Genomic DNA, 288,358 nt, shown 5'->3' on the forward strand with positions numbered 1-288,358 from the left:
AACCCTAGTTGGATCAAGTGCTTCAGCAGAAGGCCTCATGACCTGAAACTTCTAGAGAAAAAGGACTGTTCCTGGCTGTATACGCCCTTTCTGAATAAGACTCTAGTAGTGCAGGAAATAAGGCTAAGTACTGATAAGTAGGGTTTCATTAAACTAAAATGCTTCTGCACAGCAGAGGAAATCATCAATCACGTGAAGAAGCAGCATAAAGAATGGGAGAAAATCTTTGCCAGTTATCCACTGAACAGAAGAATTTGGTGCTTAAAATATTCAATAACTAAAACCACGGAACTTTAAGAAAACAAACAACCCAATTTTAAAATGAACTGTGGATATAGTTTGGTTTGGTTTGCCTTGATAAACTTTATCATGGCAAGCAGAAGCAACGTGCAGAGGAAAGGGTTTATTTCAACTCAGAGGTTAGAATTTATCATCAAGGAAAGGAACTCAAGGAAGGCATTTGGAAGCAGGAACTGTAGCAGAGACCACAGAGAATCAGAGGCTCTCTGTTTACTGCTTTGTTTGTCATGGCGTTGTTGTTGTTGTTGTTGTTGTTGTTGTTGTTGTTTTGGTTTTTTGTTTTTACCCAAGACCACCTGTCCAGGAATAGCTCCATCCACAATGGACTGGGCATTCCCATATCAATCATATATGCCTATCACCTTACCCACAGGCAGTCTGAAGGAGGCAATGCCTCACTTGGGATTCTTTCTTCCAAAATGACTCTAGCTTGTTTCAATTTGACAGCAACAATATTTAACCAACACAGGAATTGAACAGAAAATTCTCAGGAAAAGAAACACAAATAGGTAGGACACACACACAAGTGTTCAGCATTCTAGCCTTTAAGGGAAATGCAGATTAAAACTGCTTTAAGATTTCATCTTGCCGGGCAGTGGTGGTGCACGCCTTTAATTACACTTGGGAAGCACTTCGGAGGCAGAGGCAGGCGGATCGCTGTGAGTTCGAGGCCAGCCTGATCTACAAAGTGAGTCTAGGACAGCCAAGGCTACACAGAGAGACCCTGTCTCGAAAAACAAAAACAAACAAACAAACAAACAAAAAACAAAGATTTCATCACCAAAGATACAAATGACCACAAATTTTGACATGGATGTGAAGAAAGGGGACCTTTATACATTTTTGGTGGAAGTGTAAACCAGTGAAGTCACCTCAAAAATCAGAGTAGAGATTTCGGTTCAAATTTAAAAGCCTAGAAAACTATCATATGACCCAGCCATAGCAGTCCTGGGCACATACCCTAATGTAGTGTCCTAAACAGACATACTTATACATCTGTTATTACTGGTGTTTTATTCGTGAAAGCCAAGAAATGAAATCAACTTAGGCATCGGTTAACTGATAAATAGATGAGAAAGTACGTTACATACACACAATGGTATTTAGTCAGCTGGGAAGAAAAATGAAATTTGCAGGTAAATGGATGAAACTGGAGACTGAATGATGTAACTCAGGCTCTCAAACAAATGCCACATGCTCTCTCTGATGTGTGCATCTTATCTTTGGATCTTTTTTTTTAGTGGGTCATATGTGGAAACGGGTCACTGGAGGGTGTGTGTTAAGGGGGGGATAGTAGAATACAGGTAAAAAGAAAGTAGAGGAGGAAAACCAGGGGCAGAAAAGTTTAAAGTAGGGAGAGTAGGAAAATGAAGATATAGATATATAGATACACGCATACACAGAAACACACACACACACACACACACACACACACGGAACAGTAGAACACTTGTCATATGAAAGAGGAGGACCAGAAAACTTGGTATAAAATGTTTAAGCAAGAATGAAGGAAAGGCGTGGTAGTAATGGCAAGATAGAAAACATAAAGTCATTTAAATAAGGTACTGCATGCTTGGACAACGGACAGTGACGAACATGGGGTATTAAATGAAAATCTCAATGCCAGGCCCTGTGAACTGCTGCCAGGGATGTTACAGCGGTCTCCAAAATAGTATAAGGTATTGCCATTGCTTCAGGTTGCATACCATAACTAAAATTAGATGGGTGGAGAGTAAACATGCTGCTTGAATATAGGGAAATCAGCTTGCTCTATGCATTGAGGTAGACTCACCCCAGGCACTGATTCAGACACCCTCCTGCACTGATACAGGCATGTTTCATGCATTTTACAGACATCACAGTCACTCAGACAAATTCTATGCATTATAGTACATTTCCAATGGTCTTTGTTTTGTTTTGTTTTTGTTTTTTCAAGACAGGGTTTCTCTGTGTAACCTTGGCTGTCCTGGACTCACTTTGTAGACCAGGCTGGCCTCGAACTCATAGCGATCCACCTAACTCTGCCTCCCAAGTGCTGGGATTAAAGGCGTGTGCCACCACCACCCAGCTAGAACGGTCTCAGTATCTTTAAGTTACATACTCATTTCCTTTGACAGACTGAGAAAACAATTCTGGGAATTTCTCCTGTGTATTTCCATAATCCTGTACACAAAATCATATGTCCATTATGTTTGTGGCCACACTATGATAGAAAGACACTTTAAGTTATTTGTTGCTCAATATGTAATGTGTCAAATTGACAATCTAAGTAGCTAAGCTTACTGACGTACATGACTAATCTCACTGCTCAGGAGGCTGAGGCAGAAGGACCGGTATTTCTTTTTTTTTTCTTTTTCTTTTTTTTTTTTTTTTTTGGTTTTTCAAGACAGGGTCCCTCTGTGTTAGCCTTAGCTGTCCTGGACTTGCTTTGTAGACCAGGCTGGCCTCCAACTCACAGCGATCCGCCTGCGTCTGCCTCCCGAGTGCTGGGATTAAAGGCGTGTGCCACCACGCCTGGCCAGGACTGGTATTTCACAGGCAGCCTGCACACATTAAATACACGACCTCAAAATAAAATATGACATTCTAAGAATGTAGCTCAGTGGAAAGTACTAACCTCCCTAGAAAGCACAAAGCCCTGTTTTCAATCTTCAACATGATAAGAAAAAGTAAAAGTGATACACTGAGGAATGAAGGAGGAAAGGAAAGAAGGGGGAGAGAAAGGAGAGAAGAAAAGATGGTTTTAAAAAATCTATGATGTGAACTAAAGTTTAAAATTGTCAGGCAGTAGCGATACCAAACTACCACAGTGATCAAATGGGAAATAGAATTGTCTATATTAGGAAGCTTCGAGTATAATCTGTCTAGTAGCATTTTTAAAATGTCCAACTATGGCACCAACCAAGGACAGTACATGCAGTAAACATTGAACCCTTACCCAGATCTAGCCAATGGACAGGACATTCTCCACAGTTGAGTGGAGAGCAGGGACTGACTTTCACACGAACTCTGGTGCCCCATAGTTGATCACATCCCCTTGATGGGGAGGCCCGGTGGCACTCAGAGGAAGGATAACAGGCTATCGAGAAGAGACTTGATACCCTATGAGCATATAGAGGGGGAGGAGGTCCCCCTCAGTCACAGTCACAGGGGAGGGGACTAGGGCAAAAGCAGGAGGGAAGGAGGAACTGGAGGATACAAGGGATGGCATAACAAGTGAGATGTAATAAGAGTAAATTAATTTTTAAAAATAAAATAAAATGTCCCTAACTTGTTGAGGTAGCATGAGTCTACCATCTCAATTCCTCCTGAGGATCCCTTGAGTCCAGAAGTTAGAGACCTGCCTGGGCAACATACTGAGACTTTGCCTCAAAATGAAAAGCAAAAAGTGTCTAAAAGTTTATCACAGAGCAACGAGAAGGGCGTTTCCTAGGAGCCCATAATAGAAGAGCCAATGTATGAAAACAGCAGCCAACCTGTCATTCAGGATGGCCTGGGTTCCATCCCCAGCCTCCCTCTGAGAGGAGGAGGGGGAGAACTCGTCTAGGAAAATGTACATAGTAATAAAAATCGCATGCTCAGCTAACAAGGAACAGTATTATATCTATGAAAATAGCAGATATATTGTGATAACATCCTTGGTTTAGGAGGCTTCCTGGAATATCCCAGTGCCCTTTTCTGTGCACCACAGAAACCTCTACAAACCAGACCTGAGACACAATCTTGATACTGAGTAAGACTGCGTAGGAAGGAAGAGACCAAGCCCAGAGGAGGAAGTATGGGGAACTAGGCTGGTAACACTGAACTTTCCCCTTAAGGGGTGGGTTTTATATATATATAAACACACATCCTTTAGCTCTCCCTTAATATTTCCCTCTGCTCATCTCTCTGTGCCCTTCTGTGTCCTTTCCATGCCCTCTCAGCCCACCATGGCCTCTATATTTATTCTATTCCCTGTATCCTTCCATGTCTCCTATGCCCATCCATATTCTCTGTCTCTTCTACACCCTCAGATTTTTTTGTCCTAATAGGTACTAATGTAGTAAAATATTTTGTTGATGTCAATGGAGCCATGCATTATATACAGCCTCCTCTGGCCCTTCTCCCATTTCTACACCCACCTGGTAAGTCCTGAGTTACCACCAGCTTAAGAACGTTGAAACAGAGCTTGGGTCTTTTCATCTTGAAAGAGCTTTCATTTTCTCCAGATCACTGTGATTGCAACCCATGGGCTTTACTGGCAAGCTATGCCCTTAGGCCTCAAAACCAACTTTTGAAACTTCGTGGCAGAGAAAGCCAGATGAGCGAGACTTCTGTGAAATTCATTATGAAAAGCCATTCTTCACGCTCCACCCAAGGCTGCACAAGATGGCAAATGGGAGGAATATAGAAGCAAGGAAGTGCTAGGCACAGAGAGGCCCTGAGAAGCTGGCCAATGAGGGAAGGACAGAGCAATTCCCTTATGCTCTCCTTACACAATGTCTGCTTGTCTGCTCTCCTTCCTCCTATATAAACTCCATTCCCTTTCTTTCTTTCTTTCTTTCTTTCTTTATTTCTTTATTTATTTCTTTATTTTTAGAGAGAAAGGGATGTCCAAAGCCGGCCATGATGGTATACATCTGAAATCCCAGAACTTGAAAGGTAGAGATAGATGGATCACGAATTCAAGGCCGTTGCCCTAGGTTTCTAACTCATCCCAGGGGTGCCCTCCAATTCCAGGTGTCTCTCCCAGTCCTCTCTTGCTCCTGTTCTCCCTCAATCTGATCCCCCCATTCCCATTCCCACCTTTCCACCATCCAGCACTCCCGCTCCACCCACAACATCTAGTCTATTTCCCCTTCTCAGTGAGATTCGAGCATCCCTCGTTGAGCCCTTCTTCTTACTTAGCTTCTCTGGGTCTGTGGATTATAGCATGGTTATCCTTAACGTTTGTCTTTCTAGGCCCAGGGCAATGGAAATTCCGAGTAATCTGTGAGGGTAGCCCTAGCTAAGATTCCCTAGCAATGGGTGATATGGATCCTGAACTGACCATCTCCTGTAACCTGGCAAGACTTCCAACAGAGGGACAGGGACACCAACCCAGCCACAAATTTGACCCACAATTTGTCCTGACTAGATGATGTGCAGGGATGAAGATGAGTCAGAAACTGAGGAAACGCTCAACCAGTGACTGGTCCAGCTTGAGACCCACACCATGAGATGGAGCCCACCCCTGACATTATTAATTATATTCTGATGTACTTTCAGACAGGAGCCCAGCATAACCATCATCAGAGAGGCTTCACCCAGCAATTGATGAAAACAGTTGAAGAGAACCACTGCCAAACATTAGGCAGAGCTGTAGGTATCCCGTGGAAGAGGCAGAGAAAGAATTCTAGGAGCCAGTAGGGTCAACGACACCAGAAGAAAATCTACAGAATCAACTGACCTGGGGCCATAGGGGCTCAAAGAGACTGAACCATCAACCAGATAGTATGCATGGGACTGAGCTAAGCCCTCTGCACATATGTAACAGTTATGTAGCTGGGTCTTCATGTGGGACTCTTAAGAGAGAAAGCAGGGCCTGTTATCTGCCTTTGGGACCCTTTCACCTAAATGGGCTCTGCCTTGTCTAGCTTCAGTAGAATGTGCCCTAGTCATACTGCAATTTGATATGGCAAGGCAGTTTGATGTCCATAGGAGGCTTTTCCTTTTCTGAAGAGACAGTGAGAAGGAATGGATTGGGGGTGAGGTGGTTTTGGGGAAGGATTGGAAGGAAAAGAAAGAGGGGAAGTGAGTGCAATTGGGATGTAAAGTAAATCAATCAATTAATTAAAAAAGAAATAAAAGCCAACCTCTGGGTCTGGAGTGATGGCTCAAGGGTTAAGAAAAGTGGCTACTCTTCCAGAGCACCCAGGTTCAATTCCCAGCAGCCACATGGCAGATCACAACTGTCTGTAACTCCTGTTCCAGGGGATCCAACACCCTTAACACAGACATACATGCAGTCAAATGACCAACATACAATACAATAAAAATTAGAAGAAAAAAAAAGCCAGCCTCAGCTACATAGAAAACTTGGATTACCCAAAACCCTACCAAAGAAAGTCAGAGAGTAATATATATATACACATAGATGTGTATACATTATATATATATATATATATATATATATATATATATATATATATATATATATATACATATATATACACACACACACACACACATATACACATATAAGTGTATGTATGTATAGTGTTTGTGTGTGTGTGTGTGTGTGTGTGTGTGTAGGTGGACAGGAGACAGAGGTTAGGAGTATCTTTATCTTGCCCAGGCTGGCTCTATATTTTGGGATTTAGGCAATCCTCCTGCTTCTGCCTCTTCCTCCTGGGAAGTGGAACATGCTGGACACTCACTGGATCCTCCTCTTCAGTTCAGTTTCTGTTGCATCTGCCTTATCTAGTACTTCCACCATTATGTGCGCTCTTCCCAAGTCCTCAGTATTTTTTTTTTCCTAAGTCTACAAGCCCAGGCCTTCAGCTTCCCATTCTCCTCTCCAGTGTCACTCATAGCCTGGGTGTTCATGGGCAGACACTCTGGAAAACAGAAAGCACAGCATCTGCCGGCTCAAAAAGACTTTAGAATCAAACAGGCAGCAGGAGGCACAAAGACAACAGTACCAGGTGATGATCAGGTTCTTGAAGATGAATAGCTCCTGAATAGTGCCCAAAGAGAACAGACAGAGGAAGACTGCTTCCTCTAGGGGCTGAAGGAAAGCAGAAAGATGTTGAGGCAATGGGTTTGGTTTGCTGTGCAAGAAGGAGCAAGAGGAAAGGCAAACATGTGGGGCCAGGGAGACACCAGCTTGGGAAGCATGCTTAGGCTTATAGACCCCAGAAAAGGTTGGGGAGAGTTCACAGAGGACCCTGAACAGAGCAGGAACCCTGCTTAATACACATATTCAGAACTGTCACCCTTGGGGCTGAAGACATAGCGCAGTGGTAGAGCATTCACCTAGCAGGTTTGAATTTTGCCACTCCAACAAATTGAAATAAAAATGTCGTAAGGAATAAATGTCACTCTTGCTACTGTGAAGGAAACAGGAGGTATATAAGGGGGCACTGAAGGCAGAAAAAGGACTGTTTAAAAAATCTCGGGACAAGCCAGGCATGGTGGCACATGTCTACAATCCTAGCATTTAGGAGGATGAAACAGGAGGATGGTTAGCAGTTCAAGGCAAGTATGAATCAGATAGTGAGTGACAGGTCAGCCTAGGGGGGCTATTTGACCTTGCTAAACACAAACACACACTATAGGGGGACAGCAGTGTCCGTGAGGCCAGGGGTAAAGGCAGTGTTTAGGAGCCTGCATCCGGGTATAGGCTGAGGAAGGAGGCCAGCAGTCAGTCTTCCTGTGTCTGAGAACTTGGCCGGCTCCATCTCCTCTAGTTTTTCCTCTTCTCTGCCTTTTCCTTTTTTGTTGCTTTTAGCTTGGCAGATTTCAGTGGGGATTTGAACTAATTTTTATGTATTTATTCAACTTATCAAAAAGGATTTACGCCTTCTTAGTGTTAAAGGGCCTCTTTTAAACATAACTTATTCAGAATTTGCAAGAAGATGAGCTGGCTGAGCCTTGTAGGATTCTTTCCCGAATGGCCAGGAGCCACACTGCTCCTCAGTGTCTCCTTTCACTTGGAAACAGCTTCTTTTTTTAGCACGTAGACATTAAAGAAGGTCTTAGAGCTGCTCCTTTAAGAAGTGTACAGAAGCTGACTTTTTTTTTTTTAATAGGTGTGGCATGTATCTTTGTGATGTTCAAGGCCAGCCTAGGTTACAGAGAACCTGAATCAAAATGAACACCAGCCGGGCGTGGTGGCACATGCCTTTAATCTCAGCATTTAGCAGGCACAGGCAGCTAGTTCACTGTGAGTTCGAGGCCAGGCTGGTCTATAAAGCGAGTCCAGGACAACCAAGGCCAACACACAGAGACCCTGTCTCAAAAAAAAACAAAAACAAAAACAACAACAAAAACAACAACAACAAAAAAAAACACTAAAGCAAAAAAAAAATGAATACCAAAAGACAATTTAAAGAGGCACCTACTGGTAATAACCAGACGGCCAGAGCGACGTGTGCCAGCTAATGACAGGCTGGGTGTCAGGGATAGACTGTGTTGGGGAGAACCCTCCAGGCAAAGCTAGAATTTAAAAACTAGCCACTACTGGACAGTGAGGATGCAGCCTAGTGTTCTGCAGACCAGTGAGAGAAGAGAAAGAAGACAGCATTAATATAAGAGGATTTTTTTTTTAAGCCCACAAAAGGTTGATTTAGTTCAGAGTGCTGACGGTGACATTAGTTGTTGAGGAGACTCCAGGGTGAAAATGCTTATAGATTCTCAGATAAGAGAATTAAGTAGTGTACCACCCATAGCAACAGCAGTGAAGAAGTTAGTCCGCAGCAGCCAGTGTCTCCCAGCAGGGTGTCCACAGAGAGGCTGCTGCCCTGTCTCCCTCTGCCATGGCTGTCAGATGCACTCTCATACAGAGCTGGAACAGGTAGATAGGCGTGTGTGAGGCAGGTAGGGCAGACCTGCTGAGCCAACTTAGACAGGTGAGGTACAGAGGCTGGCAGAAAAAAGGGCAGGTGTGTGTGTGGGGGGAGGGGCAGTGGAGAAAGCAGGAGGGAGTGTGCTTTCTTCTCTGTTTCATTTAGTTTTCCAGGGTGTTCATTTACTGAACCTAGAGCAAGTCTGCCATTTCCACGGAAGTCCGTAATTAAAAGAAACAATAACATGTTATTTTAAAGAGAACTGTGAGAGAGTCTTATTTCATTATGCCAATTAGACCAGCTCCTCCCTGGGAAAAGACTCATGTGGATGTGGAAGGTGTGAAGTCTAGTAAGGAATTATTAAGTAGACTGATGTGAAGAAAATCTTTAAAAGAGACTTTCACATTGACCCTCTCCTCAGCTGGACTTAAGCTCCCCCATCATTACAAAAGCATCCTCGGTAGAAAGTAAAGCAAGAGACGAGAGACGGGGCCAAAAGACCCCAGCCAACACTAGAGATTCAATTTCAGGATACAAAACGTGTTCACGACAGTGAGCATACATAAATAGTACAACAATGACCAGAATCCAAGCAGTTGAATGACAGCCAGTGGTTTGGTCCTCCTGTTAGGTCTCTGCTCCCTGCCATCCTATCTCAGAATCACATCATCCAACTCATTTCTAAAGTGCAGAATATTTAGGAACATTCAGGGAGTAATCCCATTTTAAAAATGCAGAGTTAAGGATGATCCCTAAATAAATGCTTGCATGTCAAGAAACAGAACATTACCATGCCCATAAACACTTTACATCCGCACATGCTCTCCTTTCAGAGGTTAGCATGGCACAGGGAGAAAAACTATGGGACGCACTCTGTCCAGTGAGTATATTTCCAGTCCCACAAATCAGCACCACCTTCATCCACAGGCAGACACTATTTTTTTCCTGACCTTGAATAAAACTACGGAATCAAACATCCTGAATACATCCTGAATATTTTTTCCTTGGTTTCACTCAATTTATCCATGTTTGTAAGTGTATCTTTTTAAGTTTCTAAATAGTATATACATGTAGACATGCACACACACACACACACACACACACACACACACACACACACACACACACACACACACACATTCTGTGTTGATGGCAGTGTGAGACCAGAGGAAAAACAGACACTGGCTTTCCCTGACACATTTGTCCACTCATCCACTAGTCGAGAAAGTACTTTGGTTTCTGGCTTTCAGGCACGTTGTTAAAAGCTGCAATAAACAAGCCTCTTTTTCTTGTTTTACTTCTTGAGATAGAGTATTACTCTGTAGCGCAAGCTTGCCTGGAATTCACTAGCTTTGAGCTCATGGCCACCACCTTGTCTCAATGTCCTCAGTGCTGGGATTACAGGCCTGAGCCACAGTGCTTGGCAAGAAGCCTTTTTGTGTATCTGTGTTTTCACTTCTCCATAACTAATGTCTAAGGCTAGAATTACTGATCATGGGAAGGATCTGTAAAATTCAATTTAAAAGCTGAAAACTACTATTTTCAGTCTTATGCTCTCCACATTATTCCTTCTCCACATTCATCACCACGTGCCATTTCTTCCTGTAGTCATTCTTGTATTTGTGGATGTGTACCTAAACTTTGATACTATTTTGAATTTGTCATCTTAACTTGAGAGGTTGGAGTATGACTTGAGTTCAGGAGTTTAAAAACTGAGTTTCAGCCTGGTCTACAAAGCGAGTCTAGGAAAGCCAAGGCTACACAGAGAAACCTTGTCTCGAAAAACCAAAATAAATAAAATAAAATAAATAAAAACTGCCTGAGCATTTTAGAAACACCCTATCTCTGGGTTTTTGTTTTGTTTTGTTTTTTGGGTTTTTTGTTTGTTTGTTTGTTTGTTTTTGAGACAGGGTTTCTCTGTCCTGACAGAGACAGGGCTGTCTCTGACAGCCCTGGCTGTCCTGGAATTCTCTTTGTAGATCAGGCTGGACTTGAACTACAGGGATCTGCCTGCTTCTGCCTCCAAGTGCTGGGATGAAAGACGTGCGCCACCAGGCCTGGCTTCTTCACTGACTTTCAATCTGGGTTTCCATCTACACTAATTTCCTGGAGCATTTCAGTTTCTTTTCTAATTAAGGCAGCTGGTGGTTATTTGCTTTACCTTTATACCTCCTTGAGACACTGGGCTTTCACAAGAAGCCCAGATTAAAAAACACTTTGGAACCCACTGCCTCAGTTTCCCAAGTTCTGAGATTTTAGATTTGTGCCATTAAGCCTGAATAACTTTTATGAATCATTAAAAAAAATTTTGTAAAAAAATAAAAAATAAAATATAAATTTTTTTGTTTTTGTCATTAAAATTGGTTTATAGAGCTGAGTGTGGTGGTGCACTCCTTTAATCCCACTCAAGAGGCAGAGGCAGGCGGATCTCTGTGAGTTCGAGGCCAGCCTGGTCTACCAAGTGAATCCAGGACACGGAGGGCTATACCAAGAAACCCTATCTTGAAAACCCAAATAATTTTTTTCCAGGCGTGGTGGTGCCTATAATCCCAGCCCTTGGGAAGGAAAGGCAGGTGGACGGAGGCCATCCTGGTCTACTAAGTGAGTCCAGGACAGCCAAGGCTTCACAGAAAAACAATCTCAAGCAAAAACAAAAACAACATACAGAAATGGTTTTTATTTATGTATATCATTCTTACAATGAAGATGAAGAGGATGATGACAAGGATGACGACAACAATGACAGGGTCTCATGTAGCTCAGGCTACCCTTGAACAACAAAGCTGAGGATAACCTTGAACTCTTGATATTTCTACCTCCACCTCCCAAGAGCTGAGATTAAAAGTATGTGCCACCCCTAGCTTGTCCTCATTTTTGCCAGCTATTTTTTTTTTTTACTGGCTACAGAATTATTGATTGGTTACTTTTGGGGGTTGGTATTTATTTCTACCATCACTTTAAATATATCACTCCTTTGTCTTTTAGAGCCCATTTTCCCTAACAAAGAGTAGCTGGATTCCGAACATGCCCCTCTACTCACTGGGGCTGTTCTCCCTCTGTCTGCTTTCATGTTGTTGTTGCTTTCCTTGCTTTTGACTTTCAGCAGTCGGATTCAAATGTGTTGTCTGTTATCCATGCTGCCCAGAGTTTTCTGAGCTTCCTGAGAGCTCAGGGAAGCTTATGTACTTACCGTGGACTGCCCCTTCCCTCCTAAGACAGAGCTTGTTCTCTCCTGATCTCACACACACACACACACACACACACACACACACACACACACACACACACGGGGAGAGAGAGAGAGAGAGAGAGAGAGAGAGAGAGAGAGAGAGAGAGAGAGAGAGAGAAGTGTGAAGTATTGTCTTACAGTTGTTTTTCTCTCTGCTATTCAGACTGAGTAATTCACACACACACACACACAGAGATATACATGCATATATGTATACATTTGGCTTGGTTTTGTTTGTTTGTTTGTTTGTTTGTTTGTTTTTTGCTGCTGAGAGAAGAACCTGGGCCTTCACTAAACACAGGCAAGCGCTCCTCGACTCTGTTACACACTCACTTCAGATAATCTATATATGTCTCCTTGTGTACTGAAAATTTGAATCTACTATAAAACTTACCCACTAACATAGTACTTTTCAGCTTTAAAACTTTGATTTGGATTTTTTTTTTTTTTAAGTTTTTGAGACAGGGTTTCTGTATGTAGCCTTGGCTGTCCTGGACTCACTTTGTAGACCAGGCTGGCCTTGAACTAATAACCATCCACCTGCCTCTGCCTCCCAGGTGCTGGGATTAAAGGCGTGCTTCACCATGCCCAGCTGGATATTTTTATAGTTTCTATTTTCTTGCAGATATAACCTGTTTTAAGTTCATTGTGACCATAGTTTTCTTTATATTTGAATATTCTTTTTTTATATATTTGAATACACTTATAGCCCTTAAAATATCCTGTTCTCTTATTTCAGACTTTAGTCATATAAGTTGATGTTTCCTCCTCCTCTTCCCCCACTGCTCCTTATCTTCTTCCTCCTCCTCCTCCTTCCTCTGTCTTTCCCTCCTCCTCTTTCTGCTACCACAACTAACTAGAGAGGTGGGGTTTTACCGTTTTCATTATGTAAGGTTCTGTCTTAAGAGCTACCTACCAGGCTTGGTAGTGTCATTCTATCCCATACTTGGCATTTGTATGTTTAATCATCTTCTCTTCTCTGTTTTTTTTTTTTTCTGTTTTTTGTTTGTTTGTTTGTTTTGGTTTTGGTTTTGGTTTTTCTGAGACAGGGTTTCTCTGTGTAGCCTTGGCTGTCCCGGACTCACTTTGTAGACCAGGCTGGCCTCGAACTCACAGAGATTCACCTGCCTCTGCCTCCTGAGTGCTGGGATTATGGGCGTGCACCACCACACCCGGCTCTGTGTGTTTAATTCTGCAGATGATAAAGGACTGTGGTTAGAACTGTTTCAGATTGACTGGATTACAATATTGTGCCTCTTCTGATTGAGTTAGCTCTGCCTTTAGGCCATGATGACCTTCCTGGGATCCCATTAGATTATTCAGGACACTCAACTTGATATTTTAAAAGACAAAAACAGGTGGGTCGGAGGCCCAGCACTTAAGACACTCAAGAGCATTTCAAGGTCCCTGGAGTTTGTACCTTACAACTGCAGCTACACAGCACCAGGTTTTGCCAAGTATCTGCCTACATGGGCTTGCATACTTTGTAGTCAAGGACTTAGGCTGAAGCTATTAGAATTCTGAAATTTCTTTTCTGTAAGTTCCCTACGTTTTCAGATTTTTTTTTCCCTACTATATCTGCTTTAAAAACCCCAAGCTTCAAGCAAAGCCTCCCTTAGAAGCAATCATGCTTTGGATGACCTGCTTCCAGTACCTCTAGCTACACTTTGAAACAGATAATAAACTGAGGCAATCTGTGCTTGCTCCCTTCGTTTATCCTTTGACTAGTGTCTGAAAACAATTCCTATGTATCCTTTGCCCTTATTCATAGTTATCTACAATAAGACAGGCTAGACTGAAGAGAAGGCTTTCTCTGTCCTCACTGTAAACACATTTCTCCCTTATTTTTTTGTTACTTAATAGCATATTTTCTATCTGTTCTGGATATCAAGCAGTTCATTATTTATCCAAAAACGAGTTCAGTTATTTTATAAGATAAAATTGGATTGATGGGAGAGGCTGCTAAGGACCAAGTCCAGGATATGCACAGAGTAAACACATACTGAGCTAGACCCTCAGCCCGAGTGTTCCTTCTCCTTCTCAACTCTTTTTCCTTCTGCAGCCTGATCACAGCAAGCATTTACTCAACTGTAGAGACATTTTAATCCAAAAACATGGCTGCTGTGGCAAGAGATTACATCTGAAGATCTAGGCTTATGTGATCCAGCTGGAATGCAGACACACCCCTTACCTTTAATCCCTCTGAGTGGAGTGCAGGCACACCCTTACTACACACGGATGTTAGAGGGTGATGTCTAATTCAGGGGCAGACAAAGTGACAAATCAGAGAAAGATTTGACAGAACGAGACAGAACAAAATATGCTCAATTCTCACAAGAACAGAGTGGAACCAGAGGTGTGGTGGTGCATGCCTTTAATCCCAGCACTGGGGAGACAGAGGCAGGAGGGTCACTGTGAGTTCGAGGCCAGCCTGGTCTACAAAGTGAGGCTAGGACAGTCAAGGACAGAGAAACCCTGTCTTGAAAAACAAACAAACAAAGAATAGAGAGGAAAAAGGGGACATAGTAAAGAAGCACAGAAGGAGAGAGGGAGGAGGCAGTTTAAGTCGGACAGTTGTACAGTGACGGATTGCGAAGAGAGAACATGCAAGACATAGGTGAAGACAGAACGAGCCAGAAGGTTAGAACATCTTGCCAAGGTTAGTATGAGGTCAAGCAGAGCAATTTAGTCAGAGGCTGAGAGAGAAGCCAGTTTGGCTAAGTCAGGTTGGTGAGTTAGTTTGCGCCAGAACAGCTGAGTTGAACCAGCCAACAAGAGTTCAGAAAGAACTAGAAAGGATGAGCTTCTTCAGCAGTAAGCCTCAGAGGCTGAAAACATTCTAGGATGAAATAAGATTGTATGGAGGCTAGAGGCCTCCAGGACTATTCCTAGCAGACAGAGGCCGTAAGCCTCTGAGACAACAACTACTTCAGGTAAATAAAAGTTACTCTTTTATACTCAACAAACCATTTCACTAACATGTATTCCTTTTTACTGTCTAAGTTTGTGTCCCTGAAGCTATGAAGTCTTCACTCCATAGCACCTCAGAATGTGACTTATTGGAAGTAGGTGTCTTGAAGATCAGTTTGGGTTACTGTTGCTGTGATGAAACACAATTATCGGTAACAGCTTGGGGAGGAAAGGGCTTACTACAGCGTATAAATGCATCACTGAGGGATGTCAGGACAGGAACTCCAGGCAAGATCAGAAGGCAGGAATTGAAGCAGAGGCCGTGGAGGAGTGATGCTTACCTGCTTGTGCTTCATGGCTTTCTCGGTCTGCTTCATCATACAATTCCGACTCACCTGCCCAGAGGTGGCGAGGCCCACCGTGGGATGGCCCCACCCACATAAATCATTAATCAAGAAGATGCCCCACAGGTTTTGCCGCAGGCCACTCTAATGGAAGCATTTTCTAAACTGAGGTTCTGTCTTCAGAAATGACTCTAGCTAGTGTCAAGCTGACAGAAAACAGGAACAAACAAAACTCAAAAACAACAATAACAACAAAACCTAGCATACACATTGGTGGAATCCTGAGTAGAAATAAGAATGCTAGAAGGGATATTATATCTGATTTCAAGTTATTCTGTAGAGAAATACTAAGAATACTAACACTAAACTGACACACAAAAGCAAAAAGAGTATGTCAAGAGACAGACTAGAGGACTTGCATATAAATTTATAAAGCGACAGCCACCTAACCTGAAATAGCAGTACAGTGAAAATTTGATATTCAAATGTAGAAGAATAAAACTAGATCAGTATCTTTAACGTTAAAATAAAATCAACTCAGGCCAGGTGTGGTGGCGCACACCTTTAATTCCAGCACTTGGGAGGCAGAGGCAGGTGGATCGCTATGAGTTCAAGGCCAGCCTGGTCTACAAAGCAAGTCCAGAACAGCCAAGGTTACACAGAGAAACCCTGTCTCGAAAAACCAAAAAATAAAATAAAATCAACTCTAGTATGCCAAGCGAGATGAACCCGTTGGTGCAATAATGTTTGGAGGAGGGGGTAACTAACTATTTTCTGATTGAAGTTGATATTTGTTACACAGGAGAAAATTCAAGTCTGGTACAAAATGCCAAAATGAAACCCATCATTAGGTGTAATTAAGAGACGCTAAAGAGGTCTGGAGAGGTGGCTCAGTGGTTAAGAGTACCTCCTGCTCTTCCAGAGGTCCTGAGTTCAGTTCCCAGCAACCACATGGTGGCTCACAACCATCTATAATGTGACCTGATGCCCTCTTCTGCAGATAAAGCACTCATATACAAAAAAATAATTAAGTAAGTAAATAAGTAAATGTAAAGAAAACATAAAAAAATCAACTGAGTGGGTCAGAGATTTTAATGTAAACTAAAATTAATATAGGAAAAAGCAGGAAATACTTTAAAGGATAAATATAGGCAAATACTTTCTAAGTAGGTCTCCCAGAATTTAAGAAATAAGTCCAGTGGCAGACAAACTGTACCTCATGAAATCAAAAAGCCTCTGTATAGCAACAGGGACAATTTAGTGAAAATATAGTGGTCAAACTGGGATTTTTATTTTTTATTTTTTTGCTAGCTATACATTTGAAAGAGGATTGATATCTAGATTATACAAGTCATTTGTTATTTGGGGAACTGGCAAGCATCACTCAAGCAGGGAAATGATCTGTCCAAGGTGGAGAATGAAACTCAAGTCAGCACCAGTTTTTCAGGTGCTGTGTCAAAATTTCCAGAGTCTGACCTTAGCATTTTTTTTTAATTCTTACACATTTAAGCAGAGTAAAATTGTGGGAAAAGTTCTCCACATGACAATTATCACAACAAAGCTTTAGGCAGAGCCATACAGACACTTCCTAGCAACGTAGCAAAGTGTCCATGATGTTTACAATAAGAATGAGTTCCATTAACTAATAAACAGTCCTCAGCGTAAGGCCTAAGAAGGGTGAATTTGTAATAAGCATTCAGGTAGATTACACTGATGGAGGATGTAAAGCACCTGGGACTTTATTCATAAGGGTGGGTTCTATTCACTGAGAGAGTAAGCTCAGATTTAGGTTTATTTATTTATTTATTTATTTATTTATTTTGTAGATAAACCCAATTTATTGAAAGCAAAATGGTCATATGACTGTGCAAGAAAAGCATTTGAACTACACAAGCTGGTTTCTCGGTCTACCAGATGCCACTCGCCCGAAACAGAAGCCTCTTCTTCATATGCATGTGGCATTGCCTGTGTTATCCCTTTGATATGGTGAGGGCCATTGCTCTCCTGTGGCATCATAAGGCATCTTGAAGCATACACAATCACATGGTCACCTTTCTTGCTTTGTTATATTTTGGAACTTTTGAAGGGCACATACTTCTCAGACCCAGGAGGTCAAGCAAGGCCCACAGAAATCCAGGAAGAACAATCTCTGAAACTTGTTTTGTTTTGTTTTGTTTGTTTGTTTTGATGAGCTTCTATTCTCTCCAGCTGGTATCCAACTTGCTATGTAGCTGAGGGTGGCCTTGAACTTCTGATCTTCTTGTCTCTGCTTTCCAAGTGCTAAATCCCAGGTAGGTATCAGCATGTCTGGTTTCTTTGGTACTGGGGAATCTATCTGGTTAGACAATTGAGATGTAATATGAATAAACTAATAAAATATTAAAAAAAGAAAGATAACTGAGATCCGCCCCCTACTCCCCAGAAGCCAGCAGCTGTGACTTCAGCCTCACTCTCAAGGTCTTAAAGGACTCTCTTCAATAGCTTCCTGTGGTTGCTGTTCCTTTTTTGGAGGGGTAGAGACACATAAAAACATCGCAGATTTAGGGTTTAAATCTGCCCAGGCTATTGCGGAATTCAGGAAGGCTGGCTCCATAGAATCGCAAAAATATCACCAGGTTCTCAGAGGATACCCACTTCACCTACCATGTGACCAGGAGTTGGCCAGTCATTTCCTTCCTTTGGAAAAGAAAAGGCATCCATGTTTGTGTTTAACAAGCCGGGCTCCTCCACTGCTTTCTATGAGCTTTGATTTGTTAAATTAAAGCTAAACAGGAAATCAAACAACCCAATAAATAAATGAGCTAAGGAAATGAGCAAAATTTTCTTAAATTCCAAAATATAAATTGCCTGTAAACATATGCACAGTTTTCAACCCAACTTGCCATCAGAGAAATAATATATCAAAATTCCTTCTCACTCAAGTTAGAATGACAGCTATTAAGAAAAAAAAAGTAATTGATATTGGCAAGGATGTGGACAAAAGGGAACACTTATTCATTTGTGAGAATGTAAAGTAGTCTAGTCACCATGGAAACAAGTATGGAGGCTTTTTAACAAATTAATGATAGATGCACCCAGACAGGAGTGGTGGTGCACCCCTTTATTCCTAGTACTCGGGAGGCAGAGGCAGGTGGATTGCTGTGAGTTTGAGGCCAGCCTGGTCTACAAAGCGAGTCCAGGACAGTCAAGGCTACACAAAGAAAACTTGTCTCGAAAAACAAACAAACAAAAAAGCAAACAAAAAATAAAAATAAAAGAGACACGTTAAGCCATACAGAAGGAAGTTATGTCATGAGCAGGAAAATGGGTACAATTGGAGATCATTATGTTAAGTGGATCATGCCAGTCTTAGAAAGACAAATATTCAATATTTTCTCTTCTTATATTTTATGTAGATACATAAAATGAAGTCTATATGTTTGACAAGAAAGTAAAAGTAAAGCTTCTAGATGAGGAAAAGGGGCTAATATGAAGTACAAGGCAAAGGGAGGGTAGGGGGAATGGGGTATCAGTAGCAAACAATATATGCTTTATAAAAATATAATACCATGTACAGTGAAACGTACAAATAATGACGACATACATGTTTTTGATGCTTTTTATGAAAAAAACTACTGTGATAGAGGATTCTTGTAATCCACCAACATAGGAAGCACACACAACATCTGCCATGAGTTGTTCCAGGTCAGCCCTTTCTTAAAAGGGGAAGGGGTGGAGAAGCAATGGCTCTGCAGTTAAGAGTGTTTGCAGTTCATGAAGAGGACCAGAAAATACAGTTCCCAGAAACTGTACCAGCCAGCTCACAGCTGCCAGGAACTCCAGCTCCAGGAGACCTGATTCTCTCTTCTTGTTTCCATGGGTACAAACTTACACACACACACACACACACACACATACAGACACACATAGACAGATATAACACACACAAGCACACACACATACAGGCACAAATATACACACATATAAAAATAGCTCCATATTTAAATAACAAATAATTGGAAATAGAGTAACCTTGTTTTTTTTTTCCTCTTTTACTTGAAACCACACTCATCACAAATTAAAATTTCAATATATGGAGATTTGTGTTTCTGGGCTCTTTTGTTCCAGTTGTATAAATCTGCTTAAAGAACACCAGAAATAGGGCTGGAGAGATAGCTCAGTGACTAAAAGCACTATCTGCTCTATCAAAAGACCCGGGTTCAATTCCCAGCACCCACACGGCAGTTCACAACTGTCTTTAATTCCAGTTCCAAGGGATCTGACACCAATGTACATAAAATAAGGTTTAATAATATATATATATATATATATATATATATATATATATATATATATATATACATATATGCTCTGCATGGTGTTGCATGCCTTTAATCCTAGCATTTGGGAGGAAAAGGCAGGCTGATCTCTGTCGCTGTGAGTTTGAGGCCAGTCTGCTCTACAGAAGGAGTCTAGGACAGCCAAGGCTACACAGTGAAACCCTGTCTCGAAAAACAAACAAACAAAGAGCACCAGAAACAGTACCTCTATTAACAAAACACATACTAAGATATACCCTTTGTATCTTTTTTTTTTTTTTTTGAGACAGGTTTTCTCTGTGTAGCCTTGACTCACTTTGTAAAACAGGCTGGTCTCGAACTCACAGCGATCTGCCTCCTTCTGCCTCTCAAGTACTAGGACTAAAAACATGTGCCACCACCACCTGGCTGTATCATTATATTTTGATAGTGGAATTTGTGTTTCTATTTTTTGTGGCTTATCTTCTGAATATACCATTTAGCATGTGAACACGATATGGAGAGGGCTAAAATGGACTTTTGCACAGGGAAAGCTAGAAAAGTTAAACACATAGCTCACCTCTTCAGGCAAACGAAATGTTCAACTGCTCTTTCTGGAATGTCAGGAATGACTCAGTTTTACAAACTGGTGATCCTTGGCTGTCCGATGAGACAGGCTCTGCCCACATCTTCCAGAATTTTTGTATTTACCCAGCCCAGGCCCTTTCCCCTAAATCTTTATTCTTTTAATTTTTAATATATTTACTGCTCACTTGTATCTTCCCATTTCCTCCCTCTCTTTTTTGCCCTATTTCTCTCCTGTAAACCTCTGATAGGAGAACTCCTAAATCTTGAGCACTGCTTTTAGACCAAACACAAACTCCTATGAACAATGTCACTTGTGCTTACAACAGCCTAAGTGATTTTTATGCTATTTCAGGGACAGACCAATCCTGACACCCCCAGGCACTATGTTTACCTCAGTCCAGCTCCCCAGACCCTAAATCCTGGGCACTGTCTCTAAGTGAACGGTACCCATTCTTGTGAAAGGAGCCAGATGTACTTTGTAAAGAATCTCATCTTTAACATGTCTTAAGTTGTTATGCACTTGGGACTGAGTTAAAGTTATCTGATTTTTTCCCCCTCAAAATTGTGCTGTGCTTAAATATGGCTAAAGTAAAATTATCTGAGCCAGGCTACAGAAGTCTTGGTTCAGCACCAGTTACAGTAAAATCTTTCTGAGCTGAGTTCTGTTTTTACCTCACTTTGATCATATTTTCCCTGCCTGCTGTAAAGCTTGCAGTGGAATCACCACAACTCTACATAGGTATCCTTAGTTCTCCTTAGTTCTAGCAATGATATCTAGATGTATGACAATCAGAAGATTAATATTCTAAAATTAGATTTAACAGATTTAATGATTAATATAATGTCAGGTATATTACTACACTTAAATATATCACTTATATTTATATAACTTTAATATATTAGTTAAATGTAACTTTATACAACATATATAAAGCATAAGTATATATTTACATGATAATTAACAAAAGCCATCAGCTTTATTTAGATATCACCCTACAAGCATATATTGACAGATACACGGAACACATACATATATACTTATATAAATATAAGTGATATATCAGGATGTGGTTTGGAAGTACATCAGCCCATCACTATCAACATATTTTGCAGTCAAGGATTGACCTAACTACAGCTAGAAAATATTTGGGGGAAAGTGCATTTGCATTGAACATGTATAAGTTTTTTTTTTTTTTGCTGTTATTCTCTGAAAATATAGGCTATTTACCTAGCATGTCAACAATATTGAGTACTAGGAAAAAAACCAGCCGGGCGTGGTGGCGCACGCCTTTAATCCCAGCACTCGGGAGTCAGAGGCAGGTGGATCACTGAGTTCGAGGCCAGCCTGGTCTACAAAGCAAGTCTAGGACAGCCAAGGCTACACAGAGAAACCATGTCTCAAAAAGGAGGATTTAGTATATGGGAGTGTGAATAGGTTATAAATAACTATTCAATAATTTTGAATATAAAGGATTTTAGTACACATGGCTTTGGTATCTGCATAGAGGTGGAAGACTGGGGAGTAGATCCTAAAATTAGTACCCCACAAATATGGAAAGATGACTGTATTCTAAAGTTAAGTTAACAAAGACCACTTTATATTTTTTAAAAAGTGACTTTTCCACCCAATGGGTCCCTTGAGAAAGCTCAAAATCAGAGAAAGCAACCCTGTGCTATTCTGAGGCAATTGGGAAAATAATGAGGCGACTGAGTTGCAGCATCCTGAACAGGCATGGCCAGTATCCAAGCTGGACATCTACAGGTAGTTTCTCTCTAAACTTCCCCTTGGTGGAAGGTGTGGGGGGGGTGGGGGGGTGTGGAGGTGGGGGGGTGGGGGGTGGGCAGTGGCACACAGAGGAAGGGGAAGCAGGCTATCTGGATGAGACCTGATAGGCTGTGGTCACATGGTAGGGGAGGAGGTCCCCTTCTGTCAGAGGTCTAGGGGAGAGGAACAGGACAAAAAAGGGAGTGAGGGTGGGAACATGAAGATACAAGTGAGGGGATAACAATCAGGATATAATCTGAAAAAATTATCATAAATTTAAAAATATAGAATGGGATAATGGTGTTCCTGCTATGAGTTATTTAACAGCTTATGCTTTGCTTTTGTAGCCCTGCTTATTGTTGGGGGACTAGGATGAAGTGGTCTTTCTATTACTAGATAACAGGGAAGAGAAACAACTGCAGAAGTGAAACAATGTTCTTGCCCAGCTGTGGATTCCATTGATAACTGTAATGTACACCTTTGATATCCATCTTTATAAACCCTTCCTTCAGCCCACTTCGGCCCATCGTGCTGTTATGCTGTTTGGTTATAAGGCTGCCATCCTTCTGCTAACAGTAAGAGTACATTCACTTAAACTAAATTTGAACTGAGTCCAAGTCTTTGCTCTTGCCCAGTGAATTCAAATGCCTCACCAGCCTCGACCTTGCCACTTCAGTGGATGGAAGCACCACTTTCAGCTGCTTGGCCATATGCCCCATTCTTTCCTTTACATCCCAACTAATATTAAATTCTCTTACTCTGCATAGTAGCTCCTTTTCACCTGCACATAACCGTCTGCCTGAGCTACCATCCAACCCCTTTCTTCACTGCAGTGACTTCTTACTATGCTGCCTCCTTTGCTTCTATTCAGGCCCTTGAGTCGCACGGCAAGCAGGGGAAAATTTGAACTCCTGAGTCCATTCACATGATTCCTCTGCTTACCACCTGCACAAAGCTTCCCTTTGCACTCAATAAAAAATTCAAAATTCTCAGGAGGATTTATACATTTATGCAACCTTTATGTTTCTTCTCCCTCACTTAACTCCAGACACCCAGGTCCCTGTGCTAAACCTAGACCCCCCCGTAATTACCTAAACTTGGTATCTGCTTGGCTCACAGCCTCACGCATGTGTTCAGAGCTGTCAGAAAGGCTCCCGACTTCCGTCTGCAGAGGCAGGAGCTGCCCACTCAACTGTCCCGCGCTCTCTGTTCCAGCAAAAGTCCATGTCTTTTCTGAAGGGCTCACTACACTGGGATATGGTGGTGTTCGTGGAGTATTTTCACTGACTTCAGCATAGGCTTGGGGTGGGGGAAGGACAGCCGGGTTCTGAATGAATGGCAGACAGAGCCCTACCCGTTTAGAGCTCACTTCCGGAGCTGTGCTGCTCTAAGGTCTTTGTACAGAAGAGTCTCCTCAGCTTGGCTCTACCACAGATCTTGCCTCCTCCAGGTTTCACTCCTTGTGGACGCTGCGCTCCCTTGCACCCTTACAGGGTTCCACCTGTGACTCTTGGGTGGTTGTCAGAATTTCCTGTCGGGTGCATTCCCTTCCTACTAGGATGCCAGTGCTACAAGAACGTTTATTGACCTTGACAGTTTTTCCTTTCATTCCTTCTGCCTATAACAATGCCAAGGCACAATGCCAGTGGTAGAAAAAGAGGCTCGCTGAACAAGATGGTTTCGGTGATTTGCCCAGGCCCCAGAAGACTGGTGTCATAAAAAGTTCAGAGGTTTGGGTGGCGAGCATAGCGATGGCCAGGCAACATCCCAGCCTTGCAGACAGCCTAGATTCTAGGAATTAAGCTGGTGAGCAACGTCTAAGCTCAGAAAGTCCTAGAATGACTAGGATAGTGTGTGTGTGTGTGTGTGTGTGTGTGTGTGTGTGTAGATCTTCTGGGAGATGAGATGAGCTAAGCCCGACTGGAAATACTGAATTTGGATTGGTGAAGAGCCTGTGAGCGCAGATTCCAGACTGGTGGGGCAGTGTGACTCACACAATCTTGGAACCTTATCATGGAATGTAGACAGAAGGGACATGGTCTGTTCTGAGAAGGGTAAGGAGACCTCTCACCCTGGGGTGGCCAGGGACAAGAAGGGGCAGAGTTAAAGCAGCTGGTGCCAGTTCCCCTAGGGCCTGAAGGGATCTTTGCCTGAGGAGTCAGCATTTGACTTTGAAAGCAACAGGGGATTCCTAGGAGCTCCAGGGTAAGGACATAGCATGGAGTGCTCAAGTAACTAACTACTTTGACAGTGCTGCCAGAACGAGGGAGGGAAGGAGACTGGGAGGTAGACCAACTGGAAGGTTTGGGAGACAGCCAAGGAATGGAATGAACTGGTGGGCCTGGGAGCTCCACTGGGTAAGTGGTTGGAGTTGAAAACAAAGCTGGAGGTATTAAAGACTTGATGTGCTGCTGCTATTTTTTAGTTTAGGATGCTACTGGTCTACTGTGAGGTAAGAGGCGTTTTTTCAGAAATGCAGACATTTTAGCCCAATGTTTTTCTGATGTGGTTTTTACCCTTCAAATTTGGACCTTTTACTTCAGGTAGGGGGATATTTGATAGGGAACTATCTTCTCTTCCCCCTCTCCCTCTCCCCCCTCTTCCCCTCTTCCCCTCTCCCTTTCCCTGTCTCCCTCTCCCCCTCCCGCCCCCCTCCCCCGTGTGTGTGTGTGTGTGTGTGTGTGTGTGTGTGTGTGTGTGTGTGACTGTTATTTTATTCCTCTTATGCTGGATTCTAGTGAATACTATGGGGATGCATCAAGGATGAGTGTCCTGTACAGCTGCTGCTTAGGGTTTCAGCCAGGCAGAACAAGGTTGGGATCATCCAAAAAGAGGGATAAGTGAAGACAAATGACTTGAGTAAAGCCAGGGTAGGGAATGGTCATCGGACAAAGAGAGGACACTCCCCGGGCCAGCACAAGCTGCTGAGATAGGGAGAGAAAGGAAGGGGGTTGCCTGTCACAGGAACAGGATAAGGTCCTCAAATCTGGACACAAAGTGCCCCGAAGTTATTTCTCATTGAGCCCTAAGCCCATGGCTTCCCAGACTACAAATATCCCCGTTTCTCATCTCTGTATCTGTAAAGAGAGCCACACAGAGTGGAAATGGTCCTTTCTTCACTGGCATGCTGCTTCCAAACTCCTTTCAAAGTCAGCTCCGATCTCTCTGTATTCAATTTATACAATTTCCCCTCTCCCACCAATAGGACAGGAACCCTTCGCTCACATCCCTCAGCTGCCTGTCAGTGGCCTTCACTGCCCAGGTCCTAGATCTCTAAATCAGAGCTGCCCTAAGGAATCTCAGTCCTAGTCCAGCAGGCAGAGAAACGTGTACTACTTTATAGTCTTTTCTCCTATGAAGAAATGAAAAAACAAAACAAAACCTACCCTTATTTGGGGAGTGTAAAAAAAAAATGATGGTGATTCTTAAAAAAAAAAAGAAAGAAAGAAAAAAAAAAAAGAAAAAGAAAAAGAAACTGTCTGGTTCGCCGAAAAATTACACTAGAAATTAAGTGTGGGCTGGACAGTAGGGTAAAGATTTTTGTAAAAGGGCAGCCATAGTGACTTCATAGGGAGTTCTTAGGCGCCAAAGCACTCTTCAAAATAGAATTTTAGAACTGGAAAATTGGTATACCAGGGATTACTCCAAGGGATTCCAGCCTTCATGAGGTGCTTATTCCAACTCTCCAGACACCATTTCCTAGTCCATGATCAAGTCTGTCTGCTCTAGTCAGGGAGCGCAAACTAGGAGGGGACGGGCCATCCTGACTCTCAATCCCGCAGTCTCCCTCTCTTAATAGAGGCAAAGTGCGTTTGCAAACTGAGATTAAACTGGATGCTTCAGAGAAACGAAAGTAAACCTCTCTAAAGTTTCCAGCTCGGGCTCTTTTTGTTTCCCGCTATCCGCCCAATCTGAATCTGGGCGCTTTGTATGGGCGGGGCAGAGGAGCCACCTCGGCGGAAACCGCCCGGGCCGCTGGGGTGGCGGGAGGGGACTGCTAGGGGCAGAGTGCCGGGCCCGCCCGCGCTCTCCCGCCGGGCGGAGACTGCAGACCTCGAAGGTTGGACAGGCCGCGAGGGCTGGGCGGGGCGGACACGCTGACCGCGGTCTCCGTGCGTCCCGCAGGAGGGGAGCCCGCGCCGCCGCGCCCGGGCTGCAGGCGATGATCACCTAGGAGGCTGGCGCGAGCGGCAGAGGAGCCGGGCGCGGCGACACGCGGCCATGGAACGGGAGCCCGCGGCGGCCGACGAGTCCGCACCCACGGGCCGGCGGCGTCCGCGAAGAAGGCGCTGGGAGGGCAGGACGCGCACGGTGCGCTCCAACCTGCTGCCACCCCTGGGCACCGAGGACCCCGCAACTGGAGCCCCCAAGGGCGAGCGGCTGCTGATGCGCGGCTGTACACAGCACCTGGCCGACAACCGCCTCAAGACCACCAAGTACACGCTGCTGTCCTTCTTGCCCAAGAACCTTTTCGAGCAGTTCCACCGCCTGGCCAACGTGTACTTCGTCTTCATCGCGCTGCTCAACTTTGTGCCTGCAGTGAATGCCTTCCAGCCTGGCCTGGCACTGGCGCCTGTGCTCTTCATTCTGGCGGTCACAGCCATCAAGGACCTGTGGGAGGACTACAGCCGCCACCGCTCGGACCACGAAATCAACCACTTGGGCTGCCTTGTCTTCAGCAGGTGAGACTCATTGGTTCCCAAGGGGCCCTAGAGCCTCAGGGAAGTTGGTGTTGGGTGTGACTTACAGGAGGCCAGGGTGGCCCTAGCAACAGCAGACCTGGCCAGGTGAAGTCTTTCAGCGCAAAGGCACCTTAGCGTCCTAGATGCAGGTGGCCACACTGGTCCCCAGGCACAGTCTGGCACTCAACTTCTAATCGAGAACAAACCCATGGTTGACATCTGGAAGCTTAGGGGCAGCATCATTCACAACTGCCCCACTTTATGCCTAGGATGTGATCACTCGAAGTTCTGGCCTCAGTCCTGGGCCAGACACCATGGGATTTAACACACAGGAATATATAGGCCAGTCTTAGATAATAACTGTCTTGGGACATAAAGTTCTGATGCACCTGGCACAGATCAGATTGAAGGTCCGGGCGCAAAAACAGTCCATCCACTTAATGTGATCCGGCGTCCGAGTTGGTACTATCTCTCTCCCTAACTCATCCCTCCTTTTCTTCTCTTTTCTCTTCGTCTTCCCTTTTACCCAGTGTTTTTGAGATAGGGTTTCTTTGTAGCCCAGGGTGTCATTGAAGTGGTGATGATCTTGGTTCCTCAGTCTCCCCAGTGCTGGGATTGCAGCCGTGAGCCACAGGATTGCAGCTATGAGGCACCACACTGGCCAGTTTCCTTCCTTCTTTCCTCCCTTCCATTCTTTTTTCTTGTTTTTTTTTTTTTTTTGGCTTTTCGAGACAGGCTTTCTCTGTTAGCTTTGGCTGTCCTGGACTTGATTTTTAGACCAGGTTAGCCTTGAACTCACAGCCATCAGCCTGCCTCTGCCTCCCGAGTGCTGGGATTAAAGGCGTGCTCCACCATGCCAATTTTCTTTTTTGTTTTTGTTTTAGATAGTTTCTCTGTGTAGCCCTAGCTGTCCCAGAACTCACTCTGTAGAGGAGGCTGGCCTCTAATGCCTATCTCCACCTGCCTCTGCCTCTGTCTCCTGAGTGCTGGGATTGAAGACATGGGCCATCACCACTCAGCTCTGGCCAGTTTTCTTAATAACAGCTTGTTTCCAGTTGAAAAGAGGCCTTGGGGGGCTGAGATGCTTCCGGACAGGGAGTTACTACCTCGCAGTGTAAGTCTCCTACTCTCCGAACCCTAAGGCTGTGGCGTGAGGCAGAGTTTCCTGGTGCACTTTCTCTCTGTATTGCCTACATAGATGTCCACGTGGAGGCAGATCATCTTGGAGCTCTCGGGCCAGCAGCAGCGACGTCCTTTAGCCCCCATCTAAAGCTCAGTTCATTGCTTTTCTCTGGCTTACCTTGTTGGACATGGCCTCCTAATTGGATGACCTTCTTCAAGTGCATCTTCCCTAATGTCTGAAGGTACCCTAAGAAGTCCTTGCCTTTCAGTGGCAAATTGTGCCCTACACATATGGGTGATGTTGCTGAACCTGCCTCTTGGAATAGCTTAGAAAACCGGGAGGCAGGCAGGCAAGCAGCAGTGGCACACGCCTGTAATCCCAGGACTCAGTAGGTAGAGGCTGGCTGATCGATGTTAGTTCAAGGCCAGCCTGGTCTACAAAGTGAGTTCTACGACAGCCAGAGCCACACAGAGAAACCCTGTCTCAAAAAAAAACAAAAAAACAAAAACAACAAAAAACAAAAAACAAAACCCAACAATTCCCCCCCCCCCCCAAAAAAAACCCAAAAAAACAAAAAGCCCAAACAAACAAAAAACAGGAGTCATTTCCTCTTGAGTTTTTGGGTTGTTTGTTTATTTTTTGATACAGGTTTTTGCTTTGTTGCTTAGGCCGACTTGCATGTTTTGACTGCCTGAACAGTGGTTAAGGTTCAGAAAGGTTAAGTAACTTGCAGCTACTGCAGAGCAGTGCTGGGGCTGGAATGGCTTTCTCATATTCCTACGCTTGTGCTTTTCAAACTTAGTAAGAAGCACTGGCAAGTTTTTTTTTTTTAAAGTTTGAGATCTCCAATGGGTTAGACTCAGCCGATCTGGGAATAGGCCCAGGAATAAATAAATATGAAATAGCAAAGAGGTGATTCCTGTGCAATGGCCCACATTTGAGTAAGGCCCATCGCTTGCTCTGGAGAGGTGCTCGTTGGCCAGTCACCAGACATGGTGACACAGATGGAAAGGGCTATGGAATTTCCTGAGTCCTGTTCATCAGAAGCCTCAGCAAGGGAGTGGGAACTCCTTTACACAAAAGTCCTCAGTGTCTCAAACTCCAGGCAGCTGGGTGTCTGTCCTCTTAATAGGCCTCTGTATCTGGTACATGTACCTCTCACCTCCATCCAACCTTCTAGTAGGTTCCTTTTCAGAAATATGTAAGCTTTAGGAAGTAGTTCATTTTCAGTTGACAAAGTGCTGCCCGTTTGTCATTTGTCCCTGGATAACATCCCTGTCTTGTGGAAGAGAAAACTGAGACACCTGGAAAACTTAATCCACCTTAAGTTAAGGTTCCCAGTTGGTTCCTGGGCATCCAGTATATCCTCCAGGGATGCCTATTACGCCCCCACTTCAACCTGACTCTAAGTTAAATTCTTAGTTTCCCTTGGAAGGACTGGTCCATCCACTAGGAAAGGCCCCTGGGTAGTTAGTGGGCTTGAGATAGTGGTTGCATGTGGAACTTCACCTCAGATATCTCACCTCCATCTCTGACTTTGTCATCATCCCAGTGCAGAAGCTGCCAGCATTTTATCACTTTACCAACTGCGGGAAGAGCAGTTAGCCTTAATTCTCCCCTTCTCTTCCTTGTTATAGGAAGACAGGTCAGATTCTTCTGTTCCCAGAAGCCTGGGATTGATATTATCGGGGTCCTTGGGGTGAAAGGAGGAGGAAACTGGGTTCCATCCAGGGCTGGTGTTAGGCATTGAGCAAAGCCCTAGGCTGGGCTCCTGGCCCTGTGATGCAGGGTGATTACCAGAAGACACCTTTTAGAAAAGACATGGAAGAGCCTGGGGTGCCACGTAAGGACCAGAGGGATGTGGCCAAAGAGGCTCAGCGAGGGTAGATGCTGTAGGTAAGGGTTGGTGGAGATGGGTTGACACATGCTAACCATGCCGTAGATCAAGAATGAGTTATAAGGCATATGAGAGTGAGGATGGACATGAACTCTGGCTCATGGGCCACTGTACTGGGAGAGCTCAGGAAAAGACCTGTATTAGGTTAGTCTGGCTAGTGCCTTTGTGAGCACAGCCAACCACAGACCACTGTGAAATGTGGAGGTCTGTCTGGCCTTGTGCCTATTCCGGGTACCACTGCTTCAGATACAGTGCAAACAAGGTATTTATTCAATTAGAGCAACCTTCCTCCTTCTTCTCCTCCTCCTCTTCCTCTTCTTCTGTTTGTTTGGAATGGGTAATCTCAATCTAGTGCCTAGGCTGGCCATGACTCCTGGGCTCAAGTAACCCATCTGGCTCAGTCATCAAGAAGCTGGGACTATAGGTGGGGGCCAGTACTTTGTGCTCCAAGCATGAGAATCCTTACCAAGGACCTTGTCCTTAAAATGGATTAATGGCATGCCCTTCTTTATATAGCCTTTTCTGTGTGTGTGCCCCAGTCATTGGTCTCTTGAGCTTCTTGCATTGAGGATCCTCTACAGTGCTTGTCTGGAGTGTGGCTTCCTAGGTAGTCCATTTTAAGCAGCCAATCTCTGTCTGTCCTACAGTGGATTTCAGACTTTATTTGAGAAGATCCCCTGAGCCACACTTAGTATGGCGGAGAAATATTTGACCCTAGGACAGAGCTTGAGAGTGCTGAGCTGGATAGCCCAGTGTTAGCAAATGTCCTGATAGAGAGTCCAGGGATTATGTGGGCACTAACAACCATGCAGTACCATGCATCCTTCAGCCCCTTGCATGAAGTGTGTAGTTACTTACATTAAACCCTCACACATCCTCCTGCATACTTAAATCATCCCTAGATGTCCAAATACCTAACACTGGAAATACTGCAAAAAGAGGTTTTTTGTTTTTGTTTTTTGGTTTTTTTTGGACTTGTTTAGGTAGCAAGGACAAGAAAGGGGCACGTAGACATATTTTATTTTATTTTTAGTTCAAAGTGGGTTGAGCCCTTGGATGTGTGTCCTACAGGTATGGAGAGGGCTGGCTGTGACACAGTGAGCTGTGATAAAGCAACAGAAGGATCCACCCTTTTACTATTGTCTGGAAGGTGCTCAGTGTCCATCTTATCAAAGAGAGGCAGCCATAGAGAAACCAAAATCAGAAAAGAAAGGAGGCTTTGTCCAGAGAGGGGCCTCTTGTCACCCTTGTTTGAGATGGCCAAAATGCCTCCAAGGGAAAATGGGAGGTGGCCTCTTATGAGTAGCAAGGGAAGCTTGGAAGTGTAGTCCATTCTTAGCCATGAGAGGATATAAAACCATGCCTGGGCCGGGCGTGGTGGCGCATGCCTTTAATCCCAGCACTTGGGAGGCAGAGGCAGGCCGATCGCTGTGAGTTCGAGGCCAGCCTGGTCTACAAAGCGAGTCCAGAGCAGCCAAGGCTACATAGAGAGACCCTGTCTCAAACCCCCCCCCCCCCCCCAAAACAACAACAGCAACAACAAAAACCCACCATGCTTGACAGAGGTGTGATAGCTGTTTTCTGAAGAGGAGGGTCTTTGCTAGAGTGGGTATGTAGTTCAGGGTCCACTGAAGAAGGGGTCCTCTGTCCATGTAGCAGGGGAAGTCTTAACTTGATGGGCTAGGATGGATCAGGTGATCGCTGCCCTACACTCGTGAAGCGAATTAGGAAGTAGTTATTAGAGGGCTGTAAGCAGATGATTTGCTTATAGAGTAAAACAGATTTCCTGGGATGGTTGAGGGATAGTCAGGAGCAGAGGTGGGAGAAAGTGGGCATAAAGTTGATTCTGGGTGACAGTGACTGGTCTCATTGCCAGGATTGTTGGACCAACATGAACTAGCAAGAGTAGCAGGAAGGTACAGCTCATCCAAGGAAGGGAACAGGAGAAAATAGAGGGCAGGGTAAAGAATTGTATCTGGCTCAGGGTAAGAAGGATGAAGGTTCCTTTTAACCAGAATTTCTCCACAGCATCTTAAAGGGTTTTGTGTGTGTGTGTGTGTGTGTGTGTGTGTGTGTGTGTGTGTGTGTGTGTGTGTTTGTGTTTCAAGACAAGGTTTCTCTGTGTAGACTTGGCTGTCCTAGGCTTACTATTTAGACCAGGCTGACCTTGCTCTGCCTCGCTAGTGCTGGGATTAAAGGCGTGTGCCACCATGCCTGGTTCTTAAAGGTTTTTTGTTTTTTGTTTTTGTTGTTGTTGTTGACATATCCTGAATATATTTACTTCCAGAGTAAAACTGAAATTTCCTGGACAGGTTGAGAGATAAGGAGGAACAGAGATGGGATAAAGTGGGCATTGAAGAGTGGTATGTTTTGTATTTGTATTATTGTCGGGTGAAAGCTACTGGGAGAGCTTCCGTGGCACATCTTGTTTGGGTATAGGGTGAAGTTCAATAAGTAAAACATTTAAAAGGCAAGGTAAAAACATAGGAGGATAATGAGAAAAACATTATCAAGGGGAAGAACCAGAGGGGGAGGGAACCAGAGGAATTTTGTGTGGTCCCTGTGTCTTTAGGCTGTGCTGCTTCAAGCCAGTTAGGATTTGCTGGCCTGGAAGCAGCTTTGCTTGAGGAGGACATAGATCACCACCTTAGCAGCAGTCAGATCTAGTCCTTTTTGGAGTACTGCAGTGGGCAAGGAGTCCTGAGCTGGTCCTGAAAGATGCTCTAAGCTGATGTAAGCTAGTGAGACAGAGAGGTCAATCGATGTAGAGAAGGCTCCAGTTCAGCTGTTTTCATTCTGAGTCCCCAAATCAATGTCCAGAATGACAGGAACAGGGATGAATTGGATGGACCATGCCTCATTAGACCGCTTTTAGAGGTCAGGCGAACTACTTTTGGGGGCTTCAGGGCATTGATCTCTTGGTAACTGCCTCAAGGTGGACAGAAGGGGGGTAAGGGGAGCAGCAATTAAGAGTGTCTCCGAAGAGGGTCCATCCGGATGTTACGGTAAAACTTAAGAGCTGACAGTGACGTAGAACATAAGTCAGGAGGTAAGAACTGCACACCTTTGTGGGGGAAATATTAAAAGACAAAGTTATATGAGGAAAATATTTTTCATCAAGATTAGCATGAGTTAAATTCAGTTGTACAATTGACCATGTACCAGAATTCTGTAGAAGGATAAGGTAGCTGTAGTTAGCTGTTGGTTTGCATCAGACTCCAGCATAAGGAACAAGAGTGTAGAAGATTTGTAAAGGAAGTCAAAGTCAGAATCCAAGGGATGAATCTGAATGGAAAGTCGTATTCCTTGCTTGCACATATGATGAACTTTGTATTTGTTTTAAATATTATCAAATAAGAACAATACCAGCTATTATTTAGTGAACAAAAACAATTCGATAAGCTAAACTATTTAAGATGTGGAACTGTCACCTTAAATAACCATATGTAATATTTGAAAACATAATACTTATTTTGTTAACATCAAGTTGTTATACCCAAGGTTATATAGTAAATACATTTTATATGTCAAGCTGTGTAAGAGAGACTATTATTATTATTATTATTATTTTAAAATTCTTATTCTTATTATTAGTTTTTCAAGAAAGGGTTTCTCTGTGTGGTCTTTGTTTTCCTGGGCTCAGTCTATAGACCATGCTGCCTCAAACTCACAAAGGTCCACCTGTCTCTACCTCCTTGAGTGCTGCGATTAAAGAAGAGTGCTACCATGTACATAAAAAGGCAATTTAGCAGAGGCAGGCAGATTGCTGTGAGTTCGAGGCCAGCCTGGTCTACAAAACGACTTCAGGACAGCCAAGGCTACACAGAGAGACCCTGTCTCAAAAAAACAAAAAAACAACAACAAAAAAAAGGTAATTTAATTTTAAGTTGTATTCCCCCCAAGAAATGTTTCAATTTCCATTAAAGAATATACTTCAAGAGATAGTGACTGCCTTACTTTTTCTTCAACGTCACTTTTTTGGAACACTCTAGAACAGTGGTTCTGAACCTTTCTAATGCTGCGACCCTTTAATATACATCATGTTATGGTGACTCCATAAAATTATTTTGTTATTTCATAACTGTAATTTTGTACTGTTATGAATCATAATGTAAACATCTGATGAAAAGGATATCTAACAGATGGCCCTTGTGAAAGGGTCATTTGACCCCCCAAAGGGGTTGCAACCTAAGGTTGAGAATCACCAGAAAATCCTATGTTACTGCCCAAGTCAGTGACTATACCATGTCAAGAGTAAATGATTTATTTTACAAAGTTTTCTAAAATTAACCCTACTAACAGAACCTTTTGAAAGTCTTCATTTCTATCCCATATATTCAGCCAACATATGAAAAATGGAAGCACTCAGTCATATCAAATCTGTAATAAATAATTTACATTACGGATTGAGTTAACAAAGAAGGCTAAAGCCAATCTTTTAGTCCTTTTTCCTAGGGGTAAATCTTTAGGTCATTATGCACTGACAGCAGTAAGCATACTTACTAACATCATTCTATTTAAAAATAGGTTACTTGTTTAGAGGCATAATTTGTAAAGCAAAATAACAAAATTAAATAAGTTTAACAAGTATTGGATTTTGGAATTTCTTAGAAAACATCCATAAGTATTACTGCCAATGTCTTTGTACTCCTTGAGTTGTTTGTTACTCTACAGATAAAACCAACTGTGAACTATACAGCCTAGGTGTTCTGAATGACTTTCCAAAGCTGTGAGTGTGATGAGTGAGTGTCTGGCAAGCTACTTTAATGAGGAAACATGGATGCTTAGGGTACTGTCCCTGAACTTAGCTTTTGCTAAGAGGAAGAACTGAATGTCAAAGTAAATAAAAAGCATGATAAATTGATCTATTATTCAGGTCTCAGGCCAGTTGGGTGGTAGGTTTAGGTACAAGGTTTCTCTGTTCACAGCATCCCCTTATGGCAGATTGGGAAATACTGAGGGCAGAAATCGCTATTTGTCTTGCTGTTGTTTGAGACATTTAAGATGTCGGTGTAGACTCAGATCCCCCACTGAGCAAGAGGATCCGTTCCCTCTGCCAGGTGGGACACAGGGAGCAATTCATCTTTAGATAAGGAGGGTTTGTTTTGTTTTCCTGGTTTGGCCTACCAGGCCGTAGCTGATAAGACCTATACAGCCAGAGATGGCTGTGCATCCAGAGGCAGAGGCAGCAGATTTCTGGCAGGTCTTATTTCCGTGCATCCCCATCCTCTGAGGAAGCTATCACGCAACATACTCTAGTGGGATGCGCCTCCATCCGAGAGAGCCTTGATGCTTGAGCCTGGGGTGTTTTGTACACTTATCCCACTTTACTTCAGCTTTAAATCTTTTATAACCACTTAAAAAAATACCTGATTTTGAATATGTACGTTAAATAAACTAAGTTTACTTTAAACTTGTTTTGAGTTGCTTGTCTTGGGCTTAATTTTGACAATATACATGGAGTACTATGTCTCCAAGCTTGTCTCTGCATAGTTTCCTGCTGAAGGACTACACTTCCCAGCATCCCCTGTGGACTACAGAAATCATTTCTGGCCCATACAAAGGGCCACCTTCCATGTTCCCCTGCATTTTGGCCATCCGAATATGTGGGTGATAAGATGCCCACTCATGGTGAATAAACATCGTCCTACCTAAGGTCAGACCAAGTCTCTCTTTCCTACTTCCGTCTCTCTACAGCTGCCTTTTTAAGTCAGTCTAACACTCTGGAGACAGCGTTCTCATCCCCTCAGCTATAGGGAGCTACCCTGGGCAGCAGTGCCTGAAGTAGATGTATTGTAGATGATTGCCTCTGTGCATGGAACCCTGGTGCTTAAGCCCCTCCCTTGCTCATGTGCTACCTGCGTTATCGTTTCCCTATATCTTAGCTGAGTTATCTCTTTTTTCTACAGGCGATTAAACCAAGTTCACACATTCAAAGGCTTTGTTCTATAACTGAAATAAATCTTTTTCTGTCTGTGTATGTATGTATGTATGTATGTATGTATGTATGTATCTGTCTGTCTTTATCTGTTTACCTATCTATCTATCTATCTATCTATCTATCTATCTATCTACCAGAATTTCCCTGTTCCATTTCCTTTCATCTCTGTTGCTCCAGGGAGCCAGGGTTACTTCTAGCCTGTGCTCCCTGATCTTCATGGTTTGTTGTTTCAGGAGAGCTGAGAATGTGATACTCTGTTAACCAAAGCCTCAACTGTTTTTCTTTCCTCCCACGATGCCATGCCCTGTACCTTGCCTTCCTGTCTACCCCCGCCCTCAGTGCTCTTTTTTTTTTTCTCCTCCTTTCCCTTTTCTAGTGAGCTTGCCTCTTTCTCCCCAGAACGTTGAGTCCATAGGTCTCAGTCCCTCCCCACGCCCCACCCCTCACCCCCAGCATACCTTCCTGGAATTTACTATTTTAAAAAAAGGAGACCAGTGTGTAGTTTTGGGGGTTCGAGTAGAACAGAGATTGTATTCTTTTGACTGGGAGGAAGTAGCTTTGTCTTAAAGGGGCCTTACCTTTCAGATGGTAATTGAACTCCTAAGGAGTGGCCAAGCTGTTTACAACTCTATTGTTACCCAGGGAAACAAGGGCTCTGGGTCCAAAGCTCTATGGCCTCTGCAGCTACTTATTATGGCCAAAGCTGTTCGTCTGTGCTCTAACCTGCCCTTCTCAGTTTTCTAAGACAGGGTCTCCCTGTGTAGTGCAAGGTGTTCTCACAAGCACAATCCTCCTATCTCAGGTGTGTAGCACTATTCACTTATTTTGGAGCAACTCTCAGCCATCATGACATTTCATCTGAAAACGCTTTTTTAAAAAAAAAAAAAAAAAAGCCTGACAGTTGTAATAAATGAAACTACAAATATCATTATCATTCTTAAAATTGTTAAGTTCTTTAAATTATTAAATAGCCCAGTCTGTGAATATTCACAGGTCTTAAGGGGATTCATTTTTCAGTTTGTATGTTTGAATCTGATCCATATGAAGTCTATTGATTGCAATTAGCTGGTAAATTTTAAGTCTCTTTAAGTATGTAGAGTCCCCTTATAGCCCCTCCCCCCCTCAGAATTTATTTTTAGGAATTGGGCTATTTGTGCTGTATGGCCTGTGCCCCTCACACTGCTGAGGACACCTGTAGTTTTCTTAGCATGTTTCTACCTAAACATCTAAGAAACAGTGAGGTTGTTCTTCCTTAGAGCTCCATCAGGCTCAGTTAAATTTTGCTTTGGCCAAAACTATGTTCATAGGTGGTGTTTGTACTTTATTTAGACTCACATGCAGTTCCCTTGTTGCTGTGTGACAGGGCAGTGCTTGGGACCTTCCCTGGACTTCCTGAGTTGCTGGAGGGTGGAAATGGTTCTAACAAGGTGTCCTCACTTTGTACAGCTCTAATAGAAAATGAACAAAAAAACCCCAGAAGTGCTTAGTGCTGTGTCTCTATTGTCTTCCAATGAGAAACAATTAACTTGCTAAAGTTTCTTAACTCTATTTTGAAATGATTTTAAACTCATAGGCAAGTTATTAAAATAGTTCAGAATTTTTTTTTTTGGTTGTTTTGTTTTTCTCTTTTTTTTTTTTTTTCTTTTCAAGACAGGGTTTCTCTGTGTAGCCTTGGCTGTCCTAGACTCACTTTGTAGACCAGGCTGGCCTTGAACTCACAGTGAACCGCCTGCCTCCTCCTCCCAAGTACTGGGATTAAAGGCGTACATCACCACTGCCCGGCTTTAGTTCAGAATTCTTAGTACAGTACATTTACTCCCTTCCCAGTCGTTCTGTGTGATGGGGAGTACTGAATCCAGGGCTTACTCTATCACTGAGCTTTTTCCTCAGGCCTCATTGTATACTTGGAGCTAATGTTAACATTTTCCCCATTTCTCCTACTTTATTACAAAGATTCAAAACAGAAGCTAATATCTGTATAAAGCTATGAATTTGAATTTTTTCCCCCTGGTGTTGGACATTGCATCAGAGTTCCACTTCCAGCTTCAAAAGCAGTTAAGCTACATTGTTTTTGTCATCTCAAAACAGGGTTTCCTTTGATGCATTAATGAGTTTGGGTTATGAAGACCCCAGACTCAAATAGTATGCAAAACAAAGAGTGTTTATTCTGCAGAAACAGCCAGCATGCAGGAGTCAACCAACCATACACAATGGCCTCAGCCTGCAGGCCTTTTTATAGGGAACTATAGGACTGCTAAGAGGATGTGCAATCTTCTATTTCGATTGGGTGGGCTAAGGAGCAATTCCTGGGGCATAAGCTAATAGGCTGGGGCCAAATGACTGGTCCAGAGGCATTAGGGCATATATGGTTACACTAGTGGCTCATTGGCTCAGGTCTTTCCTGAGAGGTCTTTCTGGGATCAGGAGCATCCTGTTACAGTGACCCCCCTGACTGGGATTGGCGGGTGCCAGCTAGTGCCTATGGGAGGCTATGTGACTTCTGCCACAAAGCCATGGGCCCAGGGCTATGTAACAGAAGTCACAGGTCCCCAGTAAAGTCCCGTCCTCATATCCTCTGCTGTGACACTTTGCTAACTTGTGTTATTTGCAATGCTTGTTTTGTTGGGTTCCTTGTGCATCACATCATCTACAAATAGAGATTGGTTTACTTTTTCCTTTCCAAACTTTTGCCTTATATTTCTTTTTCTTGTTTTATCAGCATGGCCAGAACTTTAAGATAGTGTTATATAAGAAATGGTAGGATGGCACATGCCTTTAATCCTAGCACTTGGGGAGGCAGAGACTGGCAGATTGCTGTGAGTTTGAGCCCAGCTTGCTCTACAAAGTGAGTCCAGGACAACCACGGCTACATGGAGAAGCCTTGTCTCAAAAATCAAATTGGTAGGAATCAGCTTCTCCTTGTCTTCCTTCCTTCTTTCTTTGTTTCTTTCTTAGAAAAATATTTATTTATTATTATATATATAATTTTCTGTCTGCATGTACACCTGCAGGCCAGAAGAGGGTACCAGATCTCATTATAGATGGTTATGAGCCACCATGTGGTTGCTGGGAATTGACTCAGGACCTCTGGAAGAGCAGTCAGTACTCTTAACCTCTGAGCCATCTTTGAAGCTTATCTTTGTCTTATTTCTGATCTTCAGGGAAGTACTGTATTTCAACAATAAGTATGGCTTGTGTGTGTGTGTGTGTGTTTGTTTTGCTGGGCACTGGACTTGGCATTGTATGTATTAGGCAGACTCTGGGCCACTGAGTTAGAATTCTAGCTGTGAGTTTTATATATACTGTTCATGTGTAAACATTTATTTGTAGATATATGCATATCAATATACATAAATACATAGTCACATAGGGCTGGTGTGTGTTAGATTTGTAGGTATCTGTTGAGAAGATCCTGCAGTCTTGTCATTTATCAGTATGATTTGTAGGTCAAATTGCAAAAGAATTCTTAGTATACAGCTGGGTGTGGTGGTACACGCCTTTAATCCCAGCACTTGGGATGCAGAGGCAGGCAGATCACCGTGAATTCGGGGCCAGCCTGGTCTACAAAGCGAATTCAGGACAGCCAAGATAGCACAGAGAAACCCTGTCTTGAAAAAGAAAGAATTTCTAGCATACAAATGACCATCTGTATATTAATGTGCTGTCATTCCTTAATGCCCAAAATACATAGACAGTCCAATCTACTGCCTGTCTATATTAAGAATCTTTCATTTCAGTTGGGCATGGTGGCACATATCTTTGATCCCTGCACTCTGGAGGCATAGGCAGGTGAATCTCTGTGAGTTCAAGGCCAGCTTAGTCTACAGAGCAAGTTCCAAGATATCCAAGGCTACACAGAGAAACCCTGTCAGGAAAAACCAAACCAAGAATCATTTCATGAAGTCCATGATAAAAGAATCTTATCTCTTAGCACAACATTCTTTGTTTTTGTTTTTGTTTTTTGTTTTTCGAAACAGGGTCTTTCTGGGTGGCCCTGACTATTCTGAACTTACTTTGTAGACCAGGGTGGCCTGGAACTCAGAGATCCACCTGCTTCTGCCCAAGTGCTGGGATGAAAGACGTGTGCCACCACCGCCCAGTTTAGCACAACATTCTTATACTGATCTATCTCCTCCAATTCTGAAGTTTGGTGGGCTGCTTAGAATTTCTCAGGTGAAGGTTCATCTAAAATTCTAAGTGTTTGTCCAATGTGTGCTGCATAGTGCGAGCCCTGCTGAGCATTTACACTTTTGCAATGGAGAATTCAGACTTTACCAAGCATTTTCTTTATCCACAGGCACAAAGCTCTAATGTCCTAGTCTTTGGCCTGGCATATCATCATCATCAGCAACAACAACAACAACAACAAAACAGCCTGAGCCATCAATTACCAAAACATTTGATGTTCTTACTTACAGGGCTGGGTACAGCAGCTTCCTCTTTCTGGCTGCCCATCAAACCCCAGGCCAGATGGACACACTTGAGTCTTCATCTTAGGTCTTAGCAGCCCCAGGAATTGAGTGTGGGCATACTGGCGCTTCCGCCACAGCTCTGCTTCTCTGCCTTGTGGCCTTTCTAACCTGACAGCCTAGGGAGCTGCCGCTGCCTGCAGCACTTGGGCTTTGCTTCATGGGGAATTTTGAAACTGCTAATTTGATCTCTTCCCAGACCATTCAGATTCTGTACTTCTTGAGTTACTTGAGATGCTTCACGTCTATATAGAGGTTCATGTATTGCACCCAACTCATTTATTTGTGTAGAGTTGTTTGTAGTAGTTCTTTATAATTCTTTCTATTAGTTGGATAATGATGTATCTTTTCCTATTGATTTTAATGGTCTGAGTTTCTTTAAAATATTTTTTTTTTAGTTAGGATGTAAAATAGTGGTTTCTTTGTGACATTTCATATACATATGTGATTATACTTTGTTTTTTGTTTCTGCATTTTGTGAGACAGGGTTTCTCTGTTTAGCCTTGGCTTTCCTGGCCTTATAGATTAGACTGGCCTCGAACTTAGAGATCTGCCTGCTTCTGCCTCCTGGGTGCTGTTATTTTTTTTTATTTTTTTATTTTTTTGGTTTTTCGAGACAGGGTTTCTCTGTGTAGCCTTGGCCATCCTGGACTCACTTTGTAGACCAGGCTGGCCTCGAACTCACAGCGATCCACCTGCCTCTGCCTCCCGAGTGCTGGGATTAAAGGCGTGCGCCACCACCGCCCGGCTCTGGGTGCTGTTATTAAAGGCATGTACCACTACCGCCCATCTATACTTTGTTTTTCTTTGTTTGCTTGTTTTCGTTCCCTGTCTCATGTCCTCTCTCCGTTTCTTTTGTTGGTCTCTTCTCCTTATATAGTCTGTGCTTACATGCCATATATATGTCATAGGCTTCTCATTCTCGTGTCACCTTCCTCTGTAGATCAACCCTTTCCAGTGTTCCAATTTAAATGTCCTTTACAGATGAATATGACGCATTACATATGCTTTATCCATTCATCCACGGGTGAACATCTAGGCTCCTATATTTCAGTTTTGTGAATAGAGCAACAGCAAACATGTACATGTAGGTATCTGTGTTGCTGAATTAGGATTCTTTGGATGTATGTCTAAGAGTGGGTAGCTGGATAGTCTATGTATGAGCTCTGTTTTCAGGCTTTGTGGGACCTGTGTGTTGCTGTCCATAGTAGCTGCACTAGTTACCACCCACCCCCCACCCCCCAGTAGTATATAAAGTTTTGTCTTACATGCTGAGCAGCATTTGATTTCATTCCTTTTGTTGATGATAGCTGACAGCAGTCCTGACCATGGTGAGGTGAACTCCCAAAGCAACTTTAATTTGTTTCACCCTGATTCCTAAAGACATGGAGTGCTTTTCAAATATTTATTGATCATTTGTATTTATTTCTTTGAGATAGGATTGCTTAGTTGTTTATCTCTTTCTAGACTTCTCTGTTGCTGTGATAAAACACTATGACCAAGAGCAACTTAAGAGAGTGTTTATTTTGGCTTATGGTTCCAGAGCGGTAAGAGACTGTCATGGCAGGGTAGAGGTGTGGCAGCAAGCAGTAAGCATGCTGTGAAGAAGAGAGAGCTGGGAAAAACCCATCATTAACTGTAAGAATGAAGCAAAGAGCTGGGTGGTGGTAGGGCACTCCTTTAATCTCAGCACTTGGGAGACAGAGGCGGGCGGATCGCTGTGAGTTCGAGGCCAGCCTGGTCTACAAAGCAAGTCCAGGACAGAACACACAGAGAAACCCTGTCTTGAAAAACCATCATCATCATCATCATCATCAAAGAGAGCAAAGTGGGGCGAGACTATAAACTCAAATCCTACCTCATGTCACGTAGTTCCTCCCAGTGAGGCCACGCCTCCCCAACAAACAAGACAAAACTAGTTTTTACATTGTGTTTTGGCTTCATTTATTGAACGAGAATTTCATAAAGCATATAATGCATTTCAATCAAATCCATCCCCCCTTCCCTCCACCTCCTTCCCTCTTCTCTACCACGACCCCCACTTACTGTACGTGCGTGGGTGTAGGGACATTTACTGGAACATCAGTAACCTCTTCAGGGGACACATTCTTGAAGAAAGCTGACTCTGCCTCTCTCACCAGCCATCACTTGCCAGCAGCTCCCCATGTGAGGGTGCGACTTCTTGCCTCCACCTGTTTCCCAGATTCTTGACCTTGTGTGTGTGCTGTCACATCCATTGTCAATTAGTGTGTGCAACTGCCCTGTTGTGGCTGGAAAACAGTTTCCATGTAGCCATCCATTGCCTTGACAGTCAGGATCCTTCTAGCCCTCTCAGTGAGATGATCATTGAGCCTTGAGAGGAGGAGTGTATGATGCAAATGTCTCTTTCCTGCTGAGCCCTCTGCAATCTCTTACTCTCTGTCTGTTGAGTTCTGGGCTGCTGTGTGAATCGCCATCTACTGCAAAAAGAAGCTTCTTGGATGAGGGTTGAGAGGTGGATTAATCCATTGCTATAACAAACCTTTAGGAGTTTGTTGAACACTATGTCTGTTTAGCGGAGTAATAGCAGTGGGCTCTCCTCAAGGTCTATGACATTCCTGGCTGTCGGGTAGGGGAGGGGTGTGTGATCCGGGCAGCCAGGCTGGAGCAAGAGTGAGGTTGAGGTGTGTTCAGACCTTGAAACTCTCACTTTGAGATGGGCAAGAGAGCAGGACTGGTCCCTTCTTGCCCTGGGCCTGCCTGTCCAGGTGCATGTAGCTTTATGGCCTCCACCTCTGTCACCCTTGAGGTGGTCATGTAGCCTGGTGGCCAAGATACAGGTTTAAATTACACTCTTCTTAAAAGGTCATGTCTGGCAAGAACCAGGAGTTCCTCTTCATGCAAAGAAGGCATTCCCAGCACCTTGTCACCAACCAAGATGTACAGTCACCCTAGAAGCCTCTACACACCCCCAAAGGTTTAAATAGCCTTTGTTTCCGTCCCTTGGTCCCCCCCCCCAATTAAATTAGCTGTCTGACTGAAGCTGTTTATTTCACCCTCACTGCTAACTGAGATCTTGCAGTGCGCCCGCCCATCCTGACTAAGCTTCCCTTTCCCCAGTCTAGCTCTGTGCGCAGGCAACAAGCCTGGATACCCCAAGGTGGGGACCAGACATGGATGGCAGGTGGCCCCAGTTGTGGTGGCAGGCCTAAGTTCCACCTTGTGGAGTGGGCCTGAAATCTAATCATAAAGTTGTTGTTCAGTCCCATAATATTCGTTCCACTATTGCACCAGATGGCATGTCTGGCCAGACTGGTCATTATTACAACTTGCAAATAGGTAAGTGAGCACAACACCTTCCAGCGTTATGACAGCTAGCCAGGAGGCCCGAAGCTTCTTGTTCAGTACCAGATCGATTTCTCCACATTCTCTGGCTTGAATGCGTGGTATTTTCACAGTAGGGTCTTACCATCATGTAATCAAGAGCAATGACAATAGTGTCTTTTGCATCCCACTGACCAACAAGTCCAAAAGAAGTAACCCATTCCTGGCATTTGGCCCATGGTATCTGGATAGTCAGTTACCTCCACCCCAAGGTAACTTTACTTAAACCCTTTTAATACCCATTTTATGTGTGTGTGTGTGTGTGTGTGTGTGTGTGTGTGTGTGTGTGTGTGTGTGTGATGTATATTAGGAAGTATCTATATTAATAGGTTTTCATTTGGGTTTTTCAAAAGTCTTCAGTGTTAGAATCTGGCACCATCCTTCTCTACCCTGTCTTCCCATCCTCCATCCTACTTAACCATTCTTTCTTTTTTTTTTTTCAAGATTTATTTATTTATTATGTATACAGTGTTCTGTCTGCATGTACAGACTGCACTCCAGAAGAGGATACCAGATTTCATTATAGATGGTTGTGAGCTATCATGTGGTTGCTGGGAATTGAACTCATGACCTTTGGAAGAACAGCCAGTGCTCTTACCTCTGAGCCATCTCTCCAGCCCCTTTCTTACTTTCTTAGTCCCCATTTCCCCTTCATACCAGTTGCCTTCTCTCAGCTCTTTATTAACAGCTACCTACCAACTGTGTCCTACTGGTTTCCTGACTTTCATAGGCACTCTTTTTGTTGTTGTTGTTGTTGTTGTTTTTTTTTTCTTTTTTTTCAAGACAGGGTTTTTCTGTCTAGCCTTGGCTGCCCTTTGTAGACCTGGCTGGCCTCGAACTCTCATAGATCTGCCTGCCTTTGCCTCCTGAGTGCTGGGATTAAAGGCAAGTGCCACCATGCCTGGCTTTATGGGCACTCTTAATTAAAACATACATATCTAAAGGTTCAAAGCTAGCATTCATCTGGGAGAGAGAACATACGATGTTAGTCTTACTGAGTCAGGGTTACCTCACGCAGAATCATTATTTCCAGCTCCATCCATTCATCTTTAAATTTCTATAACATCATTTATCTTAACAGGTAAATAGTATTAAATTGTGTATATGTACCACACATTCATTATCCATTTATCAGTTGATGAACATCTAAGTTGTTTTCATTTTCATTCTCTGGCTATTGTGAACAAAGAACCAATGAACATTGATGAGGAGACTAGTAAATATAGGATCTTTTAGGTATATAGGTAGATAGGCAAATCATATGGTAGACTCACTTCTAGCTTTCAGAAACCTGAACACTGATTTCTGTAACTATTGAAACAATTTGTACTCTCAGGGACAATGCCTGCTCCAGTATGCAGTCAGCCACTTTTCTAGGGGCTATTTAACTTAAATATTTATTTTTATGAATTTAAAGATTTAAAATACATAATTTGCTTAAGTAAAAGATCTAGCTATTGATCTATCTATCTATTTATCTATCTGTCTTTCTATCACCTATTCATGTTTCAAGTGAAACCCAGGGCTTTGTATGTGGTAGGAAGGCACCCTGCTACCTAGCTGTATGCCTCCCCTGCTCTGTAGGTATTTTTGTAACTGATATTTTTTAGTCAATAGGAAACATTTGACTTGACTTCAGAGCCTTCCTGATACAACCTTCGATCATTTCCTTTATCCCTTATACCCGGTTCATCTTACGTATTTCCTACTTCATGACTGGATTCGTAGATGGCCTAGTTATTTCCAATGCAGATCTTTTGTAGCTGAAGTTTCCACGGCCTCAATGGATCCCATCATTCATTATGGTGATTCCCAGCTCTGCAGCTTCTGTTCCTCCTGCTGAGAGTGGTCAGGTGCTCTTACCCTAGCGTGGCAGCAGCTGCCATCAGGTGTGTGGCACGTAGTTATCACAGTGACTTCCATAGTACCTGCGACTGGATGCTCATGAGCCACAGCTGTTGAATGTTCTTCTTGTTCCATTTGGGACAGTCCCACCCATGAAGACCGTTTAGGCAGGCATTGGAAAGCATTTTTGGAAGAACGTTCCGGAGGCAAAGACATCTGGATTTCTTGGCTGGGAGATTGAGATGGTGGGACCTGCAGGCTCTTCCCCTTCACAGTTTGCTGGCCAGCTTCTTCCTGCTTGGTTCCTGGAACAGGGAAGCCAAGAAGGCTTATTTGTTCAAGACCTCCTTGCTATATATAGCTGGGTGAAATAACTTACAGGAAAAAAAATGCAGATGCTATTTTGATTTCTACATTTTTAGAACGTCCTTAGCCATCTATGTTTACTTTACTCAGAAACATTTTTTTCCCAGCTCCATCCATTCATCTCTGAATTTCACAACATCATTTTTTCCTAACAGCTAAATAGTATTAAGTTGCGTATATGTGCCACACTTTCTTTACTCATTTGCCAGTTGATTGCTTTTTGCTGACCGGTTTTGCATTTTGCTGAAGCACAGTTCGTATGCGTTGTCCCGTATAAGTTCTCTGGCCATCCTTCCACAGGAGATGTTATATCTTGGAATACTTTGCAGGCCAAATTGGTTTACTCAGTAATAAAGGAATTATATTACTTTTAAGTTAGCCTCATGTAAAAGCTGAGGCGTGATATTGTCTAATCACAGTGCAGACAGAAGCCCCTCCATGTTCTGTGAGGAATAAGGGCTTGAACGTGGAAAGGGAAGAAGAGATCATCTGATGGGCAGGTGTGTGTATGAACAGGTTAGTGCAGCTCATTATAGCCTTAATGCAATTTCCTTTTTACCAAGACCTTTGCATCACAGTGTGACCAGTCAGTCTTCAAAGTGAGCTAGGTGTTCTTATAGCCAAGACAAAGCTATCGTCAGCTCATATAGAGTTATCATGAGGACAGTACAGAGAGTGGAAAGCACACAATGCCAGCATTACCTTGGGGGATTGCACACAATCCCAGGATGACCATGGGGACTGCACATACAATCTCTTTGAAAAAATAAAAGTAAGGCATTATTTAAATTAATTTAACAGTGCTACATATAGGGTAGCTTAGTCTGTAAATATAGCTTGTTTTTTTTTCTTTCTCTTTTTTGTTTTTATTGTTTTTTGAGACTGGATGTATCTCACTTATGTAGCTCTGGATGACCTGGAAGTTACTATGTAGTCCAGGCTGGCCTGGAACTCACAGTAATCTGTCTGCCTCAGCCGAGTTGCTTTTGTGTTAAAAACATAACTGATATTAATTCACTGGCCCACTTAATGGTGCCTTTGATATGGTCTTTTTAAACATTTGTTTGTGTGCGTGTGCGCGCTCTCTCGTGTGTATGTGTGTGTGTGTGTAAGTCAGTATAGGTCAGAGAATAGCTTGCTTGTCTGTTTCATTTTATCTCTTTCTACCATGTGGAATCTAGCATTGAATTCATGTTGTCAAGCTCAGTGGATGCTATCTTCACCAGTTGAGCCATCTTCTAGCTTTGAGAAATAGTCGTGTGTGTGTGTGTGTGTGTGTGTGTGTGTGTGTGTGTGTGTGTGTGTTTGCTTACGAAAAATTATAAAAATAAAAATTCCAAAAAATTTCTACAGTTTCTTAAGGAAATATAAATCAGGACCAGTCTTGGAGGGAGGGAGCCTCCTCAGAAAGATGCTGTGGAAAGCTACAGTGAAGACATGGGTGTGTCCTCTGGGGAACAGCGGCCTTTTCCATAGTAAGGAGATGCCAGCAGCTCAGAGACTACCTTATTTGTACTTCAGCATCAGGCTTGAAGCGTGTGTGGAGTGTAGGGCTTTCCTAGAAAGTCCTTGGGGGTAAGAACAACTTTGGAAGCGTTCTGAGTTGACCAAAACCCCACAGTAGAAACTCCCCAGACAGTATTCCTCAGAGAGAAGTCACAGTCTGTAGTAGAATTCAGCACCAGAGGAGCTAATGAGATGATGGTAAGAGTCCTGAAGTGTTACATTTGACTGCAGTCGTTTGTAAGGGTTTAAGCAGCACTGTTTTGTTTTTATCTTTTTTTTGAGACAAGGTCTCAGTATGTAGACACGAGTATCCTGGAACTCTCAGGGTGTTTGTTCTTACTATGTTGTGTGGCTAGCCTCTTGATTCTTTTTCTCTCCATTCCCGAGGGCTGTGATTACAGCTGTGTGTCCAGGTCCACCTATTACCGCTTGTTTGTTTGTTTGTTTTCCTTTTTGCTATGCAAGGGCCGAACCCCAGGCCCTGGTACATACTGTGCCAGGGTTCTAATAGCTATGCTACATGCCTGCCCTGATTTCACTACCGTGTGGCATTTTGTGTTTGTGCTTTTTCCAATGATGGTCAGGAATAGTCAACATTCCGAAGTTCCACTTTGGTGTCTGCTAAGAGCCTTTGTCATTATGACCTGCGGGACTTCCGTGCCCGGAAGTGTGCGTCCCTGAAGCTGAGAGATGAGCCTGAGAACTGTGCCCTTGCTCTCCTTCCACGTGTCTCTCCCATGACTGTCCACATTAGGCAATCCGGCCAGCTGGCCAAGAGAGCCGCAGTGACTCAGGCGGGAGGAGCACAGGAGCCCTCTGGTCTGCTGCGACCCACACACCAGCACTTGTTCTGCAGAGTCCAGTTCGCCAGACTCCTAAGGACATGGAATAACAGTTTGGAGACGTCTGACTATTGCCAAGCCAGAGGGTGTGGCCGTGTCCTTCTCTGGCCTTTTCTTTCCAAGGCTCAGTCAGAGCTCATACCAGACACTGCCCAGGGTCTTTCCCCATTGGGGGGTGGGGGTGGGGGGAATCAGTGTCACTTCAGTGACAGAATCCCAGACCTGTAGCTCAGTTGTTTCCAACACACAGTGGCTCAGAAATTCTGCTGACTGAGGGAACTCAGAACAATTTGAGGGAGACAGCAGAAAGAGAGTAGGCTACCTAGAGGAGGCAGCTGCTCCCAGGGGCTGCCAAGGCCCTGCCTTGAACAAATGTTTTTAATTAAAAAAAATTATTATGTTTCTTTTTTAACATATACATTTATATCATTACACATAGGCAAAATAAACCACATCCAGCAGGAAGACCCACGAGACAATCAGAAATTATATAAATGTTACTTTCGTAGTGATTTGGCTATTTGTACTTGGCAAACTTGAAGTAAACATCTTTCCTATCTTGTTCGGTCTAAATTTCTGAATGGAGATTAATATCTATCATATCTCATCTCTATAAACTTAAAACATCAAACTTTTTTTTTTTTAACACAGAAGGGAACTTCTCTCTGAATATCTTATATAGATAATACAGAGAGGAAATAGTTCAGGATGTGGTTTGGTCAAGGACAAGGATCTTTTGGTAATAGCTTCCAAAAGGAGGCAACAAAAGTATAAATGGACAAATAAGGCTGTATGAAATGCAAAAGCTTCCACACTGCAAAATAAACAGTTAAGAGAGCGAAAAGACAATACACAAAACGGGATAAAACCACTGTGTAATTGTTCTCCAATGAATTAAGATTATATATGTGGGGATTATTTAATAAACAATGGGGCTTTTATTAAACTGCACGATTATATTGCATATATCTTACCCCTCAGATCTGTTTTGTAGAAAAGTAATAATATTTCATATTATAATGGCGATTGCTGTCATTATTTTACTTCTTTTTTTCTCTGACAGATATGTGAGATTTTTCTTGGCTTCTGTTTCTCTTTATTACCCTCATTGAGCAATTTAAAAAAATAATCTATTTATTTTTATTTTATGTATATTGGTGTTTTGCCTGCATGTGTGTCTGTGTGAGGACGTCAGTTGGAGTTACAGACAGTTGTGCACTGCCATGTGCATGCTGGGAATTGAGCCCAGGCAGGTCCTCTTAACCGCTGAGCCATCTCTCTGTCCCCATCACTGAACAATTTTTATTCATAATTCGTTGTATCAGAGGCATATACAGGCGATAGAATGCAGGGTCTCAAATATGTGTTAGAAAAACACTCTGCCTAGCCCTATAACCTCTTCCTGCCTTCCTTCCTTCTTTCCTTCGTTTGTTTGTTCCTTCCTTCTTCCTTCTGTCCCTCCATCCTTTCCCCCCTCTTTCCCTTTCTCCTCCTTCAGTATCTCCCCCTTTTCTTTCTCTCTTTATGCTTTTTTTCCCTCTCTTCTCAATCATTGCTTTTGCATAGAAAATTCTGATTCCTGGTTAGGATCTGACGACTTCAGTTGGCGTGTGTGCATGCTAAGGGCCAGCAGGTTGCTCCTGCACAGTCTGAGTGTAGTTAGTACTATGCTCTCAGTGGCAGCATCTATGCCCTCTACAGTCTTCATGGAGGTATGTGTCAGGACCAGCAAGTTGTTCTTGTAGAGGCTATAGTTGGTGGTGTGTGCTGGTCTCCTCTGTTCAGCTGGGCAGTTCCTTACGTAGGAAAAGACAACTCAGGCTGTATTTGCACTCACCATTCCCAATGTCAACCTCCCTTTTTCCTATTTTCCCTTTTCTGCTGGCTACTCAGTGAAGTGTCTGGTATTGCACAGTAGCAAATGCTTCCTAATGCACCAAAGGATGTGCAGAGCAGGGCTCAGAGTGGAAGTCCGTGCCTGTAATACCCAGCTCTATTCCCACCTCCTGCCTGCAGTGACATCTTAAGTCAGCTCCCTTGTTCCAATCCTGCATTAGCCATGTCTTTTTATTTCGCCACTGATGCTCTGACATCTAGGACACTGCTGGCCTTGAAAAAGACTGCCCCTCCCAGGGCTCACTAGTTCCTAGAGAGCAAAAAGCTCTTTTTAAGCTGTGCTTTAGGAACACAGACATAGGATCTGAGTTGATCCCTGGCCACCTTCACCAGGCTTTCTTCATTACTCCAGGTCAAGCACTACAAAGTTAGATATGGGCCACGTGCCTAAAGCCTATTGACACAGGGGCCAACCCTAAGCCCACACTGCTCTGCCTCTCCACTGTTTCTAGAGAAGTGACAATAGTGCCTCCTCTCCCTGACCTCCATGGGGTAATGGGCCTGCTCCTCCACTGCATCACTCTGAGCTAAAAAGTGCCAGGTGTGGTGATGCATGCTTTTAATCCCAGCACTCAGGAGGCAGAGGCAGGCAGATTGAGGTTAGTCCAAGGCCAGCCTTGCCTACAAAGTGAGTCCAGGACAGCCAAGGCTACACAGAAAAACCTTGTCTCGAAAAACCAAACCAACTAACCAACCAAACAAACAAAAACCTAAAACAATAACAAAAACAAAAAGCCAAAACTGCTGAAACACACGGTTTATTTGTTTGTTTATTTTGCAACACTGGCAATCAAATTCAGAGGCCCTCTCCTCAGGTTAGGCCGTGCTTCTACCATTGGATTATATTGAGAGCCTCACCAGTGTTCTCAAAAAAAAAAAATTATTCGTTAACATGGTTCTGGGTTGGAGAAATGGATCAACAAAGAAAACACTTGCAAAAAAAAAAAGAAAGAAAGAAAGAAAGAAAGAAAGAAAGAAAGAAAGAAAGAAAGAAAACACTTGCTCAGCAAGCCCGAGGACCAGAGCTCGAATCCTCAGAACTCAGGTAAGAGGCAGATGCCTGTAATCCTAGGGTTCAGGGTGGTAGAGAAGGAGGCTCAGGAGGCAGCTGGCTCGTTGTTCACACAGTGAGCCCTAAATGAAGTGAGAAACTTAGCTTCAGTGTGTAAGGAAGAGACCAATTGAGATCTCAACCTTGATCCTTTATCTGCTCATGTGCCCATACGTGCAAATATACAAAGACAAAATAAAACAACAACCCAAAGATTTTTTTTCCCCTGGAGTTGCTTCCTCTTGGATCATTTTTTTTTCTTTTAAAGTTTTACATGCGTGTTTGTGTTTTCAAACTGTGTTGTGATCCATGTGTGGAGGTCAGCGGAGGAAGAGCCTTCCCTAAAGTAGGCAGTAGGGCTATAAAGAGGTCTGAAGGATAAGTGCTCACCCTGGGGGAGGGTCTTCCTCCTCAGTGAATCCTTGCAGCAGATGCCCTCTCAGACCCTCCTGCCCAGCACCCCATCTAGTAGTTGATCCCAGATCCAGCCAAATTGATAGCCAAGACTAAGCGTCACACCCTCTCATCCTATATCACGTACACACACAGGGCTTGTCATTGTTGCTGCAAGTCTGAGCCCCTTGAGTATGGTCCTTACTGCGTTTCATTCACCTCAGGAAATACATAGCCAGGATTGACCATTCTGTTAATTTTGGTGGAAGGAAGGATATTCACATTGTTGTGTGATCATCACCGCTAACTAACCATCTCCAATGTATTTCCAACTGAAATCCTGTACCATTAACGCTGGCAGGTCATCTCTACCTCCGTTGGCCCCCATTAACTTCCTTCTACTTTATGTCTCTGTGGATATTAAAATACTTCATGTAAGTGAAATCATACAGTATCTGTGTTTGTGTTACTGGTTTATATCAGTTAGCATAATGTCTATGTTGTACATGTGTTAACATTTGCCTCCTGAAGGCCCAATCTTTTATTTTACAGATATATCACAGTCTGTTTACACACACACACACACACACACACACACACACACACACACACACACCACACACACACCCCACCTCCCCCCCCCCCCCCCCAGTTCTGGCTGTTATTAGCGCTTCTGAGTCACAAGCACCTCCTTGAGTATCAGTGTTTTCCACACATGCAGACCTTTTTCTTGGATTTACTTTTGATACCCTTTTCAGGGATTGTATCTAGGTCAGCATGCACAAGATGGTTGCCAGTACCAACAGGACAGAGACACAGCCCCGCATTGTCACCCTTATTGGTCTGAAGTATCTTCTAAACTTTGTAGGGACCTTGATTCAGGCCAAACTGGGGTGCAGGCCTTTCATGCTGAAAAGAACTTCAGGACTAACCAGTTACGATGAAAAAGAATAGGAAATTTGATTTTAGTAGAGGCCTAAGCACAAGGGTTAAGGGACAGAGAGACACTGAGAAGGAAGTGGGGCATACTCAAGTTTGGGATATGTGCTTCCTATGTGAGAATTGGGGTGGTGTCAGGGGGAGATCTAGCCAAGTGTGAGTACAGACTTCTCCAAAAGGAGTAAGCCACAATTGTCTTATATTAGCCATGTTTACCCTTTGGGTGACTCTCAGATTGTATCTCAAAAAGGTGAGTTATTAAGAAGCTCCTTTTCACTTCTACACACAATATGGTACTATACACAACACTGTATCATTAACGCCTTCCTTTTGAAGGCTTGACTGCCTTCCAGAGCTCTGTCAAGTATTTCCCCTCTATCTTTCATTAATGCTTCACAGAATCTGTCACTTTGTTCATGCTTTGGTTCTGGTCTGGCAGTGAGACACTGCATATTCCTCCCATTTCTCCATAGTTTTTGGGGGCTCCCTGGCCAGCGATAGAAGAGTAAATCTTCCTGGATGACTGTTTAACACATCACACACAAGGTCCACTTTGTTCCTGCATTTTGCTGCTTATTTTCTTGACTAGGCCAAGGTACTCTGCTCCAAGATGCTAGTAGGGAGGGAAGAACAGACTCGGAGGGAACAGAAATTCTCAGTGTCACAGCTTATGAACCCACTCTTTTGTATGAGGTCTAACTGCTCAAAGCTTAACTGTGGAGAAAGGCATTTCTGAGGGTGGAAGTGAACCGTAGCTGGAGAAAAGTTGAAGGCTCCAGAGCCCCTGTTCCCACTTGTACAGCACAGATCTCCCCATCCCCACGCTGTGTTACAAGGCAGCCTTGGTTTTCAGTATCTCATTCACTGATTTCTTTTGTATGATAGTTTTCACTCTGACTTAATATCCCACCACAACCTTGAACTCATGATTGACTCGTGCCTCTACCTCCCAGATGCTGGCATTACCGATGTGGCCCTCATATCTCAAGCTCCTTACTGAATAGCCAGTTTTCATCAGATCTCCATGGTGTACTATAACCAGTAGCAAGGAATAAGTATGTAATCAAAGTCACCTTGGTGATTTTTAGTGCTTCTTAGTTGCTTTGTGCCCTTGTGCTAATTGTAGTATCTTGGTTTCTCAATGTTATGGGTGTGTGTGTGTGTGTGTATGTGTGTGTGTGTGTATGTGTATGTGTGTGTGTGACAGTAAATGAAAGACCATACATATCTCATCTTAAAAATGAATAAGTGTTGTTATATTTTCACTACAGAAATATACTTTTGTGGTGCCAAGGATCAAACTCAGAGCCTGGGGCATACCAGACAAGTGCTCTATCTCTGAGTTACATCCAGAAATTAAATGTTGCCATCTTAGGGAAATCCACCAAAATTGTGTATCGAGACCAGGAAATGGAGGAATCAGGTAAGAAGGACAGGCCTGCCCTATACCAGTATTTGCTTGTACCGGAACTTAAGCGTTTCTTGTTTCCACTGGAAAGAGCTGCTTCAGAAACAGCATTTGCACCCGTGAGCTTGGCAGAAAAGCGGAGAGCTCAAATGTTAGGGGCTTCTTCATATTCATGGCTGTGAACTTATCTTTCTGAGGGGAGGGAACTTTCCGGAATATCCCCCAAACTTTATTCTATTCTGCATGCTTTGGATGAAGCGAGGGGATGGAGATCAATGGGAGGAGGGCTTTTGGAGGAATGTTGAGAAGCAGCTGTATAACTAGCAGTGTGGAAGGATCAGAGGCTTTTAGAAATGTGCTTTTCCTATAATGCAAGCTGCACGTGGGTAGATCAGCGCACAGAGAGGCGGACCCACCCGATGTCCTGCGAGCCTCCGTCTGTTTCTGTGGAGCTAATGCTCAGTCAAGCTCTTACTGGTTACTTCCTTCCTCATTTTTTTTTCAAGATTTATTTTAGTGTTAGTATTCATATGTGCCTGTGTGTGGATGGATATGTGAATGTGAGTGCTGGTGCCCACAGAGGCTAGAAGTTTAGCATATCCCTGGAGCTGGAATTACAGATGCCTGTGAGCACCCTTAGGCCCAAGGTGGACTTTGCTGTCTTCTCTCACCTATCTTACTTTTTGACCCAGAGCTGGTCATTAAACCTTGAGTTTACCAATCAGCCCAGGGTGGCTGGCCATCATTCCCTACGGAGCTACCTGCTCAGTGGTTTGAAGGAGAATGGTACCTTATAGGACCAAAGGTTTGCATGCTTTGGACCTCTGTTGACTAACAACTGCTCAGGAATGACTAGAGCTGTGGCTTTCTGCAAGGAGGTGTGTCTTTGGAGGAGGGGTTTGAGGTTTCAAAAGCCCACACCATCCTGTTCCAATTAGCCCTCTCTGCCTTGTATGTGTGTCTCAAGATGTAATCTATCAGCTACTGTCTGCAGCGGTATTCTTCTCTATGATGGTCCTGGACTCTAACCCTCTAAAACTTATATAAGCCCCAAATAACCTCTGTATAGCTATAAGTTCCCTTGGTCTTAGTGGTTGATCACCCTAACTGAAGAGAAACTAAGACAAACAGTATTCTGCCCCTAGCATGTCACCATGCTGAGGTGACAGATACATACACCACTACTATTACATGGGTACTTGGGATCTGAGCTCAGGTTCTCATGTTCTCACAGTAAGCACTGAGCCATCTTCCCTGCCCACTTCTCCACCTGGCTTACGTTGAGTGTCTTAACTTGTGTTTCCTCCGATCTTAACATCTGTGGAGCTGCGGTCTCAGGAAGCTTCAGCCTACCCCGGTGTGGGCCGGGGTGGTGAAACTTGGAATGTAACTGACCCAGCCCAGACTGGGGTAGATGGCTGAGGGCTGGACCTATTATTGTTGTCAGTTCACTGTAGAAAAATGTGAAAACAGAGACTTCTGGTGCTAGAACAAGATGGTATCAATTCACTTTAACATGCTCCTCCCTGTAAATACAGCTTGACCTTGGAAAGAATTCAACACCCAAAAATTCAACTTCTTTTTTTTTTTTTTTTTTTTTTTAACTGTGGCTACCGGGATATCAGGGGGAGCTGTAGAACCACTGCCTGCTGTGCCTGGGCTTCTGCTGTAACTCCAGGTCCATCCAACCTGGCCACAGGCCGTCAGAACCAGAACCACTCGCCTGTGTAGGCAAAAGCTAAGCTTACAGAAGGATCCATGGAGGCCTCATGGAGATCCAGGGTGCTTCATGCATCTTTCCACAGCTAGAGCAGTAGATGGGAGGATGATGTTCTTGGCTTTTCTTGTCCCACCCTTGTCTTCTTCAGCAAACTAGTTCATCTCTCGCCTGTTCTCAAATTGTATTCTGTGATTTGTTAATGCTGAATTTTGAGTAGTTGTTGTCATCATCTTGTACCTTACTGTTTGTAAATTTTTAATGCGTGCGTGCGTGTGTGTGTGTGTGTGTGTGTGTGTGTGCGCGTGCGCGCGTGCGCTCCTACATACTCTACAGAGGCCAACGGACAACTTGTTTGTTCTTGTGGGTTCCAGGGATCAAACTCTGGGTGGTCACGCTTCCAGGCAGCTCCATTACGCTCTGACCCATCTCACAGGCTCCACTGTGCTACCTTCATGAGCAAGTCAAATAACTAAGGTCTGAAGAGATGCGCTAACGCACACATTCAGCACTGCTGTGTTAATCATGTGTTAATCTTGGAACGCCACAGCCCTTTACTTTTGTTGCTGGAGTTAACTGTTAATGAGTGAGGGCAATCTGAACCACTGTTGGCACCAGGTAAACATGTGAACACACCAGGAGACATAGAACTCATAGAGAAATACTACTGTGTTATGAGATGTTCCTGAAATACAAAGCATATGGGTAGAGACACCTGCTCTTTGAGACTTGTGTACACAGAACACAGAGCAGGGTGAGGAAGTTCTCACTAGGGGATGCTTCTGAAACTATGTTGATCATTAATGGTGAGGAAGGCTGGTTTAGTAAAGGCAATAGTGTTTGTAATTAACTTCCATCTTTTATTTCCTCAGGGAAACGGTTTAAGGACATTCCACAGACTACTATTAGCAAGAGTCACAATTTTTACAGGGATGCCTCTCCCCAGGATCCCCAAGGGCCTTTAATATACTGTGACTTCAAGTTGCACGGCATCACATTTATAGCTATATCACTGTGAACTGATAGGTCTTGGAAGCTAAGCAGGGTCAGTCTTGATTAGCCCTTGGATGAGAGGAATTCAAAACTTTATCTGAAGTTGAGGAAAACACCAAGTCATTCAATTAAATTAAAAAGAACTTTATCCTGGACTACAGCTGAAAAGGACAGCTTTGAGACCTGAGCCAGGTGACAGTTCTCCCTGAGGTTGTAATTTGAACACTCTTCACCAGGTGGGGAGAGGCTTCTCGGAGTTTCACACTAATATGTGGCTAGGAATGTCACACAAGGGTAACTTTTATGGTGATACGGCTCTGTCACTATCACTTGGCTGTATATACAATGGGCTCTTTCCCATCTGATAGTCCAACACCTGTACTCTATCGGCCTAAAGGAAACCGGTGGCTAGGCAGATGACTAATGCTCTAGTGTCTTCTTCCTGTGTTTGTAGGGTAATGAGCTGTATATCCCCAAGGCTCTTGGATTCATTTTCAGAGTTAAAAAAAAAAAAGCCCAACTGTGGTTGAATATCCTTAGTCCAGACTTCCCAGAGGATAACCTGAAACTCCTTTTCTCTTTTCTCTTGAGCTGCTGATGACCCAGAAGGCTAGTCTCAGTCCTAGGCTCAACTGCTTTTCCTCTCAGCCACACTCGTGCTGTGATTGCACGCATGAGGTATGGAGGAAACTTTTTAATGCAAGAAGTAGAAAATTTTACAATTGACCTCATGTGACAGACCATGGTCAAGGAGAAGGCACACTAAAATATTGAATAAAATTAGCGAATTTTAAATATGATAGGAGTTTACACTTGGGTGCTATGTGGGTTACTTTTTATTGTCAACTTGACACAACCCAGAGTTACCCAAAAGAGGGAGCCTCAATTGAAGGTGTGCCTCAAGCCTGTTTGTCTGTCATCATGTCTGTGAGAGGCCTGTTGAAGGGCCTGGCCTACTGTCAGTGGCAGCATCCTTTATGCAGGTGGGCCTGGGGTGTGTAAGAAAGCTAGCTGAGCATGAGTCAGTTAGCAAGCCAAGAGGCAATACCTTTCATAGTTTCTCCTTCAGTTCCGGCCTGCTGTCCTCAGTGACATGGAAGTAAAAGCCAAATGAACCCTTTTCTCCCCAAGCTGCTTTTGGTCAGAGTGTTTGTCACAGCAACAGAAAGCAGATCAGCACAGGTGGTATGCCCAAGTGACTACAGTGTAGCGTATGCATATGTAAATATTCCCAAATCAGAGACATTTAAATGTGAACCACTTCCGGTTCCAAGAATTGTGGGTAAGGGGCAGGCTCCCTGTATCACAGTTTCTGTTATGTTTGAATCTGATACAATTAGTGCCCATGTTACCTCAGGAAAACCTGTGTGTGGTTGAGTACATGTGCAGAGTACCTTTCCATGTGGCTAGCTGCTTCTGCCATGTGAAGTCGACTCCTGGTAGCTCCGGAGGAGGAGCAGGTCCATTTTTCCTGTCTCCGTGATCTTTGATAGCTCCTCTTTGGCCTTTTATCTTTAGCTATCAAATACCATGTGATGTTTTCACACATTTTCCATCTTTTAAAATGCTGAATAATAGTTTGCTGTGCATTTTTAGCAACACTTCCTTTATGTAGCTGATGAACACTTAGGTAGATTTAATATTGTGGCTATTGTGAATGGGGCTGAAGTGGAACGTGGGAGAGGCAGATGTATAACCTTTAACATGAGGAATTATAGTCAATAATGTTGTAATATTGTGTTGTATACTTGAAATTTGTTAAAAGAGCCAATTTTGGGAAGAAAGTTAAGCAACAAGAAAATAGAAATGATGAGTATCTTAATCTGCCTGTTGCTAGTGAAATCATCTCACTGTGTACATGAATATCAAAACATTATACTGTATATTTTAGATATATTTTGAGGTGTTGGGCCCCACACATGCCAAGCAAGTGCTCTATCACTGAAATACTGTTCCATCCTCTTTTTTTTTTAAACTTTGAGATATTTTCACTGAGTTGCCCCTGTTAACCTTGAACTTACAGTCTTCCTGCTTGAATCTTTAGTACCTGGGATTTCAGGCACCTGCCACTATACCTGAATTAATAATAATAATATTTAAGAAAATAAGAGAACGTTCCGTGTCACTTGCTACTTGGTCTTCGTCTTTGAGAGCCCAAGAGACCGAGAGGGTGACAATGTATGCATTGATGGCCTTACATTCTAGGATTTTAAGTTTGCAATATCACCTCTGTCTCAGGGTTGCTGAGGGTACTAGCACTTATAAGACAGGACTTGGCAAGTGCTAGGGCGGTCCGGTCGCTGAGATGGCACTATGCTCAGTAGATGGGCATAGATAAGACTGTCTGTGAGACCAGGCCGGTCATTTGTCACTCAGCTGAGGAAGATGTTCTGGAGAAGATCGGGTCCATGCTGGGCCTTGGAGAAATCTCATGCCTGAATAGGTAGGTGGGTCATGGTTGCAGTGCATGCACATGTGATGGGCTGACTTCTGTGTTCCTGCGTTGTGTGCCCTAAATATGCCTCATTTTGATGCTGGTCCTGTTACTTCTGTGGTCAGGAGCTACATCTTTTTCAACTCAGCCCCATTAATTAGAAAATGATCCAGACTACCTATCAAAAGGAAATTGCAAAGGTAAGAGAATAAATAAAGAGGAAAGGGTACATGAAAAGGGCCACAAGGGGATACTTGGGAAAGGAATAGTACAGGAAATGGGAGAGGATGTTACAGTCAAGTACATTAGCCCCCTCCTATTGCAGGCACATGTTCCAAGGCTCATGGCTGATGCTTGGAGCACCGGTAGTGTACAACCCTGTGTGTACTGCTTCTGCTATACACATATGGGTAGAATAAGTTCTCGCCGTTTCACATGCTTCTCTTTGCATGTCCAAATTGCCAGCATTGTCTCATGCTTTAGGACTGTTATCAGAGTGAGAGTTTTCAGGAGGATGTCTGTGATGTCATAAGCATATGATGTGATGAACAGTTGTTAGATACGAACATTTTACTCTGAATGGCATGCAGTTTGAAAAATTTCACTAATATTTTTGGGCTGCAGTTGATGCATAGCAGAAATTTCCAAAGTATAGCTCTCAGTTAGTGACAGCAACAAATGAGGTTTTAATTTCTCTGTGTCCTTGCTAATGCTTACCTGACCTCTTGAATATTGTCAGGTATTGATCCTATGAGCTATGAATTGATTCTTCATTGTGCTTTGATTTTTTTTCTCCCACACTACTTCAGTGCTGATGATGGTGAGCACCCCATATGATGACTGACCAGTGGCTGTGTGTTTTGGAGGAATACCTATTTGTTGGCCCTTCATAATTAGATTTCTTTTTGTAATTTTGTTTTAGTAGGTATAAGTCCCAGTTTAGATACAACTTGAAAAATACTTTCCTGGACTAGGAGTGTAGCTCAGTTGGTAGAATGCTAACCTAAGGTGCAGCTAGCATGCGTTCAATCCCCAGCATCGAACAAATGAGGCTTAGTGGCACAGTCCTTGGGGAGTGGAGTTAGGAAAATCAAAAGTTCGAGGTCCACCTTGGCTACATAGAAAGTCAAAATCAGCTTAGACTGTGTCTCTAAAAAAGAAAGAAAAATAAAAACACTGTCATATTATGCATACGATTTTGTTTTCTTGAAGGGGTCTCATGAACTATGTAGCCTAGGCTGCCCACCTTCAGTCTCCAAGTGCTGGGGGTTACAGACACATGCTATCCTGTCTGGCAGATAATGTACATTTAAAAATATTTTATTTATTAATTTTTCAGTGAATGAAAATGGTGTGTAGGTATTTTAAAGTAGGTATTCATTGCAGGATAGTTAATGGTTACATACTTGAGTTTACATTAAAACTGTGAACAATAGAGTCTAAGATTTTGTTCCACTCCCCAAAATACTTGAATCAGCTAGCCAACAACACAAACATTTTCCCTCAATGTCAAGGGAAGAAGAATATGTGGCAGATAGGGTCTACTGGCAAATGATTGCTTCTGTCCACTTAGTTTTTAGTACTCTGCTTCTCTGGCTGGTTGCTAGGTGACATCACTGCAGCATCTCAGTGAGGTCCTTTGGAGAAGGAGTCCTGTGTATTTTAATCTTTTGTTCATTTGCTTTCCTCCCTTAGGCACATGGGTAATGTCACTTGTGAAGGATCTGCAGTTTCAATCTTAGTGCTGTGTCTCACTCAGAATGGTGTGCTCCAGAGCCTCTGCTGTGGAGAGCCCTGTGGTCTGGTAAGGGCAGAATAGCACACAGACTCCCATCTACTGCAGAATGGGAGTCCTAGGGATGCCTTACAGCAGCAGAAATTGCCTCTCAGATCTGGAGGTCGCAGATCTGCAAGCCATTGTTGTCAGGACCGTAGTCCCAGAAGGCTCTTGGGAAAAGATGTCCCAGTCTATTCCTGGGCTTATGGATGCCTCACTATAGTCTCAGTCTCTCTCATAATGGCTGTTTTCTTTCTGGGTGAATCCCTGTGTCTGTGTTTTTTTCTTGTTAGATTAGGGCTGACCTGAATCTATTTATGACCTCATAATACATAATACAGCTCACATTTGCAGAATCTTTGTTTCCAAATAAGGTTATGTTCTGATGTTCAAGATGGTCTTCAGCTATTGCGGGGGCATACACTGCACCTCACAGTCATCACAGGCTGTTATTGACACTTGCAAATCTCCACAGGGGATTCTCCCCCCTCCCAAATCTTTCTTCATTTCTTTCGGTGCTCCCCTTTGGCATCACATAATGAATTATTAACTGCAGGTGGTTGTATGGTTCTTTGGAAATGCATGGCATTGCTATTTTCTAGACATGTACAAGGACTTGTGAGTGCACGCTAGCTGGACCCAACCCCTGGCACATCATATGAGTTCCAGAATCTTAGAAATGGTACATTCATTCTGTAGAGTCTGTGAAGACCACCCTGGATTCAAGTATTTTTGAGGATATTGCACAGCACGCACGAGTCCTTTAAACTTGATGAAAAACTTTCATATCTTCACACAGCATGTTGTCTTGGATTGCCCCGGAGTGGGCCCACCCCATTAGAAATTCCCTTCCCTGCACATTTTTTATCTACTAGATTAAACTGTGCATGGATAGAGTCAGCATATTTCTGGGCAAGCATAAACACACAGAACCCATTACAGTTATAGTAATTGTCAAACAATGTGCGGCGGCAGTGTGGAGAGCCTTGTAAGGGAGGAGTCCCCCCAAAGCCCTGAATGCCCCACACCACGCACAGCTTTGGAATGGGAGAGGGCGGGGGCTGATGATCCGGAGGGCCAGACCCAGTGGAGGGGCTGCTGGGCCTGTCTGCTGAATGCGGGCTGGGGATGGTTGGGTGGGTGGTAGTTGTTTTGACTTCATTGCAGATTCTTTCCTCACCCCAAATAGAATTTTGATTTTGAATAATGTAGCTCAAGTACAATTTGGTTCAATTCTAGGCTGCGTTCTGGAAAGTACTGAGAGCGTCCTCAGCACACACTTATCACAGACAGCTGCTTCGCTGGTTTCACTGACAGTTCTAGGAAGTGAATTCTTTTGTTTGAAGTATTGATTCCCATGGCGGTTACGTTCTGGAGGTCTCATTAGGTAACGGGCTTATTTAAAGCTACTTGTGTCTTTTGAAAGGGTATGGTAATAACAACGAGAAGGAGTAGACCGTGCTAAGGTGTCATTTCTCCATGGGGCAGTGCAGATGTAGGAAAATGGTTGGAAGTTTATAGCTTGGAAGAAAGACCCCAGGATCAAGTCAGCGAAGAGAGGAGGGATGCTGTGATGATGTGAAAGAAGAAATGGAAAGATTCTGTAGGCTGCTTCTTAGAGATAATGTCACAGTGGGAGAAGCAAGAGATTCTGGACACGAATTCCTGGAAAGAAGCTGTGTTTGCAACAGCTGATTGGTTAGAATTGCAGTGATATTGAAAGGTGGGAATGTTGCAGGCCTAGCAGCAAATTACAGCTCAACACGGGCTATTCTTAGCCTCCCAAAAGGCATTGTTTACTTACCTCTGTGTTGGAACTAACCTTTAGCTAACAGATACAAATCCTCTGCAGTGCATAGATAGACCCCTAGTTTCTACCAATCAAAGGGAAAAGAATGCTGTCAGGAACCATCTATGGATTTTCTTGCTTTGTTATAACCAACCTATCCAATATACCCACCAAAGTATTTAAATGTGTCCTGATTGTGACTGCCTTTGTTATGTTACTATAAAACCTTCACTAAATTTCTTCCATGGTGGAACATGGAATTTGGAGTGATCTAAATCTGTCTTCTCTCACCATGACTCCAGAATGAACTATCTCTTATTTCCTTTAAGGTGAGAGTTGTTTTTGTATAGAGTAGAGGGGTTCCTGCAGGGTACTTTTTGAGGAATCCTGGGGTCCAATTCTAGACTCTGTACAAATTTCAGCTCAGCATGGTTTTCTTTGGGATTATAAATAATTCTTATGCAAGGCGGGCTGTGACCCTGGAAATGGTGTTATATTAGGTATTAAGATTGGCCACTCTCTATCAAACCATCTCATTTTGCATGGCACACTCAATATTTAGGGCACACTGAAGGGTCAGCAGGAACTTTCTATGTGCCCTGAAGGTTGACCAGGTGTACTTGTGTGAGGTGCAGGAGAGGAGGATAGGAAGAGCTTGGGCTTCACACACTCTTGCTGAGGTCCCCTGTCTCTCTCCACTTTGTCACTGTTGACCCCGCTGTGCTTCTGGCTTCCTCCAGTCTAGCCTAAAGACCTTTTCCCGTTCACTTTCCTGGACTCCACTACCATTATCTTGTTCCTAGGTATAATAAGGCCCCTTGTTGACCTCCAACCTGTTCTCAAAGCTCGTCCCTCCACCCAGGGGGCCTCTTCACCCAGAGTGAGACCTGGAAATAGAAACCTTATCTGTGCACTCCTGGGAAGCTGCCAGGGCCCCCTCACCTCCCTGGAAGAAGACCCAAGCTTTGTTTGGTCTCCAGGACTCCGTACTCACGGGCCTGGTGCCGCACTCCTTACTCCACATTCCGCCACAGTATGTCATCTTTCTTGTGCATGCTACTCTAAGGGCAGCTCCACTTTACAGTTCTGCGTGGCTCTTCTTACTGGAACCTTCCTCCAGCTCCTGCTTGACTCCCACTTCACTTTCATACATCCTAGTGTTTTGTCCTTAGAGGGGCCTTCTTTTCTTACACAATCTCTGCCTCACTCTGTTTTATTTATCTTTATAGCACATACCACTACCCTGCCCTTTTTCAGATTTGTGCACTTGGCTCATACCCAAATCTCTTTCAGTGTAAGAATGTAAACTCAACAGGAGCAAGAACTTTGTTTTGTGTGTGATTGCAAGCCTGGTTGCTATAATAGAGAAACACCTGCCTGCCTCATGAAAGATGCTGTGTGTGTGTTTGAAGACTAATAATAGTATACTCAGTATTTATTCATTCGTATATTTAAGATTAAAAAAATACTGTGTGTATACAGGTGTGTATGTGTGTGTGTGTGTGTGTGTGTGTGTGTGTGTGTGTGTGTGTGTGTGTGTGTGTAGAGCAGAGGACAATTTTAGGGAGTTCTCTCATTTAACCATTTGTGTCCTTGGGATCCAACTCAGGTCATTAGTCTTAGCTGCAGGTGTATATAGCCCCTGATCATCTTGTGAGCCCCAAAACTTATTTTTTGCTGGCTTTCCCATTTTGGTTAATTTTTATGCTCTGGCTGGTAATATGTACGTAATGTAAGTTTAAAGACAATGGGTGGAAAGTCCTGCCAGTCATTGATCCGTGTATGGACACTGACAGAGGTGTTATCATTGTCAGTGGCATTATTCTGTTTCCGTGAGGATCTGTGAACCAGCATCTCTTCTTTCCATCAACAGATTTGGACAAGTTTCATAGTTTTTTCTTCTGTTTAAAGGCACATTCCACCATTTTCTTCTGTGCAGCAAACAAAAATGGAAAGGCAAGAACACAATAGGCTCCAATTTCCACTTTCCCATGCTTGCTTCTTCAGACAGATGAGAGTTGCAGTACCCACTGCTCCAGCCCCCTTTTCAAGGATTCCTAGAATTGTGTGTTGATTTTAACTTCGTGGTCAAGGTTGCTTGCTATAACCAGCCGTAGAATCATATGCTTTTGTTGTTGTTTGCTTTTTGAGATAGAGTCTCACTGTGTAGCTGAAGTTGGCCCTGAATTCATAATCATCCTGCCTTAGTCTTTTAAGTATTGGGATCACAGACATGCCACCACATCCCATAGTTCCTATCTTGTAGCTAAAGAATTCCATAAATGATCTATCTTTGGAAAATAATCTTTAATGAAATCGAATACTCAGCCCCCCCTTTTACTGTTTGCTTATCTTACATCTGCATTGCCGCCTCCCCCTTCCTCCCCTCTCCCCTCCCCCACCATCTGTCTACCCTTCTCTCCTCCTCAGAAAAGGGAAGGCTTCCTGTGGATGTCACCCAGCCTTGGCATATCAAGTTGAGGTAAGGCTAGGTACCTCTTCTATTGAGGCTAAGGCAGCTGGATCAGGGGAAAGGCAGGCACTGTAGTCAGAAACAGGCCCTGCTGTCCCCTTTGAGTCCCACATGAAGACCCAGCTGGATACTGTTACATGTGTGTAGAGGGCCTAGTTCCAGCCGACATATGTTCTCTGGTTGCTAGTTCAGTCTCTGTGAGCTCCTATGGGCCCAGTTTAGTTGATTCTGTAGATTTTCTTGTGGTGTTCTTGACCCCTTAGGCTCTTTCAGTCCTTCCCCTCCCTCTTCCACAGGGTTCCCTAAGCTCCACTTAATGTTTGGCTGTGGGTCTCCGCATCAGTTTCTATTCGTTTCTGGGTGAAGCCTCTCTGATGATAGTTATGCTAGGCAAGTAAAGCAGAATACAACAGTGTCAGGAATGGGCTCCCTCTCATCACATAGGTCTCAGGCTGGGCCAATCATTGGTTGGTCCTTCCCTCAAAATCTGATCTTTTACCCCTCCCTGCACATCTCGTAGGCAGGACTGATTGTGGGTCTGCGGGTTTGTGGTTGGGTTGGTGTCCCAATCTCTCCATTGGAAGTCATGCGTGGTTACAGGAGGTGGCTGACTCAGGCTCCATATCTCTTCTTGGTTAGGAGCCTTAGCTAGGATAGTCCTCATAGATTGCTGGGAGTTGCTACTGTCCTGGGTTTCCAGCTCATCCAGAGATGCTTCCTCCTCCTTCGCCTCCACGAAGTTGTCTCTCCAGTATACTCTTCCTCCATCCTCCCCACTACCTCACCCCTTCTTTTCCCATCCCTTCTCCCCTACTCAGTTCCCTCTCTGCACCCTCTCTCCGTGTCTAAACTACTTCTCCTTCTCAGTGAGATTCAAGCATGCCCCTTTGGACCTTCCTTGTTACTTAGCTTCTTTGGCTCTGTGGTTTGTGGCATCATTATCCTGTACTTCACGACTAATATCCACTTATAACTGAGTACATACCATGTTTGTCTTTATGGGTTTGGGTTACCTTACTCAGGATGGTCTTTTCTAGTTCTCTCCATTTGCCTGCATATTTCATGATGTCACTGTTTTTAATGGTTGAATAATATTTCATTGTGCAAGTGTACCATATTCTCTCTCTGTCTCTGTCTGTCTGTCTGTCTCTCTCTCTTTGTTTTTTGAGACAGGGCTTCTCAGTGTATAGCCTTGGCTGTCTTGGATTTGCTTTGTAGGCCAGGCTGGCCCTGAACTCATAATGATCGGCCTGCTTCTGCCTCCCTGAGTGCTGGGATTAAAAGCATGCACAACTATGCCCAGCTACCATATTTTCTTTATCTATTTTTGGTTGAGGGATATTTCGGCTAAAATAGCTATTTTTAAAGCAGCAAAAACAGATGTTATGGTACATTTAGCCATTGGGATGCTGTCTCTTTATTACATTACATTTAAGTACTTTTTAATTACAAGGAAATGCTTAAGACTGGATATGATAATACAAAGAATATGAAGTCCTCTATGCACTGCTGTTGGCTGCATTCTGCCAGTTTTGGTGTGCTACATTTTCCATTGATCTCAAAGTATCCAGTTGTTTTGTGGGTTCCTCTTTAATTTGTTGGTTATTTAATAATGCCCATATACTTATCCTTTCCTGCAAATTGCTATAGCTGTTGCTATGTTTTATAAATTCATTCCAATAAAGAAGGTGCATGGTGTGGCATTTGCCTATTAAACTTACTGAGGCTCCTCTCACCATGCGCTGTGGGCTGCAGAGCATCGCATGTGCATTTGAGAGCTATACCAGGTTTATAATATTGTTCATTTGGTTTCCTTGTTAAGTTTCTGCCAGTTGATTTTTTTTTTTTTATTAAAAGTCAAGGAATGAAAAAGTTCAGTTCTTGTTGAATTACTGCCCTGTTGGTTTTGTCATTTGTTTCCTGTGTTTTGGAGTCTATTTGCTGCATTTGTAATTACTGTGACTTCCTTACAGAGCAGCCCCTTCATTACTACAGAACATCTTTTGTCCCCAAAGGATTAGTATCCACATTCTAACAGTCAGTCTAGATAACTTTGTGGATATTGTGTACTTTTTTTTCTTCCTTCCTTCCTTCCTTCCTTCCTTTCTTTCTTTCTTTTTTTTGTTTGTTTTTTGTTTTTGTTTTTTGAGACTAGGTTTCTTTATGTAGCTTTGGCTGTCCTAGACATGCTTTGTAGACCAGGCTGGCCTCGAACTCACAGTGATCCCCCTGCCACTGCCTCCCGAGTGCTGGGATTAAAGGCGTGCGCCACCACGCCCGGCTTCGTATACCTTTTTCAACCATTTGCCTTCAGCCTATTTGTTTCGGAATGCCATCTGCCTTTTTATACTGAATGTGCAGATGCATGATGTTTCTAAAGAACCTATTTTCTACTTCTCATCAGAGCTTGACCCATTTACACTAACTGTGTATTAAGATTGTGGAGTTTAAGCATGCCATCTTGCTTTTTGCTTTCATTATGCCACATATTATTGTTTGCCACTTTCTCCATTCCTGCCTTATTTTGCTAAACAAGTGTTTCCTTGAATATCATTTTAACCCCTTGTTTTTTTCTCCATTTTTTTGAGTCATTTTCTTAGTGATGACTTTGAGAAGAATTATAGCAAGCATCTTGATTTCTGGCAATCTAGTTCAGAGTAATTGCGGTTTGGATTGCAGTTCTGTGAAAGTTTGGCCCCTGGAAACTCTGCAGGCCAGCCCTCCCGTTTGCCTATGCTGTCATCGCATCACGTCTTTATATCTTTAAGCCTGTCTGCATAGACGTCTAAGTACTGACTGCTTCATGCTGTTGTTAAGAGCTACATTTCTGGTTTTCTGTTTATGTTGCCAATAGCTCCTATTGCTTAATAGCTCTTTAAGCTCAAGTTGCTGTCCTGTCAGCTTTCATTTTATTCAGAGGACCGCCTTTCCTACTGCTTGAAACAAAGGTCTACAAGCAGCGATTCTCAGTGTTTTAAAATCTTTTTTCCTCAATAGTTGTATTTGGGCATAGAAGTAGTGTCTGATAGTTTTTCTTTCAGTACTTTGAAAATGCCACTCAGTTCCCTTTTGTCTACCAGTTTTTCTGATCAGAAATTGGCTGTCGAGGTTATTGGTGCCCCTTGCACAAGAAGACAATTCTCCTGTTTTTTAAAGATTCTGTTACTGAAAGAACAAGGCACTGAGGCTACGGCCCACCAGCCTGTGATTTTCCTAGGCTTAGATATTTACATTTTTACTTTCTCTTGAGTCGTCCACTGAGCGTCTGTGACAATTTCATCATATTTTTCAGTCATTCAGATGTATATTCCTCCTAGAACACTAGCTCTTCGTACATCTCTATGCATGATGGTATCATATATATTTCTAGGGTTCTGTGGATGAATCTCTCTCAGTGTCTTATTGAAGCCTCCTCAGCTGATGTCTGATATATATTTCTTCTTTTTTCCTCTTCACTAACATACTGTTTGAGGAGATGGAATCATCATGCCTCTTGTTAGCTTTTTAGACTATTAGTTCTTTTGCCTAGCAAACTCATCTTTGTGTTCGCCCATGGGCTGCTTTTCCTATGTCAGTTTTATGTTCTTTTTTTTGGTTTGTTTTCGTGTCTTGTTAATGTTTTCTTCCCTTCCTTTTTGCAGAGTAGATAGGGTCCAGCCTAACAGTGAACCCAGGCTTCTCAACTCTGCAATAGTGCCACAATACCTGGCTTCAATGAGTTTTCTTTGTTGAAAATGATATTTAGTGCCATTTGGGGTAGTGTATACTTTTAATGTGGGTATACTAAAAAAAAAAAAAAAGAGGCAGATGGATCTCTGTGAGTTCAAGCTCAACCTCGTTTACATATTAAGTTCCTGACCAGCTAGTGCTACACAGTAAGTCCCTGCCCCCCATTCCCACCCCCCAAAAAACCCCCAAAATAAACAAATTTAAATACAACAATGTAGAGATTCTGGAACTCTCTTTCCTTGTGGTCTGCTGCTGTTTTTTCTGTCTGCATTCTGTTGACATTTCTGAACAAACTGTAAGGCCTCCCTTTTTGTTCCCTTGTTGCGCAGGTGCGGATGGCTCCCTGCTTGGTTAGCACCGTGGTTCATAAAGTAACTGACCTAAAAACAAACAAGCAAACTGTTAATCTGTAAAAAGGCGGGCCACTGAGCCGTTTCCAGTTGCATGGTGTAGTAAGCCTTTTTCCCTTTGAAAGCAGGAAGCGCTGGCTTTGGAGCGTGTTCTCACACACAAATCAGTTTGCTTTGCTGCAAGGCTTTGGTTATAGGTAAGTGTCAACAAACGGCGGCCCTTGTTTTGATACACAGACTTTCTTTGGAATGTGTTTTGCCTCCTCCTTCCTGCAGACACAAGTGAACAGGTGCAAATGGAGTCTCAAGCTCCTCAGAGAACCAACTCTGTAATCCCTCGAACACAATGAAATAAGTTAGCATTTTACAATTACTTTTTTTTTTCCAGGACAGAGTCTTGTTGTGTAGTCCAGGCTGGCTTCAAATCCTCTCTCTATACATGCCTTGAATTTGCCCCTGCCTCAGCCTCTGAGAATGGGGACTACAGATGCAAGCCATCATTCCCACTGTTTGTTCTGTATAGTGATGAATGGGAAATGTGTTAACCTAGTTTGCATATTGTTGCTTTCAAGAATGAATTCATCAGAACAATTTTTTTGATATGGAAATGTTTTGTTTTCCTTATGGAAATTAAGATCAACAGAAGCTGAATTAATTTGAGTAATGTTTTCTATGCTCTGCATATATTATGCTTTTTGAAAGCTTGTGTGTGGAAACAAGTTGGTTTAGCAACATAAATTTTAACGTTTGAATACAATATGGTAGACTTTGAGTCTCAAAGGAAGAGGAATGCCTTGTTAGGGGCCTGGGTCCCACAGAAAGGTGCCAGTTTAGAGGCAGGGGTGGAGGCTCAAGTTTTCTGTTATCAGTTGTGTGAACTTGGGCAGGAGTTCATTTTCTTTTTGTAGGTTGGTTATAACAAAACTCTCATGGAAAAAAAATAGGAATCAGGGCCCAGGGAGCTGGTTCAATCATTAAAAGCACGTGCTACCCTCTCGGAGAGCTAGCATTTGGTTCTTAGAATCCTTGTACCCAGGTTGAGTGGTTGACTACTGCCTTTAATTCCAGCCCCAGGGATCAGATACCCCTCTTGTGGTCTCTCCGAGCATCTGCACACACAAGCAAGTGCCCAGCAGACACATACATACACAGAAATAGGAATGAATCATCATTTTTAAAAAAGTGAGTCAAATGAAGTCATGTGTGTGATTATCCCTCATGAAGTGTGAGAACTTAAAAATTACTCATTACTGTTATTACTAATACTATTGTTTTGTATGTAAAGAAGATGCAAAGGAAGTTCCTTCTGTTTTCAGTGCCTATACTATTTCCCCTCTGTGAAATTGGCTTATCCACATGTATTAATAGTGGTATTGACAGGGTTCATGCGTGCATACATTCTGCCCACCCCTTCCAATCTCTTTATCCTTTTTTTTTTTTTAAGTCTCCATACAGGAAAGAGACCAGGTGCCACTTGGTGCTTATTTCATTGAACTTAATGTCCTCCGGCTCTGCCTGCTGTGCTACAGGTAACAGGCTTTCCAGCCTTCATGGCTGAGTACAATGTCCCTGTACGGCTCTACTCTAGACTTTCCTTACTCATTCATCTGCTCAGAGGCAGCTTGGTTAATTCTGTATCTTGGCACTTGTAATAGGGTTGGGCTGAACACGGGGAGACAAGTGTCCATTTGATATGAAGATCTCATTTCTTTTGGATGGATGCCTAGAAGTGGGTTTGTGGGATCATATGGCAGATCGAGTTTGAGTGTTTTTTTGGTGGAAAATCTATACTGTTCTCCATTGTGACTGCACTTATTTACGTTCTTAGCAACAGTATCTAGGAGATCTTTCTCACCTCCTCCCCAGCATTTATTTACTTTTATTTATTATTTATTTTGATAATAGCCATTTTGACTGGCATGAAACAGCATCCCTTTGTGGCCTTTATTAGGTTGCTAATGGCATCAAATATTTTTTCATATTTGGCTATTTGTACTTTAGTGAAGTTCAGACTGTTTGCTTATAGTTTTGGTTGGATTACTAGTTTTATTAAATTTTTTGAGCTCCTTAAGCATTCTGGATATTAACTCTTTTTCAAGTGGGAGCTGGTCATACGTGCCCATCCTGTGCCTGTCATTTCAGCCACCCCCTCTCTTGGCTGTGCTGGAGCACTTTAGTCTGAAGGGGTCTCACATGTCAGTTTTACACAGTTGTTTACTGTCCTATGGGATCCTGCCCAGAAATCATGAGCCTGAACGGAGATTTTTTAAAAAAGAGTTTTATGTTTTTGAAGCCAGACTTTTATTAAATATTCATTAATGAATACTCTTAACTCAAAATCAGTACAGGATTTCTAAACTCATGTTCAAACTTTGAGGTTTTGGAATTTAAAAAATTATGCTGTAATATGTTGAAAATATTATTTCCATAAATAGTTGGTTAATGTCTTTAAGTTTGCACATTGCAGGAGCATCAGGATTTCTTATGCAGGCTCAATAGTTCGCAACTTTGTGGATGTGAAGTTTGTGTCTATTAGATCTAGGAAAAGGACCTCATAGGAACCTAATTTGTTTTTATTCTAGATGGAAGTTGCAGTTCAGTTTGAGTAGCTTTGATTTACCACAGTCAAGCACTGACTCGGCCTGTAATCCCAGCAGCTGGAAGCTGTGGGCCAGCCTATCGTAGAGTGAAACAACCGCAAAATTAGCAGCAGCAACAAATGAAATGTATTCAGCGGTGAACTGATAATACACCACATAAAGGTTAGAGGCTGTGCGTGGAAAGACTGCAGTTGGGAGAGAGAAGAGGTGGAAGTGGCATCTGAGACCATGAGGGAGCTCTGTGGCTTGCATTTGGTGGGTGGCAGCGCCCTAGGGGTTGTCTCCAGTGCTGCGTAGGTGATAGTTTTCATTGTTGATTGGATGTGGGACTCAAATCCTCTGTTCCTCTACAGGTTGGAATACTGTGTGCCTCTCATTGCCTGACTGTGTGATAGAGAAAGCTGTATCAGGGCCCGTGGTCCTCCTGGTACTCTTATTAGGTCGTCAGGGACAGGACTGAACATAGATCAGGGAAATAGAATTCACCCAGGCTCCCACAGTTATAATCCAGGTTAAAAATTTAGAGTGTTACTGAAATAAATACAGGTTATTATTGATGGTGACTTGTTTTGGCATCAGTTCCGCGCTGAGGACTTGGGACCACACAATATGAAATATATTGCTGATTGTTCTATTGAATAATTCCTTGCCATTGATTACACCCCTGACTTTGTGTGAATGTAGCTTTGTGTCTTTGTCAGCTCACTATGAGTATATTTTTTTCCTGTGCCATAAAATATACTTTAGAAATGTGATTTTTTTTTGAGACAAGGTTTTTTTTTTCCCCCTTTCTTTCCTTTTTTTTTTGTTTTGTTTTGTTTTTTTGTTTTGTATAACCTTGGCTGTCCTGGGAGTTACTCTGTAGATCAGGCTGGCCTTGAACTCAGAGATCTGCCTGCCTCTGTTTGTCCCATGCTAAAATTACAGACATGTATTATAACATCCAGATAAAAATGTGATTTTTAAATACTACGAAGTTTCTATTTACTAGACTGCCACCATTTCTTCACTAGGGAATAGGTGTAGTCATGGTGACCGTATCTCCTTGTAGACCAATTTGTGTGAGTGGGTATGCACACATATGTGCGTGTGTGTGTACTTAGTGTTTGTGCATATGCATGTATGTGCCTCTGCGTGTATATGTGAGTATGTTTGTGTGTGCATGTGAGTGTGTGTGTGAGTGTGTGTGTGTGTTTATGTTATGGTACCTGTGGAGGCATATGGCACATGTCAAAGGATGACTTGAAGACGTCAGTCCTCTTCTGCCTTGCTGAGGTAGGGTTTCTCTTGCATCCTGCAAGCTTCCACATTTGATCATCTGTCTCTGACTCTCACTGTAGGAGTGTTGAGATAGCAGATGCATGACAGAGCACCCAGACTTTTATTTGGGTTCAAGGATCAAATCTGGGTTGTCAGACTTGTATGGCTAGTGCTGATCTATCTCCCTGGCCGTGGAATTTTTGTGCTTGTTTGTTTAGTCCAAACAGAGTTTCCTCACTTTAGTATTCGATGTCTCTGATTGAAATATCTAGAAGGCCTCTCCACCTTAGGACCTTCCACTAGCTTCTAAATCAAGTATTTGCCTCCAAGACAAACATGGTATTGGCTCATGTCTTTTTTTCTTGTCTTTAGCCAGAGAGAGTGAACACCGTCCCTTCAGGATTATTACTCATATTTTGTTTTTTCTTGTGAAGAATAACTGATGCATTAACATTTTAGAAGGTGGTAATGACCAAACTCAGAACCTTCTGCATGTTGGGCCAGCATCCATCCACCAAGCCACACCTCCAGTTCTTGGTTTTTATGTATACAGTGCTGAAGAAGGCATCAGAGCACGTTATAGACGGTTGTGAGCTGCCATATGGTTGCTGGGAATTGAACGCATGACCTCTGGAAGAGCAGTCAGTGCTCTTAACCTCTGAGCCATCTCTCCAGCCCAGTTCTTGGTTTTTAAAAGATGGCTTTGTCTTTCTGTCTCTGTCTCTCTGTCCCTCTGTTTCTCTGTCCCTCTGTCTCTCTGTCTCTGTCTCTCTCTCTGGCTCTCTCCCCTCTCCTCTCACCCCTCCCACCCCCTCTCCTCCTCCTCTCTTTTTTTTAATGTTTAAGTGGTGTAAATGTGTAGGCGTAATGCATACAAATTTCTCACTTCATCATTAACACCACTTAATGTATTTTCAACATGTAAATACAAAAACTTGGTTATGCTCAAGCCTACACTTTTTGTTTTCTGTACCTAGAATAACAAAAACTTAAAATATTCTTTGAAACCCCAAGAGATCCTCTTCTAGTTTGCCTTCTGTTGCTATAATAATTAAAGGATTTATCTGACCTAGATTTCCAGGAACACTGACTCTCACTTTCAGCTTCTCAGCTTTCTCTGTTGCCCAGGACCACCTGCCCAGGGGCAGTACTTCGTGCAGTGTGTGTGTGTGTGTGTGTGTGTGTGTGTGTGTGTGTGTGTGTGTGTGTATGTTGGAGGGGGGCCTCCTACATTAGTTAGTAGTTAGGAAAATACTGCATGGATGTGCCTGTGGGTCAATATTATCCAGAAAATTCCCAAACTGAGACTCTCTGAGATACCTTTGGGCTGTGTCAAGCTGCCAGACACTAACGAGGAAAAAGCCTGTATTTATCCCACTGACTCTTACTGGAGATTTAATACAGGGCCTCACATGCATTTGGGGACGTTCTGCCTATTTTTTTTTTTTTTGGTCTTAGTATTTCATATCTTAGTTTGTCATTTTTCTTTGATGGTGCTGGTGATTGAACCTAGGACCATAAACATGCTAGGCAAAGGTTCTCTACCAATGAGTTACATGCCAACTCTCTCTCCCATTCTGAAATACCATCTGCAGTCTAGACCAACTTTGACCTCATTGAGTAAGTTAGCCTGGATCTCTCTGATCCTCCTGCTTTTGAGCACTAGGATTGCAGACATGAGCCCTGGCCTGGGTTTTATCATACACTCTTTAAAGTTTTCCCCCTTCATATAATGGATTGTCTGAGGAAGCATTTATTGAATCCTTTCTTCTGCTCCAGTTAAAAATTCATACCTTTATTGTGTTTGTCAGTACCAATATTATACATAAATTTGCAAACTTAAGAAAAAAAAACCACTCTAGCCACTGATGTTATTACACACAACCAGAACATACATTTATAAACTTTGTGACACACGGTGGTGAAACTTTCCACCACTGAGGTTGGGTCTCTTATCTATTGATTTAACCCCGACTCTCACCCCCAAATAGCTACTGTCAAGTTTCCCTGCAGTTCTCCTTTGGTTCCCTCACATAACAAGAACTACCATCAACCTGGTAGAGAGACAGGAGTGTTCCCACTCAGGCCATGTTGGGTTTTGCATTCTACAGGCTAATTTTTAGCCATTCAGAAAGCACCTCCATTTTCTGCTCATGTCTTAGGACTGTGCCTTATTTTCTCACTCTTGCTTTTCTGCTCAGGTCATAAGCATGCTAGATGAACACATATCTTTATTTGCAACTGGGGTCTGTCATGCAGCACAGGTCTCTGTCATTTTCTCAGTACCGGTACTTCACATAATGTTATGTATTTATTTATTTTTGTCATTTTGCTCTGTTGTCAATGTGCCTGGGTGCCGTCTGAGCTCTCACTTGAAGTTCTGAGCTAGTTGTTGCTGATGCCTAAGAAGCCAGTCCTATGAATCAGGCTGTTTTATTTAAAACTTTAACTAGGGTCATAGTGCTACTGACTATACTTTTAACATTTTCCTTGTATTATTTGGTCTATTCCTTAACTGTCTTCTATTTTAAAATAGAAGACATTAATTTACTGTGTTTTCTTAAGATTTTCTCATATGTGTAAGACTAATAATATATTTTTTCAAATTTAAATAAGTGGTTTGACCTTGCTGTAGCCCCATCTCTCATAAACCGAAAATGATTTATATTTTGTACATTTTCAAGGCCAACGCTAAATTGGCCATTTGGAAGTATTCTTGGAGGCACTGGGGATGTAGCTTAGTTTGAACAATGCCAGGGGTGAACGCCCAGCTCCCCACAAACCAGGAATGATAGCACATGCCTGTAATATCGGCATGTGGGAGGTAGAGACAGGAGAATTAGTAGTGCAAGATCATCATGGGCCATGCAGACTTCACTTTCAACCTAGGATGTGTGTGAATTTGTTCCAAAGAAACATTGAGTTTCTTTGTTCCCTTGAAGATGATTTTTATGGGATTTAAGACTGAGTTGGTGGTGTAATGTATGGTGTAAAGAATTTTATTCTTTAAAATAGCTGTCAGGTTTGGGGTCTAAAATGCCCCTCACAGGCTCTTGTTTTGAGAGTGTGTTCCCCAGTTGGTGGTACTGTTTCGGGAAGCTGTGGAAATTCACAAGTTGAGACTTGGTTCATCCAACGCTCCTCAGAGGAGGAGATGCACCTTCCCTTTGCCTAGCTGCAGCAGTCCTCCTCCTCCTCCTCCTCCTGAGATAACACCTCTTCTTGTGCCTCCCACAAAGGCCACTGCTGCCGGGCACCAAGCTGGAGGTACAGGCTCCTTCCCATCAACCCCTTGGAGCCCTCAACCAGCTGTGAGCACAATAGCCAATTTTCAGTGCCCAATGGGACCACCCCAACATGTAGCACCACCTCGCTTTCTGACTGCAGCAAACTCACCAAAATGCTGGATGCTTCCCAGAGACTCAGGGTCAATGCTATAACACCTGGGTGCTACAACAGATGACACTGGGCAGAAATGGCCTGGCAGATGAAAAATCAAGCTGAATCTCCAAGCAGGCTTCCCGTAGACCCTGCAAAACCACCCGACAGGCTAGATGTTGTGGTTTGAATTCTTTTATCACCCACACCGCCAGAGGTCACCTGTACCCCAGGCTAGTTATCAATCAGTGTGTAGTAGAGGATGGCCTTGATCTTGCCTCTACTTCCCAACGGCTGATTACAGGCCTATACATACCACTAGAGCAATCGTTTTGTTGCTGTTGTTCTTTCCTTTTTGTTTTTGTTTTCTGATACAGATCTCACTATAGCCCCGGCTAGACAGGAACTTGGAGAGTCCGTTGTGTCTCAGCCTCAACGGTGCTGAGATGAACTGGTTTATGCTCCTAGCTTTGTGACCTTTCTTTATCATTCATTTTGTGCCTATGAGTATTCTTATTTTGTTAGATTTTTTTGTGTGTGTGTGTTTTTTGGGGTGAGGTGGTTACTAGTGCTTCTCAATTAGCTTCTTAGGGACCTGCTTGTGGAATTAGATCTGAGAGTGGCAGACTGATAAAATGAAATTATTGATCAATAAAGTTTAAGAAAAGATATGTGGGCATGTTTAATCTTTACAAGAGTCTTATTTTAGAGACAAGATGTTAGAAAGGTGAAAGAAAAAAAGCCCTATGTTCAGATGGTTATGTGTCTGTTAAGAGTTGAGCTGATCGTGAACTTTGCTGTCCTCTTCAGTCTAGTGGTGGGTGGCATGCTGTAGCTGTGAAGTGGTAGGAAGCAGTTCACGGAAAGGAAGTGTAAGAAGCTTTCTGCGCATCTGTGCAGCTGTTGTCTCTTTCACGTGTAAGTTACTGCAACCAGTTTTTAGATTCATTTGTAGCACGAAGTAGGCTAAGTGAAATTTTATTTCCATATTCAGGTAGTGGTGTGTGTCTGCCTCCATGTGTGTGTGTGTGTGTGTGTGTGTGTGTGTGTGTGTGTGTGTGTGTGTGTGTTATTAAAAATGCTAGCATATTCTTTGAACAATCTTCCTAATACTGGAACTTGTTTTTTTCTAGTTCATTTTAACTAATGATTAACTAATGTATGAGACAAGTCCTCATATAACACTGGCTGGCCTCTAACTTACTACGTCTTTAACTCCGGACTCATGTGCCTTCACTTCCCTAGTACAGGCATAGTTATATGCTACTATACTTGTTTTTCTTTTCTTTTCTTTTCTTTTCTTTTCTTTTCTTTTCTTTTCTTGTTTTTGTTTTTCAAGACAGGGTTTCTCTGTGTAGCCTTGGCTGTCCTGGACTCACTTTGTAGACCAGGCTGGCCTGGAACTCACAGAGATCTGCCTGCCTCTGCCTCCCAAGTGCTGGGATTAAAGGCGTGCGCCACCATGCCCTGACTCTTTTTTTTTTTTAACATATACTTCTATACCTGGTTTTAAAATGTATTGTTGATTGGTATACTTACACATGTGGTATTACGTAATGCTTCATTACACATATACATTGTGTAATACTGACTTACTTCCCAGTTGTGTTCAGATTTGAAAAGAAATAGAAAAAAAAAAGAAAAGAATAGTGAAAAATTTGGATTATAGGTTGTAGATTGTATAGATGAAGTAAATTATACATTTCAAGCAGAACCTTTTATTTTACTTTTTATCAAATTCTATTCTCAAATTCCAACCCAGGGTCATAGAGTTTGAGTAGTCTGCAACATGAGCAGCAGGAGGAATTTAACTGTCATTTTCAAACTGAGCTTTTGAGGTTCACTTGGGCCTAGTGAGGAGAATCCCTCAAGTGGCCAGCTTAGAACTGTTGACTTTGTGAATAGTACACAGCTCAGAAGTAAGTGAGGATTGTGCACTGAAGCTCAGTGGTTCAGGACCTACCAAATACATAAGAGGTTTGGGGTTCCATTCCCAACCCTATAAAACATAATTGAAACAGTTAATGTAGTTTTTTTTCTTTTTTTCTTTTTTGGCTTTCCAGACAGGGTTACACTGTGTAGCCTTGTCTGTCCTGGACTCACTTTGTAGACCAGGCTGGCCTTGAACTCACAGTGTTCCGCCTGCCTCTGCCTTACGAGTGCTGGGATTAAAGACATGCACCACCACCGCCCGCAAAAAAATCTTGATGTAGTTTAAAAAAGTAAGACAGTTACTGTTTTTTCAACTGTTAATTTATTGTGAGACCACTTGTACTGTCTCAAGTCTTCAACCTGACTGTTGATACTAAGGAACTAGAAAATCATCCGTAACTGTTGTTACTTTTCAGCTTTTCAAATGATATTACTAATGGGCTTGAAGCATTTTGCAAGTGTTAAATAAATTTCTACTGTTAAAAAAACAAAACAAAACCCCAAGCTAAACATTTTGGACTCTCTGTTTTTGTTATGCCATGAGTCATTAACAGAAATTTGAATTTTGTTTTGTTTTGTTTTGCTTTTCAAGACAGAGTTTCTCCATGTAGCCCTGGCTGTCCTTGACTCACTTTGTAGACCAGGCTGGCCTCGAACTTCCAGAGATCCGCCTGCCTCTGCCTCCCAAGTGCTGGGATTAATGGCGTGCACCACCATACCCAGCGGAATTTGAATTTTTGCTTTCTGTCTAACCAAGTTTATTTTTTAGGCAATACTGGAAGGGAAAATAACCGCATAGTTTTCCAGTTTTTAAAAAAGAGCAAAGTCAGAAAGCAGTGTGAGTTTCATTTTATTCATAATTTTTTTTCTCTGCAAATAATTAAAAAAATTATTTAAATTTTAATTTATGTGTATTGGTGTGAGGGTGTCAGATCTTGGAGTTACAGACAGTTGTGAGCTGCCATGTGGATGATGGGAATTGAACCCGGGTCCTTTGGAAGAGCAGGCAGTGCTCTTAACCACTGAGCCATCTCTCCTGCCCTCTGCAAATTCTTAAAAACTACAAATATTTCAAACTTTAAGACTTAAATATTATTGCTAGGAAAGAAACAAGTAGGTGACATTTGAGCTAATTTTTCTGGTTGACCTATAAATTAAAATGTAAAGGGTAGTTCAAGTCCTCTGCCATGAGTACATATTTCTTTCTTTCTTTTTTTTGTTTTTTTGAGACAGGGTTTCTCTGTGTAGCCTTGGCTGTCCTAGACTCACTTTGTAGACCAGGCTAGCCTCAAACTCACAGCAATCCGCCTGCCTCTGCCTCCCAACTACTGAGATTACAGGCGTGAGCCACCATGCCCGGCTTGAACACATATTTTTATGGCATCATATTTTCTCTGTTTTCAACACCTTCTCATAGTATGTGATTCTAAATTAAGTCTTGGATTCTCCACATGGAATTGGAAAGGTAAAGTTTCCTTATGTTCACAAAAGTTGGAACTAATATAAGTCAGTTAAAACAAAAAGATATTATCCAATTTAAAACAAAAACACACCAGGCTAAGCTTGCAAGCCATTGCTTTTTCTTCTATAATGACTAGTAAATGAAAGAAGTCTACTGTTAACTTGTAAAACATTTTTCTTCTCTTTTTCTTTCTTTTTTTTTAAAGATTGATTTATTTATGATGTATACAGTGCTTTGCCTGCTTGTAACCCTGCAGGCCAGAAGCGCGCATTAGATCACATTATAGATGGTTGTGAGTCACCATGTGGTTGCTGGGAATTGAACTCAGGACCTCTTGAGGAGCAGTCAGTGCTCTTAACTGCTGAGCCATCCAGCCTCCACATTTTTATTTTCTTGAGAAAAGCCATTTTTTCATACACTCAATAAGTTTGCTCACTTAAACTCAACCAAGTCCTTCCCCCCTTTTTTTTTTTCAAAAAACATTCAAGTTTGCTTTTAGCTTGTGTTTCTATGATAACCGATAGAAACAATCCAATGCTTTGGGAGTTAGCGTTGCCTTTGATGAAGCTGATGTATTTAAGTCCCTGTCCCTGGGGCTTGCCAGACAAACACTTTACTACTGAGCCAACACCCTCAAACCACACAGTAGTCCCTCTTGCAGACTGGTTACTCTTGTCACGGAAAGTTTTGAACTGATGGGAGGTTCTGAGGGAAGAGAGGGCTGGGTGGGTGGTGGGTGTGACACTGAGCCAGTGGTACAGGGGCCTTGGCTCCTGATGGAGGCATTGGGGATCTGGTAAAGCCAGTCCATCCTGGAAGATAGCCTGTGTAGGTGCTGCTGTAATGACTGGGTGAGTTTCCTAACAAATTAGACATGGAGATTCTGACAAGTGTATTTTCGATAGCCAGTTTTGTTTTGTTTTCTAGAGGATTTTGTCACTGGTTGACAGCTTGTCATTATGCTCCAGGGTCCCATAGAGTAGACCTTCTATGGGGTCTCAGGAATGCTAGACCCCAAAGCCTTGGGCTACTGTGGAACGAGAAGGCTGTGTGCGTGCACAAAGAGAACCCAGCTTGGAACACGTGACTGCCCTGTCTGTGGCCAAAGCCCTTTGCACACAGTCACTTGGTCCTGAGGTTGGAAGTCACGGTCATCATTTAGGGCACTGCTCATCTCCCCTAGTCAGTGCCCTAAAACTAACCGAAACTGGTGTGGTGGGTGTCTATCTCCGGCCTTTATGTTTGTGCTGGAGAGCTGGGTTTATAGAATTCAACCTCTGTGTGCCCTGTAGTTCGGGGAAGCTGCTAGCGGGTATAGGGAGTAGAGCTAAGCCATCTGGGACTCAGTTGTAGCATCATTTCTTTAAAAAGACATTCCGGGTCCCCTGGTGAGAACGTTCTTACGAACTCATCGTTCACAAACCAAATAGAGATTTCCAGTTTCTAAGGTACATTGTGTACATACAAAAGAAATACAAAAGCTTGCGCATACTGTTGTCTATTTTTCAACATTGATCTCATACTCCGACAGACTTCGTAGTATCATGTGATATGGCGGCCTCCATCTTTATCGTCTCCTTGGCTTCAGTTGGAAAATTAAAAGGAGTTGGTTTCCCCCCCCCCCACTTTGTTGTAGACACAAAATGAGTTCCCAAACTGGAAAGAATATAGTGCCAACGGCAGTGTGCAATAGCCTGTTTGAAGTAACTGGCTCCTGTCAAGCCAGTTTTACAACTCGGATTCCCCAGGGATCGCAAGGAAATAGATACTTCACAGAGTCCCACTTACCACAGACAGTAATGATGAAGGACAAATGGGCTTGGACCCATGTCCCATGGTCATCAGCCATTGTCAGGGAAACCAGGTGTATGGCACAATCTCCAGTCTGATAACCCTCTGTTGCCTGGCACCCTGCAGATCATTTCAGACTTTCCAATCCTGCTTGAAAGGATTAACTCTACTATTTTCCATCTTGTGTGTTTGCCCTTAATAAGTTATGTCCATTTTTATAAGTTTGGAAATGTGTTTTTCTCTTTCTTGTTTTGAAAAAACTTTTTTTTAGATGGAAAATTATAGGACTGAACATTTTATTTTAATAATTTTTGGTCATTGTCTTCATCTCTACTTCGTTTGTATATCATTATTTACTTCTTGTTTACTATTTAGTTGTTAATTTAATTCTCAACAGCTTTTTCTTTTCTTTTTTTTGAGCCTGGGTCGATTCCCCACCTGCCCCCCACCAACCTCAGGATTCATTGAATGTTCTGAATTTCTGGCTGTAGGGTTTTCATTGTATTTGGAAAATTTTGAAAATGATTTCCTTACCCACAGCCTGATTTCTATTTATAGTTGTGTCAGCCCCATGGCTTACTGGTGCTCTTTTTTTTTTTTTTTTTTTTTTGGTTTTTTGAGACAAGGTCTCTCTGTGTTAGCCTTGGCTGTCCTGGACTCACTTTGTAGACCAGGCTGGCCTCGAACTCACAGCGATCTGCCCGCCTCTGCCTCCCGAGTGCTGGGATTAAAGGCGTGCGCCACCACGCCCGGCTTACTGGTGCTCTTTTTAAAGTCTATTTCATTTGGGATCTCCTGCTGCTTCTTCACATTCAGGAATTCTCTTTTTCTCAGAGTTCTTATAATCTGTTGATCCCGTCTATCTTTACGGTTTTTAAATTTACACATTTGAGTTCACATCCTTGGAAGTATTTTCTTAAATCCATTCCATCTACATCCTCTAGTCTTCCCTCTGAGATTTTGTACATGTGGACATGGCAGCTGTTGAGACGCCCCTGTCAGTTCATTTTTACCATCTGTGCCATTTTTGGGTATTTCTCTCGTGTCACTCTTACCCAATTTACAGCATGTGCATTTTCCTGCATCTTTGCATGCCTGTCATTTTTTGTTGTTGTTGTTAGAGGGTCCCATGGCCATTTTTGTTCTTATCCTGGTTCTTGAGTGGTTTTCGATGAGATGTGGTGCATTCAGGGTGGTACAGCTGTAGACTCCCAAGTGGCCTTACGCTTGGTTAGCTTAGTTTGGTTCTCTGGAGACCTCCTTTTCACTTTTTCTAAGTGGGATCCCAGCAGCCCTTTCTCAAGGGCTAACCCCCCCCCCCCCCCCGCCCCGCACTGACATAGTATCCACCAGCTCAGCTGCTGACCTCTGAACTGAGATGTCTTCTCCCCTGGCTCATGACAACAGGGCTGTTCTTGCGATGCTGAATACAGGCAGTGGTCTCTGTGACTACTGCTTCTCTCTGGCTGTGGCTGCTCCTTTCTCTCCTCATCAAGACTTTGCCAAAGCCTCAACGGGACTCTCTGAGGACACCCAGAAGGTACTCTGTAGGGCTCCACCCTGCAAATTCTGGCTCCCTTGCTCTCTCTGTGCCCTAAGCTCGGTGGTTTCCGCAGTGGGGAGCGGGGGATGCCTGACACTCCTTGTCTTATGTATGCTACAGCTCAGAGACTGCAGGTGCTGAAATGGGCTGACCTAGCTCTGCCTTTGTACTTACAGTAGGATCATCATCTATGTTTCTACAGTTTAGTGTCTGAAACCCAGGTTAAATGTGTCACTTATTTGATGGGAGGTGGCTAGATCCAGAGCTGTAATGGTGTCTTGGTCAGAAGTAGAGCTACGGTCACTGCTAAAAAATAATTTATGCTGAGTTGGGGATGTTAACTCAGTTTTTTAGAGTGACTCTAACTTGGGTCCCGAGCACAGCATAAAGCCAACAGCAGTGGTGGCACATACCAGTTATGTCAGCACTGTGAAGTGGAGGGAGGAGAATCAGAAGTTCAAGGTCATCCTCAGCTAGTAATGAGTTGAAGGAGATCTTGTCATAAAATAAAAGAGAATTAAGCTTTGATTTTTTTTTCAAAACCAAACAAAAAATCCAAGACCCCCCAAAACAACAACAAAAAACCCCACATCAAGTTCAGAGATTAATAACGTGTTTGGTTGCCAAGAGAAAATAATACTAAGTAATGTGTTCCCCTTTGTTGAAAGAAAAATAAAGACAACCCCCAAAGTAAAAAAATAAATAAATCTTGCTTTAATTTAACGTGGAACAAAATGAGTATTCTTTTTCCTCTGTACTTGAATCAGGTTGATTGTAGATAAATTATGACTTTGATACCATCAGCAAAACATTCTTACCGACTTAGGAACATGTGTAAAGTGTTCTAGGGAAAGGCTTGTGGGTGTGTTCGGGGCGCCCTGGCTATTTTCCTTCACTTTGAATGAAAAGAGAAATGTATTTATTTTTATAGTGATATTTCCTCAGAGCAATTGTGCAGCAGTGGAACACAGCCCTGCACACTACAAAGCAGAAACAAACAGGCTTGACCTGGCTACAGAGCACGATATCAAACTACAGACGTTCTCTGTGGCAGGCGAGAACCTTGAGTGCTGGTTCCTGTTTCCTGCTTTGTTGTTTTGAGTGTGATTGATACCATAGTCTTTGCCAGATAATACTCAGAAACTAAGAAAGCAGTTTGGGGGGGGGGAGAGGAGAAAGACACTAACATGAAAAATGATTTGGGTTTTAAATCCTAGTTTTCAGCTGGCTAGATAGCAAAGCCCAGGCCACAGCTTCCAGCTTTGCTTTTATGGAACATTTACTCTGCCTCCTGTGGGTTTAGAAATATATATGTTTAAAAACACTTGATGACTTCATAGGATGTATTTTGATCAGGTTCATCTCAACTCTTCCCTGTTTCTTCTTCCTGACCCACCCATGCCCTCTATGCACCCCCCTTCAACTTGAGGTCCTCTTAAAAGTTGATATCCCCGCCCCTAAACTATCCCATTGATTTAAAGTTGTGCTGTATGTGTACACACACACACACACACACACACACACACACACACATACACGTAGACGTAGGGCCCTCCACTGACACTGGTAAATAAACAAAGCTGACTCTTCTTCTCTCAGATGCCTTCGGATATCCACAGTTCCTCAACTAGGGCAGGGAGCTCACGGAACCCCTTTTCTTCCATGCAGGCATGCTGATTGGCTTATGCAGTTCTTGTGCAGGCAGCCACAGCTGCTGTGAACTGATGATGAGTGCCATTGTCTCGGCATATCCAGAAGACACTTTTTCATCCTGGTCCTCCCCAACGCCTGGCTCTCACATTCTTGCTGGCCCCTTTCATGGTGGTCTTTAAATCCTGGAGATGCGATAGAGATGGTAGAGACTTTGTGACTGAGCTTGCCGTTGACACGTATTCTTTGCACTGTGACCAGTTGTATGTTTCTAAGTTAGTCACTATTGACCGTATCAACAAACTTGTCTGAGAGCTGCAGTAGTCTGTGGGTAAAGAGATAATGACTTTAGGGAACTGTTTAACACTAGGTCCATTTAGCTAAATAATAGTAGTAGGTTCACCCCTGGACTTATGAGCTTCAAAATCATGTGCTATTGGCCAGATCTGCAGTACCGGGTATGTGTTGCTCCCTTGTGGAGTGGCCTTTAAATTCAGTAAGGAAGAGATTTGTTACTCCAATACCATATATCCCACTATTATACCTGTAGACATAGCTTGCCATGCTGGTCATTATTAGAGTTCACAGAGTTCACAGCTAGGTAAGACGGTGGATGACATTTCTCCCCCATAGCAATCATGGCACCTTCCTAATTATGTTTTTATCCATTTCAGAAGATAGTTAAGTGTTGAATGAGGCTACGAGAACAAGTGCTGAGTGAGACTCAGGCATCTCATGTGAGGCTGTGTGTCCACTTGGCCCTAGCACTCAGCCTGCCTACAATGTCTAGTAGCATGCCTAAGTTTCTTCCCGCATTAGGGCAGTCTGTGCTGTCTCAGTACCTATATCAAGGAAAGGAGGACGGGTCCAGCCAGGCATGACAGGTGGGGCTATGGAAGCCACGGAAGGCCAGATGGGTTAGATTGTGCTGTGCATGTTGGGATGTCAGGTGAGCCATCACATGTATTGGTGGTGTCTCCCTGTGACCTCACATGTGCTTCTTAAATTTCTGTTCTTGTTAGTTTTCCCATCACTTTCTGCCTGTAGTCCCACCACAGGCACTTTAAAAAATAGCAGACGTCCCAGGCCGGCACGGGCTACATAGTGACACTGTCTCTAAATAAAGAAATAAATAAAAATAGTAGTGTATGCACCATCTCCAAGGGGCGTTTATTTTCTGCTGGGTCAGAGGGATCCAGTGTGAAAAGCCAGAGGAGTCACCGAGGCGTGGAGTCTCCACACTGGCAGGCACCACAGCTCTCCTAGCACGTTTATGTCTTATCTTCGTCGTCTCCTCAGATTTCTTTCTTAGCTCCATCTCTTTTCTCCCAACTGTCCCTTTTGCTTTGAGGAATTCGTTATTCTTGGTGGAAAGTCCAGGTCTGTAAGCAAAGTTTGCTCCTGTCTCAGAGGTTCCCTTATGTTTCGCAGGCAGCGATACCCTAGATTGTCCCTTTCTACCTAAGAGAGTCTTCTGGATTTGGCCAGGGTACCCTCCTTGAGCTGGTCTGCCCACACTTACTTCTCTATGACTGTTTGGCCATGATCCTATTGTTGTAAAGATAATTTGCAAGAACTTTTGGGCTTTAGTAAATACCATGACACAAGTTCTTGCCAAGGCATCCAGGGAGGCTGGCAGGTCATGAGCTTTGCCTGATGGTTCAGTTCCAGACCCCATTAAAAGATACAGTTTGGGGCTCAGTGGGTAAAGGTACTTGTCACCATAACCAATGGCGAGAATTTGATCCCTGGGACACTGTGGAAGGAGAGAAGTTACTCCTGCAATTTGTACTCAACCTCTGCATGCACATTGTGGCACACCCATGTACCTTTTCCCCACATAAATAAATAAAATGGAATAAAAACATTTTTAAAACCACAGCTTACGGGGCTTGTGTGATACAAGTGACAGAGCGCATGCCCGACATACACAAAGCCCTGGGTTCCATCCCCAGCCCTGCTATGAATAAATACATGCAACTGTGCTATACTACAGCTACCTGACATTGGGACTCAGTCAGTTCAGCATTGTACCCCCTGCGCAGTGAGACTGTGGGAAGCAGGGAGGATGCAGGGTGACTTCCACTTAGATATTGTGGAACTTACTGTGTTTTCACACACTCTCTCATCTCCCTGACTTCAATGGTTACCACTGGACTTCCAGAGAGTCAGAATCAGGTCATGCCTTGCCTTGTTTCTGTACTCTGAGCTGCTTTCTCTTTGTACCGTGTGCTACAAACACACACCCAATAGATTTGTGTCTACTATAGGCAGCTATGAGGAAAACCCTGTTGGACACATAATCTGAGCTTGGTTTGGTTACTGTTTGCTTTTTTTTTTTTCTCAAAACAAGGTTTCTCTGTGTAGCCTTGGCTATCCTGGACTCCCTTTGTAGACCAGGCTGGCCTTGAACTCACAGCGATCTGCCCGCTTCTGCCTCCCAAGTGCTGAGATTTAAGGTGTCTGCCACCACACCCGGCTTACTGTTTGCTTTTGCCAGCATCCATGAATGTGCACTTTTAGCATTTGCAGAACAGTCAGTGTACCCAGGACCTTATAGGCATTGCTGTGTTTTGAAAACAAGCACACAGAATCATTTCTTAGAACCTCTCATTAAAAGAACTAACATAGTGGACAGGTATAAGCATCGGGCCATGCCTGACCTCAGACTGAGTGTAGTGCTCATGTTAAGCACTGCAGGCCCCTCGGGTTCCTTTGGAGGTAAGAATCTCCCCTGAGTTGGGGAACTCCTTCTGTGGAATCCACCCTCAGCAACTCCATTGTTTTTTTATAAGAGCTGTGTTATGGAGTCACCAGGATCCAGGTCCTTGGGGTTTTTGGCAGCAGATCACACAAGAATATTTGGGGTGTGGAAGATCTTTGAAGAATCTTTTCCTTCTCTGTCACCATCCCCTCCCTCACGTTGCGGTGGACCATAGAGAGTGAGAGTGAGAACTCCCAGTCATCTTCTCTCATCCGACAACCTGACTTTTATGTTTATGTGTTAATAGAACTTGGGGCCCGGTAGATGCTAAACATTAATTCTATCCCTCCGCATAATGCTGACTTTTAAGACAAGTCTCCAAATTAAATGGCACTCTTTTATTGTTATCAAACAGGACTGAAGGTCCTTGGGATTAATGTCTTCTGCTTAGATAGTGTGTCAGGCGTGTCCTGGATGTGGCTGAGGTGCGTGTATTCTCTAGCATGGCCGATTGACCGCTTCCTGTGGTGGAGGAGCTTCCTTCCTCTTTGGGTGATCAGACCTGATCCTACCACCTGAGTGGCTGTAGTAAAGAGGTGAAACTCAGAGGAAAGGCCACAGGAAAGGGGGGCACCTGTTTCCTCCCCCCCATATCTCATTTCTCCTCTATTTGGGGACTTTTGGGCAGGAAGCCTTCTTCAGTCACATTGTGGTGTTCCAGATGATGGAATTGCAGCTGGAATGTGGTGTGGAGGCCCCTCCCGGCCAGCCCTCCTTGCTGGGAGCCCTGTTCCCAGGCACAGGCTGCACATATGGAATGGGAAGGACTTTGGACTTTTCCCCAGAAGAAAATGAAAATGGAATAAAATGAGGCATTTAAAGCACAGTCCTAATTTATGTATTACTTTAAATGGACCTCACTGCACACACAAAAATAGAAAAAGTCATTCCTGTATAAATCTCTCACATGTTCATTCTTAAAAGCGCACAGCAACTTTCTGATGAAGTGCATGGAGATTTCCTCAGTTAATCTTTGACACTTCCTGTGAGTTTTTTCCTTTGGTTTTAAGAGGAAGCACATTCCTGAGGAAAATAAGAATGAAAAGCATGCTTTCCACTCCCCTCCCACATCACGTCACGCCGAAGCTTTTACCCCTAAGCCTCATGCTTTCTCCTGGGCCCATCTCTCGGCTCTCTTCCACTGTCCCAACCCTACACTCGGCTGACTTTTCCTCATTCCTCTCTGTCCCCACCATCCGACAGGTGGCATGAAGGTCTCTGCAGAACATAGAGGACACTGTGGCTATCAAGTGCCCTCTTCCCAAGGTTGCCTAGCTAGGGCCATGTGGTCTCTTTATTTTCTATTCATGTTTTCCTGTTCACTCAAGAGTTTCATGTCTTTGTGGCTATTTTGGGGCCCCTTTCAAAGCCAAAGAAAGTCTGCTTTGACTTGAGTACTGAGGTCAAACTCAACCCTCCACATTTCAAGAAACTGTTTCAAATTTCCCCCAAAGTTGCATAATATTTGTCACATAATTGGAGTAAAGATTCAGGCTGGTGACCTAGTGGGTGAAAACAGTGATGTAATAACACATGGCTCAAAAGTCAGTGGGCACTTACGGGAACTGTCTTCATACCTGGGAGCTGAGCTCATCTGGAAGACATCTGTGGAGTGTATTGAAGCAATCCTTTCCTGATCTTTAAGTGATCTGGCACACTGAACCTGACATAAGCGAATGCCACACTGAGAATAAACCTCAGGAGTGGACAGAGCTTTTGATGCGCAGAGAGGCTTACTTCTGTCATTGGCAGAATAAAGAGCTGAGCTTACTGTGCATGGGGCGAGGGTGGGGGTGGTAAACTTTAATCAGAGGTAGCACCTCCTCAGTCCACTCATGTATTTGCATATGTGACCTGAACATGATATACTTAACTCTACATATTTTTCCTTTAAAAAATTACTAATGTTCCACTATTTAGCTGTTAACTATGTTAAGCAATGTCTCCTCAAGTGTACAATAGAGGTTTATCTAAATTCTGCTCAGGATTCATTTCAGGCACAACGGTGGCCCCAAGATGTACACATCCAGGTTTTAGAAGCTGTGAGTCTCCTGGTTTGCATGGCGGAGAGAAGGAAGGCATTGATCTGTAGGCATTTATCTGTAGGAAGGTTGCTTTGGATGATGTGGTTAGGCCAGTGGTCTTTAAGTACAGAAGAGAAAAGCAGTGAGATGCCAGCTCAAGGAGAGAACTGGCACTGTTGCTGGTTTTGATGATGGGGTGCACGTTGGGGAACATAGGTGTCCTGTAGAAGATGGGAGAGGGAGAGAGAGGGCGACTTTCCCTGAGCCTCCAGAGCCGTGCTGAGATCTTGAATTTGGGAATCCATACCGTAGAACTGCAGACAGTACATTTGAATGTTTTTTGCTACTAAGTGTGGAGATCTGGGACAGTAGCAAGGAAGGCCCAGGGTAGATATTGAAGAGCCCCTCCAGGGATTCAATCAGCAGCTCAGCCTGCATAGCACAGCAGCGCTCTCTCCCTGTAGCACGAAGCAGCCCCTAGAGCCCTGGATGATGAGCCATGCCATTTCCACAGTGTATTTTGCAGTTTCTGTGCTGTTCCCCCAAGAAGCAAAGTATCCAGATGGAGAGGTCCCAAGTAATTCTGGCTCAGGCAATATCTTGACAACTTAATACAGGAAAGTAGTTTTACCAAGCCTCCCAAGTGAACAACGGCACTTTTGTGTTTTCTGTTGAACCTTGTTGACCACATGATCCAGTCATGGGGAGCACATGCCCTCTTTGTTCATGAGAATGCTGCTGAGACCCTTGGCTTTGGAGTACCAGGATGTCTCCAGCCTTCTGCCCAGTGCTGGCGACCAGCTTTTTAAAAACTTGGATTGATTTTTGTGCCATACATTAGGTAGCAAACTTGGGCTCAGAAGTATTAGGGCTTCTACCTGGTTAGTTATGATGCCATTCCTACCCTATTGTGTGGAGTGCAAGTAGAACAGGCTAGCCTTGTTGAGGATGCAGAAACCTCAGGGAGCTGCACAGAAAAGAAAGGTGTGTTAGCCACAAAAGCAGTTGTTCCAAACCAGATTGTACAAGGATCACTGTGGGTAAATTTAGGTCTGATAAATGGGAACTCGGTGTTGGCATAGCTTCCTGGGAGTTGAACACAGGAGGGCCTGTTCAGAGTGGTTTTTGGAGAGTCACAAACTTCTCGATGTCACACAGCTTATTAATATATTAGCCATATTACCTGTGATGCAGACACTGTAGTGTCTTCATTACCCTATTTTCCATTTGAGGATGCTTAGTCCAAGACCCAGTGGGCTGTGCAGTTCATGACTTCTCATGCTAAGGTTTAAGCAGAGAAATAACCTCTATGTACTGTGACTCTGGTTCCTACTTTGCAGTCCACTCACCAGAGGGCATGGATTGCTGTTGCCTGAATGGCCAGCTCCATTAGGAACATGCATTAAACTCCATAATGTACAGAGCACCGTGTGGATTAATGCATACTTTTATGAAAGCCCTGCATGAAGCCCTGTCTCCCTGGGGGCACATAACTGTTCTCTCTTTTAAGGTTAGTTATTTAAATTGGGACAAGTTTCCCTCCACCCAGAGCAGACTCACCAAGTCCAAGGTCACTATGTATTCCCAGGTGGGCAGCATTAGAAACTCACTCTCCCATTACTTATTCAAGTGGTTTCAAGAATGCTTTCATTTGTTAGCACACCTTCCTGTGATCTTAGGTCCCACTGCTACCCTGTGTGTGTGTGTGTGTGTGTGTGTGTGTGTGTGTGTGTGTGTTTGTGTAGAATTCACACATACTGTTGGTGGCAATGCAGATTAAGTCTAACAAACAGCATGGCCATTCCTCAAAGGCTTACAATGGTGCTTTGGCTGGTATCATGTTTTAATATTAGAATGATGATCTAAGTGGAAAGATGAAATACCCTTTAAAGAATGTACAAATATCATATCTCCTCCCAGTTTAAAAATAAACAAGAATAAAATAAGATAAAATAGGATTATCATATATGACCCAGTCATCCCACTTTGGGGTATGTGTTCAAAACATGGAAGCCAGTGTGTGGAAGAGACATCTGAACTTAGGGCAGCAGTGTCAAGAACCAAGACATGGAGTCAGTCTTCAGCACATGAGTAAGTGAAGAAAATGTGCTAGATATACATGATGCCATGTTATTCCACTTTATAAAATATCCTGCTCTTTCCACAACAAAGCAAGGATGGACCCAGAGGAGAAAGTGCTAAATGAAATAAGTCAGACACAGAAAGACAGCCCCTTACTTATACAATCTCATGTACATGTGGAATCTAAAACAGTGGAGCTCACAGCAACAGAGAGTTTAGGAAGGTTACCAGAAGCTGAAGGCTGAGGGAGTGGGGCATGGTGCACAAAGTTGTTAGAAGGCATCCAGTATTAACATCAAGGTGATGGATATGTATGTTAATTGGCTTGATCCTTTCATTCCACGTGGCACACATATATTACAGCATGGATTACTTCATAATTATTATAATAACTTGGAGAAGTAGTGTAAGAGAGAAGACCGAGGGGAAGAGAATGAGAGAGAGAGAGAGAGAGAGAGAGAGAGAGAGAGAGAGAGAGAGAGAGAGAGAGAGACAGAGAGAGAGAGAGAGAGAGACAGAGAGAGAGAGAGAGAGAGAGAGAGAGAGAGAGAGAGAGAGGAGAGAGAGGGAGAGAGAGAGAGAGGAGAGGGGAGAGGGAGACTGACTGATTGACTGAGGTTCTAAGGAAGAACGAGTTGTCTGGTGTGAAGGTGTGAAGTGGTTGGAGGTCTGGGCAAGCGGAGAAAGAGCTCCTAAGTCCAGAACTTCCAAAGCCTGGGAAGTTTATAGGAGCCTAAGACCCCATTGAAACTAGCGATGATCTCTTCTGTAAATTTCAGTGTTTTCTTTGCCAGTGTTGTTTTGCATACATTTAACCGTTTTTTCTATCAAAAAATTTCACACAGTTATGTAATTGTTGTACATTTAGTGCCCTTTCCTTTTTTTTTTTTTTTTTTGTTTTTTTGTTTTTCTAGGCAAGATTTCTCTGTGTGTCCTTGGTTGTCCTGGACTCACTCTGTATGTCAGGCTGGCCTCGAACTGACATCAATTTGCCTGCCTCTGCCTCCTGAGTGCTGAGATTTTTTTTTTTTTGATGGTGATGGTCTCATCTGCCCTACTTGGGCCCCAGGAAGCTCAAGCTTATTAAAAACAAAACAAAACAAAACAAAAACTCTAAAAAAATATTAGAGTGATATATTTTTAAGTGCCTTGGTTTATTAATGCAAATGTTTATGGAAACATCACACTAAACTTCCATAAATGGATAGAATGTCTTAATCAGATAAATATGTGAAACTGGCTGGATTCTAAGCGGCATGGCTGAGCATCACTCCCTGAGCATGAAAACTGTTGCTGATCTTTCTGTGGTTGACTTGTGTGTTTGGAGAGGGCCAGAAAATGAGGAACTATGGCTTAGAACTTTGTTTATGAATCCACCTTTCCAGTTGATCTGGATCAAACCCACTCAACTGCTGCTCCTGAGCCACGCCTTCTCGGGCCTTTTACTTCTTATTTTCTTTCCAGAGTATGTTGATGTCACTTGGTTGAATGCTTTGTTTTGTTCTTGTTTTAAACAAACTTTTTTTTTTAAAAACTTTGATGGTTCATCTCATGTTGCTGGCTTCCTAAGACTTGCTATACCTTCCATCTGTAAAGATGGACACAACTTCTGGTGAAGCCGGGGGAACCTGCTGGTCTAAACGGGGTCTCTAGGTGGGATTATTCTTTCTGGCTTGTGGATCCGAGGGGACATGTCAGAGCTAAGCTAGGCAATTTGGCAAGCTGTCAGGACGTCCTGGGCGCTGGAGTGTGGCCTCAGACTGCTGTGTTCTCTGGCCATAGGAACCTAGAAACTGTTGTGCCAGATTGCAATCTAGCACTTCACAAGCAGAAGAAAGGCTCCTTTTTCTGCTGGTGACTTGAAGCTCCCCTTTGTTTTGGTGTGCCCTGGCCACTCTGTAGACTGTCCAGACTGGCTGTGGAAGGCCATCTGATACCCCCTCCATCCCATAGCTTTTGATACTCAAGTCTTCCAGTGACATATCACATATATGGACTTTTTTTTTTCTATAACTGATGATCTATACAGCTATCTTTAAGGTTCTTGGGAGACTGTCCAGACTTTTGGCCAGAGACAGAAGAGTACCGGCCTTACCTGCTGTCTCTCTCCACACAGGAGGACATGGGATTGATCTGGGTGTGGCTCTTACTTGTACGCAGGCCCTAACGCAGGAAGGACACATTGTCCCAGGTACTTCCAGTGTACAGTTGTCCCATGGAGACTGGAATTTCTTGTTGGCTTTGGGGTTCATTTCTTCCACTAGGCAGCACTGTTGTGACAAAGCGCACCCACTGTGGGTGGCATAGTAAAGCTTTCTCATTATGTAATGGCTTGTCACAAGAGGGAGGCACTCACCTAAGGTCCTTCCCTTGCCCTGTTAAGAATCTAGCTCCCAAAATTTGTGGTCCAACCAACTTTGTAGTGGTTGCATTTTTACATAAAGGCCAAGTACACCACAGTAAAGTCTTATACTCATTCTTCATAGAAACCTGTTGTGCCATAGGTTGATCTTTCTGGGCAACATACTTTCAGATTGATAGATGTCACTCTACTGTGAAAAGCAATTGTTGCCTGTGCTGTACAGTTCAGAAGGGGTATTTTAGGTCTCATTTCCCACCAGAAGACAGTAGCTACTCGTTATGAGTGCCAAGTGCTTGTGGGAAGGAAGTCTCTTGGGGGCCAGCATCCCTGTTGCTTGGTAGAGGCTGAGCTCCTACTTCCAATCATCCAGTGCTGCAGAGTCAGGTGCTAGACCAGACTGAAGACATCTCAATACTACGAGAGTCTTTAAAGTAATAACTTAAAAAAATAGCAGCACGAACGTGCAAAGTGGGGAAGAAGTGAAAAGGGGTCTTGATTTGACGACAACAGAGTCTTTGCAAGATGTGTCGGCAGGGGCTGGAGAGATGGCTCAGAGGTTAAGAGCACTGGCTGCCCTTCCAAAGGTCCTGAGTTCAATTCCCAGCAACCACATGGTGGCTCACAACCATCTATAGTGAGATCTGCTACCCTCTTCTGGCCTGTAGACATATATTCAGGCAGAACACTGCATACATAATAAATAAATACATAAATAAACGAATACATAAATAAATCTTTAAAAAAATGTGTAGGCAGGTGTGGGAGGTCCAGAGCCTGCCACCACCGTAGGGCTGGCTAGGGTTCCTTCAGGGCTGACCTAGTGGCATAGGGAGTCCAGAGTCTTGTATTTTGTGAACCTTTTTCTCAAAACAAAACAAAGCACAGTGTGTTATAACACAGAAGAATTTGGAGGATGTGAGTGATATAACTATAGCAAGCACTACTTATCAAGACTGGCTGACGATCCCTTCTCTGAAATTATTAGCACCAAATTTTTCATGTTTATTTTAAGACTTGAGTGTTTATGTATGACTAATGCGTGCGCGCGCTCCCCCCCCACACAATACAAAAACATAATTAAAAATTAGAGAATATCTAGCTGTTGGTTAAAGTATGCAACTTTTAAAAAGACTTAATTACTTATTATTATTTATACTGTGCTCTGCTTCCATATATACTTGGAGTCCAGAAGAGGGTATCAGATCACCTTATAGATGATTGTGAGCCACCATGTGGTTGCTGGGAATTGAACTCAGGACCTCCAGAAGAGCAGTCACTGTTCTTAACCTCTGAGCCATCTCTCTAGCTCCAACGTTAAGACAGATTACATGAATAAGTGTGGTTATCTGCTGCACAGCATAGTGGGTGACTATAATTAATGTCTGTTTCAGATTGCTAAGCAGATTTAAAAAATTATTATTATTATTATTTATGTACATATGTATATGACTCCATATGCATGAGGAGAACAGAGGGATGTCGGATCTCCTGAGGTTGGAGTTACAGGCAACTGTGAGTTTCCAGATGTGGGTGCTGGGAATTGAACTCAGAGTTTCTACAAGAATGATATGTGCTCTTAGCCACTTAGCCATCACTCCAACCCCTGCCCAGTGGATTTTAAATGTCTCCAGTATAAACACACAAAGACACCTGGTGGTTGATATGTTGAATAGCTTGACTTGATAACTGCACTGTGAATTTATATCAAAATGTTGCACTGTGTGCACAGATGTAGATTGACAGTTATTAGTCATTTAAGAATCTGCAATGTAAGCAATGGAAGAATTTCTCAAGCTGCACAGAGAGGGAAACCTGTCCAGTAGGAAGGCAGACTCCTGCTGTCACTCCCTTCCCCAGCCACAAATTGTTCCTCTACCTGGTCTGCTAGTCTCAGAGGAAACAGCCAGGATTCAGTTAGAGCTGACCTGTCCAGGATGCATATGGCTGTAGCCGCCTGCTAATGCCCTTCTGACTCTGAGGGTCATCGGTAGATTGATCCATTAGTACAAGCCATGTTCCCTCGTGCTCATGGGTAAATCCTCTCTGGTGACTCATCTTCAAGGCATTTGTGCATGTATAAAAGCATTATAGTCCCCCTGTGATGCCCTCCAGGTTCGCGGCATAGCTGTGCATGCACACAGGGTCACAGCTGGATCTACGACTTACCACTGAGAGACAGCTGCTGAGCCCATGCATATGAGCTCTGAGGCACTGTTGTCGCATGCCCAGTTCTCCCCCAGTGAGCATTTAGCACCCAGAACTCTGGAATGAAGGACTAGAGGAATAGCAGGAGAAAAATTTCCAGCTAAAAATTCTAGTGTTAGTACCTGGCCCAGAACATTTTGGGAAAGAACCGCAGCTACTGGCAGTAAACGAGGATAGTAACACAGCGCTAAAACTAGATTTAGAAATCTAGCCCAATGGTCATTCATAGTGATGAAGACAGCTAGGAATCCCAGAGCGTCAAGGCAATTCCTGCTCCTGTTTACAAGTCTTTAGGTCCAAGTCACCAGGGAGAATTGAGAAGGGAATTTGTCTTCGCAGCAGTCCGCAATGAAGGCCCAAAGTCACCATGATTGTATTTTCAAATAGACTGGGAGACGCTAAGGAGAGACTGAGAACAGGCCCTAATTGAGGTCAGGAAGAAGGGACAGGCCTATGTTGCATGCTGTACAAGGGGCTGTGGCTAGTAAGAGTTCGTTACAGAACTCCAAGGAGCTGAGAGAGAGCGTTTTGAACACATTCACCATGAAGAAACAATTATTTTGAGGCTATGAATAAGTTATTTCCCCCAATTTGATTATTTTCCAATGTATACATAAATTAGAATACATGTGCTTTATAATAATTAGGCCATATTATATGTCAGTCAAAATGTTAAAGTTAATAAAATAAAAAACTGAGCTGACGGTGACTGGCAAAGCCAGGTGACCCCGTAGGGAAGTGTGATACTCATTTAACAAGCTTTGTGCTTGGCATCCATGGCACCACACATGGCTCTGCTGGGTGGCTTCCATGTGTTCTGACATGGTTGGAGGCCCCGTCTCAGGTATTCCCTCTGAGGCGCCCAGGAGGAGGCATACATAGCTCATCAATTAGTTTTGGAAACAGAGTGGTGCTATGTAGCCCAGATTGGCTTTGGAGGGAGATCTACACTACTCATGGGGACACAATGAGGACAAAGTAGGAGCCATGGAATCTACAGTAGTCATCCTGGGGTTTCCTGCTTATGGCTTCCAGGTTTAGAGGCAGAGAGGGAAACAATTTGTCGTGAATTCCGGTGCCACTGCTTTTTCTTGCATACAGTTCTTGCATATAATTGATGGGATCAACTTCTCTAGGTGCTGCCACCTCCCCTCTTACTTTGCTGAAGAGAGCTGGGAGGTGGCCTCCAACCTTAAATCACAGAGGTGACTTGCCACCCCACAAGTGGCATCAGAAGGAATTGCATCCTGGTAGCACGTTTCAATTCATATGTAACAGTCTTTCTACTCGAGGGTCTGCGTCCACCAGGACATGCCGTGTTTATTTATGATCCCAGAGTGATCATAACTGTGTAGCCTGCCATGATTTAGGACATTTGCAGTAAATATATTATCAGGAGATATTGCTCTGGTGGCATTTTTAGAAAGCCTTTTTTTTTCTCCCCCGAGAAGAGGTTGCTTTTATGATGTCTAATTTTGCATCGTGGAGAGAAGGCAGCACCTAGAGTGGCATTGGTTGGCGTGCTGGGGTCCTTTCAGTGAGGGCCAGCAGCAAGCCTCAGGAGGCATGTGCATCACTGATACAGGCTGCTCCTCTTTGTGTGTGAGAAAGCCCATTACCCCTTCTGGATGTCAGTCTTCTCATAAGCCAAAGGGGAGGGCTGCTGTTATCATGAAGTACCTTTAATGTATGGTTTTGACTTGGAGGAAGCCATGGCTTTGGTGACATGATGGTATGGACTAACCATTTTCATCTTTCTACTGCACACCTGGGGTGCCATGTGCCCAGGCTTCAGGGGCAGACCTTGGTAGCACTTGTCAGATTTCCTGGTTTCCTGATTAGCACTGGGTCAAATGGTCAAACACACATGGCAGGAGGGTGGGGATTAGGGGGAGGCTGGGGATTGGGGTGGGGGGTTGAGGGCACTTGTTTGAGTCCTGAGTAGCAGAGCTTGCAGAGGTTAGGGACCACCAATGGGAAAGGTACAAGGAAAGGTCACTAACCCACTCTGTCCCTAGGCTGACTCCCCTTCCTTTCATCACAGAGTCTGTAAGGATGGCCTCTGGGGAGTTTTAGCTGTCTACTTGCCTTGGGACAGAACCTGGCCTGATGTTAGAAAGCAGGCAGAGTCTGGGCCTGATAAGCAAGAACCGTAACTGTTGACAGATGGCACCTGGGCAGCTTTGGGAGAGTCAGACAACAGAACTCACACCTAGAGAAGCCAAGCATCATAAGAATATGTACAACAATGCACGGAGCAGGGAGCACTTAAAAGGGGAAGTGGCGAAAGTGCATCTGACAAAAAGGAGGTAAAAAAAAAAAAACAGTACTAAGAAATAAATGCAACAGTTACACTGCTGGACCTGCATAAGGAGAAGAGAAGAGGAAGCCCTGAGTGAGTGCACTCCTGAGTGAATGTGTGTTGCTGACATGGGCACAGCCACGTCCAGGATGTTAAAGCCTCAGACCCATGGAGAAGATGCAACACCTTTTTCCTGGGAGTGAGGCTCTGAGAACAAAGGCATAGCCTTCTGTTCTTGTCCGTGTGTGGATGTTGTACTGAATGCAGAAAATGTCTACCATAGCTCCCCTGCCTTTCCCCCTTACCCCCTGCCCACCCACCCATCCTTGGGATGTTTATGGCATGCAAACTGCTCCTCCACAGAGACTGTCTAAACCTGCCTCTTTGTTTTCTATATGTAAACTCTCTGCAGTCTTGTTCTGTTGTGTGCAGTAATCCTGCTCCCTTGTTCAACTCTATATAATAGCTGCTCCGAGCTGCCAGGGTGCGGTGGGTTCTCCATCAGAGAACATAAGACAAGACAATCCTATATTTTCTTTCTGTCTGGGGCTCTTTGCTTCCTCAGTGCCCTAGTCAGTTTCAGGTCCCTGGAAGGCTTGATGGAGTTAACAGACTTCTATGAAAAAGACAAAACAAAACAAAGCACCTACATTTGTTTTCTTACAGCATTAGGGATTAAACCAAGGATGCTGTGTACCCTAGGAAATTACATCCCCAGTCCCAACTATATTCAGCCACATCACCAGTCAACCACAGGGTGAACAAGCCTAAGATCACACAGCATTTTCCTTGGGCCTGCCTGGCAATTTCCTGAGATGTCTTGTCACCCCACAAGTGGCGTCAGAAGGAATTGCATCTTAGTAACACACTTTTGTTCATATGTAACAGCCCTGCTACTCCAGTGTCTGCCTCTGTCAAGATATGGCAGTGTTTCTTTACAGACCTTGAGTGATCCTAAGTTCATGTCAGGTCATGATTTAGGCATTTTCGATAAGTATATTACCAGGACATGCTGCTCTGGTGACATTTTAAAAAGCTGTTGTTGTTGAGAAGCGATTGCTTTTATGATGTCTAATTTTGATTGAGGGGAGAAAGTAACACTCAGAGTGGTGTTGCTTGGGGTGAATTGAAAGGAATACTTCCAGTGAGGAGTGGCCGCAAGCTTGTATGTGCTGTGGTGGTTTCCACCTGGAGGCTGCTATTACCAAGATGTTGGAAAAGACAAGGAATGAGTTTTGCACCAGATATTAGAACTGGTATGACTCACAAATATTACAAAGCAAGGCATGTAGAAGCTTATCTATCACATGCTCTGAGGCTCAAGGGCACAGCCTTGAGGCTTCTCTTACCCAGAGTTGGGGCTGGGATATCTTCCTCAGTTTGCAGGAAAGTTCTTCCCAGTTCCCAAGGTAGTGGTGAAGCTGATCAGATCTCCTGTTTAGTCAGAAAAGTGTAGTGTTGACATGAAAAACAAAACAAAACAGAGAGACAAGCAGAACACAGTAGACAAGCCCAAACCATTCTATACAGAGCAGAGAGGCATTTCCATTCACTGGGGGAAAGGATGGCTTAATAACTAGCATTATAAGGAGTGGTTGGCCGGGAAAAATGTGTTGGGCACTGTTGTGGTTTTAATGTGAGATGTCCTCAATAGGTTTGTGTGCTTGAATACCTGGTCCTCCGCTGATGGTGCTGTTTTGGAACCTTTACTAGGTGGAGCCTCATTGGAGAAAGTGGGCTATGGTGGGGCAGGCCCTGAGGGTTTACAGTTCAGCCTCACCTTTTGCCTTCCCTCCCTCTGCACCCAGACTATGGACATGATGTGACCCATCACCTCACACATCTCACACTCCAGCTGCCATCCTTCCCCCAAGGAAAGTAATATAAACCTTCCCTCAGAATGTAGCATAAAAATGGGGTATCAGATGGTTTGAACACTGAAATGTGTTTAAGGAAAATTCTCTGTACTCACCTTATAATAAAGTCAACTAGGAAACGCCATGAACAGGCCTGGCACCAGATGCTTCCAGAGTCCCGTCCAGAGACATCAGATGTATTTAATGATCTATAAAAGTTAGCCCATGTATCACACCATAAGCACAGACTATAAGAGAAGTGTTGCAGGCTGGGAGGGAGAGAGGTGAGAAAGATGGTCGAAAAAAGGAACAAAGCAGAAAAGAAATAAAGAGGAGATGGGTAGGTGATCTCACAGGACATGTGGATCTGGATATTCAAGCGAGGTCCTAGCCAGATCCCTGTGGATACCAAGGAACCAGTGTGTTTTTGAAAAGTCCTTACTATAAGGAGAATGGCCACATTAGAAAGGACCACCCAGAAGTGCTTTAAAACTCACAGACTTTGTAGGCAATCTTGATTTAGGTATCATTTTGCTCTCCTGGGCTGATGTATTTACTAGGAAATAGCTGTTTATCCTGGGTGTTCAGCGTTACCTTGGAGTGTATATCTTTACACTTTGAGCAGTTTAGTGTGCCCTCTTCTTAGACCAAGAAACTTGGCCTCCTGGCCTGCTCTCAAAGAAGCCAAGGCCCTCATTTCTGCTCGAGCTCTGCTACGACATTGCACAGAGCTTTCTGACTTCATATTGGAGTAGCCAGAATTTCCCATTGTTTTGTTTTGTTTGAGGCATGGTCTTGTCCTGTAGCCTAAGCTAAGTTCAAACTCAATAGCCCCCTGCCTCAGTTTCTCCATTGCTTGACTATAGATGTGTGCTCCTATGTGTTTAGGGAGACATGCAGTAGAAAATACTCTAGGATATGTGGTTTTCTTCTCCATTTTTACTTATTTTTTTAATTGGCATGCAAAAGTTTGTACCTATTTCTGCGCTGCCATCTGATGTTTTGACAGTGACCATTTTGTTTAATGGCCAATCAGAAGGAGCATAGGGATCTTCTCATTCACCTGAAACTTCTTTGAGGAGAAAAGTTCAGGTCATTGTCCTGACTTTTAAAATATATATATATACGCCATTGTTACCCAGGGTCATGCGGCTCTGGAGTATAAGACAGGATTTATTTCTGTTGTCTAACTGTAACAAGACATATCAACCCAACTACCCATCCTCCATCCTCCCCACTGACTTGTGTCCGTCCACTGCTGTCCTCTCTACCTCTCTGAGCTCCCCTACCTTCTTCATCTGCTGGAGTCCACTTTTCCTCTTCTCTACCTCTGTGAGATCAACTTTTAAAGATTCCACGTGAGATCAGAAAGTACATTTCATGTTGATTGTTTAGATGATGCCATTTTTAATAGTTTCAGAAGACTTGGGTTGGAAGAGCCACCCCCAGCACCATTTTTTCATTGCCTCTGGTTTCATGTCAGATTCGGAATCAGTTCGTGCAGGGTGCTGAAAGGGCAGATGTTTGAGCTGTGGTAGCAGGAAGAGCCATCCTGGGTGCTACACAACACAGTTGGCTCGGGGTTTCTGCTTTGGATTTTGCCCATTCCGTTTCTCTGATGAGTTCTCACCTACATGATTTTTAAAATATGTTGCTCTGTAAATGTTTACTTAATAATTCCTCTGCCAGAATATTCTTCCTTGGGTACTTCGATGCAACACCTCTCAGTTGGGGCCAATTCTGATGCACAGGAGGCATCTGGCAATTTCTGCAGTTGGGCTTCTTCAGTGAGGGGGAAGGATGCTGACATCCTTTGAGTGCAGGGTTACTACTCATCGACTTGTGATGTGCAGATAGCTTTCTGCAGTCAACTACTATCTGCTACTGGGGAGGCCAGGGCAGTAACATGGCAAGTTCAGAAATATTCTGGGCAGCTTAGTGAGACCCTGTCACAAAATAAAAAAATAGAAAGACAGGCTGTATCTTAGCAACCTAGGATGTGTGATCCCTGAGCTCAGTGTCCAGCACTGGAAGTGGGAAGGGAACCAGGACTACCTGACTCAACATGTCAGCCATGATAAAACTGTGAAACCCTGTAAAGCTGTTAGCTCTTCTGGCCTTCCCTGGATGTGGGCTTCTGGAGCTCCATGTATGTGAGGAATGAGGCCATATAACATTTATATAATTTTAACAGTATAAGTTGCTGTTCCTTTCTGACTCCATCTTTTTATTGCGGCTTCTTTATTTCTCTACTTTCCTCTCTTAAACACAGGAACACATGCAGGCATACACACACTTGTTTGTTTGCCCAGCATCTGAAAAGTGAATCCCATGAGAGGATTTCTTCTTCCAATTGCTGGAGTCCTTTTCATGAATTATTTCACGAGACTCTGTAAACCAAGAGATTGTAGACAAGACTGAAATAGAGAGAAGGCAGTTTTACTTGGGAGCAGATTAAGGTTGCAAAATGGAAGCACAATTTCAATGGGACCAGACTACCGTCCACTTAGGGATAGTGGGTGTGGGCTTCATCAGGGTCAGTGGGTGGGGCCAGATGCTGATGGCGCGCTTGTACACTCTGTGGCTCTCTGAGAACTCAACGTCTAGGATGAACTGGACTGTGCAGCAGTTCTCACGTCAGGCAATGGGTTTGATAGGTTCTGACATGTCTGACAGCAGCCTGCCTCCTGCCAGCACATCTCTATGGCCCATCATTTTTTTTCAAGCATTAATTCCCTCTCTTCACATTCTCCAGCCACTTTGTTTTTATTTGTTTTTTGAATTTTTATATTTCTTCATTCAAAGACTTGTTCTGTTTGCTTACGAAGGACCATGCAGTGCCTTTTCAGTGAGCCAAAGGGCCAATCAGTTTCAGGGTGCTTGAGAGTCCTCAGGGGAGCTGATTTGAGTGGTGGGCTCCTCCTTTTCTTAGATGCATGTGCTCTGGACCTTACTAGAGGTTTTATCTTTAAATTTGTCTGGTTGTGATGTACTGTGGAAAATGTAGAACACATCTGACTGCTTATAAAACAGGACGCGTCCAGGTATGCCTGGTTGGTTTGACAAATGTAACTATTTCTGTTGGTTTGACAAATGTAACTATTTTGGTGGTAATATAACCCAACTCAACCCTGCATGTCTTAGCAGGAAATACAGGCAGACAGATACCAGAAGCCAACATGATATCTATAAAAGACCCCTGCCTTGTGACGAAATAAGATAGAAAAAAGACACTAACCACATTGTCATATTTTATATGGTTATATTGAAATTGTACCTATGCGCTTGATTTCTTTGAATCTTGTGAACATTTGTGTCTTTTTCAAAAATAATATGCTAGCTTTTGTTTTAATTCCAGACCACAAATCAAATGTAAGATGTAACCTAGCTCATTTGAAGTGTTTCTGACTTTTATTAGTTACATTGGAACACTTGCTTCAAAGGCAGTATTGGAGGGAATGTCACACACAAAGCAGCCTGCAAGGCGAAGTCCAGATGTCAGGTACCAGGAGAGGGTAAAGTGAGTAAGGCAGGACTAAAGAGCTATGAGTGTGAAGGGGCGGGCTTGCTGGGTGACTGAACTAGCTCAGACTCCTCTTTTGTAGATCAGGAAGTCGAGGCATTTAGACCCCAGAGCCTGACTCAGGGGAATGAGTCACAACTCAAGTGAGACTATATGCACCTGGGCTGTGTGACCATAAATGAAAGCAGTGGCCAGGTGGGCTGCATCCTGAACAACAGTTGATCACTCCAAAGTCAGCGGCTTAGTAAGTTTATAAATAGACCCCGCAGAAGGATCCTGCGAGAATATGAGAGTGGCTTTGTGCTACACAGAACCCAAACCTGAGGTCTGTGGCTTCTTCCTGCAGTCAGATTTTATTTGGCTCAAAGCTGCCACTCAGCCTGAAGCAGTAGAAAAAAAAGACAGCTTTCCATCTCAGAGAGAGCTCCAGAAGGAAGTGCCCAGGGTGTGAGGCCACACCCAAGCACTGTCCTTCTATGACCACAGCTCAGATCATCCTGGATACACGGGGTCCTAGGAGTAATGGCTAAACTCTCAGTCTGCTCAGGCCTGCATAGGGTCCATGTGACAATTGGTAGTACAAACTCTAATTTGGTGTCTTTTGACCTTGGAGGAGGTCTCTCTTGTTTACAAGTGTGTAGGCATTTTGACAAAAGGACTAGAAGCTGCTGTTCTGTGCTTCTCAAACACACCGCAGTGTTTGTCTAGCCCCAGCAGCCTTTGTGTCATTAGCATGCATGCCAATATGAATTCTCAGACCACACCAGTCTCCGGTTGAGGAATTTAGAATGGACAGGGGAGACAGTCTCTTCCTTAGTTTATGTGGGATGTCCCTTCTTTAGGCCGTGTGATCAGACGTGCTTTCTTTTTTTCCTTTCCTTTCCTCCCCACTTTCTTTTTTCTTTTTTCCTTTTTTTCAAGACAGGGTTTCTCCGTGTAGCCTTGGCTGTCCTGGCCTCACTTTTTAGATCAGGCTGGCCTTGAACTCACAGAGATCTGCCTGCCTCTCTCTCTCTCCCGAAGTGCTGCTGGGATTACAGGCATGCACGACCATGCCCAGCTCAGAAGTGCTTTCACAGTCAAACCTTCTTTGCCACCATGGATTCAGAGTAACAAAGCCCATGTTACTGTTTGTGACATTGGACTGCTCAGTTCCTCCAGGGTCCCTTTCTCTGTGTGAAAGAAACTGTACTGTTAGGACCAAGAGAGGGCTTCCCAAGATATAGGCTGGAGAGCACATTGTGTGGTGACTTCATCTGGCAGTGTGGGGGGAGCTGTGTTCACTTTTTGGTTATAATTACTGCCAGTATTGAGATTATGGAGTCCTGTTGCTGAGAGAAACTACGATCTAAACCATCTTGACCAGCTAGTGTTAGCTATAGACACCAAATAAAAGCGCTGGTCTCTCTGGAGTGTCCTCGGCCCTTCCACAGATGGCTGTTTCTGAAGAGCAGTTGTGTCTTTCAAGAGACTAAACAGACTGATGCATCTGAGTGCTGAGTAAAGTCTCCGGGGAGATGAATGCATGCCAGGAATGTTTGCAGAGCTGACCCTCTCTGTTCCTGGGTGAGCCTCTGGGAGTTACAGTTTCCAGAAGCTAAAGGATGCAGCAATTCCATGCTCGCATTCCAGGCCTGTCTTCCAGCTGCATTCCCTCAACCTGCTCAGACGGCTAAGGCAGGGTTTCCATGCTGTGCTGTAGTCCTTGCTTTCAGTGCCAGCAGATCACAGGAGGCGGTGACTCCAGAGAACCCTATGATCACCAGGTTGTGAGAAATGCCCAAATCTGTCTTCACCTAAGAGAAAACAAAATCTTTGTTTATTTTGGCTCACATTTTGGGGGCATAATCTATCCTGGCAGCAGAAGCACGGAGATCTGATCCTATTGTGTCCACAGGCAGGAAGTACAGAGAGGCGAATCCTGCTGCTTCCTGTCTTTTTCCTTTTTTTGTTTTTTGTTTGTTTGTTTGTTTGTTTGTTTTTCGAGACAGGGTCTCTCTGTGTAGCCCTGACTGTCCTGGACTCACTTCGCAGACTAAGCTGGCCTCGAACTCACATCTTTCTGCCTGCCTCTGCCTCTGGAGTACTGAGATCGAAGGCGTGCGCCGCCACGCCCAGCCCAGCTCTTTCTGCCTTTTTTGTTTTATTCACTCTGTCCCTGCGGCTCATAGTAAGGTGCCAGCTGCACTCAAGCAGGGTCTTCCTGTCCCAGTTAAACATCTCTAGATATTTTGCCTTCACAGACAGACACATCCAGAGGTATAACTCATAGGTAATTCCAAATCCAGTCATGTTGACAGGGGATATGAATCATCTCTCATTTTTTCTTATAGGTTTCCTCACGTTCCACTGTAGAACTAGAGCTTCTCCACTTCAGAGAGATAAGTAAATGCACAGTAGAGGCCTCTCACACCGTGGAGACCCTGGGGAGCCATGATAATCATATACCGAGTAGAAATCCTGATGTATACACCTCTAATTAATGCTTAAGCCTTGAATTTATGAAGAAATACACAGGAGTCATATCAATTTCCTGGCCTAAAGCAAAACTGCTTTTTATCTGGATATAGCAATTACTTTAAATTCTGCGTTACTTAGTAGTCTTAAAAACACAATGCCTATAAATCATGTAGTTTTAATAACCAAGCTTAAACCAATGATAAAAATGATGAATTAGGAGACTGTATTTTATTCTCCCTTTAAATGAACTTGGTCGTCCTAATTCTTACACCAGATCCTTTACCCCTGGAGTGTTAATGATAGACAAACAAGGATCAGGTGAGAACAGCAAGGCAACTTGTGCTGGATTATAAAGGGTTAATAACTTTTCCCCAGAAGAAAACTGAGTGTGTGTGTGTGTGTGTGTGTGTGTGTGTGTGTGTGTGTGTGTGTGTGTGTAGGAGTGAGGGGGCCAGAGGGGAGGGAGGAGAGGGTCAAGACTCAGATTCCCTCTAATCTGTTTAACACCCTTGGTTTCCAGCTGAGCAAACAGAGGTTGCAGGGACACAGGTGATTTGTGGCTGATTGACCAGGCCAGGTTTCTACCCTATTCAGGGAGGGTGACTGGACCTTTGCCTTGCTTGAAAGGACTTGCTTTTGCCTGTAGCTTTAGGCCTGGCTAGTTTGAACTTAAGACATTCTCTTCACTATTTTCTTCTTTGTTTCTTATTTTATTATTATATTTCTTTCTTTCTTTCTTTCTTTCTTTCTTTCTTTCTTTCTTTCTTTCTTTTTTTTTTAGAATTTCATACACGAGTAGTACATTTACTCCATTCCTGTTCCTCCCTCTCTTCCTCCAACTTCTACTATAACCCCTCAAATTCCACTCAACGAGTTCTTTCTTTTTCATTGTTATAAATATACAGGCATTCATGTATGGAAGCTCTCCCTGCCCCCAAACTCCCCAAAACCAACCAACCAGGCAAGAAAACCCACTGAGCTCCTTATGTGCATGTGTTTAGGCATGGCCACTTGGAACTCACCACTAGAGAAAATTCTCCTTTTCAGCTGTAATTTACTGCCTGTAGCTCTTGTGAGATTTCTCCCATCTTCATTGGCATGGCCACTGGTGTTGTCATTATGCAGGTCTTGTTTAGGCATCCATATTGTTGAGATGTAATGGATGCAACTTCCTTATCACTGTCTTGATAACACTGTTGTGCTGCAGGTATCTTGGTCCTCTGGCTTACAATATTTCCACCCTTTCCTTTCCAGTTTCCCATAAATCTTATATGTAAAGGCTGCATTGCACATGTGTCAGTTGGGACTAACCACCCCATAGTCACCTATTCTCTGCAGTTTGTAGAGTTATACATCTCTGTAATGGTCTCCATTTGATACAAAAAGAAGCTTGGGGAGGGGGGGCTGACGGGTGACAGCTACACCTATCTGTGAGTATAAGGAAAAGTAGAATAGTTAGAAATTATATTGATTTAGAAAATTTGGTTGTAGGTTATCCTCTAGGACAGTGGTTCTCAACCTGGAGGCAGTGACCTATTTGGGATCACTTTTATTAGGGGTCACCTAAGACCACCAGAAAACATATTTACATTATGATTTCTAACAGTTGCAAAATAACAGTTATGATATAGCAATGGTAATAATATTTTTGGTTGGGGCATTGTCAAAACATGAGGAACTGTATTAAAGGGTCCCAGCATTAGGAAGGTTGAGGATCACTCCTCTAGAGTTCATGACCTTTCCAGTCACTGGTAGATGATGAGTCTCGAGAAACACACATTTTCTGTCTTGTAAGTCCTCTTTGAACTCTTCTTCAGTTGACTATCTTAGGTTAGTCTCCTCTTTAATCTTGAGCTGGGATCTCAGAAAACAGAAGGACTGGTTATCATGCCTCTGGAGTGACCATGATTCATGATGTGTGACCATATCCCAGCTCATGCTCCAAGGATGTTCACTGTCAAATTTCTTTGTGTGTATATCATTTCACCCTCTGGTGGACCACACTTCCTTTTCACAAGGTAGTTCTTAATCAGGCATGGATATCGTCGAATTAAATGCTGGTGACATTTCTTATTTACTGCTTGGTGTATATAGGCTATGAGGTTGCTTGGGAAAGATAAGAAGGGAGAAAAAGAAAATGGGGTAGGGGAAAGAGAGGGCAGAGGGGAATGGGGGAGATGGAGGCCCAAAGGGTTCTGGACTTGGTGTAGGAATTAGAGACGACATGTGTTGGTTTTTATGTCTGTGTAATAAATATCACACATAGAAGCAGCTAAACACTATACAACATAATCTCACACTTTCTTGGCCAGCAGGGATTAGCTGGATCCTCTGCTCTGAGTCTTGTCAGGGAAAAGGACCCAGTTTTCCTCACATAGAAAGTTCCAAGGCTTCTGCACTTAGGAGAAGGTATTCTTGTTCATCTCTTCCCATTGGGTAGGTCTAGGCTACAATTGGAATGATTCCACAAAAACTTACAAGGCTGTTTAGTCTTCATTGTGAGCAACTAAGAGGTGCGACACTGATCTATTAGTTCTCCCATAGATTAAGGAACTGCTGGGTTATTTCAAGACTGTCTCTGTCTCAAAAACCGGTTTGGCTGTAGTCCTTGGACCCCCTTCCCATTGTACCTTTGTGCCTTGTGTGGGGGCAGATTTCCGGCCTGCAAAGACATCTTTCACCAGATACTGCGCATTGGCCTTGAAACCTCCTATTTTCCACAACTAGGAGCAGAATAAGCCGTGTGGCTTGTATATCATCCAGTCTATGGTATTCATTCATGGCAACAAAAAAGGTCACAGTCTGAGGTATCCCATTCTCATGCAGGCTGATAGGCAAGGGGTGCACCTTCAGGTTCTGGCCATGTGGCCTCCATTTTGCTCTCATACACATCCTGATATCCTCTGATATCAGCCATAGATTCTCAAGACTTATGTGTCTAGGTCCATCTCCCACTGGAAGTTACCCCCATATGTCAGCTCATAGCATGATGATTGGTCACCTCAGTTCCATGGATGGGACTGAGTCCAACCCAGTCACAGAAACCATGCATGATCCTGCATACCAGTATTACAGATCTTAGGGTCATCTTGAAATCGGCTGCCACATAAGGATAGCATCTGCCCTTAGAAATAATTCAATATGGTACTCTTTTTAAAAACAGTGTCACTTCTAAAATTGCTGTAGGCTTATCTGCTGGGTTGAGGACTATGATTGCTGCAAACCCTATTCATTTAACTTTTTCTTTCTTTCTTTCTTTCTTTCTTTCTTTCTTTCTTTCTTTCTTTCTTTTTTTCTTTCTTTCTTTCTTTTCCTTTTGTGGGGGGTCAGGATCGAACCCAGGACCTAATGCTGACTTGTTGTATTCTTTACCATTGAGCTACAGCACTAGCCCTGCTCTGTTGCTGTAGAAAGTGCAACTTAGCTGGCTCACAGTTTTTGGAAAAGAGTATCTTTCTCTGGGTGGTCTGGGCTGAAGGCATCTGCAGACATGGAGTACTATGACCTCTGGGATTTCCCCTGTCGAGCATGTTGAATGTGTAACCACTTGAGCACTGTGTAGGCAGGCATAAGGTTATTGTGTAGTTTACATTCTGAATTCCTGTCTAAATGTTGTGTGTAAACTCTGCTCCCCAGTTGTCCCCCTGATATACCAATAAAGCAGCTTAGAGCCAATTGCTGAGCAGGGGAGAGAATTCGGCTGGATTTCCTGCTAGCCAAGGGAGGAGGAGTTAGGAGAAGTAGTGGATTCAGCTAGGGGATTGAGCCAAGGGTAGAGATCCAAGGATGATCAGGAAGAAGGAGCTGGAACTGAGGAAAGCTGCAAAGTGCAAGTATTGCTTGAAGTAAGACAAAAATAGCATAGAGGGTTAAGAACAGACTTAAACTGCTCAAGATTGTGTTGTGGAACCTTGTATTCTAAAAGAGTCTCAACTATTTGTGTGATAGCTGGGTTAAGAAACAAGCTAAGAGAAACAAACACTGTTTTATAAACATAACTTCAAGAACACTGAGCACAGAAGTCTGAGGAGAGTGGAGGTGAACCCAAGCCTCAAAAAGAGTGCTTCTAAGAGGCCACTGTGCATCAGGTGAATTTGCTTCTGCCCTTTCTACAGTGCTTTCCCTGTGCCCTGATAAGGAGCTTGCAGAAATCACATACCATGTTGCCCTCACCCAACCTGCCTCCTCTATACACACTTTTCTGGCAGTTCAGCCTGAGAGCTATTATGGTTAGAGACACAAGATTCAAAGTCCCGAGACTGGTAGTTGTCATGTAATGCCTAACAATGGGGGTGCTTTCCCATACAGGCATCATCAGGCCACCTTGTTCTTGAGGGAACATCGTAGTAGTCCACACATAGTTACACAGATATATGCTGGACACTCCATGTTGACTCTTGATACAATCAAGAGTCATAATAACCACGGGTACACAAATTTGTTGCCAGAGGAACCAGTCTGCTGCTTTAGAGTAAACATTACTTATGACCAGATGTGAACATTCAAATTATCATGAAGAGGCTGGAGGTTTAGCTCAGTAGTAGAACAGCTGTGGGCTTAGTTGCCCAGGACTAGGGGGGGGGGGGGAAAGAAAAAGAAAAACATTAAATATGTAGAGGAGACATCATCACGTGCCATCTAATATTATATTCTGTACATTGTTATCTCTGCTGTGGCAAATGTAGCTTGTAGCACAGCAGCTTTGCTTGTGCCAGAATTCTGTAGATCTGAAGTCTTGTATTACACCATGGCGTTATAGAGCTGTCATGTCATTATATGACAAAAACCTTTTAGCTCACTGTTGCAGAGGTCTGGCACTAAGCAGACCTTGTTGAAATGGTTATGTGCTTGCTGTATTGATCTATGTGGGCTGCCATAGCCAAGTATTCAGAGCTGAGTCCTCAGGAGTCTGTAATGTCCTGTAATATCCTTGGTCTGTAAATGGCCATCGAACCAGTGTTCTCTCACATTTGTTTTGTGCGGACATCTATGATATCTCTTTCGTTGTTATAAGGAGACAACTCATACTGAATAGCATCTCACCACACTCTCCTGAACACTGCCCTTGGTGGTTAGCTCTGTCTGGGAATCTCCTTTAGGACACACATGCCCCCTCGATTACTGTTCTAAAAGTGAGCTCTATTGAGCAGGCCAAGCTGAGCTTTCTGACTTTTGATACTATGTCCAAACTCATCAAAGATTTGTGCCGCTGAACTCTGCTGTCTATTGTCACTGTCCTGGAATGGATCCCAAGACCACCTGATCTGGGGTTCCCATTGGACTCAAAGCCTTACCATGGGCTTGAGTATATCTATTGTGATGGAAAATGTCTGTCAAAAGGACCAGCTCTTTTAAATTGCTTTGTACTTTCCGTAGAAACTCAGGGATGGTGTTGACGAAGAAGGGAAATTAAAGGAAAATGCTTCTAATGATATAAACACAGGGTTTGACCTTTAGAAAAGGAACTATAAATGCGCTTAACATATTTAATATGTTTGGCATGATATTTCTCCAAGTTTGGAAGTAATCAGACTGGTAATTGGCAAGCAGGATGGGTGGTGGAATGTCACTTCTGTGCCTTATCCCAGAACTGTCCATCTCTGGGTGGGGTGGGGTGACCAGGAAGCCATATATAGTATGTCTACATGATCATTTCAGTGGACTCAGAAGCACATTTTGCTGTGTTGGGGGTGTGGTCAACTACTTGATTGCCACCGCCCACAGGATGCTATCTAGTGTTTTTCTCTCTCTGTTCCAGAATAGATGCTACATTTAAATCTTATTTTATAATGGCCAGTGCTGTGCTTTGTACATGGTTTGGTGGATCTTGAATTAGTACAACATAAGAAAAGAAAGGCTCAAAGTGGAACAAACACCAGGAATTCTGATGTGTACCTGCAGTTTCAGCTACCTGAGTTTCTGGGGGTGGGGTCATTAGATCCCAGAAGTTTGAGGCCAGCTTCAGCAGCACAGCCTCTGTATCAAGAGACAGTGACCCAGACAGACAGACGAGAGGAGAGAGAAAGGGAGGAGAAACAGGGAAGATGCTGAAGGTGGCACTTGTAGCAGGCAGCCCTTGAAGTGTGTGGGGATTCCTTTAAACCTAGTGTAGAATTCAGCCAAAAACGATATACGCTCTATGCTTGGCATTTAAGAAATTGTTAAAAGTGACCATTGTGTTGGATTAGTGGGTTTGTTTTTCCAATGGTCATGTGAAGTGGGTTCTCAAGGCTACTGAGGTTGGTGACTGTAACTGCTGTCATGGGCTTTTTCTTGATTCGGTGGGGACATGGTCTCAGATTAATTTTGCAGACCCAACAGTGAAATGTGGCATTGCTCGGAGTCACTTCCAGGGCCCCCAGGTGCTCTCATACTACCTTATGTCAGGTTCGATGTAATTCTAGTTTCACAGGGTTTAAAGTTTTTAAATTATGTTTTTTTTTTATTTAAAGCAAATAAACATATCATAAAGGTTACCATTACAATTAAGTTACACTTCTTGAAATGAAAAAATTGTGGCACATAACAAAATCTGCCATTGTAACTATTTTAAGTATGTCATTTAATGTACTTAATGACTAGGTAGTATTCCAGATCTTTACCGTTGCCAGGTAGAACTATGTCCCTGAAGAAAAATTTTTACTCTTCCAGCCTTTCGTAACTCTAATCTCTTTCTTCCTATGCAGATGTTTTACACGCCTCTTGAGTGGAGGCATATGATAGTCCTATTGTGAGTCCTCAGGTCACTCGCACAAGACCTTCAGGGTTCACGTGCGTTCTTTCTTACGTCCTGGGTAATATCCCACTGCATGTGCGCTGTATTTGTCTGCCTGTCCATCCGTGGGAGGAGGGGTTGATTATACGTTGTGGCTGCTGTCATACTACAGTGAACAGAGGTGGCCTGTTGGAATCCTTACTTTCTGTTCTTCGGGGCAGAGGCCCGGGAGTGGTCATACTGACTATTTTCCAGTGGTGACGCCCGTGGCATTTATGGTATCCACAGTGCTGAGCTCCCACATCATTGTCCAGTCCCTGAACATTCTTGTCAGCCCCAAATCATCCTCCCCGCCTTGCTCACTAAGCAGTCAGTCTCCATCTCCTGACCTTCCAGCCACAGTAGCTTTCCACGATCTGTCCCTATAGTTCTGCTATTCTGGCCATTTCAAATAGACTTATATGCAATTTATAGCCTTAATCTTGGTCTTGAAAATAATTTGCAACCGTGAAAGAGTAGAAACAAAATTTAAATGATCTTTAAATACTCATCAGTCAAATTCAGCATAGTTGGATCTTGTCAACCTTGTTAATCAAAAGTCTCTTCACTAGGGACGAACAGAAGTATGTGAATCGATACTGGAAAGAAATCCGAGTGGGCGACTTTGTCCGTCTTCGCTGCAATGAGATCATACCCGCGGACATTCTGCTGCTGTCATCCAGTGACCCTGATGGGTTGTGCCACATCGAGACTGCTAACCTGGATGGAGAGACTAACCTGAAGCGACGGCAAGTGGTCCGTGGCTTCTCGGAGCTTGTAAGTGGTCTGCATTCTCAGAGCACCACGGGCATCTGTTTCCCCTGTGAGCCTCTGTCGCTGGGCATCGGTCTCCCTGGCGAGCCTCTGTCGCTGGCCTGGGCCACTTTTCCTAGCAGACAGACACTGAGAGTCTGATAGCGGCTCTTACTGCCTAAGCTATGGCCAACCTGATGCTGTGGGGATGGGGTTTTTTTCTGACTGATTTCCAGGGTACACTTAATGAGTTTCTCAGAATGATATTTAGACTTTGAAGAATTGTGAGTGAACGTTCTGAAACAGCGTTTACTGAGTCATTGTGTCAGGTCACCAAATGGCAGCATAGAAGAGTCACGGCCTGTTCTCATGTAGGTTGGGAACATTATCTCTTCAAGGGACTTTTTTGGTTCACCCTCAAATCTTCTAAAGTTGAGTTCTGCCTCAGATGTGTTACCCAACAGCTACGAGTGGGGTTGAGTGAGAAGTAGGAAGGGAGGTTTTAGCCACGAACAAGCTTGGAAATGCAGAATCTCCAAGGGGGGCTTTCCCACAGGTGTGTGTGTGTGTGTTTTTTAAAGATTTATTTATTATGTATATATAATGTTGTATTCTCATGTACATCTGCACATAAGGAGAGGGCACTAGATTTCATTATAGATTGTGAGCCACCCTGTGGTTGCTGGGAATTGAATTCAGGACTTTGGGAAGAGCAGCCAGTGCGCTTAGCCTCTGAGCCATCTCTCCAGCCCCCGCCCCCACAGGTGTTCTTAAGAAATTATTGCCCCTTCTAAGTCTGCTAACAGCGGGGGGGGGGGGGGGGGGATAATGAGACACACATCTCCAGACATCAGGAAATGTCTAAAAGGAAGTAGGGAAGCCTCCTCCTCACGCTACCCACTCTACCCTGCTTTGCTTGTCTGAGTCACTCATTCCGGTCTGGCCATTGCATGTACTGAGGATGCCTTGAAAAGTCAATCAAGGACGGGGTCCTGCATTTAAGGGAGGATGTCACTGGAGATCTCTTCTGCCACATGAGGCCCATCCTATCCACACCTCCAGTAGAGCTCTTTTGGGGCCTAGAACCAGGGCTAATGGGGCTGCTTTTAGCAGCTGGCTTTGTTTGATAGTTACAGAGCTGAAGGAAGGCACTGCAGACATGGCAGGTGCCGTGGTTCCTTGATGAGGATTGCTGAGGGGCTAGGAGCCCTGCCTCCCACGCGTGCAATGTGTTGCTATTTACTTCACTCACTCCCATCAGTGGCAGAGATGCCACTTCACACTCCACGAAGGCCACCGTGTGTGTGTGTGTGTGTGTGTGTGTGTGTGTGTGTGTGTGTGTGTGTGTTTAAGTGGAGTACTTATCCCAGGCCTGAAAAGCTACCAAGCTGGTTTCTTAGGGTCCTCCATTCAATTTCTGGCCTTGCCTGATAATTATGCTCTGCTGAATTTGGTAGTCATGAGGGTCCACCAATGCAGGGTGGTGTGTTAAGTAAGTCTTGGCTGTATGTCTTTATGTCCAGGTTTCACCTGGACCACTATGTCCCAGAACATGAAGCCTCTGTCTCCTCTTCTTCCTCCCTCCTCCTCCTCTTTCCTCCTCCCTCCTCCTTCTTCTTTCTTCTTCTGGGTGTCTCTGTGTAGCCTTGGCTGTCCTGGACTCACTTTGTAGACCAGGCTGGCCTCTCTTCTTTGGGAGACAAATATGTGAGTGGGGAACTAACACTGCAGCATTGACAGCTATAAGGGACACAAGTCCCTGTCCACTTCTCACTATCTCACTGGGAAGCAGGATAAAGTGGGATGGAGTACAAAGAGCAGTGTGTAGAGGATGAGGCAGTATTGGAGGCTGGTGTGGTTGCTGCCCAAATGAGCAGACTCCTGTACCCCAAAATGTTTGTAACATTGCCTAAAGCCTTACTCCTGTTTGACCAGTAAAAAGCCAGCATATCTGTGCAGGGCAAGTGGGATAGATGTGGCTAAAGTTCGAGGGCATGTGCGGCAGAGGTTCTTGGGAAGGGTAGCAGTCAGGCATGGGAAGAGGATTTCTCGAGGAAAGAGGAAGAGGAGAAGGAAAGAGGCCACCATGGGTTAGGTGGAGTAAGAAGCACATGGCCATGGGCAGCGTGGATGGAGGATTTGGCCCAGTTGAAGAACATTAGCAAGTATTTGGGATTATAGATGGGAGGTAGCTTGATAGAAGTTATTAGAAGCAGATGGCATGGGATTTTGGCAGAGAGATACGGAAGGTAGTTTAGGGATTACTATCTGTCCTGCCCCAGGTGAACCAAGGCTATTTTAAAACATAACAGGTGTCTCTGTTTTTATTGATTGGTTGTGGGTTAGAAAATACCACTGTAGTAATTATAGCCTAATAATAAACATTTATTAGGCCATACTTCTAAATTAATGACAACAAGGCAACTTAAGTGAACAGGTGTGAGTATCAGAGGTTGAAGGAAAGATGATGATATGCAGAACCAGGGGTAGAGTGTCTGCGTTTAGCTAGGTGGGAGGGATGGTCTCAATACTGACTCCTTAACTCTCAAGAACTTGCTCACCTCATATCTTTACTCTTCAGCTTCTGCAGTCATCTAAACCTCCCGCCCTCTTATTTCCCAACAGCAACTGTGACACTTCCCAGCTATATCATGCTTTGCGTAAACAAGTCAGGTGAAAGTAGGATGCTTAAGATTCGAAGATGGTGTGATGGCCTATATTCACTGGATGGGGTTTTGAATCACCATAGAAACAAATCTCTGCGAATGTTGGTGAGGGGTTAAATGGTTCATTGAAGTGGGAGACCCACTTTAACCCCATGGCCTGGGGTTCTGGACTGAGCAGAAAGGAGAAAGCAAGCGGAGCACAGGCATCCATTAGGCTCCACTTCCTGACTGAGGATGCTGAGGGACCAAGCTGCCTCCTGTGTCTGCTACCATGACTGTCGAGAGTGCCATGGCAGACTGTATCTGTGGAATGGCAGAAGTGGGTTTCCTCATGACAGGAAAAGTAACTAATGCAAATAGTTGTTCTCTATCACCCTCTAGGGACACTTGAGGAAGGAAGTAGAACTGAGCCATACTCTAGTCAAATTGGGCCAAACTAACACCTAAATAACTCCCACTGTTTAGTAACAGTTTCTTTGACAGCAGCAACATTCTTCAAGATGTATGTACATTTTGGTTTTCATATTGATGTATTTTTTCCACTTTCAGAATTACTGTGTATACACTATAATTCTGAAACTCATGAATTTTTTTTCCAGTATGGAAAGTGAAAAGCCTTTAAAAAAGCCGTTGACTTTAAAATGCCCAACAACTGAGAAACCATGGCTCTTCATAGTAGCATTACAATGTAAGTTCTCTTTATTTAAGTTTTTTTTTTAAATTAAGTTACAGAAACATGAATAATGGACCATGGCCTGGATCTTGATTCATGTCAGATTCAAAGCAATATTTTACCAATTTGATAGATAGTAAATTGGAAACTGTAGACTTCAGGAAAACTTAAAATAGAGGGGATTTATATTTGTATTTTATAAGAATAATAGCTGACCTTGTCATTTTCACAGGGCATGAGTATATCATTAGAATCCAATCAGGAGACAAGTCATACATGATTACATCAGAGAAATTTTTTTTTGTTGTTGTTTGGTTGTTTTTCAAGACTGGGCTTCTCTGTGTAGCCTGTGGCTGTCCTGGATCTCTCTGTAGACCAGGCTGGCCTCAGACCCACAGAGATCTGCTTGCCTCTGCCTCTTAAGGGTTGGGATTACAGGTGTGCACCACCACACTCAGCTACATCAGAGACAGTTTACAAAGGATTTTTGTGTGTTCTTGTGGCATTAGTAATGGAGCACAGTGTACTGCACTCACTGGGCAGGTGTTCTGCCTCAGAGCTAAAACTCCAGCACAGACATGAAGCAAACTTAATGTGAGATAGGCAGAAAAGAGGTAGAGGAGTAGCTGTTGCAAGTAGCAGGTCTAGGACACCACTTTCTGCTCAGGAGACTGCAATAACTTATGGGAGGGAGGGACTACTGAGGGGCTCTATTCTTGGAACTTGATGCAAGTCTAACACATCGGGTAATAGAGAACGACCAAGCTTGGGAATTTGCTGGACACTGTTGGAGGCTCTGATCACAGGCCACTGGGGAGGCTACACTCTATATTTTGCTAGGGTACCGAGCCCTGGCAGCTGCAGTGAGCCATACTCAAGATGGGTAGATGTCTCCTAGACAGTTGCCCCAAGGAGCCCTAGCCTTTGAATACAAGAGGCAAGGTGAGATTGTAGGTAGAAGCAGCCTTGCTTGGGATGGCTAAATCCAGGAGAAACTTGAAGTGAGCCCCCGAACCATTCTCATTGTCTGTCTATCTGTCTGTCTGTCTGTCTGTCTGTCTGTCTGTCTGTCTGTGTCTGTGTCTCTCCCTCCCTCTCTCCCACCCCTCCCTCCCTTCCTCCCTGTCTCTCCCTCCCTCCCTCCCTCCCCCCCCCCTCTCTCTCCTTTCTTCTCCTTCCCCTCTCTCTCCCTCTTCCTCTCACACACTTTCCACCTGGAGGTAATCCTTTTACTTTGCCACCTTCCAACAGCGCCCTCTACTGACAAGATAGAATTTAGCATCTCTCCTATACATTATACATGTTAGATAAAATGTTCATCTGTTTATAGAGACTGTAAAAAAAGAAAGTACTGGCTCATCTCTGTCAGGCCTTGTAATTTCCAGAAAAAGAACTAACTCATGTCTGCCAGATGATGCTCCTGTTGGGGCCTGAGGTTGGAAAACGTGCCCATCCTTGGCTGTCAAGGGATGCTTTTATGAAGAAGGGCTTGAACCTACTCTGAAGACTAGAATGAAGGTTAAGATGTTATTTTGGAAGCTGCTAACCTGTACTGCTGGCTCACTCAGGAATTTAAGTTTTATTCCTTCTCAAGTCTCTGAGGGGCATTGAAGGCCAGATAGTATAGTTTTACAATCAAGTTTAGTTGGGTAGGGGATAAGATCATTTTGGATCAAGATAAGGAAGTTAAGTTATTAGAGTTGAGATAGGATAGAAACTGAATTTCATTCAGAAATTTAGACCCAACAAGACAGGGAAGACGTTTACTTCAAGCTGGACAAATACCAATAGCGAAACCACTATGAATGTAACATTTATAGAACTGATGATTCTCATGATTGTCACATGATTCTCCCTGCTGTATGTAGTTTGTTTTATACACGTGGAATAAAATAAATGTATTTTTAAAAAAGAAAAAAAGATATTAGGTCTCCATTGCAGTCATACAGACTTACACACAATGTGAGTGGTAGAAATGTGCTTATTTGATCGAGTATTAGGTACAACTGAACATAGTTGAGGGGCTGTGAGATGGGCAGGAGGTGATGGGCATGCCCCACCCAGTCCTGATATAAAGATAAGGATCCAGACAGGGCGGATGGCTCCATCACCAAGATAAACATTTGGTTTAAACCTTGGAGTTGACTGATAGCATCCAAGAATTCAGAAAGGTATCCCAGAGCTAAAAATTGCACTCAGGTTTGTGAGTCACAGTTATGCTGCTCTCTTAGGAGCCAGACCTTAACATACCTTTGCAAACATTATTTTTAAAAAATTATTATTTAAAAAAATTACATGCTTCAAAAATGAATCCTTTGAAATAATGACCATCCCAGTGTGTTACCGGTGTGAAATACAGAAGGCAAGGCACAGATTCTGCCTACCACCTTTTCTCATCCTTGCTGTGGAGCAAGGAGTGCTGTCTGAACTGTCAGGGAGGGGTCAGAATCATTCAGGCTTTCTCTGTGTTTCAATCCCTTCACTGAGACCTGCAGGCCTGGCCTGAGGCTGTATCGACTCCTCCTAAGCCCAGGAAAGAAGTTCTAGTTCACCTCTGTTAGTCGCCTGGGCAGCTCTGCAGAAGCAGGCAATCTCTAAGCATCTCATCCTATACAACACTCTCCTTTGCAAATTTTGTTTCATTCGACAAATAGTTATTGAGCATCTGTTAGGCATCAAAGCTTCATGTATCAAAACTAGATGCATTTTTCTTCTCCTGGTGCTCGTATCGTCTTTGCAAATAAGTGAACTGGGTAGATGGTTGAAGTGGTAAATGGAAGGTGGAAATAACAAAACAGAAGTAGAGTCATGAACCATAGGGTGGGGTTGGGCGGTTCAGATGATGGTGAGAAGAGGAAGGCAGGACAGTCCAGGAGTTTCCTTTGGAGAATAGCTCTCCAGGAGTGGTTTCTTTGTCAGTTTGTTTTAGCGAAGGAATGTGTTCTGATGGTTTTTCTTGAGTGGATGTGTCCCAGTTGATAATAAATTTCTATTTATAAGTGGGTGTGAGTGTATATGTTTGTGTTTGTTTGTACGTGAAAACGTGTGTACATAAGTTTGTACAAATACAGGTACACAGTACAAGTAATACATTGTCTTTTCATGTGATAATTTTGCATAACTTTTGTATTTTATTTCATTAATTAATTTTTATAGATAAGGTGTTATTACGTAGCTCAGGTCAACTTCAAGCTTGTGATCTTCCTGCTTCTGCTTTTTGTACTGCTAGGATTACAGGCATGCACCAGCACACTTGACATGCATTACTTTTAAATTTACAGAAAAATAAATAATCTTTATTTATTTATTTACTGATAACACCATCTTCTAGAAACAGTAGATCTCTAAGATAATGTGAGGAACAGTGCCTTCAGTCTTGTCATTGACATGGCCGTGATGGCCAGCCATTAGGTCAGTGTGCCCAGACTGTCCATCCACTACAAGGTGACTACAGAACACTCTGTGGCTTGTTGAAGGGCCCTGCCTGGTGTCATTTGGGTCCCAGATGTTTTGGGAGCAGAGTGCTCAATAGGAGGAAAGTTATCCATGTCCCCGGAACCATAGCAGAGGCCAGCTCACTGCATTTTAGTTACAGCCATTGTTTCTTAATTCTACAAACCTACCCCTGCATTTCTTCCACATGGTCCTGTTTAGTTTGTGTGTGGCCTCCAAAAGGAACACCAACATTTAGTCCCACATTTTTGGTGAGTGAGTATCACCCATCCATAGGTAGAGGAGATGGAAGTAGTGAGAAGCAGGGGGCACATTTGACTTTCCTGATGATGGGACTATAAACCAGACCTTACAAGACATGAGACTGACTTCAGAAAACGCTGTCATCTACTCAAGTGTGTATGGGACCACGATATATCTGACAAGGTTGCATTTAATAGTGACATGAAATCAGAGCCTTACACTTTATTTATGCTAATGAGTGACTCATGTGCTGAAGAGTTACTTAAGGCCCCCTTGAGAATCTTAACTAAGCTGAGATTGGAACCAAACCAAACTTCTCTTGCCTTTCAGATTCAGTAAAGCAATTTTTAGTCACTCAGTGTACGTGTCAGAATGCCTTACTCCCCACTGTTCCTCATCTACTAAAGGCCAAGAAATGTGGATGTCATTGACTGTGATGAGAAATGTCCTCCCCTGGGCTTCAAGGAGCAGTTACTTAGCAGCATCAAGTCAAAAGCCCATAGGTTAGGAATTGGCCCAGAACCATTTAAAGATATTCTCTCTCATCTGTCTCTGTATCTGTCTGTCTCTTTCTCTCTTACTAGCAGGTACTTAGGATATATGGATATATGAATATATGAATATATCTACATCCAGGAATCTACTGTGTCTCCCACTACAAGGATTCAACTAAGCAAAAATGTTTAATTTAAACATTGTCTTTGAGTTAAAAGAATAAATAATTCTTATTCACCTGGACTGGCTGACTTTCACCAAGGGCACCTGTCATGGGCTGAAAGTAAGCTTTTTTCATTGTGTTGTAAGAAGGGCTAAGTAAGGTCAACTTCAAAGGCTTACAGACCCAGGCTTGTTTTGGACAAAACATCAAATGGTTGGCTTGCTCATCCGGCCTTTATCAAACATGAGGAGCCTTGACCACCAGGCAGGAAATTCTCTAGGGCAGACTCTGTGTCTTTGCCTTGGCTCAGGGAGACCCTGTGAGCTGTTGTCATTTCACTTAGAAAGGCTGGAAAGGTATTTTGTAGGGTCAGATTCTGAGGCTAAAATCAGACTGTCTGTCCCAGCATTAAAATCAAAAGTTCCCCCAGAGGGAATGGGAAAGAGGCTCTGGAGTTCAGTGTCATCCTCAGCTACCTAGTGAGTTTGAGGCTAGCCTGGGCTCCTTCGCTTTCACTGGAACAAATGCTTGAGATAACCAACTGGTAAGACAGACAGGCTTCTTTTGATTCATAGTTTGGGAGGTGTCAGTTCATGACCTGTTGGTTCAGTAGATGTAGTAGGAGTACAAGACTGAGTAAAATTACTCACCCGTTGTCAGGAAGAAAAGAGGGAGAGGAAGGTCTTGGTGGTCCCACTGTCCTCCACTGACCTAATTTCTTCCAACTGGCCCAGCGTCTTAGAGATTCTATCAGGGCCTGGTGGTATCATGCATGCAGGAGACTAAGCCGGTAACATTTAGGTGATACTTTCAGTTTACACTTGTGGCATTTTCTGGTAAAGTGTCAAGGCCTTCTAGCACTTTCTAGCAGTAACAGCTCTACTCCTTTCACCCACTGTGTGCCACATCCTTTTGTTCACTGACTTTTGAGGTTTTTGCTTATATTGAAAATAGATTTTCCTCGTACAATACATTCTGATTGTGGTTTCACTTCCCCCTGCTCCTTCCATGTCCTCCCCTTGTCCCCTCCCACCCAGATCCGTACCCTTTCCGTCTCTTGGTAGAAAACAAACAGGCGTATAAAGAACAATAATGAAATACAGTAAGCTAAAACACAACAGAACAAAAAACAAATCTGGATAGGACAAAGCAAGCAGAGGGGAAAAAGACAAGAAACACATAGCCGCAGAGCCACACATTTCCACACACAGGAATCCCACAGAAAAACATAATAGATACATAAAAGGGACTTGTAAGGTTTGAAAATGTGCTCTGACTCAACATTATGAGACAAAGACCCTTCAGTGATGCCAGTGAATTCACCTTGTGTTGGCCATCGGCCTACCCTGAAAAGTGGTTTGTTTCCACAGTGAGATTCCCTTTGAGAAAACCTAATTTTATCAGTTGAAAGTGGTTATCAGCTGGAGATTGCTTCCGAGTTAGGGATGCTAGCTTGTGTCTACTCCTTTTAGCTCTAAGGCCCCATCTGTGCAGACCTGTGCAGGCTGCCACAGTCTCTGAGTTTATATATACATCCTCTGCTCTGCATTTAGAAGGCTTTCTTTCCTTGTGCTGCATCCACTCTGGCTAGCATTTTTTTTTTTAAAACCTCCTCCTCCATAAAGTTCCCTGAGCCTGGAGGGAAGAGATCTGTTGGAGACATTCCGTTTAGTGTGGAGTATTTCAAGGTCTCCCATTCTCTGCATATCTTCTGGCTGTACCAGTTTCTATATTTGTTCCCATTTGCTGCAGGAGGAAACCTCTCTGATGATGGCTGAATAAGGCTCTTCTGATCTGTGTTTATAGCGGAGTTTTATTGCTGTGGTTCCTTTGGTTTTTCCCCCATAGGTCCCTGACCTATTTAGTCTCAGGTTCTTGGCTACTAAAGCAGCGTTGGGTATGGGTTCCATTTCATGGTGTGGTCCATATATCCAGTCAGATATTAGTGGATTAGTCCCACAAGCTTCTCATCACTATTGGTCCAGCACATCATGTTTTAGGTCCCCAGAAATGGATGAGTATTCCCCTTACTCCACATTCCTGCCAGCATGACTTGCCATTTGCTTTATTGATCTAAGAAGAAAGCTCAAAGGAGTTTTGATTTGCCTTTCCCTGATGACTAAGGATGTTGAACATTTATTTTATTTTTTATTATTTTTAAGTTTTAAAAAATTTATTATTATGTATACAGTGTTCTGCCTGCACATACACCTACAGGCCAGAAGAGGGCATCAGATCACATTATAGATGGCTGTGAGCCACCATGTGGTTTTTGGGAATTGAACTCAGGACATCTGGAGGAGCAGTCAGTACCCTTAACCTCTGAGTCATCTCTCTAGCCCGGATGTTGAATATTTCTATAAGTGCTTCTCAGTCACTTATGTTTCTTCTTTTGAGAATTATGTTTAGATGCACACATTTTAATTAATTAATTAATTAATTAATCCACTTTACATCCTGGTAGTAGCCCCATCCCTCCTCACCTTAGAGCTATTTTTAAATTTGGTTGTTTTCTTGAGGTCCAGTTTTGTGAGTTCTTTATATATTTTGGGTATTAGTCCTCTATTGGATATAGAGTTAGCAAAAATCTTTTCCAATTCTGTAGCCTGCCTTTGTCTGAGTGATTTTGGCCTTTTCTGTGGAGAAGCTTTTTAGTTTCATGAACTCAATGATTGTTGATCTTAGTGTATGTGCTGACGGTGTTCTGTTCACAAAGTCTTGTCCTGTGCAAATGAGTTTATGACTGTTCTCTACTTCTTCTTTCATCAGATTCCCTGGATCCTGGCAAGTTTTTGGTCCATTTAAAGTTGAGTTTTGTGACAAGTATGGACTTTTCTACATGAGGACATCCAGTTTGAACAGCACCATTTGTTAAAAGTGCTGCTTTGTCTTTTCCAGAGTATATTTTTGGCTTCTTTATGAAAAAAATCAGGTGTCCGTAGGTGTGTGAATTTATATCTGGTCTTCAATGCAACTTTCCTAATCAATGTATCTGTTTTTCATTTGTTTGTTTGTTTGTTGTTTTGGTGCCAATACCATGTTGTTTTTATAAGAATTGCTCTGATATTATACAGTTTGAGGTCAGGGATGATAACACCTCCAGCAGTTCTCAACAACTCTAAGAAAAGATTTCTCTTCTTGTCCCATGAGGACGCAGTTTTGCTGGCATGTTACTTGGGTGAAAACAGCAAGAAGTGCCCCTGAGCTTCCCAGGTATAGCAGTCTCTCCAGAACTATGGCCTAGAAAACATGGGTGGTGCCGACTCTTCCCAACATAGACTAAGCAACACAAAAGCTCAGTTGTTGTATCAGAAAATGCTCAGAGGAATGGAGGAGAAAGGCTATGTGTCTACCCAAAGGAAAGTGATGCCTAGTGTGATGGTGCAGATGGTCCTCTGGGTTTATATGGCAGCCTGCAGACCTCAGGACCTGGCACTGAGCAGGGATCTCTGCTCATTTTCAGTTTCCATGTGGAGGAGTCTAGGAGCAGAGATACCTGCTGACATGTGTCAGCTGTAAGCTCTCAGAGCTGTTACAGCTGGAGTCATGGGCAGAGTGGGTGGAGTCTCCCACACATGTTTTTTAGACTCCTAACACAAAGAAGTACACATTCTGGAACTTAAACCTGAATTTATTGCTCACAGTTCTGGAGAGCAGAAGTCAGGGGTCAAGACCTAGGGCTTTATAAGGTTGGCTCTCTCTGAGCTTCTCTCATTAGCTTGTGGGTAGCCACTTCTTCCTGTGTCTTCACAGGGTCTTTCCTCTGTTACCTCATCTTCTGTCTTTATAAGAACAACAGATATAATAGATCAGGGCCTACTCTAAATCTCCATTTTTAACTCCTTCACATCTTCAAAGGCTTATTCCATATAGACGGTCATGTTTGGTGGTTCTACATAGGACTTTGAAAGGGGACGCAATTCAACCGCCACAGTGTATTTCCAGAGAGAACTTTACTCTGTGAATGGCGCACTGTCATCTTGGTCATCTCCATGACCTCTCAGAGTTCATTTCTGCTTGCTCTGCTCGAAGATGCAGAAAGGGCCTTTTCTTGTTGAATTTCTGGCTGGAAGTTTCAGCGGTTGTGGAGGAGAACCTTGGCAGGGTAATACTTGCTGCCGTCTCCCGGGGAGCTGATTGCCACTGTAGGGTGCTGTTTACTGAAGTCTCTGAATGACAGGGCATTAGTAGGAGCCAGAATCTACTGTAGGACACTTTTCAGAACTTCAGCTAGAGGGTATTTATTTATTTACTGGTTTTTAGATATGTATCATGTGCGTAAGTCAAGCTATTAGTAGCTAGGACAGAAATTCTTTTTACCAAGTATTTTCTGTAGAAATAGTGAAAGGAATCCTTTTAACCTCCAGCTAAAATCTACTTTTAATCATACAGTTTCCTTGTTGGAAGACTAATTTCCATTGGAGGGGAGATCTTGTGTTTTCCTAGCTGGTGTTTGTTTTACATTGTAAAAAGAGCCGGGCCTTGGCTTGATTTGTTCCCACAGTTAAGGAAAAAATACCAAGCAAAGATGTGCTGAGAGTCCGTTTAGAATCCTGACCTGGTGTTGGAGGCAGGCAGGGTGCCGCTGGGCTGGGGGAGTGGCGCATATCTATCTATGACTTGGGTCCCTGTTCCACTCTAAGCCCATGTTTCTCGCTCTACGTCTGTGAAATAAGGGCATTAGGAAGCATGAACATTGTTTTAAGCAAATGGAACAGTTTCTCTCTGATAACACCACTGTCACCCAATGTCCACAGTTATCTGTGGCACGAGCCCTGGGGAGCTCTTAAGTGCTGACCTCTTTCCCTTCTACTGGCTTGGTCCTCGACGGACAGCATTCTGTTTGTGGCCTGGTCATTTCACAGTCAAGCTCGCTCCTGCATCTGAAGTCCCACTGACCCCCTGGTGCTCAGATCACCTTGCCTGTGGTGGTGGTTACTGTTTGCCCATACACACCTGCTATTGACAGCGGGATGAGACCCTGTCTGCCCCAGAAGGCCCCTTTACTACATGGAAGAGAGGCCCCCTAGCTCTTTATAAGCAAACAGGACTCACTGTTGTGAGGTCCTGCCCTGTAGGTCATGCCCTGGAATTGTTCTGGGTCCAAAAGGGTCCACGCTTGAGGCAGTGTGTGGTTGCTTCCCTGTGTTACAAGCGAGGGGCTAGCTTTAGAGAGGTAGCACCTTTTAGTCACATTGCAAGCTCAACATTGAGGCTCCAGAGACTAGTTCCTACCACATGTGCCTTCTGCTTCCTGTCTTATTTCCTTTCATACGTATTTGTTGTCCTGTCTATCCTGCATATTGAACACAGAACAGCCTGGCCTGGCTCCTTCAGTGGCCTTCTCAAGAGTTCTACCTCATGCCGTGTAGTCTTGGTCTCTGTAGTCAGCTCATGCTTTGCAGCAGCTGCTGTCAGGATGTCATGCCCAAATAATAGATCTGACCTTGGAACTCCGGCTTACGGGCCTCACTGGAAAGAGGCGCTCTGAGCTTTCTAGTGAAATAAAGGAACGGCTCTCTAGCCCAGCACAGGTGGAAGGTGATTTGGTTACTGTGCACAAATCTGACTGCGATACGCTGCGGAACTGAACAGCCTGTCTAAGGGAAGCTGTGCATGCCAAGAATCCAGGAAGAGCAAAATGCCTGTGCATATACATATCTTCCTACACAAACACAACACATGTGAAGCTCACTTAGGGGCCACTGATTTGAAGTGGAGGTTCTACCAATTGAGGCTATTGACAAGACTCTCACTAGATTATTTCTAAAGTACTTTCGATGGGTGATGCATTGTGACTTGGTGCCTCACTGAGTAACAGCTCTGGTCCCCAACCTGGCTGCGCTCCTAGCAGTTTGGCAGAGGCATTGTGAGCCTTTGGCTGTTGAGCACACACAGGGAGCTCCAGGGTCGCAGAACAAAGAGGCTTGTCCCCCAGGCCTCTGCTTCCCTGCTTGGTATGGGGGATGGGACTCTTGTTTTTCCTCCCTAACTCCCATGGAGTAGAGGTCATAAGGAGACCCCCTGACATTGAGGGGGGTTGAGGTGCTCCACGTGGCCTGTTGCACAGCACACTACTCATTCAGGAAAGGTGGGTGTGCCTGTCAGCTAGGCAGACCAGGATGGAAAGTAGCTGTCCTCAAACAAGGCCCGCAGAGTACTAGGGTCTCACAATGAGCAGTGGTGTGTACTGGAGGCTCTTAGGGCTCTCGGATAATAAGTCATCAGTAGAGATGTGGCTGTGGTGTGGAGAGAGAGATATTAACCCTTGCTGTGTAATTCATTTTCCACCTTTCATCTCTTGCTAGCCTGAGGAGTGGACAGAGCAGAAGAGGGAGGGGCCAAGTAGAAGCATCTGGAAGCAAGCTGGAGTCTACATGTAGCTCTAAGAGGTTTCTTCACTCTCTCAGATTCGTGGAGCATCAGTCTCTGCAGTTGAAACTGGAAAAATAGAAGCCAAAGGCCAAACCGTTTTTCCTTTAGGTAGTAAACCTGAGCAGACATGACTCAGACCAAAGCCTTCTTATGCTGCAGAGAGCAAAACATCAGGAAACAGGAAGACTTTGGCTCCTGCCCTACACTTACATCACAGGGTTTCCTTCCAGGCAGAGGGAATGCCTGTGCTTTCAGTGCTTAGCACTGACACCCAAATCCTTCCTGTAGAGCTGTCATAAGAAAACTCCTGATTCTCAGATCAGAGGAGCAGGGCCAGTGGGCTGGAGTGCTAGCTCCTGTAGCTCTAGCTCTTCTTAGGATATGTATGTAAAGCCCACACCTTCTGTAGCCTGTAGCTGCCTGTCTTTCTGCACCTTCCTGTTGGCCCACTGGAAGAGCACAGAAGGGAAGGTGTTGGTAGAGCCTAAGTAGGAGCCTGGCTGAATGCCCCTTCAAGATAGGTGGGCTGGTAAGCTGTGAAACCTGTCTCCTGCACCGGCTCTGTTCTTATCCAGCGTAGTTATTGGATCCCTCTGGGCCTCTGTTTTAATACATACAAAACGGGGCTGCCATGTTTTTGTCAACCACCCTTAATACCTGTCATTATTAAGCACTCCCATCATGGAAAGGCTATGTTAGAGAGGAGTTGCCCGCTGACTGCCACAAGGAGAGCGAATCCTGACTTGCAGGTGAAGTGACAGAGAAGAGTAAAGATGAATCTGCCCTATCAGTGAACATCACCATCTGTGTGGGGCAGGTTGTTCAAGAAGCAAAAACAGAGTCCCAAAAGTCTAGGTTCTGGGTGATACCTGGCCAGGGCTGTGGATTGTCACTCTATAGGACTTGAGATCAGGAGATGGATGAATCTCTCTGGACCCTGCCTTAGTTTGGAATCCAAAAGATTCTTGGCTCATGTGCATAGGGCAGGGCAGGCATCTTTGCAGTGAAGGTCACGTTGACAGAGGAGGGTTCCACCTCGTCCTAAAGGTGCATGTTAATTGCCATGTTTTCTAGCTGTCAGTGAAATATCCACTTTCTTTCTCTTTCCATAATTCACTGACATCTTTGTTTTTAAACCACACACCTAGATCGTCTTTTACAAACAACAAGAAGAAGAAGAAGAAGAAGAAGTGTTCTTGAGAAGTTTTTTATATATATGCAAAATAATTTTTAAAGCTTTCCATACAAGTACCTTTAGGGATGCTTTATTCATGTTGCTTATTAATTGACCCATGTAGGAAGAGCTTATTGCTGTCCTATTATATCCTATAAAATAGAAGGAACCTGTTTTCTGGGGCAAACCGTCTTTCCAGTTCATGCTGCAGAATCAGGTATTGCTGTGTTGCTGTGTCCTGGTCACTAACCTGCAGCTCACGTTCCATCCAGTTTCCTTAGAGTGGACAGGAACATACAGTGTTTGGCTAGAGCACCCTCTCAAGCTCCCTCACGCAGTTGACCCTCACATGCGTGTTACTGGTATCGAGTGCTGTGTCTCTTGGAGTCAGTATAAGAAATGAAAGGGGAGGAATGTTTCTGAAACTAGTTGAGGGCCGTGGAAGAAGGACCATTCTACCACAGAAGCCTTTAGAGGGCTACCATGATCCTGGTTGCCCTCCCACTCTTAACCCATCACTGGAAACACCTTGGTTTCCAGACTTTCCTGTCCTAGACCCCCAGCCTGAAAAGTGCCTGACTGTCCATTTCCTTGTAAGTTCCATTATGTGTGTTAGGTTAAGCCTGAAGCATGTGAGAAATATAAAGAAGAATGATTACAGAGAGGGGGCTAGCTTCCTCCTTGCCCCTATTTGGGGCCACTGACATGCCCTCTGTCTCCCACTTGCTTTGTATGTACAATATGAATTGGACAATACTGCCCATGCTGCCCTCAGGATCAGAGACAGATTGCAGTTTGCTATAGCTGAATATGTCTCCAGAACATTCTGCTGAAAACCAGTACAACATGATATGTTGATGCTATTTGAAGATGGGGCCTCTGGGAGGTAATCAGAATTAGATGAGGTCATAAGGTAGAGTCCCCCCTACCCCAATGGTATTAGTAGAAGAAGAAAATCAGCTCATAATGTCCCCTAGCATATTATGAAGTAGCAAGGAGGGTCTCACCAGTTGTGCTTTTTGTGCTTTTGTGCTTTGCAGTTTCTTACCCAGTGTTAGGTAGCTTTTGCTTAGTAAAACAGTAGTACAGTTATGAGTGGTTGTCATCTCTGTGCTGTCCGCTATGGGTATTTCTGAGGACAGAGTGGTAACCCTGCAGAGGAAGACTGGAAGATGGGAAATTTACATGATTTTGGGGAGGGAGGTTGAGTCAATAAAAGCAGACTGAAGAAGGCAGTGGCAGTCTCATTATGTAACTCAGTATGGAAGGAACAAGGAAAGATTGAGTGTCCAGAAGTCCTGGGATGCATTGAAGGGAGTTGCCCCCAACTGGAACCTGGCTGTCATCTGGAATTAGTCAGCTTTACCAGTTGCTAATACTCTAAACCTAACAAGCAGATGTTTTATTTATTAACTGGAGTAAAAAAGACACCCAGTGCCATTGGAGACAATTTAATCCAAGAACTACATACACAGCCGGGCGGTGGTGGTACATGCTTTTAATCCTAGGACTTGGGAGGCAGAGGCAGGTGAATCTCTTGAGTTTGAGGCAGTCTGGTCTATAGAGTGAACTCCAGGACAGCCAGTGCTACACAGAGAAAAACCCTGTCTCTAAGGAAAACAACAACCACAAAATTTATATACACATGTAGTTTAGATTTTGGAAAAGAAAATCAGGACTCTAAGCAGGTAATTTTGCTGCACTGTGCAATGTGTGGAAGTAGAAAGCAATTATGTTCTTACAGGCTTTCTAAGATGAAGCTAACCTCCATCACTCAGATGACTGTGTCACTCCTATAAGCCAGATATTTTAGCTTCCTATTAAGAATTCCTCAAAAAGGAAAAGGAAAACTAGTGTGCTACCAATGGAAAACACACACACACACACACACACACACACACACACACACACACACACAGACACACACACACACACACACACACAAAACCTGTTTCAAGTTCTCGCCTTTAAATTTGTTTTATTGAGGTCAGGTTGACACATAGCAGACTGCACATAGTGAAAGTGTGGAAGTGTACAGGTGCATGAATGAGCCCAGGCAAAAATGGGAAACCACACAACAGTGAGACATCCCTCATGCTAACATGGGGAGGAACTTTCTGCACTTCTTCCTGAGTTCCCAAACCATTGGTTGGTTGGTTTGTTTGTTTGATTTTTCACTCACTTAAGACTAGAGTTTTCTAGCAAGTTGTATAAATGCACTTTGTAAATTTTGGGCCTTTCCCCCCCCCCCCCCCACTCAGTATGAATGTTTAGAAGTTGAGTGACATTGTGTGGATGGATAGTTTGCTCCTTTTTTTACAGCTAGGGGTATTCAGTTGTCTAAGTCTATTGTGTTGACCTATTCAGTAGTTTATAGACATCTGAGGGGATTACAGTATGGGGCTAACAAATAAAGGTGCTATGAAAATTCACAGGTAAGTCATGTCCATCTCCCTTCCAAAAAAGAAAGCCAAGAATGCACTGACTTTATCATAAAGCAGATGCATGCACTCAAAAAGCTGGGAAACTTTCCACAAGGGTCGAACCATTGTGTAACCCACCAGCAAGGCATGAGTATTCCTTCTCATCTCCGGGGACACTTGACATTGAGAAATGGTCAGCCAGTGCACCTGCTTCAGTTGTGGGTGGCATAGATGATGTATGACTTGCCACATTGTCTTTTTAAATGCACATTTAATGATGAATGTTTTTTTCAAGGTATTCTGCAGTGCTTTCACATTCCTCCACCCCACCCCCAAAAACTTAACCATATTTCACACAGGAACTCGTAAAACACTAGGCGGGAACTGTTTGTCCGTTTCCCCATCCTCTACCCCCTCGTAATCTACCTGCTTTGTTCTCTCTATACTTACCTTGTGTAGTTTTGTGTTTAGCCTTTGACAACTGCCTGTTCACTCCCACTCGTGTTGCTCGGAAGCTCCACATCCTTGCCAACTTTACTCTTTTGGTAGGTGTTCTCATAGATTAGGGATTCCATCACTGATTTCCATTTTCCCAATGCTGGGTCCCATTTGCTCATTTAGTTCTTTACTCTTGTTTTTGGCTTGATTTTTTTTTTTTTTTTAAAAAACAGGGTTTCATTATGGAGCTTGCAACACCATGAGACTTACTATGTTACCAGACTAATCTTGAGCTCACAGAAATCCTTCTGCCTCCTGAGGGCTGAGATTAGAAGTGCGAGCCACACAGTTGGCTCACGTTCTCACTGACAGGTTTTTGTTTTGATAGTTATTATTCTTCTACTCTTATATGTTAAATTCTCATCAGAGACATGGCTATAGTCTTCTGTAGGTTATCAGTAGATATTGTGAACAGTTCTCCTCATTCTAATGACAACATCCTCCATGTACCAAATGCTCTCAGCATTTACAAAGTTCTTTTTGCCCATGGGTTGCTTATGCATTTGTTGTTATACTTTAGAGCCCATCATTACATTATTTAGGCATATTTACCATATATTCTGCTAATAGTTCTATGGTTTTAACTCATATTTAGATCACTGACCCATATTAAATTATCTTTTATAGGGTGTGTGATGTAGGCCTCCAAGTACATTGATTTTTGTTGGTTGGTTGGTTGGTTGGTTGGTCTTTTTATGTGGTGTATGTGCATGTTCATGCTGATGTGTGTCTCTGTGTGCACCAGAGGTAGACACTGAGTGTCTTCCTAAATCATCCTTTATCTTATTTTTTGAGACAAGGTCTTCCACTGAATCTAGATCTACTAATGTAGCTAGACTGGCTGGCCAATGACAAACTGTGGGAGTCCACCTGTCTGTTCAGCCCCCACCCCCCAGTCCTCAGATGGTAGACATCTGGTTTTTACATGGGTGCTGCGGGGTGGGGGGGGCAGTCTTAACTCAAGTCTTCATGCTTATGTGACAGTCATCTCCCTAGTTCTTTGCTTTCCTCTGTTTGAGACAGGGTCTCACTGTGTAGCACTGGCTGGCCCAGAGCTCACTGTGTACCAGGATGGCGCTGAATTTATAGTGACCTTTGCCTCTGCTGGGCAAATATTCTTTCACACGTAGAAACTCAGTTGACCTGGCAGCATTTGTTGATATTAATCTCAAGTATCATTTGCCAACATGTGCAAGGAGGTACTGATAGTTGTTTTGGTTTGCTGGCCTATGTATTCTGGCCTTAAAGCAATAGCACACTGCTTTGATTTCTGTAGTTCTCTAGAACACATTTTAGAATCAACTTTTCTTTCTGAGAGTTGTCTTGGCTGTTTGTGATCCCTGCAATTCTACATAAGCGTGAAGGTTGGCTTTTCCATTTCTGGAAAAACAAAAGAAAGAAAAACATTGCTGGCATCAGGAAAGGTTGCACTGCATTTGGAGAGCTATTTGAGTAGTGCCTTAGTTACATTTCTTGTTGCGATAAAAATGCCCTGGCAGAAGCAACTTAAGGGAGTCGGGGCTTATTTTGGCTTACAGTTCAAAAGTGCAGCTCATCAGCCGGGCGTGGTGGCACAAGCGATTAATCCAAGCACCCTGAGGCAGAGGCAGGCAGATCTCTGTGAGTTTGTGGCCAGCCTGGTCTACAGAGTGAGTCCAAGACAGCTAGGGCTACACAGAAAAGCCTTGTCTCTAAAAATCCAAAAAATAAGAAATTAGAAAATTAAAAAAAGGACAGACCATCATGACAGGAGAAGTGTCAGCAGCAGCAGAGAGTGGTGGATGCCAGTACTCCATATCCTCTCTCCTTTCTGTCAGCATGGGAACCCAGTCTTTGGAATGCGTTGCCTACAGCTAAGGTGGGACTTCTTCCCTCAATTATTTAATCTAGATAATCTCTTACTGTCTTGCCTAGAGCCTTCAGTATAAATCATCATAGGTAGCACGTCATCATCACAGTTTTACATCATTCTGGCTGTGTTTTCATTTATGTGTGACTTCTGTCCATTCTTCCACTGAATAATGATCTTCAATACTCAACCATTTCACACCCTTGATTCAATTTACTTTCGGTTAGTTCACTATTTTAAATAGTTCACTATTTTAAATGTTATTTTATGCAGGATACCTTTTCTTCATTTCCTTTCCAGATTGTTTATTTCTGGTGTGTAGAAAATTCTAAGCGGTATAGCCAAGTGCATTTAAAGACAAGTGTAACATCTGCGGGAAAAGCATCTTCTGCTGGGAGGGAAGTCTTGTTACTTATGGCACATACTTTTGCTAGTAGGGTTAGTTTCAGGAAGCTGGCTGACCCTAAAGTCTGAGATGGCAAACAGCAGACAAAGCGTAGATGCTTCTCAGCTTCTGATGGGGTTATGCTCTAATAAGCACATTGTAAGTTGAACATGTCATCACTCCAGAGTGCATAACAATACTCCCAACCTATATTATGGCTTACCCCAACCTATCCCAAATGTGCTCAGAACACCCACCACCATTAGCCTGTGATTGGGCAAAATCATCTGATTTGTAGATCAATTGCTGACTGTACCAACACTGAAGATTTTTCTGAAAGCGAAACATGTGACAGCTGTGTGGGTACGTTTTCACATTTTAAAGTTGAAAATCTGAAGTTGGACTTTCAAAGGGAAACTGAACATTGTATCCTGATACTGAGATTGAATTGGGATACTGGCGAATATTTTTTACAAGATAAGAACCCTTTTATTCTTCTTCTGATACAAGTAGCACGAGTCAGTGTTGAATTCTGTCTTGCAATTCCTACATTTTCTGCTTCAACTGAGATGATCAGGATTTCTCTTCTGTGTCAATGAAGCTATTAAACTGATTTATCTAATGCTAAGCTGACACTGAACTCCTGGAACGTGTCTCTTCCCTAGTATAGAATTATTTGTATCTTTATATCTGAACCGGGCTCAGTGTGTGTTCACATTTCATTAAGGATTTTTTCAATAACTAGAAAAGCATGTAATTTTCTATTTATATAGTGCTGCAAACAGGTGTCAGCTTTGGGAAGTGTTTGTTCTTATTGGAAGGGGTATGGTTCCTCCTTCACATTCTTGGGTGACTTCACTGGTGAAACCATCTGCATCAGACTATTTTTAGTGGACAGGTTTAAACTTCCCCTTTGTTTCTTTCTTGTGAAACAGTTATCAAGGATGTATGATTTTCCTTATTCCATCTAAGTCTAGAACTTTATTGTCCTAACACGTTGAACTGTTGCCATTTCAGTTACATTAACTTTCTCTCTGTTACCCTGCACCAATTTTTTGTTGTTGTTGTTGTTTCCTCTCACCTTGTTTTCTGGTATCTGTCTGCTTTTGACTTTATTTTTTATAAAAAATAATATTATTGGGCATTTAAAAAATCCAGTTTGGCAATCTTTGTGCTTCTGTTAAAAATATTTTAATTGACCTATTTTAAAACTTACTATTGTGGTCTTTTTAAAGATTAAAACCGTATTTATATTGTGGGGTGCCCTCAGAGGCTAGAAGAGGGTGTCAGATCTCTTGAAACTACAGATGGTTAAGATCTGCCAGGTAGGGGCTGGGTGCAGAATTTGTGTCTCCTACAAGAGCAGCAAGTGCTCTTAACTGCTGAGCCCATACCTTGACTTCAGTCTAGAAAGCAACAAGGTAATAATAGCCTGTTGTTTTCTGGGTCCAGTCTGTGGTTATTTGTTGCAGTGGCAGAAAAAGTGACCACAAGCCCCCTATGCTGTGGCATTTGTTCTACTAGCCCCACTCAGGTTTTCATCGTCCTCTTTGAAAATTGGTAAACATCTAAGATAAAGGGGACCTGGAAAGACCTGACCTCAGCTCTCCTGAGTTTGTACCTTTTGTGGGTCCTGCTTGATGCCTCTTCATCTTTTGTTAAAGTTGGTATTCGGGATAGGTGACTTCAGCATTCTGTCCCAGCATGTGCTTGTGTGGTGATGGAGCTCCGATCTGTGATGGCTCTGATCTGTCTTTTGAATCTGATGGAGGAGCTAGTCTCACTGTGGTTTAGAATGTCACATCCCAGCTGCCATTCAGTCATGCAGTCATTCTCCAGGTTAGAATAAGAACTCCTTAGCTGGATTCTTTTTGTATCCCTCATGTCCATTTTCCTCAGAAACCGTGTAAGAGAAGTATACTCCTCCTACCACTTTCTTATAAGTAGACCCGAGCTGCTTTCTGCCTGCAGCTACCTGTCACTCTGTCTCCATGTTGTAGATCTTCCCTTCAATTCACTTATTCTTTGGGGTGCATTTCTTTATGGCCTCATTAAAAAACAAAACAAAACAAAACCCATACCTGTTTACCATGCTTGTCCCGTCAGGATGGCCTTTTCTTTCATAGGCTGTGTGTTCAGTGGTCTCCAAGACATGCAGGTCACAACCCTTCGCCCATCTTTGCTGTCATCATCCCTTCCACTAATAATGATGGAACAGACACAAAGGAGCTGGTGGCTGTGATGCAGATACCAGAGTGGAGCCTGGACTTGTGCCCCGGCTGTGCAGATTAGCTCAGCAGTGCCACTGCAGTATGCTTCCTGTGGTGGCACCATGTTGGAATAAGTACAGACTTTTTCAAGCCAGCTATCTTAAAGAACCACCCTCATTTCAGTGCTGTGTGAAGCAGCATTCATGACTTGCTATCTAAATGTACAATCAGTCTCTGATGCACTTAAACATATTTGATAAAGGGTAATGTGGGGCTCTGCTGACAACTGGTCCACTAGAGCAGCATGAGCCATCTGTGGCCAAAAGGAAAAGAAAGGCTTTGATTTTTCAGAATGCAGGCTCAAGCACAGCACTCTGAGCCTTTTGAATTTTGCTACCATCTAAATGAAACTTCTAGGGTTCTGGGCTGTGAACCAACCAGGAGGCAAGAGAACAAAGGATGAAAAGGTGGGAAGAGAGGGGAGGGAAAGGCTCCTACACACTCAGAACAGAATTAGGGAGGGAAACGCTGGCTCTCTACACTCAGAGAAATGCCACTTTAGTCTGTAATGCTTGGGCTTATGACAAGAAAATTTGCAGTTAGATGAGAAATGTGTGAAAACCCAGACTCCCTTCCTCAGTTCCTATCAGAAGTGTTGGGCTTCCTGGAAGCCACCTATGATACGGACATGCATGACGTTTTTCCCCTGAAGAATTGTGGGTATCCTAAGGCTGTTCTCATAGTCTCTGCTTTGTTACCCTGGAAACGAACTGTCATATACTACTGGGTTACCTGAGTGCTTTATCTGAGTGCCAGCCTACTTATGCATGACTGTATTAAAAGTACTTTACATAGCACCATCACAGCAACTCTTGCACATTAAATTTAATTTAAATTGTCCCTGTTTAATCTTTGTATCAAGCCATAAATGGCTAGTATGAGCACTACATATGTGATACTGATTGGAAAATAATCACTTTTTTCCTTCTATGTTTAAAGTAGTCTACTCTCAACAACAACAGCAACAGCAACAACAAAATGCCATTTGAACACATGCTTATTTAATAAACAGGCTTGATTTCCCAGTACACGTCATGGGTCACAGTGAACTGGACAGATTACTTGCTTAACAGGTTGAAGATTTCGGTTTGTCAAAACGATGCTGGCACAGAAGTTCACTCACTCATCTAGTATTGGGCCACTTCCTCCTGTGAATTCCCCCAACACTGCCAGGCTTGTGTAGAACACAGTTTGCCTCCCAAGTGCAGAAGTAGAGTGGGGTAATTACTCCATCAATTTGGGTTAAAACGCTTGCCTAAATTAGATCAGTATTTTTCACACACTGTCAGGAGATACAGAACAAGATTAGAGGCTATGGAGAAATCATCTTACATTTTTTTTTGGGGGGGGGATGAAGCATGCTTGGTCTTGTTTTTGGTTTTCTTATTTATTTATTTTTTAAGATTTATATGTTTGGAACTATAGGGAAGCTCTCTGAGCGTTTTAGCAGTCACACCTTCCCTAAGGACAGGTGAAGCCTGTTTGCTGTTTGCAAACGGCAGTCAGCAGGGGCTCTAGCCCCTGACCCACATGAGCCCAGCACAGAGATTTGGAATAATGAAGAAGTGTGTGATGCACTGAGCTCTTTCTAGAATAAGCAGGTGGCGTTACCTGTTGGCGATGTCTAAGCATCAGGATCTGGGCTGACTTGCAGGGTACAGGAGACCTGTGGTCCAGTGAAGGAGACAACTGTCTTCTCAGTTCTGAAGCAGAAGGCTGACTGTGTCTCTCGTCTGTCTATCTGTCTGTCTCTGTCTCTGTCTCTGTCTCTGTCTCTGTCTCTGTCTCTGTCTCTGTCTCTCTCTCTCTCTCTCTCTCTCTCTCTCTCTCTCTCTCTCTCTCTCTCTCTCTCTCTCTCTGTCTCTTAGTCTCTCTGTCTCTCTCTCTCTCTGTCTCTGACTCTCTGTGTCTCTGTCTCTCTGTCTCTCTCTCTCTCTCTCTCTCTCTCTCTCTCTCTCTCTCTCTGTCTTGTCTCTCTGACTCTTGTCTCTCTCTTTGTCTCTGACTCTCTCTGTCTCTCTCTCTGTCTCTGTCTCTTTCTCTCTCTGTGTCTCTGTCTCTGTCTCTGTCTCTGTCTCTCTCTCTCTCTCTCTCTCTCTCTCTCTCTCTCTCTCTGTCTGTCTTCATTCACCCATCTGCTTTGTTTTCATTGAATAATTATGAGTAATTTGACTAATGCAAGTGTGAAATGCCATTTTAATTTGATATCTGTTGGTAATTGGTCCCAAAGTTCCCCACCCCCACTCTGAGGATATAACATCTGAAAGTGCTCATGTCCCTCTTGAGAAATAGCACACGTTTATAGTACTATACATAGTGCATGTATAGATCCTCCTGAATACTTTAAATTATCTCTAGTTAACTTAAAAGGCTTAATATAGTGCAAGCATTATATAAATTGTTATGCTGTATTGATTAAGGAGCAGGAACAGAAAACAGATTGTTCAAGTGTAGTTTTTTTTTCCCAGGATATTTTCAGTCCTGTCTTGGCTACGGTGGGTTGATTGTGTGTGAGTGGAGCCTGGGATACACACCTCTCCCCATCATATCAAATGCAAGGGTTGTAACAGAATTACTTCATTCAGCTATTTCCTGGAGTCATGCCTGCAGCAGTGTGCCTCCTTGCATGGTTGGGAGGGACCAAGGCGTCTGCATAGACACCTATTCCACTCGGGAACAGAGGTGGATGGAGCATCAGGAAGACACCCTACTTTAGGGCTTTGGGTGTCTCCGAAAGGAAGGAGCGTCACCCACTTTGGTGCCTTTGCTCCCTAGGCTGATGTAGTTTCTGGCAGAACGTCAAATTCAAGGACAACTACAGCACCATGCTGCCTCTTCCTTTTCAACTAATGAGGTCCACCTACGTTAACTCCTGTACTGAAACTTCAGAGCGAGCTGAAGAACACTAGTTGCTTGGAGCATTACATAGCCACTGAGATATGTGGCAGCTGCTTTGCAATGGAGGAGACCTCCCAGTTGTCCGTTTACTTAATCCTGGAGTATTGGCAGCTTATGGCTAAACTGCTGAAGGCTGCAGCTTCAGCTCAAGGCTGGTTTGTATATGCGAGCATCATTCTTGTAGATATTACTGCTTCTGGAACAGTGAGCCACCATAACAACCACCATCCTTCTTTTAGGGAAGTTTGATAGAATGTACGCCACAGCTTCTGGCATATTATTAGATGTGGAATGGTCTCATGTTAACGTGGCATCAGTGTTCAGTGAGTGTCCATCTCTGGTGAAGCCCAAGGCAGCTTCAGTTATTATAAGGACACTCTAACCTTGGTTATCACTATTAAGGATCCCAAATTCTAAGTAGTATAACAACTGAGGGGACTGGAGAGATGGCTCGTAGAAGACCCAGGTTCGGTTCCTAATACTCACGATCAGGCCATCACTCTAGCTCCACGGGATCTGAAGCCCTTTTCTGGCACGGCAGGACACCTGCACTCAGGAGTACACACCCACACGGAGACACGTAACTAAAAATAAAATACACTAGAAAAAAAATTCTTCCCCAGTAGAGTTCTGAAAGAGCACTGAACATAGCATGACCCCTGACGTTTGTGTGTTATCAAACACATGTTGCTGGGTTAATCATGGTGACCCTGATGTAAGCCATTGGGATTTTTCAAAGATAATTTATCCTTTCTATGTTGAGGCTCAGAGCAGCGCATGTGCTTAGTGTAATTGAGGCTTTGGGCTCAGTCCCTCAAACAAAATTTAAAGCAAACAAAACAACTAAAAAATAAAAGCAGAAGAGGTAGATCTAGGCAAAAATACACACACACACACACACACACACACACACACACACACACACACACACACACACACCTTCATATGCTGGACAGGTGCCTAGGGTCTCTCATAGGCTAGACAGATGTGCTAGGCTCTCACTGAGGTTGTGCAGGTGCCTCGGGCCTCAGAGACACTGCATAAATATGTGGGGGTCTCATATACGCTAGGGAGGCACCTGATGTCTCACATAGCCTAGAAAGGTGCCTAGGGTTTCAAGTAGGCTGTACAGGTGTCTAAGTTCTTTCTTATGCTGGACAGGTGCCTGGGGTCTCACATATGCACGACAGGCGCTTAAGGTCTCACATAGGCTGGACAGCTGTCTAGGGACTTTCATATGCTGGACAGGTGTCTAGGGACTTTCATATGCTGGACAGGTGTCTAGGGTCTCTTGTAGTCTGGACAGATATCTAGGGTCTCTCATAGGCTGGACAGGTGTGCTAGGGTCTCCCACAGGCTGGACAGGTGCTCTGCCACTGAGCTCCATCTCCAGAGTGAGAGACATTTTAAATGAGAAACTGGAAGAAGTGGCCCTGGTGTTGTTTGGTGGACTTCCACAGGTTGAGGGTTGAACCAACACACACTTATTTTGTCGGGGTTCTGGAGACTGGAAGTCTGAACTGAAAGTACTGGCAGTTTGATGTCTCTTGAGACATTTCCCATGGCCATCTTCTCCCTTTAGACTCACTGCCTTCCTTCCCACCCTTACCACATGTGCCTATGTCACACCAGCTTCTGATTATATGGGACACTAGTCCTGTTGGATCAACACTATCTTCGCAAGCCCAGTTTAGCTTACTTGGTTCTCTGAAGGTCCTGTCTCTAAACACAAGCACATTCTGTATTCCTGGAGGTTATGGCCCCAGCATATGCATTCTGTGTATGAGGGAAGTCCAGTTCAGCCTGCCACAGACTCTGAAGAGTCCTGCAGTTCTAAAATCCCTCCATAGTTCCAGTCAGACATCTGTACCCGGGGCATGTATGTTTCTCAAGGAACAGGGTTGGGGCAGAACATTACCAATGCACTGATGAAGCCTCAGGGACAGAATGTTCTACTGTTTCCAAGCTGTGCATAGTACGTTTTTTTTTTTCTCCCTTAGTGAGAATGAATAATAAACAGAGATGGAATATTTTAAGTCATACCTCCTTTGTCTGCCAAAAATCACCCTGGCATATTCTGCAGAGGCTACTCCCTTCATGGCCGTCTTGGATGCTGTATCTGCCACTGTCTGCTATGGAAAAAGCAGTCCACTAGTTTCAAGACAATTCACGCAGCTTTAAATAAACGCTAGACGCTGAAGCAGAGCCCCACTCTGCAAACGGAACGCAAGGCTATTTCTGTTGGGGAGAGAGGCTTATGGTGACTAAGAGACTTTAAGAAAAGCCTTTATTGCTAGGAGGCTTAGCTAGAAGCCCCTCATATCCTCCCAGAAGTCTACCCTAACTTAGGCCCCCAGCTTGTCACAGAGAGGCCCACACCCAGAGTTTCTCTTTTCTCTGCTGGCCTTCTGTCCTCCAGAGCCTGCTTTCCCTAGGCTTGGTCTTGACTCTCGTTTCTCTCTGCACTCCCTCTCCTGCCTTCTTACCTCTCCTCAGCCACTACTGATGTCTATTCTATGTTGCCTTCTGAGTGAGATTTAAGCATCCTCTCTTGGATGCTCCTTGTTACTTACCTTATTTTTCTGTGAAGTGTAGCATGTTTATCCTGTACAATATGGCTAAAATTCACTTAGAAGTGAGTATATACCATTTGTGTCTTTCTGGGTCTTGCTTACTTCACTCAGGATGATCTTTTCTAGTTTCATCCATCTGCCTGCTGATTTCACGATTTCTTTGTATTTGATGGCTGAGTAGTTTTCCATTTTGTAAATATACCACAGTTTCTTGATCCATTCTTCAGTTGAGGTGCCTAGGGTCTCTGGCTATTAAAAATTAAAGCTGCTATGAACATAGTTAAACAAATGTTCTTATTGTATGGTGGAATATCTTTTGGATAGATGCCCAGGAGTGGTATAGCTGGGTTTTGATGTATAGCTAGTCCTGTTCTCAATTTTCTGAGAAAGGACCAGATTGATAGCCAGAGTGGTTGTACAAGTTTGCACTACCACCAGCAATGGAGAATTGCTTCCCTTTCTCTTAGCCAGCATGTGCTGTCACTTTAGATTTTTGATCTTAGCCATTCTGAGCCCCCCCCCCCCCCATATGCCCCAAAGACCGAGTTTCTATGTGTAGCTTTAGCTGTCCTGGACTCGCTTTGTAGACCAGGCTGGCTTCGAACTCACAGTGATCCACTTGCCTCTGCCTCCCAAGTGCTGGGATTAAAGGCATGTGCCACCACACTCGGCTTCCAGACAGATTTGCTGAGGCTCTCAAGCAAACATTGGACGAAGCACAGTGAATCTTCTGGAAAAGTGCGGGGAAGGAGAAAGGGATCTGGAAGTGACAAATGCCAGCTAACTAGAGCTCAGAGGGGCTTCTGGAGACTTAGACACCAACGAAGGACCATGCATGGACTGGACCTAAGCTTTCTACACAGATGCAGCCGATGGGCAGCTTAGGCTTCATGTGGGTCCTCTAGTCAGGGGATCAGAGGCTGTCTCTGACGTGGACTCTGTTGCCTGCTTTTTGATCACTTCTTCCTACCAGGACTATCTTTTCAGGCCACAGGGGGAGAGGAAGTGCTCAGTCCTGATGTGACTTGATGAGCTTGGGAGGGTAGGGAGAGAGGGCCACCCTTTATTAAAATAGGGCGAGAGATGGGGAAGAGGGAGGAAAGGTGAGACTGGAAGGAGAAGAGGGAGGGGGCTATGACAAGGATGTAAAATGAATAAGATAATAATAATAATAATAATAATAATAATAATAATAATAATAATAACAACAACAACAATAGCCCTTATAAATGTCATTCCATGAACAAAAAGCAGAGCTCAGGGGTAGAACACCTTTGTAGCACATGCAAGGCCGGAGGTTCAAACCCTAGCACTGCAGAATAAATACAAATTTAAATATTTCAAAAGTCAGCTGTTGCACTGGGGCTAGTATTGCCAGTTAGGCCTCTTCAGTGTGCACAGGCTGCATTGGAAAACGGTAAGATGTGACTTTTGAGTAGTTACCTCTGTGGCTATATTGTATACGGGGAGATGCATTGTTGTGATAGAACACAGCTCATCTGAACTGAGGTCACCAGTTTCTCTTCCCTTTTTGTGATGTTTCTGCCTGTTTTCCAATGATATATGTGAGCAAAGACAGCTCCGTGGTTTATTGTTTTTGTGGCACTTGAAAAGAAAATCCAATGAACCTGACCAGAGGCTAATTTAAAAAAGAAACAGAAAAAGAAAGAAATCTCTTGTTTTCCCTGGGCTCTTTTAAGGCTTGTCGACTCCATTTTTCTCCATTATCATCTTGTCCCTTCCTTTCCTTCCGACCTCTTTGGAACATAGGCACCATTTGCATCCATCAATGGAAGATCTACATATTTCTTTTACAGTGAGGTGTCATTTCTTTTGGAACATAATCCTAATGAAATCGCTGAACTGTTGGCATATAGTTGGCTATCTAAATTCTTCTTAGAAAGGTCAATAAAGAATCCTTAAGAACATCAAGGAAATGGGATTTTAGCCTAACTTCCTACTTTCAAGTAGAAATTGTTTCTCTAAACTGCTATGAAGACATAGAAAGGACCTTCTGTGCCTCAGGAAACCCCAACGCATTCCTTTTCTTTAGGTGGTGCTTCCTTTGCTATTATCTCAGTCTCTGAGTTTGCATTAGAACGAGTCATTTCATGTCACTAATCACGAGTCTGCTAGTTGCTGTTCACAGCTAAAGCAATTACTTATTGTTCATTATAAAAATAAGAGCGCATGCACTGAGTGCTGGATGTGCGTGTGGCATTCTCCGGAGACTCATAGCCAGAGTCCATGATTGCTCCTCTACATGGGTGGGACAGCTGAACAAGAACCTCTTAGACCAGAATGACCAGAGCCCACGTTCCTCTAACATGTGGATGCTGTTATTTCAGGTCTCTGAATTCAATCCTATGACGTTCACCAGTGTAATCGAGTGCGAGAAGCCAAACAATGACCTGAGTAGGTTCCGTGGCTGCATGTGAGTATCGGGCATCTTTGCAAGCTTTCTTAGTTTCCCTTTTGATAAACCATATGCACACATAGAAACACACATTCATAACATGCTTTTGTATATTCTTTGCCACACTCATCATTTTTGGCTGATCTAGGAAGGAAGGAATTTCTAAGATAATGTCAGCAGTGGGTGCTTGTCAGAAAGGCCCTATATCATTAAGGAGTGACTGACTTTTCCCTCTGTGAGACTGAGGAACACAAGAAAGGACAGGTAGCTTATGACCATTATACATGGCCTCAAAAGTGGAAGTCAGAGGCCAGAGGCCAGATGGGAAGAGTCTTGGTAGAAATGCATTCTTTCTTGATCATTCACTCTTGAATAGCACTTTATTGAGTATTCACTGTATATTGGTCCTAGCCACTGCACTGACTATAAAGCAGTGGCAGCAGTTGCCTTCATGTTTATTTCTTCTAATTAGGATAAAAAAGATTGGTGTATGTAATAGCTCAGCTCCCTTCTTTGTTCCTAAGCAGAAAGACCCAGGTGGATAAATGGCCCGGAATTGGCCACATGTAGTGATACTCAGTGAAATCTGGGTCACGGGTATGTGGAGCTCAGGAGGTCACTCACCATACCGTTCAGTCTGCTCTTAGGCTTGTTTGGGAAAATTTCTAATGATAGCAATAATGCTAGTGTGGGGGAAACAGGGAATGAGCGAGGCATGTGGTTGGAATTGCTGGGTTGTAAGGATGGAGCTGTGGCAGTGTCATGGCAAAAGAAGCCGGTGATAAGGATCTAAGGACACCAGGTTCAGGCTGCCGTGGCATGCCACAGGATCCTTTCTGTGAGAGGAGAACTCGTAGACTTAGTTCCCCGAGCATCTGCGTGATGCCACTGTGAAGTGCAGAGCAGCCTCCCTCTTAAATGGACTCGTGAAAATGGGTCTCATCTTTAAGAACTCCCTTTGTGTGAGTCCCTGATGTGCTGATAGTATCCTATGCCCAATCCAGGCCCATAAGGACACTGGGCTTTGTTAGCAAATGGAAGCTTCACAGAAAAAGAGAAAGTGCGTTTGTGACCTGGAGATGAACCAGCCTGGTTCATGAACTAACTGGACTTGCCCTGAAGTTCCGAACTTGCAAGTCATTGCTAGCCCCTTTAAGAAACCAACTCCTAAGGTCTTTGTTGACTTCTGGCCTGCCCTCATCTGGCTTGCTTGACCAGCTGCTAAGCGTTCACTTGTGCAGCACCAGTTCCAGGACCTCTGTGAATCCTGAGGCCAAGCCAGCTGCAGAGAGCAGGTGCCAGGTGTTTCGAAGTCTTGGCATTAAATAACTGCTAAAGGAGGTGAAGGCAATTTCATGTTGGCCACTTAATAAAAAAATGAGTAGAGGGTAGAGCCTTTTCCAAAGGCCTTTGGCCTAGCCCTTGGCCTCTGTTCCCTTTGCCTTCTGCTGCGTGACACAGCAGCCATACACAGACTCGTGCAGCCTGCTGTAGGGTTAAGTTCATACAAAGGAAGACCGAATCCTTCATCAGCCACTTTGCATGCCTGCCCTGAGGACCTTCAGGGAATTAAGTGTCTTTTGAGTCCTTAAAAGATAAGTTTGAACACTCAAACTAGTGGTAATTAATGTTGGCAGGTTTTTGAAGACCATATTTTTTAGATAACCTTGGGTCCTTGGTATAGTGGGCATAATTTTAGGGTATCTCTCAGGCCGTCATTGAAAGTTCATTTAATGCACAAAAGGTTTTCACAATGGTAAGTGCCTTCTAAACATTGACCGCTGTCATTCCAACAGCTGCCATTAATGTCACTACTGCAGGTAATACAGAGCAGCAGGTGAGAAGGGCCAGGAAATAGGAGATGGTCCTTAGAAAGGAGATTAGTTCACAAGGTGGCTGAAAGGACACTCCGTCTGTATTACGTGTGCCAGAAAGGGCTGTAGGAGAGAAGAAGGTGGGTTTGAGGGGATGGCAAATGCATAAAGCAGAATGACTGAACTGTTAGTAAAATGTAGGTAAATGTAAAGGTGTTTATGCATCAGTTTTAAAGGCTGAAAGCACAACATGCTTCACACTCTGGCTTTTTGAGACAGGGTCTCTCTGTGTAGCCTTGGCTGTCCTGGACTCGCTTTGTAGATGTGGCCTGCCTCAAACTCATAGTGATCTGCCTGCCTCTGCCTCCCGAGTGCTGGGATTCAAGGTGTGCATCGCTCTGGAGAGGAACCCTAACTATGTGTACCCAGCATGAATGACATTATAGTGGGACTGTAAGTGAGTGGGAACACTACAGAAGAAACTAGATCTTAGAGAAGCACTAATAATGACCTCCTCACCTTCCCTCTGAAGGTCCCTGACTGACACAGAGGATCAAGGATCCAACACATGAGCCCTTGGAAGACAACCATGTCATATTGAAACCACATCAGGGATTCAGATACAGATTTGAAGACACTTTGCCTAGAGTTGTTCAGTCAGTGAAGAGGCCAGGCAATGAGGATAAGGGCATAGGGGGAGAAATGAAAGAAATGACGACAAAGTAGCCCTAAAAATTAGGAACATCATCTTTGATGTGACAGGGATGACATCATAGGACAATGTCCAAGGGAGGAGGAGGAGACACAAGGGAGACATTGGAAGGGGAGTCTTCAGTATTCTGGAGTCCAACAAAGGTGATGGCCACCATGGGGAACAAATAGAAAGGCCAGTGGTCCAGCAGATGGAGAAACACATTGATCAGTACTCCAAAACTATGTCTTGAAAAGATGAAGGCCTGGAAACCATGGACAGTTTGTCAGAGGAGACAAAGTAAGAAGAGGCTAAGACTGGTAAAGAGTTTGCTTATATGTAAGAGGGATATGAGGGAATTCATATATTAAGGGAGAGCCTTGAGTACAGGGTGGCTGTGGCCCTTTGCTCGCTCACTCCTCATGGCTTGGCATCCCAGTGCTGCTTTCTCTTCTCTGGAAACTGTGGAAGATGACCTCATTGGTGGATTTCATGCTGCCTTTTCAAGCTTTTCTGATGATGACAATATAAATGTCCTGGCTGGCACATTGCCAGAGAGAAACACCCAGTACAGTATGATGTAGTTTATGCCTGGCTTTCCAGTCAGTCATGTCTTACTTCTTTCACCTTGTCCTCCCTGCTTGATGGTCTATACAAAGCTCTGGGTAAAGAATGACAGACACACAGATGGTCTGAGTGCTACCTGCCCAAGTCACTGCATCCTTTTTTTCTATCTCTTTTGGGCACAGTAGTTTAAGTAGGCCGTGGGATGGACTCTCAAGGGGGCAAAGTGGGCCCCTTCTGCAGTGCTCACATTGGGTGGTTCTCTGAATGAACGTGGGCTGTAGGCAGCATCATCCTAGAGAACGTCCTGCAACTCTGAGACACCAAAGAGGGAGAAGCTCTGCCCCAGCCAGTCAGGCTGAAGCTGCTCTCGGGGACAGTACAGAGGCAGGGCATGGATGCAAGTGAATAGGTATCAGGTGGGGATCTGGGTTTGAGGGCTGTACCCTCCACAGGAGCAGGCCTGATTGTGCTAAGTTCCTGAGGCTCCCCCAGAGAAGGGACACCTCAGCATACCCAAGTCCTAAGACTTGTATCAGTAGCTAGATCATGAAGTACATCAGCTACAGGCTCTGACCTTGGTCTGGAGCTCAGGTGCTCCTGCGGTCTTCTCAGGGTGGCCTCCCCTCAGCCTTTGTGAAATAGAAGATGCTTGCCAGGGAACCATGGTTTGCCACTGATCTCACTGCCAAGGCATGCCAATAGATTATGCTCTTTTATGGGCTAGCTAATCCAAACTCGGATCCTCTATTACTCAGTCATTACGGAGTCATTATTACTTAGAAAATATAACTCGGGGTTTTAGCTCCCACCCCTTGCCAGAGCTGATGTTTGTAGGAATATATTATCCTGCATCTCTGAGCCCTGGTCTAGTTCTGTAGGTAGCATGACTGCCATGTCAGCCTCAGGCTGACCTGAGAAGCAAGTGAAAGGACCTGTGTAAAGTGCCATGCAACTTAGAAGCCATTGTATGGAGAGAGTGGCATTTACCTCACTGTCTGGTTACACTGATAGGAAATGTAGGGCTGTCCCTAGAGACAGGGTAGGAATCCAAGGTTACCAGGGCTTGGGGAAAGCAGCATAGCCATGGAAGGGGAATGACTGGCTGTTGCTACAGGGTTTCTTTGTGGCTGGAGGAAAAATTCCGGAATTATTTCACAGCTCTGAAAATATAAGCAGTCGTATTTTAAATGAGAAAATATTGTGGTTCATGGAAATACATTACAGGTCAATAGGAAGTGATAAGTGTCAGAGGCTTAATACTTCAAGTCTGTGTGTGTGTGTGTGTGTGTGTGTGTGTGTGTGTGTGTGTGTGTGTGTGTGTAATATATTTCTTTAAATCGGTCCCTATGGTTAAGCCCTAATGTGATCCCTAGAAGCACTCTACACCACTTTCAGCTATTTCTAATCTCTCACAAGCATAGGTCTAAGGCTTGCCTTTCCTTGTGAATGGAGAAAAAGCCTTTCCTGTTCAGTCAGATTCATAGCATATGGTGATTTTATTATTATTATTATTATTATTATTATTATTATTATTATTATTATTTATGAGTATGTGTGTGGGTACACATAGAGCTCAGAAAGCGTCAGATCCCTTGGAGCTGGAATTACAGGCTGTTTTGAGCAGGCTGACATGTGTGCCGGGAAACAAACTCAGGCCTGCTAGAAGAGTGGTAAGCAAGCTTAAGCACTGAGCCACCTCCACAGCCCCACATGGGATGATCTTTGAGATCATTATTTAGTGGAATATTTGCACTTTTCCCTAAAAGATAAAGAGATTGGATTTTATATCACCATATACTGATGTAAAATTCATTTCACATTTTCTCCATTAAGATCTTTCTGTATTTGCTTCTATATTTAGGTGCTTTCATGTTGGGCATATTTATAATTGCTATTATCTTCCTGGTGAGTTGATTTTTAAAAATATAATATAGAAGTTTTGTTTTTGCCTCTTGGGCAGTTTTTTTTTTTTTGTCTCAAGCCTATTTGTCCCATGTAAGTGTAGCCAGCTACTCTGCTCTCTGTTAACACTCTTGCTCCCAAATTCACAGAACTTTCCTGCCTGAATGTCATAGAGCTGGGCGCAACATCACAGCACCAGGGTGATTGCTGGATGCCCTTAGGAAAGGCAGCCTGCTTGCTGGGGTAGCCTCCTCACCCTGGTGGATGACCAGTTCAGGGACTGTTGTCACTTTGTGTCTTTGTTACTTTTTTATTGCTAGAGGAGGCACCATGAGTGGGGCAACGTATAGGAGAAAGCGTTAAATTAGGGACTTGCCTACAGTCTCAGAAGGCGAGTCCTTCGTGTGGCTATGGGCAGGCCCTGAAGCAAGAGCTCACATCCTGATCCTCAGGCAGGAAGCAGAAAGAACATGAGGCTGGGCCTGCAGTGACACACCTTCTCCAATCAGGTTATATCTCCTAAGCCTTCCTAATCAGTCCACCAGCTGGGGACTAAGCATTCAAATGCGTGAGCCTCAGGGAGCCATTTTCACTCAAACCACTGCACCCCATGATACGTAACATCAGGGTCCTTACTGACACCTGAACTGTGTCGGTTCCATATCTTCTCCTAGCCAGGGTGGAGAGTGAGAAACATATCCAGGAGCTTCAGTGGCAATGAGCAGGCTTTAAGGTGAACTGGAATCACATCAGCTAGACTCATCAATCAGTGGTCAAGGTGCTTTCATTTATCTTCATAGACATAATCATGCCTTGAGAAAATGGAACGGTGACACAAAGCAGCTTAGTAATTCCTACATACCACATGAATTAGACGAACAGAAATCTGACCAATGTATGACATCAAAGTCTGCATATGGTTCAGCAGCTCTAGACATTATGTATCAATTACCTATCATTCCATCCTTTCTGCCTATGCCAGTCGGTGTGCCTGTAGGGGCAGGTGGAGTTCTCAGATTCATAGAAGTAAGAGTACAGGGATGGAGAGGGCCTAGGTACGTGAAAGGCTTGTAGAGATACTGGATCAATATCAATTGTTTTGTCACCACAAGGCCCATGGACTTAATGGCAGGAATGGCCACTAGGTGGAACTCTGCACAGTCAAGAGACACAGTCACTCAGCGCTCCCTGATCAAGAAGGCACAGGAAATTTCCTCCCTATCCTCTGTTGTGCACATCTACTCACTCCTTCCCCATCCTTCCCAACATTTCCATCCCAAAGCCAAGGTCAGGTCAGCAGTTAGCATTTACCAAGTACTGAGGAGGACAGCAGGGTACAAGCTGTAATAAGACATGGGGCTCCTGCCCGGGGGCCCAGACATTTAGCAGAGAGGGTATACATGAAGGCTGTAAAACTGAGACCACACTATAAAAGAGACCTTCTCCACACCAAAGCCAGCATGATGGGGTAAGGGCATTTCCGTGGTGTGACTCGCCCAGAGCAGACAGCCTACAAAGTAAAAGCGAAGCATTGCAGACCGGAAGCCTCCATGGGACGCTAAGGAAGAACACAGCCTGCAAAGCCTACTCCCAGAGGAGCTCAGTGCTGGTGCACATGCACAGAAGATTGTGTGAGTGTCCTGAGATGGGGATGACAAGGTCAGCAAGGCTGGACTGGGGGCTCCTACAGAGAAGTTTGCGAAACCTGAATTGGGGCAGTGCTTCATACATGGTTGTTCGGGGGGTGGAGGAAAGCATTGGTTTACAAAATTTAGGAGTATACTGTTGAGGTCTGATCATTGAGATGGCACAAAAGTAACCATTGTCTAGATTGTCATTAGTGGACCCCAAAACCAAGAGCTACATTGGGGCAGGATAGGTTGAGGGCCCTGGTATCTGATTACCACAGATTACTACAGATTAGCAACCCTAGGGAAGGAGTTGACTTGAAGCCTATGCAAGCTGCTGTTCCTTTGCGCTGTGGGGGCTTGCCAGGTGTAGCATCACATCCTTGTCATCCCGTGTCTGTGCAGCTAGATGATCTTTTTCACCTCATCCCTGCCCTTTGTCACATATGTGGTAGCCAGGACTTGACTTTCCTCATGCGCCACACTCAGATGAATGAAACCTGTTCCCAACAACACATGAGTTAGAGAGAGAAGAGCTAAATCAAAAGCTTTATCTGCTGAGCGCTGCTGTTTCCGAGGATCACTAGATCTTATCAGCCGTTTCTTCATAAAGTTCTGCTTTCAGAGAGGTTTCATTTAGAAAAGCATGGTTATTTGAGTCGAGAAGCCTGGGGCTTCAACCAGCTGAGTGCTTAGTATCCTAAATGTTAAAGGACCTGCTTGGTTGCCAAGATACCACCATTGGGCAGAATTGAAGTAGAGGTTTATTTGCTCAGTCTGGAGCCAAGAAGGTGATGCCAAGGCATTAGTGGGTTGATTTCTTTCAATACTTCTGTGCTTGGCCTTTGGCTCGCCACATTGTCCCCTTGTCTTCCCATTGCCATCTCTCTTTGTGTGTCTGTGCCATACTCTCTTCTTAGGAGGTCACCAGTCAGATTGGGTGGAGACTGCCCCCAATGACCTCATTTAATTAACCTAATTACTTTCTTACAGACCCTATCATATTTTGCGGTCCCAGGGATTGAGATTTCAACATATGGATTCTAAGGACAGCATAGTTGGGCCTATAATCTAGAAGCAGGTGCTGATGGCAGCTTGGTGGGCTCTCTTCTTGAGCATCTTTGGAACTGAGGCATGTTCCTGTGGTTGTTGTACTGTTGATGGGAATACCCCACCTCAGAAGCTTATGCAGCCAGACTCTGGATGAAGCACTATTGTATGAAAGAGTTGCGTGTGGTGGTGGTGGGTGGTCAGGAGCTCCACAAGGAGACTATCAAGGCTGGTGGATCTGGGGTCCTGCACAAACTGATGCACCAACCAAGGATATTGCAAGCAGACAACTTAGACTCCTGCTCAGATGTAGCTTATGGACAGCTCATTCTCCACATGGGGGAAGTGGCGGGTAGGGAGAGCATGAGACTACCTCTGACACAAACTCTGGTGCCTGTGATTTGAACACTGCCCCCTGGTGGAGAGGCCCTGTGGGAACACAGAGGAAGAGGATGCAGGCTATCCAGATGAGACCTGATAGGCAGTGGTCAGATGGTGGGGGAGAAGGACCCCACCTGTCAGAGGTCTAGGGGAGGTGAATAGGGCAGAAGAGGGTGGGAGTGGGAAGATAAGAGCAAGGGGATAACAATGGTGATGTAATGTGAATAAATTATAGTAATTTATAAAAGAAGTTTAGGGCAGCACACCACCTACTGAGTGCTGAGTCCACTGACTGATTTCCTTCTCCAGTCTACCTTCCACCTCTAATAATGGACATTGTTCTCACAGGAATGTGTCTGCTACTTAATCCTGCAGCTATGGCCCTTATATTGGCTGGTTCAACTTCTGGTTATAAGTTCCCTTCTCAGTAGGTTTGACTTAAAGGTATAGTATAGGACTCAGAGTGTTGCTCAGATGCAACTTGCACTTGCCTATTTGAAGACCTGGGTTTAATCCTTACTACAATACACACACACACACACACACACAAACACACACACAGAGAATCGGGTGCGGGGGGGGGGGGAGAGAGAGAGAGAGAGAGAGAGAGAGAGAGAGAGAGAGAGAGAGAGAGAGAAAGAGAAAGAGAGGGGAGGAGAAAGGAGAGAGAGGAGAGAAGAGAGAATCAGACAACAAAAGATAATTCTTAGATCTTCAGTATCTTAGAGGTATCTACTGTGAATACTAAGACTCACAGACATTTAAGTCCCTTATATAAAATCGCATAATATCTGCATAAGTTACACATATCCTCCTGTAACCTCTAAATAATATGACTTATAAAAACTATAGAGTATAAATTGTTGTATACTATATTTTACAAGAGATAACAAACAAAAGAAATCTACCTCTTCACTATAGGCATTTTTTACCCCCGGTGTCACCCACATGTAGCTGTTTGAATCCTCAATTCTCAAGCTGACAGATATGGAGAGCTGGCTGTAGTTACATGTCATATTAAAGAAGGTTGAATCTGAAATTCTGTTCTTGGTTTTGCTGAGTTCATCTTGTTCGTAGAAAGCGTGACTGGGGTGATTGTGATTGGTCTTTACTGCTGCCCAGAGAAGTCTTTCCAAGTACAGTTATCCCTAAAGTAACATCCATGTGAGAGATACAGCACAGGAGCTCTGTCCCTGCGACAGTAACGGGGCAGGTCTTTGTATGTATCTGTCCAATCTCTTGATGCTTAGCTTCAGTCCTGACCCTCTGTCTGTCTTGGGTTTGCTAGTGTGAGCCCTCAGCATAGGGCTGACTGAGGAGTCCCTTGAGCAGCCCTTTCTATTTGCTCTGCAGAAGAACCAGCACTGTGGTGAATTACATTAAATTAATTACAGTAAATTTAAGTGAAGCAGGCATGTTAGTCTTGATTTTATATAGTTTCTCTTCTTAAATAGAAATGTATTTGTTTCTGCAGCTAATGTGCATCACTGTAAGGAAGAAAAGACTTTCAGAGGTCTGAGTGCCTAGAGGAGACATTTGGACCGTGGGAGGGAAACAGGTTGCCTATGGTGGGTATGGATAGGTGACCTGGATCTGTTCCAGTATATAGTGCTAACATAGGCCCTGTTGGTTAGCACTGGTCATTGGAGCAAGAGGACAAGTTTAAAGTTAATGGCTTAAACTTGGACTATACTTCTGAATCTATACAGCACTGATATGGTTTGTGACACTCATGGGTTTAAATACACCTCAGATTAAATATCTCAATAACTTAAAAACAATAGAGGTAAAATGTTACAACAGTTGGGGTTCAGGAGATGGCTCAGTGGATGAGAGAACTTGTAAACACGAGGGCCTGAGTTCAGATCCCTGGCACGCATGTAAAGATCCAGTGTGGCCATACATACCTGTGACACTAGCTCTGGAGGCAGAAGCTGGCTCTTCCCAAGTCCTGCATGTTATGAAACAACACAAGGCACTGAACAGCACTAGCATTTCTGGTAGAGTAGATTTGCCAGCTAGCATCCAGCGAGACTGTCCTCGCCAGCTTCCCAGGTCTGCCCTGCGACTACAGAGTTGGCCTCCTCTGTAGCCAAACCCCAGTTAATCCCATTAAAAGCAGTTTTGGGGCTCCTGTGAGCCCACTTGCTAATTTGCAGGAGCTATGGAGACCTAGCAGCACAAGCATCTTTCTGTCCCCTTTGCTGTCCAGCACCCAGGTTTCCAGGAGTTTCCATGGGTGCTTCTGGAAGTGCTTGTGCAGCCATGTGACATGCAATGGTCCGTGTTCCTCCACAGCATCCACACCAATGGGGAGAAGGCTGGACTGCATAAGGAAAACTTGCTGCTTCGAGGGTGTACCATTAGGAATACAGAAGCAGTGGCTGGCATTGTCATCTACGCAGGTGGGCACAAGCTAAACCTCAGACCATGTACTGCCACACTGTGCTGTGTGCTCCCCAACCTTTTTTCCTAACTTCTCTCTGATCATAAGAGTTGTATATGCCCAGTGTAGAAAAATAATAGCAACTCAACCAATATAGAAGCGCTTCCTCTTCCTTCTCTTCCTCTTTCCTCCTCCTCCTCCTCCTCCTTTTCTTTTTTCCTCATCTTACTTTTTTCCATTCGTTTCACAGCTATAAAATTGATTCTGCATTCTGTTTTGACTAAGGTTCTTAGAGAGCTGTCATCCAGCACAGTTGTTCTGTAGGATTCAGGCACTCGTTCCTTGCCTACAGGAAGCTGGTAATTCCATTCCCCTCCATCCTCCTCTGCAGGACATGAAACCAAAGCCCTGCTGAACAACAGCGGGCCCCGTTACAAGCGCAGCCAGCTTGAAAGGCAGATGAACTGCGACGTCCTCTGGTGTGTCCTCCTCCTCGTCTGTATGTCTCTATTTTCAGCGGTTGGTAAGTCACCTAAGATGAGCACCCAGTGAAGTAGACTGCCGGAAAGCCTACAGGCAAGCTTAGGGGCTATCCCAAGTCCACTAGACCCCACACACCTTAAAGACCAAATACACCGTGTTCACTACTTGGATTCGAGGAATGCAGAGTAATGTTCATTTCTGAGCAGAAGAGTACTGGAATGGAAGGATGAGCTTACCATAGCAGTAGTAATGAGTCCAGCGGATCAGGGTTCAGCAATAGTGAGAGGCACACATATAGCAATGGGGCTGTATAAAAACAATTATTTGTGTCCTAAAAAGAGGCCAAAAGCCCTCTTTTGACTGTTGTGTAGTGGGAGGATTACCAGGCAAAATGTCCTTGTTTCTGCCGCAGACAGAATTCTGCCTAAAAACTGGCAAGGTTAGATGCATGCACTGTCGAAGGCCGAACTCTGCCAAGACAGGGTAAGCAAGTCCTTAGTAGTTCCTGCCTCACAAATATGTCTGTCAGATATGTTGGGCTGGAAGGTCGAAGACGATGCTCCAATGTTATAGAATGTGTTGAAAGCAGTAAATTGTATCAGTCATTTTTTCATTTTGGAAGCTTCTAACCTGTACTTCTTGTTCACTCCAGTATTCAAGTTTCATTCTTTCTCAAGTCTCTGATGGATTTGAAGACCGGATAGTTTAGTCTTAAAATTAAGCTTAGTAGGTTAGGGGTTAAGATATTTTTAGATCAAGATAGATGTTTCAACTTAATAGAGATGAGCTATGATAGATAATGATCTCCATTTAGAAACTTAGACCCAACAAGATAGGAAAGATATTTACTTCAAGTTTGCCAAATTCAAGTAGCCAAATCACTATGAATATAACATTTATATACTTCCTGATTGTCTCATGGTTCTTCCTGCTGTATGTAGTTTATTTTATTCATGTGTAATAATATACACGTATACATTAAAATAAACATAATAATAAAAAATATCAGTCCAGAAAAGAAAAAGAAAAAAGAAAGGAAAATTAAAAAAAAAAGAGGTCAAAAGGCATTTTACATTAACATGCTTTGAGGCTCTGGCACTTGATATTTTATTTTATTTTATTTTATTTATTTATTTATTTATTTACTGGTTTTCCTTTTTTATCCACATACAGTATTTTTAAATGTATTTTATTAATTTATTCATATTACATCTCAATTGTTATCCCACCCCTTGTATCCTCCCATTTCTCCCTCCTTCCCATTTTCCCCTTACTCCCCTCCCCTATGACTGTGACTGAGGGGGACTTCCTCCCCCTGTATATGCTCATAGGGTATCAGTTCTCTTCTTGGTAGCCTGCTATCCTTCCTGAGTGCCACAAGGCCTCCCCATCCAGAAGACATGGTCAAATATGGGGCACCAGAGTTCGTATGAAAATCAGACCCCACTCTCCACTCAACTGTGGAGAATGTCCTGTCCATTGACTAGGTCTGGGTAGGGGTTTGAAGTATACTGCACGTATTTTCCTTGGCTGGTGCCATAGTTTGAGCAGGACCCCTGGGCCAAGATCTGCCCATCATAATGTTCTTCTTGTAGGTTTCTAGGACCCTCTGGATCCTTCTATTTCCCCATTCTCCCATGCTTCTCTCACCTAGAGTCCCAATAGGATGTCCTCCCCTCTGTCCCACTTTCCTGGTAAGTGAAGACTTTCATGGGACATATTCCTTGGGCTAGTGTCCAGATATAAATGAGTATATACCATTTGACTCTTTCTGCTTCTGGGTTAACTCACTCATTATGATCATTTCTAGTCCAATCCATTTATCCACAAATTTAGGGAATTCCTTGTTTTTAATAGCTGAGTAGTATTCTATAGTGTAAATGTACCACCGTTTTATTCATAATAGCCAGAACCTGGAAACAGCCTAAGTGTCCCTCAGTAGAAGAATAGATTTTTTCCCCCAAGACAGGGTTTCTCTGTGTAGCCTTGGCTGTCCTGGACTCGCTTTGTAAAACAGGCTGGCCTTGAACTCACAGCGATCCCCCTGCCTCTGCCTCCCGAGTGCTGGGATTAAAGGCATGTGTCATCACGCCTGGCTCAGTACTTGGTTTCTACCTTGTCCCTGCTCAGCTGTCAGCATGGGCCAGCTGATGGTCTCAGATGATTAAAACAGAGCCACACAGACACCAAAAGGTTTCTGTAACCAGGTAGGTATAGGACTTAGATTTGGAAGAAATATGACTACTAAGAATCTGTACCAAGTGAATGTTGAGTCTCCCAGCAATGACGACATGGGCAGTAGTGAGGTCCTAATCCTTCTTTACGTAGGCCTGTATGACTCTGTTTTTGCAGCATCTGGATGGTGAAATCCTTCTCCCAGCATACAGGCAGTTTTTATAGCATGACCAGTGGTGCCATTCAGCACCCTGAACAGGAAACCTGTGGGTGTGGTTAGGGGGTTCCTGCTATATTGTCCAAGATGGCCTGGAATGCTTGACCCTCCTACCTTAGCTACCAAAGTGACATGGTTACAGGTGTGTGGTGCCTTACCCAGCTTAAGGAACTCTCGACGTGAGCAAAACACAAAGTGTGCACTCTTTCCAGCTGCCTGCCCATGGGTCTACGAATATGATGTGCCATGCTTTCTTTTATGTCAAAGAAAGCTGATAGGCCAAATATGTCATGCCCAGTAAGAGTCTTAAAAATTGTTTGCCTTAATTTTCCCAAGCCGCATTCTTTCTTTCCTGTCAGATGAATGATGCCTCTCTTTGAACACGCACAGGACATGGATTGTGGGTACGGCGCTATCAAGAGAAGAAAGCACTGTTTGATGTTCCTGAGTCTGATGGCAGCTCTTTATCCCCCGCCACAGCTGCAGTTTACTCCTTTTTGACAATGATAATAGTTCTGCAGGTAACAGTAATAGATATTGTATGGTAATTCCTTTAATTTCCTCAAGTGAATTCAAAAGTCTTTCTAAGAATTTCCTATCATTTCTGCATCTTCAAGAATCACAATTACGTGTTGCCTATTGTTCTATTAATGTAGGCTATTTCTTTGGTGACTTTCAAGTTGATGCTATTCTTTGCTTTTCTTAAAATGATTAATGCTTTGATGATTGGATTTTTCCCCCATGGTTTCCTTGTTTTTCTGTTATTGTTATTTTATTGGCCAAGGGCCAGTTTGATTTGAACCAAGGGCCTCACACATGCTATGTAAGTGCTCTACCCGTTGAGCTCTACCCTCAGTTCTGTTGACTTACTGTTAAAAAACAAAAAACAAAAAACAAATTTTGTCTGGGAGTAATTTCTAGATTTACAGAACATTTCAGCCATTAATGGAGAACAGCCACATGCGCCCCTCCCCCAGTTTCTCTGACAATAGTGTGTTATATTGATGGAGTTCTCCATAAAGACTAGGAAACCAACCTGCATGCTTTTCTGTGAGCCAAACCCAAGCTACTTCACTCACAGCATCCCTGCAGCTTAACTGCTCTCCTAGGAGTTGTCCTGATGTTGCCGCATGCATCACCATTGGTTTTCGGCAGCGGTAGTGTGCATTCATGTGCCTTCCTTCCTGTAAGTGAGAGGCAGAATGCAGACAGGTCTGTTAAAGAGTAAGGATAGTCCCAGGGCTCTAAGGGGCAGTGGGGGTCACCACTAGCCTCCCTGAGAACAGAGTAACCAGAGGATATGTCGAGCCTCACTTGAGATCTCCCTGTCTCTTATTACAAGTGCTTCCCTCCTATGGGGAAAATGGTCTCATTTAACATTCCAAATTAGTCTTTTTTTTATATATAAATGTAAATTTTGTTCTAGCCTTCAGTTAGGATAATAGTTGGTGTCTTATTAGCATAATTAATTTACCAAGAGAGCCCAGTTAGTCAGAATATTATAGTCTGAGGACTCATAAATATTAGTTCAGTGCTGTGGCTCTACAAATAAACATTCATTTCCAGAAAGTTGGTCTTGAGTGGTCAAAGCATAACTGGGTATTTTTCTCAAGCCATCTTCCCTTTGATCTCTAGTGCACAAAAATCACAAAATTGTCCTGCAGCATAAGGCCAGCCACTGAAACAACTGTTTCCTTTCGTGGTTGCCCCCCCGAGACTGTGGGGGGCACATCCTTGGCTGATAGACAGTTCCTGTCACTGGGTCCCACGGGAAACCTGAGGGTGAATGCTGCTATCCTTAGAGATGACTTTGCTCATGAGGACTCTGACTGTGCCTGTTTTCTTCTCTTCTCTCTTCCCTTTCCTAGCCCCTCTCAAGCACAACTTACTCTCCAGGCCATCGTTATCCTTCCAGACATAGGAGTGGATTTCCGCTCTGCAATTGCATCAGCCTAGGCTATCCTAGTTTAAACTCTTTGCCAGTACTCTAATCCTTTTCCAATAGTGACTTTAAGCCAAGCTAATTATACTCTTAAAGGTACAGTACAGCTCCTGCTTCCTTGGTCCTTTGTCATTTGACTCAGCTGTGTTAATTCCACTGTTCCCTGGTTCTTGTAGTCATTCACCCTATGCGCCTTTCTCTTCTAGGTTTTGATTCCAATTTCCTTATATGTTTCCATTGAGATTGTTAAAGTGTGCCAAGTATACTTCATCAACCAGGATATAGAGCTGTATGATGAAGAGACAGATTCGCAGCTGCAGTGCCGAGCTCTGAACATCACGGAAGACTTAGGGCAGATACAGTACATCTTCTCAGACAAAACTGGCACGTTAACTGAGAACAAGATGGTCTTTCGACGATGCACCGTGTCCGGCATAGAATATTCTCATGAAGCCAACGGTGAGTGTGAGGACAGAGGCCTCCAGTCTGGGCTGGATTAGAAAACTGCTCTCCCCAAAGCTGCATGGACAGGAGACAGGAGACACCGTACACAAGCTTTTAGAGCTTGCTGGTTTTTAAGGGAGAACAAATCCTTGGCGGTCACTTGGGAGCCCAGTGCTATTTATAGAGTGAGCTGACATTGCCCTGCTCGCTGCTGTGTCTGGAATGATACGCATCTGTTTTGGCTCATTTTCTGGCAGGCAAGCACAGCAGCCGGACAGAGCAGCCTTAAAGTGCTAGTTTCAGCAGTGCCTTCACTTTGTCTCACAGAGGAACGGAGGCTTTTGTCTTGTTGTTACTCATTTATCTTTCAGCTATCAGCGGAAAGTCCTCAGCCGGGCACTGTGTACTTTACGCTGCATTCTTACCCTTGGAACACCATGTCCGCTGGAGCCTAAGAGAAATGAGTCTCTCTGCCTTTGGTTACGCAGGCAGCCCTGCCTCCTGCCTCTTTCCTTGTCCTTTGCTGCCTCCCTTTTTGCTGAAGGAAGGCTCGGGGAAAGCCACCGGCTTCCTAAGCCCCTTGCCAAGAGATGACACGGTGGTGAGGGTGTCTGCACTGCAGTCCTATTTCTGGAGTAATGGCAACTTTGTAAAGACCGCCTTGCAGAACTCCTTTCTTTATAACAACAACAACAACAACAACAACAACAACAACACCACACTGCCAAAGAGAATGAATGGTGAAATGGGGGAAGCAATGAATGACCACTTCTGTAGCAATTGAGCGCTCTTTCCAGCACCTAAGAATTATTCTGATGGTCACTGTTCTCTGTATACTGTATAACAGAAGGCACAGGAATCTACCTACTGTTTAACATTTTATTTGCTCCCCAGATAAATGCTACTGACATTTTCCCATGCCTTTACCCATCTACCCTGTCTACATTTCTAACCTCACTCCCCTGTCCCCACCTCACACTCTAACCCTGTTGCCTTCGCTTCCCCTTCCTACCTACTCAGCTTTGTGCACTGGAGAGCACTCCCAGGCATTGTGTTTGCAGCAGCCCTCTCAAGCTGGGCCTCACTTTCAGGTAGACAAGAGCAGGTTTGAGATCTCTTGCACAGCAGTACCTTGAATCAATGCTGATGTGTCCTCTTTGTGAGATGATGGATGTATTAATTAGCCTCATGTGTGTAAAGCACATTTTATACTGATGCCAAAACAAAACATCTGTATCCTGTGAATATGTACAGTTATGATTTGTCTGTCAAAGGTAATATTAATGGCACCATTAAAAAAATAAAGGTGGGATCTGAGGCTTCATGGGACAGAATCATAGATTTGACTGAAGTCAAACCCTAAGATAAGGTTAAAGAGTTCTGTCACTTTCAGAGGACACAGTGAAGCACTTGAGGAATGAAAACAGTCTTCATGCATCTCTGTGACAGATGTGCAGAAGTTCTAGCACTGGAACACATACCATCTTCAGTTGGTCCAGCCTATAGTTTGACACTCATAGTAAATGAATACAGATCTGAGCAATGGGCCTGAGGTCATATGCCAAAGCCAGCCACAGAGACTATGGGTATATTCTCCTCTCACCTCGTGGCCTGATAATCTACAGCTAGCTGGCTGCATGCCTTGGTCTAGGCTTCTCTGAGGTCTCTAGAGTCAGAAACAGGCCTCAGCCCACCATGTGACAGCACTCATTTCTTCCTGGCTCCCCAGCCTCACGGGGAAGGAAGCTGCCTGGGGGTTGCAGGTTGCCTCTCTCCAGGTTGGAGCCAATTCAGTGCATGATTCGACAAAGTGGGCACAACTCCATGCCCGGGCTTTGCTCCTCCTTGCATTCTAGGTAGCACACTGGGACTTACATCACCAGAGAACAGATGGGATGTTTGGCATCCTGCTATGGAGAAGTACTTAGCCTGATGGGAGTGGGCAAGTGACTCCTTCCTTATCCCTGTTTTTCTCATCTCTGAAGGAAGGCGTGATGATTAATAGAGGAGAATTGCCCACGTGGCTGACTAATGCTATGGGCATCTCTCAGAAGTCCCCTGAAATTAGGCTACCCTAATGCTTCCACCAAGTGCTGGGCCTGCGCGTGAACTTGTGATTAAATGCTTGCTTTGAAGAAGTAATCCTGAATAGGTTTCTTATTGCTCACCCACAACTAAGAGAGCCATCTTAACTTGGGAAACCTGGGAACATTTGTTCAGAGCCACTGGCAAAAAGACAAAAACCAAAAAACTGTGGCATGACTTTGTGCCATTTTTCAGGCACTCATGTGGATGTGGGGACGCTACTAGCCAGTGATTCCCCAAGACTTAAGCTCAGGACTATAGTTAAGATCTTCTCGGATAGAGCGTCCCTGGCTGGGTCCAGACCTGGCTACATGCGGCTAGGCTGGGAAACCTCAAGAGAGTGAATCTTGCTGTTCTATAGCACTTCACAGGCTAGTAGTGCATGTAGATAGATCCTTTGCCCACATGGCCATGTGACTATGTGCAAGGCACCTACAGTGGTGCCCACCCTCCATTTCACATGGATAATGTCCCATTGTTTTGAAGGCCCCAATGATGCAGGCCATTCTAGGGCCAGGGAATCTTTCAAGAACCCTGTTGTGTTGACAAGCCTGAGGTCAGCCCTGTCTTTCCCCAGACCAAAACGTATCTATGTTGTACTGGAATAGAAGGGCAGCTGGGAGCCCAAGTCTAGGTGAGTATGGCAGTGTAGCCACTGTGCCATCCTTGATAGGACCCAGGCTTTGGAATCCCTTGGACCTGGGTGACACCTTCATCTTCATTCCCCTTTGTCATATGACCATCATAAGCTCCTTAAATTCTTTGACATGAGATTTGGTCTTCTCTCCTGTGAAAGATTGACAGTCATTAAACACAGCAATAAAATAAAAAAGTTCAGTTGCCTTCAGGCCTGCCTTCTCAGTTAGTTTATGGAGAGTGCAGGTAAGTAGGGATATAGTAGGAACCTTTTAAATTCCCTTATCAATGTGTACTAAATATAGCCTCGCCATTAGACAGTAAAGATTGGGAGTCCTCTGGGATACAGGCTCACGGAATCTACAAGAGTCTGAATTGATTCAGTCTTCCCGTATGATGTCTTACATCGTGTCCCTCTCCCCATAGCCCAGCGACTGGCCAGATACCAAGAGGCAGACTCAGAAGAGGAGGAAGTGGTGCCCAAAGTGGGCACACTATCCCACCGTGGCAGCACTGGGAGCCATCAGAGCATCCGCATCACTCATAAGAACCAAAGTATCAAGTCCCACCGGCGTACAGGCAGTCGGGCTGAGGCCAAGCGAGTCAGCATGCTGTCTAAGCACACTGCCTTCAGCAGCCCTATGGTGAGTGCAGGCAGTGAGCAGCCCTCCTGCTTTCTTCCCGCTTTCCATTGTCCCTAACAATCAAAATTATCTCTTTTTAATCACACCAATAAGCTCAGGCTTGGCTGGGCCCCATGGACAGAAGCTTTCTAGCCAACACCTCTCTCTACCGTTGTGTCTTTCCCGAAACACTTACTCAGCCTCTTTGCCATGGCGTCTGCTGCTAGGCGGTTGCCAGGCGAGCCACTTAAAGATGGTAACAAAGAGGAAGCCTAGCTGAATGAAATGAACAAAACATCAGAACAAGGTGACACGTGTGAGAAGGCAGAGCCAGTTACCTGCCCCATAAAGTTTTAATTAGATGACCGCAATGTAAGTAAAGCTCCTTCCTCTCTTGTCTTTTATTGGCCAAAGTGTTTATGGACTGCTGTCATTAGGCAGGGAAACTTTTAGAAGTAAGCAACAATCTCTGAAAAGATCCATTCATCTCTGCAATGTTTTAAGAGTTGAGAAGGAACCCTTGGTGCTCACTTTGCTCTTTTTAAGACTTTCTAGACCCATATAGAAGCTATAATTTACATACAGGTGTATCTAGGACTGTGGATTATCATTTTTCAGTTCACCTATGTCATGTGGGAAGGAGGGCTCTGGGACGCAAGGGGAAGACTGCACTGGGACATGTTTTTCTTCCAGCATTCTACAGGGTATATCAAGATTACATGAACTATTCAAACTTTCTGCCATAGCAATTTGGTCACTCAGTCAACAATTACTATAACAGAAGTTTATCAGTATGTTACTTATACTATAAGAATGGTGAAGGTTAAATATTTAGTGAGAAATGGTAGCCAGATAATTAGTCTGTGCCTGTCCACTTTGAGGCTGGTTTTTCAAATGTGTTCTCATATAATCTTGAGGCATGGAAAAGTTCATATGATGTGCTTTGAGATAAAACTGTCAATTTATCGTTATTTTTTCATAGAATATATTGGGTATATAAAGTATTTTAATAATTTAAATGTAAAGAGATGAGATTGCAAGGAAATGTAGAAACATGGTTTTCAAAAGGCAGATATTCTGTGGGTTGATGCAATGTAGACTGCTTGAGTTTTTCTAGACTGAGAGTATATCTTGTTTGATCCCCTAAGAAGTATATTAACATTATGTTTTTAATATAATTTAATTTTAATATAATATAATGTTTTTACCATAATATAAATGTGTTTTTATTTCAATATGTAAGTGTTTTATAAAATTGAAGTTTCATATAATGTACAATTGTAAAATGATATATCCGTAGTGGTATTAAATTCTTTTCATACCTTACAATAAATTAAAGCCTACTTAAATAGTTAAGTACCAAAGCACTGGGCAGGTTATTGGCTCAAACTCCTCATGCAGCTCTAATTTTCTTCCCAGGAGAAAGACATTACACCTGACCCCAAGCTGTTGGAGAAAGTGAGCGAGTGTGACAGGTACCTTGCCATTGCAAGGCACAAGGAGCACCCCCTGTCCCATCTCTCACCTGAGCTATCTGATGTTTTTGACTTCTTCATCGCTCTCACCATCTGCAATACAGTAGTTGTCACTTCTCCAGATCAGCCACGACAAAAGGCAAGTTCTGTACTATCTACTAGACCCCAAAGTGCTCTTGACTCTCTCTGAGGCCTGCACTGTGATCCCTGGTTGATGGCAGTAAGCATCCTTCACTTTCTTTCAGGAAGCTGCTCATGGGTGGTACCTCTGGCTTTAGGGGATGTGACAGGGTAGTGCATGTGGGGCAAAGCAGGCATCAAGCTGCAATAGGTTAGAGGAGAGGTTGTTAGATACCTTTTGAGCCCAGGGTGTGTGTGTGTGTGTGTGTGTGTGTGTGTGTGTGTGTGTGTGTGTGTGTATGCACGCATGCACATAGAGGCATGTGAAGACCTTGCTTCAAGGTTAGATACTTACCTTTGAGGGATTTCTACCTACCCTGGGACTTCCTGAACCTCATGGTCTTAGGCAGAGGCTGAAGGATCGCTATCCAAAGGGACTTATCCAGAGCCATAGGCTTCCAGAAGCACACAAGAGGGATGAAAAAAAGATAGGTTCGGGGACAGATTCTGGACAAGATGTGCAAACATCAATCCTGACTAGAAGCTTTAGTCATATTCTTGAGAATGTCATTGGGGCCATAGAGAAGTTATGCAAACCTAAGGGAAAGTCTCAGAGTCAAGTTTCGGCACATAGAAGCTATGAAATGATGGTAATAAATGCATTTATCATTGTCCTTCAAGGTAAAGTGGATGAGCAAGATTAAGTCTGAGGTTATTTGGAGTTGGGTTTGCTTTGGTCTAGCATTAAGATTCTTTTTTTGGAGAGAGGAAATGTTTATGTGAAAAGGGCTCCTGTGGAACTCAAGTGTTCCTCCACAGAATTGTGCTCATGAGTCAGGCTGCATAGCAGATGCCTATGAGCCTGGATGTCTGCATCAAGCAAAGAATGGGTAGAAATGGTGTTCAGGGCTGAATGTGTACCCTAGACCTGCCCCGCTACCAGCCTCCTGGCTCAGGTCTTTCAGCAGCCACCACTAATGGAACCCCTGGTGGGTTATGTGGAGTGAGCAAGGTGGACCAACGCTGTCTACTGTGGCAGTGTATCAGAGAACATTTGCCACTCAGCTATGCTCTTAAGTCTCACTAATTCAACTGGGCAAAGCACTAAAGGGCCGAAAAGATCCCAAGTGGGCAGTTTTGTATACTCTCACCACATGTGTGCACTGCCAGCTCTGAATGAAGCTGCTTCCTACTGTGGTACAAGCTGCCTGAGCATCCCTTACCTGCCATATACATCCCTGGAGGACTAAGCATTCCCTAGGTCACCCTCTGCCTAACAGATACAAGCAATACAGCAGTTGTTAAGTAAGCAAGAGATCCCAGGGTAGCTAACGTGTGTTCTGAAGGTCACACGTGTTGTCAGTTCTACAGAGGAAACAATATTTAATCACCCACACCGGGACTGCAAATAGTTGAGTTTCTGGATGCATTTATGTACCTGCATCTAGGGAACACCACTTTCGGGAGCGTTTGGAGCCACCAGGTGGTACAGGGAGATGCCCATCCCCTACTCAGACATACGACACATTTAGTTATTCTAGTGAACACGCGTGTGAGGTTCCATGGCAGAAGCTGGGTTAGCATACTTTGAGGTATTGGATTCAGTCCCTCGAACCAAAAGAATCGAATAAAAAGAAGGCACTATAGGTGCAAAGGAAAAGTGCTTTTGTCGTGATTTAGGCTGTGTTTCACTTTTCGTAATACCTGGCTAAGCTGGAAAGTACCATGATAATTCACAACTCTGGTCCCAAAGGATCAGTTACGAAGTTTTAAGAATCCGTAGAATTGAGTTGTGTCAACATTTGTTTTTTTTCACCCATCTATTATCATCATCATCATCATCATCATCATCATTATTATTATTATTATTATGATTACTTTGAGAATTTCTTACAATGTATTTTTTTTTACTTATTCACCTCGTCCCCCAGTTCCTCCCATATCTACTTTACTTCCCTACTAACTCAAATTTTGTGCATTTTCCCTTACCCCATTTTTTTAAACTGATAAGTACAATTGTGCTGCCCATACTCATGGAGGTATAGCGGCCATTGGAGCCCGGTCAGCTTAGCACGGGTCACATCTCTAAAACTGCCATTCCCTTGACTCTCTGGGAAGCAATCCATCGCCAACAGCTCCTTGCCTAGGGTGGGACTTCGTGTCTCCCCCTCCCTGTTGGGCTTTGGTCTGATGGTTGTCCATACTTTATTTCCGGCTTCTGTTGTTTCCATATTTGCCCTTTAAGTAAAGTGTGGCTCCATTGCTCTGTGGTTAACCTTTTGAACCTTTAACAATATTGTGTGTACAGCTCCTTTTTCTTTTTTCATGCTTGTTAAATTTGTTTTTAGTGATTTGGATTATGAATCAGTTTATTAATTTGCTGAGAAACATGTGTAATTTTTATATAAACGATTTTACAGACACAATCAAAAGAATATATGAAGTAGTCTCTTTAAGTACTCAAGAGTAGTTTGGAATTTGTCATCCTCCTGCCTCAGCCTCCTGAGTACTGGTATTAGAGGTTTGACTCACCTTGCTTGCCTTTCCGTGGTTTTTTTCAATTGGGGTGGGGGTGGAGGAGACAGGAGACAGTTTTGTGGTGGGCATCAGTTGAACCACTTGTTTCTCTGAAGTAATTATGAAGAGTGGCAGATCAGCAGGGTTTTTCTCACCAGCCTTTGGACTGCTTCCCTTCCAGGTAAGGGTGAGGTTTGAGCTGAAGTCCCCAGTGAAGACCATAGAAGATTTCCTTCGGAGGTTCACTCCCAGCCGCCTGGCTTCAGGCTGCAGCAGTATCGGAAACCTGACAACCAGTAAGTCCAGCCACAAATCCGCATCTGGTTTCCTGCCTAGCCTGTCTCAGGACAGCATGCTTCTGAGGCTGGAGGAAAAGCTAGGTCAAGCAACGCCAACTATTGCAAGCAATGGCTACAGCAACCAGGCCAGCCAGGCCGAAGACTGGACCCCAGATTGCACTCCAGGGCAGAAGTACCCTGCGGAGCCGCAAGAGCGGGAGCTGCGCTATGAGGCTGAGAGCCCAGATGAGGCTGCGCTCGTGTACGCGGCTAGAGCCTACAGTTGCGCACTGGTGGACCGGCTTCATGACCAGGTGTCTGTGGAGTTGCCCCATCTAGGCAGGCTCACCTTCGAGCTACTGCACACGCTTGGCTTCGACTCTATCCGCAAGAGGATGTCAGTGGTGATCCGCCACCCTCTGACTGACGAGATCAATGTCTACACCAAGGGGGCCGATTCAGTGGTCATGGATCTTCTGCTGCCCTGCTCCTCAGGTAAACGGCCTCCTCCTCTTGCTCAGAAAGATTCCTTTGGGTTTTTTGCGAGGGCGTTTTGGAAAATCCTGCCCCGCTGAGTAAAGGGATTTTTATTAACACTGTCTATAATGCAGACCATTTGAGAGAGTCCCAGGGTTCTCAGCGCCAAGGATTTACCCTGGTGTGAATTTAGGGGCTTTTGTACCTTGACCCCAAAAGCTTCGTTCCTGCTGTAGACTTGGGTCAGCTTTGATTTCTAGACCACAATCTTTAGCCTGTTTGTAGGATTGTGTAAGAGTAAACTGGAATTTCAGGAAGTGGGCCTGCTAGCATCTTTCCTCTGCTCTGACTGGGCCATACGGTCTCGCGTCAGTCTCTTCCCATTACTTTAGGGTTAAATTGTACAGTGCAGTTACTCATCAAAAAAGGTTGTAACTCTGTGCAGCTCAAAATGCTCCTGACCTTCTTCGGAAGGAAAGCACAGACCATGTTGTAAAGTGAACTTGGTTTTTCCTCTGTCAGCACTGCAGTCAGAACCAAGGAGTGAGATCACCGCTGGGAGTTAGGAGGGCAGTGGAGGCTGACTGCTGATAGTGGTCAAAGGGGTCCAGCCCAGGGCTCAGCTGCTTCACTTCTGCAATCTTCCTGACTTGCATATCCTGGAATCAGCTTGGGCACCACCTGCGCTGAGAAGCTGTTTATTGAATTTTTGATGCTCATTAACAACAGACCCAGGACAGAGTCCTATTAATGGGTTGATTTTCCATGCCAAGATAATCATTCTTATTCTTTTGTTTTGTTTTGTTTTTTGAGACAAAATTTCTCTGTATAGACATGGTTGTCCTGGACTTGCTTTGTAGATCAGGGTAGCCTTGAACTCACAGAGATCCACCTGTCTCTGCCTCCCCAAGTGCGTCACCGCACCAGGGTTCATTCGGATTCCTGATCCTCGTTTACCTCTGTGGAGGAAACCACGGAGACGGCAGCTGTCTGAGCAGATTTTCTTCTGCTGCCATGATCACCTAGTCCTATGGAGGGCAATGCACTAAAGGCAGAATGAGGGATTAGCAGGCTTCAGCCTCGAACACAAGTAAAGGGAAAGGCATGAGGGGAAAGAGCTTATGGAGCAAGGCAGGAGGCGTGAGTGGGAGGGAGATTGGAGAGGCAGGGGGAGAGTAACCGGGATGCGCTTTATGCATGTGTGAACTTGTCAAAGAATGGACACACTTTCATGTAGGGTGGGGAAAAGGACAGCTGAGGCAGCCCATTCCATCACAGCTAGAGGGCAGTAAGCCATACTTAGCTCCTCAAGGAAACAGACTCCGTGGAGGAGGCCATAGCTGTGTGCATGTATGCTCTTTACCAGTGCATATTTTAAGATATTTAAGAGCATCACGACTGTAGAGACAAATCATAAAGAAACTCCTTATTACTAAGTCTTGTAATGCCATCTGTGAGTCAACTTTGTACCACTACAATAAAATACCTGGCAGTATCAGTCTATATGGAGCAGGGTTATTTAGGCTCACAGTTTAGCGATTTCAGTGTACAATTGACATTTCACTCCTACGATTGTGGTGAGGTATGGTGTCGTCGTAGGCTCACCTAGTGGAACAAACTTCTTGTCTCATGACTAGGAGGCAAAGCTGGAAGGGGTACAGCCCAGGTGCTGCTGAGTGCTTTGAAAGCATGTCCCTGATGATCTAATGACCTTCCTCCTGTCTTCAGCTTGTGGATATCCTTTGTCCTGCTTCAGAAGAGTGGGGGGACACCTTTAATACGTGGGCCTTTGGAGGATCCAAACTCATCATCACTTTGCGGGCCTTTGGAGGATTCAAGCTATCACCATCCCTTTGCTTTATTTATTTATTTATCTATTTATCTATTTATTTATTTATTTAATCACTTTACATCCTGTTTCTACCCGCCTCGCTCCTCTTCTCCTAGTCTCCCCTTGCACCCCCTCCTACCATTCCCCGCTCTCCTTCTTCCCAGAGAAGGGGAGGCAGAGCTCACTGGCACACATAACTAAATAGCTAAATAGTGTGACCCATGTGCTATGTACTGCCCACCACTATGAACTGAGCACTGTCTTTAATATGTTATAAGACCTCCTTGTCAGAAACCACAGTGCTCTGATTGCCTGTAAAGTCACAAGCAAGCTAGCTCACATCTGAATACCACCCTGGTATCTCATGTCTCTGCAGTACTAAGCACATCCTCTGCCGCTGGGGAGCCCAGGTAGAGAAAAGTGACCCAGCAGTAGGTAGCAGATTCAGAGACAGCCACTGTTCCTACTGTTAGGAGACACACATGATGACCAAGCTGCACATCTACTACATATGTCTAGGGGGGGGGTCTGGGTTCTATCCATGCATATTCTGGTTGGTGGCTCAGTCTCTGTGAGCCTCCATGGGCCCAGGTTATGTTACACTGTAGGTCTTCTTGTGATGTCCTTCATCTCTCTGTCGCCCTCTATCCTTCCCACTCTTCCACAACACTCCCCCAGCTTGGGTCATTGCTTCTCCTTGGATCTCTGCATCTGTCTCCATCAGCCGCCAGAGGAAGCCTCTTAGAAGACAGTTCTGCTAGACTCCTGTCTGCAAGCGAAGCAGAGTATCATTAATAGTGTCTGCACTCTCCTGTGGGGGTGGGTCTCAGGCTGGGCCAGCCACTGGTTTGCCATTCTCTCAGTCTCTGTTCCATCTTTTCCCTTATGTCTCTGATAGACAAGACACAATTTGGTTAAAAGGTGCCTGCTTTATGCTCCTGAACAACCACTGTTTGGAGTCTAAGCTAGAGTCACCACCATAGACTCCCTGGAGCCGTCCCTGTCCCAGAGATCCCCGGCCCCGATTTCTGTTCTCTTTCTCAGTTCTTCTCCTTACCTGCTCTCCTCTCTCTGCCCACCTGATCGCCACTCCCATTATCTTCCTTACCCCATCTCCCACCCAGTTCTCTCCCTCCATCTGCTTTGGATGTTTAATGTATTTCCTGTTCTGCGTGAGATTCCAGTATCTTCCCTTCGGTTCTCCTTAGCATCTTTGGGTCTGTGGATTGTAGTATGGTTGTCCTGTACTATATGGCTAATATTCACTTATAAGTGAGTATATACCAAGTCTATCTTTCTGGGTCTGGGTTATGTCACTCAGGATATTCTTTTTTAGTTTCATCCATTTGCCCGCTAATTTCATGACTTCCTCAGTTTCTTTCTCCATTCTTCAGTTGAGGGGCATCTAGGTTGTTTGCAGTTTTGGGCTATTACGAATAAGGCTGCAATGAACATAGTTGAGCACATGTCCTTGTGGCATGGCGGAGCATCTTCTGGGCATATGCCCAGGAGTGGAATAGCTGGGTCTTAAGGTAGATCTAGCTCCAAATTTCTGGGAAACCTCCAGACTGAGTTCTACAATGTTTTTTTTTTTTTTTTTTACAAGTTTGCACTCCTACCAGCAATGGAGGAGTGTTCCCCTTGCTCTGCCTCCTTGCCAACATGTGCTGTCACTTGAGTTTTTGATCTTAGCTATTCTGAAGGGTGTAAGATGGAATCTTTGTCTTGCAATTCTGTGATGTCTAAGGACGTTGAGCATTTCTTTAAGTGTTCCTTGGCTGTTAGAGATTCCTCTGTTGAGAATTATCTCTTTAGCTCTGTACCCCATTTTTTAATTGGGTTATTTAGTTTGTTGGTGTTTAATTTATTTTTTGTATTTTTTTATGTACTCTTTATGTATTTTTGATACTAGCCCTCTGCCAGATGTAGGGTTGGTGAAAATTTCTGTGGGTGTTGGGACCACCTATTTCACTTTAAAAAGACATTTAAAAGTCAACCAGTGCTAAGGAACAGACATCTCAGAAACAGATGTCATTAAATAAATGTAACACTATGGACTGCTTGCCATCTTACCTTCTCCTTTCCTCCTACTACGCCACAAGGGATGGGGCATTATCTGGGGCACTGTCAAGACACTCCTGAGCAGGTGAGGAGGGTACATAGTGGAGGCCCGAGCACGGTGGCTGCTTGGTGTGCCCAAGCCTTTTCTTGTGCAGCATCTGCAAAGCAGGAGAATATTTACCCTTTCCAAGACTGATCCAGAACCAACTTTAATATCAAGATTCAGGAGCCCGTACTCTCCTTTGGGGAGCCTTGCAGCCCCTTCCGCTCAGTCATGCTGACCCAAGAAAGGGTTGTTGTGCACTCACATGCCTTTTTGTTGTCTCCTCCCTATTACGGGCCTCACGAAGAAGCCTGCCATCTGCGGTTAGCTGCAAGTAAGAGCAGAGCTCAAATCTTTTACGACCCTGGAAGGCCCACGTGGTGACAGTCCTACCTTCTATTCTCAAGTGCCACATGGCAAGTAGAGAGCAAATAAAAATCATTTCTTTATGTGTGGATTTGTTTGTTTGTATGGATTTCCAACTTCCTCTGGGAAATATTGTAGTTGATTTGGATAGGGAAAAACTGTGTAGGTATAGTGAACAACTTAAGACTGAGAAAATGTAGACACCAGGGAGAGCATGTATGGCATAGCCCTGGGGTCACTGTGGACTCACCCTCCACGTAACATACATTGTTCAGCTTTTAGAGTGAGAAGATGAGGCAGGTGTGGAGAAGAACAGACTTGTTACAGATGGCTACGAGTAACCAAGAAGCAGCACACAGTGGCCAGGCCGTGCCACCTGTGTAGAGATGATGACATGTGATGGTGCACACGTCCCTTAGCTGGATGAAACCCACACGTTTTCTTCAAAGAGCTCACAGCACGTCACCAAAAACATCCCACGCTGCCTGAGAAGTAGTGACCGGGACAGGGTGGGAGGGGATATATCACACCATCAGCACGCACATAGCCAAGGCTTTGTCTTGCCTGCCGTGGTGGGGAAGTCACGTGATGCTAGGTACAAGACACCGTCTCACCCAAGGCTTCACAGATCTCTCTGTTCAAATACGAGTGCTGCATTTCCTGGCTTCTGTGACTCCGGATGAGTCATTCGCTTTCTGTGTGTCAGTGCCTACTTCACAGGAAGCCCTGTACACACAGGCTATATTTCTGGTATGACGTAGACTGGCAGAATAAGATGGGACCCCCTTCCCACCCCTCTTTCACCTCTCCTGAAAATTCCCTTGCCTGTGGTTTGGTGGAGTCACCGCTTTGTATAGTCTTTAAGATGTAACCTTTAGTCTGTTCTGCCCTTCTACAAAAGCAAGGATAGAGTGTAGCCACTGCCCAGCAAGGACTTACATGTTGACATCAGTACATCAGTAAACTTACTTTTTCTCTCATGAACAAATAAGAGTCACATTTCCTCGTGTGTCCTATACTAATAAAATAAAATTTCTTATTTGGAAAATATAATTTCCTAAGTATAAAAGGCGTAACATTTAGCACTTTGTAAAAACACACACTAAGATCAGGAAGAGCAGCCGTACTCCGCTTTGGGCGCCTCTCAGTGCTGTGAGCGTCAGCAGCCGTCTCCCAGTGTCTGGCCTGTTGCAGCTCTCTCAGTCATGCTGCGTTTGGAAGCTGGTGAATGTAAAGACCATCTTTTCAGTCTGTGGCAAGAGCTGTCATTCTGGCACTTTGTCAGCACCTCCCGTGCCCTGGCACAGACTCAGCATCCTTCTGTGTGGAGCCCTTATTTAGCAAGCAGTGACGGTACTGGCAGCCTGAGGGGCACTTCTGAGTGTACTAATGTTCCACTTCTAGAGAGCTGATCACCAGACACAGAATTTCCTCCCATTAGTACATAGGCAACAAAGGAAATGGATTGCTGTAGAAGCTTTTTGCCTGACTACGACCTCACATGCACTGAGAATGTTATGGCTTTAACCTGAGTTAGCACACCTGAGCTTTGGTCCCAGATATGAACAGACTAGTGAGTACCCTTGTTCCACAATGTAATCTCCCTAGACTCCCAAGATCCTCAGAGATGGTCATGTGGACCATTCCCAATCTCCTGTATCCTCTACCAGACCACAGATCCAACCCAGCATTCATAAAAACTGGTTCCCCAAGGCCCAACACTATGTTTTCCCTCTGACTGCCTTGCCTTGGGGCTGTAAGAATCTCTTCGAGGAAGCTGCCTGACAGTGTAGAAAAGTTTTCTTTAAAAATGGTAGCCTTGAGTTCTTGTGTCTGGGATGAGGGTAGACCAGTGATCAGTTTTTACTGGGCAGTGCACGTGCTTCTTTCTGCCAGGCCCTGTGTAGATAGCCCTTAATGTCTACCCATACCAGAAATGGATGCCTATGGCCACCCTTATCTCTATTTATTCCAAGTCTTAAATAGCCTAGCTGATCTTAAATTCAAGTAGTTGTTTTTTTAAAGATTTATTTATTTAGTATACAGTATTCTGCCAGTATGTAACACCTGCAGGCCAGAAGAGAACACCAGATCTCATCTTAGATGGTTGTGAGCCATCATGTGGTTGCTGGGAATTGAACTCAGGACCTTTGGAAGAGCAGGCAGTGCTCTTAACCTCTGAGCCATCTGCCCTTCTGCAGAGACAACTAAAGAGCTTAGTGGTTTGTATTTTAAGTTTAAAACCAAATCAGTGACCAGAGGCTCAGAAAGCTTTCCAGAGTGATAAGAAACCAGCACAAGGCAGTCAAAATAAGGTGCCTTTGAATTTGTCTTTCAGTAAATTTAAAGACTAAAGCTAAATAATCCAGGACAACTCTTCATGCTCATTACTGAGCATAAGAAGCCACCTTTACTAATGAGTGGGCCAAGACTTATTTTTAAAAAAATGTATTAAGTATACAATGTTTTGCCAGGCCAGAAGAGGGCGCCAGATCTCATTATAAATGGTAGTGAGGCACCACGTGGTTGCTGGGAACTGAACTCAGGACCTTTGGAAGAGCAGGCAGTGCTCTTAACCTCTGAGCCATCTCTCCAACCCCTGCCATAGGGTACTGCTTGTCTGTTTATGTTCAGCTTCATACTTGAGAATAAGACTTCCCACCCTATCTGTCACCCTCCTGTATTGCTGGCCAGGTCCAGCTTGTCATGAGTTGAACCTGAATAGTAGACAAGCCTTCCTCTATCCAGAGGTCTCAGGGTTCAGGATTGCCAGAGATAGAAAATACAGTATATAGACTGTTCTGTTGCATGTAAATTTCAAATACAGGGTGAGCGTGCTTGTGTGTGTGTTTGTGTGTGTGTGTGTGTGTGTGTGTGTGTGTGTGTGTGTGTGTGTGTTTAGTAAAAGTTTTACCACTGTTTGGGCATCTTTTACTGACAGAGGGGGAGGTTGTGTATAGAGAAATGAAGCACTGAAGTTCAAATTTTCATAAATAAGTTGGTATACACATCTATTTAGTAGACTGTAAAAAGACATGTCAAGTCATTTTTGATAAAGTTTTTTTTCTCTCCTATGTTTCTCAAAGTATCTCATGAACAACCTCACATTTGTGTCTTGATGAAGTCCCTTTATTAAATTAACAGCGGGCTGCCTGATTTCTATGACATTTGCACACCATTTGTAATCAATATGCCAGGCACTAGGAAGGCTCTCATGGGAGCACTCAGCTGGGCTGCTCTCACTCATTCTGCTTGTACTCTGACCTAGATGACCCCAGAGGAAGGCATCAGAAAAAGATCCGGAGTAAAACACAGAATTACCTCAACCTTTATGCAGTGGAAGGCCTGCGCACCCTGTGCATTGCCAAGAGGGTGAGTGAGGGGAGCCTTCATGAGAGTGAGTGAGGGGAGCCTTCATGAGGGTGAGTGAGGGGAGCCTTCATGAGGGTGAGTGAGGGGAGCCTTCATGAGGGTGAGTGAGGGGAGCCTTCCTGAGGGTGAGTGAGGGGAGCCTTCCTGAGGGTGAGTGAGGGGAGCCTTCATGAGAGTGAGTGAGGGGAGCCTTCATGAGGGTGAGTGAGGGGAGCCTTCCTGAGGGTGAGTGAGGGGAGCCTTCATGAGGGTGAGTGAGGGGAGCCTTCATGAGGGTGAGTGAGGGGAGCCTTCCTGAGGGTGAGTGAGGGAGCCTTCATGAGTGTGTGTGAGAGGAGCCTTCAGGAGGGCAGACAGACAATGCCAACTCCCCCCCACCCCGCCCCGTCTGACTCCTAAGGCACAGCACCCAGTGCAGCACTCAACCATGTGTCTCCATAGGTTCTGAGCAAAGAAGAGTATGCCTGCTGGCTACAGAGCCACATAGAAGCTGAGGCATCTGTGGACAGCCGTGAGGAGCTCCTCTTCCAGTCTGCAGTTCGCCTGGAGACGAACTTGCACCTGCTGGGTAATTAACTTTCCAGGTGCCTGTTGTATGGGGCAGTGCTGGTTGCACGGGTCCTAGAGCGAGTAGTGAAATGGCTGCTTCTCTTGCTCTGGACTGTGCTGGGATTATGTGAGGAACCACCTGGCTTGAAGCTAGCTTCTCCTCAGGTTGAGAGGAATGTTTTCTGTAGGCTCTTTCCATGTGCCACATATGTGGCAAGCACTCTAGGTCGGCTGACTCCTTGACTGTTTTGTGCCACACTCTCCAACCAAAATGGCTAGGAGGAGCAAGCCTTTTGACAATAGATAGCTGGAAAGATTTCAGCCCCCCTGGCAGGCTATGTGAACATTTATGGAAATGCTGAGTTTTGCATCTCATAAATATTTCAGATTCATTTGGGATGAAAAGAGAACGGCTCATATTTCCTCCTTTGTCTCTATTTGCATCTAATAAAATCTAATTAATCATTAGGAAGGCATGAAGGTATTTATTACTTTTGTACCTATTTGAATATTTAATTTCTCAAAGTTGTAACATTTCAAAATACTAAGTACAGCTGAGTATTCCATTGCTGTGTATATGATGTCTGCTCACAGAGAAACTGGCTGTGACAGTCAAGGACAGCCCCTTTTGTGAAATGTTACTCAGATTCCACTGGGCTCCAATAAAGGTCCAAGCAGTTCATCTTTTCTTATTTAACAAAGGACACACTCCCTTGTCCTCATTTTCTGGCAAGGCAATTGGGAATCTATATTTCTATATATACCTATCTCTTTTAATAGTTACTGTTAATATTTAATTGCATAATGTGCTCTAGACAAAGCACCGCCACATGCTTTGTCCATTGTGTCTGATAGATGACGTCCTACTCAGAAAGCTGCAGGATTTGGAACCGAGAGACGTAGTGAATGCTATCTCTAGTAAATTAAACGAAGCCCCGCAAAGGCCTTTCTGCCTACATTAAGTCACTGATTTGCCTACTGCATTAGGGCTGCTCTCATAATGAGACCCCTGTCTTCAGAAAGCAAACAGCTAGATACGATGGCGCGTGCGTGTAAGTCCAGGATGCAGAGGTACAGGCAGGAGGCTATGAATTTGAGAGCAGCCTAGGCTACATAGAAGGACCCAGCTTCAAAAAGAAGAAAAAAAAAATCAGACATTAAAAACCCAGGAAGGGCTTTTCTGGAATGCTCTTTATTGATGGCTAGAGCGATCAGAGGGAGGGTGCCCTGCTGATTCCCCTGGACCACCTGCCCAACGTCTTTGCTCCCAGATGCTCTCTTCATGGCTGATGTGGGTGAGTGGTGAGGGGGGTATTTCTTTTAGATAGTTCTAACTCCTCAGATGGAGTTTAGTTTGCTTCCTGGTACAGAAATTCTTGTGGTAGGTGTTGATCCCACTGTAAAGCAAAGAACATGGAATCTCTTTCATTTCCCAGGTCACAGCCTCATGGCTGTGAGTTGCTTCACCGTCCCTTCCCTACCATCTGTCTCCTCTCAGTTTGGAGTTGCTGCTTGGTTACCCAGTCCAGGTCCTGCCACTTACTAGCCAGGGAAGCTCGCACAAGTTTAGTCTTTGCATCCAAGTTTCCTTATCTCCCATACAGGCAATAGGAACTCCAGCATGCGAAGGCTGCTGCTGGGGTGGAAGGAGGAGATGGCACGAAGCGCGGGCTGTGGTAGGGCGTGGGCTCTAGCTCTCAGCCCCTGGCGAGCTGATGAATCTCATGTGATTGCGTCCACACGCCTGAGATGGCCTGACTGCTCTGTTTTCTGCAGGTCGTCTCTGGCAGCTGGACATCCACCACTTCCCTTCTTTGTGATGTCCGTGTTAACATACCCCAAGTTAGAACAGCCACACGGTAAACCTTAATCTCACACTGAAGGTGAGATCAACTCACCTTTCGGTCTTCTGTATGAATTCACAGAAATAGGCAAAATCCAGCAGATCTTCCTTGTTCTCGAGAACCAGTTGTTAACCACTCTGTATCTCCTATCACTTGGAAAAGTTTATGTTTTAAATGATGGAACCTAAGCTTTAAAAAGAGCCACCCAGCACAGCTTTATCAAGGGACGAGGAGTTCAGGAAGTTTCCAACTCTGCACACTCATCTCTGAGAAAGATGAAATGAACAGTTTATATCTTTAATATTCCAAGCCAAATTTCTGTTTCTAAAAGTCTTTGTATTTAGGCGATTACGATAATCTAAGAGAACCACAGATAACAGTTCAGCAGGAAGTTTCACTTTTATACTGGGTTCTTAAACTGCTTTCTCTGGGCAAGAAACAAAGTTTAACTATAGCATTCTGCTCGTTTCCCCCAGAATTCTTGCTGGTTTGTTTAAATGTCATCTGAAAACTGCTCCAGTCCTTTCCCCTTCTATCAGAAGCCACCTGACACCTGGGTATTATAATGTGGGTACGTGGAAGAGTGTAGAACCAAACTAGTACTTCCATGCATCATGGGACTCAAGACTCTCCTTCACGGGCCTAGTGGGAACATAATCACCTCTCAAAGCCCCGCCTCCTAACACTGTCACACTGGGAGTCAGGACTTCCATCTGTGAATCTGAAAGCATTGTTGGCAGCTAGGGACACAGACATGCAATCCATAGCAGTGCCCTCCCCTCCCCCAGCACAGGGAGCTTGAAGGAGGAATGGCAAGGAGCCTCAACCAGGGCTGGAGCCTAGGAAGTCATGGCCTGCAGCTCACTCTTAGAGGTAGGAAGACAGAAACTATCTTAGCAGGATGGGTGCTGTGCAGATGAACAGTGAAGGCAGGGTTGGGCACATTTTTTTCTTTTTTCTTTTTTATTAATTTATTCTTGTTACATCTCAATGGTTATCCCATCCCTTGTATCCTCCCATTCTTCCCTCCCTCCCATTTTCCCCTTATTCCCCCCTCCCCTATGACTGTTCCTGAGGGGGATTTCCTCCCCCTGTATATGCTCATAGGGTATCAAGTCTCTTCTTGGTAACCTGTTGTCCTTCCTCTGAGTGCCACCAGGTCTCTCCCTCCAGGGGACATGGTCAAATGTGAGGCACCAGAGTACGTGAGAAAGTCATATCCCACTCTCCACTCAACTGTGGAGAAACCCCTACCCAGATCTAGCCAATGGTCAGAGCATTGGGCACATTTTAGCACTGAATACAGGTTGCTTATTCTACACCCACAGTTCTTAGGATAAGAAGAATTATTTTGTTTTTTGAGTGTTTTTGCTTTTTAGTACATACACAGGGACTGTGACCTTACATTTAGTATACTTGACACCTTATGCATAGCCTGGAGGTGATTTCAGATGATTCCCACCCTTGTGCTTTGATTTTGATGTGGGATCATGTTAGATCTAAAAGTTTAGGATTCTGGAACATTTCAGATTTCATCTTTTTCAGCGTAGAGATGTTCAACCAGTCACATTTTCCCAAGCATAATGAAGTCAATAAGGGGAATTTACATCTTCAATTCTTTATGTTTGTGGGAAAAGCATTCGTGATGATGTTTCTTAAAAAAACTAATGAGTCTTTCTGCACCATCCATTTGGATAACAAATGGCTGACATGGTTGAGAGCAAACATTGAATTTTCATGTGGAAACTCTCTGGAGGATAGGGGATCGGTAACTACTAAGACTTTCCTTTTAATCCCTTAGGTATATAGTAATTTCCTCCCTTCACGGTCTGTGTTCTCAGAATATACGTAAACTTAGCTGCTTGTTAGTCAGCTTTATGAGTGCACATAATTATGTTAGGTGACTTGTATTTCTTTCTCCTACAAATTCTTTTGGGGGGTGGGGGTTGAGACAGGGTTTCTCTGTGTAGCCTTGGCTCTCCTAGACTCACTTTGTAGACCAGGCTGGCCTCAAACTCACAGAGATCCATCTGCTCTGCCTCCCGTGTGCTGGGATTAAAGGCGTGCACCACTACCGCCTGGTCTCCTACAAATTCTTGACTGAGTCAGGTCAACAGCTATAGTAAGTGTCCAGCACAACCCTGAAGTGGTAAATCATTTTAGCTTGCTTCCAGAGGGACTTTTCGCCACTTAGTGCCATCTGGCAGGTGAGCCCCAGGAGAGTCTTAGGTAGTTGGTAAGGCCACGCCTGTCTTTGGTATGTTTGGCCCATGGCATTTGTACCCCATCAGGAGTTGTGAAGATGAACTCACAGGAACTGTCATGCATTTAACCAGGTGCCACTGGGATTGAAGACCGCCTTCAGGATGGAGTACCTGAAACCATCGCTAAATTACGACAAGCTGGCCTGCAGATTTGGGTTCTCACAGGTGACAAACAAGAAACAGCCATTAACATTGCATATGCTTGCAAACTGCTGGACCATGGTGAGGAGGTCATCACACTGAATGCTGAGTCTCAGGTAGGTAGCGTCCAGAGAGTCTTTGCCCTGTCCCAGGGTGGCCTTATATTCTGTAGGCTTCCAAAATGGAGCTCTGTTGGAACGCCACCAAAGCTTCACCTCTGATGCCCACTGTGAGAAGGCTGCTTACCCACTGCATCCCTCTTAGCATGTGTGCTATTTCTGAGACTTGGAACATTCTTATCATTGCCTTGTAAATGTTTTTATAAACATATATAAGTAGTATTTAATATCAAATACTAAATATTTAATATTTAAAATATTTAAATATTTTATATTTATAAATATATAAATATTTTATATTTTGAGATTATAATATAATTATTTCATTTCTTTCTTTTTCTTCCTTCCCTACACACACTCCCATATACCTCCTTTTTCTCTTTCAAATTTAGCGCCCCTCTTTTTAATTAAATATTTGTTAATTATGAGTGTTCCCACTTAGGCCTGCACAGACTGTTGCACCAACCAAGGACCTAGACCCTCTGTTCATATCTAGTCAATGGACAGCTCATTCTCCATGGTTGTGGGGGGTGCAGGGACTGCCTTGGACATGAACTCTGGTGCTCCTGATTTGTCACCTCCCCCTTAGCAGGGAGCCCATGTGGGCACACAGAGGAAGCGGATGTAGACTGTCCACATGAGACCTGATAGGTTGTGGTCCAACTGTGGGGGAGGAGGGAGCCCCTGTCAGAGATCTAGGGGAGGGGAAATAGGGCAGAATAGGGAGGGAGAGTGGGAACAGGATACAAGCAAGGGGATAACATTCAGGATGTAATATGAATAAATTATAATAAAAAATTATTTTTAAAAGGGAAAAATAAATAAATGTTCCCACTTTCAGCATTCTTTGGTTGCCTATACTTCTTTTTGTCTGGTGAGGCTTCCTAGGATTTCCTCCATTCCTGTTAGCTTACCCCTTATTATCTGTTTGATAAGACTTCATGGGTGTAGCTTCTGACAGGTATAAAAGAAATAATCTCAGCAAATTCTATGTTCCTCTGGCTCTTATGATAGTTCTGCCCTCTTCCCCCTATGATCCCCATGTCTTAGGTTTCAGAGTTGTGTTATAAATATATCTGTTGGTACTGGGCTTTACAACTCTGCATTTTCTTTTTTTTTTTCTTTATTAATTTATTCTTGTTACATCTCAATGGTTATCCCATCCCTTGTATCCTCCCATTCTTCCCTCCCTCCCATTTCCCCCTTATTCCCCTCCCCTATGACTTTTCCTGAGGGGGATTACCTCCCCCTGTAAATGTTCGTAGGGTATCAAGTCTCTTCTTGGTAACCTGCTGTCCTTCCTCTGAGTGCCACCAGGTCTCCCCCTCCAGGGGACATGGTCAAAGTTGACAACTCTGCATTTTCATTTGGCTAAGTTTTTATGTGTGCTAAGGTCTTTATTTGTTGCAAAGAGAAGCTTCCTTGATGAAGGGTGTGGACTACACTTATCAGGCTGGACTCTGGAGAAGGATGTCTCCTGGGTGGAGAGGTTGCATCTGGGATTTCTTAATACCAAAGGAATGCACATTTGGTCTTCACTAATGTAAAGTTTACCTTTTTCATATCACTGAATTTTTTTTAAAAAATGAGGTCCTACATGTCTGTAACATAGAGCCAAGGCAGTGATCCACTTAGCATGAACTTCTCTAGTTTCATGAACTGCCTCTCACCACTTCACTAGTCCAGCCACATTTATCTGCTTAAATCCTCAAGTATGCAAGGGTTGTCTAATCCCAGCACCTCCTTGATCTAGAAGCTGATTTCTCCCAGGAGCTCCACTTGAAGTCTCTTCAGGCTATCCACAACGTGTTGATGAAGCCTAAGTCTCCCTCCATGCACAGCTCCTCATCTCCCTTCTTAGGGGAGCTCAAGCCTCTATGGATATTCAAGGCTTCCTTCTAGTTCCACAGCCAGACCATCAGCTGTCCGGTCCTTAACAGCCAGATCATCAGCTGTCCGGTCCTCAGGACCCTGCCCCAAGAGCTACGTCTTCACAGTCTCTCCTTGCTATCTTGATGTTTGTGGGTCTTTTGTGACACTCCCTCTCTTATTTATGATATTGGTGTTTTGTGTCTGTTCTTTGATTCCATTTGATGCCAGTCTATGAATTATATTGACTCTTCAAAAACAAGGGTTGGGTTATCTTGATTCCTTTTTTTTCTGTTGGTTTATTTTCTTTTCGGTTTTGTTGATGATCTGAGCTTTCTTCTTCTTCTTCTTCTTCTTCTTCTTCTTCTTCATCTTCTTCATCTTCATCTTCTTCCTCCTCCTCTTCCTCTTCCTCTTGTTCTTCTTCATTGTCATCATCATCCTTCTTTTCATCCTCTTCTTTGTCCTGTGCTTGTTTTGTTTTTATTTCCTTGTGCTCAAACATTTTTTTCTAATATAAGTAATATTATTGTTTCACTCAGTACTATTTGTCTTTGCCTCTCAATGTTGAAGTGTGTTTTCAGCTACATACAGATTACGATTTTTAAAAAAAAAAATAAACATTTCCTATGTTTCCTTTCCAATCTGTGGATTTTTTCAAAGTGTTTTGTTTCATTTCCAAGTATTTGGAGGTTGTCTTGTCACCTTTCTGTTACTGATACCTAGTTTGATTCCAACATAGTTAAACAATATGTTAGTTCATTGAACTTTCTTAGTTTTTCAATAACTAAAGAAATGGTCTGTATTGGTCTGCATTGTGTTGGGCTACCTCCTGTCTTCTCCAAATCAGTGTCATTCAGTTGGTAAATGGCATGGTTCTGTTCTTGTGTCTTAAAGGTCAGGAGACAGGAGTTCCTGAGTATCTTTGGCTCACCACTTACCTTGTCTCTGAAGCAATTGTTATAGGGCAGATCACAAAAAATACTGTTGCTTTCCTACACTTCCTTCTGGAACCGCGTCTTTACTGTACTGAAGACTGAAATGACAATTGTTTCCTTTCAGCATTCTTAAGTGTATTCCATTTCCTTCCAGACGCATGGTTCCTAATGAAATCACAACTATCCTTGAACCCTTGCTGCCTAATAACCAGTGGCTGTTTCTGTGTGGCTGCTCTTAGGATTTTTTCTTTGTCTTTTGTTTCAAGCAGTTGGATCATGGTGTGTTTGTGTTTCAAGGCCACTGACTTTTATCTGTTATTGTCTCTGTACTACTAAGCCTATATAGTGAGGATTTTAGAGAATAAATTCAATATATAGAGTTTGGTTTTAGCTTTACAAAAATGATTGGGAAAGTCTTTGGAGCATTCCTATATCACACCCAATTTCTTTTGATTAACATCTCACAGGAGCATGGCACATCTGCTATACCACAAACTAATATTAGGATGTGATCTAACTAAAGCTCATGCTGTATTGCACTGTTTTACCTGGCTTCTTCCATCCTATTTTAGGATTTCACATTACATCTGGTCAAAGCTCTCTTGAATGTCACTGGCTGCTGTGACAGTTTCTCAAACTGTCTTTGTCTTTCATGTCCTTGGCAATTTGAAGAGGACTGATAAAATTGTTTATAGACTGATTTGATCTTTAGGTTTATCCGATTGTTTTGTTATGACTACAGTGAAGCTGTAAATTTTGTGTGGAGGTCATGGGGTACCAGTATTTTATCACATCATCTAGTCATGCCATCAGGTTGGTAAGGACCTAGTATTTGCCACCTGTATCCATTTTACAAGAAATACAGCTCCCCGCACCCCCACTCTTTTCTATCCTGAACTCTTTGGAAATAAATCCTGTGAACACACACTTAAGGAATGTGGGGCTGCAGTCCATCCCCTTGAGGGCAGAGATTCTATGTATTTAGAATTACATCTGCACCTCTACAGGGTCTTTCTGTGTATTGCTCACAATCTTTCCTCAAAAGCTGTTTTGCTACTGATTTCCAGAACGCTAATGCTTGCTTGAAGCTTTTCGTGCTGACTGCCGCAATGTCCCTACTAGATTATTCTAGTGTCAGGGTTACTGTCTTGTGTATTGTGCTTTTCCACAGGAGCTGAGATTTCCAGGTTCTTCTGACACTGAGCTTTGGTCATGTGCCTTATATCTATTATATTATGGCTCTCACCGTTTTTTTTTTTTTTTTATTCCTCTGGAGTATGGAGGATTGGAGCAGGTAACCCTGTTGGATTTGGACTCCGCTTCTGCATGGGTCGTTTGCTTAGCCTTTGCCTGCTTCCCATGTCGATCTTTGTGCATACTTCTCTTTTGAGGTCAGTTTGAAGCAGGGCGGTGTCTGTACCGGAGTGTCATTCTCTAGAGTGTTGCTGACCCCTCAGGGTGATGCCCATGTGTGCACAGCATATAATGAACCCATGAATTCATAAATAGCGTTATAGGACCAGCTAAAGTATCTTCTTTTACCATCTATCCAGTACGTTCTAGTTTCCCGTGTCCACTTTTCTGCCCTCTGGTGAGAAGGCAAGGATGTGTGTTACTATTTTCTGTGTCCTATTTTCCTCCCTGTTGCCCTGCATGTAATGGCAGGACAGAGAACAAAGGCAATCATAATACTGCTGCTTTGAGACCACAGCACCTAAGACAGGAGACAGGTGCCCATTCCCGCTGAGTCTTCATCCCTAGATGAAGACCCTGTTGGCTGCCAGCAGAGCAAAATCCACATGTGGGACTAGAAGAAAACAGCTCCCTCATGTTTTGTCTGAGCATTGGGAGTACCCTTCCTTCCTCCTGCAGCCAGAGCTCAGAGTTTTTTCCAGAACTGGTCTTTGGCATCCATTTTTGATAACTTGGTCCCTTGGGCCATGGCAGAGGCTTCTGGGGGTAAACATGGAATATTTGCCACCCGTTCATTTCCTTGTTATAATCTCCTTTCCCTAGCCAAATGCTACTATTTTCTTTCAGGGTTCATGAATGCATGTTCTGTGCACCTGGCCATGTACAATAGCTGCATCAGGGGAGGGTGAGCATCCTTCATCTCACAGTGAACTAGCTACATTGATGCTTTATGATAGGAGCAGGGGCCTCAAGGCATTTCTACATCCATATTATTCTTAAGTGTTCCCCAGTTTGTAGAATGCCCTCCTCCAGCAGAGGTTTCTATCTCCAGTCACAAATCTCTATGTCCCCCAGTTGTGACTGACACTGGTCATGTCTAGGGACCAGTTTTTACCTCCAAGTCTTCCTAAGGGCCACTGGCAATCTCTTTTCACATTTATTAGTTTCTGAATGTAACAGTCTTCAGTAAGTGTTGATTGGCCACAGCTTGGTGTCCAGAGTGTGTTGTCAGGAACTAGGTTCTCAGCCAGTGCGTTGTCTGTCTACAGGAAGACAGGAGCCTTTCAAACGTCACTAGGAAGTGTTTGTTCCTAGAAATGAGCAGCCTTTTTGGTCTCTGCCAAAGTTCCCAAAGTATATTCCTATCCAGCCTTTCATTCTCTTCATTCTCTCAGGAACTCAGATCTAGTTTGGGAAGGGCACGAGTAGTTAAAAAAAAAAAAAAGCCAAAACATTAATTGAACTTCTTTTTTTTCTTTCTTTGTTGAAATGGAGAATTTCTATATAATCAAAGGCTTTGAAAGTGCTTTGTGCACCACTGTTGATGGCTCAGTACAAGGCAGGAAGGTTTAGTAAAGGCCCCAGAGAACTGTAGAACCTTCAGCATCTGCATACTGTCAGGTATAGCAGTAATGGAGCCACACCTAAGAAAGTGAATATTCTCCATCTCAACTTCAGCACACCAGCACATCCTGTGGAAGCTTAGCACTTCCTCTCCCATGCAGGAAGTTATCCTCTCCAGCTGGACTTCATTTTCGGGAATCTAAAGAGCCATGCACGACAGCCAAGTGCCCTAGAAGGACTTCTGCTTGGGGTGTTGAGGCAGATAGCAAGTGTGAGTGACATAACCCTACTGAAATGCATTGCATGTCAATTTCAGGAAGCATGTGCAGCCCTGCTGGACCAATGCCTCCACTATGTGCAGACCAGAAACTCCCGAAGCAATCCTCAGAACACTGAAAGCAATGTGAGCGTGGGGTTCTCTTTCAACCCAGCCTCCACATCCACTGCCTCCAGCCCCAGCCCAAGCCTTGTGATTGATGGGAGAAGTCTGGCCTATGCCCTTGAGAAAAGCCTGGAGGACAAATTTCTCTTCCTTGCCAAGCAGTGTCGCTCCGTCCTCTGCTGCCGATCGACCCCTTTGCAGAAGAGCATGGTGGTAAAGCTGGTTAGAAGCAAGCTCAAGGCCATGACCCTGGCCATAGGCAAGTACTTAGGCTAATACTGCAGGGTCTGACCCTGCAGCTGACTTATATAGCCACTCCCTCTCAACGTGACCTGAATTTCTGATCTTCTTCCATCTTACACTATGAAATAAGAGAAGCCTTATTCACCCGTTTCCATTTACAGTAGTATACCCAGTGTGGTAAAGTGGAGTATTCTAGACATCAGACATAGATCAAAGAGTCACAAAATATGGTAGCAGACATAGGTGCTTTTACAAGAGCAGCAATTGCTAATTTAATAAGACAATTAAGAGTGTAGACTAATTCTTAGGAGACAGGACTTTAGATACCTACCACACAGTTCAGCCACAATGACGTCCTATGTTAGCACATGTTGACTTAGTAAAGGCCTTTTTTGAGGATTTTGAGTTGTCACATGTATCTTGGAGTTAAGGCTTTATGATGTTCTAAGGACCCAGACTACCCCAACCACAAGCCTCAGTGACTCTTCTCAGCTGAGTTTTGTAGACTCTTCTGAGACAAGCATCTCAGCAAATACATCCAAGACAGCATATACATCCATTTCAAGACAACACCATTTTGTATCATTGAAGGACTATATCTGACGTTATTTTTCCTTGCAGGAACTCTTAGCTGAGGACCCTCTTAGATTCCTCTCCAATGACAGGGTGGAGGTTACTTAACACCTCCTTAGGGAAACATCTCTTCCCATTTCTGAATTGGCTACAGTCTCCAGCACAGGCTTAGCCACTTCCTTGTGAGGGTGAGGAAGGCAATACCTACTATAACACCAGTTATAAGTAGGATTCATCCCTGGGAAGGAGCTCAGTGATAAGGTATCTTTACCAGTTCGTCAGTCACCAGTCACTTGTATTTATAGTACAGTTTACAGAAAGTCTGTAGTATTAATCTCTTTTGCCACTGGCACTAAACCCACTAGGAAGAAGCCAGCATTAAATGCGAGACCTTGGTGGCCATCATCTGAGCACCCTAAGAGTTATGGAGAGCCATAGTATCCAGTAAGGAGAGTACACAGATAGATGAGGATATGTGCTCAGGAGACATGAGCAGAGTGTTCAGCATGGCTCCCCTGGTCCAAGCTGAGGGAAGATAGCATCTTCTCCCGGGAAGGACAAGCTAATCTTTCATTAGAACATCATATCATTTCTCAGACCATGTGCCCTAGTCTTAAAAAGCCAGCAGTTTAGCTTTAGAGAGCCCCATTGTGCATCATAACTCATTTTTGAATGGAGCTTTATGGGAAGCTAGAGAGAGTTCATTGCTTCACAGAATTTTAACTCAATAAGTACTAACTGTTGAGTTTAGCCCAATTAAAAAACAAAACAGTAAACACACAAGGACGAGACACCCTAATCCAGACCTGAGATATACCTAGGTAATCCAACCTACAGAGAAGGTTGAGACAAAAGGATTACATTTAAGGCCAGCCTTAAGAGTACATAGTAAGTTCCAGGCCATTATGACAAAACTCAGTGAGATGCTGTCTCAAAATAAAAAGCAAAAAGAGTACTTGGGATATAGGTCAGTGGCAGAATACTTGTGAAAATCCTAGGTTTGTTTTTCAATATTGGGGGAAAGGCAAATAAAAGGGACAATTATAGCCACATCATGAGTTACTCTGACTTTTGTATATCTATGTCTTTTATTTTTATAGCTTGACATGTCTGCTTTGCCTTGGGTTATTCTGAGCCTAATTCTAGGAATGGTCACTATTGTCTCAGTTGTAATGGTTATGTTTGTTTTGACATCCCAAAGAAGTCAAGGTCTCTGACTTCTTGTTTTAACATTCATCAATCAACAGCTTGATGGGGCAAATGGAAATTTTCTTTGCTATGCCTCAAAGAAACCAAAACAGATAATGGTTAATCCACTGGGGGTAATCAATGTGCATAAAATGCTGAAGAGAACTCAACCTGCTCCATGCAGTGAGAAAATTGTTATGGTGGATATGAGTTTGAGCCATCCTGATGCCCTGCTGGACGAATTGATTCACGTTAACAGTGATGAAGATGATAATGGCTTTTCTTATTGTGCTAGACATCACATTGAGGATGTTTTCTGTGCATATCCAGTCAGTATAGATCCCACTGAATAAGATGGTAGCTAAGTGCTTGCTGCTTTGTGGGATAGCTTGATATGACTGGCAGTTCCATGTGGGACTATGCCAAATTCGGATCGGTTATCTCAGTTTTCCCAGGAAGTTGCTCTTCTGCCTTTTCCATGATCTTTCTCATAGAACTCAGTCCAGCAGGAACCCAAGAGGCTCAGCATGTCTGTGTAATTCTATGCATCTCAAAATCAATTCTTCCTGCCTGTGTTGTTTTTAGGTGATGGGGCCAATGATGTCAGCATGATCCAGGTGGCAGATGTAGGCGTGGGGATCTCAGGCCAGGAGGGCATGCAGGTAAAAGACCAATTGGGCTGTCCTGTAGGACCAAATGGCCCTTCTTGGCCTCTTATCCTATCATAGCACAAGTTTTCACGCCTGTCTCTGGCCTCTGATGAAGCTGAAGGATTTGCCTTCAGTATGGGCCAGTGTTTACCTTCTGCCAAGCCAGTAGAAGCTGAGATAAATTGTCATTCTGTTAATGAGGCCACGTGCAGTAAACATTTTTGCCTGTGTCAACACATGTATATTTTGGGAAACTCTGACTCTAAGAGCCAAGGTGAGTCATTGCCTCCTCTGGCTCTTCCCAGGAGGCATTTCTGTTTACTATTGCTCAACAGTAGCTATACTCTGTACATGCTGCCTCGTGACACTGTCGGGACCCAACACCACTCTGAAGATGGAGTGTAGTCATCCTGACTCCCGTGGAAGTTCCACCTGTGCTTTTCATTTGTCTCTGTGTCAGTTCTGAATGTTCCAGAAGTTGAACACACTAGTTCACTTAAAATGTGCTGATTCTGGATATAGCATTACAACAACTTCAAACAGTTAAGCAAGTTTGAGTCACATTTTTTTAAACTTTTTAAAGATTTTAGGAATCAGTTTATTCAGAGGGATTTTTAAAATCATAATGTTAACCACCATGTATTCACCATTTATGGACCACTCACTATATGCTATATGCAAGGCTGTGCAGAGAACATTTCACTTTCTGGCTTCATATTAAACAGCAGTCAGATGGTAGACCTGGAAGCACAATACGGTACAGTTGCCCCTCAGTATCCGGGGGAGATTCTTCAACATCAAAATCCACAGGTGAATAAGGCTCCCACATAAACTGTTACATTTGCATAAACCCTGCATACACCTACCTATATACTTTAAATCATCACTAGATGATTTCTTATACCCAATGCAATGGAAACACTATGCAGATAGTCGTTATACTGCGTTGTTTAAAGAGAACAATTTCTACATTTCCGATAGTTTTTTTTACTAAGTGTTTTACATCCGCCATCTTTTGTGTCTACAGATTCTGTTCCCACAAATACAAAAGGCTGACTTACATGTCTGATGAGACAGATCCCAGAAGCTGACGGGATGATATTTGGGAACAAAGTGCCCGAGTGCCAAACATGGAGAGATTGTTTTTTTTTTCCTTGTCATTTTAAAAAGACTGCTTATTCTCCTGGAAGAGCAGTCCAAAAATGCAACTTCCAGGATGTCTTGATGCTTGTCTGTCTGTCTGATACCCATCAGTTAGCTGTAGCTAGTCTTCGAGATTTGAGTATGGTAGAGAAACAAGTAGCGTTGGAGTTGGAGAAAGTTGGGGGGAAGCCACATGCCTCTCTGTGTTTTGTGCCTTGCTAGAAAACAGCAGTAGGAAAGAACATTTGGAGCCTTTTAAACTCATTAATCGTATATCTTGGTGTTTGAGGCATTAAATAGTTCTAGAAAGTAGCATCCTAGGGCAACAGTGCATACTGAGTGGTTTTCCTTTTTAATTAAAGAAGTTAATACGACAAAGCCACCCTTAGCACTGTGTTTGAAGCTGGATGTTTTCCTCCCCTCTTTGCTTTGCCTTGCCTTTGTTCTGTGCCAATGGGGCATCAACAGTGATGAGAATTATTTTCCTTTTCAAGGCCGTGATGGCAAGTGACTTTGCAGTGCCAAGATTCCGATACCTGGAGAGACTCTTAATAGTCCATGGACACTGGTGCTACTCCAGACTGGCCAACATGGTGCTGTATTTCTTCTACAAAAACACAGTAGGTATTTGACATGGGTCTTTAGAGTTTTTCAATTAAAAGGCTTAAAATTAGTAGGATCGCTATCTTCATAAAGTCAACAAACCACCACGATTTTTGATCTGTTTCATTGTTTTGGGTTTGTATCAATATGATCTTAGCCTGGTCCTGTGCCCTGTAATATCTAAAGACTAACTTATGGGAAATGAAAACAGCTGCATTGTTAAGGACTAAAGGTCTTATAAACAGTCAGGAAACACAAGAAAGTTCATATGGGACTGTATAAAGTGGCATAATGGCAAGGCAAGCAGTTTCTAAGTGCTTAAATAGATAGTAAGTTGCTAACTCTGTGTTGCTATCTGATGTCTGATTCCATTCTCAATTTCTCAGCTTGTCTGGGTGTGTTTTTTAGGAGGGTTCCATTGGGCTGTCCACAGTGGGACACTGATTTCTCTGCTGTAGGCCAGGAAGATTAAAGAAAAAAGTACTCAGAGCCTTGCAATCAGAAATTTACTTCGTCTTGCTCTATGTTGAATCGTGTCTCTCAGAGGCATACACCAGGCTTTGTACAAATTGTACCTTGTTCAAAGTGAGGCTTTGAACCTAGTAAGAAATGGGCTTCCACATCCTCTTGGGCTCAGGGTGGATATACACTCTTCGAGCTAGCTTAATAGGTATTTCCATTTAAGTCGAGACGAACATTTGTGTCTTTTCGGGAGCTTTGAATACAGAGCTCTTCCTGATCTCTCCTACATGGTCCTCCTGTTTAATTATAGTTCCTTCGTACTCCAGAGGCCTGCAGGATGTCCCACAGGATCATCACAGAGCTCTGACTCATTTTTAAGGTTTCTAGACACTCTCCCAAGGGGCTGCAGGACTGCTGCTCTTGGCTCTGCCTCTGGCAGCTTAAGGCTGAGTGAACCAACAAGGAGACAAACTAAACTTGGGATAAATGACCATCTAAGATTGTCCCATAAATCTTACTGTCTAGGTACCAGAATTGCAGTGTCAACAATATCTTGTGCTTTTCTGAAAAGGAATAAAATAAGTTAAAAGTTCTTGTTTTATTCCATATGAAAACCTTCATGTGAGTACAGCTCTTTTTTTATGTTCTTAATGGTTCATTCTTGAGGCTGACACATTTTCCGTTCCTGACCTCTCCCCACCCACTCACTTGCCTGATTTCCAAACTGTCTTCTAACAAATGAATACAGATGTTTGGAACTAGTCAGGACATGACTAATTGAGTAGATTTGGAAATTAATTCAGATCAAGTTCTGCCTGGGACCACATCCAAAAAAAGTTGTACATTTTTTTTTTTTTGCTCTTTTGAGCTCATTTTTCCTTTCTTTATACTCTAGTATTGAATTACTAGTATGGAGAGGCTGCTGGTACTCAGAACTAGAGGATCCCACATCCCTCCACAGGAGTGAATGACCCCTGTGGAGTAGGCTAGAATGCAGCCTCATTTCTTTAGGTCCATAGTAGTGGCATCCTAAGTATAATTGGTCCTTATAGTAGGGTTTTGTTGTCTCGATAATAACCCATCACAAGTTGAAAATATCACAAATGAAAACTACATTTAGTACACTTACGTCATCTACTATCATAGCTTAGTGGCACAGCACACTGGAGCATTGCTATCGTGTGACCACCTGGGAGCTTCAGCTCAGAGCCACTACCCAGCGTTTCATGAGAGAATAAAGCCCAGGCAAAGATCCAAATCAAGATTCAGAGTTTTGCAGAATGCATATTGCTTTCACACCATCATCAAAAGCTTGAAAAAAAAATCCTAAATTGACGACCATATCTGTTTGACTTTTTTGAGTTATAATTTTTTTAATCCCCCAAAAACCAAAACTAGGAATTGAGCTAGTTGACCTTTGTAATTCCCTATTCAAGTTTGTCAAATTGAGAAGGTAGTGAGAATAACATACCGAAAGCTTTCTAATGTTGTAGAGGTAAACAAAGGCCAAAGTGGTGGCCTGAGGTGGGTACAGTCTTCTCCTGCCCTCCATGTTAAGCCTGTGCTTGTTGCAGAGCACAGGGAGGGGGAGCCTCCTGTCTTCCTTCATATAAGATGCAGAGCTTTGTTCAGAGCATTCACGCACGTGAAAAGTTCAAGGGTAATCACTCCTCTCAGAAGAAAGTCATTAATTTTAAGAATAAATTGGCCTTTCCAATAAAGAGCAGAGAAGAACAGTTTCCATAGTAACAGAGGTGTGGGAATAAAGCTCTTTGGTACTATAGAGAGGGGGCTCTCAATTATCTAAGTATTTTTTCTTCCTGTTCCCTTTGACTCCATTTGCCTTACTATGACTCATAAGGCTGAGCCCACGACGATGGTGGGTGAGCAAGAGTGAGCTGTGGGAGGAAGGCAGGGGAGAAAATCAATGAAAAGCCCAAGTCTGTCAGTGGTTGGTGTGGAGGGAGGAAGGTTGCGTATTAGGAAACTTAAGTCATAGATTAAACAGTACTTTGGGGGTTTAGTCATAGCTTCCACCCACATGGACTAGCATTTCTTCTGATCCTCAGAAGCCATTTTCAAGGGAAGAGACCAAAGCCGGGAGAAGTAAAGCAGCTGAGTCAAGAGCCAGAGATATAAAGCAACTCATTCAAGATGCATGGAGAGCTGTAGCTCCAAAGCCCAGACCCAGTCCTTGCTGTGCCCAGTGAGCATTCCTCCACCCTGCCACATGTCCTGTGGAGCCTGGCCCCCTACCCCCTTAGGCCAAGATCATCTGTGTTTGAACAGGCTGGATCTGCGACTCATACTGTTCAATTGTTTTTATTTATATCTCAAACATTAATTTTCTGTCAATGTTAAGAGTACTTTGAGCTTGAGCCTCAACAAACGAAATAAGGACATTGAACTAGGAAGAGTGTGCCTCTGACAAGAGCCACAGTATTCCAGGGATCTAATCTTTAAAGGATCTAATCCTTCAGTTCTCCACACACTCCCAAGCCCCATTTAGGTCTCACTGGTGTGGAGACCATGGAAAGGGTAGAACGTAAGTAGAGAGGGTGATATGGTGTATGCCAGATTACACAGTGAGTGTGAGAATACATTGTGAGTTTGTTTTGTATCACCATACTATAATAACTGAAATAAATAAGTTATAAGAGAAAATTTTCTTTTAAAAAAAAATTCGAGCTCATGGTATCAAAGGTTTCAGTGCACAGACACTTGGCCCTGTTTACTCTGGGTCTGCGATGAGGCAGCATATCGTGATGGGAACACAGTTGCTCATCCCATGGTTCTCCGAGAGGCAGAGCAGTAGATCATCAGTTTTGTTTAAGGATTTGCCCTCACTGTCTTGACTTTCTTTTACTAGACCCACCTCTTTCAGCTTCTACTACCTCCAAATAGCTCTATGAGCTGGGAAACAAACTATAACTCAGGGGCCTCTGGGAGACATTTATGATCAGATCCACAGTGTTTTACAAAATCTATCAGACTACACTCCAGATGCTGACACTCTGACCCTGTGGAAGTGGACAGACATCCACCTAAATCCTACCACTGCTGAGCAAGTCTGAAGCTCTCTGCTTCTTACTTCCTTACCTCTGCCCTCGCACATCCCTTATGGGTGTCTTCCTCTTAAAGATGGTCTTGATGATTTTCCACTGTTCCTTTTCAAATGTAAGGCAGAGAGATGGGGGGATCATGAATGCAAGGCTAGCCCCCCCCAAAAGAAAGAAGAGATAACGAATGAATGAGAGGGGGAGAGAAGAAAGAGAGTGGGGAGGGAGAAGAAAGAAAGAAAGAGGAGGGAAAAAACAAGAGCACATGGACTCAGAGAGCTATCCTAATAGGGCAGGTATTTGGGAAGATAGAAATAGGAAGGCCCCAGGAAAGAAGCCAGAGGCCTCTTAAAAGGTGAGCCATCCTAAGCCCCAGGCACACCTTGATTGCTTCACACTGATGATCTCTAGCTCTTCTGGCACAAAATCCCATCTCTCCCTGGGCCGTTCCTGGCAATTTCCAATCCCTGCTGCTGGTCTCTTGAGAACAGAAGGCTGTGCTAGAGGAGGATTGTGAAGCATGCCAACAACAAGGCTGGAAGTTAGGGCTGTCTTTGGGAGAAATCATAGCCGAGCCAGGTAACTACGGAAACTCTCTGCAGGAGTCTTGGGTCCTTCAGCTGAGTCTCTGGCAAGGACAGCTGGAAAAATAACCTGTTCTTAATGCCCCCATTCTCTGTTGCAGATGTTTGTGGGCCTCCTGTTTTGGTTCCAGTTTTACTGTGGCTTTTCTGCATCTGCCATGATTGACCAGTGGTATCTGATTTTCTTTAATCTGCTCTTCTCATCGCTTCCCCAGCTTGTGACTGGGGTGCTGGATAAAGACATTCCAGATGACATGTTGCTGAGAGAGCCACAGCTTTACAAGAGTGGCCAGAACATGGAGGTAAGCCCACCTATCTTTGCTTCCATCCCCTGGCCCACCACCTTTCTTTTCACCTTCCAGAAAGTGAAATTCTCCTAAAATCCCTAGTAATAGACACCTGAGAACAGTGTTGAAATTGTGGAATGGATGCTGTCTACTAGACTCTGTGATACATAGTGCTAGCTTTACTTTGCTATAACAATATCTATCTATCTATCTATCTATCTATCTATCTATCTATCTATCTATCATCTATCATCTATCTTGAAAAAATTAACTTACAAGAGAAAAGATTGTTTGCACATATGGTTTTGGCAGTTGCAATTCTAGGATCAGACAATCCCATTTGGGCTTCTGGTTGGCAAGCCTGCAATGGTGGAGCAAACTGTACATGTCAGGAACCAGGAAGCAAGCAGAACCACTCTGCAGCATGGCCCCAGGTGACTTAAAGACCTATTAAGCTCCACTTCTTGAAGGTTTTGTCATCTGCCCCTCCAACCCGTCCCACCTCCCCCCCCCTCCGCCCTGGAAGTATCACTCTGGGCACAGAGTTTCACTACACATGTTTTGGGGACATCCTAGATGAAAGCCATTGCATTCATGAAGTGTGTCAAGTAAAAACCTCTCCAGTTGAGCTTTCTCTGGGAACCCAAGAAAAGTCTACATCAAATCTGACTGACTTACAGGTGATAAGCAATTTTTCTAAAGCAGGCACAGAAAAGCAAAGTGTCACTTTCAACATGAATTAAGATATCAAACTCAAAGGGAAACCACTGAGTAAGCAGACAAATGAAATTTCTGCTTACATCAGTATAACGTGTTTGGCAAAACAATGGCTAGTTGTCCCAGCCATCCCTGACAGTAAACCATGTATGCTTCTGTTTGTCCAGTTTAGTTTTTACATGTACAGAAAGGATGCAACACCTTATTTCTTTTGCAGAGTGTCTAACTCAGAACGTATTTGCTTCATGTTACCTTCCTATGGCTACTCTACTGACACTGAGTTCCCATAGGAACAGGCTTCACAGCTCAGGAGGCAGCTCATTAGAAACCGAAGGGGTTTCTGGGTGCTATATGTGGTCTTGACAGGATTCCCATCCATGATGGTTTACTGTCCTCAGCCAGCTGTGAACAGGACACCCTAAGCTTGTCATGTGCTGTGAAGTTACCAGTGAGAATGTCACCAACACTTCACTTAGGTGTTGGTAAATGTTCCTCCTGTCTCCTGTGTGTATCTTGCGCTGGCTAAACAAAGCCTCTGTCAGCTACTTGAGGACTTACTAGGCTGCTGCTGAGGGGATCCTGGGGTCCTGGTTGCTTCTTCAAATACAGGTTTGTGTTATTTGGGAACTGGAACACTCTGTCTGTGTCAAGGTCGTTTTTGCCATGAGTATAGAGTTGTCATAGTGTGCTTGTCATTATTATAACAAAATGCCAAAGTCAGTATTTTAGTTACTTCTCTATTGCTATGACAAAACACCATGACCAAGGCAACTTTTCCAAAGAGTTTATTAGATACTTGAGGTTTCAGAAGATGAGTCCACATCTGCAATGTTGGTAGAGAACATGGCAGCAGGCACACTTGCTCCAAGGCCATACCTCCCAACAGTTCCACCAACTGGAGACCAAATGTTTAAATATTTGAGCCTATAAGGATCATTTCCGTTCAAAGCACTACAGCCAAATTATTTAAGTTAAAAAAAAACTAAAGAAAAGTAGTTTGTTTTGACTTATAGTCCTGAAGGTCCTGAAGAGCTGCATCTGGTGATGGATTTGGTGTTGACAGGGTCTGAAAGCATGGAAGGGCAGGGCATGGCAGGGCAGTCATGAGAATGCATCTCTTCTGGTCTCTTTCACATAAGTCAGTCACAGGTAGCTTCTTCCCAGGGGTTTTATCTTGTGTCCCAAAGGCCACCAAATTTCCACCCTGTAAATATTTCTCTTTTGTTTGTTTATTTGGTTTGGTTTTTCAAGACAGGGTTTCTCTGTATACCCCTAGCTGTCCTGAACCTTACTTTATAAACCAGGTTTGGTCAAACTCAAGAGTTCTGCCTGCTGTGCCTCATGGTACTAAAGTGAGCACCACTTCCACTCAGCTATCTCTTATGTTTCCTAGTGAGGATTAAGCATTAGTAAATAACTGAAACCAAATCAAAACCAGAGTAAAAGTTTCTTTGTTTATGAAAGTTTGGAGAGATGCCTTGATGGTTAAGAGCACTTTCTGCTCTAGGCAGTGCATTACAAATCCTGCAGATATGCAGGTGAAAACATTCATACACATAAAATAAAAATAAATAATTCTAAATATCCCCTAACAAACATCCATCATTTCATTTAAAAATTCAAGGCTCTTTAAGAATCGGGGTTTTTTTTTTTTTTTAGCATTTTCAAATATTCATTCATTCATTCATTCATTCATTCTACATCCTGGTTGCATTCTCCTCCCTCCTCTTCTCCCAGGACCACCTTCCCTCCCTCTTTCTCTACCCCCTCTCCCATACTCTTCAGAAAAGGAAAGCCCCCACTACCCACCTACCTCAGCTCATCAAGTTGTATCAAGATTGAGTGCATCCTCTTCCCTTGTGGCCTGGCAAGGCAGTCCTGCCAGGGGATTAGTGATCAAAAAGCAGGCAACAGAATCCATGTCAGAGACAGCCCATGTTCCGCTTATTGGAGGACTCACATGAAGCCTGAGCTGTCCATTGACTACATCTTTGTAGGGGGCCTAGGCCCAGTCCATACGTGGTCCTTGGTTGGTATTTCAGTCTTAGCAAGACCCTCTGGGTACTAGTTAGTTGGCTCTGTCGGTCTTCTTGTGGATCTCCTGTCACCTCGTGGTTCTATTCTCCTTCTCCCCCACCACCCCACACTTTTCTGAAAGTCTCTTGTACTTCGCCCATTGTTTGCCTGTGAGTCTCAGCGTCTGTTTTTGAACTGCTGCTGGATGGAGCCTCTTGGGGGACAACTCTTCTAGGCTCCTGTCTGCATGCATAACAGAGTATCATTAATAGTGTCAGGATTGGCTCTCTCTCACGGGGTGGGTCTTGGGTTGGGCAAGGCATTGGTTGGACATTCCCTCAATCTCTGCTCTATCTGCTCTATCTTTATTCCTACACATCTTGAAGGCATGGTAATTTTGGGGTCAACGTTTTTGTGGGTGGATTGGTGTTCCCTTCCCCCCCCACTAGGAGTCCTGTCTAGTTAGTTTCCTCTTCAGTCTCCATGGCCCCTGTTACTTAAAGGTTCAGCTAGAAACACCTCATATCCTCCTAGAAACCTACTCTGACATAGGTTTCCATCTTGTCATAGAGATGCTGACCCCACTAACAGTTTCTCTTTTCTCTGCATGCCTTCTGTTCTCCCACTCCTGCTCCCCAGGTCTGATCTCCTAGTCTTTCTAAAGGACCATAAAACCTTTTCAAAGTGGCAGGAGGGCCCAGATTGGAGTGGGGGTGGGGTAGTTCAGGAGGAGGTTCAGATCAGGAGACAGGCCCAAGACTTCAGCTGTTCTTTGCTGATGAAAAGTTCCTTTGTAAGGATTAGTAAGCAGTGTCTTCTTTTTTTTTTTTCTGGAAAGTTCATGAATACGGACTATATTGACATCATTTCTACCCTTTCTTCTTCTCCCTTCCAACTCCACCCATGCTTCTCCACCCAGTCCCACTCCCTCTCAAATTCGTGACCTCTGCCGACCTCTACCTATAGGGCTCATACTTCTGGTTCAAAGGCTCCCAGTGACCCAGCTACCTGCTCCTCTGTGAACCTGCCTGTTTTGGTTTCTCATCCACTATGTTGGAGCCTTGCTCTTCTCACGTCCTGAAACAGTACATTTTCCACCAGTCTTTTGCCTAAGTATTTAGGTTATCCCATGGTCAAAAATTCCTTGGAGGAGACAAAAACTTCTCTATAATCCCTCTTGTTTCTGTGTCCCAGGAATACAGTCCACAAGCATTCTGGTTAAATATGGTGGATGCTGCCTTCCAGAGCCTGGTGTGCTTTTTCATTCCTTACCTGGTAAGTAGGAACCCAGCACAGGTTTTTTTCCCTCAGCTGCCTCTAGGTACCTATGGGCACATAGAACTTGGACATTTTGCTTCTGTCTTTCAGGCCTACTATGACTCTGATGTGGATGTATTTACCTGGGGGACCCCAGTCACAGCAATAGCACTGTTCACCTTCCTGCTGCACCTGGGTATTGAAACCAAAACCTGGGTGAGAGCCATGGGGAAGGTCATACTCCAAAAGGGACTGGTAATGTGGGTCACATACTTCCCAGCACATGTTTTGCACACACAGGAGGCTACCAAGCTGCCCTAGCTATGTGATAAAAAAGGGCAATGACACCTACTCAGAGCTATTGGACTAGGAAAGGGGACAGCCCACCACCTAGTTTCCTGAGCAGCTCTTATTTGCCTGCCTTGTCTCCTTTCCTGCCATGCCCCTGCTTTGCCCTCTCATCCTCACACTCGTATCCCAGGCTGTTCCACTAAGGCCAACCAGCCACCAAAGTCAAGAGTCTTCACTAAGACCTGGAAGGCACACTGTTGGCCATCCCTGGGAAACTCATGCTGTTGTTGCTGTTGCCACTGTTAATGTGAAGTAAAAGCCCTTTGTCTCTGCTTCCTTTTAGACCTGGCTCAACTGGTTAGCCTGTGGCTTCAGTACCTTTTTGTTCTTCTCCGTGGCTCTGATTTACAACACCTCCTGTGCCACATGCTATCCTCCGTCTAACCCTTACTGGACCATGCAGACGTTACTGGGTGACCCTTTGTTTTACTTGACTTGTCTCATTGCACCTGTTGCTGCATTGCTACCCAGGTAAGTGCCAGAGTCGGGATGTCCAAGTGATGAACAGGTGCAGCACACACCCCTTGGCCTCACTCTGCCTTGGACCTGTATGAGTCTCATGAAGCTAAGTCATAGCCCAGAGAATCTGATTCTTTTTTCATATATTCTTTCTAGATTGTTTTTCAAAGCCCTCCAGGGGAGCCTTTTCCCCACCCAACTCCAGCTGGGACGCCAGTCGGCCAAGAAATCCTCCAGCAAATTCCATGTTCTTAAAGAGACTTTCACTCAGGGACAACCACCTGGAGACTCAGAAACTGAGCTTTCAGAAAGGAAGACCATGGGAGGACCCTTTGAGTCCCTTCCCAGGGATTGTGCCTCGCAAGCTTCCCAGCTCACACAGCAACTGGACTGCTCCCCAGAGGCTAGCGGAGAGCCCAGTGCAGTGGATACAAACATGCCCTTAAGAGAGAACACCCTGCTCGAAGGACTGGGCACTCAGGCCTCAGGGTCCTCGATGCACAGGGAGGCTATTTCAGAGGAGCATCCTGGGGACTCCAAGAGGAAACACACCAGTGCTAGTCAGGCAGCCCCTTTGTCGTCACTCTTCCATCTGCCCAGCTTTGGCTCACTCAACTGGATCTCCTCACTATCACTGGCCAGTGGGTTGGGAAGTGTCTTGCAATTGTCCAGAAGTAGTTTACAGGTGGAAAAGCAGGATGGTGAGTTCCTGTCCAACCCCCCACAACCAGATCAGGACCTGAACAGCTTACAGGGACAAGTCACGGGCTACTTCTAGCATCACCTCCAAAGGGCCATACCCAATTGTGGTGACAAAGAAATCCTTGAAATGGCCTTTTTTTTTTTTATTATGATGAAACAGATGTTAATGTTATTTATGTTTATTATTTGCACAGAAGAGTTCTAGAAAGATGTATTTTTTAATTGTTTCCAAGACAAATATAGGAAACCAGAGGTACCAAAAAAGAAAGTTTATTTTTTAAAGTTCTAAGTAGAGTATACTGATGAAACATAAGAACACATATCTTTATCTATATATAAAGTTTAAAGAAGAGTGTCTAGATTTATTTTTTTTCATCTCATTTTGTAAAGAAAAGCAATGTGCTTTGTTTCCTCAGCACTCATGGCCCTCGCTTTTTGTAGGCAGGCATAAATGTGTGACTACTACAGTGAACCCTGGGGTGGCTGTGGTGGGTGTAGAAACAAGACACGGAGGAAAGAAGACAGAAGGGAGGGTATGTGGCCTTTGAGGCAAATTCCTTCATTGGTTTCCAATGTTACCAACATCAAAAAGGAAAGCGAAACCTTAAGAAAAACTCATGTGAAGTTCCTGACAACACTCAGTTCTGTGCAGGCATTTCATAAAGTTCACCTCATAGGTATGACAGCTCCAGTGTTGTGTGTATTTCTTGCTAAAATCACCACAAGCAATAAACAACCTCCACTTTATAAAAAGGGTGTCTGGCAGCCACTGCTGTATAAAGATACTGATGTATGACTTAAGTGAGTTTGTTCTGAATACTGTGGGGACACCTCATGATATGAGCCCTTTCAGACACCGAAGAAAACTATGATGAAAGGACAGGGCCCAGAGAACTGGTTACCTCAGTCTCCCTGCACCAGGCCATGGGCACCAGCCAGAATTTAACAGCCAAACTCTTATGCATTTTGAGTAATTACCTTCAGGCTGTTGTGTGATGAGCTCTCATAGCTCCTCATCCAAAGGGGAAAGGGGAAAGGGAAATGGTTAAAACTAATGACAAACTCTAGTATCTCAAGGTCAATGTTAACTCATCTTCCGTGAAGAGCCCACTCTGTCTCACCCTGTCCCTTGGGATAGGAAGTAAGCAGGGGGGTTGTGTTTCAGGCTGCTCTGTTGGGTATCTGTCTCCTCCGACTACAAAGCAAAGGAACAAAAGATAAAAGATTTGAGAAAGAACTATCCACTAAATTTGGTTCTTGTAAGCACCAGAATCTTCCTCATTCCTCAGAGTGGAAGCTCACTGTATCAGTTCTAGAGGAGGGGGCTTAGCGACCTTGGATTCAGCAACGCAGATCCAGGTTGCTATAGTCTATAGTCTATAAATGCCCCCCTCCAATTCTATGTTGGAAACTTCCACCTCTATATAAAAGCATTGATACGTTGGAGCTTTGTGGGGTGTTGTATGTTCAGGACACCGGCTTTATCTGAAATGGATTAACACTGTGATGAAAAGGGGATCTCCAGACTAGGTTTCTTCTCTTGCCCTTGAGATGTCCACCATTATTCTGATGTATCATGAAGGCTCACAACAGATGCAGGCACCTTAATATCGACCTCTTAGCACCCAGCACTGTGATGAAGACACTATAAATCAGCCAGATTCAGGTATTCAGTTCTCGCAACAAAAAACAAACCAAGGGCATAGGACTTGTCACCTTATCTCTTCCCTTAGTTTTGGGGTCCAGTCTTGAAAGTGTGCCTCTTTTCTTGGTGCTGCATATTTTCCAGTCAGCTAAGGCTACAGTCACACAGCCAAAAGGGGAGGGGGACTTCTGTTCACATTCTAAGCATTCCTAGTGTCTATATAATCTCCCATAAAGAGGTTCCACAGCAGCTCCCAAACCAATTACTAGTAACTGTGTGGGCGGTATCCTTTCTATGGTGCTGACTTGTCCTGACAATGGTGGTGAAAGAATGAAGAAATCACACACACACACACACACACACACACACACACACACACACACACACACGGGGCTGGGGGGGTGGACTGGGCTGTCTGGTAGAGAAGCATCATCACCCAGAGCACAGTCTATTTATTATATAGAGGTAAACACAGAGGCAGGGTTACTTCATACAGTTAAACAAGGAGGCAATGGTTATGGGATACAGCTGGATCAAAGAGACAGGTTTAGGTAAATTAGGAGGAACAGTCTATAGGGGAGTGGTCCGCATGCTGTTAACATGCAGAGAGCAAGTAGCTGTGGTAGATATTTTTGACATACACTGTCAACATCCACAGATAGAACAGAAAGGAAAGCTTTGCCATTTCCTTCTTGGTCTGACGCCAGCATCCTTGACATGTCTGTGCCCATGTCAACAACACACATTCCCTCTGGGGACTTCATTCACTTAGGGCTTTCCCTGTTTCCACACTAGGACTCCTTAATAGAGCTGGGAGGGGTTCCTGGGTGCTATGAGATGGGAGTGGCAGAAGGAAGTGGGATGCAGTTTTAGCACTAGCAATGCTGGATCAAAGGCAGCAGCTATCCTAACCTTGTCCCTGTCATTTCACTCCCCACCATATCTGCTGCTAGCTTCTCTGTTCTTGAGAGCCACACATCTGGAAAGTATTAATGTAGGAAGATGTGTTCTTACCACAAGAGCAATGAGCGTGTGGTGTGTGTGTGTGTGTGTGTGTGTGTGTGTGTGTGTGTGTGTGTGTGTGTGTGTACACCTATGAGTGTCTGACTTCAAAATGACCCAGTGTCCAGACACCCTGTACTCACGGCCTTGCTTCTTTCCAGGAGAAATCCTCCCTCTGAGCAGAAGGCTTCTTGGCAAGCAGAAGCATGCAGGTATTAGCTTCAGAAACTTGCATAGCAAAGCCATGTTAGGGAAGTAAATATTGCAGAAAGTGTGGCAGTTAGCTGTTTATGGGATGAGAAATATCCATGGCATTCATTGTAATCTATTTCAGCCAATCGCAACCACGTTTATCTCAAAGTAGCATAGTATAAGGTGAAAGTCATGATTCTTTCTGAAAGCACCACATAAAAGACATCACCCCAAATCACCCAAACCTGTCAAAACATTTGAAAATTTGAATATTTAAAGAGTTATTAGTGAAACGTGAGAGACCAAAATCACCATTATTCATGCATGACTGGGGGAGATACCTGGAAATCCAAGTGAACAAATAAGAGGCTCTCAATAATTTAATGAGGAAGTATATCAGATCACCATACAAGACTATGGTTGCTCTTGAGGGCTCACCCTGCCTTGGGCATCAAAGTGACTGAACTAGCTACTGAAGATTGCACAGCATGGCTACTTGCTTCAAAATCAAAACAAACTACTCAGGGGCCAGATACTCTGTCACTTGTCCTTGAATGCCTGGCACTGCCCAGAATCTAACAACTTAAATACATTCAGCAAATATTAGGATAGGAGAAGAATCAACCTATTAATAAAAATTAAAGACATTCCTATTAAAATCATGCTCAAGAAAAATTGCTTGTTATATATCTCACTGCTTGTTTAATAGTTTCCAGATTTTCTGGCTGATGCAATAATATATGCATTTTAAATGAATTACTGGAATGGCAGAAACTTGAGGTAACCATTGTCCATACATAATATGATTATATACCTGGAAGATCCCAAATGAATAAATTAAAAGGCCCTCAGAATTAATGAAAGGGAGAAGTAGTTTCACTAAAAGGAAAACAAGCCACAATTCCCATAGAGAGCAGTGGGAACCAGGAAGATGTACTAGTGAAGGCTGGAAATGTCTCAGTTGCCACAACATGAAGAAAAACTTAAATACTGAAGAACAATCTCTGTGAATGTAGACAGCTAATCAGAATCCAGGAAGATTTTATCCAAAGCAGGCCTTGTCTCTAAGAAAAAAATGTGACGCCATCTTATTCCACACATATTTTCTGTTGGGCATTCTCAGTTCTTATTTTCATTATTTGGGTAGTTCTGAAATTAGAAAAGGGGCTTGAGAGTTTATGTAGGATGATATATGCAGCAAAAACACCAAAGAAAATACCATCAAATAAATCATGGACAGAAAATGTCTGCTTTATACAGTGAAATGTTAGCCAGTCCTAGAATTGAACATAAGCCCAGCTAAGATCATTAAGGACTAGTGGACTGTTCAGATAGGAAGATGCTTTGTGACATTTGGATATTTAATGTGCAATTAGGTCAAGAAAAATATATGAACAGGAGAGACATGATATGCCTTTTTCCAATAAAAAATAATTTATGTTTAAAAGGATGAAGAGTCAATGAGAACTATTTATGAAATCATGTATACTACATATAAGCATATGTATATCACATGTAATCATATTGATGTAGAAAACAATTGTGTGTCCCAATAAAGTAAACTTGATTTTTTTTTTTAATTGAAAGCTATAGTGTAGGTAGGGGAAACTGAAGTCAAGTGTCATCAAATCTCAGAAGGTGACTCCTTAGACACGCGGGGCAGTTCGTGGGGTCTTGCCTATCTTTTGGCGGGCTCCTAACCCTGAATTCCTTCCCTTGGTCCTGTTGACTGGACCTTTCATTGCACCTGTCTCAACCTTGGCAGCTCATCTTCTCTTTGTGGATCTGTCATGCCTGTTCAGTCCTACTGCCTAGAACTGTACAGAAGCTTCTAGCAGGCTATTCCTGCAGACCCCATGGTTCTGCGCTGCTAGGAAGCAAGAGAAGCTGTGATGAGGACATGTCTCTTCCCTGGTCCTGGAATGTCATCAGGCAATTCCAGGGCAGTTTATTGGCTATTCAAATCTAATAAGAAGGATGGCTGTTAGCTGAAAAATAACAATAAAACCTCCAAAGAGGAAAAATCATTTGAACTAAAAATATTTCTCTACTTGTGTATTAAGTGAGAATTAAAATGGAAAGGCCTGATCTAATGGGAAATGACATGTTATGCAAATGAGCACTATGCATAACAATTATCAAGTCACTATTTGCTCAAAGACTGAAATGACTGAGCATTCCTATATTTTAGTGAGAACACCCTACCTATGAACACCCACCCAGTCTCTTAGACCCAGTAAATCCACTTTGGTGAAATAGTTTCTGCATATGTAAATGTATGTGATATGGTGTGTGTGTGTGTGTGTGTGTGTGTGTGTGTGTGTGTGTGCGTGCATGTTTACACATGTATGGCACATGCATGCAGGTACACAGACACAGTTGTGGAAGTGTGTGTAGGTTCAAGGTTGACATGGAGTATCATCTATTTTTCTCTACCTTATATTTTGAGGCAGAACCTCTCTCACTGAACCTTTCACTCTCCATCGACCTGGTTTAGCTATCTAGCTTGCTCCGGGGATCACCTGCCTCCATGTGCTGTGTGTACTGTCAGGGCCCACACTCCACACATCTGTTGAGTGAGTTCTGGGGATCTGAACATTTGATTGCCACAAGTGCTTTACCTGAGGAGCCATCTTCCTACCTAGTTTTGGGGACTAAATCTGAAGAAAATATCCAGCTATGTTCATATGAAGTATTCCTGGTAATTAGTGGTACAAATTGGGAAACATTTTGGAATGTCAGTGAAATAATTTCAGGAAATATCAGGAGTATCACAGACTCCCCCAAACATGGAATCCATGGAGAGAAGTGTCTCCCTTCTGCAACGTTAGAGGCCAAGCCCTGCACAACTAATGCCCAGTTCAATGCTGCCATTTTAAACACAACGTATGTTCTAAAGCAAGAACCAAATGACGGTGCTTAAAACCTTGGCATGAGGCTGTGTGGCAGTGGGTATATGGCCCTTAAAACCTGGGGTATGAGACCATTAGAGCTGGGGCATATGACACTTAAAACCACAGCGTATGTGTTATTCCAAATGCAGGGTCCTACAGAGGATCCTATTGAAACTAAATGGGTAGAAAGGGGGAAAAAAGACAACAGGGAGGAAGAAGGGCACCAGATGCAGAAAAGAGACTTAGAAAGCATGGATTACAGTAACCAGAATGTACTCAATACATGTGCCATATTGAAGAATAAATGCAATAAATCAAAATTTAAAAACCTGGCTACAGTGTTATATGTCTATGATTTCCAGCTATGTAGAACACTGAGGTAAGAGGATTTATGTTGAGTCCAACCTGAGCTACATAGAGACACACCACCTCAGAAAAAGGAGGGTGATTAATGGAAGTTTTTGAGACTGGTCAAGAAGGAATGCTGTTTATCCAACATGTTTGAGGGCCTGCTGGTCTAATTCATGGGATCGGGTAGCTTTGCATCGCTGTAAGCATCAGGATTTAGAGCATATCATTGAAAACAGCGTAATGTTTCCACAAAATAGATGAGAGTCACAAAACTTGATTTATGCTCAGTCGCAGATCCAAAATGGTAACCCAAAATTGTCAACTCTCCTCTTGAAACCCTTTTCCAGTTGAAATATATTCCATGTCAACAATGTAAAATGCTAATTTATTTCATTATTCTAGAACAAATCGTCCTATATGGAAAAATAATGGTGAAAAGTTGAGGATCCGGGTGTAAAGAGTACAATGGTAGAGGATTTGCCTGTCATCCATGAGGACCCTAGGTTCTATCCCAACACCACAAGTGATAAAATTTGAGCTTCCATTATAGACAATCTAACGTGCCACCCAGATCCATCCCTTGCTGTTCAGGTTTCTTTCCAAGCACAGTTCAACCCCTATTTCTGTCTACGTAGGCATACCAAGGCCTCATTCTCTGCCTCTGCTCTGAGCAGTACAGGAAGCCTGGCATCATAGCATTCTGATTCTTCCTGCTTTCATGTTCCCCCAGATTCCAAGGGTATTCTTAGTAAGTCTACTGAATTTGAACCTGTCTGTATCTACGTCTTCATGTTCTTGACCTAACATAGTGCTGAAACACACACACACACACACACACACACACACACACACACACACACACACACACAAATTTTGCAGGAAAAAACCAGGGTATGGTTCCTTATAATTAATCATTATCATACACATATAAAAATATTTATATGAAGTATAGTTGAGCCAGGTGGACATCTGCAATCTTGGTACTCAGCAGATTGAGGCAGACGGATCACAACTTTAAGTTTAGATGGAATTAAAATAAAAACACATACTTGAAAATGTAAAAACAACAACAACAACAACAACAACAACAAAAACCTTAGTGTGAAGCTGGAGAGATTGCTCAGTGGTTAAAACCACTGTCACCTCTTACAGAGGACCCAGGTTTAATTCCCAGCACCCACATGACCACTCACAACTGTCTATAACTTCATATCCAGGGGGATCTGGTGCTTTCTTCAGACCTACATGGTTACTAGACATGCATGTGGTATACATACATACATGAAGACCAACATGTATACCATAAAATACATATTTAAAATAAAATCTTATTGTGCCACATCTGTCTATCTTAAGATCTCTTGGTATAATTTTGTATTGAAATTGGTCCCTAATATCCTGAATATATTGTTTAAAAGCAGCCCGAACTTCTCCATGGTTTTTGAGAGCAGACAGTATTTGAGTGATTAATCCCCAGTAGCCACTCTGTTTTCAAGGCCTGCAGCACTCCATCATTACAGATCTCACATGCTTGAGGCTTTGAGAGCTGCACCCCCCCCCCTCCAAAACGTCGTTGCTTTCACCTGCCTCTGATCAAAGTATTTTCTCTCCCTCATGCTTAGCACTGCAGTCTGGTTTTCTGCTGAGCTGTGTCCCTCTCTGTGTTCCTTGTACTGATTCATTCTTCCAACTTCCTTGAGTATTGGCTCTTTCAGAGTAAAGCCTGAATTCTTCAGAGTACAGTAATTCTCTGATATTTTGTAATTGCCTAATGAATTCTTGCCAGTTCAAACTAGCTAGGCTGTCCATGGCATGCCTTCCCCTCCCTGCCTTGGGTGTGCTTTAGTTCTCCTCACACCGTCTTGTCATTCCAGCGCTGTAGGTGCAAGCATGTAATGGATTGGATTCTGATTGTCTTCAGAAGCTGGTCCAGAGGTGAGGGTTATTTGTGGGAGCTGGGGCCTAGTGAGAGTTCCTTAAATCATTGGGGCATGCAGGGCTCTGTCAGAACACAGGCCATCCTTTCTTTAGCTTCCTGGTTTCAGTGAACTCCATCCACCATGTGCTCAGCACCATAGCTATCCTGCGCCCTCACCAGGCACTCAAATAGGACTTCTGATTTTGAACAAAAATGGAAGTGGGAAGGGCAGTTAGCTGTCACTTGCACTTTCCCAAGTAGGTGCAGTTTTCTGCCATTACCACTGTAGACGTTATCTACCATTACCATTGCAGACATTAGGTTAAAGGGTCCCTAGCAATCCTCTAACGCATTTCCAGGATGAGGTCACCTCACTGGTCCTTTCATTCTGAGGCTTCTAGTGTTTTGGACTAAACCATCTATAGATAGCTTTTGTGAGTTTTTAACCCTATGACTGTCAGCCAGTCTAACAATCCCTTCTATAAATATATGTATTCTACATAGTCTCTAACTTAATATCGAACTTCTTAGAACACCCATGAGTACATTTTCCTAAATAAAAGTCACCAAATGATATAGTATTCGGAACAAGACTTAGAGACAGGTCTGTGTGTTTAGAATCAACTGAACACCAAAAATAATTACAGTACATAGAAGTATGGCTTTAAAAAATAAGGTACAACGTAAACTGAAAGTCTAACAATTGTTTGACTTATATAGGTTTCCTTATAAAGATGGGAAAGGTGGGCAGAAAAGAATGAACAGGCCAAAAGTAGTGGGATTTGCCTATAATCCCAGATCTCAGGAATCTGAGACAAGAGCATCATGATTTTGTGAACAGCTTGGGCTACGTAGTGAGACTGTATCTTGAAAAAAAAAAAAAGAAAAGAAAACAAAATGAGAGGGGGAAGGGAAGGGAGGGAAGGAATATCAAGACAATTTTTAAAAATCAGTTATGTCAACAATAGCATTGAAACTAAGTATATGGAAAGGGCTCTTTGTTTTTAGTTTTTTGAGACAGAGTTTCTCTGTGTAACCTTAGTTGTCCTGGACTCACCTTGTAGACCAGGTTGGCCTCAAACTCACAACAATCCACCTGTCCCTGCCTCCCTGAGTGCTGCGATTAAAGGCATGCATCATCATGGCCAGCTTTGATGAATTTTACAAAGACAATGTATACAGACAAGTGAATAAACTTTTGGAAAATGATTTAAAGATGACATGTGCAGGAAAAGTGATATTGGTTCTAAGAAGTTAGCTTAAAGACATAAATGTAGCTTACATCGTAAAGGGGTCAGTCTCTTAGGGGAGCATAAGTTCCGAATGACATATCCCTAACAGCAGAGCTTCAAAGTATATGAGACTAAAAGTTATGGAAGGAAGAAGCATAATCACAAAAAAGAGCCAGATTCTCCCTCAGAAGTTCATGGAGGAGGCAGAGAGTGAAGAAAGTAAATGGAGGATTTGGAGAACAGACGACTTGCCTCTGCCATCAACCCCAGAAAATACAGATGGAACTGTATGTGTGGTATAGGGTGGGCATAACTACATCTGGGCCAGATGTGGTAGAGCGGGCAATCTACAGAGGGAAAGAAACTCCACAGAAGAGAAATTGCAGAAAGCTGAGGTCTCTGTCTCTCACTGGCTGGGAGGTGACCTGGCCTGTACCCATAACTCCATGAAGGAACCCACAGCTTGGGCCTAGAGTATAGGCAACCTTTCACACGGTGTACCTGATCGCACCCAGTACTGCCTTGTGCTTTCTTGTCGCTACTGCTTTTCTTATTCCTACAAAGTAACCCCCTTGTCTATCTACACCCATTCCCTGTCAGGTATACAGACCCTGTCAGCATGTGACCTGCCACTGTAGCAAAGCTATATCTACAGCAGACACTTCACATGCAAGGATGTGGGTATTTATGGATCAGGACTGGACCACACCAGCTTCATTTCCTTTCTGCTCTGATGTTGTTGCTGGCCTTTGATCATGTGAGTAGACTGGCAGGAAAAAAAGTCACTGCTGCTGACCTTCCTCCAAGCCATCATTTGATCTTTTTTCAGAATGGAGATCTCTGGTGAGGTCTCTCTCTCCAATATAATGTGGACCTCTTGGTACATGGACAATAATTACACACGTCTAGATAATTCCAGAGGATGGGTCTGCCTGCCCTAGTTCCCTTACCATATCAACTTAGCTACATCACACATGCCAACCTGATGTTTTTCACTAAGTGAATCCCCTCTTGTGCTTGGACTTGAAGGCATAAAAACTATTTTTGAACAATTGAACTTGGTTTATACCCTGCTCAAAGTCAGTGTTTGAGGAAACAAAAGGGACAAGTCTTTTCAGCACAATTACACGGCTGTTGCCTTTCTTTGGCTTTTAATAACAGAAACATAGATGCAAGTCTTCACTGGAAAGTTGATGGCATGGCTCAAACACCAGATGGGATGGTAAGCCCTCCTTAACCAAGCCTAGTCCCAACCAGCACATAGCATGCCTCTAGCTTTGTGAAAGACAACCATTTATTACCTGGGGCAGCTGCTTATGTCTACCCATAGTGAACCCTACAAGCTTAGTAACTATATCCATCCTGGACAAATGTTAGGTTACTCTTAGATTTGCTTTGCAACTGGGATATTCAGTTGCTTTTGTTTTTGGTTAAACCAGCTCACAATCCTCCAAATGTTTTCTGGTCCTCATCTTTCTCCACCTTTTGTAGTCCAGGAAAAGGAGAAGGAAACAGTCCTGCTCACATCTACACCCTTAACAACTCTTCCATCTTTTGGCAAGGCCATCTTCTCAATCACCCCCGAGAAACTCATATTTTCTTTTCTTTAAAAAAAAAAGATTTATTTATTAATTGTGTATACAACACTCTGCTTGCATGTACACCTGCAGGGCAGAAGAGGGTGTTAAAGCACATTATAGATGGTTGTGAACCACCATGTAGTTGCTGAGAATTGAATGCAGGACCTCTGGGAGATCAGAGAGTGCTCATAACCTCTGAGCCATCTCTCCAGCCCATGTTTTGTCTTATAAACCACAGGACCCAGTATTTCTATGCGGTTTTATTTAGAAGGGAGTTGTCTTTTAGATTTAGGTTATGCTTTTTAAAGTTAAAGGACAAAAAAAAAATGAATAGGCAATATGCACCTGTCCGACTTCCTCTCTCTCTCTCTCTCTCTCTCTCTCTCTCTCTCTCTATATATATATATATATATATATATATATATATATATATACACACACACACACACACACACACACACACACACACACACACACACACACTAAGATGAAATGTAAAGCTGTGTTAGGCCACCTATTACTTTAGAATGGAACCACGGTATCCAGGAACACTGTGAATAAAATAAAAGAGGGGATTCTGGCTAATTCAGCTGTCTAATGTGAACAATTCAGCTATTTATTCTAAATGTGTCATAGGATAGACACTTGAGGCCTCTAAACAAATCAACTGGGTTCTTTCTCTTAGTCAAAATGTAAAACACAGGCTTAAGGCCGGGCGTGAAGAACTAGTGTTCCCATATTCTTAGTGCAGGTGGCCACAGTGGCTACTATAGAAGATTTTTTTCAGAGTCCTGGCCCCACATTAAGGAGAACTTTAGGCCTTGGGGCACAGGGCAGGTTTAACCTGTCATCCGGAAACCCAGATGAAACATAGTGCAAATCTTCCTTTCTTGCAGGGCACCCAGCACATCCAGATTCTAGATGCCTCATATCCAGGCAAACTACTTTGACATCTTTGCCACAGTGTCTCAGAGCAGAGGATGGGTATCAATACTTATTATCACACTCTTATCATAAGCCTAATAGGAATGACTGCCCAGGAATTGGGCAACCTGTTTTTTTTTCTTATTCTTGTGAGTCGAGAGATGATAATGATGGTCCGGCCTGTCTCGCCTGGCACCTTCCAGTGTACAAAGCTTTAGGACTGCTACATTTCATGAAGTAGAAAGGCATGGCAGCCATGCTTCTGAGAAAGGACCAAGAATCCCAGCAAAAAATGTATTTCACACAAAAGAGAAGCATTGATGTTCCACTCCCTTATTCAAATACAGAGAAAGGACATCTGAGTGCTTTACTATTTGTGAGATTTCTGATGATGGCAGCCTTACCAAATATGCCAAGGAATGTTACACAAGGTCTTTACTGGTTGCAGTCACAGGAGACAAAGCACACACTTCAAAAACACAGTTGTGGCCAAACATATCTATCCATTGTGGAGTCGTATGCACCTTTACTTAGAAGGCTGCACATGTCCTGCAGCTGCTGAGCCCAGTTCCTTGTTTTGAGTCCACTATGTAGTGAGATATGAGAAGACACCATAGTTGTTCAGAAGTGAGGAGAGTATGGTGTGCACAATGAAGACACTTCTGTCAGGAATGCTTGTCTTTTTTTTTTTTTTTTTTTTTTTTAAAGATTAATTTATTATGTGTAGAGTGCTCTGCCTGCATGTACACCTGCAGGCCTGAAGAGGGCGCCGGATCTCATTGCAGATCATTGTGAGCCACCATGTGGTTGCTGAGAATTGGACTCAGGACCTCTGGGAGAGCAGTCGGTGCTCTTAACCTCTGAGCCATCTCTCCAGCCCCGAATGCTTGTCTTTCTGGCTGTCGTTTACTACATCTCTTTGGCTATTTCACAAGAAAGGGAGCTGCACCCTGCAGATACCCCGGAGGCCCGATCTAGCTTGATTCTTGTTTATAAATTTCTACAGAGAAGTTCCTGGGAAAATGTGGGCAGAGCTGGCTCTCCCCCAACATCTCCAATGCATGTAGGGAAACTGGGGGTGCTGGGAAATCAGCCCGCAGGTCTTCCATCTTCTCATTCCGTGACTAACTCACACAAAGCACATTTTCACTGGCAGATGGTCTGAGAATTTATCTCCCTATAAAATTAGCACGGTAACAAATGCATCAGCCCCGACTTGGAAGCTCAAAATAACCCACTAGGACCCAGGTGGCCATAAATCTTTGTCCTGCATTATGGCTCACAAGTGGGAAACACATCACACTTGAACTTCTTAGAGGAAAGTCCTTCTATTTTTAGCCCCTGCCTCCTCTGAGAAAACAACATTCTTTCAGCTTCCCGGCTCTAGCAGAGCTTCTCCGAGCACTTCTGCTATCCTCCCTAAAAACACCTCCAGGCCAGGCCTTGCACGGCATACATGTTTTAAATCTTCTCTAGCAGTTACCTGTCACAGCACCAGCTTGTTCATTTTTCACCTGTTTATTGCCTCCCTCTCACCCCACTTTTATCACCTAGTGAGGGAGGGTCCTTGTGAGAACACCAGAGAGAAGGAACTGTGTTCTTCATGGTTAATTGAGGGTGGTTTTCATGATTGTCAAAAGTCATTTTCATCTGTGATATTAAACAATAGTGTCATCTCACAGCAGGGAAGAGATATATTCCTTAGGATCTGTTTATTTACACACAAACACACAAACAAATGCACAAAATCTACCGTTTTCCTTGTGGGCTGGGTTTTATAAGCACACATTATTAAATTATGCATTTAAAGTAATTTTTATAAAAGAAAATTTCTAATGGTATATACCCTGAAATTTTTTAATTTTTAAAAGATTCTCCAAAGACCCTTCACTGTGGGGTTTTTTTTTTTTCTTATTGAATCTTGCCCTGGAAGCAAACATGACATTTTATTGCTGAAGATGACACACATTGCTTTGTTGTTTTTAAGGAAATCTAATATTGCAATATAATATTCTACTGTATGAACAAAGGGGCTGGATTTTTTTGCTACACCTGAAAATACAGCTCCCTTGCTATGCCAGGAATATCTGTTCTCTCAAGCACTGTCTGCTGGGGGACCTTGTTCACAAAGCAGAGTATCTTCAGAGGCTTTGGGGAAGACTACCTGATCCCGCAAATCTTCCCCTGATAAATGTTCAAGGGCTGTCCTGTGGTCCTTACAGGCATGTTGAAGATTTTGTGGACAGGCGTTGGAGTGAAGAGAGCACCCAGGCATCTGGTGATGTCAGGTGCACAGATTAAAATAAGCTGCTTTGATTTCTTCATTGCTTGCTCAGAGCCCTCTGAACAGCACTCCTGACACTGGATGAAAAATCGTGCCTCTGCCAGCCATGAAGTGTGAGGCTCTGAGCTATTTTTAGCTTTCTTTTCTCAGAGGGCTGGCCACGTGGGGCTGCTGGCTGTGCTTCCCTGCTGGAATCCTGCAGAAGCAGTACTGGTCTCTTCCTCCCTCCTCCAGGAGGGAGGTTCACTCCTCCCTCCTCCTTTCTCTCTCTCCCTGCTCTTTCTGCTCTGGCTAGGCATCCAGAAGACCCCAGCCTGAGGCCCCAGAGAGATTGCTTTGAATAAGAATACCATTATGACATTATTTCTCCATGTTTTCCTGAATATATGTATATACCCAATATTTATTTTAATTACCACTAAAAAACAACAACAACAAACCCTCTTCCCTTTTATCTTAGCTTATTCAACATAACAGAGTGAAAAGTGTAGTGAGTGGAGTGCCCCAGAGATGAGGTGCATACAGCACTCTAGAGTATTTTCTCAAGCCTCACCAGTTATGATTTGAATATGAAATGTCTCCCACAGGATTATGGGTTTGAGCACTTTGCTTCCTGGTGGTCATGCTATTTGGAGAGCTGTAGACCCTCTAAGAAACAGGATCAACTTTTCTCTGGTGGGATTGCCTTGCCAGGCCACAGGGGGAAAGGATGGGATTTAATGAGCTGAGGTGGATGGCAGGGAAGGAGGTTCCCTTTCCTGAGGAATGGGAGCAGGGCAATGGGGAAGAGGGAGGGAGGGTGAGACTGGGAGGAGAGGAAAGAGGGAGCTACTACTGGGATGTAAAGTGAATAAATTATCAAATAATAAAAATAAAAACAAGTAGGATCAAGATAGAATAAGTGGATGACTGGAGGAGTGAGGTGCTTACAGATTACATCCCAGCTGATTCTTGATGGAGACCAGCTCTGCGAACGTATTGAAACAGGTGGACTACTGCTCTGATGGCAAGTAGCCTTAAACAGGCAGACTACTGCTCTGATGGCAAGTAGCCTTAAGAAACGGGCGGACTATTGCTCTGGTGGCAAATAGCAATGGTATATTTCTTAAGCACAGCTTTTATAATATTCTAAAGTAGCATATTTCTGGCTTGGTGTGTAACATTAGTTATTCATTAATATTTACCAATAACAAACTTGGTTCTCACACCTATTAGACTAAACACGTTCTGGGAATCAGTCAAGGGAGAAAATTTCATGAACAAGAAAGAAGATAACTATACGCCTTCCCTCACCTTGAACCAATAACTGTTTTAACTTTATCAAGAAGTTCACAAGGAGTTACTGCCAAGACTTCTGGGAGCAGAGCCAGAGCCACCCAACCCTTCCAGGAGGGGCAGCCCCTGAGCTCTTCCCCCAAATCCTTAGTTAATCCTTTCAGGCCAATACTAAGAAGCAGTTCTCCTCAGATTCTTGTCCAAACTCTAGTTCCTAGTCTGCTGAAATGCAAGGAGTCCCAGCCACACTCTCATGCCACTTGGAACTTTACATTGTCCTCCCTGACTTGATGGATGTTACCATCATGAATTAAACTAAACATAAATTTTTCTCCTTGCCAGTTTTGGCCATAGAAACAAGAAAATGTATTCTATCACCCCAACACACACACACACACACACACACACACACACACACACACACACACACGCACGCACATGCACACACACACGTGCTTACGCGCGTAGTCTACTTACACCTTTAAGTAAATGGTTTAGAATAGGAAAGATAGTGGCTCGGTCCTCAAGTCAAAGGCACTAGCTTTGATTTTTAAGGCAGTTTGGTTATCCATTTAGGTGAAAATGGGGTCTGACAACCTTACTGCACTCCTATATCTGACTTACTATGCCTGTCTACCTCTTAATACTACTTTCTCTGTGGTCTAGTTATTGCTTACCATAAGTACTCAGCTCTCTATGTGATTGCACTTATGTACTGTCCTTGTTTGTCACAGTAATTGGTTGAGAATCTGAAAACTACCCATCTTGCAAATAGGCAACTCTAACAGCTGTTGAATACAATGGATGTGCTCCACCCACATCATAAGTCTATAATTTGGATCCATGCGGGCTGGTCTGAGTCTTCACCACCACACAGTGCTGGAGAGACTCATGGTTTCCACATGCCAGTTGCAAATTTTATTTGAACATAGACATATGAAGTATCCTTCTCAAATGTGAAAGAAGGACCTTAAAATACATAAACTAATTCTAGTGGGACTCATATTACTTACTTTCAATTATTTTTATTGTTGAGATACTAATATAATTGTAGCATTTCTCCCTTCCCTCTCTTCCCCCCAAGCCTTCCCATATAGCCATCCTTGCTCTCTTTCAAATTCATGTTCTCTCTTTTCATTAATTGTTGTTGCTGCTGCAGCTGCTGTGTGTGTGTGTGTGTGTGTGTGTGTGTGTGTGTTCCTAAATACATAAATACAACCTGCTTAGTATGCTTAGTCTGTATGATATTTACACATCTGTTTCCAGGTCTGACCATTTAGTATTGGATAACTAATTGGTGTGCCCTTCCCTGGGGAAGACTATTCCATTTCAAATTCTGCTCTCAGCATTCATATTCCTTCTAAATCAAGGTTTCTATAGTAGCTACTGTTTAATTCATTTTATTTCCTCACTCCAGGAACGATGCTCAGTCAGCTCCAGCCTATCTTTGTAAAGTTCATTAGGATACTGTCACATAGGAAAACCCGCCAGCTCATTGTATTACCTATGTTATGCAGTTTGAAAGGGCCTTACTGGAAGGGCCTGGCATGGGCAATGGGAGGAGGGTGAGTTCAATCTGAGCGGGTACTGTAGACTCAGTTTTCTTAACCAAAATATTTTATTTTTTATTTTTTTTAATACATTTTTATTAATTTATACATATTACATCTCAGTTGTTAGCCCATCCCATGTATCCTCCCATCCCTCCCTTCCTCCCACTTCCCCCCCCTACTCCCCTCCCCTATGTCTGTGTCTGAGGGGGATCTCCTCCCCCTGAATATGCTCATACGGTATCAAGTCTCTCCTTGGTGACCTATTATCTTTCCTCTGAGTGCCACCAGGCATCTCCATCCAAGGGACATGATCAAATATGGGGCACCAGAGTTTGTGTGAGAGTTAGATCTTCTTCTCCACTCAACAGTGGAGAATGTCCATCGGCTAGTCCGGGTAGGGGTTCAAGGTTTTTACTGCCTATTTTTTCCTTGGCTGTTGCCACAGTTTGCAGAGGACCCCAGGGCCCAGACTCGCCTGTAGTTTTCCAGGACCCACTGGATCCTTCCATTTCCTCTTTCTCCCAGGCTTCTCACACCTAAAGTTTCAATAGGATGTCCTCCCCTCTTACCCATTATTCTGGTAGGTACAGTTTTTCATGGGGACGTACACCTTGGGCTAGTGTCTCGATATAAGTGAGTATATACCATTTAGCTCTTTTTGCTTCTGTGTGAACTCACTCATTATGACAATTTCTAGTTCAATCCATTTGTCCACAAATTTTGGAAATTCCTTGTTTTTAATAGCTGAGTAGTATTCCATAGTGTAAATGTACCACAGTTTCTTTATCCATTCTTCTGTTGAGGGACACGTAGGTTGTTTCCAAGTTCTGGCTATTATGAATAAGGCAGCTATGAACATGGTTGAGCATATGTCCCTGTTGTGTGGTAGTACATCCTCTGGGTATATTCCAAGGAGTGGAATAGCTGGGTCTTGAGGAAGCCCTATTCCCATTTTTCTGAGAAAGCACCAGATAGCTTTCCAAAGTGGTTGTACTAGTTTGCATTCCCACCAGCAATGCAGGAGTGTTCCTCTTTCTCCACACCCTCGCCAGCATGAGGTGTCAGTTGAGTTATTGATCTTAGCCATTCTGATGGGTGTAAGATGGAATCTCAGTGTCGTTTTGATTTGCATTTCTCTGATGACTAAGGAGGTCGAGCATTTCTTTAAGTGTTTCTCAGCCATTTGATATTCCTCTGTTGAGAATTCTCTGTTTAGCTCTGCGCCCCATTTCTCTATTGGGTTATTTGGTTTGGTGGTGTTTAATTTCTTAAGTTCTTTATATATTTTGGATATTAGACCTTTGTCAGATGAAGAGTCGGTGATGATCTTTTCCCAGTCTGTAGGCTGTCGCTTTGTTCTCTTGACAGTGTCACCAGCCTTACAGAAGCTTCTCAGCCTCATGAGGTCCCATTTATTAATTGTTGATGTTAAGGCCTGGGCTGTTGGTGTTCTGTTCAGGAAGTTGTCTCCTGTGCCTATGAGTTCCAGACTCTTCCCCACTTTTTCCTCTAACTGGGTTAATGTCTGTGGTTTTAAGTTGAGGTCTTTAATCCACTTGGACTTGAGTTTTGTGCATGGTGACAAATAGGGGTCTAATTGCATTTTTCTACATGTAGACATCCAGTTAGACCAGCACCATTTGTTGAAGATGCTGTCGTTTTTCCATTGAATGGATTTGGCTTCTTTGTCGAAAATCAGGTGAGCAAATGTGTGTGGATTCATCTCTGGGTCTTCAGTTCGATTCCATTGATCCACTAGCCTATTGCTGTGCCAGTACCATGCTGTTTTAATTACTGTTGCTCTATAGTACAACTTGAGATCAGGTATGGAGATTCCTCCAGCGGATCTTTTATTGTAAAGGATTGTTTTTGCTATTCTGGGCTTTTTGTTTCTCCATATGAAGTTGAGAATTGTTCTTTCAATATCTTCAAAATATTTAGTAGGTATTCTGATAGGGATTGCATTGAATCTGTAAATTGCTTTTGGTAAGATGGCCATTTTTACTATGTTGATTCTTCCAATCCACGAACATGGTAGATCCCGCCATCTTCTGATGTCATTTTCAATCTCTTTCTTAAATAGCCCTATTTCGCCTATAGAAATAGAAGCAACCATTGATAGTCTTCCAACCAAAAAAAGCCCAGGGCCAGATGGTTTCAGCGCAGAATTCTACCAGTCCTTCAAAGAGGAGCTAATACCGATACTATTCAAGCTATTCCGAAAGATAGAAATGGATGGAATATTACCAAACTCCTTTTATGAGGCCACAGTCACATTGATACCTAAACCCCACAAAGACCCAACAAAAAAAGAGAATTCCAGACCAATTTCTCTTATGAACATTGATGCAAAAATACTCAACAAAATACTCGCAAAGCGAATACAACAGCATATCAAAGACATCATTCACCATGACCAGGTAGGCTTCATTCCAGGAATGCAGGGATGGTTTAACATACGGAAATCCATCAATGTAATCCACCATATAAACAAACTGAAAGAGAAAAACCATATGATCATCTCTTTAGATGCAGAAAAAGCATTTGACAAAATCCAACACCCATTTATGTTTAAAGTTCTGGAGAGATCTGGAATACAAGGCACTTTTCTAAACACAATAAAGGCTATATATAGCAAACCAATAGCCAACATTAAATTAAATGGAGAGATACTCAAGGAAATCCCTCTAAAATCAGGGACCAGACAAGGCTGCCCACTTTCCCCATACCTCTTTAATATAGTTCTTGAAGTTCTAGCCAGAGCAATAAGACATCAAAAGGAGATCAAGGGGATCCAAATGGGAAAGGAAGAAGTAAAATTATCCCTATTTGCAGATGATATGATAGTGTATATAAGTGACCCCCAAAATTCCACCAGAGAACTCCTACAGCTGATAAACACCTTCAGCAAATTGGCAGGATACAAAATAAACTCAAAAAAGTCAGTAGCTTTCCTATATACAAATGACAAACAGGCAGAGGAAGAAATTAGAAAAATTACTCCCTTCACGATAGCCACAAGCAATATAAAATATCTAGGAATAACCCTAACCAAGCAAGTGAAGGATTTATTTGAAAAAAACCAAAATATTTTATTAACAACTTATTGACCAAGCCTACGTCAATTATAACCCGATTAACCAAAACAGCAGGGAAGGAGGATTAATTGACACAACAACAAAACCTTAAGGATATCAGTCCTGAGGAACGATTCTGCGGTAGGGAGCCGCAGGATTTCTTCCACCGGAACCGGGGGTAACCAGACCCCAGAGCCTCAGCAGGAGCTGGAGCTCTGAAGCTTTCCCTCGAGTGATTTTTTTCTAGGAGCATGTTGAAGGGCAGTGATGAATAGCCAAATCTATCCCAAGTCTTCAATCTGTGCAGCGGCCAGTTCTGGGCTCATTTATATATCTCCTCCCAGAGTCTGTTCACAGGATCTTTTTCATCTGGTAGCAATTAAGCTCCTGCACGCGGTGGTTGCTCTTCTAGTGAATTAACATCACCTGTTCTCTTACTAGACCCTTCGATCCCACACTTAGGCTCCTTAAAAACAGGTTTCTCTCCTTCAGGGTACACTTGTAGTACTGGGAGAAACTTTGTAGCTTGAGCAAAATAAAGAAACAGGAAGGGGTGTGCCTCTTTGAAGGGTCGGGGCAGCAGCGGAGAGTGATTTTCTTGCAAGACTCCAGAAAGCACACGTATAGATCTCTACACAGCTGTAAAACTCCGAAAGGTGAGTAGATATAGCACATGTGGCAAAGTTTTTACAGAAAAATCCCTATAAAATTTTCTATGATAATTATAATAAGGCCCCATATCCATTCTCCTATCAATTTACGAGAAGGAACAAGTTGACCTTTTCTTCCTTCCTTCCTTCCTTCCTTCCTTCCTTCCTTCCTTCCTTCCTTCCTTCTTTCCTTTGTCCAAATGTCCTTTCTGAACATCCCTTCAGGGCTGCTCAGTCTCTAGCCTTGCTCTCATTCCCATACCACTTCACCCTGCACTCACCACAGCTTCCAGAGCAGCTGCTGACTGTGTGCGGAGGGTCTATAGGACCTCAGAAGAGCAAAGGGCTTTCGAACTACCCAGAGGTGTCCTAATACTGTTTGCCCTCTGTTGATTAGGTTGCTAGCACCTGCACCCTCACAGCTAAAGTCAGGCCTGTGCAACCTGAGGTTCTGGTCCTCTGGGATAGAACAGGACCTTGCAGCCTCTGGGACAGTCCAAGGTACATGTTGAGAGGCAAATTCAAGATAACTTGGAAGAAGCAATTAGGCCCATGCTTGAAGGTCAGATGCACTGCTGCAGTTCATCTTTCTTTGATATGCATTCCTTCCCAGGCTCATGTTTCTTCTTAAAAGTACTATTGCTGGGCTGAAGAGATGGCTCAGTGGCTAAGAGCACTGTCTTTCTCTTTCTAAAGGTCCTGAGTTCAATTCCCAGCAACCACATGGTGGCTCATAACAATCTATAATGTGATCTGATGCCCTCTTCTGGCATACAGGTGTACATGCAGATAGACATGCATATACAAATATATAAATAAATATTTTTAAAAAAGAAAACTTTAAAAAAGTATTATTGCTTTTACCATTAGTTTCTGTGTTTGTATGTTGTATGAGGAGCGAGGCACGCATGCCCCACCATGCCTGTGGAGGTATAATGACAACTTTGTGCAGTGTTTATTTCCTTCCACATTTACATGGGTTCTGGAGATTGAACTCAGGTCTCCTGGCTTGCACAAGTAGTGCTTTTAGTCACTGAATCATCTTGTTGTTCCGCAGAATCATGTTTCTAAGTGCATGAAATGAAATTCATCATATGACAATGGAAACCAATTATGTTGTAATGGTAAAATAGCTTCTAAAAGATGAATAAAATTGTTATACAGCAATAAATGAGCTTCATTAAAAAAACTAAATAATCTAACCCTTGGTTTACTAACTGTGGCAATTTTGTACAGACAATGTTTCATGATAATTGCAGTAACCATAATATGATTGGACATGGCTCACTGCCAGTGGAACAGAACTTGGGATTCCCAGACAAAATGTAGGATGACCAGTTACATTTACATTTGGAAGGAAAAATGAATAAATTTTGGTATAACTTTGTTACAAATATTATGTAGGACATACTTATTGTAAAACATTATTCACTTTTATAAAATTGAAATTGAACTCAGCAGCCTCTGAGTGTCTCAGTGTTGTTAATATTGCAGTGGCTTAATATCTACATCTACAATGGGAAGAAACAATGAATACTTGTTAGAGATTAGTGAGGGAAAAATGTATCTGTTCAAGCTGATGGGCACCTTTTCTCCATGTTGTTCAGAAAACTACCACTCACCAATCTGGGTAGATGAAAGTTCTCAGCTCACGAGGCACCTATTCTTAGTGTTGTAGAAAACATTTCATGGGCTTAAAACCCTATTTACCTACTAGCTACACGTCAGCTTGGGCTTGCTAGCATTCTAGGCTACTGAAACCCACTGGACCCCTGACCAATGTGATTAGTCCAATCTTTTTTTTTTTTTTTTTGCTTTTTTGAGGCAGGGTTTCTCTGTGTAGCCTTGGCTGTCCTGGACTCACTTTATAGACCAGGCTGGCCTTGAACTCACAGCAATCCACCGGAGTGCTGGGATTAAAAGCGTGCGCCACCATGTCCGGCTGATTCTTATCCTAGTAGCCAGTCACAGAAAGAAGCCTTCCCTTCCATCTCTGAGTCTGTTTCAATTTTGCCACCAAACACACTCTATAAAGGTAAATTTCTCCGTGCTAGATTGTAAATCCCATGGACCCTGGGGTTAGGCGATACTGCTTACCATAGTATTACTGCTAAACATTTCACTGCACATGAATGTTTGGTAATTGTGAATGGACAAATAAGGTAACATGTATCACACTCTACTTACATCCCTGCCTGTAGCTGTGCTTCTCATTTGTGGGTATACACATCTAGAGAAATGAAAGAGGCCACTTGCACACTACAGTAAGATATTAATTTTGTGAACTGGAGACCTCAGAGCCATGACACGCTTCTTGGGAAGGAGGGATATATTTCTAGTGTAAATTCAAGAAGGAATATTTGGGGTATTTAAACAGAACAAGTGGCAAAAAGGAAGACAGCATGATGTGTTTAGAAGCCTATAGACAATTATACACTGCACATTAAAATCTCTTTCAAGCTCCTTTCTACGCAGAAAAGATGCCTTACAGAATTTTTTTATGAATCTTCCTAAAATCCTACTAAAATCTAAAGTTTCTATATTGCTTCATTCCTCCCTTAATCTGGAAGACAAGCAGTCTACAACTCAGGACAAGACCTGAAGTTTCAGTGCCTCTGTAATGGAGAAGGCTGAGCTAGGAGATGTGTTACCTTTCAAGCAATTACTGGCCAGGCTTCCTTTTCATTTCTCTAAGCTCTAAATGAATAGAATATCTTCAAGTAATAGAATAGTTATCTGAGCCCAATTTAGAAGGGATTTGGATGGCTGAATATAGCAGGCTCTTAGGGAGCATCCAAGTTCCCTACTGAATGTAAAGTGAGTGTGATATCTGGATGTGGCCCCACGGCTTATGGCTAATGTGAAATCACATTCCCATTTCATGTACATATCCTAAGCAAACAGGTCCCACATCTGAATCACACTCAACTCCTTTCCTCTGCTAGTGCCTCTGGTTCTGTTCTCTTCCAATCCTGGCTGAAATCTTACTGACTCAACATCAAAACCTGATCAGATTCTACTGCTTTTCCTTGTGGTTAACTCCTTCATTGCCTGTCCAAGGGCTGATCTCTATGCGCATTAGAGTTCTCCTTGACCTTCCACAGATAACAAGCCCATGTTTATTAGGAGGCTGCTTCTACATGGATCCTAGGCCTTGGGGTCTTCCTTCTGAGCTTCAGTGGACTCCCTACACACTCATCCGTCATTCCATTTATCCGACATTGATTGAGGCCATACTCCAATAAACTCTATAACAAAGTTATAAACAGCCTCATTGGTTCTTGTTTCTACCGTGATAGAAACACAGGAAAGTGTGTGCTGTTCATTTTAGTAACCCAGTGCCAAAAGCAGTACCTGGATCAACTAGGACCCTAATAAGCTCCTTGAGGTCAATGTGTGAATAAATGAATAGCAAGCCGGACTCACACACTACTGTTACAAGCTATTTCAAGTAGGTTAACTACCAAATTAGCAGAGCAGCCAAGAAGAGAATGATACCAAGGTCAGGATGACTGTTCCAACCATATACATTCTCTTGTTTCTCTCATAAACAATGCCTCTCGGCGCTTCTGGAAAGTTCACTGTGTAGGGAAAAGTTGACAGGGTAGTGGAAGTATTATCCCTCAAACCAGGGCTACAAAGTCCTCTATTTTCACAGCAAAAGTATCAATTTCATAATTAGGTTTTCTTGTGTGTCTCTCCTGTGCGGGGGTGGGACTAGGGACAGGAGTTTCTGTGAAGTGACAGAAGGCTTCTTAGAAATGGTTCCGAAAGTATGGGGCTCAGCATCTACTCAAAGCCAGCTCAAGTTCAACAGTTCTGTAAAACCAGAAATCCTCTGTCATGTGAACAGTCTATATTTTAATTAAGATCCTATTTGGTCTGGGGAGATAGTGACAGAATGCCTGCTGAGCAAGGGTCTGGGGTTGTCCCCTAGCACTAAAGAAAAGAGTAAGATCCCATTTCTGAAAACACACTTTCTAATGCAACAGGCTTGCTGAAGATGAGCTGCCAGTCCGCTTCCCATTTGGGTCATTACCAGTCCTTGATTCTGATGTAGGGTAGGCAAAGATTTGCTGACGAAATGAGACGTCCCAAGACCTGCAGAGAGATATCTTTGCTAACAAGCAGAACAGCTCCCAAATAGGGAGTGCGGAGATCATGGTGTTACTTAGGGAGTCTACAGAGAAAAGGCTCTTACAGGCAGGTGGCAGAGGAGTGGTTTTACAGAGTGTGAGACAGCACAACACACTCTATCCCAGAGTCAGGCCGCTGCCAGAGTGGAGGAGTGTAAGGGTGGATGGGTGGAGGGGTGGAGGAGTGGAGGAGTGGAGGGGTAGAGTGGAGGGGTGGAGGAGTGGAGGAGCGGAGGGGTGGAGGAGTGGAGTGAAGGGGTGGAGGAGTGGAGGAGTGGAGGGGTGGAGGGGTGGAGGAGTGGAGGGGTGGAGGGGTGGAGGAGTGGAGGGGTGGAGGGGTGGAGGGGTGGAGGAGTGGAGGGGTGGAGGAGTGGAGGGGTGGAGGGGTGGAGGAGTGGAGGGGTGATATATTGAGCAGGTTCTGCTCTCTTTTGCGCATGTGCATTCTCTCAGAGGCATGTGTGGTATCCTGGAGGCAATTAACAAAATGTCAGCCTAAGGCACTCTGTGAAACATCAGAAGATAGTATTGTCTTAGTTTTCCTTCCTTTTTCTATGATCAAATACACTGACAAAAGCAACATAAAGGAGAAAGGGTTTATTTGGCCCACACCTTCAGTTTAAAATCCATCATCATGAGGAAGTCAAAGTTGCAGAAACTTGAAGTAGCTAGTCACATTACATTCACAGCCAAAAGCAGAGAAGCGTGATTCATTCATGCATTCTTACACCGAACTTACTTTTTCCACCCTTGTACAGATAAAGATCCCCTGTCTGGGAAATGGTGCTAGGCATAGTGGGGGAGGCTTTACACATCAATTAATGAAGTAAGGGATAATCCCCCCACAGATGTGTCCACAGGTCAACTTGATCTAGACAATTCTTCATGGAGACTTTTCTCTTAGGCAACTCTATGTTGTGTTAAGCTGCCAACTGAAACTAACCATCGTAAGTATGCTCTCTGTATCTTCCCAACAACGGCAAAGTGTTGAGTGAGCATTTTCCCATGACATTGAGAGACAAATGGAAAGTCAAGAAAATTCCATCATGCATTTGTGTGTGATGTGGCCTATCCTTTTTTTCCCTGCATGAGACACCAGGCTTAACTCTGTTCCATAGTTGATGTTGTCTCATCAGGATCAAGCAGCCACATCAGATCACTGTGGCAAATTGAGTCTGGCACCCTGTAGCTTCAGGACACATACCCTGTTAGAGCAGAGTAAGGTTGGCTCCTGCCCAATCCTCTGAAGGTACATAGCACCAGTAAGTCCATTTCTCCACCTCTCAATGCCTCTGCCCTATCAGCCTTTGCAGGATCTGGTGCACACTGATTGCTGCCAGCTGAGTTGCTACTGAGGGTACCAGGAGTCATCTGGTCACATGTCCAGCCAGTAGAGTGGCTGTTAGTGTTACATTGGTTGTTGGTCAATTCAAAAGTAAAATAAGGTGTTAAAAATGGGTAGTGTGGGAGGTTGGTCTGGTGCTATGCATCCTATGCATCCTGATGCTGATTACTGGATCCCAAAATCTAGTTGCAGCCCTCATGAATACATCCTCACATACCCCAAGACTTGCTGTATAACCTTGGTGCCCTGATTAGCTGAATAAAAGGCCTGCACCTGGGCAAGGCAGAAGAAAGGGGTGCAGTGAAGTTTTGTGGGCTTTGAGGAGAGAAAGATCTTGGGAAAGACAAACGGAGGGTACCAGAGGAGGAAGAAGGTAGATAGAACATTGCCATGGCGTAGGAATGAGCCACATGTGCCCAGAAGAGGAACTCTGAAGTTGCACATGGCCCAAATGAACAAACTTAGCAAGTATTTTGTTATTATGGATGGGAGGTAGCCTAAATAAAAGTTAGTAGAAGCAAATGGCAGGAGACAGAGGCTGGGATATAAATGAAGATAGCTTAGGAGGTAATATCTACCTTGCCCCAGGTGAAAATAGGCTATTATAAGATACAGCAGGTGTCTGTGTCTTTATTGCTTGTAAAAACGGGTTAGATAATACCACTGTAATAATTATAAGCCTAATAAACATTATTTAGGGTATACCATTAAGCTAGCAGCAACAGGGTAGCCTGGGGCGGGGGTCACTTGAAAGCACAGGTGGAAGTGGTTAGGTTGTGCAGGGTGAGGGCATCTCCTTAAAGGTGCTGAAATAGATTTTAGGGAGGATCAAAATAATGCCAACATACGTTTTACTTAAGGAAAGCAAAACTATTATCCCCTTTGCTTGTGTGACCAAGATGTGTTATGCTATGCGTTGCGGGTGTTCACCCATGGAGCTTGTGTTTACAAGGCAAAAAGCTCAGTGGAGTAGTGGGCCAGGAGCTGTGGAAAAATAAATAAGTAGTATACCCTTTGCTGGGAACCTATAGAAAATGAACATATTTTATACCTGAAATACACACTCTCTTACCACATAAGGGTCTTGTTTGTGCCTCAGAATTAATTCATTTAGAATGCTGCCATCCAGAAAGTGTTCCCTGGAAGGCAGCTAACATTAGGACAGGAGTGAAAATCTTTAAGTACCATTAGGCATAGTGGTATATATCTATAATCTCAGGCACAGTGAAGGTTGGGGGAGGGGTTTTCTTCAGTTTGAGACCAGTCTGGCTAATTCAGCCAAAAAGTCATTTGAAAATAAAAACAAACAGGATATGGTTATGATATAGCTCAGAAATAGAGTGATTACTCAGTATGGCTCTGGGCTCAAACAATGCAAAACAAAATAAAACAAAACAAATTTTTAGCTACCATTCAGATGCCACTCAGATGGCTATTGTTAAAGTAGCTGTTGTTGTTGGGGATGTGGAGAAATTTAAACTCTCTTTGTTGCTGGGAATGAAAATTGGCAAATTTACTACAGATCAAAATGGAAATGGAAAAAAAATAAAATGAAAAACACTACTTAAAAAAAATCTAAAACAACAACAGCAACAAAGTTAGAATTGCTATATGACTCAGCAAGTAATTGGTCCTCTGCATATATATATATATATATATATATATATATATATATATATATATATATATGTATATATATATATGTATATATATATATTAAAAAGAGGGGTTCAACCATATTTATTTATTTATTTTTCAAACATATTTAAATAACAACCATTCCCTATAGCAAAAAAGTGGCCATGCCCCAAGTGTTTCTTGATGAAACAAAGAAGAACAAATTGCAGCCTATACTTCCAAGGGAATATTATTCTGCTTTTGAAAGGGGGGTGGTTGTATTTATTTATTTATTTATTTATTTATTTATTTATTTATTTATGTGTCTGAGATCTGTGATGACTAGGTTTTACTATATAGCACAGCTAGCCTGGAACTCACTATGTAAACTAGTCTGGCCTCAAACCCACAGAGATCCGTTTGCCTCTGCTTCCTGAGTGCTAGCATTAAAAGTATGCACCACCAAGCACAGCCAAGAGGAAAAATATCTTAAAGTCAGGCATAATAGTTCGCAGCTATAACCCTAGAACCTAGAAAGCTGAGGCAGATGGATTGACTGAGTCTGAAACTAAGCTACCCTGGACTACAAAGGTAGATCTTATCTAAAATATAACAACAACAACAACAACAACAACAATAATAAATGAGATGGAGAAGGAAGGGGAGGGATTCCAATGCTCGTTACAACACGGCTGACATGCAGGCAGCAGGCTGAATGAAACAAAGGTGGACAGGTCACATCAAATTACAGTTGTTTGATGGAGTTTATTACTTTCATGTTTTTTTTCATGTTCTTTCCCCCCAGCCTTAGGGAGAAATGTTCACTTAATGCTTTTTTTTGGGGGGGGGGCGTAAGGTATGGAGAATAGACACAGTGAAGTTCACATAGATGACTGTATTAATTACTTTGGGTTAACATATAGGCAATTTAAACACTTCAGGGAGAAAAAAAATGTAATTTGGCTCACTGTTTTACATGTTTAGTCCATGGCTTAATGTCATATGTTCAGATGTAATTGATGGACTGCAGATTCTCCATGTGGGAGGATGGGGACTGTTGCTGAACATGCACTCTGATGCCTACAATTTGGTCATTGCTCCTTGGCAATATGTCCTAGTGGACCCACAGAGGAAGGGGATGCAGGCTATCCTGATAAGACCAGGATGTCACCAGAAAGTTATGGTAGGAGGGAGATGGGAGTTGAAAACGAAATCCCACTGCTAGCCATGGAGCTGATAGTAATTGTCAGATGCTGGAAGAGGGAAAGTTAGTGCTCTCAAAGAATGTAGTCAAGCAATGCTCAAAGGAAAACCACACAACCACAAATATTTGAACAACACAAATTGGTCTTGTGAGGTTTCTAAAATGGAGTGGTGGTGCAAAGTTTTATGAAAACAAAAGAGGACATGGATCTGAAAAGACTCCTGTGTGGAGGAGAAGTAAATATCAAAACATATTGTATAAAACTCTCAGAACTAATACACTTTTGAAACTTGAAAGTCTAACAAAAATACAATGAATAACCTCAATTGCATATTTAAGAATTATTTATATGTTTAATGAGGCAAAAGAAAAGAAAACTTGGGGAATGATATACAAAGAAATACATATTTCAGGAAAAAATCAGAAAATAAAGGAGAAAAATTAACATATGGGAATGCCCAAAACTAAGAAACATGAATTTTCAGATTGAAATGTCAAATATTATTTTCAGAGATACATTGAAAGTTGAGCTTGACTTGTAGTTTGCTGTGAGATTATGTCTCTTAATAATAGTCACTGGCATGACTACCCAAACAATAGATGAACAAGTACAATAACAATGACCATACCAAACTGGACAAGGAAAAGCCCACAATGCCTCAACAATACAAAAAGAACTATAGGCAACTGAAGAAAGCTGGGTTTGGGAGATGCGGTCTTCTGCAGGGAAGAGCCCATCAACTGATTATCCAATGCAACATGGTGATTCCCGAAAACATACATGCAAGTAACATTATATGGACTGAACATGTTATATTTAGGAATGTATATTTATAGTCATATACATATAGCCATGCAATAGCAACTAATATAAAAAGGAGTAACAAACTTGAAAAAAGTGAAGGAGGTATCATGGGAGCATTTGGAGGGAGGGAAGAGAAGAAAGAAAGGTTACAGTTAAATTATAATCTTTAAAAAAACACAATATTAATCTTCTGACCATTTGTAGACAAGAATATTATACCACCAGTGTCCCCAAAAACTTATTATTAAAAATAGGATCTCATGCAGTCCAGATTGGTCTTGCTTGTAACCATACCTATAATCCTAGCATATGCCTCTCATATACCATAATTATAGGCATGTATCATATTGCACATTTTAGCCATTTCAGAAATGTATGGTTCAATAGTGTTAAGCATATTTACAGTCAACAGTTCAGTGTCTCTCTAATGCTTTTCATTTTACAAAACTAAACCACTGCCTCCCCATTCATCACACCTCTGTATCCCTTGGCAATTATCACTTTACATTTCTGTCTCTATAAATTTGACCTTCAGGTATGTCATATCTTGTGGTTTAAATATGCAGTGTCACCCATGGGCTCATAATATGATTGATTCTTCCCTAGTTGAGAGTATTACTTTGAGAGGTTCTGAGATAGAGGAAGTGGGCTCTTGGTGATATGATATTCTTGACCACTTCTTGTGTCACTCTGTTTTCTGGTGGCTCATGTATGGAACATCTGTCTTGGTTCTCTGCATGCATTGTCCTTGACTGGTGCATCAGTTTGTGCAGGCCCTCTGTGTCCAGATCCACAGGCCTTGATGGTCTCCCTGTAGAGCTCCTGACCACTCCCGGATCTTCTATCCATTTACTCCTCCCTACAACTCTCAGTTTTCCACCCACATTGAGTCCCAGCATCTGTCCCTATCAATCCCCCACTTGGTGGAGCCTCTCAGAGGGCATTTATGTTGGGCCCCACTTATAAGTGAGTCTTTCTGGGTCTGGGTTAACTCACTTAGGATGATTGTTTCTAGTTCTTTCATTTGCTTGTAGATTTCAGGATTTTCTTGTTTTTAATAGCTGAATAGTATTCCAATGTGTAAATGTACCACAGTTTCTTTATCCATTCTTCAGTTGAGGGACATTTAGGTTGTCTCCATATTCTGGATATTACAAATAAAGCTGTTATGAATACAGTTGAGCAAATGGCATTGTATGGAGGAGCATCTATTGGGTATATCATCCAGGAGTGGTATGGCTGAGGCTTGAGGTATCACTATTCACAATGTTCTGAGAAAGCACCAGATTGATTTCCAAAGTGGTTGTACAAGTTTGCTCTCCCATCAGCAGTGGAGGAATTCTCCCCTTTCTCCACATCTTCACCAGTATGTGCCGTCACTTGAGTTTTTTATTTTAGCCATTCTGATAGATGTAAGACAGAATCTTAGAGACATTTTGATTTGCATTTCCCTGATGATTAGGGATTTGAGCATTTCTTTAAGTGTTTTTCAGCCATTTTGATATTCCTCTGTTGAGAATTCTCTGTTTATCTCTGTATCCCATGTTTTTTTTCTATTTAAATTGTTTGTCTTATCTTTATTTAACTTTGGTAAGTGGTACTATCAAGAAAATCATCCATTTCAATTAGATTTTTCAATTTTGTTGAGTACAGGTTTTTTCTTTTGTTTAATATATATTTTATTAATTTATTCATATTACATCTCAGTTGTTATGCCATCCCTTGTATTCTCCCATTCCTCCCTCCCTCCCATTTTCCCCTTACTCTCCTCCTCTATCACTGTGACTGAGAGGGACCTCCTTCCCCTGTATATGCTCATAGAGTATCAAGTCTCTTCTTGGTAGCCTGCTATCCTTCTGAGTGTCGTCAGGCCTCCCCATCCAGGTGGATCAAAGACCTCAACATAAAACCAGAGACACTAAACTGGTTAGAAGAAAAAGTGGAGAAGAGCCTGGAACACATTGGCACAGGAGACACCTTCCTGAATAGAACACCAACAGCCCAGGCCTTAACACCAACAATTAATAAATAGGACCTCATAAGACTGAGGAGCTTCAGTAAGGCAGGAGACACTGTCAAGAGAACAAAGCGACAACCTACAGACTGGGAAAAGATCTTCACCAACCCTACATCTGACAAAGGTCTAATATCCAAAGTAAAGAACTCAAGAAATTGTATCCCATGTTTTAATTTGGATTAATTGGATTATTATTTCTTGAGTTCTTTAGTGGTTTTATGTTAACAAAATCCAACACCCTTTCATGTTAAAACTTTTAGAGAGATTGGAGATATAAGGCATATACCTAAATATAGTAAAAGTAGTATACCATACATAATATACCATAGTAAAGCTTATAGCCAACATCAAACTAAATGCAGATAAACTTAAATCAATTCCACTGAAATCAGGGACATGACAATGCTGTCCACTCTCTTCAATATCTCTTCAATATAGTACTTGCAGCCTTAGCTGGAGCAATAAGGTGATCAAAGGGATACCAATAGGAAAGGAAGAAGTCATTATTCACAGATGGTATGATATAAGTGACCCCCAAAATTCTACCAAGGAGCTCCTACATCTGATAAACAACTTCAGCAAAGTGGCTGGATACAAAATCAAGTAAAAAAAGTCAGTAGCCCTCTTGTATACAAATGACATGGGCTGAGAAATAAATTAAGGAAACCCTCACCTTTCACAATAGCCACAAATCCACAAATAAAAGAAAGTATCTTGGTATAAGTACAACCAAGCAAATAAAAGACTTATATGAGAAAAATGTCAAGTCTCTGAAGAAGGAAATTGAAGAAGACATCAAAAAATGGAAGTATCTCCCATGCTTGTGGTTTGGAAGAATCATCATAGTAAAAATGGCCATCTTACCAAAAGCAATCTGTAGATTCAATACAATCTGTATCAAAATACCTACACAATTTTTTACAGACCTTGAAAGAACAATTTTCAACTTCGTATGGGGAAAAAAACCCAGAATAGCTAAAACATTTCTGTACTATAAAAGATCTTTTGGAGGAATCTCTATCCCTGATCTCAAGTTGTACTATAGAGCAACAGTAATAAAAACAGTATGATACTGACATAGAAATAGGCCAGTTGATCAATGGAATTGAATTGAAGAACCAGAAATAAATTTGCTCACCTATGGACGTCTGACTTTTGACAAAGAAACCAAAACCATTCAATGGAAAAAAGATAGCATGTTCAATGAATGGTGATGGTCTAACTGAATGTCTACACATAGAAAAATGCAAGTAGGTCGATATTTATCACCCTGTATGAAACTAAAGTCCAAGTGGATTAAAGCAATAAGGTCTTACTGTTAGGTTCTCGAAGGTAACCAAGAGCAGTAGCAATAGCCTGTAATGTTTGAGTGACAATAGTACATCACTGGCCAAGAATTTAAAAAGAATAGCCCATTCCTGGCACTGTGCCTTTTATGTTAGCCTCTGGTGACCAATAAGGGCATTATTATTGGATACTTCCATTTTAACTCTCTCTCTCTCTCTCTCTCTCTCTCTCTCTCTCTCTCTCTCTCTATATATATATATATATATATATATATATATATATATATATATATATATATATATATATATATACACACACATATACACATATACACACATCTATTTCTCTCTCTCTCTTTCTCTCTCTCTCTCTCTCTCTCTCTCTCTCTCTCTCTCTCTCTCTGTGTGTGTGTGTTCATAAGGGGACTTCTCTAGTTGGAGATTTCCATATGACATTCTGAAAGACTTGTGTTTTTTTCCTCCTTGCTCCTCTCCCCTCCCCTCCCCTGTTTCACCATACTTTAAATCTTGTTTCAAGGAGTGCTGGGGGTGGGGCGGGGCAGGACGGGGCTATGAATCATATGAATTTCACCTGTGAAGGGGAAATTGTGGGAAGGATTTTAGCTTTGTCACAGGTGAAATCAGTCTTGGCGGGCTTTACCCTTGGACACACCATGGATACCTTGAGATAGACTGGGTGGAGCCATCCTGGGCCTGGAATTCTCCCTCAGTGGGAGAAGGAGACCACCCCTTCACACGCATGTGAGACAGGCAAGCAGAGAGGAGAGAGTGGCAGCAGGTTCAGACCAGGCTTGAGTGCATGTGGATCAGCAAACAGGCCAGACCAGCAGGCAGGCCAAAGACACCTAGGGACCTGTCCTGTGAAACGGATACTGGAAGGTTCACTCTTTTTTCCCTTTAACCTTTTTTCCCTTTTGTGTAAGCTAGTTGGGTTGTATAATAAAGTTTAATTGTTAAGAAACAGCCTACAGGAAATATAATAGACATCATGGTGGGTGGATGGCAATCGTCTGGGAAATATGGCAACGGGGCCATCAGGTAGGGAATAATGGAGGAAAAGTACCAGGATAGACAAATGCAAAGAGCTAGAAATCTTCTTCAATGGAAACTCCTAGAAATATACCAGGGTGCCCTTAACTAAGACTCCTAGAAATGGGGTATATGGAGCCTGAACTGGCTATCTTCTGTAACCAGGCAAGACTTTCAGTGAAGAGATTTGGTAAATATTTGACCTACAATTTGTCTTGCTGACTTGATGTACTGGGGTAAAGGTGGTACAGAAATTGTGGGAGTGGCCAATCGATGATATATCCAGCTTGAGACCCACATCATGAGAAGGAGCCAACCTCTGACACTGGCTGGAGTTCCAGGACCTAGACACTGCATATCCCAGAGACCTAGGATTGAAAAAGATTCCTATTGATATTCTGCTATAGGCATAGCTTGGTATCCAGTCCAGTTGTCATTAGAGAGGCCTTTCCAAGCAAATTATAGAAACAGATGCAGAAACCCACATTAAATCTTGTAAAGAAGGGATGAAGGAGTGTAGGAGATGGAGGGATCAAAGACACAATAAGAAACCCCATAGAATCAATCAAGCTGGACTCACAGGAGATCAAAGAGACTGAACTAACAACCAGTGACCTTGCAAGGGACTGACTTAAGTCCTCTGCATATATGTTACAGTCAGGTAGCTTGGTCTTCTTGTGGGTGTCCTATCAGTGGGAGCAGGTTAGCTGTCTCTAACCCCTTTGCCTGCTTTTGGGACCCTTTTCCTCCTACTGGATTGCTGCATCCAGCCTCAATATGAGAGGAGGTGCCTAGTCTTACTGCAACTTGATAGGCCATGTTGATTGATATCCATGAGAGGCCTGACCTTTTATGAAGAGAAATGGAGAAGAAGTGGATGGGAAGGGCAGAGGGGAGGTGCGGAGAAAGGCTTGGGGGAGAAGAGGGAGAAGAAACTGCAGTAGTGATGCAAAAAAGAAGAAAAAAAAGGAAGGAAGAAAATGTATTTACTTTGAAAATTATGTTTTTAAGTAAAAATACTTGTTCAATTACAAAAACAAAATAAAATATACACAAATAAGGTAAAGAACAAAAAATCTTTGTTAGGGTACTACACAATGACTAAGCTGTAGGTCTGCTACATATATGTTGGGGGTTTAGGTTTGCCCCATGCAAGTTCTTTGGTTGATGGTTCAGTCTCTGTGAGCCCCCAGGAGCCCAGATTAGCTTGCTGTGTAGGTCTTTTGATATCCTTGAATCCTCCCCCTCCAGCTCCCTCAATCCTTCCTCCTACTCTTTGACAAAACTCCATGAGCTTGATGTATTGTTTGGCTGTGGATCTCTGCATCTATATCCATCAGCTGCTGGATGAAGCTTCTCATAAGGCAGTTATGCTAGGCTTCTGTCTGCAAGCATAGCAGAGTATGAGTGATTGGTTCTCTTCCATGGGGTGGGTCTTAAGTTGGGCCAGTAATTGGTTTATAATTTCCTCAATATCTTCTCCATCTTTATGTTTGTCGTGTAGGCAAAACAAATTTTGGGTCGAAGGTCTTATGGGTGGGTTGGTGTCCCCCTCTCTCTATTGGAAGTCTCACCTGACTATAGGAGGTGGTGAGGTCAAGCTTTATGTCCCTTGCTTTTAGCAGTCTCAGCTAGAGTCACCCCATAGACTCCTAGGAACCTCCCCTGTCACAGAGATGCTTCCTTACTGATTTTCATTCTCTCTCCAGGTCCTGATTCTCTCTTTCTTTATCTTCCCCACCCCCTCTCCCACACAGCTCCCTCCCTCTATCTACTTCAGATGACTATTTTATTTCCTCTTCTGCATGAGATTCAAGCATCCCATGAGAATGGCTAAGATAAAAACCTCAAGTGACAGCACATGTTGGCCAGGATGTGGAGAAAGGCAAACATGCTTCTATTGATGGTGGAAGTGCAAACTGTACAACTTTGGAAATCAATCTAACAGTTTCTCAGAAAATTGTCAATAGTATTACCTCAAGACCAAGCTATACCACTCCTGGGTATATACCCAAAAGATGTTTCACCATACCAAAACTACATTTGTTCATAGCAGTTTTATTCATAATAGCCAGAAAATGGAAACAACCTAGATATCTCTCAACTGAAGAATGGATAGAGAAAATGTGGTATATTTGCACAAAAGAATACTACTAAGCTATTAAAAACAGACATCATGCCATTTGCTGGCAAATAAATTGAACTAGAAAAGATTATGAGTGAGGTAACCCAGACCCAGAAAGATGTGCATGGTATCCATTCACTTGTACGTGGATATTAGCCATAATGTACAGGATAACCATGCTCCAACCCATGGACCTAGATAATCCAAGTAGGGCCCACAAGAGGATGCTTGAGTCATTTTAACCCTTACTACAGTGTATTTTATCTCCTCTGCTTTGAAAATCCCACCTCCATGGGTATTTCATATGAAATACATATCTGAAGACTTAAAGCTAACATCTCATAAATAACAGAAAACATGATATGTTTGGGTTTTCAGCCAAATAATATTTCATTGTGTAAACATATCTCATTTCATTATCCATTCATAAGTTGATGAACATCTAGGCTGTTTCCATTTTCTGCCTACTGGGAATAGGACCGTGATGAAAATGGTTAAGTAGCTATCTCCAGAGAAAATATGAAGCCCAAGAGTGTCATAGCTAAGTCATGTGGTAGTTCTACATTTAGCTTTTTGAAGAACATCCACAAAGATTCAAATGTCTGGTAGGTTTTTTTATACATGCAGATAAATGTAAAATATTGAAATAACTAAATAAAATATGGTAATCTGATTGAAAGTATTAAGATCCTCTGAGAGCAGCTATCAAATAAGGACTCAACTCTTGTGGAACTCACAAATACGGCCATATTTGGGGCTTTGCTATGTGGTGCTGAAGTCCTACAATAACAGAGTACCCAGGCTGTATCTGAAGACAGTATCTCTCCCTGAATACATGGTCACAATCTCACCTGAGGCAAAGGTTAGAGGGACCCTCCATCCTCAGTGGGCATACACCCTATTGTCATACCATCTCACTTCTTCTGCTTCCCACATCCAGAGTTCAGGTCTTCTGGATCTATTTCCATGAACTTTGTGCAATGATCCTGCAGTGGTCACTGCACCCTCACTCCTAGCCTTGCGTCCTAGGACTCCATCAGGTGGATTCTGAGCTGATTACACTTCTCTCTTTCTTCTTGGTGTGGCTTCATTCCCTTCCCCTGAATATCAGATGTTCTTCATCACCTCATTCTTTACTTTGTACTTTAATATAATGTACTGTGCTTTAGGATAAGACTAAGTTAAATGCAGTTATTTAACTTGCTAAATAAAATTGAAATATTCACTTTCATACTGTCCTTGGCAGGCATGTTCTTTGCAGAAGAAATTCCTTCTCCTGGGATTCATTCCTACAATCTATCTCTGACACCTCAATTCTTTCTCTTTCCCTTATATTCAGGGCTCTCACTTTATTGATTTTTCTTTTTATAGAATCGGTATGCTTATTTTCACCTACAATTCCTCTTTATAAAAGTGATAATTTTCTTAAAGTTCTTGCATGCTTCTCTTCATTAAATTTAATCTCACAGAATTTTCTTATGAGATTATACCTTTAGTTTGCAGAGATGATGACAGCACACTCCCCCTCTGATGCTAGGAGAAGCCCTGTCACATTAACAATTAGCAATAGGAGTGGTTACAACAAGTGCATATCATGTTCACAAGGCCCCAGAAGAGATGCAGTATAATGGTGATGCGGGGACAGAGGCAGAGCTCCATACTACCAGTTACAGTCTTCTGAGTTCTCTTCATCTTTTTGGAACATTGGTTTAAGCAAACCTAAAATTGATGGGGTTGAGGCAGGGAGAAACATCAAGACTACCCAGCATTAATCAGAGTTGGAATTTTTTTGTTTCAGTTTTGGTTTTTTGAGACAGGGTCTCTCTGTGTCAGACTTGGCTGTCCTGGACTCACTTTGTAGACCAGGCTGGCCTTGAACTCATAAAGACCCACCTGTCTCAGCCTCCCAAGTGCTGAGATTGAAGGTGTGCACCACCACGCCTGGCTTCAGAGTTGGAATTTTATTTAAAACAGAAAGAAAGTTGCTCAGGGCAATACATGAACATGTATATGTGCTCTTCTCAATAGAACCACAGTTTACTAAAAGACACTTTGAACATAGTTTTTTTTTTGCTTTTTAAAAATATATTTTATTAATTTATTCATATTACATATCAATTGTTATCCCATCCCTTGTATCCTCCCATTCCTCTCTCCCTCCCATTTTCCCCTTACTCCTCTCTCCTATGACTGTGACTGAGGGGGACTTCTTCCCCCTGTATATGCTCATAGCATATCAAGTCTCTTCTTGGTAGCCTGCTATCCTTCCTCTGGGTGCCACCAGGCCTCCCCATCCAGGAGATATGGTCAAATATGGGGCACCAGAGTTTATGTGAAAATCAGACCCCACTCTCCACTCAACTGTGGAGAATGTCCTGTCCATTGGCTAGATCTGGGTAGGGGTTTGATGTTTACTACATGTATAGTCCTTGGCTGGTGCCATAGTTTGAGCAGGACCCCTGGGCCCAGATCGGCCCATCATAATTTTCTTCTTTTAGGTTTCTAGGACCCTCTGGATCCTTCTATTTCCCCATTTTCCCATGTTTCTCTGACCTAGAGCCTCAATAGAATGTCCTCCCCTCTGTCCCAGTTTCCTGGTAAGTGAAGACTTTCATGGGACATGCCCCTTGGGTTAGTGTCATGATATAAGTGAGTATATACCATGCGAGTCTTTCTACTTCTGGGTTAACTCAGTTATTATGATCATTTCTAGTTCAACCCATTTGTCCACAAATTTTGAGAATTCCTTGTTTTTAATGGCTGAGTAGTATTCCATAATGTAAATGTACCACAGTTTCTTTATCCATTCTTCTATTGAGGGACACTTAGGCTGTTTCCATGTTCTGGCTGTTATGAATAAGGCTACTATGAATATGACTGAGCAAATGTTCTTGTTGTGTGCTGAAGCATCTTCTGGGTATTTTCTAAGGGGTAGAATAGCTGGGTCTTGAGGAAGCCCTATTCCAAGTTTTCTGAGAAAGCACCAGATAGATTTCCAAGTGGCTGTACTAGTTTGCATTCCCACCAGCAATGAAGGAATGTTCCTCTCACTCCACATCCTCACCAGCATGTGGTGTCACTTGAATTTTTGATCTTAACCATTCTGATGGGTGTAAGATGGAATCTCAGAGTTGTTTTGATTTGCATTTCCCTGATGACTAAGGAGGTTCAGCATTTCTTTAAGTGTTTCTCAGCCATTCGATATTCCTCTGTTGAGAATTTTCTGTTTATTTCTGAGCCCCATTTCTCAATCGGGTTATTTGGTTTGGTGGTGTTTAATTTCTTGAGTTCTTTATATATTTTTGGATATAAGACCTTTGTCAGATGCAGGGTTGGTGAATATCTTTTCCTGGTCTGTAGGCTGTCGCTTTGTTCTCTTGACAGCAGTGTCTCCTTCCTTACAGAAGCTTCTCAGTCTCATGAGGTCCCATTTATTGATTGTTGACATTAAGGACTGGGCTGTTGGTTTTCTGTTCAGGAAGTTGTCTTCTGTGCCAATGTGTTCCAGGCTCTTCTCCACTTTATCTTCTAACTGATTTAGCGTCTCTTGTTTTATGTTGAGGTCTTTGATCCACTTGGACTTGAGTTTTGTGCAAGGTGACAAATATGGGTCTATTTGCATTTTTTTATGTCTTCCACCTGTTTGGCTGCATCTTCCTTCATTTGATCATGAATTTTATTTGTTTCCTCCATTATCATCCTCATTACTAAGGATTTGATTTCATTTTTTTTTTTGTATTGCCATTGTGTTTGAGTTCTCTGGGTTGTTTTCTTCAGGATAGCTGGGATCTGGAGATGCCTTTTTTTTTTGTATGATTTTATGCTGTCCTTTAGTCATCTTGCCATCTCTATTTTTGGCAAGTAGCTTCTGGAGTTGGGTGGAGGGAGTCTGGAGATAGATTCACCTGTTTTCTCATGATTTCCCTAGGCTGGAAGCTCTGATGCTTCACTGGTCTGGATGACAGGAGGCTAGCTCTGTTGTTTCAGTCTCTTACGGTCAGTGCTCCCCTGCTCCCCTGTCCTGTGGGTCCTGTAATCATCCTGCATCTCTGAATGTGTGTTGGGTCAGGCCAAACTGTCCACATCCTTCTGGGTCCCCTTGTATCACCAGAGCTCTCCACAGACTGAAGCAGGTCAGGCGGAGGGGGTCTACTGGCCACTCTACTCCCTGTCTCCCCAAGAGTTCCCTAGTCTGAGATCTTTGATCCTCCGCTGGTCTGTGGTTCCCGGCAGAGTCCAGGTTAGTGTCACGGGGCCCAAATCGCACACACACTGAGTCCATTTCATGTGTCTGGATCCAAACAAATCTCAGGGCCTAATCCATGCACTTAGTCCAGTTAGCATTGAGTCCAACCAGGGTCTTGGGCCCAAACTGCACACTGAGCTTGCTGAGTTTAGCTAGAGTCTCAGGGCCCCGACTGCGAGTCCAGCCAGAGTCTCAGGGTTGGGACTGCGCACCAAGCTCAGCTAGAGTCTCTGGACCCAAACTGCCTGCCAAGTTCAACCAGGGACTCAGGGCCCAAACCATACACCAAGGTCAGCTAGGGACTCTGGGCCCAAACTGCCCACTGAGTTCAGCCAGAGTCTCAGGGCAGGGACCGTGCACCAAGTTCAGCCAGGGACGCTCGGCCCAAACTGTGCACCAAGCTCAGCTAGGGACTCTTGACCCAAACCATGCACTGAGCTCTGCTAGGGTGTCAGGGGCTGAACTGTGCACTGAGTCCAGTTGTGTGTCAGGGCACTGGTCGTGTGCCGAGTTGAGCTTGGGTCATGGGGCCCAAACTATGCGCCAAGTTCAGCTAGGGTTGCAGGGCCCAAATCTTGCACTGAGTCCCCTCTCCCACAGCAATTCCCACCAGTTACCATACCAGTCACCTCTGCCAGAAGGTTCCCAGCTGCACACCTCAGCTGCTGCTGCTGCTGCTCTAGTCTGAGAACATCCGCACTCCTCCCGTGTGCATGGGTACGCAGGTTTTCTCTACTTTGGTCCTTTCTAACTGTGGAGTACTCTTGTTGTAGTGGGGTGGGAAGCTTGGTTTTCCTGGTTCAGAATTCTGCGTAATTCCCTGAATCATTTACTGGAGCTTCTAAACATGGTCCACACTGCTTGCCACCATCTTGGATCTCTACCATGTAGTTTTTATTTCTATAGCTCAGTGGTACAAGTTGATTGGGAATGTAGGGACCTCCAGCAGTTCTTTTATTATTTATGATTGTTTTAGCTATCCTGGGATTTCTGTTTTTCCATAATTTGAGAATTTTCCTTTTAAGGTCTGTAAAGAATGGTTTTGGAATGTTGATGGGAATTTTATTGAATATGTAGTTTGTTTTTGATAGGATGGCCATTTTTACTATATTAAACCTATGGATCCATGAGATTGGAAGATCTTTTCATCTTCTGATACCTTCTTCAATTTCTTTCATCAGAAATTTGAAGTTTTTACCATACTTGTTAGGTTAGAGTTTCATGAAGATACGTTCTATTACTTGGGGCTATGGTGAAAGTTGTTGTTTTCCTTTATTTCTTTCTCAATCCACTTATCATTTATATAAAGGAGGGCTACTGATTTTTTTGAGTTATTCTTATAACCAGACACTTAGCTTAAAGAGTTTATCAGCTGTAGGAGTTCCCTAATGGGATTTTTAGAGTTATTTGTGTATACTGTCATATCATGTGCAAACAAGTATATTTTGATTTCTTCCTTCTCATTTTTGTACCTCCTTCATCTCCTTTAGTTCTTTTATTGCCCCATCTAAAACTTTTTTTCAACTTATAAAAGAAAGCATTTTATTTGGAGATTACAGTTTTGGGGGTCTGAGTCCATGATCATCATGGTGAGGAAGATGGTAGCAGGCAGGCATACATGGTACTGGAGCATACTTCTTTTTTTATTTAATTAATTTATTCTGATTACAACTCAATTGTTATCCCATCGCTTGTATCCTCCTGTTCCTTCCTCCCTCCCGTTTTTACCGTATTCCCTTCCCCTAGATCTATGACTGAGGGAGACTTCCTCCCCCATTATATGGTCATAGGCTATCAAGTCTCATCTTGGTAGCCTGCTTGTCCTTTCTTTGAGTGCCACCAGGCCCCACCACCAAGGGGAGGTGGTCAAATATGGGGCATCAGAGTTCATGTCAGAGTCAGTCCACACTCTCCACATAACTGTGGAGAATGTCCTGTCCATTGGCTAGATCAGAGTAAGGCTTCGATGTTTACTATTGTGTTTTCCTTGGTCAGTGCAATAGTTTAAGCAGATGCCCCTGGGCCCTGACCCATCTATCATGATGTTCTTCTTGTAGATTTCTAGGACCCTCTGGGTCCTTCTATTTCCATATCTCCTATATTTCTCTTACCTGGAGTCTCAGTAGGATGTCCTCCCATCTATCAAAATCTCCTGGTAAGTGAAGACTTTCGTAGGACATGCCTTTTGGGCTAGTGCCCAATTATAAGTGAATATATACCATGTGAGTCTTTCTGCTTCTGGGTTAACTCACTTAGTATGATCATTTCTAGTTCCATTCATTTGTCCACAAAATTCTGGATTTCCTTGTTTTTAATAGTTGAATAGTATTCCATGGTGTAACTGTACCATAGTTTCTTTATTCATTCTTCAACTGAGGGACATTTAGGCTGTTTCCAGTTTCTAGCTATTATGAATAAGGCTGCTATGAACATGGTTGAGCATATGTCTTTGATGGGTGATGGAGCTTCTTCTGGGTATATTTCAAGGAGTGGAAAAGCTGGGTCTTGAGGAAGCCCTATTCCTGGTTTTCTGAGAAAGCACCCGATAGACTTCCAAAGTGGTTGTGCAAGTTTGCATTGCCACCAGCAATGAAGGAATGTTCCTCTTTTTCCACATCCTTGGTGGCACATAGTGTCACTTGAATTTTTGATTTTAGCCATTCTGAGCCCCATATAAACTTAAAGCACTATATTGAATAAATATAGAGACAGTAGACAATATTGTCTCATTCCCGATTCTAAAGGAATTGCTTGGGTTTCTCTCCATTTAATTCCATGTTGTATTAGGATTTCTGTAAATTGCCTTTATTTTGTGTTTGTATTCTCCTGCATCTGTAGTCTCTCCAGTACTTCTATCATGAATGAATACCCCAAAATCCTAATTATTCCCTCTTCTCTTTTCCATGATTTACTGAGATACAGTTTATTAGAGATTTTTTCATTTTATTAGAGTTTTTTCTTTCTTTTTTATTAATTTATTCTTTTTACATCTCAATGGTTATCCCATCCCTTGTATCCTCCCATTCTTCCCTCCCTCCCATTTTCCCCTTACTCCCCTCCCCTATGACTGTGACTAAGGGGGCACTTCCTCCCCCTGTATATGCTCATAGGGTATCAGGTCTCTTCTTGGTAACCTGCTATCCTTCCTCTGAGTGCCACCAGGTCTCCCCATTCAGGGGACATGGTCAAATATGAGGCACCAGAGTACATGTGAAAGTCATATCCCACTCTCCACTCAACTGTGGAGAATGTTCTGTCCATTGGCTAGATCTGGGTAGGGGTTTAAAGTTTACCACCTGTATTGTCCTTTGCTGGTGCCTTAGTTTGAGTGGGACCCCTGGGCTTATTAGAGTTTTAATGATCGCACTTACTGAGTTCAAAATTTGCTGCCAGTTAATTACTATTTAGGTATCAAAATTTTGTTAGATAATTTCAGAAAGAAGAGGTTGAGAATGGCCATTTGCTGATGTTTTGTTCTTCATTGTATTGGCTTAAAAGATAATGTTGATGAATAAAAGAACTCTGTACTGACCACAAAAGCAAGGATACAAAGGTGGGTAGAAAGGTTGAGAGGCTTACAAGCGGCAGTACTAGAAGTCAATGTTGAGTGGATGTAGACTTTTCTTCCTGTGGCTCCAAAGGGCAAAGAAATGGTAGAAGGTAACAGCATAGGCCTTGTCCCAGCCTCTTTCCTAGCAGCAAGTTCTGCTTTCTTGGAAGCCATTAGAAAGAGATTAAGGAGAGCCTCCAATAGCCAAGCATTGGAGTAACTAATGTATACTCACACAACCAGAATTATTTTCAGAATGGCCCCATAGTCTGATAATGAAGACAAAATTGCTCTTTCATAGTCAGAGTAGAATTTTATGAAGGCTCACACAGAGAACTGTGCATTGGGAGGGTGGTGTCCAAAAACAAGATATGATACAAATTATTCTAGAGGGGTATAAATGGCATCATTAAACAAGACATTACTTGAAAGACCATAGCCATGTGGACCTCCAGATTGTGGTGTTATTGAAACAGAAGATCAGAGCTACAGAGGAGATTTGTGACATGTCTTCTTCACACATGCTAGGTAAGAGCTACCACTGACCTACATCCTCAACCCAAGCCCATATAGTAAAGCCTTACTTCCTTCTTTGGTCTCATGGGGAGGTGGTAGCCCCTTGAAGAGGTAGGGCTTTGTGAGAAATCCTCAGGTCACTGAGAGAATTTCTTGAAGGATATAGTGTGAACTTTACCCTATTTCTTTGCTCTCTCTTCCTAACTATGGTGTGAGTGATTCTGCTCTTCCACATGCTTCTTGCCAGTATTTGCCACCTTGTGACAGGTCTAAAAGTAACAAGGCCAATTGCTATGGTCTGGAGTCTCTGTAAATGAGCTCAAATAACCCTTTTCTCTTTAAAGGCCAATAATTGTTCAATTTTCTTTGCTTAGGAGACAGGTAGAATGAAGAAACAACAGAAATTCAGACAGAAAAACTGAGATCAGGTGGGCTGTGCACTCTAAGAGAGATGTACCAGTGGAAGCCTGGAAATGGACATGTTGCTGGAGAGGGACTAGTGTTGAGAAACTCCTGATTCTTCTTTCTAACTTTTCTAACATTGCATAAAAGATTGCAAGGCACAGGTAAATGACTTAGCCAGCATTTCTGTCTTCTGTCTACGTGATTGCTTGTATGCAGAGCATACCCTGCCCACTTCCACACTGGTCCCTTCACTTTTACTGTCAGACATAAGCTCAAATAATTCTTGCAATGCCTTAGGCTAGCAAACCACCATCCTTTACTTTCACCAAATGAGCCCCTACGTTGATCAGGAACTTTCTTACCAGTTTAGAATATTTACAAAATGAATTATTTTTAACATGGACATTCTTTACATTTACACTTTGCTTATTCAGGGATTAAAAAAAAAAGTAAAGCATGAGAGGGTATTGTTTTGGCAATAAAGCTTCAGGACACCTATTCTGGGCCAGAATAACTCAGACATTTTGTGAAAGCAAAGATAAATCCACCACAGCTTTATAATCTATTTATAAGGACCCCTGCACTTGTTCATCTCCTTCTATTCTTATAAAGGCATCTTTGGTCCCAGCCGGTATAATACTGAGAAATGCTCACCTGCCGTTACTTAGTTCCAGATACTGTGCCTCTGTGGGAGGGGACTTTGTGAAAGAAAGGCACAGGCAAGCTGAATACAGCCTTACAGTAGGGTGCAAGATTTAATGGAACTGAAGATGGGGAGGATCACATCATCTCACCAAGCTGTCCTTTGTTCCAAGGAAAGAAGGTTAGAGGTCCTCCTATTATCCATCTCCGGTCTCTGCTCTGGTGAACAGGACTCTCCCATATTCATTGTTTTCTTTCTCCCTCCTGCATTTACTGGTGTTTGGATTATAATGTGTTAGTGGTGAAGTTCAACTTACCAATAATTTATTGCCATAGCACTAAGAAAAGACATGAAACATAAAAATTACTCCCCTTGGAGTCATTTAACCAAGAGTGAATCAAGATTTGAATTTTCTGCTTCAAACTCCCCACATCTTCCAGTCCCTGTCTGTTTGTTGTTATGAGCCTGAATCTGAGCCTGCCTGAAGGCTGCACTATGAATCTGTTTGTCCCTGTGTCTATTCCTATGTGTGTCTGTCGATTGTGTGACCTGTGTGTCTGTTTTGTGTCTGTGTGGTTGTATGTGTCTGTCTCTGTCCATAAAAAAGAGTCTCACTCTATCTTTATTGAATAACATAGAAAGCATCACATGAGGAAGGAATGGGATACTTTACAGAAATATATTAACAGTTTTACAAGGCGTTAAATCATTGGCTTTAACTGACCCAGATTAAATACATCATAGTTTATCAACCAATATCCACAAATGGATGCTTTCAACCTTTATGGTAGATTTTTGGATGTTGCTTCAAACATCTGTATGTAATGTTTTCAACAAATCATGCACATGCATTATCTGAGTCAGGGGCATAGAAGAGAACAATCCGCAAGATAGAAGCTGTGCATGAGCTTAGGTTGTAAAAGTTGATTTTATTGGAGATTCAAGGTGAGTAAGGTAGATTGTACATTCTTCTTTTAAAACAGGTTAAACAAACAGTTTACACACATAACGGAACAGCTGTCTTAAGCCACAAGTAACGTCAAGGTGCATTATTAACTATGGATGTAAGGCCCAGCAAAAATGTTCCAGTATCTAAGACAGTAAGAGATCCTTTCAGAATACTGCTTCACCACACAATGCTCTTTTCCTTATTCCCTAGTTTGTGCTTTCAGCCTGATGGTCATAAGGGAGCTGAGACCTAGCTTTTTTCCACCTTGTTGTTGAGTCAGATGGATGCTAATTTTGAGAGCTCTTAAACATGGTTCCTCCATCACTAACTCCCACTTCCTTCTCCTTCCCTTCCTGATCGTTCTTCCTTTATCCTTCTTTCCACTCCCCAGAATGCTGGTTTTCCTCTGATGTCTCACAGAAAAGAATATATTAAAATTTCATATATATATTTTAATTTTAATAATCTTACTTGCTATCATCTTCATTTCAAAAAATTAGTATCTGTGAGATAAACTGGGTTTCTTGTGGGCAATTCTTCAACTGGGAAGCCTCAAACCAGCTAGAAGGCAAAATACTGAGGGTTACACAATGAGAGAAAGTTTGGTTTATCTCTTTCTTCTAAGCCCAGGACACTCATCTGTAGACTACAGGCTCTTCAAAGGCTGTCCCAAAGTAAGCTCAAATTATTACCACATGTCTTCTGCTGAAGTTGAAATCCATTTATAATACTAATATTGGTTGGCTGGGTTTCAGAAAAGGTATATTCAAAATAGAAAGCAGTTGATACAAAGAAAAGGTGGGTAGGTAGGAGAGTTTGCCAGTTTGGAAGAAAATTCTATTTGTAATAATGAGGGACTTCTGTTTAAGAGAAAGAACATCAACTGTATGTTAGTGATGGCAGCGTTGCTAAGATGAACGTGTTGCGAAGCATATGCATGTTTTTTATGGGGTATAATCATGTCTCTAGGCTCTTGAGGCTTTTTCAAGGAGGCTACTGTTGACATAAGCAGAATACTCATGGTGGTTATTATCATAAAGGTTGATGAGTAGAGACAGGGTCTGCATCTTAAAGGTATTCTTTATTTAGGGATCCAGTGATCTGAGAAGGTAGCAGATTAATCCCCTCAAAATATTACCTCACATCTAATTATTAGGCAGCAGACTTTAGAAGCCAGAGGTGTGATGCAGAGGAGACAAAGATATTTAACCTCAAATTTAGTCTTCCTGGTCTGGCCAGGTGGTCAGACACATTTCTGAAACATGATGTGTTTAGTCCCTCTCCCTATCATCCATTGAACTCACCACTCATTCTCTGTATGTATGGGGGCTCTTCTTGAAATGCTTAGTCAAGTTTGTGTCTGCTGTTATCAACCTTGAATCCTTCCAGGGGCATCTGTATTGAAACACAGCTGGTTCTGGGAGAATGAGGAAATAGAAGGATCCAGCGGGTCCTGGAAAACTACAGGCGAGTCTGGGCCCTGGGGTCCTCCGCAAACTATGGCAACAGCCAAGAAAAATATAGGCAGTAAACCTCGAACCCCTACCCAGACTAGCCGATGGACAGGACATTCTCCACTGTTGAGTGGAGAAGGAGATCTGACTTTCACACAAACTCTGGTGCCCCATATTTGAACATGTCCCTTGAATGGAGATGCCTGGTAGCACTCAGAGGAAGGACAATAGGTCACCAAGGAGAGACTTGATACCCTATGAGCATATACAATGGGAGGAGGTCCCCCTCAGACACAGACATAGGGGAGGGGAGTAGGGGGGAAGTGGGAGGGAGGGAGGAATGGGAGGATACAAGGGATGGGCTAACAACTGAGATGTAATATGAATAAATTAATAAAAAACATTTAATTAAAAAAAGAAACACAGCTGGTTAAGATGATGTTATAGTGCAAATAAGAAGCATCCCTATCCAATATGATTGCCCTCTTATAAGAAAGACTACCATGAGAAGCGTATGACTGGCACAAACATAAAACATCTGATTATGGATTAATAGAAAATCACAAGGAACCACAGATTCACAGTCAGAAAATAGATGAAAAGATGTGGAAGGAAATTAGTCATCAAGCCAAGTGGAGAGGCAAGACTGACACCTTGATCCTTACCTTCTTAAACCAATTAATTACTCATTTGTAAATGGCAAGCAATAGGCTCATATGCCTGAAAGTGCATGCTATACAATACCTGTGTGACAACCAATTTGACATGGCCTCTGATTTCAGTGCTAGAGTCTAAGAGACACACATAGCCCCTCTCTTCAATCATGGAGTCTAAGAGACACACATGACTTTGGTGCTAGAGTCTAGGAGACACAGATGGCCTCTGACTTTAGTGCTAGAGACAGGGAGACACACATGGCCTCTGACTTCAGCTCTACAGTCTTAGAGGCACAGCAAGACTCTCCCAGGTCTTCTATGATCTTAGTGTTATAGGAATTAAGTGTCTTGAGGGCCATTACAGAAAGACTCCTTTGTTAGGGTTAATTTTGGAGTCTGCCTGTCTGTCTGTCTATCTATCTATCTATCTATCTATCTATCTATCTATCTATCTATCTATCATCTGTCTATCTATCTATCTATCTATCTATCTATCTATCTATCTATCATCTATCTTTTTGGTAACAATAGAAAGATCCTCCCAGGATATAAATTACTACAGGAAAAGGTAGATGGATTTAGGCTCTTATTAAGACCCATGAAGGCAAAATTACTCTTTATTAAAAGAAAAAAAATTAAATCTTACTCAAGGATCAAAAATTATCCAAACATTATACACTATTATAATGATATACTTATATATAAGCCATATAAATTAGTGTATAATTATATACTTTAGTTGTGCTTTCTTTACTACATGACTAGGAATTTAATATGCAGGAAAGTTGGTGTACCTGAAGACATGTTAAGGAGAAAAGAGGATTAATTAAGATTTTTTATTATAATTTATTCAGATTATATCCTTATTGTTATGCCTTTGCTTGTATTTTCCTGTTCCCCTGCATCCTCTTTTGCTCTATTCCTGTCCCCTAAACCTCTGACAGAAGGGGACCTCCTCCCTCATCATGTGACCACAGCCTATCAGGTCTCATCTGGATAGCCTGCTTCCCCTTCCTCTGTGTGTCACTGGGCATCCCCACCAAAGGGAAGTGATCAAATTGGGGGAAACAGAGTTCATGTTAGAGGCAGTCCCCACTCTCCCCACAACCGTGAAGAATGAGCTGTCCATTGGCTAGACCTGAATAAAAGGTCTAAGTTTACTGCATACATTGTCCTTGGTTGGTACAGCAGTTTTTGCAGGCCCCTCTGGGTCCAGATCCACCAATGTTGGTCTCCTTGTGGGGCTCCTGGACCCTCTGTTCCTTCTATCCTTCCGTTCTTCCACATCACTCTCACCTGGAGTCAAGCAGTGATACCCAGCATCTGTCCTGATCACCCGCTGAGTGTAGGTGCTCAGAGGACATCTGTGTTGGGCTAATATCCACTTAAAAGTAAACATATACCATGCGTATCTTTCAGGGTCTGGGTTATCTCACTCAGGATAATCATTTCTAGTTCCATCTATTTGTCTGAAATTTTCAAAATTTTCTTGTTTTAATAGTTGAATAGTATTCCAATGTGTAAATGTACCAGAGTTTCTTTATCCATTCTTCAGGTGAGGGGCATCTAGGTTGTCTCCATATTCTGGCTATTACAAATAAAGCAGCTATGAACATAGTTGAGCAAATGGCCTTGTATGGTGGAGCATCATTTGAATATACCATCCAGGAGTGGTATGGCTGAGTCTTGAGGTAGAACTATTCCCAATTTTCTGAGAAAGCAGAAGATTGACTTCCAAAGTGGTTGTACAAGTTTGCTTTCTCACTAGCAATAGAAGAATGTTCCCCTTTCTTCAGATCCTTGCCAACATGTGTTATCACTTGAGTTTCTGATCTTAGCCATTTTGACTGAGGGGTGTAAGATGGAATCTCAGAGTGGTTTTGATTTGAATTTCCCTGATTACTAAGGACATGGAACATTTCTTTAAGTGTTCTTGGCCATTTGATATTCCTCTGTTGAGATTTCTCTGTTTAGCTCTGAACCTCATTTCTAAATTAGGTAATTTGGTTTGGTGGATTTTAATTTCTTTAGTTCTTCATGTATTTTGGATATTAGCCTTTTATCAGATATAAGGTTTGTGAAGATCTTCTCCAGTCTGTAGGCTGCTGTTTTATTTTGTTGACAGTGTCCTTTGCTTTACAGAAGCTTTTTAGTTTATTAATTGTTGATCTTAGATCCTGAGCTATTGACGTGCTATTCAGGAAGTTGTCTCCTGTGCCAGTGAGTTCAAGGCTCTTCTCCACTTATTTTTCTAACAGACTTAATGTGTCTGGTTTTATGTTAAGGTCTTTAATCCACTTGGACTTTAGTTTTGTGCAGAGTGTTAAATATGAGTCTATTTGTATTTTATTGCATATAGACATCCAGTTAGACCATTTGCACCATTTTTTGAAGATGCTATCTTTTTTCCATTGTATGGATTTGGGTTCTTTTTCAAAATTCAAGTGTCCATCAGTGTGTGGATTTATTTCTGGGTCTTCTGATTCAATTCTATTGATCAACCAGCCTATTTCTACGCCAGTACCATGCTGTTTTCATTACTGTTGCTCTATAGTACAGCTTGAGATCAGGGATGGGGATTACTTTTCCAGAAGATCTTTTATTGTGAAGGATTGTTTTAGCTAGTCTGGATTTTTTGTTTTTCCATATGAAGTTGAGAATTAATCTTTCAACATCTTTAAAAATTGTGTGGGTATTTTGTTAGGGGTAGAATTGAATCTGTAAATAGCTTTTGGTATGATGGCATTTTTTGTTTTTTACTATATTGATTCTCCCAATCCACAAACAAAGGAGACTTCTCTATCTTTTGTTATCATCTTCAATTTATTTCTTCAGAGACTTAAGATTTTTTTCATACAAATCTTTCACTTGCTTGGTTACAGTTACACCTGGATACTTTATATTACTTGCAGCTATCGTGAAGGGTGTAGTTTCTCTAATTTCTTTCTCAGCAAGCTTGTCATTTGTATATGGGAGGGCTACTGACTTTTTTGAGTTGATTTTGTATCCAGCCACTTTGCTGAAGGTGTTTATTAGGAATTCTCTGGTGGACTTTTGGGGGTCACTTATGTACACTATTATATCATCTATGAATAGGGATAATTTGACTTCCTTCTTTCTGATGTGGATCCCCTTGTTTCCCTTTTGTTGTCTTACTGCTCTATCTAGAACTTCAAGTACTATATTGAAGAGATATGGAGAGAGTGGGCAGCCTTGTCTAGTCCCCAATTTTAGTGGAATTTCCTTGAGTTTCTCTCCATTTAATTTGGTGTTGGCTATTGGCTTGCTGTATATAGATAGCCTTTATTATGTTTAAATATGTGGCTTGAATCCCTGATCTCTCCAAGAATTTAAACATGAATGGGTATTGGATCTTGTCAAATGCTTTTTAAGCATCTAAGGAGATGATCATGTGGTTTTTTTCTCTTTTAGTTTGTTTATATTATGGATCACATTGGTGAATTTCCATGTATTGAACTATCCCTGCATGCCTCAGGTGAAGCCTGCTTGATCATGATGAATGATCTATTCTTGGATTTGGTTTGGGAATCCTTTATTGAGTATTTTTCCAGCAAACTTCATAAGAGAATTTGGTCTGAAGTTCTCTTTCTTTGTTGAGTCTTTGTGAGGTTTAGGTATCACGATGACAGTGTCCTCATAGAATGAGTTTGGTAATGTTGCTTCCATTTCTATTTTGTGTAGTAGTTTGAAGACTATCAGTATTAGCTCTTTGAAGGGCTGGTAGAATTCTGCACTGAAACCATCTGGTCCTGGGCTTTTTTCGTTGGAAGACTTTTAATGACTACTTCTATTTCTGCAAGAGAAATAGAACTATTTAATTTATTTCCTGATATTGAGTCAACTTTGGCAAGTGTAAAATATCAATAAAATTGTCCATTTCTTTTAGATTTTCAAATTTTGTGACCTAAAGGCTCTTGAAGTTAGACCTAATGATTCTTCTTTAATGAGAGGAAAACAACAAAAACAAAAATAAGGCACAATAATACTGGAAAGATAGCTCAGCTCTTAAGGGCACTTGGTACTTTCCTAGAGGGCTAGATTTCATTCTCATCACTCATTTGGCAGCTCACAATTATCTGTAACTCCAGCTCCATGGCATCTGATGCTCTTTTCTGTTCTCTGAGGGCACCAAGCTTGTATGTGCTGTATGTATATGCATACTAACAGACCCACACACACATAAAAGTAAAAAAAAACCTTTAAGATAGTATTTATTTATTTATTTATCGAGTCAGCAACAGTGGCTCAGGTCTTTAATCCCAGCACTTGGGAAGCAGAGGCAGGTGTCAGTATGAGGCAGGTGAGTATGAGGCCAGCCTAATTTACAGAGTGAATTCCAGGACAACCACTACCCAGAAAAACCCTGTCTTGAAACACTAAAAAAAAAAAATCAACCAAACAAATAAAAGTTTAATGTGTGTTGGGATGTCTCTGGAAAATGTACATTGTCAACTCTGAAGTTGGGCTTACTTTCTTCATACTGAAGTTGAACATTTACTCAAACTGTTTCCATGATCAGAAAGAGCACAGCTGCCTGGCCAAGATATTTTTGTTTGATTTGTTAGTAGTATGTTTTATAATTGTTGTAAATAACCTTTATATCTAGTAGCTCAGATAAAGGATTCATTACTATTTACAACAGCACTTGAGGGTAAGGTATAGCTACTCACTCTCCCCATCTTTGGATTTTTGCCACTCAAGGTAACTAGACAGAGAATGTTTTTCATTCAGAAATAGAATGAAAGGTTTATATATGTTTCCTATTCTTCAAGCCGTGGGACAGGCCCTTGTGTTGACCACATAGAAATGAACCTGACTAAAACCAAGAGCCAAGCCACCTGGGAGAGATCCCAGGAGCTTCTGCTACACCCTAGTTCTCCAGTGCCATTCTTTTTTCCCATAGACCTTTGGGATTATAAAGGAGTTCCTGAGTCTATAGAGCAACAGGGCCCATGGGGTGTTTTCTATGCTTTAAGAACACCCACTCTAGAAAGATAAGGGAAAGAGACACATTACTGAGTCCAAACTCTTTTTGGGTAGGACCAAGGGTAACTTATAACCAACTCCAATGAAAATAAACATCTATAGTCCCAGAAAGTAATAAAAACCCTACCCAATCCCTCTTAAGGGGAATGAGGTGTCATTTTCTTAAGATTTCTTATGGCTGATTTGGGGTAAATAATACCTTTTTAGGGGCCCAATAAAATTGGGGAAAATGGTTAAACAAGCTAGTTATAGCAATTGTGGTCCAGTTTCTAAATATTGAGAAATTCTAGGCTTAATTAGAGTCCCGTGTAGAACAGTCTGAAATGCTGGACCAATTGAGATTGGAAGCTTTCTTTGAAGCTGTCTTGGGAGTTGTCCTGTTTTGATGAGGAACAGCAACTGAAGCACTTGGTGATGGAACATGAAGGATGCAGCATGTCACCTTTCTGTAATTTTCCACTTTCCTTCACTCTCTCCACTCCTTTTTGGTTCATTGCTTCCCCACATGGCATGCCTGATTTTGTTCTATCATTTCTTCACAAAACTTGGCTACCATTAGATCTTAGTTGTAGTTGCCCTGCCCTATCAATTACATTAAATTTCTAGTTCCTTGAACAGGTGCTCAGCACTGGTTCCCAGCCAGCTGAAGAAAGCTTATCAGATGGCCCATGAGACTGAGTACAGATTCTCCTTCACCACTGAGCAGTGCATGTTGTCAGGGTTCATAAGTCGCTCATCTTCAGGCAGCATGGCCACAGTAAAAGCCATTTTCTTAGAATGTGACCATTTCCTGATCCTGTCCTGCACAGCCACAGGAAGCCAAGCTCTTTGGTATAGAAAATCTTGCTTTTACTAGCTGACTCTGTGATGTCAATTATCCCTGTGTATTCAGGAAACAGTCACCTGTGGGTCAGGAGAGGATTTGCTCTTCTACTTTCATGATCAAGAACTAGAGATCTGCATGACAAACCACACTCCTCAAAGATACCTTCCATCCAGTTCCTACTCTAAACTTCATACAGAAGTGGAGGGGAGACAGCATATTTATAAATACTTGCTTGTACAAAGTGTTTATCAAGATTGCTTTACCAACAAGAAATCCAAATCCATATGAGTTTAGGTTAATTTTCAGTCACAAAGCATGGACATGGTCCAGTTAAGGCTCAATCTCATGCATTTCTGTTTCCAAACTCTTTCCTTCTTAGCTGCACTGGTTGCTTACTTTTGGTCCATTCATCAGGGACAGCAGATGTATAATAAAGAGATTAATCTAGATATATCATCAAGCCTCAAAATGAGAGGAAATAGAGGGCATTTGAAAAATGAAGATTTGGGGCCTGGGTTTAATTCCTGGGCACTAGTGATCACTGAATTGACTGGAGATGGGAGGAAACCAATCTTGCCTAAGAGCTGCCTGGAGTATCTACAGCTGATAGGAGATCTAGATTTGACACAAAGCAAGAAAGGGAGGTGTTTCTTCAGTAAGCACCTCCAAAGATTTAGATCACCCTGAAGTCAGCTACGGAGTCTCCAGGCCCAGGCATAGAAATATTCCCTGACCCATGTCAGTCATTAAGTGCTTGAAAGAGACTACAGCAGCTGAGAGTGCATGTATGTGTGAGGAACTCACTGTGGCCTGAGGTTCAGTACAGAAAAGTCAGAAACAGGCAGGACTGAGATACTTACCTACCTGGCTGGCATCTATCGTAAGGCATTTGTGGCTCATGCAGCTTATTTCGGTTCTAGACAGTTGTTCTCAAGAGTGAGACTTGCCTAGAGCACCAGGGAGACAGTGAAATCTGGGCAGGTTCTCATTTAAAGTGGGCAATTTCTATGTAAGATAAGGTCACTTAGAATAGTTTCCTCAAGGTCCTTCTATGTTGTACTATGCATCAAAATTCTGTTTCTCTTTAAAGATAAATAATACAACCTTCCCATTCTTCTTATCCATTTTTCCATAGATAGATATTTGGATCATTTCTATCTTTGATCTATTATGAACAATGCTCAGGTAAATGTGAGACTGCACATCCCTCTTTGAAGCCCTCCTTTCAATTCTCTGGGCATACACTCAGAACTGGCATTATTGGAGAATATAGCAGATGTTTACATTTAAGGTTTGTTCATACTGTCTTGAATAGTGGCCATATCATTTTATATCCTCATTGACATTGTACTGGGCTCTGATCTCACCAAATCTACACAAATATTTTATGTTTTATTTTATAATATCCATGAATAATATACATTTAAAAATCTCTAAATTTCTAGAAAGAAGGGAAATGTTTATTTTAAGGCCAAGGAATTTAGACAGTTGTGGTATGGGGTGGGGTGGACATAATGGGAGTTAGGAAGTTTCCAATGCACTAGGTTCCATACCACCTCTCAAACACACCTCAATTCTAGATGTCTCTCCCCATGTTCCCTCTCTTAACACCATCTCCCTTCTCCCCACCTCCACCCCATGCATAGCTTCCTCACTCCAGCTATGCTTGCTCTCTAGACATTCTTGCCTATGTGTTTAAAGATTGGAGTATTATCCAGATGTTTAAGAAAATGACATTACAAAACATGTAGGCCAATGGATGGCACTGGAAAGAAATCATCCTGACTGAGGTAACCCAGACCCAGAAAGATAATATGGTGGATATTAGCCATTGAGTCAATGATAACCAAGCTACAAACTGTAGACCCAGAGACATAAGGTGTAAAGGGGAGATACATGGGTCTCCCTAGGAGAGGGAAACAGAATGGATTTTATGGGTGGACTGAAAGTGGAGCCAGTTTATCACTTATTACCAGTCTTAAGAACAATAAAAACAAAAGTGATAAAATAACTCCTAATGATATTCTGCTATACTCATAGATCAGTGACCTAGTCATTCATCATTAGAGAAGCTTCCTCCTTCAGCAAATGGGAACAATTACCAAGACTGACAACCAGATATTATGCAGAGACAAACACACACACACACACACACACACGCACGCACGCACGCACGCACGCACGCACACACACACACACACACACACACACACACACACACAGAGAGAGAGAGAGAGAGAGAGAGAGAGAGACAGACAGACAGACAGACAGACAGACAGAGACAAAGAGAAACAGAGACAGAGACAGAGAGACAGAGCTATACAGAGAGACAGATACAGAGAGAGACCTTGAAACACACAGCTCTAAATGGGATATCTCCTTCAAATCTCTCTTCTCTAAGCTCAGGTAACCCCATGAAAAAGGAGGTAGGGGGGAGGTAATCCCCCTCAGGAACAGTCATAGGGGAGGGGAATAAGGGGAAAAGAGGAGGGAGGGAAGAATGGGAGGATACAAGGGATGGGATAACCATTGAGATGTAACAAGAATAAATTAATAAAAAAATAAAAAAATAAGCATCTCAAGTTCAAAAAAAAAAAAAAAAAAAAAAAGGAGGTAGAAGACTGTAAGAACCAGAGGAAACAGGCCAACAGAAGAACATGATCAGAACTCATATAAACTCACAGAGATGGGAAGGGCAAGCCCAGGGCCCACCAGGCACTCTGTGTATGTACTATAGCTTTCAGTTTAGTATTTGTATGAGCCTTCTGAGTGTATGAACAAATGGGTTTCTGATTCTAGTACCTTTGTTTTGGATGTTTCCCTTCTGTTCATTTGCCTTGTCTAACTTTTATGGGATTATTTTTGTTTTATCTTAGAATATTTTATTTTGTTCTGTTTAATAAAGTTTTTCATTCCCACCAAGAACTGGACATAAACACCCACCACCCAGAGTCAGTGAACTTGTAAGTCCCTTTTATTCATCACACTGGCTTTCCAAATGGAGCAGAGAAACATTTCATCCTCTCTGTTTCATGAAATTGGCTGTGAACTCCCAGAGGAACCACTTTTCATTCCTGGTGTCCACCTTCATGGCTGCCCAAGTCCCCATATGCACATATAAATTGCCTTCTAAGCAGGAATGTTTCCAAGTTCTCACAGGCAAGTTAGTGAAGACAGAGACATGTGCTAAGAATAAACACCCTGAGTGAAATAACGAGCTTGGAGAATGTGCAGAGCACAGCCCTAGTGAGCCCCGGAAGATGTTTCTTTCTGTCCCACATGCTTAGTGGGTCTTGTCTGGGCTTTGGGGGATAATTTTCAAATTAAGCTAAAGAGGTTCAGAGAAGTGTTTGGAACAGAGTGCCAGCTAAAATTACATCTCATTCCCACTCCAGAGTATCCTTTTGACTATCATGCCTAAATCTTGTAATTTTATAAGGAAGAGAAGCTTATGTATCCAGCAGAGTCTTGGTCCCAGGATGGGGTAGCCAGGAGCAGGTCAAGAGGCAGGGCTAGGGAAATTCTTCTAATATGAAAGGAGAAAGCAATCTAGGAGAAAGAAAATACAAAACCAGGCCAAGGGCCATGGAATTTAAGAGGAATGCATAATAATGTAATAAGGGGCATGCACAAAATCAGAGTGAAGCCAAAGGTCTGGCATGTGAAGTGAGTAAAAGTGAGCATGTTTCTATGAAAGCATGTTTTGCGGGTTGGGAACAGGGGAAGTCTGAAGAAGAAGAGGCAGGGATTTCTGAACAGTAGACAAAATGCTCTGTGAATGTACTCGGGCCAATGGGATGGATGCTTCAAGGGCAGTGTATGTGTGTGTGTGTGTGTGTGTGTGTGAGAGAGAGAGAGAGAGAGAGAGAGAGGGAGAGAGAGAGAGAGAGAGAGGGAGAGAGAGAGAGAGAGAGAGAGAGAGAGAGAGAGAGAGAGAGAATACACAAATATGTAAATGTTTATGTTTGTGTATACATGTATGAATGTGAATTGATGTATATGATTACTTGATTTTGTGTACGAATGTGCATTTGAGAATAAGTGAGTTTGAGTGTATTTGAGTATGTGCATAAATATGTGTGTCAGTATGTGTCTGATTCAGTGTATAAATATACCTATGAGGGAGGAAGCAGTGTACACAATGTGCCAGCAAAGGTGTGGAGGATGAACTGAATTATAGATCAAGATTGTGGGTTGGTATCACTTCAGAATAATTTAAAGCAGTTCACAGTCCAAGCCACCTGTGAACCACAATGACCAGCAAGATGAGATACCTCCAAAGGTACAATGTATGGCACTCATATGTCGGTGGTAAGCAACAGCAGTCTAACTGAACTTTAGTCCTATTCCACAGCATGGAAATCATGCCCGATACTAGAAACCTAGCAACTAACTGCGACTAGTAAGGTCATGGACCTTAGAAGATAATATACTACTGTTACTTTGCTAGACCAGCAAAATTCCTAATTATACTCTAAAACTTATCCCTATACACACAGAAAAATAAAAGTATCACTTGTCATAAAAAAGCCTCTCTTTACAGCAAATGTGACAATCACAAAAACCAAAGCTGAATATTATACACAGATAGCAGTGGATTATGGAGAGCCCATTCACCCTCAACAAATACAGCTGAAGCACAGCTCCTGCATCTATAGCTCAGGGAACATTGTGGAAAAGGAAACGTAAAGATTGTGAGAACCAGAATACTAGGAAGTCTGCTGTGACACAGTCTCTTATAGAAATGGCTGAATAAACAAGATGTAAACAATAGCCTATGAATTGAGAAGGTAATATGGAAGGGGGAAATCTCAAGCAGTTTTGTCAGTAGACAAAGAACTACAGGCAACTAATGACTACTGAGAGAAGGAGAATTTTCCTTTCCCAGAGATGAGTCCCCAAACTGATTATCCAGTACAAAGTGTCATTCCAGAAGCCATAAGCACATATACAACAAACACAGATTCACCAGTCTCTCTCTCTCTCTCTCTCTCTCTCTCTCTCTCTCTCTCTCTCTCTCTCTCTCTCTCATGTGTGTGTGTGTGTGTGTGTGTGTGTGTGTGTGTCTGTCTGTCTCTATGTCTGTCTCTCTGTCTGTAAGTATGTATGTAAAACAGCAATAATAATAAGGAGGGTTTCAATTTGAGAGTGAGAGGTCATGGAAGGAGTTGAAGGGAGGGGGACTGGGAGGGGCTAGAGGAGTAGGGTAAAAGATCTGAGCCTACTTCTGGGTGTGAAAACCTACCAAACCCTACCAATTCCTGGGCTTGGCTTGAAATACCACCACACCTCACCCTGAAAATCTCCACCTTGGAAAACTCTGCTCCCAAGAAACCCACCATGACCCCTTCAGTTCCCTACGGCTTCTTGACTGAGCAAAGGCAGACACCCTGTTGTGTCTTTCCCAATAAATCTCTTGTGTGAGGTTTGCTGCACAGTGTGACTTTGTGATATTCCTTGGCTACCAGGAAACCTTTCCTCTCAGAGCTGTAACAGTTACATGAGAAAGGGAAGGGAAGGGAAGGCTGAAGTGGTATAATTTTTACCTACTCAATTTTGATTGCTTACAGTTTTAAACTACTCCTTATCAAAATTAGAAATTTGTACTGCCAATATGACATTTAAATTGTAGTAGGCACTATCTAATTCTCTCTGGATTTCAACCAAAAAGGATCCTAACATCCCACACTCAAACTCATATATGTAGTTTCCTCTCACACTTGATAAGGTCTGACTGATGTGATCTGTAAAGCCTGGCAGATATAATGGGTTGTATAATGCCCAGGACTAGTCCACAAAATGCATGGTAGAGTCTACCACTGTTTTGAATCACTGGCTCTGGTGAAGCTAGCTGCTGTGTAGAAATATACCTACCTGCATGAAACACTAGTGTCACAAATAAGTCACTAGCACAGGACTGACAACTAGACAATGTGTAGAGAGTAAGAGTCTTTGGAACATTCAGTCCTCAGTGAGGAGGTAGAAAGATTATAAGATTCGGAGTAGCTGGAAGATGCCGATGATACAGTGTCTTTTAGACACAACCAGACTGATGCACACATGCAGCATGCAGAGGTCCCTCACAGGTTGAGGACAGGTGGAGTCCCAGTTGTAAGATGGAGGTAGACACAAGCTTCCATCCCTGACCAAGAAGCTATTTCTAATTGACATATTCATTATAGGAAAAATGTATTCTCCAATGGAGTCTCACTGGGTATATTAACCACACTTAGAAGTTGACCCCATTGGGCTCGGAGAGTTGGCTCAGCAGTTAAGAGCACTTAGTGCTCTTCCAGACCCAGGTTCAATTCCCAGCACCCATAGGGAAGCTTACAACTGTCTGTACCTCCAAGATCTAACAGCCTCACACAGACATATGTGCAGGAAAAACATCAATGGACATAAAATAATATATATATATAAATTATTAAAAAACCAAGTGCTTTTAAAAAAAGAGTTGACTCCATGCCTAGAAGTGGATGAAAATAAACACCCATACACATAAAAGAAGCACCCAAAACACCAAATAGACAAGACCAAGAAAGAAAATCCTCATGGCTTATCATAGTTAAAATACTAAGAGTACAGAACAAAAGCATATTGAATTTGGCAAGAGAAAACACACAAGTCACATATAAAGGGAAACCCAACAGAATAATAGCTGATTTTATGATGGAAACTTTGAATTCCAGGAGAGCCAGTAACAATTAATCCCAAGTCCTAAAAGATCATGACTGACAACTTAGTTTAACATATGAGGCAAAACTATTTGCTAAAATTGAAGGAGAAAGAAAAACTTCTCATGATATAAACAGCCTAAGATTAAAAAAAATAACCAATAGACCAAACCTACAGAAAATACTGGAAACAATATTTTGGGCTGAAGAGAAGAATGAGCAGATCTAAGAGATTGCAGAAGGAAAACAAATAAAGCCATGATTAGTGAAACACAAAATAACACTACACAACCAAACCACCAAAAATCAGCAGCACAATCCTCGAAATAAGCACACAATATTCAGTAATAACTCAAAATATTAATGTCCTTAATTCTCCAATCACACGACATAGACTTGTTAAATGGATAATAAAACAAAAATCTGTTCATTGGTCTTCTTCCAAAACCACATCTTAGCATGAAATATAGGCACCACCTTAGAGTAAAAAGATTAGCCAGGCAGTGGTGGTACACACCTTTCTTTTTAGCAGTTGGAGACAGGCAAGAGGATCTCTGTGAGTTTGAAGCCAGTGTCATCTTCAAAGTTATTTATAAGACAGCAAAGGATACATAAAGAAACATTGTCTAGAAAAAACAAAAACACAAAAGATGGAAAATATTGCAATTACATGGAACAAAGAAGAAAGCTAGCCTTCTTATTCTAATATCTGACAAACCAGACTTCAACTGAAAGCAAACCAAAGAAACAAAGAAGGACACTCCATGCAACTAAAAGGAACATTGAACCAAGAAGACATTACTATCCTAAACATACATACACCAAGCTCTGGGATTCCCCACTTCACAAAGAGAATATTAGTGGAATTAAAGATACAGATTAACATCAACCAAATAACAGTAGGTGATTTTAGTACCTGTCTTTCTCCAATAGACAGGTCATATGAACAAAAAATGAGCATAGATATATCATTATTAAATTACAAAATACAAAAATGGACCTAACATATCTACAGAATATTCTGTGCAAAGACCAGAGTGTACATTCTATTCAGTAGCACATAGAAGCTTCTCTAAAATAGAACAGCTCCTATGACACAAAGAAATACTAACATGTTCAGAAAAATTCATACAATTCATTGTGTTATAACTGAGTATTGTTCAATAAAACTTAGTCTATAGCAAGCAAATTTCTAGTAAGTACATAAACTCATGGAAATTAAACAACTCATTACTGAATGTTGAATGGATCAAAGAACAAATCAAGAATAAAAAACAACTTCCTGTAACTAAATTAAAATGAAACAACAGGACAGCAAAATCTCTGTGACACATTAAAAGCAATCCAATAAGATAAATTTATAGATCTACATGCCTGAATTAAACCCAGAAAGAGCACAGATAAATTACTTACTAATATAACTCAAAATTTGAAAGACCAAGGGCAAACCAACTATGAGCCCAGTCAATGGCAAGAAATAAGAAAAATCAGATTCTAAATTAATGAAATGGAAACATGAACAAAAATAGAATCAGTGACTCTAAGAGTTGATTCTTTGAGGAAAAATAAGCAAGATCCACAGACCCTTCCCTGAACTATTTCATCTCTAAGTGAAGCTCCTTAAAATAGATGTTTAACAACTCAAAACAGCCCAGGAAGTTCCTGAAATCAACAAGATTCCCTAGTTCTATTCCTTCCCAAGACTATATAAACAGGGAAGACTTTTCCAAGTCAGTCTCAGAGAAGCCAAACTGCAAAGAAGACTATGATACCAGATCAGCTTCACTTTTCCAACACCACATGGGGAATATGATAGCAACAGTACATCATCAGACCCAACAAAGGTCTTTTCAACACAATCCTGAGACTGTTCAGGGCACGTATTCATATGGTAGCCTCAAATGCTTCCTACATGTTGTGTATGGGGCCATGTAAGATAGGGAGACTAAGAGAGAGCCCCCAAGTCTTCAGAGTTGGTACAGATGAGTCCATAGATATCTCTGCTGAGGAAGGAGATTTTGACAGAAAAACATGACACTGGAGGGTCTGCTTCATGCTCAGGCCTTACCATTCCCTGGGAAGTAGATGTCAGTGGAGGAATGCTTGCCACTGGCATTTTGTATATACGCATTCTTACATTAGCCCCCTTCCTGTAGCCCCAACGTTGTTGCCTGGTATGTATGCTCAGGTTGCCTCTGGCTGACAGATGCTCCTGAGGAACTACAGTACAACGCTGCATCCTGGAGTTGTGCCTGCTCAGCTTTCCAATATGCTCAGAACTCGTGTGGATGAAACACGAAGCTCCCAGTGAAAAGCACTATATGTATGCACGATCCTCTTTAACCTGTTCTAGTTCCAGCTACAGACCCAGCCAAAAATCGTACATCCTGGAAGCAGCCAGACCTTGTTTTTTCTTATCTCAGAGACATATATCTCTAGGTCTAGAACTGCTCCAGTTGGAGTAGAATGGGCTTCTGGAAGGAGAGAAGACAGTCAACTGCTAGGAGGATGTTGCCGTACCACAGGGGCCACTGGAAGGAAGGTGAACTATTTAGCTTCAAAGGATTCCTCCATATGCAAGACTACCTCACCTGCAGTTTTGGCACATTACTGAAATGAACAATAAGAAAAGGTATTGTTTTTTGTTGCCCACAAGAATGTGATGCTGTTTTGGTATGGCTGAAGACAGCACACGCAGTGGTCATGGTACTTAGAGAAATAAAGTTGGTATAAACCTGGAGCTTCCTCCCTGCTGGCTGGATTGCAAAGTACTAGACTGTGTAGTGTTAATAGCCTATATATAGCTTTAGAAATTTCATGGACTAAATAACTACATGACCAATAACTCAAAGGGATGTTTTTCTTTTTTCTTTTTAAAAATATATTTTATTAATTTATTCATATTACATCTCAATTGTTACCCCATCCCTTGTATTTTTCATATCCAGCACTGTAATTTTTATTAGATAGTTTGTTTTAGTTACTAGTCTATCCCTGTGAAGATATGCCATGACAAAGGCAACTTATAACAGAAATCATTACATTGGGGGCTTGCTTACGGTTTTAGCTTATTAGCAATGACTATAATATCAGGAAGCATAACAGCAGTCAGCCTGGCATGGTGCTGGAGCAGTTGCTAAGAGCTAACCGACTGCAGACAGCAGGCAGAGAGAAAGAGTGAGACTTCGCTTGTTGTGGGCTTTTGAACCCTCCAAAGTCATACCCAGTGACAAACCTCCTCAAGTAAGGCAACACTTCCTAATTTTTCCTACATAATCCACCAAATGGAGATCAAACATGAGTCTATAACAGTCGATTCTCTTTCAAACCACCACAGTAGTCTTTGGATCTCAGGAGATAGCATCATCAACCCAAGTGGTGTAACTTCACTTAAAATGCATCCAAACTATATACAAATATACATGTATACACACACACACTTCTCTATATTATATATTATGTAACATAAATGTAATAAAATTTGTCTTATATTTTACATATATGAGACCCAAAACACCATTGAATTCATTTTTGTTGGTTATCTACTGTTGGGATGGGGTCTATCCTTAAGTATAGTTTATATACCAGTGAGGCTCCATTGGAGGAAACTGATTTTTCCTTTACAAGTAGTTGCCAATTAGAGATAGTTTCTTGATTATGGATGGAAGCTCATGTCTATGTCCCATCTCAGTAGTGGGTCCCTGTCTAGTTTGACCTGTGAATGTCATATGCATGCAGTCAGTCTCTGAGGGTTCATATGTGCATTATTCCAGTTGTGTCTGAAAGACGCTGTGTCCTTAGTACCATCCATCTTCTCTGGCTTTTATATTACGTTTTTGATTTCCTTTTCTGCATAACACCCTGAGGTCTGAAAGGAGGGAATTGATTAAGACATTAGGACTGAGTGCTCCGAAGTTTCTTACTCTCTGCACATTGTACAGTTGTGGGTCTCTGTGTTAGCTCTCATCTACTGCAGGATGAAGCTTGTCTGACATTAGTCAAGTGAGTCACTGATCTATGAGTACAGTAAAACGTCATTGCGTGTTTATTGCAGAGTAATTATATTTGATTTCCTCTAAGTTCATGGCCTATCTAGTCTCAGATTCTTGGCCAGTGGAGGAAAAGTATGGGGATGGATTCCATATTATCAAATAGTCTTTAAATTCCATTAGATAGTGGTTGGTTTCTTCTACAACTTTTGTGCCACTGTTTTTTTCCAGGATATATCACAAGCAGGTCACCATTGTAGATCCAAGAGTTTATAACCGAGTTGTTGTTTACTTTTTTCCTCTAGTAGTGTTCAGAATACCTTCCTGTACCATAAACACTAGCTAGTAGGTGTGAAGGATCTATATATTCACTAGCTCAGATTCTCTGTGTTCAGTGAGATATATCAATGTTGTCTTTAGCATTAGGACCTCACCATCAGTTTGTGGAGAGGAACCAAAAACCGTGGAAATAGCCTGAGTTATTTTGGATTTCTAGAGGCCATTTGGGTCAACAACTCAAAAAGATGTAACCCATTCTTGGCATCTACTAATTCATATGCTTTTGCGAGTAGCTCCTAAAATTAAAGTGATGGCAATTTACAGAAGAGAGGTTGGGGGGGGAGGGGACTCTGTGTAAAGCAAATGTCAGAAAGAAGAGAGTAGATGAAAGCCAGAGAGAACATAGATTGCCAGATTCTCAGAATGCACCCAGCTTAATTGGAAAGCAGAGTCTGTGCATAGAGGGGCTAGAGGTGGTTGGCATATCTTCTCTCTGTCCTGAGTCCAAGTATTTGATGAGCTTTGGGTGAATTAAGATGACTATAGGGGGAGTATTAATGTATATAACCTTCTGGGTGATCTATTTGACAGGAGGTATTTAGAATTTTGATAATCTTTATATGCCCTCGCATGGAAATTTACTTTTGGTAATGTATCCTGCTACAACTTTATTGAAACATCATTTACATTAGGAAAAATCTATAAGCAGTTCAATGATAGAAAAATCTTCATCCATCCAAATGAAGGAACACTATGTAGCCAAAACAAAGTTAGCCTTGAAACAGTAATTATAGAGTTGGCAGAGTTCACAAGGAGAGTGACCTGCTCTTGGTATGTAGTTTTCACATCATCATTAATGGTGTGCCTTCTGCAAAGTTCTTGGCCACCTTAGCCACATCATAACTAAAGAAAGTGGGTTATAATCCCTATATTTTTTGTAAACTGGTAGGGCTGACATATGTCCAACCATTAGCATTCCAAGACAATTGCTCAGATTTGTAGTACTTGTCAGTTTCCAGATGTGAGTGTTCCCACTGTACCCAACTTCAAGCCACAAGTCAAGTTCTTGAATGCAGGTTTAGAATGATAAGAACACCATTGTCCATGTCAACCAACATAGTACATATTTGGTCTGGCTTAACACTGTGTGGGCAAGTGCTACACAAAAAAACCAAATCTTCTCTCAGCATCGGGAGATCTCCAAGATTTGGTCAAGTGGTGAGTGAATGATGCCTTAAGGCTTCTATTGTTGTGACAAAAGACCATTACCAAAAAGCACTTTAAGGAAGGAGTTTTTTTTTCTTAATCTTACATTTCCATATCACTGTTCATCATCAAAGGAGGTTAGGACAGGAGCTCAATCAGGGCAAGAACTTGGAGGAAGGCGCTGCTGAAGGGGTGCTGTCTACTTGGCTTGCTCCCTATGCTTATTCAGCCTGCTTTCTTATAGAACCCAGAACCACCAGGCCAAGGATGGCCCCACCCCCCCATGAGCTGGGTCCTCCCCATCAATTACTAATTAAGAAAATGTCATACAGCTTGGTCTCATGTAGACATTTTCTCGATTGAAACTCCCTTCTTTCAGATAATATTAGTTAACATATGAGAAGCCCAAACATCTGTCTTGAGTTAATTAGCCTAAAACACAGAGCACTCTATCTCTTAAGTCTGCTTCATACTCCTTTGGACCTCAACAGATTCTCACCATGTGTTGTGTGACAACATAACTTTAGTCTAAATAGAAATCATATAAATTTGGAACTATGTATTTTCTTTGAGAATGCTCCACTCACCCATCAATTTAATGAATTCTTATACCAGGATGATGGAAGTTACATGTAACTTGGATTTAATCTGCATGTATCTGTGTATGCAACTTGGATCCAACTATCATTTAAAAATAAAAGATCTACTTGGAAAACAAATATTTTAAAAGAACAACCATATAGCTCTCCATCTCAGCTGGTGACTCCATCGGAATATAAGTGCCCACATAGCTGGCAACCTGCCATATGACTTCACCACCATAAGGTGACCACATGGTATAAAGTAACAGCTGTAAAACTTCTTAGTCCTGATGAACTCTCTGTTTATTCTTGTATCTTCTTTTAGAACAAGAAAACAACAAATCTCAGATGTTTTAAACTAGTATGAACTTTTATATGGATAAAAAGTTATAGTTATATTTTTCCCTCTATCTAGAAGACTTGTTGTATGTAGATTTAGCACAATGAAAAGTCAGTTTTAAGTCTATACTTAGTAGACAACCATAGGAAATTTAAAACCCTGAGCTTGTGACTATGATAATGTTGGCAGTACTGTACTAGAGCTAGAGTAAATACAACATAATACATATGTTACTCAACTCTGGTTTAAAAGATACTATATATGACGATAAAATTTTAAAGTTATAAAAGTCTATTTAAATTAACAAATTAACAAAAACTAATTTAAGATGTACTTATATTTTTGCTAATTGTTCAACACTAAGCTTCTAGAAAATGCAGAGAAATAACATATGTTTGATCAATAGGCATATTTGATAATCAAGATTTATAAACTCCTAAGTTCTACTCAGATTTACAATAATGTCTGTGTAGCTTCTTTGCCTTTTAAGCTGTAGTTATTTGGATAAACTAAGTCCTACAGAAAATGACAACAGCCCATAACAGTACCAGGAAGGCAACTGACAGGGTTGGACAGTTGGCCCCAAGTTCCTGCTTCACAGGAAAATCTGTCACATCTTCTGGGCCTGATGGCCAAAAATGGATGCCCCACCAATCAGAGAGGAATCTTGAGTGACTGTTGATGTTCAGTAAGTCTATGTCATTTTTAATAGATGGGAAGCTGCTTATTCTTCACTTCCTGTTTACTCAGGTAAAAATTTCCTTCTCAGGTTTAAAGACTAGGCTAATAAAAGATTTATCAGTTCAACATCAGCCATCAAGATTTCAGGTGCCTTCTCAGCTCTCTTAATATGTGAAAATCAGACCACAGGCCTCACTCTCCTAGAGTTGCTACTACTGCTCAATTTTCTTTGTTAGCAGACTTAGAGAATAGATTTCAAAATAACTTTTTAGTATTTCTTTATTTAGAGAAACTCACTTCACAGAGACTGCTCCCAATAATCTGTGTCTCATGGTAAATAATTCAATAAATAAAGTAAAAGATATAAAGTTTATGTAAGTCTCAGGATATGAAAGCTTAAGTTGTGGATCTAAAAATGTAAGAAGGTGTTTTAAATAACATGTGTAAATGCAAGCTATAAAGGTTAGAGGCCATAAAAGTATAAATTATAGAAAGGTGTTTTAATGTTGATAAATGCATGTAGTTAGGGTTGGAGGACATGAAAGCTTGAATGGGAATAAAGAAATGATTTAAAATATATAAAAAGAATAAAAAAATGCCTCAGATTCCTTTCTCTAGCTATGCTACTGTTGTAGTAAGACTTCAGAAAGTTTTAACATTAACTAATGGAGTGGAGAGAGAGAAGGAGAGAGAGAGAGAGAGAGAGAGAGAGAGAGAGAGAGAGAGAGAGAGAGAGAGAGAGAGAGAGAGTATTACATATCTATCTATTCACCCCAGAGAGGGAGTGCAGGACCAAAGTGTGGATAGTGGATACCACCAAATTCCAATTTATGAAGCAATGATTCTGTAGGGCTACTTACAGGAATGTGTGTGAGGAGCTGTATCATCAGAGGTTAAGACAGCTCACAAAAGTTTGACACCTGAAGCACAATGCACAACCTGCTGAGTGACTCAGTTGGTTTAAACATCTTCCAGGCAACCTATCTGGTATGGATTCAGAACCCTCTTTGTAACTTGGCTTGTTTGAGAGTGACTCTCAACAGTATTTATTGCTTGCTTTTGAAAGGGAGGGTCTTAGTGAATCTGGTCAGTTTTAGGGACTTCTTAATGCTATTTTGAGTTATTTAAGCTTCTGGCTTAAGGAGCTTCCCTGAAGGGCAGATTGTTTCAGTCTCAGAGGAAAACATTACACAATCTCATATTTGAAGACAAATTCTTTTTAAGACATTTATGGGAAGTCCCAGTGACAAAGTACCAAATGAGCCATAGTGAACATTGATATTTATGGAGAAAATGCTATTAATCATGTTCCTACATCTGCCGCTATGACCTTATAAGCCATTGGCCTTTCCCTTATGAAAATATCAAAAATTCTAGTGCTCAAGAGGTGGTGGGTGAAAGTTGGAAAGGATCACAAACAAATGAGCTGGAGTTGAAACTGAAAGATTATGGAAGGCAAGGGAGAGTGCTGACAGGAACATGCTGTTATAGGTCTGAGGTAGCTCAAGGATTGACCATGCACATAAATAAATTTTAATAAGAAGAGGCTTTTTATTTAGGTACTTGCATCCATGTGAGTCCAGGACTGCCTCTGAGAACACTGCGAAGATGCAACCTCTAGCCACACCAGCCCAAGGGTTATTAAGGCAAATCCCAGAAAATTATATTTATTCTGTCTACAAGTACTCAGGGTCTAATTTTTAACACATATATCTTATAGTTGTCTTAGTCATCTTGTTTTGAGCAGAGTAAGCAAGATTGATTACAAGAGCAGAAATAGCAATTAGTCTTATGACTACTATCGTCCTAGAACAGCAAATCTTGCATGATCCGTCAAATTAAGAACTGTCTTCAGTTTCTCAGAGCAAAGGGAAGTGGGCTGCTGAGGTACAACCTGTACAAGTTAGAAGCTTACATGTTAGAGGCCTTTTTGCTTTTTTGTTCCCAAGCATAATAAATCTACACTTTGTATGTAAGGTTAACCATCACAATGCCACAAAAAATATATATTTACCCAGGAAAGATGAACTGTGAGAATCTCATAGCAGACAAAACACTGACATTTTCTTTTGTTTTTGTTTAACCAGCCACAGACAGCAGCCTCCCTGGAGACAAGAACCCATTTAATGTACAATCTCTTCTTCAGTTCTTAATGTATAAGGGTACTATACTAAATAAAAACCCTCTATAAGAAAAGAAAGAAAGAAAGAAAGAAGCCTGAGAAACTGGAAGGTTATTCACTTTAGGAATGTGAGTAGTCTAGTAAAACTCAGATAAGGTATTACAGTCTATAGAGCCAAGGGAGAGTACAGTAACAAATTCAGCAGAAGGCAGATCATGAGAAGCCCTATATTACATCATAAAGAAATGTAATTTTTAAAGAGATTTTTGGAATATTGTTTACTCTGAGGAGGTAATGGGACCCCTGCAGTATGTTAATGGCAGTATATTAATCAGCAAGATGGCAAAAAAGGAGATTTCTGGGCATAGTCTCCTAAAGGAAACACTGATAGAAATGCTGCACACAGAATCACTTTGGTGAATTCGATCACTCAGCAGTGAGGGTACAATCCATTGTTAGAGGACACCAACAGGAGCCAAACTGCACTAAAAATAATAAATATGGGCCAGGTGTAGTGGCATACTCTTGCAATTCCAGCAGAATCCTACTTTTTAAAAGCACCAAAACCAGATGAAGGACTCAAAAGAACAAGTGAATGAAGGAAGGAAATCAATTCAGGACCTATGTCAGAAGGCTAACAAATATATCAAACAGTCAACAGTTTGGAAAAGAGCTTCAAAACATGGAGTAAAAAATTAGCTAGCGAAGAATTCTCCCAGTAGCCCTCGTATTTCCTCTTTCTGGAAGGGGACAGAAGTGACCTCTGATAATGGTTTGATACACTCTTGACACAGAAAAACCTACAAAATCATGCAAATCAAGAGGCTCAAAGATTTGTGTTCACTTTAAGAACACCCGAGAAAGTGCCCAGGCCATCAATGGTAAGTATGTCTTGAAAAGCTACCAAGTATTTGAAAGATGTCACTATAAAAAAAGCACTATGTGCCATTCTGGTGGTATAATGGTGGAGTTAGGAGGTGTGCCTAGGCCAAACAGTGGGGCTGGACTCAGAGTTGGTGGCCAAAAAAGAGTGCTAAATTTTTGCTGCATATGCTTAATAATGCAGGGAGTAATGCTGAACTTAAGGGTTTAGATATAGATTCTCCAGTCATTGGACACATCCAGGTGAACAAGGCATGTAAGGTGTGCCAGAGCTCATGGCAGGATTAAACCACACATGGGCTGCCCCTGACACATGGATTATCTGCACTGAAAAGTGACAGATTGTTCCAAAGCCAGAAGTGGAGGTTGCACAGAAGAAAAAAAAAAGATATGCCAGAAGAAAGAGAAGAAGCAAAAAAATGATGGTATAAATCAATTCAGCATAAAATAAATGAAGATAAAAAGAAGAAATTAACTAGTAAAATAGTAACAAAAATCCTGGACATAAAGCAGCCAATCTTTGTAAAAAGATGGTCACACTACCTATGAATGTCACCACATCTTTAGTTTTGTTTTATAATTAATGTGTCACTATGTATTATAGTATATATAAAATTATAAAACAAAACTAAAGAAGGCCACTACATATTTGTATTAAATGACATATTAGCATGTATATACATTATATCATTGTATATATTAATGTACCGTGTAATCATAGTGATAGGACATTAAACAAGAAGCTGTAACAATTGTAAATACTTATTTACCAAACATTGGTGCTCCCCATGTCATAAAACAAATGTTGAAAGTTATGAAAGGTTCGATTAATACTGACAGAATAACAATGGGAGATTTCAATACACTACTCCTGTCTTTTGGGTAGGTTTTCCAAGATAAACATCAATAAAGAAAATTCAAAGCAAAGCAGTACCATAGAGCAATTAGATTAAACAGGTAACTACAGAATATTCCACGGAAAGATATGGAACACATGTTCTTCTCATGGCCTGTGGAAACTTCTCTAAAGTACACAACATCTCAGATTCTAAAGCAACCCTAAAGTACTCTAAGATCTTTATATTTCACCTTGCACCAGAATCAAATAAAAAAAATGAATTAAAGACCTTAATATTAAGACCTGAAGCTGTGAAAGCGCTAGAGGAAAACAGGAAAAGTCCTTCAAGACTCAAGTTCAGGCAAAGACATTCTGAAAAGGCTCTTACAGCTTAGAAATAAGCCTAAGTGCTGGTAAATGGCCGCAAAACATCACAGTGAATGTGAAAAGATATTCCAGAATGGGAGAAAGTTTTTGCCAAAGAATAACGAAAAAGGAGTTATATCTAAAATAAATAATGAAGTATAAAAATTAAATACTAAAATATTCCCAGTAATTCCATCAACAAATAGCTGAATGTAGTTTTCAAGAGAAGAAACAGAAATGGCCAATAAATGTTAGAAAACTACACATTAAAACTGACACATTAAATTGGCTATCATCAAGAAAACAACATATGGTGATGAGAATGTATGGAAGGAGGAACCCTTATATATACACTATTGAGGGGAATATAACCTGGTACAGCCACTGCAGCATTTGCAGCCACTTGGAAAGTACAGAGCTTTCTTTAAAAGCTAAAAATACAACTACCATATGATCATTTCTAGGATATACCTACAGGACTCCTAAGTCCTACTGCAGAGACACTTACTTATTCATATTCATTTCAGCATTATTCATAATAGCTAAGTAGTGGGTCAGCCTAGATATTCATCAGGCAATGAATGGATAGAGATGATATGCTATTAATATACACTGAAATTTAATTCAGCCATAAAGAAAAATGAAATCAGGATTTTGCAGAAGAATAGACAGAAGCAGAAATCCTCATGTTATAATAAGCCAAACTCAGAACCCCCCCCCACACATGCAATATGATCTCTTTAATTTTTTAGCAGGATGACAAAACTTTACTGAGCATGTGACAAAATTATATTCTGTTTTGAACTTCTACATTCCTATTTTGTTTGGGCATCTTCCACTGATGCATACTCAGTAGACTTTCACTACTATTTTTTTTTTGTAAAATGTTCATTCAAACATGAGTATAGAAACATGAGTCAAACAGCTGTGTTAATAGCTCTATTGGGAGAACATTAGACTAAAGGATCACAAGTAAGCTCTGCTCTAAAGTTTTAGGATATTGCCCTAAGAAGTGGAATCACTAAGTCATACCACAATTCTGTTTAAGTTTTAGGGAGAATAGTAACTTTTAAACAAAGTATGATACAATTCTTAAACATTCTAATTTTAATAAATGCATTTCAATAAAGGCTTCCTTTTTCTTCAAGTAAATACAAATTTACTTGCAAGGAACCTCATCTTTCTGGATCCCAGCATAACCCTCTCTAGGGCCTACATAAACACAAAGTGGGCCAGGTCTGCAGAGAATAGACCCAGCAGATAGGCAAAGAATTATAAGAACCAATATCACAGGTGACAGAATCATTCCTCAAAGCTTCCAAATACAGCAAGTTTTAAATTCCAGAGAGATTTATTAATAGGGATTACAGGTGGAAAACACTACACCCTGGCCCAAATACACTAACTCAGGAGAAATGGCCTTGCCCTGGGATGAAGACTGAACCTCTGTGTGTCAAGCTTGACATCTTTTAATCAAACTAATGGGGAGCAGGGCAAGTCAAAAACCAGGATCTCAGGCTCATTTTCGTTTTTCACTTTGTTTCTTAATTTTCTTTCAGATTTTTATACTTTTAAAAAAAAATGGATTACTAGAGACTGAAAAGAGCTTAATGTTGGTAATAAAATTGGATGTGAAAAAAGGACACAAAAAGAAGACAGAGAAAAGAAAGGGCAGAGGAAGAAGAGAAGTAAGGAACAAGGAAGGGACAAAAGAAAAGGAAGTGAGGGATGAAAAAGAGTAGGTGGTGAATGGGGTGATTCCTGCATGCTTGTCTGTACCACTAGATATTGGTGTAGAAATACAGGGAAAAACTCTTCAGTCCATCCCATTGACCTGACCAAAGTCCTAGGGCATAAGAATAGCAGAGAAAGGCTAGGGGTGTCTAGGAAACTAGTAAGCCAGCTCTGATCTATCTGCCCAAGGGAGATGAGTGCTTCACTCTGGAAATAAGGCCTGCATAGGGCACAGGGATCCTCAGAGCTCAGGGCTCAATATGAGAGTCTAGGTTGTTGTTGTTGTTGCTTTGTCTTGTTTTGTTTGATACAGGCTCTGTATTAGGGTTACTATTGGTGTGATAAAACACGATGACCAAAATAAGTTGGATAGGAAAGCGTTTATTTGACTTATGCTTCCACCTCACAGTAAAATCATCAAATGACAGGAAGTCAAGCAGGGCAAGAACTTGGAGGCAGGAGCTGATACAGAGGCAATGGAGGGATGGTGGTCAGCAAGTTGCTCCTCATGGCTTGCTCATTTCTTTACAGAATCCAGGATGACCAGCCCAGGGATAGCACCACACACAATGAGTTGGACCTTCTTATATCAAGCATTAATTAAGAAAATTTCCTGCAGGCTTTCCTTCAGTCTGATCTCATAGAGGTATTTTCTTAATTGAGGTTCCCTCCTCTCAGATGACTTTAGTTTGTGTCAAGTTGACAGAAACCTACCCAGGACAAGGTTTCTCTGGCTCTCTTGGAACACTCTATGTAGACTAGACTAGTCTCAAACCTACAGAGATCTTCCTGCCTCAGCCTCCCAAGTGTTTGTCTTAAAGGTGTGTACTATGACACCTGACTTTTAGAATATAGGCTTTTGAAAGGTCTTCTAGATAGATTGATTGTGGAGATTTTTGTGAAGCTATATATCTGAAGATTCACAGCTAACAATAGAAAGTATGAAGTCAGCCTTTGATGACTGAAAAGATTGGTTACTACAAGGCAAGTCCTTAAAATCACTACACTCTGTTGTCCCAAGTGAAAGTTAACCAACAGCACCCACACAGACTTCCCCTGCTTTATCTCTGCACATTCAATTGCCCACCTCATTCCAGGAAGACAGTGGATGTAGACCTAGTAAGAAGCTTCTGTTTGCACAGATTGTTGTATATTTCATCTCATCTCCCCTCTCTCTCTCTCTCTCTCTCTCTCTCTCTCTCTCTCTCTGTTTCCCTCTGTCTCTGTTTCTGTCTCTCTCTCTGAGTATCTGTGTATGTGACAGAGAAAGAAAAAGAGGATGAAACAGAGAGACAGCAAGAGACAGAGACAGAGACAAATAGCCAATAATAGAAAAAGAAGGCATGAATTTGAAGAAGAGCAAAGAGTTGTATACAGGAGTGTTTGGAGGGGAGGGGAAAACAAAATATTATAATCCTCCAAATAAAGCTACAAAAAATGGATCATCTCAGCATTTTTCTTCTCTTGTGTGCTCTGCCCTGGGAAGACTATTTTTCCCACTCTACTGTTATCTGTAGTCTCTAGTGTTGAGTTGAGGTCTCTGGTATTTCCCCCTTCCACTTTAATGTATATATTGTTGTTGTCCTTATTTATATCATGTATATCCAAGCAGTCCTGTTGGAAAGTTGTTATGGGTCCAGCTTCTGAGATTACTAGGAGACACAATCTCACAGAGAAGTCCTTGCTCCTTTGGCTCTCAAAATCTTTCTGTCCCTTCTTCTTCAATGATCCCTAAGATTGAGGTGCAGAAGTTGTTTTGTAATTGTGTCCATTGAGATTAGGCTACACAACTCTGCCTTTTGATTCATTACTGTTTTCTGTAATGGTCTCTGTTACAAAGAGAAATTTTCTTGGTAAGTAGTGAGGCCTATACTTATATGTGGACATAAGGACAAACATTTAGAATGTAGTTAGGGATCATTCTGGCTTAGTAAAATAGCCATTATTGGATTTCCTATGTTCCGTGCATTCTCTGGCCCTGAATACTGGCTTGGTTTCCAGTAGCAAGCATGATTTCCCATTTGTTGGGTGAGTTAATGCCAATTAGACAACTGTTGGCTACAAGCAATGTATGCATGCCACTTCTTCATGTGGTGGTTTGAATAACAATGGTCCTCATTGAATTTTATGTTTGAAAGCTTGGTTGTCAGTTTGTGGAACTCTCTGGGAAGGATTAGGAAGGTGTGGCTTTGCTGGAGAAGGTTTGTAACTGGAGATGGGCTTGAAATTTTCAAAAGCCTATACCATTCCCAGTTATCTCTCTGTCTTGTGGTAGTCGATCAAGATGTAGAGTTCTCAGCTACTGCTCCAGCATCATGATTGCCTGCCTGCTGTCCTGGTCCCCACCATGATGGTCATGGACTCACTCTCTGGAACTGTAAGCTCCAAATTTAATGATTTCCTTTATAAGTTGCCTTTGTTATTGTGTTTCTTTGCAGCAATGAAAAACCAAGACAGGCAAATTTAGGGTTTTCCTACTATCCTTATTTCTGCTGTGGCTCGTGCACATCACGCGTGTGTAGAACTGTGGCTGTTTCTCTCCTTTGGAACTTTGCAGTGTTCCATGAAAGCTGATTCTCAAGGAGAAGACTTTTAGGTCAGTTTCATTTCAAGGGCCTCTGAAGCACATGATGTCTTTAGTAATAAGAAATTACCTTCCACCTCTGGGGGATGGGCATGAGAAGCCCTCTGAGTTTTTGGTCAGGGTTATCTAAAATACTCCCATTACATTACAGGCTACTCTTAGATAATCTAATCTTGTTTGAAACACAAGCATCAAAGCTTATGCTTAGCTTCCAGACATGTACAGACTTTTCTTTTCAATATTTTCCTCCCACCAGGAAAATAATGTATTCTTTTAACAATTGCAGACCAACTTTTGCTCTGAGATAAATGAAAATATGTGGATGATGTTAAAATTTATCCTTAAGAGTATGGCAAAGCCACCAATATATTAATAAAGTATCTTTATTTCACACTTGGAATGAGACCCAGAAAAAGGAAGCTGAAATCTCAGAGTAAAAATTTCTCCAGCATTTTTCTACAATAAACAGCAGCAAACTTGAAATCAGGTTACAAGGAATTGCAGTCAAGGCAATCTGTACTCACATAAAATTTGTATCCCAAATACAAATACCCTCGGGTCATGGACATAACCTGTGTTTAGGCTTGCAACCTAGCTTTGAGTCATCTGTATGGCCAGAAAACCTTAGGCTTTCTGCTTGAACTTAGGTAGTCCTAATTTCCTTCCTTTCCTTTCCTTTCCTTCCCTGTCCTGTCCTTTCCTTTCCTTTCCTTTCCTTTCCTTTCCTTTCCTTCTTATTCCTGTGTGTATATGTGATATGTAATGTATTTATATGTACATGATTATGTGATCATGTGTTTGTGTGTGTGTGTGTGTGTGAGAAGTGTGTACCACAAGTCTTCTCTCTCACTATCACTCTCCACTTTCAGAATGTCTCACTGAAATTGAAACTGACTGATTCAGTAGTAGTAGCCATCTAGCAACTTCTAGAGATCCCTTCCTTTCTGCCTCCTCAATGTTAAGATTACAGGCATGCACCACCATGTCCAGATTTATTTCCAATTCTCTTATGCACACATGATTTATCAATAATTTGGGAGTGGTTTCTGCCTCCTTCTTATCTGGTCAAGTCAGCATATATCATTAATATAATAGGGCATTTTGATACCTTGTAGTAAAGAAGAATGATTGAGATCCCTGTGAGCTAAGTTATGAAACAGACTATGGAGAATTAATATATCCTTGAAGTAAAGCAGTAAATCTGTACTGCTGGCTTGCCAGAGGTCAATATCTTCAGCATCATCTGCATCCTCCAATACATCTTCATCCCAAGTTATACACTTTTCTATTCTAATCAGTGTTTTTACTTTAGCCATTGACATCCTTTGATACTAGGATTTGTACTTGCACTGTAAATCAGCCAGGCACATGATGAAAGATTGGTTCTGTCTTTTGACAATTTCAGCTCTATATGTCTAGTAGAAAGAAGAATCTCTGGACACATTTAATTTTCTAGATTATTTATGCAATCTGTATCCTGGAAAATTTCTCTTTGAGCTTATACTTTTCTTTTGTTACTCTATACAGAGATGTTATATATAACAAGGTATCATAATTATATTTCCTGTCTCTTTCAAAAAATATTCAAAACTTTTATAGAGAGAATTAGTACATGCCTTGCTCCTCATAAGAGATAAGACAGAAGAACCGGATTATTTTTTTCTTACATAATTACTTAAATAGCTCACACAATAAACTCTGAGTGTACTTCATCTGACCAAGAGTGTCTATATCAACTTTAGGAACTGGAGAATAAAGTCCAGATTATCACCAAGTCCTGCAGAAAAAAATACTCTCATTTTTACATATTTTTTAAATCTAAAACTACTCTCACAACCAACCATGATGTATTTCAGGCAGCTTTCCCAGTATAAACAGAAGAGTGTGTTTATGTTCTCACCTTCAAGTTTACCCTTCCTGGATTTCATAGACTCACACAGAGGTATGTCTTAATCACTTCCAGAGCCCATCAAGTTGATGAGCAAGGTTAACATCACAGTTTGTAGTGAGACATTCTAGACTTTTTAAATTTAATTATTTTTTTCAAAATACATCTCAATTGTTTTCCCCTCACTTGTATCTACCCATTCCTCCCTCCCTCCTACTTTCATGCCATTGCCTCCCTAGGTCTCTGACCAAGGAAGACCTCATCCCCCACTGTATGGTCAAAGGCTATCTATCAAGTCTCATCTTGTTAGCCTGCTTATCCTTTCTCTGAGTGCCACCGTGCCTCCCCACCAAGGGAAGTGGTCAAATATAAGGCACCAGAGTTCATGTCAGAGTCAGTCCCCACTCTCCACACAACTGTGGAGGATGTATTGTCCATTGGCTAGATTTGAGTAGGAGTTCAATGTTTATTGCGTGTATTGTCCTTGGTTGGTACAGTAGTCCGAGCAGAGTGCCCTGGGTCTAGATCGGCCTGTCATGATGTTCTTCTTGTAGGTTTCTAGGACCCTCTGGATCCTTCTATTTCCCCAATCTTCCATACTTCTCTTACCTAGAGTCCCAGTAGGATGTTCTCACATCTATCCCAATCTCCTGGTAAGTGAAGACTTTCAGAAGACATCCCTTTTGGGCTACTGTCTAATTATAAGTGAGTATATACCATCTTAGTCTATCTGCTTGTGGGTTAACTCACTCAGTATGATCATTTCTAGTTCCATCCATTTGTCCACAAAATTCGGGATTTCCTTGTTTTTAGTAGCTGAGTAGTATTCCATAGTGTAAATGTACCACAGTTTCTTTATCTGTTCTTTGGCAAAGGGACATGAGGTTCTTTCCAGGTTCTGGCTACTATGAATAAGGTTGCTATGAATATGGTTGAGCATATGTCCTTGTTGTGCCATGGAGCATCTTCTGGTTATATTCCAAGGAATGCAATAGCTGAGTCTTGAGGTAGCCCTATTCCCAGTTTTCTGAGAAAGTGCCAGATAGATTTCAAAAGTGGTTGTACAAGTTTGAACTCCTACCAGCAATTAAGGAGTGTTCCCCTTTTCCCACATCCCCACCAGCATGTGCTGTCACTTGAGTTTTTTCTCTTAGCCATTCTGGTGGATGTAAGATGGAATCTCAGAGTCGTTCTGATTTGCATTTCTCTGAACATTTCTTTAACGATTTCTCAGCCATTCGATATTCCTCTGTTGAGAATTCTGTTTAATTTTGAGCCCCATTTCTTAATTGGGTTATTTGGTTTGGTGGTGTTCAATTTCTCCAGTTCTTTATATAGTCTGGGTATTAGACTTTTGTCAGATAAAGGGTTGGTGAATATTTTTTCCCAGTCTTTGGCTGTTGCTTTGCTATGTTGATAGTGTCTTCTGCCTTACAGAAGCTTCTCAGACTCATGAGGTCCCATTTATTAATTGTTGACCATAAGGCCTGGGCTATTGGCATTCTGTTCAGGAAGTTGTCTCCCACTTTTTCTTCTAACTGATTTAGTGTTTATGGTTTTATGTTGAGGTTTTAATCTACTAGGATTTGAGCTTTGTGCATGGTGACAAATATAGGTCTAATGGCATTTTTCTACATGTAGACATCCAGTTAGACCAGCACCATTTGTTGACAATGCTATCCTTTTTCCATTGAATGGATTTGGCTTCTTTGTCAAAAATCAAGTGACCATATGTGTGTGGATTCAATTCTTCGTCTTTGATTTGATTCCATTGATCAACCAGCCTACTGCTATGCCAGTACCATGCTGCTTTAATTACGTTTGCTCTATAGTTTAGCTTGAGCTCTGGTATGGAGATTCCTCCAGGGGATCTTTTATTGTACAGGACTGTTTTAGCTATTCTGTTTTTTTTCCATATAAAGTTGAGAATTGAACTTTCAATGTCTTTTTTTTTTTGAGACAGGGTTTCTCTGTGTATCCTTGGCTGTCCTGGAATCAGTTTGTAGACCAGGCTGGCCTTAAACTCACAGTGATCCACCAGCCTCTGCCTCCTGAGTGATGGGATTAAAGGTGTGTGCCACCATGTCCAGCCCAATTTTTCAATGTCTTTTTAAAAAAAGTGTGTATGTATTGTGGTGGGGATTGCATTGAAACTTTAAATTGCTTTTGGTAAGATGGCCCTTTTGATTATGTTAATTCTCTAGATCCACGAATATGGGAGATCTTTCCATTTTCTGATGTCATCTTCAATCTCCTTCAGAGATTTGAAGTTTTTTTCAAACATGTCCTTCACTTGCTTGGTTAGAGTTACTCCTAGATATTTCATATTGCTTGTGGCTATCATGAAGGATGTACTTTCCCCAATTTCTTCTTCTGCATGATTGTCATTTGTATATAGGAAGGCTACTGAATTTCTTGAGTTAATTTTGCATCCAGCCACTTTGCTGAAGGTGTTTATCAGGTGTAGGTTTTCTTGGTAGAATTTTGGGGGTAACTTATGTACACTAACTATCCTATCATGTGCAAATAGGGATAATTTGACTTTCTCCTTTCCCATTTGGATCCCCTTGATCTCCTTTTAATGTTTTATTGCTCTGGCTAGAACTTCAAGAACTATATTGAAGAGGTATGGAGAAAATGGGCAGCCTTGTCTTGTCCCTGATTTTAGAGGAATTTACTTGTGTATATTTCCATTTAATTTTATATCAGCTATTAGCTTGTTGTATATGGCCTTTATTATGTTTATGTGTGCATTTTATTCCCAATCTCTCCAAAACTTTAAACATAAATGTGGATTGGATTTTGTCAAATGCATTTTCTGCATCTAAGATGACCATGTATTTTTTTTCCTTTCAGTTTGTTTATATGGTAGATTACATTGATAGATTTCCATACATCAAACCATCCCTGCATGCCTGAAATGAAGCCTACCTGGTCATGGTGAATGATAACTTTGATATGTTCTTGTATTCTGTTTGTAAGTATTTTATTGAGTATTTTTGCATCAATATTGATAGGAGAAATTGGTCTGAAATTCTCTTTTTTTGTTGGGTCTTTGTGGGGTTTAGTTATCAATGTGACTATGGCCTCATAGAAAGAATTTGATAATGTTTCATCCATTTCTATTTTTTGGAGTCACTTGAAGAGTATTGATATTAGCTTTTCTTTGAAGGTCTGGTAGAATTCTATGCTCAAACCATCTGGCCCTGGGCTTTTTTTGGTTGGCTGATTATCAATGATTGCTTCTATTTTTATAGGAGAAATAAGACTATTTGATTTGTTTATCTGATGTTGATTCAATTTTGGCAAGTAGAACCGATCAAGACAATTGTTCATTTCCCTTAGATTTTCAAATTTTATGACATATGCTTTTAAAATAGGATCTTATGATTCTTTGTATTTCTTCAGTGTCTGTTATAGCTCCCTTTTAATTTCTGATTTTGTTGATTTGGATAGTTTCTCTCTGTCTTTTAGTTAGTTTGGCTAACGGTTTGTCTATCTTGTTGATTTTCTCAAAGAACCAGCTCCTTGTTTTTTTGATTCTTTGGACCATTTTCTTTGTTTCTAATTTATTGATTTCAGCCCTGAGTTTGATTATTTCCAGACATTTATTCCTCTTGGGGGTTTCTGCTTCTTTTTTCCTAGGGCTTCCAGATGTCGCGTTAAGTTGCATATGTAGGATGTTTCTACTTTTTTTTTATAAAGGCACTTAGTGCTATGAATTTTCCTCTTAGCACCACTTTCAATATGTTCCACAATTTCAGATATGTTGTTCCTTCATTTTCATTGAATTTCATGAAGTCCTTAATTTCTTTCTTTATTTCTTCCCTGACCCAGGTGTCATTAAGTAGAGAGTTGTTTACTTTCCATGTGTGTGTATGCATTTTGTTATTTCTGTTTTGAAGTTCAGCCTTAGACCATGGCGATCTGATAGGGTACATGGTATTATTTTAATCTTCTTGTATCTGTTGAAGTTTGCTTTGTGACCTACTATGTGATCAGTTTTGGAGAAGATTCCATGGGGTGCAGGGAAGATGATATAATCCTTTATGTTTGGGTGAAAAGTTCTGTAAATATCTGTTAGATTCATGACATTGGATAATGTCGTTATTTCTCAGCTTAGTTTCTGTTTCAATGACCTTCAGTGAAAGTGGGGTGTTGAAGTTTCCCACTACTATTGTGTGGGGATCGATGTGTGGTTTAAGCTTTGTTAATAGTTCTTTTACAAATGCCGGTGCCCTTGTATTTGGAGCATAGATGTTCAGAATTGTGATGTCATCTTGGTTGATTTTGCCTTTGATGAGTATGAAGTGTCATTCCTCATCCTTTTTGATTAATTTTGTTGAAAGCCTATTTTATTAGATATTAAAATGGCTACACCAGCTTGCTTCTTGGGACCATTTGCTTGGAAGACTTTTTCCAGCCTTTTACCTTGAGGCAATGTCTGTTTTTGTGAGTGAGATGTGTTTCTTGAATGCAAAAGAATGTTGGATCTTGTTTATGCATCCATTCAGTTAGTCTGTGTCATTTTATTGGAGAGCTGAGACCATTGATGTTGAGAGATATTAATGACAAGTGACTGTTAAGTTCCTTAATTTTTGATGTTGGTTATAATAGAATGTTTGTGTGGTTGTGATTTTGTGATGGTGTAGTTATCTATTCCCTGTGTAGTTTTGGTTGTGGCTTGCCCCTTTGGGGTGAAGTTTTCTGTTTAGTTACTTCTGTGAAGCCAGACTTGTGGAAAGGAACTTGTTTGAATTTGTTTTTGTCATGAATACTTTGTTTTCCCTGTCAATGGTTATTGATAGTTTTACTGGGTATAGTAATCTGGTCTGGCATCTGTGGTCTCAGAGTTTGCAGAACCTCTGTCCAGGCCCTTCTGGCTTTTATGGTCTCTGCTGAGAAGTTGGGTGTAATTCTGATAGGTTTGCCATTGTATATTACTCGGGCTTTTATTCTTGCCGCTTTTAATATTTTTCGTTGTTCTGTATATTTTATGTTTTTATTATTATGTGGTGGGAAGATTTTCTTTTCTGGTCTATTCTATTTGGTGTTCTGTAGGCCCCTTGTGTGTTTATATGCATCTCCTTCTTTAAATTAGAGTAATTTTCTTCTATGATTTTGCTGGAGATATTTGCTGGGCCTTGGAGTCTGGTCTCTTCTCTTTCCTTAATGTCTATATTCTCAGGTTTTGTCCTTTCATGGTGTCCTTGATTTCTTAGATATTTTGTGTGAGGAATTTTTCAGATTTAGTATTGTCTTTTATGGTTGCTTCAAGTTCTACAATTGTATTCTCTAGCCCCGAGATTCATTCCTGCATTTCTTGGATTCTATTAGAGAAGCTCACTTCTGTGTTGCTTACTTTCTTCGCTAAGGTCTCTTGTTCTCATTTTTCTTCTATCTGTGCTTTTATCACTGTTTCCATTTTTATTAATTTGTTCATATTACATCTCAATGGTTATCCCATCCCTTGTATCCTCCCATTCTTCACTCCCTCCCATTTTCCCCCTACTCCTCTCCCCTATGACTGTGACTGAGGGGGACTTCCTCCCCCTGTATATGCTCCTATCAAGTCTCTTCTTGGTAGCCTGCTATCTTTCCTCTGAGTGCTACCAGGTCTCCTCCTCCAGGGGACGTGGTCAAATATGAGGCACCAGAGTACGTGCAAAAGTCATATCCCACTCTCCACTCAACTGTGGAGAATATCCTGTCCATTGGCTAGATCTGGGTAGGGGGTTTGAAATTTACAGCCTGTATTGTTCTTGGCTAGTGCCTTAGTTTGAGGCGGACCCCTGGGCCCAAATCTGCCTATCATAGTGTTCTTCTTGTAGGCTTCTAGGACCCTCTGGATCCTTCTATTTCCCCATTCTCCCATGCTTCTCTCATCTAGAGTCCCTATAGGATGTTCTCCCCTCTGTCCCAGTTTCCTGGTAAGTGAAGGCTTTCATGGGACCTGCCCCTTGGGCTAATATGCAGATATAAGTGAGTATATACCATTTGAGTCTTTCTGCTTCTGGGTTAACTCACTCATTATGATCATTTCTAGCTCAATCCATTTATCCACAAATTTCGGGAATTCCTTGTTTTTAATAGCTGAGTAGTATTCCATAGTGTAAATGTACCACAGTTTCTTTATCCATTCTTCTACTGAGGGACACATAGGCTGTTTCCATGATCTGGCAATTATGAATAAGGCTGGTACTGTTTCCAATTTTAACTTCAGATCTTGAACTGTTTTATTTATTTCATTCATCTGGTTGTTGGTATTTTCCTGAATTTTTTCCAGTGCCTCTCTATAAGCCTCTTTTATATAATCCATCTGTTTGGCAGCTTCTTCCTGCATTTGATTACAGAGATTATTCGTTTCCTTCATTATCATCTTCATTACTAAGGATCTGATGTCATTTTCTTGTATTTGGATTGTGTTTGAGTTCTCATGGTTGCTTTCTTTGTGATAGCTGGGAACTAGGGATGTTGAGTTGCTTTGGATTTGTTGTTTGCATTCTTATGCTGTCCTTCCATGCTCTTGTTATTTCTGATGTTTGGTGGTAGCTTCTGGTGTCCTCTATTGGTTGTTGAGAGTGGGTAGTTGGTGAGTGATTATAGGTCACATGCCGTTGCCTGTGGGGATTAGTGAGTTCTTCTCTGAAACCAGCAGGTGACCTGGTTTCTGCACCAGGAGACTTTGCTCTACACCTTATGCTCCTGGCTAGGTGAGCAGAGCTAGGCTTCAACCTGATTCCATTCGTGCTATGGAGGGGATTCAGACCAGCTGTGTTGGGGAGCAGCTGTTTAATTTTCTGTTGTGACCCCTAGGAGCAGTCCAGCTTCTCCCAAGCATGTGGGAGACCCCACTGGGCCTTGAGGACTATGGCTTTATCTGTCAAATTGTCCAGGCCCAAATTGCTGTGTCCTGCCATCAGGTTCCTGCCCAGATCAGTCTAGATAGTGGATCAATCTAGATTGCGCACCTTTGGTGGTTTAGTCCCACAGAGCTGTGGCCACAATTCAGACCCCCTTCCAGACCCTCAGCACAGTCCAGCTTCTTCCACAAGCGTGGGAGTCCCTGCCAGGCTGAGGGGACTGTCTTGGCCAGGTTCTATCAGCCCAATTTTGCAGGCTCGGTCCATTGAGGCTGGCTGCCCAGCTCCGGCTGGACCCACCCAGACCATGCATGCTGTTGCTGGGCACTGTGGGGTTCACTGCGCCCTCTGGGGCTCCTTGTGGACTGGTGTGGGGTGGGTGAGGGTGTACAAAGACAGATTCACTTGTTTCCCTGAGCCTTCCCCAGGCCAGGAGCTCTGGTGTTCCATTGTCCCACACACTGCACCTGTGCTATAGAGGCTGGGGGAAGTCCACAGATGAGTTCCATTCCAAAGCCTGGAGAGTGGGTTCACATCCTTCGTGGGCTGTTGTTTGACCCGAGGTCAAGCCCTCCTGTGGTCTGCACTATGCAAGACCCCACTCACCTAGTGTTCTCTAGCTCTCGCAGTCTGTGGCTCCCAGTCAGGTCTCTGGTATCTGAGTGGTAGATCAAATACAGTGTGTGATAGGTGCAGCCATCTTGGAACCTTTTTCTTTTATATTGCTTGCTTTTCTATGTGTTTTTAGCCTTTTTAGTCACTCATCCTTGAGCACCACCATGACGGCTGTTCATGGTTGTTAACTTGACTCTATCTGGAATGAGTTACAGTCCAATAATGGAAGGCACACCTGTGAGAGATTTTCTGTTTGGTTTGAAGTGGGTAAACCCACTTATAGTCCAGACCTTTGAGGTGGGAAGACACACCTTTCATCCAGATTTTGAGGCAGAAAGACTCACCTAAATCTGGGCCACACCCTCTGCTGGAAGCCTATATAAGGACATGGAAGAAGGAAGTTCTTGCTCTTTGCCTGCTTGCCCTCACATTGCTAGCACAGCTATTCCCTCACTGGCACTGGAGCTTATGTTTTCTGGATTCCAGCATATACAGATGACCAACTGAAACACACAGCCTTGTGGGACTGAGCAACTTTCTATTAACAGCCATTCTGTAGAAGGACTTTTACATACCTGCCAGCTATATAAATATGGACATGGAGACTCATATATTTTAAAAGCTTAGGCCTGGTCTACCGCTATGATTGTGTTCATGTCTGCCCACCTCCATGTGTGCTCCTTGATTCTTCTCTTCTCATCTCGCTCCCATTGTCCCTTTCTCTCTTCCAGGAAGTCCCACCTTTTAGTTCTTGCCCAGGTATTTGCCATCAGATTTTTATTAAAGCTAATCAGAGAATGCCTTGGGTATGTGAGGAAGAACAGAGACATACCTTCACATAGTGACCCCAACACCATTCATTGTAGGGTTAGCTGGACTGCATCCTGTAAGTCATTCCAATAAATTCCCCATACACATACACACACACACACACACAAACACACACACATGTATATATATATATATATATATATATATATATATATATATATGAGAGAGAGAGAGAGAGAGAGAGAGAAAGAGAGAGAGAGAGAGAGAGAGAGAGAGAGAGAGAGAGAGAGAGAGAGAGAGAGACAGAGACAGAGACAGAGACAGAGAGACAGAGAGACAGAGAAATTGATTTATTCCATAAGGTCTGTGGCTCCAGAGAACACTGGCTAATACACCTGTACATAAGCCCACCTTCCTCCATCACTTTTCTGTGTTGTATATTTTACCTTATTGGGTTAAATATTCTATTGAAGATATTTTCCAAATCAAGACATTAAAAAAGGTCTCTTAAATTTTATTTTGGCTAACTTTTTTATTTGTAAATTTCCAGTTTATATTTTCTGAAAAGCATAAGGTATTAATATCAACATTTTTCTAGCTTTCTCCTGCTATCCAAACTTCATTTTTA

General features: G+C 42.7%; 1 protein-coding gene and 1 pseudogene across 5 annotated transcripts; both read left to right on the top strand.

Moving 5' to 3' along the window:
* The first annotated feature begins 23,947 nt into the window (after positions 1–23,947).
* ATP10A (ATPase phospholipid transporting 10A (putative)) lies at positions 23,948–201,585 on the top strand. Of its 4 annotated transcripts, none has more exons than XM_084801201.1 (22): positions 23,948–23,995; positions 26,067–26,623; positions 113,445–113,649; positions 144,112–144,197; positions 154,511–154,617; positions 154,990–155,121; positions 157,864–157,994; positions 159,622–159,874; positions 163,007–163,224; positions 164,623–164,817; positions 167,497–168,088; positions 175,640–175,743; positions 176,185–176,311; positions 180,473–180,657; positions 186,541–186,865; positions 189,196–189,272; positions 190,898–191,023; positions 195,213–195,413; positions 199,326–199,406; positions 199,500–199,604; positions 200,023–200,210; positions 200,355–201,585. In XM_084801201.1, exons 2-22 carry the CDS (start codon positions 26,163–26,165, stop codon positions 200,974–200,976), a joined length of 4,521 nt encoding a protein of 1,506 aa, XP_084657327.1. In that variant the 5' UTR covers positions 23,948–23,995; positions 26,067–26,162; the 3' UTR covers positions 200,977–201,585. The 4 variants fall into 4 exon arrangements, with proteins under 4 accessions (XP_084657327.1, XP_084657326.1, XP_084657324.1 ...); XM_084801200.1 differs by lacking the exon at positions 23,948–23,995 and adding an exon at positions 24,004–24,146; XM_084801198.1 differs by lacking the exon at positions 23,948–23,995 and adding an exon at positions 24,320–24,393.
* Positions 201,586–271,970: 70,385 nt separating this feature from the next.
* Positions 271,971–272,502, top strand: LOC311578186 (large ribosomal subunit protein uL22-like; annotated as a pseudogene). The gene has a single exon. The product of its transcript is annotated as a large ribosomal subunit protein uL22-like (transcript).
* Positions 272,503–288,358: the final 15,856 nt, after the last annotated feature.

The sequence above is a fragment of the Acomys minous genome (genome assembly GCF_964271855.1).
Source record: "Acomys minous genome assembly, chromosome: 2".
NCBI classification, from domain to species: domain Eukaryota; kingdom Metazoa; phylum Chordata; class Mammalia; order Rodentia; family Muridae; genus Acomys; species Acomys minous.

Coding starts and splice junctions, on each gene's coding strand:
- ATP10A (XM_084801198.1), top strand. CDS start 24,373: ATGCTACTGGTCTACTGTGAG. Junction 157,995..159,621: donor CAATGATAATAGTTCTGCAG/GTAACAGTAATA, acceptor TTTCTCTTCTAG/GTTTTGATTCCAATTTCCTT. Junction 175,744..176,184: donor CCCTGTGCATTGCCAAGAGG/GTGAGTGAGGGG, acceptor GTGTCTCCATAG/GTTCTGAGCAAAGAAGAGTA.